Here is a 243,541-nt window from a genome sequence, read left to right as displayed (position 1 = left end):
TAATGTCAGAATCATTTATTTCCAGTTGGTGGTGTAAGAATGTTTGCAACAGTATGGCGATTTTTCCTAGCCATGCATGAATGAAAGCATATCACTCGCCTTTAGGTGTTTTTCTAATACATTGATATTTGCATCTTCCTTCCTAGCCTGCATGTTTGACTATCTTACAGGCTGCATGTAATAAGTATCACATCAGGGCCCTTCTTCTACTCAATTCACAACTGTTCTATCACGACATAGATAAGAAAGCTGCATCTGCTTTTGTTGTGTAGTGGTAATCAGGTTTACCTGACGTGTGAAAGCCCCATGCTTTGAAAGTACACAGTAACAAAGAAACCGATGACTTTTATAAAAAGGTGTCATGTGTGTCTCTTACTTTGCACAAAAAGTGCCAGAGATGACTTCATTTGCAGTCACTTGAAAAGTAGGGATTCTCCAATAAATGGTAAATGGTTGAAACAAATCTGAAGAAATGCATGACATACCTGTGTGTGTGTGTGTATGCATGTATGTATATATGGGGAGAGAGAGAGCGTCAATATAAACAGACTTTATTTCAATCAAGCTGTCTTTTCTATCCTTCAGGAGCAGAATGTTCTGATCATCAGCGCTCCAGAATGTAGTGTTTTCTTGGCAAGCATCACATATTGTGATGTGTTAGCTAAAAGTTCCATATCCTAGAGACTGATATATTCCTCTGTACTTGTACCTTGGGGATTCATCAAAACCTGGCATCATAAGCAGCTTTCTACTGCCACAGACTGGACAGCGAAACAATTTAAAATATCCCAGAAAAAGAAAATAAGCATGCTTAATCAGAGCTTTCTGGACAGGAAGGACATTTGAGCAAGTGAGGAATAAGCACTGCTTTTGTTAATTTGCATAGGCAGAATAGAGACTTCTGGGAAAAGGCCGAAATTACAGTCACAGAAAATGGCTGCATCTATAGAGAACGCTAAGAAGTGTTGGCAGCTTTTCCTCTGACCCTGGCCACTTTTACAAGCAATCCTATGATAGTCAGCAGGACCCACCCTAAAAAGGAAGGGGCATCCACTTGGACCCTTTCCACCTTTTCTAAATCTCGCCTGATCGAGCCTGATTGAGCACTGATTGAGCAGATAAGCACATGTCATTCTCATTTCAGAAAGGTATTGGTTAGCTTGCTGCTAGCAGCTCAGTTATGTTATGATGTTAGAGGCTATGCAAGGAATGCTTTAGTCCAGCGATATGCAGTTTTTATTGCGCCTTGCATTCAGCAGGAAGATCTTTAGCTTGAATCTGTGGCCTAGGTATTCACCTTGGTATTTCTTTTGGCACAAAGTGAAGGAGTATTTAAGAGAAAATGCACAATGTGTTTCTTATGTTGTTATGAACAACTTGTTACTCTTTCTCATTAAGCTTCAGCCACTGAAGAAATATATAAATAAGGGCTGACTTCCTGTAAGACGTGTCCAAAGCTGGGACGGAATAAAAGGAGACACTTGTAAATGATAGTGCTATCGTTTGAGAAAGGGTAAGTTGAGACTGACTTTCATGCGTATTCACAGACCAAGCATCATAAAGATACCAGCATGATCTTCATTGCGGGCTTAGAGCCGGTATTAGCTTTTGAGAGGTAAGAGGATTTTGAGGGCTCGTTGGTCTAGGGGTATGATTCTCGCTTTGGGTGCGAGAGGTCCCGGGTTCAAATCCCGGACGAGCCCTTTTCTTGGTACTCTTTTCAAGTTGTTTTGAAGTTTGCGTTTCAAAACCAACATCAATTTTTTCTTTGCAGTAGTGGATAATTCTTTGCTAGAGTCTCATGCTTCAGCCCTGCCCAGTCTGAGCTAATACCAAACATCTGGTCTTGCATGGCATGTACGAGCGTTCAGCTAGGGATGTCGGGCAGGTTGCATGAAAGAAATCTAAAGCCAGAGGCCCATGGAATAGCCAGTTCGGAGCAGTTTCATTACAGAAAAATCAACTGTAGGTATCTGTTTCTGTAGTGTAGTGGTTATCTCGTTTGCCTCACACGCGAAAGGTCCCCGGTTCGAAACCGGGCAGAAACAGTTGTTATATTGTGTTGGCTACAATGTTGATAGGTGCCGTTTTGCCATGGAATTGTCCAAGCCCTGAAGATTATTTCATGCAATCTCGTTCCAAGAAAGGGAATGCTCTCAAAACACTAAAGTAATCGGCGTGTGGATGTATCTGTTGGTTCTCAGACCTTGCTTTCAAAAGAGCCCTGCAATCGGTTCACTGCTCACCTAGAACAAGCATTAACATGGAGAATTGTTGGCACCAACAGGAATCTTATTTTAGTGGAGTGTTTCTGGCTTTGAGTGCAGAGGCCCTCGGCTCAATTCCAAGATGATCCTTCTCAAGGTGATGATACAAATGCATTGTCACCTTTACGTTTAATGTCAGAATCATTTATTTCCAGTTGGTGGTGTAAGAATGTTTGCAACAGTATGGCGATTTTTCCTAGCCATGCATGAATGAAAGCATATCACTCGCCTTTAGGTGTTTTTCTAATACATTGATATTTGCATCTTCCTTCCTAGCCTGCATGTTTGACTATCTTACAGGCTGCATGTAATAAGTATCACATCAGGGCCCTTCTTCTACTCAATTCACAACTGTTCTATCACGACATAGATAAGAAAGCTGCATCTGCTTTTGTTGTGTAGTGTTAATCAGGTTTACCTGACGTGTGAAAGCCCCATGCTTTGAAAGTACACAGTAACAAAGAAACCGATGACTTTTATAAAAAGGTGTCATGTGTGTCTCTTACTTTGCACAAAAAGTGCCAGAGATGACTTCATTTGCAGTCACTTGAAAAGTAGGGATTCTCCAATAAATGGTAAATGGTTGAAACAAATCTGAAGAAATGCATGACATACCTGTGTGTGTGTGTGTACGCATGTATGTATATATAGGGAGAGAGAGAGCGTCAATATAAACAGACTTTATTTCAATCAAGCTGTCTTTTCTATCCTTCAGGAGCAGAATGTTCTGATCATCAGCGCTCCAGAATGTAGTGTTTTCTTGGCAAGCATCACATATTGTGATGTTTTAGCTAAAAGTTCCATATCCTAGAGACTGATATATTCCTCTGTACTTGTACCTTGGGGATTCATCAAAACCTGGCATCATAAGCAGCTTTCTACTGCCACAGACTGGACAGCGAAACAATTTAAAATATCCCAGAAAAAGAAAATAAGCATGCTTAATCAGAGCTTTCTGGACAGGAAGGACATTTGAGCAAGTGAGGAATAAGCACTGCTTTTGTTAATTTGCATAGGCAGAATAGAGACTTCTGGGAAAAGGCCGAAATTACAGTCACAGAAAATGGCTGCATCTATAGAGAACGCTAAGAAGTGTTGGCAGCTTTTCCTCTGACCCTGGCCACTTTTACAAGCAATCCTATGATAGTCAGCAGGACCCACCCTAAAAAGGAAGGGGCATACACTTGGACCCTTTCCACCTTTTCTAAATCTCGCCTGATCGAGCCCTGATCGAGCCGATAAGCACATGTAATTCTCATTTCAGAAAGGTATTGGTTAGCTTGCTGCTAGCAGCTCAGTTATGTTATGATGTTAGAGGCTATGCAAGGAATGCTTTAGTCCAGCGATATGCAGTTTTTATTGCGCCTTGCATTCAGCAGGAAGATCTTTAGCTTGAATCTGTGGCCTAGGTATTCACCTTGGTATTTTTTTTGGCACAAAGTGAAGGAGTATTTGAGAGAAAATGCACAATGTGTTTCTTATGTTGTTATGAACAACTTGTTACTCTTTCTCATTAAGCTTCAGCCACTGCAGAAATATATAAATAAGGTCTGACTTCCTGTAAGACGTGTCCAAAGCTGGGACGGAATAAAAGGAGACACTTGTAAATGATAGTGCTATCGTTTGAGAAAGGGTAAGTTGAGACTGACTTTCATGCGTATTCACAGACCAAGCATCATAAAGATACCAGCATGATCTTCATTGCGGGCTTAGAGCCGGTATTAGCTTTTGAGAGGTAAGAGGATTTTGAGGGCTCGTTGGTCTAGGGGTATGATTCTCGCTTTGGGTGCGAGAGGTCCCAGGTTCAAATCCTGGACGAGCCCTTTTCTTGGTACTCTTTTCAAGTTGTTTTGAAGTTTGCGTTTCAAAACCAACATCAATTTTTTCTTTGCAGTAGTGGATAATTCTTTGCTAGAGTCTCATGCTTCAGCCCTGCCCAGTCTGAGCTAATACCACACATCTGGTCTTGCATGGCATGTACGAGCGTTCAGCTAGGGATGTCGGGCAGGTTGCATGAAAGAAATCTAAAGCCAGAGGCCCATGGAATAGCCAGTTCGGAGCAGTTTCATTACAGAAAAATCAACTGTAGGTATCTGTTTCTGTAGTGTAGTGGTTATCACGTTTGCCTCACACGCGAAAGGTCCCCGGTTCGAAACCGGGCAGAAACAGTTGTTATATTGTGTTGGCTACAATGTTGATAGGTGCCGTTTTGCCATGGAATTGTCCAAGCCCTGAAGATTATTTCATGCAATCTCGTTCCAAGAAAGGGAATTCTCTCAAAACACTAAAGTAATCGGCGTGTGGATGTATCTGTTGGTTCTCAGACCTTGCTTTCAAAAGAGCCCTGCAATCGGTTCACTGCTCACCTAGAACAAGCATTAACATGGAGAATTGTTGGCACCAACAGGAATCTTATTTTAGTGGAGTGTTTCTGGCTTTGAGTGCAGAGGCCCTCGGCTCAATTCCAAGATGATCCTTCTCAAGGTGATGATACAAATGCATTGTCACCTTTACGTTTAATGTCAGAATCATTTATTTCCAGTTGGTGGTGTAAGAATGTTTGCAACAGTATGGCGATTTTTCCTAGCCATGCATGAATGAAAGCATATCACTCGCCTTTAGGTGTTTTTCTAATACATTGATATTTGCATCTTCCTTCCTAGCCTGCATGTTTGACTATCTTACAGGCTGCATGTAATAAGTATCACATCAGGGCCCTTCTTCTACTCAATTCACAACTGTTCTATCACGACATAGATAAGAAAGCTGCATCTGCTTTTGTTGTGTAGTGGTAATCAGGTTTACCTGACGTGTGAAAGCCCCATGCTTTGAAAGTACACAGTAACAAAGAAACCGATGACTTTTATAAAAAGGTGTCATGTGTGTCTCTTACTTTGCACAAAAAGTGCCAGAGATGACTTCATTTGCAGTCACTTGAAAAGTAGGGATTCTCCAATAAATGGTAAATGGTTGAAACAAATCTGAAGAAATGCATGACATACCTGTGTGTGTGTGTGTACGCATGTATGTATATATAGGGAGAGAGAGAGCGTCAATATAAACAGACTTTATTTCAATCAAGCTGTCTTTTCTATCCTTCAGGAGCAGAATGTTCTGATCATCAGCGCTCCAGAATGTAGTGTTTTCTTGGCAAGCATCACATATTGTGATGTGTTAGCTAAAAGTTCCATATCCTAGAGACTGATATATTCCTCTGTACTTGTACCTTGGGGATTCATCAAAACCTGGCATCATAAGCAGCTTTCTACTGCCACAGACTGGACAGCGAAACAATTTAAAATATCCCAGAAAAAGAAAATAAGCATGCTTAATCAGAGCTTTCTGGACAGGAAGGACATTTGAGCAAGTGAGGAATAAGCACTGCTTTTGTTAATTTGCATAGGCAGAATAGAGACTTCTGGGAAAAGGCCGAAATTACAGTCACAGAAAATGGCTGCATCTATAGAGAACGCTAAGAAGTGTTGGCAGCTTTTCCTCTGACCCTGGCCACTTTTACAAGCAATCCTATGATAGTCAGCAGGACCCACCCTAAAAAGGAAGGGGCATCCACTTGGACCCTTTCCACCTTTTCCAAATCTCGCCTGATCGAGCCTGATTGAGCACTGATTGAGCAGATAAGCACATGTCATTCTCATTTCAGAAAGGTATTGGTTAGCTTGCTGCTAGCAGCTCAGTTATGTTATGATGTTAGAGGCTATGCAAGGAATGCTTTAGTCCAGCGATATGCAGTTTTTATTGCGCCTTGCATTCAGCAGGAAGATCTTTAGCTTGAATCTGTGGCCTAGGTATTCACCTTGGTATTTCTTTTGGCACAAAGTGAAGGAGTATTTGAGAGAAAATGCACAATGTGTTTCTTATGTTGTTATGAACAACTTGTTACTCTTTCTCATTAAGCTTCAGCCACTGAAGAAATATATAAATAAGGGCTGACTTCCTGTAAGACGTGTCCAAAGCTGGGACGGAATAAAAGGAGACACTTGTAAATGATAGTGCTATCGTTTGAGAAAGGGTAAGTTGAGACTGACTTTCATGCGTATTCACAGACCAAGCATCATAAAGATACCAGCATGATCTTCATTGCGGGCTTAGAGCCGGTATTAGCTTTTGAGAGGTAAGAGGATTTTGAGGGCTCGTTGGTCTAGGGGTATGATTCTCGCTTTGGGTGCGAGAGGTCCCGGGTTCAAATCCCGGACGAGCCCTTTTCTTGGTACTCTTTTCAAGTTGTTTTGAAGTTTGCGTTTCAAAACCAACATCAATTTTTTCTTTGCAGTAGTGGATAATTCTTTGCTAGAGTCTCATGCTTCAGCCCTGCCCAGTCTGAGCTAATACCAAACATCTGGTCTTGCATGGCATGTACGAGCGTTCAGCTAGGGATGTCGGGCAGGTTGCATGAAAGAAATCTAAAGCCAGAGGCCCATGGAATAGCCAGTTCGGAGCAGTTTCATTACAGAAAAATCAACTGTAGGTATCTGTTTCTGTAGTGTAGTGGTTATCACGTTTGCCTCACACGCGAAAGGTCCCCGGTTCGAAACCGGGCAGAAACAGTTGTTATATTGTGTTGGCTACAATGTTGATAGGTGCCGTTTTGCCATGGAATTGTCCAAGCCCTGAAGATTATTTCATGCAATCTCGTTCCAAGAAAGGGAATTCTCTCAAAACACTAAAGTAATCGGCGTGTGGATGTATCTGTTGGTTCTCAGACCTTGCTTTCAAAAGAGCCCTGCAATCGGTTCACTGCTCACCTAGAACAAGCATTAACATGGAGAATTGTTGGCACCAACAGGAATCTTATTTTAGTGGAGTGTTTCTGGCTTTGAGTGCAGAGGCCCTCGGCTCAATTCCAAGATGATCCTTCTCAAGGTGATGATACAAATGCATTGTCACCTTTACGTTTAATGTCAGAATCATTTATTTCCAGTTGGTGGTGTAAGAATGTTTGCAACAGTATGGCGATTTTTCCTAGCCATGCATGAATGAAAGCATATCACTCGCCTTTAGGTGTTTTTCTAATACATTGATATTTGCATCTTCCTTCCTAGCCTGCATGTTTGACTATCTTACAGGCTGCATGTAATAAGTATCACATCAGGGCCCTTCTTCTACTCAATTCACAACTGTTCTATCACGACATAGATAAGAAAGCTGCATCTGCTTTTGTTGTGTAGTGGTAATCAGGTTTACCTGACGTGTGAAAGCCCCATGCTTTGAAAGTACACAGTAACAAAGAAACCGATGACTTTTATAAAAAGGTGTCATGTGTGTCTCTTACTTTGCACAAAAAGTGCCAGAGATGACTTCATTTGCAGTCACTTGAAAAGTAGGGATTCTCCAATAAATGGTAAATGGTTGAAACAAATCTGAAGAAATGCATGACATACCTGTGTGTGTGTGTGTACGCATGTATGTATATATAGGGAGAGAGAGAGCGTCAATATAAACAGACTTTATTTCAATCAAGCTGTCTTTTCTATCCTTCAGGAGCAGAATGTTCTGATCATCAGCGCTCCAGAATGTAGTGTTTTCTTGGCAAGCATCACATATTGTGATGTGTTAGCTAAAAGTTCCATATCCTAGAGACTGATATATTCCTCTGTACTTGTACCTTGGGGATTCATCAAAACCTGGCATCATAAGCAGCTTTCTACTGCCACAGACTGGACAGCGAAACAATTTAAAATATCCCAGAAAAAGAAAATAAGCATGCTTAATCAGAGCTTTCTGGACAGGAAGGACATTTGAGCAAGTGAGGAATAAGCACTGCTTTTGTTAATTTGCATAGGCAGAATAGAGACTTCTGGGAAAAGGCCGAAATTACAGTCACAGAAAATGGCTGCATCTATAGAGAACGCTAAGAAGTGTTGGCAGCTTTTCCTCTGACCCTGGCCACTTTTACAAGCAATCCTATGATAGTCAGCAGGACCCACCCTAAAAAGGAAGGGGCATCCACTTGGACCCTTTCCACCTTTTCCAAATCTCGCCTGATCGAGCCTGATTGAGCACTGATTGAGCAGATAAGCACATGTCATTCTCATTTCAGAAAGGTATTGGTTAGCTTGCTGCTAGCAGCTCAGTTATGTTATGATGTTAGAGGCTATGCAAGGAATGCTTTAGTCCAGCGATATGCAGTTTTTATTGCGCCTTGCATTCAGCAGGAAGATCTTTAGCTTGAATCTGTGGCCTAGGTATTCACCTTGGTATTTCTTTTGGCACAAAGTGAAGGAGTATTTGAGAGAAAATGCACAATGTGTTTCTTATGTTGTTATGAACAACTTGTTACTCTTTCTCATTAAGCTTCAGCCACTGAAGAAATATATAAATAAGGGCTGACTTCCTGTAAGACGTGTCCAAAGCTGGGACGGAATAAAAGGAGACACTTGTAAATGATAGTGCTATCGTTTGAGAAAGGGTAAGTTGAGACTGACTTTCATGCGTATTCACAGACCAAGCATCATAAAGATACCAGCATGATCTTCATTGCGGGCTTAGAGCCGGTATTAGCTTTTGAGAGGTAAGAGGATTTTGAGGGCTCGTTGGTCTAGGGGTATGATTCTCGCTTTGGGTGCGAGAGGTCCCGGGTTCAAATCCCGGACGAGCCCTTTTCTTGGTACTCTTTTCAAGTTGTTTTGAAGTTTGCGTTTCAAAACCAACATCAATTTTTTCTTTGCAGTAGTGGATAATTCTTTGCTAGAGTCTCATGCTTCAGCCCTGCCCAGTCTGAGCTAATACCAAACATCTGGTCTTGCATGGCATGTACGAGCGTTCAGCTAGGGATGTCGGGCAGGTTGCATGAAAGAAATCTAAAGCCAGAGGCCCATGGAATAGCCAGTTCGGAGCAGTTTCATTACAGAAAAATCAACTGTAGGTATCTGTTTCTGTAGTGTAGTGGTTATCACGTTTGCCTCACACGCGAAAGGTCCCCGGTTCGAAACCGGGCAGAAACAGTTGTTATATTGTGTTGGCTACAATGTTGATAGGTGCCGTTTTGCCATGGAATTGTCCAAGCCCTGAAGATTATTTCATGCAATCTCGTTCCAAGAAAGGGAATTCTCTCAAAACACTAAAGTAATCGGCGTGTGGATGTATCTGTTGGTTCTCAGACCTTGCTTTCAAAAGAGCCCTGCAATCGGTTCACTGCTCACCTAGAACAAGCATTAACATGGAGAATTGTTGGCACCAACAGGAATCTTATTTTAGTGGAGTGTTTCTGGCTTTGAGTGCAGAGGCCCTCGGCTCAATTCCAAGATGATCCTTCTCAAGGTGATGATACAAATGCATTGTCACCTTTACGTTTAATGTCAGAATCATTTATTTCCAGTTGGTGGTGTAAGAATGTTTGCAACAGTATGGCGATTTTTCCTAGCCATGCATGAATGAAAGCATATCACTCGCCTTTAGGTGTTTTTCTAATACATTGATATTTGCATCTTCCTTCCTAGCCTGCATGTTTGACTATCTTACAGGCTGCATGTAATAAGTATCACATCAGGGCCCTTCTTCTACTCAATTCACAACTGTTCTATCACGACATAGATAAGAAAGCTGCATCTGCTTTTGTTGTGTAGTGGTAATCAGGTTTACCTGACGTGTGAAAGCCCCATGCTTTGAAAGTACACAGTAACAAAGAAACCGATGACTTTTATAAAAAGGTGTCATGTGTGTCTCTTACTTTGCACAAAAAGTGCCAGAGATGACTTCATTTGCAGTCACTTGAAAAGTAGGGATTCTCCAATAAATGGTAAATGGTTGAAACAAATCTGAAGAAATGCATGACATACCTGTGTGTGTGTGTGTACGCATGTATGTATATATAGGGAGAGAGAGAGCGTCAATATAAACAGACTTTATTTCAATCAAGCTGTCTTTTCTATCCTTCAGGAGCAGAATGTTCTGATCATCAGCGCTCCAGAATGTAGTGTTTTCTTGGCAAGCATCACATATTGTGATGTTTTAGCTAAAAGTTCCATATCCTAGAGACTGATATATTCCTCTGTACTTGTACCTTGGGGATTCATCAAAACCTGGCATCATAAGCAGCTTTCTACTGCCACAGACTGGACAGCGAAACAATTTAAAATATCCCAGAAAAAGAAAATAAGCATGCTTAATCAGAGCTTTCTGGACAGGAAGGACATTTGAGCAAGTGAGGAATAAGCACTGCTTTTGTTAATTTGCATAGGCAGAATAGAGACTTCTGGGAAAAGGCCGAAATTACAGTCACAGAAAATGGCTGCATCTATAGAGAACGCTAAGAAGTGTTGGCAGCTTTTCCTCTGACCCTGGCCACTTTTACAAGCAATCCTATGATAGTCAGCAGGACCCACCCTAAAAAGGAAGGGGCATCCACTTGGACCCTTTCCACCTTTTCTAAATCTCGCCTGATCGAGCCTGATCGAGCAGATAAGCACATGTCATTCTCATTTCAGAAAGGTATTGGTTAGCTTGCTGCTAGCAGCTCAGTTATGTTATGATGTTAGAGGCTATGCAAGGAATGCTTTAGTCCAGCGATATGCAGTTTTTATTGCGCCTTGCATTCAGCAGGAAGATCTTTAGCTTGAATCTGTGGCCTAGGTATTCACCTTGGTATTTCTTTTGGCACAAAGTGAAGGAGTATTTGAGAGAAAATGCACAATGTGTTTCTTATGTTGTTATGAACAACTTGTTACTCTTTCTCATTAAGCTTCAGCCACTGAAGAAATATATAAATAAGGGCTGACTTCCTGTAAGACGTGTCCAAAGCTGGGACGGAATAAAAGGAGACACTTGTAAATGATAGTGCTATCGTTTGAGAAAGGGTAAGTTGAGACTGACTTTCATGCGTATTCACAGACCAAGCATCATAAAGATACCAGCATGATCTTCATTGCGGGCTTAGAGCCGGTATTAGCTTTTGAGAGGTAAGAGGATTTTGAGGGCTCGTTGGTCTAGGGGTATGATTCTCGCTTTGGGTGCGAGAGGTCCCAGGTTCAAATCCCGGACGAGCCCTTTTCTTGGTACTCTTTTCAAGTTGTTTTGAAGTTTGCGTTTCAAAACCAACATCAATTTTTTCTTTGCAGTAGTGGATAATTCTTTGCTAGAGTCTCATGCTTCAGCCCTGCCCAGTCTGAGCTAATACCACACATCTGGTCTTGCATGGCATGTACGAGCGTTCAGCTAGGGATGTCGGGCAGGTTGCATGAAAGAAATCTAAAGCCAGAGGCCCATGGAATAGCCAGTTCGGAGCAGTTTCATTACAGAAAAATCAACTGTAGGTATCTGTTTCTGTAGTGTAGTGGTTATCACGTTTGCCTCACACGCGAAAGGTCCCCGGTTCGAAACCGGGCAGAAACAGTTGTTATATTGTGTTGGCTACAATGTTGATAGGTGCCGTTTTGCCATGGAATTGTCCAAGCCCTGAAGATTATTTCATGCAATCTCGTTCCAAGAAAGGGAATTCTCTCAAAACACTAAAGTAATCGGCGTGTGGATGTATCTGTTGGTTCTCAGACCTTGCTTTCAAAAGAGCCCTGCAATCGGTTCACTGCTCACCTAGAACAAGCATTAACATGGAGAATTGTTGGCACCAACAGGAATCTTATTTTAGTGGAGTGTTTCTGGCTTTGAGTGCAGAGGCCCTCGGCTCAATTCCAAGATGATCCTTCTCAAGGTGATGATACAAATGCATTGTCACCTTTACGTTTAATGTCAGAATCATTTATTTCCAGTTGGTGGTGTAAGAATGTTTGCAACAGTATGGCGATTTTTCCTAGCCATGCATGAATGAAAGCATATCACTCGCCTTTAGGTGTTTTTCTAATACATTGATATTTGCATCTTCCTTCCTAGCCTGCATGTTTGACTATCTTACAGGCTGCATGTAATAAGTATCACATCAGGGCCCTTCTTCTACTCAATTCACAACTGTTCTATCACGACATAGATAAGAAAGCTGCATCTGCTTTTGTTGTGTAGTGGTAATCAGGTTTACCTGACGTGTGAAAGCCCCATGCTTTGAAAGTACACAGTAACAAAGAAACCGATGACTTTTATAAAAAGGTGTCATGTGTGTCTCTTACTTTGCACAAAAAGTGCCAGAGATGACTTCATTTGCAGTCACTTGAAAAGTAGGGATTCTCCAATAAATGGTAAATGGTTGAAACAAATCTGAAGAAATGCATGACATACCTGTGTGTGTGTGTGTACGCATGTATGTATATATAGGGAGAGAGAGAGCGTCAATATAAACAGACTTTATTTCAATCAAGCTGTCTTTTCTATCCTTCAGGAGCAGAATGTTCTGATCATCAGCGCTCCAGAATGTAGTGTTTTCTTGGCAAGCATCACATATTGTGATGTGTTAGCTAAAAGTTCCATATCCTAGAGACTGATATATTCCTCTGTACTTGTACCTTGGGGATTCATCAAAACCTGGCATCATAAGCAGCTTTCTACTGCCACAGACTGGACAGCGAAACAATTTAAAATATCCCAGAAAAAGAAAATAAGCATGCTTAATCAGAGCTTTCTGGACAGGAAGGACATTTGAGCAAGTGAGGAATAAGCACTGCTTTTGTTAATTTGCATAGGCAGAATAGAGACTTCTGGGAAAAGGCCGAAATTACAGTCACAGAAAATGGCTGCATCTATAGAGAACGCTAAGAAGTGTTGGCAGCTTTTCCTCTGACCCTGGCCACTTTTACAAGCAATCCTATGATAGTCAGCAGGACCCACCCTAAAAAGGAAGGGGCATCCACTTGGACCCTTTCCACCTTTTCCAAATCTCGCCTGATCGAGCCTGATTGAGCACTGATTGAGCAGATAAGCACATGTCATTCTCATTTCAGAAAGGTATTGGTTAGCTTGCTGCTAGCAGCTCAGTTATGTTATGATGTTAGAGGCTATGCAAGGAATGCTTTAGTCCAGCGATATGCAGTTTTTATTGCGCCTTGCATTCAGCAGGAAGATCTTTAGCTTGAATCTGTGGCCTAGGTATTCACCTTGGTATTTCTTTTGGCACAAAGTGAAGGAGTATTTGAGAGAAAATGCACAATGTGTTTCTTATGTTGTTATGAACAACTTGTTACTCTTTCTCATTAAGCTTCAGCCACTGAAGAAATATATAAATAAGGGCTGACTTCCTGTAAGACGTGTCCAAAGCTGGGACGGAATAAAAGGAGACACTTGTAAATGATAGTGCTATCGTTTGAGAAAGGGTAAGTTGAGACTGACTTTCATGCGTATTCACAGACCAAGCATCATAAAGATACCAGCATGATCTTCATTGCGGGCTTAGAGCCGGTATTAGCTTTTGAGAGGTAAGAGGATTTTGAGGGCTCGTTGGTCTAGGGGTATGATTCTCGCTTTGGGTGCGAGAGGTCCCGGGTTCAAATCCCGGACGAGCCCTTTTCTTGGTACTCTTTTCAAGTTGTTTTGAAGTTTGCGTTTCAAAACCAACATCAATTTTTTCTTTGCAGTAGTGGATAATTCTTTGCTAGAGTCTCATGCTTCAGCCCTGCCCAGTCTGAGCTAATACCAAACATCTGGTCTTGCATGGCATGTACGAGCGTTCAGCTAGGGATGTCGGGCAGGTTGCATGAAAGAAATCTAAAGCCAGAGGCCCATGGAATAGCCAGTTCGGAGCAGTTTCATTACAGAAAAATCAACTGTAGGTATCTGTTTCTGTAGTGTAGTGGTTATCACGTTTGCCTCACACGCGAAAGGTCCCCGGTTCGAAACCGGGCAGAAACAGTTGTTATATTGTGTTGGCTACAATGTTGATAGGTGCCGTTTTGCCATGGAATTGTCCAAGCCCTGAAGATTATTTCATGCAATCTCGTTCCAAGAAAGGGAATTCTCTCAAAACACTAAAGTAATCGGCGTGTGGATGTATCTGTTGGTTCTCAGACCTTGCTTTCAAAAGAGCCCTGCAATCGGTTCACTGCTCACCTAGAACAAGCATTAACATGGAGAATTGTTGGCACCAACAGGAATCTTATTTTAGTGGAGTGTTTCTGGCTTTGAGTGCAGAGGCCCTCGGCTCAATTCCAAGATGATCCTTCTCAAGGTGATGATACAAATGCATTGTCACCTTTACGTTTAATGTCAGAATCATTTATTTCCAGTTGGTGGTGTAAGAATGTTTGCAACAGTATGGCGATTTTTCCTAGCCATGCATGAATGAAAGCATATCACTCGCCTTTAGGTGTTTTTCTAATACATTGATATTTGCATCTTCCTTCCTAGCCTGCATGTTTGACTATCTTACAGGCTGCATGTAATAAGTATCACATCAGGGCCCTTCTTCTACTCAATTCACAACTGTTCTATCACGACATAGATAAGAAAGCTGCATCTGCTTTTGTTGTGTAGTGGTAATCAGGTTTACCTGACGTGTGAAAGCCCCATGCTTTGAAAGTACACAGTAACAAAGAAACCGATGACTTTTATAAAAAGGTGTCATGTGTGTCTCTTACTTTGCACAAAAAGTGCCAGAGATGACTTCATTTGCAGTCACTTGAAAAGTAGGGATTCTCCAATAAATGGTAAATGGTTGAAACAAATCTGAAGAAATGCATGACATACCTGTGTGTGTGTGTGTACGCATGTATGTATATATAGGGAGAGAGAGAGCGTCAATATAAACAGACTTTATTTCAATCAAGCTGTCTTTTCTATCCTTCAGGAGCAGAATGTTCTGATCATCAGCGCTCCAGAATGTAGTGTTTTCTTGGCAAGCATCACATATTGTGATGTTTTAGCTAAAAGTTCCATATCCTAGAGACTGATATATTCCTCTGTACTTGTACCTTGGGGATTCATCAAAACCTGGCATCATAAGCAGCTTTCTACTGCCACAGACTGGACAGCGAAACAATTTAAAATATCCCAGAAAAAGAAAATAAGCATGCTTAATCAGAGCTTTCTGGACAGGAAGGACATTTGAGCAAGTGAGGAATAAGCACTGCTTTTGTTAATTTGCATAGGCAGAATAGAGACTTCTGGGAAAAGGCCGAAATTACAGTCACAGAAAATGGCTGCATCTATAGAGAACGCTAAGAAGTGTTGGCAGCTTTTCCTCTGACCCTGGCCACTTTTACAAGCAATCCTATGATAGTCAGCAGGACCCACCCTAAAAAGGAAGGGGCATCCACTTGGACCCTTTCCACCTTTTCTAAATCTCGCCTGATCGAGCCTGATCGAGCAGATAAGCACATGTCATTCTCATTTCAGAAAGGTATTGGTTAGCTTGCTGCTAGCAGCTCAGTTATGTTATGATGTTAGAGGCTATGCAAGGAATGCTTTAGTCCAGCGATATGCAGTTTTTATTGCGCCTTGCATTCAGCAGGAAGATCTTTAGCTTGAATCTGTGGCCTAGGTATTCACCTTGGTATTTCTTTTGGCACAAAGTGAAGGAGTATTTGAGAGAAAATGCACAATGTGTTTCTTATGTTGTTATGAACAACTTGTTACTCTTTCTCATTAAGCTTCAGCCACTGAAGAAATATATAAATAAGGGCTGACTTCCTGTAAGACGTGTCCAAAGCTGGGACGGAATAAAAGGAGACACTTGTAAATGATAGTGCTATCGTTTGAGAAAGGGTAAGTTGAGACTGACTTTCATGCGTATTCACAGACCAAGCATCATAAAGATACCAGCATGATCTTCATTGCGGGCTTAGAGCCGGTATTAGCTTTTGAGAGGTAAGAGGATTTTGAGGGCTCGTTGGTCTAGGGGTATGATTCTCGCTTTGGGTGCGAGAGGTCCCAGGTTCAAATCCCGGACGAGCCCTTTTCTTGGTACTCTTTTCAAGTTGTTTTGAAGTTTGCGTTTCAAAACCAACATCAATTTTTTCTTTGCAGTAGTGGATAATTCTTTGCTAGAGTCTCATGCTTCAGCCCTGCCCAGTCTGAGCTAATACCACACATCTGGTCTTGCATGGCATGTACGAGCGTTCAGCTAGGGATGACGGGCAGGTTGCATGAAAGAAATCTAAAGCCAGAGGCCCATGGAATAGCCAGTTCGGAGCAGTTTCATTACAGAAAAATCAACTGTAGGTATCTGTTTCTGTAGTGTAGTGGTTATCACGTTTGCCTCACACGCGAAAGGTCCCCGGTTCGAAACCGGGCAGAAACAGTTGTTATATTGTGTTGGCTACAATGTTGATAGGTGCCGTTTTGCCATGGAATTGTCCAAGCCCTGAAGATTATTTCATGCAATCTCGTTCCAAGAAAGGGAATTCTCTCAAAACACTAAAGTAATCGGCGTGTGGATGTATCTGTTGGTTCTCAGACCTTGCTTTCAAAAGAGCCCTGCAATCGGTTCACTGCTCACCTAGAACAAGCATTAACATGGAGAATTGTTGGCACCAACAGGAATCTTATTTTAGTGGAGTGTTTCTGGCTTTGAGTGCAGAGGCCCTCGGCTCAATTCCAAGATGATCCTTCTCAAGGTGATGATACAAATGCATTGTCACCTTTACGTTTAATGTCAGAATCATTTATTTCCAGTTGGTGGTGTAAGAATGTTTGCAACAGTATGGCGATTTTTCCTAGCCATGCATGAATGAAAGCATATCACTCGCCTTTAGGTGTTTTTCTAATACATTGATATTTGCATCTTCCTTCCTAGCCTGCATGTTTGACTATCTTACAGGCTGCATGTAATAAGTATCACATCAGGGCCCTTCTTCTACTCAATTCACAACTGTTCTATCACGACATAGATAAGAAAGCTGCATCTGCTTTTGTTGTGTAGTGGTAATCAGGTTTACCTGACGTGTGAAAGCCCCATGCTTTGAAAGTACACAGTAACAAAGAAACCGATGACTTTTATAAAAAGGTGTCATGTGTGTCTCTTACTTTGCACAAAAAGTGCCAGAGATGACTTCATTTGCAGTCACTTGAAAAGTAGGGATTCTCCAATAAATGGTAAATGGTTGAAACAAATCTGAAGAAATGCATGACATACCTGTGTGTGTGTGTGTACGCATGTATGTATATATAGGGAGAGAGAGAGCGTCAATATAAACAGACTTTATTTCAATCAAGCTGTCTTTTCTATCCTTCAGGAGCAGAATGTTCTGATCATCAGCGCTCCAGAATGTAGTGTTTTCTTGGCAAGCATCACATATTGTGATGTGTTAGCTAAAAGTTCCATATCCTAGAGACTGATATATTCCTCTGTACTTGTACCTTGGGGATTCATCAAAACCTGGCATCATAAGCAGCTTTCTACTGCCACAGACTGGACAGCGAAACAATTTAAAATATCCCAGAAAAAGAAAATAAGCATGCTTAATCAGAGCTTTCTGGACAGGAAGGACATTTGAGCAAGTGAGGAATAAGCACTGCTTTTGTTAATTTGCATAGGCAGAATAGAGACTTCTGGGAAAAGGCCGAAATTACAGTCACAGAAAATGGCTGCATCTATAGAGAACGCTAAGAAGTGTTGGCAGCTTTTCCTCTGACCCTGGCCACTTTTACAAGCAATCCTATGATAGTCAGCAGGACCCACCCTAAAAAGGAAGGGGCATCCACTTGGACCCTTTCCACCTTTTCCAAATCTCGCCTGATCGAGCCTGATTGAGCACTGATTGAGCAGATAAGCACATGTCATTCTCATTTCAGAAAGGTATTGGTTAGCTTGCTGCTAGCAGCTCAGTTATGTTATGATGTTAGAGGCTATGCAAGGAATGCTTTAGTCCAGCGATATGCAGTTTTTATTGCGCCTTGCATTCAGCAGGAAGATCTTTAGCTTGAATCTGTGGCCTAGGTATTCACCTTGGTATTTCTTTTGGCACAAAGTGAAGGAGTATTTGAGAGAAAATGCACAATGTGTTTCTTATGTTGTTATGAACAACTTGTTACTCTTTCTCATTAAGCTTCAGCCACTGAAGAAATATATAAATAAGGGCTGACTTCCTGTAAGACGTGTCCAAAGCTGGGACGGAATAAAAGGAGACACTTGTAAATGATAGTGCTATCGTTTGAGAAAGGGTAAGTTGAGACTGACTTTCATGCGTATTCACAGACCAAGCATCATAAAGATACCAGCATGATCTTCATTGCGGGCTTAGAGCCGGTATTAGCTTTTGAGAGGTAAGAGGATTTTGAGGGCTCGTTGGTCTAGGGGTATGATTCTCGCTTTGGGTGCGAGAGGTCCCGGGTTCAAATCCCGGACGAGCCCTTTTCTTGGTACTCTTTTCAAGTTGTTTTGAAGTTTGCGTTTCAAAACCAACATCAATTTTTTCTTTGCAGTAGTGGATAATTCTTTGCTAGAGTCTCATGCTTCAGCCCTGCCCAGTCTGAGCTAATACCAAACATCTGGTCTTGCATGGCATGTACGAGCGTTCAGCTAGGGATGTCGGGCAGGTTGCATGAAAGAAATCTAAAGCCAGAGGCCCATGGAATAGCCAGTTCGGAGCAGTTTCATTACAGAAAAATCAACTGTAGGTATCTGTTTCTGTAGTGTAGTGGTTATCACGTTTGCCTCACACGCGAAAGGTCCCCGGTTCGAAACCGGGCAGAAACAGTTGTTATATTGTGTTGGCTACAATGTTGATAGGTGCCGTTTTGCCATGGAATTGTCCAAGCCCTGAAGATTATTTCATGCAATCTCGTTCCAAGAAAGGGAATTCTCTCAAAACACTAAAGTAATCGGCGTGTGGATGTATCTGTTGGTTCTCAGACCTTGCTTTCAAAAGAGCCCTGCAATCGGTTCACTGCTCACCTAGAACAAGCATTAACATGGAGAATTGTTGGCACCAACAGGAATCTTATTTTAGTGGAGTGTTTCTGGCTTTGAGTGCAGAGGCCCTCGGCTCAATTCCAAGATGATCCTTCTCAAGGTGATGATACAAATGCATTGTCACCTTTACGTTTAATGTCAGAATCATTTATTTCCAGTTGGTGGTGTAAGAATGTTTGCAACAGTATGGCGATTTTTCCTAGCCATGCATGAATGAAAGCATATCACTCGCCTTTAGGTGTTTTTCTAATACATTGATATTTGCATCTTCCTTCCTAGCCTGCATGTTTGACTATCTTACAGGCTGCATGTAATAAGTATCACATCAGGGCCCTTCTTCTACTCAATTCACAACTGTTCTATCACGACATAGATAAGAAAGCTGCATCTGCTTTTGTTGTGTAGTGGTAATCAGGTTTACCTGACGTGTGAAAGCCCCATGCTTTGAAAGTACACAGTAACAAAGAAACCGATGACTTTTATAAAAAGGTGTCATGTGTGTCTCTTACTTTGCACAAAAAGTGCCAGAGATGACTTCATTTGCAGTCACTTGAAAAGTAGGGATTCTCCAATAAATGGTAAATGGTTGAAACAAATCTGAAGAAATGCATGACATACCTGTGTGTGTGTGTGTACGCATGTATGTATATATAGGGAGAGAGAGAGCGTCAATATAAACAGACTTTATTTCAATCAAGCTGTCTTTTCTATCCTTCAGGAGCAGAATGTTCTGATCATCAGCGCTCCAGAATGTAGTGTTTTCTTGGCAAGCATCACATATTGTGATGTGTTAGCTAAAAGTTCCATATCCTAGAGACTGATATATTCCTCTGTACTTGTACCTTGGGGATTCATCAAAACCTGGCATCATAAGCAGCTTTCTACTGCCACAGACTGGACAGCGAAACAATTTAAAATATCCCAGAAAAAGAAAATAAGCATGCTTAATCAGAGCTTTCTGGACAGGAAGGACATTTGAGCAAGTGAGGAATAAGCACTGCTTTTGTTAATTTGCATAGGCAGAATAGAGACTTCTGGGAAAAGGCCGAAATTACAGTCACAGAAAATGGCTGCATCTATAGAGAACGCTAAGAAGTGTTGGCAGCTTTTCCTCTGACCCTGGCCACTTTTACAAGCAATCCTATGATAGTCAGCAGGACCCACCCTAAAAAGGAAGGGGCATCCACTTGGACCCTTTCCACCTTTTCCAAATCTCGCCTGATCGAGCCTGATTGAGCACTGATTGAGCAGATAAGCACATGTCATTCTCATTTCAGAAAGGTATTGGTTAGCTTGCTGCTAGCAGCTCAGTTATGTTATGATGTTAGAGGCTATGCAAGGAATGCTTTAGTCCAGCGATATGCAGTTTTTATTGCGCCTTGCATTCAGCAGGAAGATCTTTAGCTTGAATCTGTGGCCTAGGTATTCACCTTGGTATTTCTTTTGGCACAAAGTGAAGGAGTATTTGAGAGAAAATGCACAATGTGTTTCTTATGTTGTTATGAACAACTTGTTACTCTTTCTCATTAAGCTTCAGCCACTGAAGAAATATATAAATAAGGGCTGACTTCCTGTAAGACGTGTCCAAAGCTGGGACGGAATAAAAGGAGACACTTGTAAATGATAGTGCTATCGTTTGAGAAAGGGTAAGTTGAGACTGACTTTCATGCGTATTCACAGACCAAGCATCATAAAGATACCAGCATGATCTTCATTGCGGGCTTAGAGCCGGTATTAGCTTTTGAGAGGTAAGAGGATTTTGAGGGCTCGTTGGTCTAGGGGTATGATTCTCGCTTTGGGTGCGAGAGGTCCCGGGTTCAAATCCCGGACGAGCCCTTTTCTTGGTACTCTTTTCAAGTTGTTTTGAAGTTTGCGTTTCAAAACCAACATCAATTTTTTCTTTGCAGTAGTGGATAATTCTTTGCTAGAGTCTCATGCTTCAGCCCTGCCCAGTCTGAGCTAATACCAAACATCTGGTCTTGCATGGCATGTACGAGCGTTCAGCTAGGGATGTCGGGCAGGTTGCATGAAAGAAATCTAAAGCCAGAGGCCCATGGAATAGCCAGTTCGGAGCAGTTTCATTACAGAAAAATCAACTGTAGGTATCTGTTTCTGTAGTGTAGTGGTTATCACGTTTGCCTCACACGCGAAAGGTCCCCGGTTCGAAACCGGGCAGAAACAGTTGTTATATTGTGTTGGCTACAATGTTGATAGGTGCCGTTTTGCCATGGAATTGTCCAAGCCCTGAAGATTATTTCATGCAATCTCGTTCCAAGAAAGGGAATTCTCTCAAAACACTAAAGTAATCGGCGTGTGGATGTATCTGTTGGTTCTCAGACCTTGCTTTCAAAAGAGCCCTGCAATCGGTTCACTGCTCACCTAGAACAAGCATTAACATGGAGAATTGTTGGCACCAACAGGAATCTTATTTTAGTGGAGTGTTTCTGGCTTTGAGTGCAGAGGCCCTCGGCTCAATTCCAAGATGATCCTTCTCAAGGTGATGATACAAATGCATTGTCACCTTTACGTTTAATGTCAGAATCATTTATTTCCAGTTGGTGGTGTAAGAATGTTTGCAACAGTATGGCGATTTTTCCTAGCCATGCATGAATGAAAGCATATCACTCGCCTTTAGGTGTTTTTCTAATACATTGATATTTGCATCTTCCTTCCTAGCCTGCATGTTTGACTATCTTACAGGCTGCATGTAATAAGTATCACATCAGGGCCCTTCTTCTACTCAATTCACAACTGTTCTATCACGACATAGATAAGAAAGCTGCATCTGCTTTTGTTGTGTAGTGGTAATCAGGTTTACCTGACGTGTGAAAGCCCCATGCTTTGAAAGTACACAGTAACAAAGAAACCGATGACTTTTATAAAAAGGTGTCATGTGTGTCTCTTACTTTGCACAAAAAGTGCCAGAGATGACTTCATTTGCAGTCACTTGAAAAGTAGGGATTCTCCAATAAATGGTAAATGGTTGAAACAAATCTGAAGAAATGCATGACATACCTGTGTGTGTGTGTGTACGCATGTATGTATATATAGGGAGAGAGAGAGCGTCAATATAAACAGACTTTATTTCAATCAAGCTGTCTTTTCTATCCTTCAGGAGCAGAATGTTCTGATCATCAGCGCTCCAGAATGTAGTGTTTTCTTGGCAAGCATCACATATTGTGATGTTTTAGCTAAAAGTTCCATATCCTAGAGACTGATATATTCCTCTGTACTTGTACCTTGGGGATTCATCAAAACCTGGCATCATAAGCAGCTTTCTACTGCCACAGACTGGACAGCGAAACAATTTAAAATATCCCAGAAAAAGAAAATAAGCATGCTTAATCAGAGCTTTCTGGACAGGAAGGACATTTGAGCAAGTGAGGAATAAGCACTGCTTTTGTTAATTTGCATAGGCAGAATAGAGACTTCTGGGAAAAGGCCGAAATTACAGTCACAGAAAATGGCTGCATCTATAGAGAACGCTAAGAAGTGTTGGCAGCTTTTCCTCTGACCCTGGCCACTTTTACAAGCAATCCTATGATAGTCAGCAGGACCCACCCTAAAAAGGAAGGGGCATCCACTTGGACCCTTTCCACCTTTTCTAAATCTCGCCTGATCGAGCCTGATCGAGCAGATAAGCACATGTCATTCTCATTTCAGAAAGGTATTGGTTAGCTTGCTGCTAGCAGCTCAGTTATGTTATGATGTTAGAGGCTATGCAAGGAATGCTTTAGTCCAGCGATATGCAGTTTTTATTGCGCCTTGCATTCAGCAGGAAGATCTTTAGCTTGAATCTGTGGCCTAGGTATTCACCTTGGTATTTCTTTTGGCACAAAGTGAAGGAGTATTTGAGAGAAAATGCACAATGTGTTTCTTATGTTGTTATGAACAACTTGTTACTCTTTCTCATTAAGCTTCAGCCACTGAAGAAATATATAAATAAGGGCTGACTTCCTGTAAGACGTGTCCAAAGCTGGGACGGAATAAAAGGAGACACTTGTAAATGATAGTGCTATCGTTTGAGAAAGGGTAAGTTGAGACTGACTTTCATGCGTATTCACAGACCAAGCATCATAAAGATACCAGCATGATCTTCATTGCGGGCTTAGAGCCGGTATTAGCTTTTGAGAGGTAAGAGGATTTTGAGGGCTCGTTGGTCTAGGGGTATGATTCTCGCTTTGGGTGCGAGAGGTCCCAGGTTCAAATCCCGGACGAGCCCTTTTCTTGGTACTCTTTTCAAGTTGTTTTGAAGTTTGCGTTTCAAAACCAACATCAATTTTTTCTTTGCAGTAGTGGATAATTCTTTGCTAGAGTCTCATGCTTCAGCCCTGCCCAGTCTGAGCTAATACCACACATCTGGTCTTGCATGGCATGTACGAGCGTTCAGCTAGGGATGTCGGGCAGGTTGCATGAAAGAAATCTAAAGCCAGAGGCCCATGGAATAGCCAGTTCGGAGCAGTTTCATTACAGAAAAATCAACTGTAGGTATCTGTTTCTGTAGTGTAGTGGTTATCACGTTTGCCTCACACGCGAAAGGTCCCCGGTTCGAAACCGGGCAGAAACAGTTGTTATATTGTGTTGGCTACAATGTTGATAGGTGCCGTTTTGCCATGGAATTGTCCAAGCCCTGAAGATTATTTCATGCAATCTCGTTCCAAGAAAGGGAATTCTCTCAAAACACTAAAGTAATCGGCGTGTGGATGTATCTGTTGGTTCTCAGACCTTGCTTTCAAAAGAGCCCTGCAATCGGTTCACTGCTCACCTAGAACAAGCATTAACATGGAGAATTGTTGGCACCAACAGGAATCTTATTTTAGTGGAGTGTTTCTGGCTTTGAGTGCAGAGGCCCTCGGCTCAATTCCAAGATGATCCTTCTCAAGGTGATGATACAAATGCATTGTCACCTTTACGTTTAATGTCAGAATCATTTATTTCCAGTTGGTGGTGTAAGAATGTTTGCAACAGTATGGCGATTTTTCCTAGCCATGCATGAATGAAAGCATATCACTCGCCTTTAGGTGTTTTTCTAATACATTGATATTTGCATCTTCCTTCCTAGCCTGCATGTTTGACTATCTTACAGGCTGCATGTAATAAGTATCACATCAGGGCCCTTCTTCTACTCAATTCACAACTGTTCTATCACGACATAGATAAGAAAGCTGCATCTGCTTTTGTTGTGTAGTGGTAATCAGGTTTACCTGACGTGTGAAAGCCCCATGCTTTGAAAGTACACAGTAACAAAGAAACCGATGACTTTTATAAAAAGGTGTCATGTGTGTCTCTTACTTTGCACAAAAAGTGCCAGAGATGACTTCATTTGCAGTCACTTGAAAAGTAGGGATTCTCCAATAAATGGTAAATGGTTGAAACAAATCTGAAGAAATGCATGACATACCTGTGTGTGTGTGTGTACGCATGTATGTATATATAGGGAGAGAGAGAGCGTCAATATAAACAGACTTTATTTCAATCAAGCTGTCTTTTCTATCCTTCAGGAGCAGAATGTTCTGATCATCAGCGCTCCAGAATGTAGTGTTTTCTTGGCAAGCATCACATATTGTGATGTGTTAGCTAAAAGTTCCATATCCTAGAGACTGATATATTCCTCTGTACTTGTACCTTGGGGATTCATCAAAACCTGGCATCATAAGCAGCTTTCTACTGCCACAGACTGGACAGCGAAACAATTTAAAATATCCCAGAAAAAGAAAATAAGCATGCTTAATCAGAGCTTTCTGGACAGGAAGGACATTTGAGCAAGTGAGGAATAAGCACTGCTTTTGTTAATTTGCATAGGCAGAATAGAGACTTCTGGGAAAAGGCCGAAATTACAGTCACAGAAAATGGCTGCATCTATAGAGAACGCTAAGAAGTGTTGGCAGCTTTTCCTCTGACCCTGGCCACTTTTACAAGCAATCCTATGATAGTCAGCAGGACCCACCCTAAAAAGGAAGGGGCATCCACTTGGACCCTTTCCACCTTTTCCAAATCTCGCCTGATCGAGCCTGATTGAGCACTGATTGAGCAGATAAGCACATGTCATTCTCATTTCAGAAAGGTATTGGTTAGCTTGCTGCTAGCAGCTCAGTTATGTTATGATGTTAGAGGCTATGCAAGGAATGCTTTAGTCCAGCGATATGCAGTTTTTATTGCGCCTTGCATTCAGCAGGAAGATCTTTAGCTTGAATCTGTGGCCTAGGTATTCACCTTGGTATTTCTTTTGGCACAAAGTGAAGGAGTATTTGAGAGAAAATGCACAATGTGTTTCTTATGTTGTTATGAACAACTTGTTACTCTTTCTCATTAAGCTTCAGCCACTGAAGAAATATATAAATAAGGGCTGACTTCCTGTAAGACGTGTCCAAAGCTGGGACGGAATAAAAGGAGACACTTGTAAATGATAGTGCTATCGTTTGAGAAAGGGTAAGTTGAGACTGACTTTCATGCGTATTCACAGACCAAGCATCATAAAGATACCAGCATGATCTTCATTGCGGGCTTAGAGCCGGTATTAGCTTTTGAGAGGTAAGAGGATTTTGAGGGCTCGTTGGTCTAGGGGTATGATTCTCGCTTTGGGTGCGAGAGGTCCCGGGTTCAAATCCCGGACGAGCCCTTTTCTTGGTACTCTTTTCAAGTTGTTTTGAAGTTTGCGTTTCAAAACCAACATCAATTTTTTCTTTGCAGTAGTGGATAATTCTTTGCTAGAGTCTCATGCTTCAGCCCTGCCCAGTCTGAGCTAATACCAAACATCTGGTCTTGCATGGCATGTACGAGCGTTCAGCTAGGGATGTCGGGCAGGTTGCATGAAAGAAATCTAAAGCCAGAGGCCCATGGAATAGCCAGTTCGGAGCAGTTTCATTACAGAAAAATCAACTGTAGGTATCTGTTTCTGTAGTGTAGTGGTTATCACGTTTGCCTCACACGCGAAAGGTCCCCGGTTCGAAACCGGGCAGAAACAGTTGTTATATTGTGTTGGCTACAATGTTGATAGGTGCCGTTTTGCCATGGAATTGTCCAAGCCCTGAAGATTATTTCATGCAATCTCGTTCCAAGAAAGGGAATTCTCTCAAAACACTAAAGTAATCGGCGTGTGGATGTATCTGTTGGTTCTCAGACCTTGCTTTCAAAAGAGCCCTGCAATCGGTTCACTGCTCACCTAGAACAAGCATTAACATGGAGAATTGTTGGCACCAACAGGAATCTTATTTTAGTGGAGTGTTTCTGGCTTTGAGTGCAGAGGCCCTCGGCTCAATTCCAAGATGATCCTTCTCAAGGTGATGATACAAATGCATTGTCACCTTTACGTTTAATGTCAGAATCATTTATTTCCAGTTGGTGGTGTAAGAATGTTTGCAACAGTATGGCGATTTTTCCTAGCCATGCATGAATGAAAGCATATCACTCGCCTTTAGGTGTTTTTCTAATACATTGATATTTGCATCTTCCTTCCTAGCCTGCATGTTTGACTATCTTACAGGCTGCATGTAATAAGTATCACATCAGGGCCCTTCTTCTACTCAATTCACAACTGTTCTATCACGACATAGATAAGAAAGCTGCATCTGCTTTTGTTGTGTAGTGGTAATCAGGTTTACCTGACGTGTGAAAGCCCCATGCTTTGAAAGTACACAGTAACAAAGAAACCGATGACTTTTATAAAAAGGTGTCATGTGTGTCTCTTACTTTGCACAAAAAGTGCCAGAGATGACTTCATTTGCAGTCACTTGAAAAGTAGGGATTCTCCAATAAATGGTAAATGGTTGAAACAAATCTGAAGAAATGCATGACATACCTGTGTGTGTGTGTGTACGCATGTATGTATATATAGGGAGAGAGAGAGCGTCAATATAAACAGACTTTATTTCAATCAAGCTGTCTTTTCTATCCTTCAGGAGCAGAATGTTCTGATCATCAGCGCTCCAGAATGTAGTGTTTTCTTGGCAAGCATCACATATTGTGATGTTTTAGCTAAAAGTTCCATATCCTAGAGACTGATATATTCCTCTGTACTTGTACCTTGGGGATTCATCAAAACCTGGCATCATAAGCAGCTTTCTACTGCCACAGACTGGACAGCGAAACAATTTAAAATATCCCAGAAAAAGAAAATAAGCATGCTTAATCAGAGCTTTCTGGACAGGAAGGACATTTGAGCAAGTGAGGAATAAGCACTGCTTTTGTTAATTTGCATAGGCAGAATAGAGACTTCTGGGAAAAGGCCGAAATTACAGTCACAGAAAATGGCTGCATCTATAGAGAACGCTAAGAAGTGTTGGCAGCTTTTCCTCTGACCCTGGCCACTTTTACAAGCAATCCTATGATAGTCAGCAGGACCCACCCTAAAAAGGAAGGGGCATCCACTTGGACCCTTTCCACCTTTTCTAAATCTCGCCTGATCGAGCCTGATCGAGCAGATAAGCACATGTCATTCTCATTTCAGAAAGGTATTGGTTAGCTTGCTGCTAGCAGCTCAGTTATGTTATGATGTTAGAGGCTATGCAAGGAATGCTTTAGTCCAGCGATATGCAGTTTTTATTGCGCCTTGCATTCAGCAGGAAGATCTTTAGCTTGAATCTGTGGCCTAGGTATTCACCTTGGTATTTCTTTTGGCACAAAGTGAAGGAGTATTTGAGAGAAAATGCACAATGTGTTTCTTATGTTGTTATGAACAACTTGTTACTCTTTCTCATTAAGCTTCAGCCACTGAAGAAATATATAAATAAGGGCTGACTTCCTGTAAGACGTGTCCAAAGCTGGGACGGAATAAAAGGAGACACTTGTAAATGATAGTGCTATCGTTTGAGAAAGGGTAAGTTGAGACTGACTTTCATGCGTATTCACAGACCAAGCATCATAAAGATACCAGCATGATCTTCATTGCGGGCTTAGAGCCGGTATTAGCTTTTGAGAGGTAAGAGGATTTTGAGGGCTCGTTGGTCTAGGGGTATGATTCTCGCTTTGGGTGCGAGAGGTCCCAGGTTCAAATCCCGGACGAGCCCTTTTCTTGGTACTCTTTTCAAGTTGTTTTGAAGTTTGCGTTTCAAAACCAACATCAATTTTTTCTTTGCAGTAGTGGATAATTCTTTGCTAGAGTCTCATGCTTCAGCCCTGCCCAGTCTGAGCTAATACCACACATCTGGTCTTGCATGGCATGTACGAGCGTTCAGCTAGGGATGACGGGCAGGTTGCATGAAAGAAATCTAAAGCCAGAGGCCCATGGAATAGCCAGTTCGGAGCAGTTTCATTACAGAAAAATCAACTGTAGGTATCTGTTTCTGTAGTGTAGTGGTTATCACGTTTGCCTCACACGCGAAAGGTCCCCGGTTCGAAACCGGGCAGAAACAGTTGTTATATTGTGTTGGCTACAATGTTGATAGGTGCCGTTTTGCCATGGAATTGTCCAAGCCCTGAAGATTATTTCATGCAATCTCGTTCCAAGAAAGGGAATTCTCTCAAAACACTAAAGTAATCGGCGTGTGGATGTATCTGTTGGTTCTCAGACCTTGCTTTCAAAAGAGCCCTGCAATCGGTTCACTGCTCACCTAGAACAAGCATTAACATGGAGAATTGTTGGCACCAACAGGAATCTTATTTTAGTGGAGTGTTTCTGGCTTTGAGTGCAGAGGCCCTCGGCTCAATTCCAAGATGATCCTTCTCAAGGTGATGATACAAATGCATTGTCACCTTTACGTTTAATGTCAGAATCATTTATTTCCAGTTGGTGGTGTAAGAATGTTTGCAACAGTATGGCGATTTTTCCTAGCCATGCATGAATGAAAGCATATCACTCGCCTTTAGGTGTTTTTCTAATACATTGATATTTGCATCTTCCTTCCTAGCCTGCATGTTTGACTATCTTACAGGCTGCATGTAATAAGTATCACATCAGGGCCCTTCTTCTACTCAATTCACAACTGTTCTATCACGACATAGATAAGAAAGCTGCATCTGCTTTTGTTGTGTAGTGGTAATCAGGTTTACCTGACGTGTGAAAGCCCCATGCTTTGAAAGTACACAGTAACAAAGAAACCGATGACTTTTATAAAAAGGTGTCATGTGTGTCTCTTACTTTGCACAAAAAGTGCCAGAGATGACTTCATTTGCAGTCACTTGAAAAGTAGGGATTCTCCAATAAATGGTAAATGGTTGAAACAAATCTGAAGAAATGCATGACATACCTGTGTGTGTGTGTGTACGCATGTATGTATATATAGGGAGAGAGAGAGCGTCAATATAAACAGACTTTATTTCAATCAAGCTGTCTTTTCTATCCTTCAGGAGCAGAATGTTCTGATCATCAGCGCTCCAGAATGTAGTGTTTTCTTGGCAAGCATCACATATTGTGATGTGTTAGCTAAAAGTTCCATATCCTAGAGACTGATATATTCCTCTGTACTTGTACCTTGGGGATTCATCAAAACCTGGCATCATAAGCAGCTTTCTACTGCCACAGACTGGACAGCGAAACAATTTAAAATATCCCAGAAAAAGAAAATAAGCATGCTTAATCAGAGCTTTCTGGACAGGAAGGACATTTGAGCAAGTGAGGAATAAGCACTGCTTTTGTTAATTTGCATAGGCAGAATAGAGACTTCTGGGAAAAGGCCGAAATTACAGTCACAGAAAATGGCTGCATCTATAGAGAACGCTAAGAAGTGTTGGCAGCTTTTCCTCTGACCCTGGCCACTTTTACAAGCAATCCTATGATAGTCAGCAGGACCCACCCTAAAAAGGAAGGGGCATCCACTTGGACCCTTTCCACCTTTTCCAAATCTCGCCTGATCGAGCCTGATTGAGCACTGATTGAGCAGATAAGCACATGTCATTCTCATTTCAGAAAGGTATTGGTTAGCTTGCTGCTAGCAGCTCAGTTATGTTATGATGTTAGAGGCTATGCAAGGAATGCTTTAGTCCAGCGATATGCAGTTTTTATTGCGCCTTGCATTCAGCAGGAAGATCTTTAGCTTGAATCTATGGCCTAGGTATTCACCTTGGTATTTCTTTTGGCACAAAGTGAAGGAGTATTTGAGAGAAAATGCACAATGTGTTTCTTATGTTGTTATGAACAACTTGTTACTCTTTCTCATTAAGCTTCAGCCACTGAAGAAATATATAAATAAGGGCTGACTTCCTGTAAGACGTGTCCAAAGCTGGGACGGAATAAAAGGAGACACTTGTAAATGATAGTGCTATCGTTTGAGAAAGGGTAAGTTGAGACTGACTTTCATGCGTATTCACAGACCAAGCATCATAAAGATACCAGCATGATCTTCATTGCGGGCTTAGAGCCGGTATTAGCTTTTGAGAGGTAAGAGGATTTTGAGGGCTCGTTGGTCTAGGGGTATGATTCTCGCTTTGGGTGCGAGAGGTCCCGGGTTCAAATCCCGGACGAGCCCTTTTCTTGGTACTCTTTTCAAGTTGTTTTGAAGTTTGCGTTTCAAAACCAACATCAATTTTTTCTTTGCAGTAGTGGATAATTCTTTGCTAGAGTCTCATGCTTCAGCCCTGCCCAGTCTGAGCTAATACCAAACATCTGGTCTTGCATGGCATGTACGAGCGTTCAGCTAGGGATGTCGGGCAGGTTGCATGAAAGAAATCTAAAGCCAGAGGCCCATGGAATAGCCAGTTCGGAGCAGTTTCATTACAGAAAAATCAACTGTAGGTATCTGTTTCTGTAGTGTAGTGGTTATCACGTTTGCCTCACACGCGAAAGGTCCCCGGTTCGAAACCGGGCAGAAACAGTTGTTATATTGTGTTGGCTACAATGTTGATAGGTGCCGTTTTGCCATGGAATTGTCCAAGCCCTGAAGATTATTTCATGCAATCTCGTTCCAAGAAAGGGAATTCTCTCAAAACACTAAAGTAATCGGCGTGTGGATGTATCTGTTGGTTCTCAGACCTTGCTTTCAAAAGAGCCCTGCAATCGGTTCACTGCTCACCTAGAACAAGCATTAACATGGAGAATTGTTGGCACCAACAGGAATCTTATTTTAGTGGAGTGTTTCTGGCTTTGAGTGCAGAGGCCCTCGGCTCAATTCCAAGATGATCCTTCTCAAGGTGATGATACAAATGCATTGTCACCTTTACGTTTAATGTCAGAATCATTTATTTCCAGTTGGTGGTGTAAGAATGTTTGCAACAGTATGGCGATTTTTCCTAGCCATGCATGAATGAAAGCATATCACTCGCCTTTAGGTGTTTTTCTAATACATTGATATTTGCATCTTCCTTCCTAGCCTGCATGTTTGACTATCTTACAGGCTGCATGTAATAAGTATCACATCAGGGCCCTTCTTCTACTCAATTCACAACTGTTCTATCACGACATAGATAAGAAAGCTGCATCTGCTTTTGTTGTGTAGTGGTAATCAGGTTTACCTGACGTGTGAAAGCCCCATGCTTTGAAAGTACACAGTAACAAAGAAACCGATGACTTTTATAAAAAGGTGTCATGTGTGTCTCTTACTTTGCACAAAAAGTGCCAGAGATGACTTCATTTGCAGTCACTTGAAAAGTAGGGATTCTCCAATAAATGGTAAATGGTTGAAACAAATCTGAAGAAATGCATGACATACCTGTGTGTGTGTGTGTACGCATGTATGTATATATAGGGAGAGAGAGAGCGTCAATATAAACAGACTTTATTTCAATCAAGCTGTCTTTTCTATCATTCAGGAGCAGAATGTTCTGATCATCAGCGCTCCAGAATGTAGTGTTTTCTTGGCAAGCATCACATATTGTGATGTTTTAGCTAAAAGTTCCATATCCTAGAGACTGATATATTCCTCTGTACTTGTACCTTGGGGATTCATCAAAACCTGGCATCATAAGCAGCTTTCTACTGCCACAGACTGGACAGCGAAACAATTTAAAATATCCCAGAAAAAGAAAATAAGCATGCTTAATCAGAGCTTTCTGGACAGGAAGGACATTTGAGCAAGTGAGGAATAAGCACTGCTTTTGTTAATTTGCATAGGCAGAATAGAGACTTCTGGGAAAAGGCCGAAATTACAGTCACAGAAAATGGCTGCATCTATAGAGAACGCTAAGAAGTGTTGGCAGCTTTTCCTCTGACCCTGGCCACTTTTACAAGCAATCCTATGATAGTCAGCAGGACCCACCCTAAAAAGGAAGGGGCATCCACTTGGACCCTTTCCACCTTTTCTAAATCTCGCCTGATCGAGCCTGATCGAGCAGATAAGCACATGTCATTCTCATTTCAGAAAGGTATTGGTTAGCTTGCTGCTAGCAGCTCAGTTATGTTATGATGTTAGAGGCTATGCAAGGAATGCTTTAGTCCAGCGATATGCAGTTTTTATTGCGCCTTGCATTCAGCAGGAAGATCTTTAGCTTGAATCTGTGGCCTAGGTATTCACCTTGGTATTTCTTTTGGCACAAAGTGAAGGAGTATTTGAGAGAAAATGCACAATGTGTTTCTTATGTTGTTATGAACAACTTGTTACTCTTTCTCATTAAGCTTCAGCCACTGAAGAAATATATAAATAAGGGCTGACTTCCTGTAAGACGTGTCCAAAGCTGGGACGGAATAAAAGGAGACACTTGTAAATGAAAGCGCTATCGTTTGAGAAAGGGTAAGTTGAGACTGACTTTCATGCGTATTCACAGACCAAGCATCATAAAGATACCAGCATGATCTTCATTGCGGGCTTAGAGCCGGTATTAGCTTTTGAGAGGAAAGAGGATTTTGAGGGCTCGTTGGTCTAGGGGTATGATTCTCGCTTTGGGTGCGAGAGGTCCCGGGTTCAAATCCCGGACGAGCCCTTTTCTTGGTACTCTTTTCAAGTTGTTTTGAAGTTTGCGTTTCAAAACCAACATCAATTTTTTCTTTGCAGTAGTGGATAATTCTTTGCTAGAGTCTCATGCTTCAGCCCTGCCCAGTCTGAGCTAATACCAAACATCTGGTCTTGCATGGCATGTACGAGCGTTCAGCTAGGGATGTCGGGCAGGTTGCATGAAAGAAATCTAAAGCCAGAGGCCCATGGAATAGCCAGTTCGGAGCAGTTTCATTACAGAAAAATCAACTGTAGGTATCTGTTTCTGTAGTGTAGTGGTTATCACGTTTGCCTCACACGCGAAAGGTCCCCGGTTCGAAACCGGGCAGAAACAGTTGTTATATTGTGTTGGCTACAATGTTGATAGGTGCCGTTTTGCCATGGAATTGTCCAAGCCCTGAAGATTATTTCATGCAATCTCGTTCCAAGAAAGGGAATTCTCTCAAAACACTAAAGTAATCGGCGTGTGGATGTATCTGTTGGTTCTCAGACCTTGCTTTCAAAAGAGCCCTGCAATCGGTTCACTGCTCACCTAGAACAAGCATTAACATGGAGAATTGTTGGCACCAACAGGAATCTTATTTTAGTGGAGTGTTTCTGGCTTTGAGTGCAGAGGCCCTCGGCTCAATTCCAAGATGATCCTTCTCAAGGTGATGATACAAATGCATTGTCACCTTTACGTTTAATGTCAGAATCATTTATTTCCAGTTGGTGGTGTAAGAATGTTTGCAACAGTATGGCGATTTTTCCTAGCCATGCATGAATGAAAGCATATCACTCGCCTTTAGGTGTTTTTCTAATACATTGATATTTGCATCTTCCTTCCTAGCCTGCATGTTTGACTATCTTACAGGCTGCATGTAATAAGTATCACATCAGGGCCCTTCTTCTACTCAATTCACAACTGTTCTATCACGACATAGATAAGAAAGCTGCATCTGCTTTTGTTGTGTAGTGGTAATCAGGTTTACCTGACGTGTGAAAGCCCCATGCTTTGAAAGTACACAGTAACAAAGAAACCGATGACTTTTATAAAAAGGTGTCATGTGTGTCTCTTACTTTGCACAAAAAGTGCCAGAGATGACTTCATTTGCAGTCACTTGAAAAGTAGGGATTCTCCAATAAATGGTAAATGGTTGAAACAAATCTGAAGAAATGCATGACATACCTGTGTGTGTGTGTGTACGCATGTATGTATATATAGGGAGAGAGAGAGCGTCAATATAAACAGACTTTATTTCAATCAAGCTGTCTTTTCTATCCTTCAGGAGCAGAATGTTCTGATCATCAGCGCTCCAGAATGTAGTGTTTTCTTGGCAAGCATCACATATTGTGATGTTTTAGCTAAAAGTTCCATATCCTAGAGACTGATATATTCCTCTGTACTTGTACCTTGGGGATTCATCAAAACCTGGCATCATAAGCAGCTTTCTACTGCCACAGACTGGACAGCGAAACAATTTAAAATATCCCAGAAAAAGAAAATAAGCATGCTTAATCAGAGCTTTCTGGACAGGAAGGACATTTGAGCAAGTGAGGAATAAGCACTGCTTTTGTTAATTTGCATAGGCAGAATAGAGACTTCTGGGAAAAGGCCGAAATTACAGTCACAGAAAATGGCTGCATCTATAGAGAACGCTAAGAAGTGTTGGCAGCTTTTCCTCTGACCCTGGCCACTTTTACAAGCAATCCTATGATAGTCAGCAGGACCCACCCTAAAAAGGAAGGGGCATCCACTTGGACCCTTTCCACCTTTTCTAAATCTCGCCTGATCGAGCCTGATCGAGCAGATAAGCACATGTCATTCTCATTTCAGAAAGGTATTGGTTAGCTTGCTGCTAGCACCTCAGTTATGTTATGATGTTAGAGGCTATGCAAGGAATGCTTTAGTCCAGCGATATGCAGTTTTTATTGCGCCTTGCATTCAGCAGGAAGATCTTTAGCTTGAATCTGTGGCCTAGGTATTCACCTTGGTATTTCTTTTGGCACAAAGTGAAGGAGTATTTGAGAGAAAATGCACAATGTGTTTCTTATGTTGTTATGAACAACTTGTTACTCTTTCTCATTAAGCTTCAGCCACTGAAGAAATATATAAATAAGGGCTGACTTCCTGTAAGACGTGTCCAAAGCTGGGACGGAATAAAAGGAGACACTTGTAAATGATAGCGCTATCGTTTGAGAAAGGGTAAGTTGAGACTGACTTTCATGCGTATTCACAGACCAAGCATCATAAAGATACCAGCATGATCTTCATTGCGGGCTTAGAGCCGGTATTAGCTTTTGAGAGGAAAGAGGATTTTGAGGGCTCGTTGGTCTAGGGGTATGATTCTCGCTTTGGGTGCGAGAGGTCCCGGGTTCAAATCCCGGACGAGCCCTTTTCTTGGTACTCTTTTCAAGTTGTTTTGAAGTTTGCGTTTCAAAACCAACATCAATTTTTTCTTTGCAGTAGTGGATAATTCTTTGCTAGAGTCTCATGCTTCAGCCCTGCCCAGTCTGAGCTAATACCAAACATCTGGTCTTGCATGGCATGTACGAGCGTTCAGCTAGGGATGTCGGGCAGGTTGCATGAAAGAAATCTAAAGCCAGAGGCCCATGGAATAGCCAGTTCGGAGCAGTTTCATTACAGAAAAATCAACTGTAGGTATCTGTTTCTGTAGTGTAGTGGTTATCACGTTTGCCTCACACGCGAAAGGTCCCCGGTTCGAAACCGGGCAGAAACAGTTGTTATATTGTGTTGGCTACAATGTTGATAGGTGCCGTTTTGCCATGGAATTGTCCAAGCCCTGAAGATTATTTCATGCAATCTCGTTCCAAGAAAGGGAATTCTCTCAAAACACTAAAGTAATCGGCGTGTGGATGTATCTGTTGGTTCTCAGACCTTGCTTTCAAAAGAGCCCTGCAATCGGTTCACTGCTCACCTAGAACAAGCATTAACATGGAGAATTGTTGGCACCAACAGGAATCTTATTTTAGTGGAGTGTTTCTGGCTTTGAGTGCAGAGGCCCTCGGCTCAATTCCAAGATGATCCTTCTCAAGGTGATGATACAAATGCATTGTCACCTTTACGTTTAATGTCAGAATCATTTATTTCCAGTTGGTGGTGTAAGAATGTTTGCAACAGTATGGCGATTTTTCCTAGCCATGCATGAATGAAAGCATATCACTCGCCTTTAGGTGTTTTTCTAATACATTGATATTTGCATCTTCCTTCCTAGCCTGCATGTTTGACTATCTTACAGGCTGCATGTAATAAGTATCACATCAGGGCCCTTCTTCTACTCAATTCACAACTGTTCTATCACGACATAGATAAGAAAGCTGCATCTGCTTTTGTTGTGTAGTGGTAATCAGGTTTACCTGACGTGTGAAAGCCCCATGCTTTGAAAGTACACAGTAACAAAGAAACCGATGACTTTTATAAAAAGGTGTCATGTGTGTCTCTTACTTTGCACAAAAAGTGCCAGAGATGACTTCATTTGCAGTCACTTGAAAAGTAGGGATTCTCCAATAAATGGTAAATGGTTGAAACAAATCTGAAGAAATGCATGACATACCTGTGTGTGTGTGTGTACGCATGTATGTATATATAGGGAGAGAGAGAGCGTCAATATAAACAGACTTTATTTCAATCAAGCTGTCTTTTCTATCCTTCAGGAGCAGAATGTTCTGATCATCAGCGCTCCAGAATGTAGTGTTTTCTTGGCAAGCATCACATATTGTGATGTTTTAGCTAAAAGTTCCATATCCTAGAGACTGATATATTCCTCTGTACTTGTACCTTGGGGATTCATCAAAACCTGGCATCATAAGCAGCTTTCTACTGCCACAGACTGGACAGCGAAACAATTTAAAATATCCCAGAAAAAGAAAATAAGCATGCTTAATCAGAGCTTTCTGGACAGGAAGGACATTTGAGCAAGTGAGGAATAAGCACTGCTTTTGTTAATTTGCATAGGCAGAATAGAGACTTCTGGGAAAAGGCCGAAATTACAGTCACAGAAAATGGCTGCATCTATAGAGAACGCTAAGAAGTGTTGGCAGCTTTTCCTCTGACCCTGGCCACTTTTACAAGCAATCCTATGATAGTCAGCAGGACCCACCCTAAAAAGGAAGGGGCATCCACTTGGACCCTTTCCACCTTTTCTAAATCTCGCCTGATCGAGCCTGATCGAGCAGATAAGCACATGTCATTCTCATTTCAGAAAGGTATTGGTTAGCTTGCTGCTAGCAGCTCAGTTATGTTATGATGTTAGAGGCTATGCAAGGAATGCTTTAGTCCAGCGATATGCAGTTTTTATTGCGCCTTGCATTCAGCAGGAAGATCTTTAGCTTGAATCTGTGGCCTAGGTATTCACCTTGGTATTTTTTTTGGCACAAAGTGAAGGAGTATTTGAGAGAAAATGCACAATGTGTTTCTTATGTTGTTATGAACAACTTGTTACTCTTTCTCATTAAGCTTCAGCCACTGCAGAAATATATAAATAAGGGCTGACTTCCTGTAAGACGTGTCCAAAGCTGGGACGGAATAAAAGGAGACACTTGTAAATGATAGTGCTATCGTTTGAGAAAGGGTAAGTTGAGACTGACTTTCATGCGTATTCACAGACCAAGCATCATAAAGATACCAGCATGATCTTCATTGCGGGCTTAGAGCCGGTATTAGCTTTTGAGAGGTAAGAGGATTTTGAGGGCTCGTTGGTCTAGGGGTATGATTCTCGCTTTGGGTGCGAGAGGTCCCGGGTTCAAATCCCGGACGAGCCCTTTTCTTGGTACTCTTTTCAAGTTGTTTTGAAGTTTGCGTTTCAAAACCAACATCAATTTTTTCTTTGCAGTAGTGGATAATTCTTTGCTAGAGTCTCATGCTTCAGCCCTGCCCAGTCTGAGCTAATACCAAACATCTGGTCTTGCATGGCATGTACGAGCGTTCAGCTAGGGATGTCGGGCAGGTTGCATGAAAGAAATCTAAAGCCAGAGGCCCATGGAATAGCCAGTTCGGAGCAGTTTCATTACAGAAAAATCAACTGTAGGTATCTGTTTCTGTAGTGTAGTGGTTATCACGTTTGCCTCACACGCGAAAGGTCCCCGGTTCGAAACCGGGCAGAAACAGTTGTTATATTGTGTTGGCTACAATGTTGATAGGTGCCGTTTTGCCATGGAATTGTCCAAGCCCTGAAGATTATTTCATGCAATCTCGTTCCAAGAAAGGGAATTCTCTCAAAACACTAAAGTAATCGGCGTGTGGATGTATCTGTTGGTTCTCAGACCTTGCTTTCAAAAGAGCCCTGCAATCGGTTCACTGCTCACCTAGAACAAGCATTAACATGGAGAATTGTTGGCACCAACAGGAATCTTATTTTAGTGGAGTGTTTCTGGCTTTGAGTGCAGAGGCCCTCGGCTCAATTCCAAGATGATCCTTCTCAAGGTGATGATACAAATGCATTGTCACCTTTACGTTTAATGTCAGAATCATTTATTTCCAGTTGGTGGTGTAAGAATGTTTGCAACAGTATGGCGATTTTTCCTAGCCATGCATGAATGAAAGCATATCACTCGCCTTTAGGTGTTTTTCTAATACATTGATATTTGCATCTTCCTTCCTAGCCTGCATGTTTGACTATCTTACAGGCTGCATGTAATAAGTATCACATCAGGGCCCTTCTTCTACTCAATTCACAACTGTTCTATCACGACATAGATAAGAAAGCTGCATCTGCTTTTGTTGTGTAGTGGTAATCAGGTTTACCTGACGTGTGAAAGCCCCATGCTTTGAAAGTACACAGTAACAAAGAAACCGATGACTTTTATAAAAAGGTGTCATGTGTGTCTCTTACTTTGCACAAAAAGTGCCAGAGATGACTTCATTTGCAGTCACTTGAAAAGTAGGGATTCTCCAATAAATGGTAAATGGTTGAAACAAATCTGAAGAAATGCATGACATACCTGTGTGTGTGTGTGTACGCATGTATGTATATATAGGGAGAGAGAGAGCGTCAATATAAACAGACTTTATTTCAATCAAGCTGTCTTTTCTATCCTTCAGGAGCAGAATGTTCTGATCATCAGCGCTCCAGAATGTAGTGTTTTCTTGGCAAGCATCACATATTGTGATGTTTTAGCTAAAAGTTCCATATCCTAGAGACTGATATATTCCTCTGTACTTGTACCTTGGGGATTCATCAAAACCTGGCATCATAAGCAGCTTTCTACTGCCACAGACTGGACAGCGAAACAATTTAAAATATCCCAGAAAAAGAAAATAAGCATGCTTAATCAGAGCTTTCTGGACAGGAAGGACATTTGAGCAAGTGAGGAATAAGCACTGCTTTTGTTAATTTGCATAGGCAGAATAGAGACTTCTGGGAAAAGGCCGAAATTACAGTCACAGAAAATGGCTGCATCTATAGAGAACGCTAAGAAGTGTTGGCAGCTTTTCCTCTGACCCTGGCCACTTTTACAAGCAATCCTATGATAGTCAGCAGGACCCACCCTAAAAAGGAAGGGGCATCCACTTGGACCCTTTCCACCTTTTCTAAATCTCGCCTGATCGAGCCTGATCGAGCAGATAAGCACATGTCATTCTCATTTCAGAAAGGTATTGGTTAGCTTGCTGCTAGCAGCTCAGTTATGTTATGATGTTAGAGGCTATGCAAGGAATGCTTTAGTCCAGCGATATGCAGTTTTTATTGCGCCTTGCATTCAGCAGGAAGATCTTTAGCTTGAATCTGTGGCCTAGGTATTCACCTTGGTATTTCTTTTGGCACAAAGTGAAGGAGTATTTGAGAGAAAATGCACAATGTGTTTCTTATGTTGTTATGAACAACTTGTTACTCTTTCTCATTAAGCTTCAGCCACTGAAGAAATATATAAATAAGGGCTGACTTCCTGTAAGACGTGTCCAAAGCTGGGACGGAATAAAAGGAGACACTTGTAAATGATAGCGCTATCGTTTGAGAAAGGGTAAGTTGAGACTGACTTTCATGCGTATTCACAGACCAAGCATCATAAAGATACCAGCATGATCTTCATTGCGGGCTTAGAGCCGGTATTAGCTTTTGAGAGGAAAGAGGATTTTGAGGGCTCGTTGGTCTAGGGGTATGATTCTCGCTTTGGGTGCGAGAGGTCCCGGGTTCAAATCCCGGACGAGCCCTTTTCTTGGTACTCTTTTCAAGTTGTTTTGAAGTTTGCGTTTCAAAACCAACATCAATTTTTTCTTTGCAGTAGTGGATAATTCTTTGCTAGAGTCTCATGCTTCAGCCCTGCCCAGTCTGAGCTAATACCAAACATCTGGTCTTGCATGGCATGTACGAGCGTTCAGCTAGGGATGTCGGGCAGGTTGCATGAAAGAAATCTAAAGCCAGAGGCCCATGGAATAGCCAGTTCGGAGCAGTTTCATTACAGAAAAATCAACTGTAGGTATCTGTTTCTGTAGTGTAGTGGTTATCACGTTTGCCTCACACGCGAAAGGTCCCCGGTTCGAAACCGGGCAGAAACAGTTGTTATATTGTGTTGGCTACAATGTTGATAGGTGCCGTTTTGCCATGGAATTGTCCAAGCCCTGAAGATTATTTCATGCAATCTCGTTCCAAGAAAGGGAATTCTCTCAAAACACTAAAGTAATCGGCGTGTGGATGTATCTGTTGGTTCTCAGACCTTGCTTTCAAAAGAGCCCTGCAATCGGTTCACTGCTCACCTAGAACAAGCATTAACATGGAGAATTGTTGGCACCAACAGGAATCTTATTTTAGTGGAGTGTTTCTGGCTTTGAGTGCAGAGGCCCTCGGCTCAATTCCAAGATGATCCTTCTCAAGGTGATGATACAAATGCATTGTCACCTTTACGTTTAATGTCAGAATCATTTATTTCCAGTTGGTGGTGTAAGAATGTTTGCAACAGTATGGCGATTTTTCCTAGCCATGCATGAATGAAAGCATATCACTCGCCTTTAGGTGTTTTTCTAATACATTGATATTTGCATCTTCCTTCCTAGCCTGCATGTTTGACTATCTTACAGGCTGCATGTAATAAGTATCACATCAGGGCCCTTCTTCTACTCAATTCACAACTGTTCTATCACGACATAGATAAGAAAGCTGCATCTGCTTTTGTTGTGTAGTGGTAATCAGGTTTACCTGACGTGTGAAAGCCCCATGCTTTGAAAGTACACAGTAACAAAGAAACCGATGTCTTTTATAAAAAGGTGTCATGTGTGTCTCTTACTTTGCACAAAAAGTGCCAGAGATGACTTCATTTGCAGTCACTTGAAAAGTAGGGATTCTCCAATAAATGGTAAATGGTTGAAACAAATCTGAAGAAATGCATGACATACCTGTGTGTGTGTGTGTACGCATGTATGTATATATAGGGAGAGAGAGAGCGTCAATATAAACAGACTTTATTTCAATCAAGCTGTCTTTTCTATCCTTCAGGAGCAGAATGTTCTGATCATCAGCGCTCCAGAATGTAGTGTTTTCTTGGCAAGCATCACATATTGTGATGTTTTAGCTAAAAGTTCCATATCCTAGAGACTGATATATTCCTCTGTACTTGTACCTTGGGGATTCATCAAAACCTGGCATCATAAGCAGCTTTCTACTGCCACAGACTGGACAGCGAAACAATTTAAAATATCCCAGAAAAAGAAAATAAGCATGCTTAATCAGAGCTTTCTGGACAGGAAGGACATTTGAGCAAGTGAGGAATAAGCACTGCTTTTGTTAATTTGCATAGGCAGAATAGAGACTTCTGGGAAAAGGCCGAAATTACAGTCACAGAAAATGGCTGCATCTATAGAGAACGCTAAGAAGTGTTGGCAGCTTTTCCTCTGACCCTGGCCACTTTTACAAGCAATCCTATGATAGTCAGCAGGACCCACCCTAAAAAGGAAGGGGCATCCACTTGGACCCTTTCCACCTTTTCTAAATCTCGCCTGATCGAGCCTGATCGAGCAGATAAGCACATGTCATTCTCATTTCAGAAAGGTATTGGTTAGCTTGCTGCTAGCAGCTCAGTTATGTTATGATGTTAGAGGCTATGCAAGGAATGCTTTAGTCCAGCGATATGCAGTTTTTATTGCGCCTTGCATTCAGCAGGAAGATCTTTAGCTTGAATCTGTGGCCTAGGTATTCACCTTGGTATTTTTTTTGGCACAAAGTGAAGGAGTATTTGAGAGAAAATGCACAATGTGTTTCTTATGTTGTTATGAACAACTTGTTACTCTTTCTCATTAAGCTTCAGCCACTGCAGAAATATATAAATAAGGGCTGACTTCCTGTAAGACGTGTCCAAAGCTGGGACGGAATAAAAGGAGACACTTGTAAATGATAGTGCTATCGTTTGAGAAAGGGTAAGTTGAGACTGACTTTCATGCGTATTCACAGACCAAGCATCATAAAGATACCAGCATGATCTTCATTGCGGGCTTAGAGCCGGTATTAGCTTTTGAGAGGTAAGAGGATTTTGAGGGCTCGTTGGTCTAGGGGTATGATTCTCGCTTTGGGTGCGAGAGGTCCCGGGTTCAAATCCCGGACGAGCCCTTTTCTTGGTACTCTTTTCAAGTTGTTTTGAAGTTTGCGTTTCAAAACCAACATCAATTTTTTCTTTGCAGTAGTGGATAATTCTTTGCTAGAGTCTCATGCTTCAGCCCTGCCCAGTCTGAGCTAATACCAAACATCTGGTCTTGCATGGCATGTACGAGCGTTCAGCTAGGGATGTCGGGCAGGTTGCATGAAAGAAATCTAAAGCCAGAGGCCCATGGAATAGCCAGTTCGGAGCAGTTTCATTACAGAAAAATCAACTGTAGGTATCTGTTTCTGTAGTGTAGTGGTTATCACGTTTGCCTCACACGCGAAAGGTCCCCGGTTCGAAACCGGGCAGAAACAGTTGTTATATTGTGTTGGCTACAATGTTGATAGGTGCCGTTTTGCCATGGAATTGTCCAAGCCCTGAAGATTATTTCATGCAATCTCGTTCCAAGAAAGGGAATTCTCTCAAAACACTAAAGTAATCGGCGTGTGGATGTATCTGTTGGTTCTCAGACCTTGCTTTCAAAAGAGCCCTGCAATCGGTTCACTGCTCACCTAGAACAAGCATTAACATGGAGAATTGTTGGCACCAACAGGAATCTTATTTTAGTGGAGTGTTTCTGGCTTTGAGTGCAGAGGCCCTCGGCTCAATTCCAAGATGATCCTTCTCAAGGTGATGATACAAATGCATTGTCACCTTTACGTTTAATGTCAGAATCATTTATTTCCAGTTGGTGGTGTAAGAATGTTTGCAACAGTATGGCGATTTTTCCTAGCCATGCATGAATTTAAGCATATCACTCGCCTTTAGGTGTTTTTCTAATACATTGATATTTGCATCTTCCTTCCTAGCCTGCATGTTTGACTATCTTACAGGCTGCATGTAATAAGTATCACATCAGGGCCCTTCTTCTACTCAATTCACAACTGTTCTATCACGACATAGATAAGAAAGCTGCATCTGCTTTTGTTGTGTAGTGGTAATCAGGTTTACCTGACGTGTGAAAGCCCCATGCTTTGAAAGTACACAGTAACAAAGAAACCGATGACTTTTATAAAAAGGTGTCATGTGTGTCTCTTACTTTGCACAAAAAGTGCCAGAGATGACTTCATTTGCAGTCACTTGAAAAGTAGGGATTCTCCAATAAATGGTAAATGGTTGAAACAAATCTGAAGAAATGCATGACATACCTGTGTGTGTGTGTGTACGCATGTATGTATATATAGGGAGAGAGAGAGCGTCAATATAAACAGACTTTATTTCAATCAAGCTGTCTTTTCTATCCTTCAGGAGCAGAATGTTCTGATCATCAGCGCTCCAGAATGTAGTGTTTTCTTGGCAAGCATCACATATTGTGATGTTTTAGCTAAAAGTTCCATATCCTAGAGACTGATATATTCCTCTGTACTTGTACCTTGGGGATTCATCAAAACCTGGCATCATAAGCAGCTTTCTACTGCCACAGACTGGACAGCGAAACAATTTAAAATATCCCAGAAAAAGAAAATAAGCATGCTTAATCAGAGCTTTCTGGACAGGAAGGACATTTGAGCAAGTGAGGAATAAGCACTGCTTTTGTTAATTTGCATAGGCAGAATAGAGACTTCTGGGAAAAGGCCGAAATTACAGTCACAGAAAATGGCTGCATCTATAGAGAACGCTAAGAAGTGTTGGCAGCTTTTCCTCTGACCCTGGCCACTTTTACAAGCAATCCTATGATAGTCAGCAGGACCCACCCTAAAAAGGAAGGGGCATCCACTTGGACCCTTTCCACCTTTTCTAAATCTCGCCTGATCGAGCACTGATTGAGCAGATAAGCACATGTCATTCTCATTTCAGAAAGGTATTGGTTAGCTTGCTGCTAGCAGCTCAGTTATGTTATGATGTTAGAGGCTATGCAAGGAATGCTTTAGTCCAGCGATATGCAGTTTTTATTGCGCCTTGCATTCAGCAGGAAGATCTTTAGCTTGAATCTGTGGCCTAGGTATTCACCTTGGTATTTCTTTTGGCACAAAGTGAAGGAGTATTTGAGAGAAAATGCACAATGTGTTTCTTATGTTTTTATGAACAACTTGTTACTCTTTCTCATTAAGCTTCAGCCACTGAAGAAATATATAAATAAGGGCTGACTTCCTGTAAGACGTGTCCAAAGCTGGGACGGAATAAAAGGAGACACTTGTAAATGATAGTGCTATCGTTTGAGAAAGGGTAAGTTGAGACTGACTTTCATGCGTATTCACAGACCAAGCATCATAAAGATACCAGCATGATCTTCATTGCGGGCTTAGAGCCGGTATTAGCTTTTGAGAGGTAAGAGGATTTTGAGGGCTCGTTGGTCTAGGGGTATGATTCTCGCTTTGGGTGCGAGAGGTCCCGGGTTCAAATCCCGGACGAGCCCTTTTCTTGGTACTCTTTTCAAGTTGTTTTGAAGTTTGCGTTTCAAAACCAACATCAATTTTTTCTTTGCAGTAGTGGATAATTCTTTGCTAGAGTCTCATGCTTCAGCCCTGCCCAGTCTGAGCTAATACCAAACATCTGGTCTTGCATGGCATGTACGAGCGTTCAGCTAGGGATGTCGGGCAGGTTGCATGAAAGAAATCTAAAGCCAGAGGCCCATGGAATAGCCAGTTCGGAGCAGTTTCATTACAGAAAAATCAACTGTAGGTATCTGTTTCTGTAGTGTAGTGGTTATCACGTTTGCCTCACACGCGAAAGGTCCCCGGTTCGAAACCGGGCAGAAACAGTTGTTATATTGTGTTGGCTACAATGTTGATAGGTGCCGTTTTGCCATGGAATTGTCCAAGCCCTGAAGATTATTTCATGCAATCTCGTTCCAAGAAAGGGAATTCTCTCAAAACACTAAAGTAATCGGCGTGTGGATGTATCTGTTGGTTCTCAGACCTTGCTTTCAAAAGAGCCCTGCAATCGGTTCACTGCTCACCTAGAACAAGCATTAACATGGAGAATTGTTGGCACCAACAGGAATCTTATTTTAGTGGAGTGTTTCTGGCTTTGAGTGCAGAGGCCCTCGGCTCAATTCCAAGATGATCCTTCTCAAGGTGATGATACAAATGCATTGTCACCTTTACGTTTAATGTCAGAATCATTTATTTCCAGTTGGTGGTGTAAGAATGTTTGCAACAGTATGGCGATTTTTCCTAGCCATGCATGAATGAAAGCATATCACTCGCCTTTAGGTGTTTTTCTAATACATTGATATTTGCATCTTCCTTCCTAGCCTGCATGTTTGACTATCTTACAGGCTGCATGTAATAAGTATCACATCAGGGCCCTTCTTCTACTCAATTCACAACTGTTCTATCACGACATAGATAAGAAAGCTGCATCTGCTTTTGTTGTGTAGTGGTAATCAGGTTTACCTGACGTGTGAAAGCCCCATGCTTTGAAAGTACACAGTAACAAAGAAACCGATGACTTTTATAAAAAGGTGTCATGTGTGTCTCTTACTTTGCACAAAAAGTGCCAGAGATGACTTCATTTGCAGTCACTTGAAAAGTAGGGATTCTCCAATAAATGGTAAATGGTTGAAACAAATCTGAAGAAATGCATGACATACCTGTGTGTGTGTGTGTACGCATGTATGTATATATAGGGAGAGAGAGAGCGTCAATATAAACAGACTTTATTTCAATCAAGCTGTCTTTTCTATCCTTCAGGAGCAGAATGTTCTGATCATCAGCGCTCCAGAATGTAGTGTTTTCTTGGCAAGCATCACATATTGTGATGTTTTAGCTAAAAGTTCCATATCCTAGAGACTGATATATTCCTCTGTACTTGTACCTTGGGGATTCATCAAAACCTGGCATCATAAGCAGCTTTCTACTGCCACAGACTGGACAGCGAAACAATTTAAAATATCCCAGAAAAAGAAAATAAGCATGCTTAATCAGAGCTTTCTGGACAGGAAGGACATTTGAGCAAGTGAGGAATAAGCACTGCTTTTGTTAATTTGCATAGGCAGAATAGAGACTTCTGGGAAAAGGCCGAAATTACAGTCACAGAAAATGGCTGCATCTATAGAGAACGCTAAGAAGTGTTGGCAGCTTTTCCTCTGACCCTGGCCACTTTTACAAGCAATCCTATGATAGTCAGCAGGACCCACCCTAAAAAGGAAGGGGCATCCACTTGGACCCTTTCCACCTTTTCTAAATCTCGCCTGATCGAGCCTGATCGAGCAGATAAGCACATGTCATTCTCATTTCAGAAAGGTATTGGTTAGCTTGCTGCTAGCAGCTCAGTTATGTTATGATGTTAGAGGCTATGCAAGGAATGCTTTAGTCCAGCGATATGCAGTTTTTATTGCGCCTTGCATTCAGCAGGAAGATCTTTAGCTTGAATCTGTGGCCTAGGTATTCACCTTGGTATTTTTTTTGGCACAAAGTGAAGGAGTATTTGAGAGAAAATGCACAATGTGTTTCTTATGTTGTTATGAACAACTTGTTACTCTTTCTCATTAAGCTTCAGCCACTGCAGAAATATATAAATAAGGGCTGACTTCCTGTAAGACGTGTCCAAAGCTGGGACGGAATAAAAGGAGACACTTGTAAATGATAGTGCTATCGTTTGAGAAAGGGTAAGTTGAGACTGACTTTCATGCGTATTCACAGACCAAGCATCATAAAGATACCAGCATGATCTTCATTGCGGGCTTAGAGCCGGTATTAGCTTTTGAGAGGTAAGAGGATTTTGAGGGCTCGTTGGTCTAGGGGTATGATTCTCGCTTTGGGTGCGAGAGGTCCCGGGTTCAAATCCCGGACGAGCCCTTTTCTTGGTACTCTTTTCAAGTTGTTTTGAAGTTTGCGTTTCAAAACCAACATCAATTTTTTCTTTGCAGTAGTGGATAATTCTTTGCTAGAGTCTCATGCTTCAGCCCTGCCCAGTCTGAGCTAATACCAAACATCTGGTCTTGCATGGCATGTACGAGCGTTCAGCTAGGGATGTCGGGCAGGTTGCATGAAAGAAATCTAAAGCCAGAGGCCCATGGAATAGCCAGTTCGGAGCAGTTTCATTACAGAAAAATCAACTGTAGGTATCTGATTCTGTAGTGTAGTGGTTATCACGTTTGCCTCACACGCGAAAGGTCCCCGGTTCGAAACCGGGCAGAAACAGTTGTTATATTGTGTTGGCTACAATGTTGATAGGTGCCGTTTTGCCATGGAATTGTCCAAGCCCTGAAGATTATTTCATGCAATCTCGTTCCAAGAAAGGGAATTCTCTCAAAACACTAAAGTAATCGGCGTGTGGATGTATCTGTTGGTTCTCAGACCTTGCTTTCAAAAGAGCCCTGCAATCGGTTCACTGCTCACCTAGAACAAGCATTAACATGGAGAATTGTTGGCACCAACAGGAATCTTATTTTAGTGGAGTGTTTCTGGCTTTGAGTGCAGAGGCCCTCGGCTCAATTCCAAGATGATCCTTCTCAAGGTGATGATACAAATGCATTGTCACCTTTACGTTTAATGTCAGAATCATTTATTTCCAGTTGGTGGTGTAAGAATGTTTGCAACAGTATGGCGATTTTTCCTAGCCATGCATGAATTTAAGCATATCACTCGCCTTTAGGTGTTTTTCTAATACATTGATATTTGCATCTTCCTTCCTAGCCTGCATGTTTGACTATCTTACAGGCTGCATGTAATAAGTATCACATCAGGGCCCTTCTTCTACTCAATTCACAACTGTTCTATCACGACATAGATAAGAAAGCTGCATCTGCTTTTGTTGTGTAGTGGTAATCAGGTTTACCTGACGTGTGAAAGCCCCATGCTTTGAAAGTACACAGTAACAAAGAAACCGATGACTTTTATAAAAAGGTGTCATGTGTGTCTCTTACTTTGCACAAAAAGTGCCAGAGATGACTTCATTTGCAGTCACTTGAAAAGTAGGGATTCTCCAATAAATGGTAAATGGTTGAAACAAATCTGAAGAAATGCATGACATACCTGTGTGTGTGTGTGTACGCATGTATGTATATATAGGGAGAGAGAGAGCGTCAATATAAACAGACTTTATTTCAATCAAGCTGTCTTTTCTATCCTTCAGGAGCAGAATGTTCTGATCATCAGCGCTCCAGAATGTAGTGTTTTCTTGGCAAGCATCACATATTGTGATGTTTTAGCTAAAAGTTCCATATCCTAGAGACTGATATATTCCTCTGTACTTGTACCTTGGGGATTCATCAAAACCTGGCATCATAAGCAGCTTTCTACTGCCACAGACTGGACAGCGAAACAATTTAAAATATCCCAGAAAAAGAAAATAAGCATGCTTAATCAGAGCTTTCTGGACAGGAAGGACATTTGAGCAAGTGAGGAATAAGCACTGCTTTTGTTAATTTGCATAGGCAGAATAGAGACTTCTGGGAAAAGGCCGAAATTACAGTCACAGAAAATGGCTGCATCTATAGAGAACGCTAAGAAGTGTTGGCAGCTTTTCCTCTGACCCTGGCCACTTTTACAAGCAATCCTATGATAGTCAGCAGGACCCACCCTAAAAAGGAAGGGGCATCCACTTGGACCCTTTCCACCTTTTCTAAATCTCGCCTGATCGAGCCCTGATCGAGCCGATAAGCACATGTCATTCTCATTTCAGAAAGGTATTGGTTAGCTTGCTGCTAGCAGCTCAGTTATGTTATGATGTTAGAGGCTATGCAAGGAATGCTTTAGTCCAGCGATATGCAGTTTTTATTGCGCCTTGCATTCAGCAGGAAGATCTTTAGCTTGAATCTGTGGCCTAGGTATTCACCTTGGTATTTTTTTTGGCACAAAGTGAAGGAGTATTTGAGAGAAAATGCACAATGTGTTTCTTATGTTGTTATGAACAACTTGTTACTCTTTGTCATTAAGCTTCAGCCACTGCAGAAATATATAAATAAGGGCTGACTTCCTGTAAGACGTGTCCAAAGCTGGGACGGAATAAAAGGAGACACTTGTAAATGATAGTGCTATCGTTTGAGAAAGGGTAAGTTGAGACTGACTTTCATGCGTATTCACAGACCAAGCATCATAAAGATACCAGCATGATCTTCATTGCGGGCTTAGAGCCGGTATTAGCTTTTGAGAGGTAAGAGGATTTTGAGGGCTTGTTGGTCTAGGGGTATGATTCTCGCTTTGGGTGCGAGAGGTCCCGGGTTCAAATCCCGGACGAGCCCTTTTCTTGGTACTCTTTTCAAGTTGTTTTGAAGTTTGCGTTTCAAAACCAACATCAATTTTTTCTTTGCAGTAGTGGATAATTCTTTGCTAGAGTCTCATGCTTCAGCCCTGCCCAGTCTGAGCTAATACCAAACATCTGGTCTTGCATGGCATGTACGAGCGTTCAGCTAGGGATGTCGGGCAGGTTGCATGAAAGAAATCTAAAGCCAGAGGCCCATGGAATAGCCAGTTCGGAGCAGTTTCATTACAGAAAAATCAACTGTAGGTATCTGTTTCTGTAGTGTAGTGGTTATCACGTTCGCCTCACACGCAAAAGGTCCCCGGTTCGAAACCGGGCAGAAACAGTTGTTATATTGTGTCGGCTACAATGTTGATAGGTGCCGTTTTGCCATGGAATTGTCCAAGCCCTGAAGATTATTTCATGCAATCTCGTTCCAAGAAAGGGAATTCTCTCAAAACACTAAAGTAATCGGCGTGTGGATGTATCTGTTGGTTCTCAGACATTGCTTTCAAAAGAGCCCTGCAATCGGTTCACTGCTCACCTAGAACAAGCATTAACATGGAGAATTGTTGGCACCAACAGGAATCTTATTTTAGTGGAGTGTTTCTGGCTTTGAGTGCAGAGGCCCTCGGCTCAATTCCAAGATGATCCTTCTCAGGGTGATGATACAAATGCATTGTCACCTTTACGTTTAATGTCAGAATCATTTATTTCCAGTTGGTGGTGTAAGAATGTTTGCAACAGTATGGCGATTTTTCCTAGCCATGCATGAATGAAAGCATATCACTCGCCTTTAGGTGTTTTTCTAATACATTGATATTTGCATCTTCCTTCCTAGCCTGCATGTTTGACTATCTTACAGGCTGCATGTAATAAGTATCACATCAGGGCCCTTCTTCTACTCAATTCACAACTGTTCTATCACGACATAGATAAGAAAGCTGCATCTGCTTTTGTTGTGTAGTGGTAATCAGGTTTACCTGACGTGTGAAAGCCCCATGCTTTGAAAGTACACAGTAACAAAGAAACCGATGACTTTTATAAAAAGGTGTCATGTGTGTCTCTTACTTTGCACAAAAAGTGCCAGAGATGACTTCATTTGCAGTCACTTGAAAAGTAGGGATTCTCCAATAAATGGTAAATGGTTGAAACAAATCTGAAGAAATGCATGACATACCTGTGTGTGTGTGTGTATGCATGTATGTATATATGGGGAGAGAGAGAGCGTCAATATAAACAGACTTTATTTCAATCAAGCTGTCTTTTCTATCCTTCAGGAGCAGAATGTTCTGATCATCAGCGCTCCAGAATGTAGTGTTTTCTTGGCAAGCATCACATATTGTGATGTGTTAGCTAAAAGTTCCATATCCTAGAGACTGATATATTCCTCTGTACTTGTACCTTGGGGATTCATCAAAACCTGGCATCATAAGCAGCTTTCTACTGCCACAGACTGGACAGCGAAACAATTTAAAATATCCCAGAAAAAGAAAATAAGCATGCTTAATCAGAGCTTTCTGGACAGGAAGGACATTTGAGCAAGTGAGGAATAAGCACTGCTTTTGTTAATTTGCATAGGCAGAATAGAGACTTCTGGGAAAAGGCCGAAATTACAGTCACAGAAAATGGCTGCATCTATAGAGAACGCTAAGAAGTGTTGGCAGCTTTTCCTCTGACCCTGGCCACTTTTACAAGCAATCCTATGATAGTCAGCAGGACCCACCCTAAAAAGGAAGGGGCATCCACTTGGACCCTTTCCACCTTTTCTAAATCTCGCCTGATCGAGCCTGATTGAGCACTGATTGAGCAGATAAGCACATGTCATTCTCATTTCAGAAAGGTATTGGTTAGCTTGCTGCTAGCAGCTCAGTTATGTTATGATGTTAGAGGCTATGCAAGGAATGCTTTAGTCCAGCGATATGCAGTTTTTATTGCGCCTTGCATTCAGCAGGAAGATCTTTAGCTTGAATCTGTGGCCTAGGTATTCACCTTGGTATTTCTTTTGGCACAAAGTGAAGGAGTATTTAAGAGAAAATGCACAATGTGTTTCTTATGTTGTTATGAACAACTTGTTACTCTTTCTCATTAAGCTTCAGCCACTGAAGAAATATATAAATAAGGGCTGACTTCCTGTAAGACGTGTCCAAAGCTGGGACGGAATAAAAGGAGACACTTGTAAATGATAGTGCTATCGTTTGAGAAAGGGTAAGTTGAGACTGACTTTCATGCGTATTCACAGACCAAGCATCATAAAGATACCAGCATGATCTTCATTGCGGGCTTAGAGCCGGTATTAGCTTTTGAGAGGTAAGAGGATTTTGAGGGCTCGTTGGTCTAGGGGTATGATTCTCGCTTTGGGTGCGAGAGGTCCCGGGTTCAAATCCCGGACGAGCCCTTTTCTTGGTACTCTTTTCAAGTTGTTTTGAAGTTTGCGTTTCAAAACCAACATCAATTTTTTCTTTGCAGTAGTGGATAATTCTTTGCTAGAGTCTCATGCTTCAGCCCTGCCCAGTCTGAGCTAATACCAAACATCTGGTCTTGCATGGCATGTACGAGCGTTCAGCTAGGGATGTCGGGCAGGTTGCATGAAAGAAATCTAAAGCCAGAGGCCCATGGAATAGCCAGTTCGGAGCAGTTTCATTACAGAAAAATCAACTGTAGGTATCTGTTTCTGTAGTGTAGTGGTTATCTCGTTTGCCTCACACGCGAAAGGTCCCCGGTTCGAAACCGGGCAGAAACAGTTGTTATATTGTGTTGGCTACAATGTTGATAGGTGCCGTTTTGCCATGGAATTGTCCAAGCCCTGAAGATTATTTCATGCAATCTCGTTCCAAGAAAGGGAATGCTCTCAAAACACTAAAGTAATCGGCGTGTGGATGTATCTGTTGGTTCTCAGACCTTGCTTTCAAAAGAGCCCTGCAATCGGTTCACTGCTCACCTAGAACAAGCATTAACATGGAGAATTGTTGGCACCAACAGGAATCTTATTTTAGTGGAGTGTTTCTGGCTTTGAGTGCAGAGGCCCTCGGCTCAATTCCAAGATGATCCTTCTCAAGGTGATGATACAAATGCATTGTCACCTTTACGTTTAATGTCAGAATCATTTATTTCCAGTTGGTGGTGTAAGAATGTTTGCAACAGTATGGCGATTTTTCCTAGCCATGCATGAATGAAAGCATATCACTCGCCTTTAGGTGTTTTTCTAATACATTGATATTTGCATCTTCCTTCCTAGCCTGCATGTTTGACTATCTTACAGGCTGCATGTAATAAGTATCACATCAGGGCCCTTCTTCTACTCAATTCACAACTGTTCTATCACGACATAGATAAGAAAGCTGCATCTGCTTTTGTTGTGTAGTGTTAATCAGGTTTACCTGACGTGTGAAAGCCCCATGCTTTGAAAGTACACAGTAACAAAGAAACCGATGACTTTTATAAAAAGGTGTCATGTGTGTCTCTTACTTTGCACAAAAAGTGCCAGAGATGACTTCATTTGCAGTCACTTGAAAAGTAGGGATTCTCCAATAAATGGTAAATGGTTGAAACAAATCTGAAGAAATGCATGACATACCTGTGTGTGTGTGTGTACGCATGTATGTATATATAGGGAGAGAGAGAGCGTCAATATAAACAGACTTTATTTCAATCAAGCTGTCTTTTCTATCCTTCAGGAGCAGAATGTTCTGATCATCAGCGCTCCAGAATGTAGTGTTTTCTTGGCAAGCATCACATATTGTGATGTTTTAGCTAAAAGTTCCATATCCTAGAGACTGATATATTCCTCTGTACTTGTACCTTGGGGATTCATCAAAACCTGGCATCATAAGCAGCTTTCTACTGCCACAGACTGGACAGCGAAACAATTTAAAATATCCCAGAAAAAGAAAATAAGCATGCTTAATCAGAGCTTTCTGGACAGGAAGGACATTTGAGCAAGTGAGGAATAAGCACTGCTTTTGTTAATTTGCATAGGCAGAATAGAGACTTCTGGGAAAAGGCCGAAATTACAGTCACAGAAAATGGCTGCATCTATAGAGAACGCTAAGAAGTGTTGGCAGCTTTTCCTCTGACCCTGGCCACTTTTACAAGCAATCCTATGATAGTCAGCAGGACCCACCCTAAAAAGGAAGGGGCATACACTTGGACCCTTTCCACCTTTTCTAAATCTCGCCTGATCGAGCCCTGATCGAGCCGATAAGCACATGTAATTCTCATTTCAGAAAGGTATTGGTTAGCTTGCTGCTAGCAGCTCAGTTATGTTATGATGTTAGAGGCTATGCAAGGAATGCTTTAGTCCAGCGATATGCAGTTTTTATTGCGCCTTGCATTCAGCAGGAAGATCTTTAGCTTGAATCTGTGGCCTAGGTATTCACCTTGGTATTTTTTTTGGCACAAAGTGAAGGAGTATTTGAGAGAAAATGCACAATGTGTTTCTTATGTTGTTATGAACAACTTGTTACTCTTTCTCATTAAGCTTCAGCCACTGCAGAAATATATAAATAAGGTCTGACTTCCTGTAAGACGTGTCCAAAGCTGGGACGGAATAAAAGGAGACACTTGTAAATGATAGTGCTATCGTTTGAGAAAGGGTAAGTTGAGACTGACTTTCATGCGTATTCACAGACCAAGCATCATAAAGATACCAGCATGATCTTCATTGCGGGCTTAGAGCCGGTATTAGCTTTTGAGAGGTAAGAGGATTTTGAGGGCTCGTTGGTCTAGGGGTATGATTCTCGCTTTGGGTGCGAGAGGTCCCAGGTTCAAATCCCGGACGAGCCCTTTTCTTGGTACTCTTTTCAAGTTGTTTTGAAGTTTGCGTTTCAAAACCAACATCAATTTTTTCTTTGCAGTAGTGGATAATTCTTTGCTAGAGTCTCATGCTTCAGCCCTGCCCAGTCTGAGCTAATACCACACATCTGGTCTTGCATGGCATGTACGAGCGTTCAGCTAGGGATGTCGGGCAGGTTGCATGAAAGAAATCTAAAGCCAGAGGCCCATGGAATAGCCAGTTCGGAGCAGTTTCATTACAGAAAAATCAACTGTAGGTATCTGTTTCTGTAGTGTAGTGGTTATCACGTTTGCCTCACACGCGAAAGGTCCCCGGTTCGAAACCGGGCAGAAACAGTTGTTATATTGTGTTGGCTACAATGTTGATAGGTGCCGTTTTGCCATGGAATTGTCCAAGCCCTGAAGATTATTTCATGCAATCTCGTTCCAAGAAAGGGAATTCTCTCAAAACACTAAAGTAATCGGCGTGTGGATGTATCTGTTGGTTCTCAGACCTTGCTTTCAAAAGAGCCCTGCAATCGGTTCACTGCTCACCTAGAACAAGCATTAACATGGAGAATTGTTGGCACCAACAGGAATCTTATTTTAGTGGAGTGTTTCTGGCTTTGAGTGCAGAGGCCCTCGGCTCAATTCCAAGATGATCCTTCTCAAGGTGATGATACAAATGCATTGTCACCTTTACGTTTAATGTCAGAATCATTTATTTCCAGTTGGTGGTGTAAGAATGTTTGCAACAGTATGGCGATTTTTCCTAGCCATGCATGAATGAAAGCATATCACTCGCCTTTAGGTGTTTTTCTAATACATTGATATTTGCATCTTCCTTCCTAGCCTGCATGTTTGACTATCTTACAGGCTGCATGTAATAAGTATCACATCAGGGCCCTTCTTCTACTCAATTCACAACTGTTCTATCACGACATAGATAAGAAAGCTGCATCTGCTTTTGTTGTGTAGTGGTAATCAGGTTTACCTGACGTGTGAAAGCCCCATGCTTTGAAAGTACACAGTAACAAAGAAACCGATGACTTTTATAAAAAGGTGTCATGTGTGTCTCTTACTTTGCACAAAAAGTGCCAGAGATGACTTCATTTGCAGTCACTTGAAAAGTAGGGATTCTCCAATAAATGGTAAATGGTTGAAACAAATCTGAAGAAATGCATGACATACCTGTGTGTGTGTGTGTACGCATGTATGTATATATAGGGAGAGAGAGAGCGTCAATATAAACAGACTTTATTTCAATCAAGCTGTCTTTTCTATCCTTCAGGAGCAGAATGTTCTGATCATCAGCGCTCCAGAATGTAGTGTTTTCTTGGCAAGCATCACATATTGTGATGTGTTAGCTAAAAGTTCCATATCCTAGAGACTGATATATTCCTCTGTACTTGTACCTTGGGGATTCATCAAAACCTGGCATCATAAGCAGCTTTCTACTGCCACAGACTGGACAGCGAAACAATTTAAAATATCCCAGAAAAAGAAAATAAGCATGCTTAATCAGAGCTTTCTGGACAGGAAGGACATTTGAGCAAGTGAGGAATAAGCACTGCTTTTGTTAATTTGCATAGGCAGAATAGAGACTTCTGGGAAAAGGCCGAAATTACAGTCACAGAAAATGGCTGCATCTATAGAGAACGCTAAGAAGTGTTGGCAGCTTTTCCTCTGACCCTGGCCACTTTTACAAGCAATCCTATGATAGTCAGCAGGACCCACCCTAAAAAGGAAGGGGCATCCACTTGGACCCTTTCCACCTTTTCCAAATCTCGCCTGATCGAGCCTGATTGAGCACTGATTGAGCAGATAAGCACATGTCATTCTCATTTCAGAAAGGTATTGGTTAGCTTGCTGCTAGCAGCTCAGTTATGTTATGATGTTAGAGGCTATGCAAGGAATGCTTTAGTCCAGCGATATGCAGTTTTTATTGCGCCTTGCATTCAGCAGGAAGATCTTTAGCTTGAATCTGTGGCCTAGGTATTCACCTTGGTATTTCTTTTGGCACAAAGTGAAGGAGTATTTGAGAGAAAATGCACAATGTGTTTCTTATGTTGTTATGAACAACTTGTTACTCTTTCTCATTAAGCTTCAGCCACTGAAGAAATATATAAATAAGGGCTGACTTCCTGTAAGACGTGTCCAAAGCTGGGACGGAATAAAAGGAGACACTTGTAAATGATAGTGCTATCGTTTGAGAAAGGGTAAGTTGAGACTGACTTTCATGCGTATTCACAGACCAAGCATCATAAAGATACCAGCATGATCTTCATTGCGGGCTTAGAGCCGGTATTAGCTTTTGAGAGGTAAGAGGATTTTGAGGGCTCGTTGGTCTAGGGGTATGATTCTCGCTTTGGGTGCGAGAGGTCCCGGGTTCAAATCCCGGACGAGCCCTTTTCTTGGTACTCTTTTCAAGTTGTTTTGAAGTTTGCGTTTCAAAACCAACATCAATTTTTTCTTTGCAGTAGTGGATAATTCTTTGCTAGAGTCTCATGCTTCAGCCCTGCCCAGTCTGAGCTAATACCAAACATCTGGTCTTGCATGGCATGTACGAGCGTTCAGCTAGGGATGTCGGGCAGGTTGCATGAAAGAAATCTAAAGCCAGAGGCCCATGGAATAGCCAGTTCGGAGCAGTTTCATTACAGAAAAATCAACTGTAGGTATCTGTTTCTGTAGTGTAGTGGTTATCACGTTTGCCTCACACGCGAAAGGTCCCCGGTTCGAAACCGGGCAGAAACAGTTGTTATATTGTGTTGGCTACAATGTTGATAGGTGCCGTTTTGCCATGGAATTGTCCAAGCCCTGAAGATTATTTCATGCAATCTCGTTCCAAGAAAGGGAATTCTCTCAAAACACTAAAGTAATCGGCGTGTGGATGTATCTGTTGGTTCTCAGACCTTGCTTTCAAAAGAGCCCTGCAATCGGTTCACTGCTCACCTAGAACAAGCATTAACATGGAGAATTGTTGGCACCAACAGGAATCTTATTTTAGTGGAGTGTTTCTGGCTTTGAGTGCAGAGGCCCTCGGCTCAATTCCAAGATGATCCTTCTCAAGGTGATGATACAAATGCATTGTCACCTTTACGTTTAATGTCAGAATCATTTATTTCCAGTTGGTGGTGTAAGAATGTTTGCAACAGTATGGCGATTTTTCCTAGCCATGCATGAATGAAAGCATATCACTCGCCTTTAGGTGTTTTTCTAATACATTGATATTTGCATCTTCCTTCCTAGCCTGCATGTTTGACTATCTTACAGGCTGCATGTAATAAGTATCACATCAGGGCCCTTCTTCTACTCAATTCACAACTGTTCTATCACGACATAGATAAGAAAGCTGCATCTGCTTTTGTTGTGTAGTGGTAATCAGGTTTACCTGACGTGTGAAAGCCCCATGCTTTGAAAGTACACAGTAACAAAGAAACCGATGACTTTTATAAAAAGGTGTCATGTGTGTCTCTTACTTTGCACAAAAAGTGCCAGAGATGACTTCATTTGCAGTCACTTGAAAAGTAGGGATTCTCCAATAAATGGTAAATGGTTGAAACAAATCTGAAGAAATGCATGACATACCTGTGTGTGTGTGTGTACGCATGTATGTATATATAGGGAGAGAGAGAGCGTCAATATAAACAGACTTTATTTCAATCAAGCTGTCTTTTCTATCCTTCAGGAGCAGAATGTTCTGATCATCAGCGCTCCAGAATGTAGTGTTTTCTTGGCAAGCATCACATATTGTGATGTGTTAGCTAAAAGTTCCATATCCTAGAGACTGATATATTCCTCTGTACTTGTACCTTGGGGATTCATCAAAACCTGGCATCATAAGCAGCTTTCTACTGCCACAGACTGGACAGCGAAACAATTTAAAATATCCCAGAAAAAGAAAATAAGCATGCTTAATCAGAGCTTTCTGGACAGGAAGGACATTTGAGCAAGTGAGGAATAAGCACTGCTTTTGTTAATTTGCATAGGCAGAATAGAGACTTCTGGGAAAAGGCCGAAATTACAGTCACAGAAAATGGCTGCATCTATAGAGAACGCTAAGAAGTGTTGGCAGCTTTTCCTCTGACCCTGGCCACTTTTACAAGCAATCCTATGATAGTCAGCAGGACCCACCCTAAAAAGGAAGGGGCATCCACTTGGACCCTTTCCACCTTTTCCAAATCTCGCCTGATCGAGCCTGATTGAGCACTGATTGAGCAGATAAGCACATGTCATTCTCATTTCAGAAAGGTATTGGTTAGCTTGCTGCTAGCAGCTCAGTTATGTTATGATGTTAGAGGCTATGCAAGGAATGCTTTAGTCCAGCGATATGCAGTTTTTATTGCGCCTTGCATTCAGCAGGAAGATCTTTAGCTTGAATCTGTGGCCTAGGTATTCACCTTGGTATTTCTTTTGGCACAAAGTGAAGGAGTATTTGAGAGAAAATGCACAATGTGTTTCTTATGTTGTTATGAACAACTTGTTACTCTTTCTCATTAAGCTTCAGCCACTGAAGAAATATATAAATAAGGGCTGACTTCCTGTAAGACGTGTCCAAAGCTGGGACGGAATAAAAGGAGACACTTGTAAATGATAGTGCTATCGTTTGAGAAAGGGTAAGTTGAGACTGACTTTCATGCGTATTCACAGACCAAGCATCATAAAGATACCAGCATGATCTTCATTGCGGGCTTAGAGCCGGTATTAGCTTTTGAGAGGTAAGAGGATTTTGAGGGCTCGTTGGTCTAGGGGTATGATTCTCGCTTTGGGTGCGAGAGGTCCCGGGTTCAAATCCCGGACGAGCCCTTTTCTTGGTACTCTTTTCAAGTTGTTTTGAAGTTTGCGTTTCAAAACCAACATCAATTTTTTCTTTGCAGTAGTGGATAATTCTTTGCTAGAGTCTCATGCTTCAGCCCTGCCCAGTCTGAGCTAATACCAAACATCTGGTCTTGCATGGCATGTACGAGCGTTCAGCTAGGGATGTCGGGCAGGTTGCATGAAAGAAATCTAAAGCCAGAGGCCCATGGAATAGCCAGTTCGGAGCAGTTTCATTACAGAAAAATCAACTGTAGGTATCTGTTTCTGTAGTGTAGTGGTTATCACGTTTGCCTCACACGCGAAAGGTCCCCGGTTCGAAACCGGGCAGAAACAGTTGTTATATTGTGTTGGCTACAATGTTGATAGGTGCCGTTTTGCCATGGAATTGTCCAAGCCCTGAAGATTATTTCATGCAATCTCGTTCCAAGAAAGGGAATTCTCTCAAAACACTAAAGTAATCGGCGTGTGGATGTATCTGTTGGTTCTCAGACCTTGCTTTCAAAAGAGCCCTGCAATCGGTTCACTGCTCACCTAGAACAAGCATTAACATGGAGAATTGTTGGCACCAACAGGAATCTTATTTTAGTGGAGTGTTTCTGGCTTTGAGTGCAGAGGCCCTCGGCTCAATTCCAAGATGATCCTTCTCAAGGTGATGATACAAATGCATTGTCACCTTTACGTTTAATGTCAGAATCATTTATTTCCAGTTGGTGGTGTAAGAATGTTTGCAACAGTATGGCGATTTTTCCTAGCCATGCATGAATGAAAGCATATCACTCGCCTTTAGGTGTTTTTCTAATACATTGATATTTGCATCTTCCTTCCTAGCCTGCATGTTTGACTATCTTACAGGCTGCATGTAATAAGTATCACATCAGGGCCCTTCTTCTACTCAATTCACAACTGTTCTATCACGACATAGATAAGAAAGCTGCATCTGCTTTTGTTGTGTAGTGGTAATCAGGTTTACCTGACGTGTGAAAGCCCCATGCTTTGAAAGTACACAGTAACAAAGAAACCGATGACTTTTATAAAAAGGTGTCATGTGTGTCTCTTACTTTGCACAAAAAGTGCCAGAGATGACTTCATTTGCAGTCACTTGAAAAGTAGGGATTCTCCAATAAATGGTAAATGGTTGAAACAAATCTGAAGAAATGCATGACATACCTGTGTGTGTGTGTGTACGCATGTATGTATATATAGGGAGAGAGAGAGCGTCAATATAAACAGACTTTATTTCAATCAAGCTGTCTTTTCTATCCTTCAGGAGCAGAATGTTCTGATCATCAGCGCTCCAGAATGTAGTGTTTTCTTGGCAAGCATCACATATTGTGATGTTTTAGCTAAAAGTTCCATATCCTAGAGACTGATATATTCCTCTGTACTTGTACCTTGGGGATTCATCAAAACCTGGCATCATAAGCAGCTTTCTACTGCCACAGACTGGACAGCGAAACAATTTAAAATATCCCAGAAAAAGAAAATAAGCATGCTTAATCAGAGCTTTCTGGACAGGAAGGACATTTGAGCAAGTGAGGAATAAGCACTGCTTTTGTTAATTTGCATAGGCAGAATAGAGACTTCTGGGAAAAGGCCGAAATTACAGTCACAGAAAATGGCTGCATCTATAGAGAACGCTAAGAAGTGTTGGCAGCTTTTCCTCTGACCCTGGCCACTTTTACAAGCAATCCTATGATAGTCAGCAGGACCCACCCTAAAAAGGAAGGGGCATCCACTTGGACCCTTTCCACCTTTTCTAAATCTCGCCTGATCGAGCCTGATCGAGCAGATAAGCACATGTCATTCTCATTTCAGAAAGGTATTGGTTAGCTTGCTGCTAGCAGCTCAGTTATGTTATGATGTTAGAGGCTATGCAAGGAATGCTTTAGTCCAGCGATATGCAGTTTTTATTGCGCCTTGCATTCAGCAGGAAGATCTTTAGCTTGAATCTGTGGCCTAGGTATTCACCTTGGTATTTCTTTTGGCACAAAGTGAAGGAGTATTTGAGAGAAAATGCACAATGTGTTTCTTATGTTGTTATGAACAACTTGTTACTCTTTCTCATTAAGCTTCAGCCACTGAAGAAATATATAAATAAGGGCTGACTTCCTGTAAGACGTGTCCAAAGCTGGGACGGAATAAAAGGAGACACTTGTAAATGATAGTGCTATCGTTTGAGAAAGGGTAAGTTGAGACTGACTTTCATGCGTATTCACAGACCAAGCATCATAAAGATACCAGCATGATCTTCATTGCGGGCTTAGAGCCGGTATTAGCTTTTGAGAGGTAAGAGGATTTTGAGGGCTCGTTGGTCTAGGGGTATGATTCTCGCTTTGGGTGCGAGAGGTCCCAGGTTCAAATCCCGGACGAGCCCTTTTCTTGGTACTCTTTTCAAGTTGTTTTGAAGTTTGCGTTTCAAAACCAACATCAATTTTTTCTTTGCAGTAGTGGATAATTCTTTGCTAGAGTCTCATGCTTCAGCCCTGCCCAGTCTGAGCTAATACCACACATCTGGTCTTGCATGGCATGTACGAGCGTTCAGCTAGGGATGTCGGGCAGGTTGCATGAAAGAAATCTAAAGCCAGAGGCCCATGGAATAGCCAGTTCGGAGCAGTTTCATTACAGAAAAATCAACTGTAGGTATCTGTTTCTGTAGTGTAGTGGTTATCACGTTTGCCTCACACGCGAAAGGTCCCCGGTTCGAAACCGGGCAGAAACAGTTGTTATATTGTGTTGGCTACAATGTTGATAGGTGCCGTTTTGCCATGGAATTGTCCAAGCCCTGAAGATTATTTCATGCAATCTCGTTCCAAGAAAGGGAATTCTCTCAAAACACTAAAGTAATCGGCGTGTGGATGTATCTGTTGGTTCTCAGACCTTGCTTTCAAAAGAGCCCTGCAATCGGTTCACTGCTCACCTAGAACAAGCATTAACATGGAGAATTGTTGGCACCAACAGGAATCTTATTTTAGTGGAGTGTTTCTGGCTTTGAGTGCAGAGGCCCTCGGCTCAATTCCAAGATGATCCTTCTCAAGGTGATGATACAAATGCATTGTCACCTTTACGTTTAATGTCAGAATCATTTATTTCCAGTTGGTGGTGTAAGAATGTTTGCAACAGTATGGCGATTTTTCCTAGCCATGCATGAATGAAAGCATATCACTCGCCTTTAGGTGTTTTTCTAATACATTGATATTTGCATCTTCCTTCCTAGCCTGCATGTTTGACTATCTTACAGGCTGCATGTAATAAGTATCACATCAGGGCCCTTCTTCTACTCAATTCACAACTGTTCTATCACGACATAGATAAGAAAGCTGCATCTGCTTTTGTTGTGTAGTGGTAATCAGGTTTACCTGACGTGTGAAAGCCCCATGCTTTGAAAGTACACAGTAACAAAGAAACCGATGACTTTTATAAAAAGGTGTCATGTGTGTCTCTTACTTTGCACAAAAAGTGCCAGAGATGACTTCATTTGCAGTCACTTGAAAAGTAGGGATTCTCCAATAAATGGTAAATGGTTGAAACAAATCTGAAGAAATGCATGACATACCTGTGTGTGTGTGTGTACGCATGTATGTATATATAGGGAGAGAGAGAGCGTCAATATAAACAGACTTTATTTCAATCAAGCTGTCTTTTCTATCCTTCAGGAGCAGAATGTTCTGATCATCAGCGCTCCAGAATGTAGTGTTTTCTTGGCAAGCATCACATATTGTGATGTGTTAGCTAAAAGTTCCATATCCTAGAGACTGATATATTCCTCTGTACTTGTACCTTGGGGATTCATCAAAACCTGGCATCATAAGCAGCTTTCTACTGCCACAGACTGGACAGCGAAACAATTTAAAATATCCCAGAAAAAGAAAATAAGCATGCTTAATCAGAGCTTTCTGGACAGGAAGGACATTTGAGCAAGTGAGGAATAAGCACTGCTTTTGTTAATTTGCATAGGCAGAATAGAGACTTCTGGGAAAAGGCCGAAATTACAGTCACAGAAAATGGCTGCATCTATAGAGAACGCTAAGAAGTGTTGGCAGCTTTTCCTCTGACCCTGGCCACTTTTACAAGCAATCCTATGATAGTCAGCAGGACCCACCCTAAAAAGGAAGGGGCATCCACTTGGACCCTTTCCACCTTTTCCAAATCTCGCCTGATCGAGCCTGATTGAGCACTGATTGAGCAGATAAGCACATGTCATTCTCATTTCAGAAAGGTATTGGTTAGCTTGCTGCTAGCAGCTCAGTTATGTTATGATGTTAGAGGCTATGCAAGGAATGCTTTAGTCCAGCGATATGCAGTTTTTATTGCGCCTTGCATTCAGCAGGAAGATCTTTAGCTTGAATCTGTGGCCTAGGTATTCACCTTGGTATTTCTTTTGGCACAAAGTGAAGGAGTATTTGAGAGAAAATGCACAATGTGTTTCTTATGTTGTTATGAACAACTTGTTACTCTTTCTCATTAAGCTTCAGCCACTGAAGAAATATATAAATAAGGGCTGACTTCCTGTAAGACGTGTCCAAAGCTGGGACGGAATAAAAGGAGACACTTGTAAATGATAGTGCTATCGTTTGAGAAAGGGTAAGTTGAGACTGACTTTCATGCGTATTCACAGACCAAGCATCATAAAGATACCAGCATGATCTTCATTGCGGGCTTAGAGCCGGTATTAGCTTTTGAGAGGTAAGAGGATTTTGAGGGCTCGTTGGTCTAGGGGTATGATTCTCGCTTTGGGTGCGAGAGGTCCCGGGTTCAAATCCCGGACGAGCCCTTTTCTTGGTACTCTTTTCAAGTTGTTTTGAAGTTTGCGTTTCAAAACCAACATCAATTTTTTCTTTGCAGTAGTGGATAATTCTTTGCTAGAGTCTCATGCTTCAGCCCTGCCCAGTCTGAGCTAATACCAAACATCTGGTCTTGCATGGCATGTACGAGCGTTCAGCTAGGGATGTCGGGCAGGTTGCATGAAAGAAATCTAAAGCCAGAGGCCCATGGAATAGCCAGTTCGGAGCAGTTTCATTACAGAAAAATCAACTGTAGGTATCTGTTTCTGTAGTGTAGTGGTTATCACGTTTGCCTCACACGCGAAAGGTCCCCGGTTCGAAACCGGGCAGAAACAGTTGTTATATTGTGTTGGCTACAATGTTGATAGGTGCCGTTTTGCCATGGAATTGTCCAAGCCCTGAAGATTATTTCATGCAATCTCGTTCCAAGAAAGGGAATTCTCTCAAAACACTAAAGTAATCGGCGTGTGGATGTATCTGTTGGTTCTCAGACCTTGCTTTCAAAAGAGCCCTGCAATCGGTTCACTGCTCACCTAGAACAAGCATTAACATGGAGAATTGTTGGCACCAACAGGAATCTTATTTTAGTGGAGTGTTTCTGGCTTTGAGTGCAGAGGCCCTCGGCTCAATTCCAAGATGATCCTTCTCAAGGTGATGATACAAATGCATTGTCACCTTTACGTTTAATGTCAGAATCATTTATTTCCAGTTGGTGGTGTAAGAATGTTTGCAACAGTATGGCGATTTTTCCTAGCCATGCATGAATGAAAGCATATCACTCGCCTTTAGGTGTTTTTCTAATACATTGATATTTGCATCTTCCTTCCTAGCCTGCATGTTTGACTATCTTACAGGCTGCATGTAATAAGTATCACATCAGGGCCCTTCTTCTACTCAATTCACAACTGTTCTATCACGACATAGATAAGAAAGCTGCATCTGCTTTTGTTGTGTAGTGGTAATCAGGTTTACCTGACGTGTGAAAGCCCCATGCTTTGAAAGTACACAGTAACAAAGAAACCGATGACTTTTATAAAAAGGTGTCATGTGTGTCTCTTACTTTGCACAAAAAGTGCCAGAGATGACTTCATTTGCAGTCACTTGAAAAGTAGGGATTCTCCAATAAATGGTAAATGGTTGAAACAAATCTGAAGAAATGCATGACATACCTGTGTGTGTGTGTGTACGCATGTATGTATATATAGGGAGAGAGAGAGCGTCAATATAAACAGACTTTATTTCAATCAAGCTGTCTTTTCTATCCTTCAGGAGCAGAATGTTCTGATCATCAGCGCTCCAGAATGTAGTGTTTTCTTGGCAAGCATCACATATTGTGATGTTTTAGCTAAAAGTTCCATATCCTAGAGACTGATATATTCCTCTGTACTTGTACCTTGGGGATTCATCAAAACCTGGCATCATAAGCAGCTTTCTACTGCCACAGACTGGACAGCGAAACAATTTAAAATATCCCAGAAAAAGAAAATAAGCATGCTTAATCAGAGCTTTCTGGACAGGAAGGACATTTGAGCAAGTGAGGAATAAGCACTGCTTTTGTTAATTTGCATAGGCAGAATAGAGACTTCTGGGAAAAGGCCGAAATTACAGTCACAGAAAATGGCTGCATCTATAGAGAACGCTAAGAAGTGTTGGCAGCTTTTCCTCTGACCCTGGCCACTTTTACAAGCAATCCTATGATAGTCAGCAGGACCCACCCTAAAAAGGAAGGGGCATCCACTTGGACCCTTTCCACCTTTTCTAAATCTCGCCTGATCGAGCCTGATCGAGCAGATAAGCACATGTCATTCTCATTTCAGAAAGGTATTGGTTAGCTTGCTGCTAGCAGCTCAGTTATGTTATGATGTTAGAGGCTATGCAAGGAATGCTTTAGTCCAGCGATATGCAGTTTTTATTGCGCCTTGCATTCAGCAGGAAGATCTTTAGCTTGAATCTGTGGCCTAGGTATTCACCTTGGTATTTCTTTTGGCACAAAGTGAAGGAGTATTTGAGAGAAAATGCACAATGTGTTTCTTATGTTGTTATGAACAACTTGTTACTCTTTCTCATTAAGCTTCAGCCACTGAAGAAATATATAAATAAGGGCTGACTTCCTGTAAGACGTGTCCAAAGCTGGGACGGAATAAAAGGAGACACTTGTAAATGATAGTGCTATCGTTTGAGAAAGGGTAAGTTGAGACTGACTTTCATGCGTATTCACAGACCAAGCATCATAAAGATACCAGCATGATCTTCATTGCGGGCTTAGAGCCGGTATTAGCTTTTGAGAGGTAAGAGGATTTTGAGGGCTCGTTGGTCTAGGGGTATGATTCTCGCTTTGGGTGCGAGAGGTCCCAGGTTCAAATCCCGGACGAGCCCTTTTCTTGGTACTCTTTTCAAGTTGTTTTGAAGTTTGCGTTTCAAAACCAACATCAATTTTTTCTTTGCAGTAGTGGATAATTCTTTGCTAGAGTCTCATGCTTCAGCCCTGCCCAGTCTGAGCTAATACCACACATCTGGTCTTGCATGGCATGTACGAGCGTTCAGCTAGGGATGACGGGCAGGTTGCATGAAAGAAATCTAAAGCCAGAGGCCCATGGAATAGCCAGTTCGGAGCAGTTTCATTACAGAAAAATCAACTGTAGGTATCTGTTTCTGTAGTGTAGTGGTTATCACGTTTGCCTCACACGCGAAAGGTCCCCGGTTCGAAACCGGGCAGAAACAGTTGTTATATTGTGTTGGCTACAATGTTGATAGGTGCCGTTTTGCCATGGAATTGTCCAAGCCCTGAAGATTATTTCATGCAATCTCGTTCCAAGAAAGGGAATTCTCTCAAAACACTAAAGTAATCGGCGTGTGGATGTATCTGTTGGTTCTCAGACCTTGCTTTCAAAAGAGCCCTGCAATCGGTTCACTGCTCACCTAGAACAAGCATTAACATGGAGAATTGTTGGCACCAACAGGAATCTTATTTTAGTGGAGTGTTTCTGGCTTTGAGTGCAGAGGCCCTCGGCTCAATTCCAAGATGATCCTTCTCAAGGTGATGATACAAATGCATTGTCACCTTTACGTTTAATGTCAGAATCATTTATTTCCAGTTGGTGGTGTAAGAATGTTTGCAACAGTATGGCGATTTTTCCTAGCCATGCATGAATGAAAGCATATCACTCGCCTTTAGGTGTTTTTCTAATACATTGATATTTGCATCTTCCTTCCTAGCCTGCATGTTTGACTATCTTACAGGCTGCATGTAATAAGTATCACATCAGGGCCCTTCTTCTACTCAATTCACAACTGTTCTATCACGACATAGATAAGAAAGCTGCATCTGCTTTTGTTGTGTAGTGGTAATCAGGTTTACCTGACGTGTGAAAGCCCCATGCTTTGAAAGTACACAGTAACAAAGAAACCGATGACTTTTATAAAAAGGTGTCATGTGTGTCTCTTACTTTGCACAAAAAGTGCCAGAGATGACTTCATTTGCAGTCACTTGAAAAGGAGGGATTCTCCAATAAATGGTAAATGGTTGAAACAAATCTGAAGAAATGCATGACATACCTGTGTGTGTGTGTGTACGCATGTATGTATATATAGGGAGAGAGAGAGCGTCAATATAAACAGACTTTATTTCAATCAAGCTGTCTTTTCTATCCTTCAGGAGCAGAATGTTCTGATCATCAGCGCTCCAGAATGTAGTGTTTTCTTGGCAAGCATCACATATTGTGATGTGTTAGCTAAAAGTTCCATATCCTAGAGACTGATATATTCCTCTGTACTTGTACCTTGGGGATTCATCAAAACCTGGCATCATAAGCAGCTTTCTACTGCCACAGACTGGACAGCGAAACAATTTAAAATATCCCAGAAAAAGAAAATAAGCATGCTTAATCAGAGCTTTCTGGACAGGAAGGACATTTGAGCAAGTGAGGAATAAGCACTGCTTTTGTTAATTTGCATAGGCAGAATAGAGACTTCTGGGAAAAGGCCGAAATTACAGTCACAGAAAATGGCTGCATCTATAGAGAACGCTAAGAAGTGTTGGCAGCTTTTCCTCTGACCCTGGCCACTTTTACAAGCAATCCTATGATAGTCAGCAGGACCCACCCTAAAAAGGAAGGGGCATCCACTTGGACCCTTTCCACCTTTTCCAAATCTCGCCTGATCGAGCCTGATTGAGCACTGATTGAGCAGATAAGCACATGTCATTCTCATTTCAGAAAGGTATTGGTTAGCTTGCTGCTAGCAGCTCAGTTATGTTATGATGTTAGAGGCTATGCAAGGAATGCTTTAGTCCAGCGATATGCAGTTTTTATTGCGCCTTGCATTCAGCAGGAAGATCTTTAGCTTGAATCTATGGCCTAGGTATTCACCTTGGTATTTCTTTTGGCACAAAGTGAAGGAGTATTTGAGAGAAAATGCACAATGTGTTTCTTATGTTGTTATGAACAACTTGTTACTCTTTCTCATTAAGCTTCAGCCACTGAAGAAATATATAAATAAGGGCTGACTTCCTGTAAGACGTGTCCAAAGCTGGGACGGAATAAAAGGAGACACTTGTAAATGATAGTGCTATCGTTTGAGAAAGGGTAAGTTGAGACTGACTTTCATGCGTATTCACAGACCAAGCATCATAAAGATACCAGCATGATCTTCATTGCGGGCTTAGAGCCGGTATTAGCTTTTGAGAGGTAAGAGGATTTTGAGGGCTCGTTGGTCTAGGGGTATGATTCTCGCTTTGGGTGCGAGAGGTCCCGGGTTCAAATCCCGGACGAGCCCTTTTCTTGGTACTCTTTTCAAGTTGTTTTGAAGTTTGCGTTTCAAAACCAACATCAATTTTTTCTTTGCAGTAGTGGATAATTCTTTGCTAGAGTCTCATGCTTCAGCCCTGCCCAGTCTGAGCTAATACCAAACATCTGGTCTTGCATGGCATGTACGAGCGTTCAGCTAGGGATGTCGGGCAGGTTGCATGAAAGAAATCTAAAGCCAGAGGCCCATGGAATAGCCAGTTCGGAGCAGTTTCATTACAGAAAAATCAACTGTAGGTATCTGTTTCTGTAGTGTAGTGGTTATCACGTTTGCCTCACACGCGAAAGGTCCCCGGTTCGAAACCGGGCAGAAACAGTTGTTATATTGTGTTGGCTACAATGTTGATAGGTGCCGTTTTGCCATGGAATTGTCCAAGCCCTGAAGATTATTTCATGCAATCTCGTTCCAAGAAAGGGAATTCTCTCAAAACACTAAAGTAATCGGCGTGTGGATGTATCTGTTGGTTCTCAGACCTTGCTTTCAAAAGAGCCCTGCAATCGGTTCACTGCTCACCTAGAACAAGCATTAACATGGAGAATTGTTGGCACCAACAGGAATCTTATTTTAGTGGAGTGTTTCTGGCTTTGAGTGCAGAGGCCCTCGGCTCAATTCCAAGATGATCCTTCTCAAGGTGATGATACAAATGCATTGTCACCTTTACGTTTAATGTCAGAATCATTTATTTCCAGTTGGTGGTGTAAGAATGTTTGCAACAGTATGGCGATTTTTCCTAGCCATGCATGAATGAAAGCATATCACTCGCCTTTAGGTGTTTTTCTAATACATTGATATTTGCATCTTCCTTCCTAGCCTGCATGTTTGACTATCTTACAGGCTGCATGTAATAAGTATCACATCAGGGCCCTTCTTCTACTCAATTCACAACTGTTCTATCACGACATAGATAAGAAAGCTGCATCTGCTTTTGTTGTGTAGTGGTAATCAGGTTTACCTGACGTGTGAAAGCCCCATGCTTTGAAAGTACACAGTAACAAAGAAACCGATGACTTTTATAAAAAGGTGTCATGTGTGTCTCTTACTTTGCACAAAAAGTGCCAGAGATGACTTCATTTGCAGTCACTTGAAAAGTAGGGATTCTCCAATAAATGGTAAATGGTTGAAACAAATCTGAAGAAATGCATGACATACCTGTGTGTGTGTGTGTACGCATGTATGTATATATAGGGAGAGAGAGAGCGTCAATATAAACAGACTTTATTTCAATCAAGCTGTCTTTTCTATCCTTCAGGAGCAGAATGTTCTGATCATCAGCGCTCCAGAATGTAGTGTTTTCTTGGCAAGCATCACATATTGTGATGTTTTAGCTAAAAGTTCCATATCCTAGAGACTGATATATTCCTCTGTACTTGTACCTTGGGGATTCATCAAAACCTGGCATCATAAGCAGCTTTCTACTGCCACAGACTGGACAGCGAAACAATTTAAAATATCCCAGAAAAAGAAAATAAGCATGCTTAATCAGAGCTTTCTGGACAGGAAGGACATTTGAGCAAGTGAGGAATAAGCACTGCTTTTGTTAATTTGCATAGGCAGAATAGAGACTTCTGGGAAAAGGCCGAAATTACAGTCACAGAAAATGGCTGCATCTATAGAGAACGCTAAGAAGTGTTGGCAGCTTTTCCTCTGACCCTGGCCACTTTTACAAGCAATCCTATGATAGTCAGCAGGACCCACCCTAAAAAGGAAGGGGCATCCACTTGGACCCTTTCCACCTTTTCTAAATCTCGCCTGATCGAGCCTGATCGAGCAGATAAGCACATGTCATTCTCATTTCAGAAAGGTATTGGTTAGCTTGCTGCTAGCAGCTCAGTTATGTTATGATGTTAGAGGCTATGCAAGGAATGCTTTAGTCCAGCGATATGCAGTTTTTATTGCGCCTTGCATTCAGCAGGAAGATCTTTAGCTTGAATCTGTGGCCTAGGTATTCACCTTGGTATTTCTTTTGGCACAAAGTGAAGGAGTATTTGAGAGAAAATGCACAATGTGTTTCTTATGTTGTTATGAACAACTTGTTACTCTTTCTCATTAAGCTTCAGCCACTGAAGAAATATATAAATAAGGGCTGACTTCCTGTAAGACGTGTCCAAAGCTGGGACGGAATAAAAGGAGACACTTGTAAATGAAAGCGCTATCGTTTGAGAAAGGGTAAGTTGAGACTGACTTTCATGCGTATTCACAGACCAAGCATCATAAAGATACCAGCATGATCTTCATTGCGGGCTTAGAGCCGGTATTAGCTTTTGAGAGGAAAGAGGATTTTGAGGGCTCGTTGGTCTAGGGGTATGATTCTCGCTTTGGGTGCGAGAGGTCCCGGGTTCAAATCCCGGACGAGCCCTTTTCTTGGTACTCTTTTCAAGTTGTTTTGAAGTTTGCGTTTCAAAACCAACATCAATTTTTTCTTTGCAGTAGTGGATAATTCTTTGCTAGAGTCTCATGCTTCAGCCCTGCCCAGTCTGAGCTAATACCAAACATCTGGTCTTGCATGGCATGTACGAGCGTTCAGCTAGGGATGTCGGGCAGGTTGCATGAAAGAAATCTAAAGCCAGAGGCCCATGGAATAGCCAGTTCGGAGCAGTTTCATTACAGAAAAATCAACTGTAGGTATCTGTTTCTGTAGTGTAGTGGTTATCACGTTTGCCTCACACGCGAAAGGTCCCCGGTTCGAAACCGGGCAGAAACAGTTGTTATATTGTGTTGGCTACAATGTTGATAGGTGCCGTTTTGCCATGGAATTGTCCAAGCCCTGAAGATTATTTCATGCAATCTCGTTCCAAGAAAGGGAATTCTCACAAAACACTAAAGTAATCGGCGTGTGGATGTATCTGTTGGTTCTCAGACCTTGCTTTCAAAAGAGCCCTGCAATCGGTTCACTGCTCACCTAGAACAAGCATTAACATGGAGAATTGTTGGCACCAACAGGAATCTTATTTTAGTGGAGTGTTTCTGGCTTTGAGTGCAGAGGCCCTCGGCTCAATTCCAAGATGATCCTTCTCAAGGTGATGATACAAATGCATTGTCACCTTTACGTTTAATGTCAGAATCATTTATTTCCAGTTGGTGGTGTAAGAATGTTTGCAACAGTATGGCGATTTTTCCTAGCCATGCATGAATGAAAGCATATCACTCGCCTTTAGGTGTTTTTCTAATACATTGATATTTGCATCTTCCTTCCTAGCCTGCATGTTTGACTATCTTACAGGCTGCATGTAATAAGTATCACATCAGGGCCCTTCTTCTACTCAATTCACAACTGTTCTATCACGACATAGATAAGAAAGCTGCATCTGCTTTTGTTGTGTAGTGGTAATCAGGTTTACCTGACGTGTGAAAGCCCCATGCTTTGAAAGTACACAGTAACAAAGAAACCGATGACTTTTATAAAAAGGTGTCATGTGTGTCTCTTACTTTGCACAAAAAGTGCCAGAGATGACTTCATTTGCAGTCACTTGAAAAGTAGGGATTCTCCAATAAATGGTAAATGGTTGAAACAAATCTGAAGAAATGCATGACATACCTGTGTGTGTGTGTGTACGCATGTATGTATATATAGGGAGAGAGAGAGCGTCAATATAAACAGACTTTATTTCAATCAAGCTGTCTTTTCTATCCTTCAGGAGCAGAATGTTCTGATCATCAGCGCTCCAGAATGTAGTGTTTTCTTGGCAAGCATCACATATTGTGATGTTTTAGCTAAAAGTTCCATATCCTAGAGACTGATATATTCCTCTGTACTTGTACCTTGGGGATTCATCAAAACCTGGCATCATAAGCAGCTTTCTACTGCCACAGACTGGACAGCGAAACAATTTAAAATATCCCAGAAAAAGAAAATAAGCATGCTTAATCAGAGCTTTCTGGACAGGAAGGACATTTGAGCAAGTGAGGAATAAGCACTGCTTTTGTTAATTTGCATAGGCAGAATAGAGACTTCTGGGAAAAGGCCGAAATTACAGTCACAGAAAATGGCTGCATCTATAGAGAACGCTAAGAAGTGTTGGCAGCTTTTCCTCTGACCCTGGCCACTTTTACAAGCAATCCTATGATAGTCAGCAGGACCCACCCTAAAAAGGAAGGGGCATCCACTTGGACCCTTTCCACCTTTTCTAAATCTCGCCTGATCGAGCCTGATCGAGCAGATAAGCACATGTCATTCTCATTTCAGAAAGGTATTGGTTAGCTTGCTGCTAGCACCTCAGTTATGTTATGATGTTAGAGGCTATGCAAGGAATGCTTTAGTCCAGCGATATGCAGTTTTTATTGCGCCTTGCATTCAGCAGGAAGATCTTTAGCTTGAATCTGTGGCCTAGGTATTCACCTTGGTATTTCTTTTGGCACAAAGTGAAGGAGTATTTGAGAGAAAATGCACAATGTGTTTCTTATGTTGTTATGAACAACTTGTTACTCTTTCTCATTAAGCTTCAGCCACTGAAGAAATATATAAATAAGGGCTGACTTCCTGTAAGACGTGTCCAAAGCTGGGACGGAATAAAAGGAGACACTTGTAAATGATAGCGCTATCGTTTGAGAAAGGGTAAGTTGAGACTGACTTTCATGCGTATTCACAGACCAAGCATCATAAAGATACCAGCATGATCTTCATTGCGGGCTTAGAGCCGGTATTAGCTTTTGAGAGGAAAGAGGATTTTGAGGGCTCGTTGGTCTAGGGGTATGATTCTCGCTTTGGGTGCGAGAGGTCCCGGGTTCAAATCCCGGACGAGCCCTTTTCTTGGTACTCTTTTCAAGTTGTTTTGAAGTTTGCGTTTCAAAACCAACATCAATTTTTTCTTTGCAGTAGTGGATAATTCTTTGCTAGAGTCTCATGCTTCAGCCCTGCCCAGTCTGAGCTAATACCAAACATCTGGTCTTGCATGGCATGTACGAGCGTTCAGCTAGGGATGTCGGGCAGGTTGCATGAAAGAAATCTAAAGCCAGAGGCCCATGGAATAGCCAGTTCGGAGCAGTTTCATTACAGAAAAATCAACTGTAGGTATCTGTTTCTGTAGTGTAGTGGTTATCACGTTTGCCTCACACGCGAAAGGTCCCCGGTTCGAAACCGGGCAGAAACAGTTGTTATATTGTGTTGGCTACAATGTTGATAGGTGCCGTTTTGCCATGGAATTGTCCAAGCCCTGAAGATTATTTCATGCAATCTCGTTCCAAGAAAGGGAATTCTCTCAAAACACTAAAGTAATCGGCGTGTGGATGTATCTGTTGGTTCTCAGACCTTGCTTTCAAAAGAGCCCTGCAATCGGTTCACTGCTCACCTAGAACAAGCATTAACATGGAGAATTGTTGGCACCAACAGGAATCTTATTTTAGTGGAGTGTTTCTGGCTTTGAGTGCAGAGGCCCTCGGCTCAATTCCAAGATGATCCTTCTCAAGGTGATGATACAAATGCATTGTCACCTTTACGTTTAATGTCAGAATCATTTATTTCCAGTTGGTGGTGTAAGAATGTTTGCAACAGTATGGCGATTTTTCCTAGCCATGCATGAATGAAAGCATATCACTCGCCTTTAGGTGTTTTTCTAATACATTGATATTTGCATCTTCCTTCCTAGCCTGCATGTTTGACTATCTTACAGGCTGCATGTAATAAGTATCACATCAGGGCCCTTCTTCTACTCAATTCACAACTGTTCTATCACGACATAGATAAGAAAGCTGCATCTGCTTTTGTTGTGTAGTGGTAATCAGGTTTACCTGACGTGTGAAAGCCCCATGCTTTGAAAGTACACAGTAACAAAGAAACCGATGACTTTTATAAAAAGGTGTCATGTGTGTCTCTTACTTTGCACAAAAAGTGCCAGAGATGACTTCATTTGCAGTCACTTGAAAAGTAGGGATTCTCCAATAAATGGTAAATGGTTGAAACAAATCTGAAGAAATGCATGACATACCTGTGTGTGTGTGTGTACGCATGTATGTATATATAGGGAGAGAGAGAGCGTCAATATAAACAGACTTTATTTCAATCAAGCTGTCTTTTCTATCCTTCAGGAGCAGAATGTTCTGATCATCAGCGCTCCAGAATGTAGTGTTTTCTTGGCAAGCATCACATATTGTGATGTTTTAGCTAAAAGTTCCATATCCTAGAGACTGATATATTCCTCTGTACTTGTACCTTGGGGATTCATCAAAACCTGGCATCATAAGCAGCTTTCTACTGCCACAGACTGGACAGCGAAACAATTTAAAATATCCCAGAAAAAGAAAATAAGCATGCTTAATCAGAGCTTTCTGGACAGGAAGGACATTTGAGCAAGTGAGGAATAAGCACTGCTTTTGTTAATTTGCATAGGCAGAATAGAGACTTCTGGGAAAAGGCCGAAATTACAGTCACAGAAAATGGCTGCATCTATAGAGAACGCTAAGAAGTGTTGGCAGCTTTTCCTCTGACCCTGGCCACTTTTACAAGCAATCCTATGATAGTCAGCAGGACCCACCCTAAAAAGGAAGGGGCATCCACTTGGACCCTTTCCACCTTTTCTAAATCTCGCCTGATCGAGCCTGATCGAGCAGATAAGCACATGTCATTCTCATTTCAGAAAGGTATTGGTTAGCTTGCTGCTAGCAGCTCAGTTATGTTATGATGTTAGAGGCTATGCAAGGAATGCTTTAGTCCAGCGATATGCAGTTTTTATTGCGCCTTGCATTCAGCAGGAAGATCTTTAGCTTGAATCTGTGGCCTAGGTATTCACCTTGGTATTTTTTTTGGCACAAAGTGAAGGAGTATTTGAGAGAAAATGCACAATGTGTTTCTTATGTTGTTATGAACAACTTGTTACTCTTTCTCATTAAGCTTCAGCCACTGCAGAAATATATAAATAAGGGCTGACTTCCTGTAAGACGTGTCCAAAGCTGGGACGGAATAAAAGGAGACACTTGTAAATGATAGTGCTATCGTTTGAGAAAGGGTAAGTTGAGACTGACTTTCATGCGTATTCACAGACCAAGCATCATAAAGATACCAGCATGATCTTCATTGCGGGCTTAGAGCCGGTATTAGCTTTTGAGAGGTAAGAGGATTTTGAGGGCTCGTTGGTCTAGGGGTATGATTCTCGCTTTGGGTGCGAGAGGTCCCGGGTTCAAATCCCGGACGAGCCCTTTTCTTGGTACTCTTTTCAAGTTGTTTTGAAGTTTGCGTTTCAAAACCAACATCAATTTTTTCTTTGCAGTAGTGGATAATTCTTTGCTAGAGTCTCATGCTTCAGCCCTGCCCAGTCTGAGCTAATACCAAACATCTGGTCTTGCATGGCATGTACGAGCGTTCAGCTAGGGATGTCGGGCAGGTTGCATGAAAGAAATCTAAAGCCAGAGGCCCATGGAATAGCCAGTTCGGAGCAGTTTCATTACAGAAAAATCAACTGTAGGTATCTGTTTCTGTAGTGTAGTGGTTATCACGTTTACCTCACACGCGAAAGGTCCCCGGTTCGAAACCGGGCAGAAACAGTTGTTATATTGTGTTGGCTACAATGTTGATAGGTGCCGTTTTGCCATGGAATTGTCCAAGCCCTGAAGATTATTTCATGCAATCTCGTTCCAAGAAAGGGAATTCTCTCAAAACACTAAAGTAATCGGCGTGTGGATGTATCTGTTGGTTCTCAGACCTTGCTTTCAAAAGAGCCCTGCAATCGGTTCACTGCTCACCTAGAACAAGCATTAACATGGAGAATTGTTGGCACCAACAGGAATCTTATTTTAGTGGAGTGTTTCTGGCTTTGAGTGCAGAGGCCCTCGGCTCAATTCCAAGATGATCCTTCTCAAGGTGATGATACAAATGCATTGTCACCTTTACGTTTAATGTCAGAATCATTTATTTCCAGTTGGTGGTGTAAGAATGTTTGCAACAGTATGGCGATTTTTCCTAGCCATGCATGAATTTAAGCATATCACTCGCCTTTAGGTGTTTTTCTAATACATTGATATTTGCATCTTCCTTCCTAGCCTGCATGTTTGACTATCTTACAGGCTGCATGTAATAAGTATCACATCAGGGCCCTTCTTCTACTCAATTCACAACTGTTCTATCACGACATAGATAAGAAAGCTGCATCTGCTTTTGTTGTGTAGTGGTAATCAGGTTTACCTGACGTGTGAAAGCCCCATGCTTTGAAAGTACACAGTAACAAAGAAACCGATGACTTTTATAAAAAGGTGTCATGTGTGTCTCTTACTTTGCACAAAAAGTGCCAGAGATGACTTCATTTGCAGTCACTTGAAAAGTAGGGATTCTCCAATAAATGGTAAATGGTTGAAACAAATCTGAAGAAATGCATGACATACCTGTGTGTGTGTGTGTACGCATGTATGTATATATAGGGAGAGAGAGAGCGTCAATATAAACAGACTTTATTTCAATCAAGCTGTCTTTTCTATCCTTCAGGAGCAGAATGTTCTGATCATCAGCGCTCCAGAATGTAGTGTTTTCTTGGCAAGCATCACATATTGTGATGTTTTAGCTAAAAGTTCCATATCCTAGAGACTGATATATTCCTCTGTACTTGTACCTTGGGGATTCATCAAAACCTGGCATCATAAGCAGCTTTCTACTGCCACAGACTGGACAGCGAAACAATTTAAAATATCCCAGAAAAAGAAAATAAGCATGCTTAATCAGAGCTTTCTGGACAGGAAGGACATTTGAGCAAGTGAGGAATAAGCACTGCTTTTGTTAATTTGCATAGGCAGAATAGAGACTTCTGGGAAAAGGCCGAAATTACAGTCACAGAAAATGGCTGCATCTATAGAGAACGCTAAGAAGTGTTGGCAGCTTTTCCTCTGACCCTGGCCACTTTTACAAGCAATCCTATGATAGTCAGCAGGACCCACCCTAAAAAGGAAGGGGCATCCACTTGGACCCTTTCCACCTTTTCTAAATCTCGCCTGATCGAGCACTGATTGAGCAGATAAGCACATGTCATTCTCATTTCAGAAAGGTATTGGTTAGCTTGCTGCTAGCAGCTCAGTTATGTTATGATGTTAGAGGCTATGCAAGGAATGCTTTAGTCCAGCGATATGCAGTTTTTATTGCGCCTTGCATTCAGCAGGAAGATCTTTAGCTTGAATCTGTGGCCTAGGTATTCACCTTGGTATTTCTTTTGGCACAAAGTGAAGGAGTATTTGAGAGAAAATGCACAATGTGTTTCTTATGTTGTTATGAACAACTTGTTACTCTTTCTCATTAAGCTTCAGCCACTGAAGAAATATATAAATAAGGGCTGACTTCCTGTAAGACGTGTCCAAAGCTGGGACGGAATAAAAGGAGACACTTGTAAATGATAGTGCTATCGTTTGAGAAAGGGTAAGTTGAGACTGACTTTCATGCGTATTCACAGACCAAGCATCATAAAGATACCAGCATGATCTTCATTGCGGGCTTAGAGCCGGTATTAGCTTTTGAGAGGTAAGAGGATTTTGAGGGCTCGTTGGTCTAGGGGTATGATTCTCGCTTTGGGTGCGAGAGGTCCCGGGTTCAAATCCCGGACGAGCCCTTTTCTTGGTACTCTTTTCAAGTTGTTTTGAAGTTTGCGTTTCAAAACCAACATCAATTTTTTCTTTGCAGTAGTGGATAATTCTTTGCTAGAGTCTCATGCTTCAGCCCTGCCCAGTCTGAGCTAATACCAAACATCTGGTCTTGCATGGCATGTACGAGCGTTCAGCTAGGGATGTCGGGCAGGTTGCATGAAAGAAATCTAAAGCCAGAGGCCCATGGAATAGCCAGTTCGGAGCAGTTTCATTACAGAAAAATCAACTGTAGGTATCTGTTTCTGTAGTGTAGTGGTTATCACGTTTGCCTCACACGCGAAAGGTCCCCGGTTCGAAACCGGGCAGAAACAGTTGTTATATTGTGTTGGCTACAATGTTGATAGGTGCCGTTTTGCCATGGAATTGTCCAAGCCCTGAAGATTATTTCATGCAATCTCGTTCCAAGAAAGGGAATTCTCTCAAAACACTAAAGTAATCGGCGTGTGGATGTATCTGTTGGTTCTCAGACCTTGCTTTCAAAAGAGCCCTGCAATCGGTTCACTGCTCACCTAGAACAAGCATTAACATGGAGAATTGTTGGCACCAACAGGAATCTTATTTTAGTGGAGTGTTTCTGGCTTTGAGTGCAGAGGCCCTCGGCTCAATTCCAAGATGATCCTTCTCAAGGTGATGATACAAATGCATTGTCACCTTTACGTTTAATGTCAGAATCATTTATTTCCAGTTGGTGGTGTAAGAATGTTTGCAACAGTATGGCGATTTTTCCTAGCCATGCATGAATGAAAGCATATCACTCGCCTTTAGGTGTTTTTCTAATACATTGATATTTGCATCTTCCTTCCTAGCCTGCATGTTTGACTATCTTACAGGCTGCATGTAATAAGTATCACATCAGGGCCCTTCTTCTACTCAATTCACAACTGTTCTATCACGACATAGATAAGAAAGCTGCATCTGCTTTTGTTGTGTAGTGGTAATCAGGTTTACCTGACGTGTGAAAGCCCCATGCTTTGAAAGTACACAGTAACAAAGAAACCGATGACTTTTATAAAAAGGTGTCATGTGTGTCTCTTACTTTGCACAAAAAGTGCCAGAGATGACTTCATTTGCAGTCACTTGAAAAGTAGGGATTCTCCAATAAATGGTAAATGGTTGAAACAAATCTGAAGAAATGCATGACATACCTGTGTGTGTGTGTGTACGCATGTATGTATATATAGGGAGAGAGAGAGCGTCAATATAAACAGACTTTATTTCAATCAAGCTGTCTTTTCTATCCTTCAGGAGCAGAATGTTCTGATCATCAGCGCTCCAGAATGTAGTGTTTTCTTGGCAAGCATCACATATTGTGATGTTTTAGCTAAAAGTTCCATATCCTAGAGACTGATATATTCCTCTGTACTTGTACCTTGGGGATTCATCAAAACCTGGCATCATAAGCAGCTTTCTACTGCCACAGACTGGACAGCGAAACAATTTAAAATATCCCAGAAAAAGAAAATAAGCATGCTTAATCAGAGCTTTCTGGACAGGAAGGACATTTGAGCAAGTGAGGAATAAGCACTGCTTTTGTTAATTTGCATAGGCAGAATAGAGACTTCTGGGAAAAGGCCGAAATTACAGTCACAGAAAATGGCTGCATCTATAGAGAACGCTAAGAAGTGTTGGCAGCTTTTCCTCTGACCCTGGCCACTTTTACAAGCAATCCTATGATAGTCAGCAGGACCCACCCTAAAAAGGAAGGGGCATCCACTTGGACCCTTTCCACCTTTTCTAAATCTCGCCTGATCGAGCCTGATCGAGCAGATAAGCACATGTCATTCTCATTTCAGAAAGGTATTGGTTAGCTTGCTGCTAGCAGCTCAGTTATGTTATGATGTTAGAGGCTATGCAAGGAATGCTTTAGTCCAGCGATATGCAGTTTTTATTGCGCCTTGCATTCAGCAGGAAGATCTTTAGCTTGAATCTGTGGCCTAGGTATTCACCTTGGTATTTTTTTTGGCACAAAGTGAAGGAGTATTTGAGAGAAAATGCACAATGTGTTTCTTATGTTGTTATGAACAACTTGTTACTCTTTCTCATTAAGCTTCAGCCACTGCAGAAATATATAAATAAGGGCTGACTTCCTGTAAGACGTGTCCAAAGCTGGGACGGAATAAAAGGAGACACTTGTAAATGATAGTGCTATCGTTTGAGAAAGGGTAAGTTGAGACTGACTTTCATGCGTATTCACAGACCAAGCATCATAAAGATACCAGCATGATCTTCATTGCGGGCTTAGAGCCGGTATTAGCTTTTGAGAGGTAAGCGGATTTTGAGGGCTCGTTGGTCTAGGGGTATGATTCTCGCTTTGGGTGCGAGAGGTCCCGGGTTCAAATCCCGGACGAGCCCTTTTCTTGGTACTCTTTTCAAGTTGTTTTGAAGTTTGCGTTTCAAAACCAACATCAATTTTTTCTTTGCAGTAGTGGATAATTCTTTGCTAGAGTCTCATGCTTCAGCCCTGCCCAGTCTGAGCTAATACCAAACATCTGGTCTTGCATGGCATGTACGAGCGTTCAGCTAGGGATGTCGGGCAGGTTGCATGAAAGAAATCTAAAGCCAGAGGCCCATGGAATAGCCAGTTCGGAGCAGTTTCATTACAGAAAAATCAACTGTAGGTATCTGATTCTGTAGTGTAGTGGTTATCACGTTTGCCTCACACGCGAAAGGTCCCCGGTTCGAAACCGGGCAGAAACAGTTGTTATATTGTGTTGGCTACAATGTTGATAGGTGCCGTTTTGCCATGGAATTGTCCAAGCCCTGAAGATTATTTCATGCAATCTCGTTCCAAGAAAGGGAATTCTCTCAAAACACTAAAGTAATCGGCGTGTGGATGTATCTGTTGGTTCTCAGACCTTGCTTTCAAAAGAGCCCTGCAATCGGTTCACTGCTCACCTAGAACAAGCATTAACATGGAGAATTGTTGGCACCAACAGGAATCTTATTTTAGTGGAGTGTTTCTGGCTTTGAGTGCAGAGGCCCTCGGCTCAATTCCAAGATGATCCTTCTCAAGGTGATGATACAAATGCATTGTCACCTTTACGTTTAATGTCAGAATCATTTATTTCCAGTTGGTGGTGTAAGAATGTTTGCAACAGTATGGCGATTTTTCCTAGCCATGCATGAATTTAAGCATATCACTCGCCTTTAGGTGTTTTTCTAATACATTGATATTTGCATCTTCCTTCCTAGCCTGCATGTTTGACTATCTTACAGGCTGCATGTAATAAGTATCACATCAGGGCCCTTCTTCTACTCAATTCACAACTGTTCTATCACGACATAGATAAGAAAGCTGCATCTGCTTTTGTTGTGTAGTGGTAATCAGGTTTACCTGACGTGTGAAAGCCCCATGCTTTGAAAGTACACAGTAACAAAGAAACCGATGACTTTTATAAAAAGGTGTCATGTGTGTCTCTTACTTTGCACAAAAAGTGCCAGAGATGACTTCATTTGCAGTCACTTGAAAAGTAGGGATTCTCCAATAAATGGTAAATGGTTGAAACAAATCTGAAGAAATGCATGACATACCTGTGTGTGTGTGTGTACGCATGTATGTATATATAGGGAGAGAGAGAGCGTCAATATAAACAGACTTTATTTCAATCAAGCTGTCTTTTCTATCCTTCAGGAGCAGAATGTTCTGATCATCAGCGCTCCAGAATGTAGTGTTTTCTTGGCAAGCATCACATATTGTGATGTTTTAGCTAAAAGTTCCATATCCTAGAGACTGATATATTCCTCTGTACTTGTACCTTGGGGATTCATCAAAACCTGGCATCATAAGCAGCTTTCTACTGCCACAGACTGGACAGCGAAACAATTTAAAATATCCCAGAAAAAGAAAATAAGCATGCTTAATCAGAGCTTTCTGGACAGGAAGGACATTTGAGCAAGTGAGGAATAAGCACTGCTTTTGTTAATTTGCATAGGCAGAATAGAGACTTCTGGGAAAAGGCCGAAATTACAGTCACAGAAAATGGCTGCATCTATAGAGAACGCTAAGAAGTGTTGGCAGCTTTTCCTCTGACCCTGGCCACTTTTACAAGCAATCCTATGATAGTCAGCAGGACCCACCCTAAAAAGGAAGGGGCATCCACTTGGACCCTTTCCACCTTTTCTAAATCTCGCCTGATCGAGCCCTGATCGAGCCGATAAGCACATGTCATTCTCATTTCAGAAAGGTATTGGTTAGCTTGCTGCTAGCAGCTCAGTTATGTTATGATGTTAGAGGCTATGCAAGGAATGCTTTAGTCCAGCGATATGCAGTTTTTATTGCGCCTTGCATTCAGCAGGAAGATCTTTAGCTTGAATCTGTGGCCTAGGTATTCACCTTGGTATTTTTTTTGGCACAAAGTGAAGGAGTATTTGAGAGAAAATGCACAATGTGTTTCTTATGTTGTTATGAACAACTTGTTACTCTTTCTCATTAAGCTACAGCCACTGCAGAAATATATAAATAAGGGCTGACTTCCTGTAAGACGTGTCCAAAGCTGGGACGGAATAAAAGGAGACACTTGTAAATGATAGTGCTATCGTTTGAGAAAGGGTAAGTTGAGACTGACTTTCATGCGTATTCACAGACCAAGCATCATAAAGATACCAGCATGATCTTCATTGCGGGCTTAGAGCCGGTATTAGCTTTTGAGAGGTAAGAGGATTTTGAGGGCTCGTTGGTCTAGGGGTATGATTCTCGCTTTGGGTGCGAGAGGTCCCGGGTTCAAATCCCGGACGAGCCCTTTTCTTGGTACTCTTTTCAAGTTGTTTTGAAGTTTGCGTTTCAAAACCAACATCAATTTTTTCTTTGCAGTAGTGGATAATTCTTTGCTAGAGTCTCATGCTTCAGCCCTGCCCAGTCTGAGCTAATACCAAACATCTGGTCTTGCATGGCATGTACGAGCGTTCAGCTAGGGATGTCGGGCAGGTTGCATGAAAGAAATCTAAAGCCAGAGGCCCATGGAATAGCCAGTTCGGAGCAGTTTCATTACAGAAAAATCAACTGTAGGTATCTGTTTCTGTAGTGTAGTGGTTATCACGTTCGCCTCACACGCAAAAGGTCCCCGGTTCGAAACCGGGCAGAAACAGTTGTTATATTGTGTCGGCTACAATGTTGATAGGTGCCGTTTTGCCATGGAATTGTCCAAGCCCTGAAGATTATTTCATGCAATCTCGTTCCAAGAAAGGGAATTCTCTCAAAACACTAAAGTAATCGGCGTGTGGATGTATCTGTTGGTTCTCAGACATTGCTTTCAAAAGAGCCCTGCAATCGGTTCACTGCTCACCTAGAACAAGCATTAACATGGAGAATTGTTGGCACCAACAGGAATCTTATTTTAGTGGAGTGTTTCTGGCTTTGAGTGCAGAGGCCCTCGGCTCAATTCCAAGATGATCCTTCTCAGGGTGATGATACAAATGCATTGTCACCTTTACGTTTAATGTCAGAATCATTTATTTCCAGTTGGTGGTGTAAGAATGTTTGCAACAGTATGGCGATTTTTCCTAGCCATGCATGAATGAAAGCATATCACTCGCCTTTAGGTGTTTTTCTAATACATTGATATTTGCATCTTCCTTCCTAGCCTGCATGTTTGACTATCTTACAGGCTGCATGTAATAAGTATCACATCAGGGCCCTTCTTCTACTCAATTCACAACTGTTCTATCACGACATAGATAAGAAAGCTGCATCTGCTTTTGTTGTGTAGTGGTAATCAGGTTTACCTGACGTGTGAAAGCCCCATGCTTTGAAAGTACACAGTAACAAAGAAACCGATGACTTTTATAAAAAGGTGTCATGTGTGTCTCTTACTTTGCACAAAAAGTGCCAGAGATGACTTCATTTGCAGTCACTTGAAAAGTAGGGATTCTCCAATAAATGGTAAATGGTTGAAACAAATCTGAAGAAATGCATGACATACCTGTGTGTGTGTGTGTATGCATGTATGTATATATGGGGAGAGAGAGAGCGTCAATATAAACAGACTTTATTTCAATCAAGCTGTCTTTTCTATCCTTCAGGAGCAGAATGTTCTGATCATCAGCGCTCCAGAATGTAGTGTTTTCTTGGCAAGCATCACATATTGTGATGTGTTAGCTAAAAGTTCCATATCCTAGAGACTGATATATTCCTCTGTACTTGTACCTTGGGGATTCATCAAAACCTGGCATCATAAGCAGCTTTCTACTGCCACAGACTGGACAGCGAAACAATTTAAAATATCCCAGAAAAAGAAAATAAGCATGCTTAATCAGAGCTTTCTGGACAGGAAGGACATTTGAGCAAGTGAGGAATAAGCACTGCTTTTGTTAATTTGCATAGGCAGAATAGAGACTTCTGGGAAAAGGCCGAAATTACAGTCACAGAAAATGGCTGCATCTATAGAGAACGCTAAGAAGTGTTGGCAGCTTTTCCTCTGACCCTGGCCACTTTTACAAGCAATCCTATGATAGTCAGCAGGACCCACCCTAAAAAGGAAGGGGCATCCACTTGGACCCTTTCCACCTTTTCTAAATCTCGCCTGATCGAGCCTGATTGAGCACTGATTGAGCAGATAAGCACATGTCATTCTCATTTCAGAAAGGTATTGGTTAGCTTGCTGCTAGCAGCTCAGTTATGTTATGATGTTAGAGGCTATGCAAGGAATGCTTTAGTCCAGCGATATGCAGTTTTTATTGCGCCTTGCATTCAGCAGGAAGATCTTTAGCTTGAATCTGTGGCCTAGGTATTCACCTTGGTATTTCTTTTGGCACAAAGTGAAGGAGTATTTAAGAGAAAATGCACAATGTGTTTCTTATGTTGTTATGAACAACTTGTTACTCTTTCTCATTAAGCTTCAGCCACTGAAGAAATATATAAATAAGGGCTGACTTCCTGTAAGACGTGTCCAAAGCTGGGACGGAATAAAAGGAGACACTTGTAAATGATAGTGCTATCGTTTGAGAAAGGGTAAGTTGAGACTGACTTTCATGCGTATTCACAGACCAAGCATCATAAAGATACCAGCATGATCTTCATTGCGGGCTTAGAGCCGGTATTAGCTTTTGAGAGGTAAGAGGATTTTGAGGGCTCGTTGGTCTAGGGGTATGATTCTCGCTTTGGGTGCGAGAGGTCCCGGGTTCAAATCCCGGACGAGCCCTTTTCTTGGTACTCTTTTCAAGTTGTTTTGAAGTTTGCGTTTCAAAACCAACATCAATTTTTTCTTTGCAGTAGTGGATAATTCTTTGCTAGAGTCTCATGCTTCAGCCCTGCCCAGTCTGAGCTAATACCAAACATCTGGTCTTGCATGGCATGTACGAGCGTTCAGCTAGGGATGTCGGGCAGGTTGCATGAAAGAAATCTAAAGCCAGAGGCCCATGGAATAGCCAGTTCGGAGCAGTTTCATTACAGAAAAATCAACTGTAGGTATCTGTTTCTGTAGTGTAGTGGTTATCTCGTTTGCCTCACACGCGAAAGGTCCCCGGTTCGAAACCGGGCAGAAACAGTTGTTATATTGTGTTGGCTACAATGTTGATAGGTGCCGTTTTGCCATGGAATTGTCCAAGCCCTGAAGATTATTTCATGCAATCTCGTTCCAAGAAAGGGAATGCTCTCAAAACACTAAAGTAATCGGCGTGTGGATGTATCTGTTGGTTCTCAGACCTTGCTTTCAAAAGAGCCCTGCAATCGGTTCACTGCTCACCTAGAACAAGCATTAACATGGAGAATTGTTGGCACCAACAGGAATCTTATTTTAGTGGAGTGTTTCTGGCTTTGAGTGCAGAGGCCCTCGGCTCAATTCCAAGATGATCCTTCTCAAGGTGATGATACAAATGCATTGTCACCTTTACGTTTAATGTCAGAATCATTTATTTCCAGTTGGTGGTGTAAGAATGTTTGCAACAGTATGGCGATTTTTCCTAGCCATGCATGAATGAAAGCATATCACTCGCCTTTAGGTGTTTTTCTAATACATTGATATTTGCATCTTCCTTCCTAGCCTGCATGTTTGACTATCTTACAGGCTGCATGTAATAAGTATCACATCAGGGCCCTTCTTCTACTCAATTCACAACTGTTCTATCACGACATAGATAAGAAAGCTGCATCTGCTTTTGTTGTGTAGTGGTAATCAGGTTTACCTGACGTGTGAGAGCCCCATGCTTTGAAAGTACACAGTAACAAAGAAACCGATGACTTTTATAAAAAGGTGTCATGTGTGTCTCTTACTTTGCACAAAAAGTGCCAGAGATGACTTCATTTGCAGTCACTTGAAAAGTAGGGATTCTCCAATAAATGGTAAATGGTTGAAACAAATCTGAAGAAATGCATGACATACCTGTGTGTGTGTGTGTACGCATGTATGTATATATAGGGAGAGAGAGAGCGTCAATATAAACAGACTTTATTTCAATCAAGCTGTCTTTTCTATCCTTCAGGAGCAGAATGTTCTGATCATCAGCGCTCCAGAATGTAGTGTTTTCTTGGCAAGCATCACATATTGTGATGTTTTAGCTAAAAGTTCCATATCCTAGAGACTGATATATTCCTCTGTACTTGTACCTTGGGGATTCATCAAAACCTGGCATCATAAGCAGCTTTCTACTGCCACAGACTGGACAGCGAAACAATTTAAAATATCCCAGAAAAAGAAAATAAGCATGCTTAATCAGAGCTTTCTGGACAGGAAGGACATTTGAGCAAGTGAGGAATAAGCACTGCTTTTGTTAATTTGCATAGGCAGAATAGAGACTTCTGGGAAAAGGCCGAAATTACAGTCACAGAAAATGGCTGCATCTATAGAGAACGCTAAGAAGTGTTGGCAGCTTTTCCTCTGACCCTGGCCACTTTTACAAGCAATCCTATGATAGTCAGCAGGACCCACCCTAAAAAGGAAGGGGCATACACTTGGACCCTTTCCACCTTTTCTAAATCTCGCCTGATCGAGCCCTGATCGAGCCGATAAGCACATGTAATTCTCATTTCAGAAAGGTATTGGTTAGCTTGCTGCTAGCAGCTCAGTTATGTTATGATGTTAGAGGCTATGCAAGGAATGCTTTAGTCCAGCGATATGCAGTTTTTATTGCGCCTTGCATTCAGCAGGAAGATCTTTAGCTTGAATCTGTGGCCTAGGTATTCACCTTGGTATTTTTTTTGGCACAAAGTGAAGGAGTATTTGAGAGAAAATGCACAATGTGTTTCTTATGTTGTTATGAACAACTTGTTACTCTTTCTCATTAAGCTTCAGCCACTGCAGAAATATATAAATAAGGTCTGACTTCCTGTAAGACGTGTCCAAAGCTGGGACGGAATAAAAGGAGACACTTGTAAATGATAGTGCTATCGTTTGAGAAAGGGTAAGTTGAGACTGACTTTCATGCGTATTCACAGACCAAGCATCATAAAGATACCAGCATGATCTTCATTGCGGGCTTAGAGCCGGTATTAGCTTTTGAGAGGTAAGAGGATTTTGAGGGCTCGTTGGTCTAGGGGTATGATTCTCGCTTTGGGTGCGAGAGGTCCCAGGTTCAAATCCCGGACGAGCCCTTTTCTTGGTACTCTTTTCAAGTTGTTTTGAAGTTTGCGTTTCAAAACCAACATCAATTTTTTCTTTGCAGTAGTGGATAATTCTTTGCTAGAGTCTCATGCTTCAGCCCTGCCCAGTCTGAGCTAATACCACACATCTGGTCTTGCATGGCATGTACGAGCGTTCAGCTAGGGATGTCGGGCAGGTTGCATGAAAGAAATCTAAAGCCAGAGGCCCATGGAATAGCCAGTTCGGAGCAGTTTCATTACAGAAAAATCAACTGTAGGTATCTGTTTCTGTAGTGTAGTGGTTATCACGTTCGCCTCACACGCGAAAGGTCCCCGGTTCGAAACCGGGCAGAAACAGTTGTTATATTGTGTTGGCTACAATGTTGATAGGTGCCGTTTTGCCATGGAATTGTCCAAGCCCTGAAGATTATTTCATGCAATCTCGTTCCAAGAAAGGGAATTCTCTCAAAACACTAAAGTAATCGGCGTGTGGATGTATCTGTTGGTTCTCAGACCTTGCTTTCAAAAGAGCCCTGCAATCGGTTCACTGCTCACCTAGAACAAGCATTAACATGGAGAATTGTTGGCACCAACAGGAATCTTATTTTAGTGGAGTGTTTCTGGCTTTGAGTGCAGAGGCCCTCGGCTCAATTCCAAGATGATCCTTCTCAGGGTGATGATACAAATGCATTGTCACCTTTACGTTTAATGTCAGAATCATTCGTTTCCAGTTGGTGGTGTAAGAATGTTTGCAACAGTATGGCGATTTTTCCTAGCCATGCATGAATGAAAGCATATCACTCGCCTTTAGGTGTTTTTCTAATACATTGATATTTGCATCTTCCTTCCTAGCCTGCATGTTTGACTATCTTACAGGCTGCATGTAATAAGTATCACATCAGGGCCCTTCTTCTACTCAATTCACAACTGTTCTATCACGACATAGATAAGAAAGCTGCATCTGCTTTTGTTGTGTAGTGGTAATCAGGTTTACCTGACGTGTGAAAGCCCCATGCTTTGAAAGTACACAGTAACAAAGAAACCAATGACTTTTATAAAAAGGTGTCATGTGTGTCTCTTACTTTGCACAAAAAGTGCCAGAGATGACTTCATTTGCAGTCACTTGAAAAGTAGGGATTCTCCAATAAATGGTAAATGGTTGAAACAAATCTGAAGAAATGCATGACATACCTGTGTGTGTGTGTGTACGCATGTATGTATATATAGGGAGAGAGAGAGCGTCAATATAAACAGACTTTATTTCAATCAAGCTGTCTTTTCTATCCTTCAGGAGCAGAATGTTCTGATCATCAGCGCTCCAGAATGTAGTGTTTTCTTGGCAAGCATCACATATTGTGATGTGTTAGCTAAAAGTTCCATATCCTAGAGACTGACATATTCCTCTGTACTTGTACCTTGGGGATTCATCAAAACCTGGCATCATAAGCAGCTTTCTACTGCCACAGACTGGACAGCGAAACAATTTAAAATATCCCAGAAAAAGAAAATAAGCATGCTTAATCAGAGCTTTCTGGACAGGAAGGACATTTGAGCAAGTGAGGAATAAGCACTGCTTTTGTTAATTTGCATAGGCAGAATAGAGACTTCTGGGAAAAGGCCGAAATTACAGTCACAGAAAATGGCTGCATCTATAGAGAACGCTAAGAAGTGTTGGCAGCTTTTCCTCTGACCCTGGCCACTTTTACAAGCAATCCTATGATAGTCAGCAGGACCCACCCTAAAAAGGAAGGGGCATCCACTTGGACCCTTTCCACCTTTTCTAAATCTCGCCTGATCGAGCCTCATTGAGCACTGATTGAGCAGATAAGCACATGTCATTCTCATTTCAGAAAGGTATTGGTTAGCTTGCTGCTAGCAGCTCAGTTATGTTATGATGTTAGAGGCTATGCAAGGAATGCTTTAGTCCAGCGATATGCAGTTTTTATTGCGCCTTGCATTCACCAGGAAGATCTTTAGCTTGAATCTGTGGCCTAGGTATTCACCTTGGTATTTCTTTTGGCACAAAGTGAAGGAGTATTTGAGAGAAAATGCACAATGTGTTTCTTAGGTTGTTATGAACAACTTGTTATTCTTTCTCATTAAGCTTCAGCCACTGCAGAAATATATAAATAAGGGCTGACTTCCTGTAAGACGTGTCCAAAGCTGGGACGGAATAAAAGGAGACACTTGTAAATGATAGTGCTATCGTTTGAGAAAGGGTAAGTTGAGACTGACTTTCATGCGTATTCACAGACCAAGCATCATAAAGATACCAGCATGATCTTCATTGCGGGCTTAGAGCCGGTATTAGCTTTTGAGAGGTAAGAGGATTTTGAGGGCTCGTTGGTCTAGGGGTATGATTCTCGCTTTGGGTGCGAGAGGTCCCGGGTTCAAATCCCGGACGAGCCCTTTTCTTGGTACTCTTTTCAAGTTGTTTTGAAGTTTGCGTTTCAAAACCAACATCAATTTTTTCTTCGCAGTAGTGGATAATTCTTTGCTAGAGTCTCATGCTTCAGCCCTGCCCAGTCTGAGCTAATACCAAACATCTGGTCTTGCATGGCATGTACGAGCGTTCAGCTAGGGATGTCGGGCAGGTTGCATGAAAGAAATCTAAAGCCAGAGGCCCATGGAATAGCCAGTTCGGAGCAGTTTCATTACAGAAAAATCAACTGTAGGTATCTGTTTCTGTAGTGTAGTGGTTATCACGTTTGCCTCACACGCGAAAGGTCCCCGGTTCGAAACCGGGCAGAAACAGTTGTTATATTGTGTTGGCTACAATGTTGATAGGTGCCGTTTTGCCATGGAATTGTCCAAGCCCTGAAGATTATTTCATGCAATCTCGTTCCAAGAAAGGGAATTCTCTCAAAACACTAAAGTAATCGGCGTGTGGATGTATCTGTTGGTTCTCAGACCTTGCTTTCAAAAGAGCCCTGCAATCGGTTCACTGCTCACCTAGAACAAGCATTAACATGGAGAATTGTTGGCACCAACAGGAATCTTATTTTAGTGGAGTGTTTCTGGCTTTGAGTGCAGAGGCCCTCGGCTCAATTCCAAGATGATCCTTCTCAAGGTGATGATACAAATGCATTGTCACCTTTACGTTCAATGTCAGAATCATTTATTTCCAGTTGGTGGTGTAAGAATGTTTGCAACAGTATGGCGATTTTTCCTAGCCATGCATGAATGAAAGCATATCACTCGCCTTTAGGTGTTTTTCTAATACATTGATATTTGCATCTTCCTTCCTAGCCTGCATGTTTGACTATCTTACAGGCTGCATGTAATAAGTATCACATCAGGGCCCTTCTTCTACTCAATTCACAACTGTTCTATCACGACATAGATAAGAAAGCTGCATCTGCTTTTGTTGTGTAGTGGTAATCAGGTTTACCTGACGTGTGAAAGCCCCATGCTTTGAAAGTACACTGTAACAAAGAAACCGATGACTTTTATAAAAAGGTGTCATGTGCGTCTCTTACTTTGCACAAAAAGTGCCAGAGATGACTTCATTTGCAGTCACTTGAAAAGTAGGGATTCTCCAATAAATGGTAAATGGTTGAAACAAATCTGAAGAAATGCATGACATACCTGTGTGTGTGTGTGTACGCATGTATGTATATATAGGGAGAGAGAGAGCGTCAATATAAACAGACTTTATTTCAATCAAGCTGTCTTTTCTATCCTTCAGGAGCAGAATGTTCTGATCATCAGCGCTCCAGAATGTAGTGTTTTCTTGGCAAGCATCACATATTGTGATGTGTTAGCTAAAAGTTCCATATCCTAGAGACTGATATATTCCTCTGTACTTGTACCTTGGGGATTCATCAAAACCTGGCATCATAAGCAGCTTTCTACTGCCACAGACTGGACAGCGAAACAATTTAAAATATCCCAGAAAAAGAAAATAAGCATGCTTAATCAGAGCTTTCTGGACAGGAAGGACCTTTGAGCAAGTGAGGAATAAGCACTGCTTTTGTTAATTTGCATAGGCAGAATAGAGAGTTCTGGGAAAAGGCCGAAATTACAGTCACAGAAAATGGCTGCATCTATAGAGAACGCTAAGAAGTGTTGGCAGCTTTTCCTCTGACCCTGACCACTTTTACAAGCAATCCTATGATAGTCAGCAGGACCCACCCTAAAAAGGAAGGGGCATCCACTTGGACCCTTTCCACCTTTTCTAAATCTCGCCTGATTGAGCACTGATTGAGCAGATAAGCACATGTCATTCTCATTTCAGAAAGGTATTGGTTAGCTTGCTGCTAGCAGCTCAGTTATGTTATGATGTTAGAGGCTATGCAAGGAATGCTTTAGTCCAGCGATATGCAGTTTTTATTGCGCCTTGCATTCAGCAGGAAGATCTTTAGCTTGAATCTGTGGCCTAGGTATTCACCTTGGTATTTCTTTTGGCACAAAGTGAAGGAGTATTTGAGAGAAAATGCACAATGTGTTTCTTATGTTGTTATGAACAACTTGTTACTCTTTCTCATTAAGCTTCAGCCACTGCAGAAATATATAAATAAGGGCTGACTTCCTGTAAGACGTGTCCAAAGCTGGGACGGAATAAAAGGAGACACTTGTAAATGATAGTGCTATCGTTTGAGAAAGGGTAAGTTGAGACTGACTTTCATGCGTATTCACAGACCAAGCATCATAAAGATACCAGCATGATCTTCATTGCGGGCTTAGAGCCGGTATTAGCTTTTGAGAGGTAAGAGGATTTTGAGGGCTCGTTGGTCTAGGGGTATGATTCTCGCTTTGGGTGCGAGAGGTCCCGGGTTCAAATCCCGGACGAGCCCTTTTCTTGGTACTCTTTTCAAGTTGTTTTGAAGTTTGCGTTTCAAAACCAACATCAATTTTTTCTTTGCAGTAGTGGATAATTCTTTGCTAGAGTCTCATGCTTCAGCCCTGCCCAGTCTGAGCTAATACCAAACATCTGGTCTTGCATGGCATGTACGAGCGTTCAGCTAGGGATGTCGGGCAGGTTGCATGAAAGAAATCTAAAGCCAGAGGCCCATGGAATAGCCAGTTCGGAGCAGTTTCATTACAGAAAAATCAACTGTAGGTATCTGTTTCTGTAGTGTAGTGGTTATCACGTTTGCCTCACACGCGAAAGGTCCCTGGTTTGAAACCGGGCAGAAACAGTTGTTATATTGTGTTGGCTACAATGTTGATAGGTGCCGTTTTGCCATGGAATTGTCCAAGCCCTGAAGATTATTTCATGCAATCTCGTTCCAAGAAAGGGAATTCTCTCAAAACACTAAAGTAATCGGCGTGTGGATGTATCTGTTGGTTCTCAGACCTTGCTTTCAAAAGAGCCCTGCAATCGGTTCACTGCTCACCTAGAACAAGCATTAACATGGAGAATTGTTGGCACCAACAGGAATCTTATTTTAGTGGAGTGTTTCTGGCTTTGAGTGCAGAGGCCCTCGGCTCAATTCCAAGATGATCCTTCTCAAGGTGATGATACAAATGCATTGTCACCTTTACGTTTAATGTCAGAATCATTTATTTCCAGTTGGTGGTGTAAGAATGTTTGCAACAGTATGGCGATTTTTCCTAGCCATGCATGAATGAAAGCATATCACTCGCCTTTAGGTGTTTTTCTAATACATTGATATTTGCATCTTCCTTCCTAGCCTGCATGTTTGACTATCTTACAGGCTGCATGTAATAAGTATCACATCAGGGCCCTTCTTCTACTCAATTCACAACTGTTCTATCACGACATAGATAAGAAAGCTGCATCTGCTTTTGTTGTGTAGTGGTAATCAGGTTTACCTGACGTGTGAAAGCCCCATGCTTTGAAAGTACACAGTAACAAAGAAACCGATGACTTTTATAAAAAGGTGTCATGTGTGTCTCTTACTTTGCACAAAAAGTGCCAGAGATGACTTCATTTGCAGTCACTTGAAAAGTAGGGATTCTCCAATAAATGGTAAATGGTTGAAACAAATCTGAAGAAATGCATGACATACCTGTGTGTGTGTGTGTACGCATGTATGTATATATAGGGAGAGAGAGAGCGTCAATATAAACAGACTTTATTTCAATCAAGCTGTCTTTTCTATCCTTCAGGAGCAGAATGTTCTGATCATCAGCGCTCCAGAATGTAGTGTTTTCTTGGCAAGCATCACATATTGTGATGTGTTAGCTAAAAGTTCCATATCCTAGAGACTGATATATTCCTCTGTACTTGTACCTTGGGGATTCATCAAAACCTGGCATCATAAGCAGCTTTCTACTGCCACAGACTGGACAGCGAAACAATTTAAAATATCCCAGAAAAAGAAAATAAGCATGCTTAATCAGAGCTTTCTGGACAGGAAGGACATTTGAGCAAGTGAGGAATAAGCACTGCTTTTGTTAATTTGCATAGGCAGAATAGAGACTTCTGGGAAAAGGCCGAAATTACAGTCACAGAAAATGGCTGCATCTATAGAGAACGCTAAGAAGTGTTGGCAGCTTTTCCTCTGACCCTGGCCACTTTTACAAGCAATCCTATGATAGTCAGCAGGACCCACCCTAAAAAGGAAGGGGCATCCACTTGGACCCTTTCCACCTTTTCTAAATCTCGCCTGATCGAGCCTGATTGAGCACTGATTGAGCAGATAAGCACATGTCATTCTCATTTCAGAAAGGTATTGGTTAGCTTGCTGCTAGCAGCTCAGTTATGTTATGATGTTAGAGGCTATGCAAGGAATGCTTTAGTCCAGCGATATGCAGTTTTTATTGCGCCTTGCATTCAGCAGGAAGATCTTTAGCTTGAATCTGTGGCCTAGGTATTCACCTTGGTATTTCTTTTGGCACAAAGTGAAGGAGTATTTAAGAGAAAATGCACAATGTGTTTCTTATGTTGTTATGAACAACTTGTTACTCTTTCTCATTAAGCTTCAGCCACTGAAGAAATATATAAATAAGGGCTGACTTCCTGTAAGACGTGTCCAAAGCTGGGACGGAATAAAAGGAGACACTTGTAAATGATAGTGCTATCGTTTGAGAAAGGGTAAGTTGAGACTGACTTTCATGCGTATTCACAGACCAAGCATCATAAAGATACCAGCATGATCTTCATTGCGGGCTTAGAGCCGGTATTAGCTTTTGAGAGGTAAGAGGATTTTGAGGGCTCGTTGGTCTAGGGGTATGATTCTCGCTTTGGGTGCGAGAGGTCCCGGGTTCAAATCCCAGACGAGCCCTTTTCTTGGTACTCTTTTCAAGTTGTTTTGAAGTTTGCGTTTCAAAACCAACATCAATTTTTTCTTTGCAGTAGTGGATAATTCTTTGCTAGAGTCTCATGCTTCAGCCCTGCCCAGTCTGAGCTAATACCAAACATCTGGTCTTGCATGGCATGTACGAACGTTCAGCTAGGGATGTCGGGCAGGTTGCATGAAAGAAATCTAAAGCCAGAGGCCCATGGAATAGCCAGTTCGGAGCAGTTTCATTACAGAAAAATCAACTGTAGGTATCTGTTTCTGTAGTGTAGTGGTTATCTCGTTTGCCTCACACGCGAAAGGTCCCCGGTTCGAAACCGGGCAGAAACAGTTGTTATATTGTGTTGGCTACAATGTTGATAGGTGCCGTTTTGCCATGGAATTGTCCAAGCCCTGAAGATTATTTCATGCAATCTCGTTCCAAGAAAGGGAATGCTCTCAAAACACTAAAGTAATCGGCGTGTGAATGTATCTGTTGGTTCTCAGACCTTGCTTTCAAAAGAGCCCTGCAATCGGTTCACTGCTCACCTAGAACAAGCATTAACATGGAGAATTGTTGGCACCAACAGGAATCTTATTTTAGTGGAGTGTTTCTGGCTTTGAGTGCAGAGGCCCTCGGCTCAATTCCAAGATGATCCTTCTCAAGGTGATGATACAAATGCATTGTCACCTTTACGTTTAATGTCAGAATCATTTATTTCCAGTTGGTGGTGTAAGAATGTTTGCAACAGTATGGCGATTTTTCCTAGCCATGCATGAATGAAAGCATATCACTCGCCTTTAGGTGTTTTTCTAATACATTGATATTTGCATCTTCCTTCCTAGCCTGCATGTTTGACTATCTTACAGGCTGCATGTAATAAGTATCACATCAGGGCCCTTCTTCTACTCAATTCACAACTGTTCTATCACGACATAGATAAGAAAGCTGCATCTGCTTTTGTTGTGTAGTGGTAATCAGGTTTACCTGACGTGTGAAAGCCCCATGCTTTGAAAGTACACAGTAACAAAGAAACCGATGACTTTTATAAAAAGGTGTCATGTGTGTCTCTTACTTTGCACAAAAAGTGCCAGAGATGACTTCATTTGCAGTCACTTGAAAAGTAGGGATTCTCCAATAAATGGTAAATGGTTGAAACAAATCTGAAGAAATGCATGACATACCTGTGTGTGTGTGTGTACGCATGTATGTATATATAGGGAGAGAGAGAGCGTCAATATAAACAGACTTTATTTCAATCAAGCTGTCTTTTCTATCCTTCAGGAGCAGAATGTTCTGATCATCAGCGCTCCAGAATGTAGTGTTTTCTTGGCAAGCATCACATATTGTGATGTTTTAGCTAAAAGTTCCATATCCTAGAGACTGATATATTCCTCTGTACTTGTACCTTGGGGATTCATCAAAACCTGGCATCATAAGCAGCTTTCTACTGCCACAGACTGGACAGCGAAACAATTTAAAATATCCCAGAAAAAGAAAATAAGCATGCTTAATCAGAGCTTTCTGGACAGGAAGGACATTTGAGCAAGTGAGGAATAAGCACTGCTTTTGTTAATTTGCATAGGCAGAATAGAGACTTCTGGGAAAAGGCCGAAATTACAGTCACAGAAAATGGCTGCATCTATAGAGAACGCTAAGAAGTGTTGGCAGCTTTTCCTCTGACCCTGGCCACTTTTACAAGCAATCCTATGATAGTCAGCAGGACCCACCCTAAAAAGGAAGGGGCATCCACTTGGACCCTTTCCACCTTTTCTAAATCTCGCCTGATCGAGCCCTGATCGAGCCGATAAGCACATGTAATTCTCATTTCAGAAAGGTATTGGTTAGCTTGCTGCTAGCAGCTCAGTTATGTTATGATGTTAGAGGCTATGCAAGGAATGCTTTAGTCCAGCGATATGCAGTTTTTATTGCGCCTTGCATTCAGCAGGAAGATCTTTAGCTTGAATCTGTGGCCTAGGTATTCACCTTGGTATTTTTTTTGGCACAAAGTGAAGGAGTATTTGAGAGAAAATGCACAATGTGTTTCTTATGTTGTTATGAACAACTTGTTACTCTTTCTCATTAAGCTTCAGCCACTGCAGAAATATATAAATAAGGGCTGACTTCCTGTAAGACGTGTCCAAAGCTGGGACGGAATAAAAGGAGACACTTGTAAATGATAGTGCTATCGTTTGAGAAAGGGTAAGTTGAGACTGACTTTCATGCGTATTCACAGACCAAGCATCATAAAGATACCAGCATGATCTTCATTGCGGGCTTAGAGCCGGTATTAGCTTTTGAGAGGTAAGAGGATTTTGAGGGCTCGTTGGTCTAGGGGTATGATTCTCGCTTTGGGTGCGAGAGGTCCCAGGTTCAAATCCCGGACGAGCCCTTTTCTTGGTACTCTTTTCAAGTTGTTTTGAAGTTTGCGTTTCAAAACCAACATCAATTTTTTCTTTGCAGTAGTGGATAATTCTTTGCTAGAGTCTCATGCTTCAGCCCTGCCCAGTCTGAGCTAATACCACACATCTGGTCTTGCATGGCATGTACGAGCGTTCAGCTAGGGATGTCGGGCAGGTTGCATGAAAGAAATCTAAAGCCAGAGGCCCATGGAATAGCCAGTTCGGAGCAGTTTCATTACAGAAAAATCAACTGTAGGTATCTGTTTCTGTAGTGTAGTGGTTATCACGTTCGCCTCACACGCGAAAGGTCCCCGGTTCGAAACCGGGCAGAAACAGTTGTTATATTGTGTTGGCTACAATGTTGATAGGTGCCGTTTTGCCATGGAATTGTCCAAGCCCTGAAGATTATTTCATGCAATCTCGTTCCAAGAAAGGGAATTCTCTCAAAACACTAAAGTAATCGGCGTGTGGATGTATCTGTTGGTTCTCAGACCTTGCTTTCAAAAGAGCCCTGCAATCGGTTCACTGCTCACCTAGAACAAGCATTAACATGGAGAATTGTTGGCACCAACAGGAATCTTATTTTAGTGGAGTGTTTCTGGCTTTGAGTGCAGAGGCCCTCGGCTCAATTCCAAGATGATCCTTCTCAGGGTGATGATACAAATGCATTGTCACCTTTACGTTTAATGTCAGAATCATTCGTTTCCAGTTGGTGGTGTAAGAATGTTTGCAACAGTATGGCGATTTTTCCTAGCCATGCATGAATGAAAGCATATCACTCGCCTTTAGGTGTTTTTCTAATACATTGATATTTGCATCTTCCTTCCTAGCCTGCATGTTTGACTATCTTACAGGCTGCATGTAATAAGTATCACATCAGGGCCCTTCTTCTACTCAATTCACAACTGTTCTATCACGACATAGATAAGAAAGCTGCATCTGCTTTTGTTGTGTAGTGGTAATCAGGTTTACCTGACGTGTGAAAGCCCCATGCTTTGAAAGTACACAGTAACAAAGAAACCGATGACTTTTATAAAAAGGTGTCATGTGTGTCTCTTACTTTGCACAAAAAGTGCCAGAGATGACTTCATTTGCAGTCACTTGAAAAGTAGGGATTCTCCAATAAATGGTAAATGGTTGAAACAAATCTGAAGAAATGCATGACATACCTGTGTGTGTGTGTGTACGCATGTATGTATATATAGGGAGAGAGAGAGCGTCAATATAAACAGACTTTATTTCAATCAAGCTGTCTTTTCTATCCTTCAGGAGCAGAATGTTCTGATCATCAGCGCTCCAGAATGTAGTGTTTTCTTGGCAAGCATCACATATTGTGATGTGTTAGCTAAAAGTTCCATATCCTAGAGACTGACATATTCCTCTGTACTTGTACCTTGGGGATTCATCAAAACCTGGCATCATAAGCAGCTTTCTACTGCCACAGACTGGACAGCGAAACAATTTAAAATATCCCAGAAAAAGAAAATAAGCATGCTTAATCAGAGCTTTCTGGACAGGAAGGACATTTGAGCAAGTGAGGAATAAGCACTGCTTTTGTTAATTTGCATAGGCAGAATAGAGACTTCTGGGAAAAGGCCGAAATTACAGTCACAGAAAATGGCTGCATCTATAGAGAACGCTAAGAAGTGTTGGCAGCTTTTCCTCTGACCCTGGCCACTTTTACAAGCAATCCTATGATAGTCAGCAGGACCCACCCTAAAAAGGAAGGGGCATCCACTTGGACCCTTTCCACCTTTTCTAAATCTCGCCTGATCGAGCCTCATTGAGCACTGATTGAGCAGATAAGCACATGTCATTCTCATTTCAGAAAGGTATTGGTTAGCTTGCTGCTAGCAGCTCAGTTATGTTATGATGTTAGAGGCTATGCAAGGAATGCTTTAGTCCAGCGATATGCAGTTTTTATTGCGCCTTGCATTCACCAGGAAGATCTTTAGCTTGAATCTGTGGCCTAGGTATTCACCTTGGTATTTCTTTTGGCACAAAGTGAAGGAGTATTTGAGAGAAAATGCACAATGTGTTTCTTAGGTTGTTATGAACAACTTGTTATTCTTTCTCATTAAGCTTCAGCCACTGCAGAAATATATAAATAAGGGCTGACTTCCTGTAAGACGTGTCCAAAGCTGGGACGGAATAAAAGGAGACACTTGTAAATGATAGTGCTATCGTTTGAGAAAGGGTAAGTTGAGACTGACTTTCATGCGTATTCACAGACCAAGCATCATAAAGATACCAGCATGATCTTCATTGCGGGCTTAGAGCCGGTATTAGCTTTTGAGAGGTAAGAGGATTTTGAGGGCTTGTTGGTCTAGGGGTATGATTCTCGCTTTGGGTGCGAGAGGTCCCGGGTTCAAATCCCGGACGAGCCCTTTTCTTGGTACTCTTTTCAAGTTGTTTTGAAGTTTGCGTTTCAAAACCAACATCAATTTTTTCTTCGCAGTAGTGGATAATTCTTTGCTAGAGTCTCATGCTTCAGCCCTGCCCAGTCTGAGCTAATACCAAACATCTGGTCTTGCATGGCATGTACGAGCGTTCAGCTAGGGATGTCGGGCAGGTTGCATGAAAGAAATCTAAAGCCAGAGGCCCATGGAATAGCCAGTTCGGAGCAGTTTCATTACAGAAAAATCAACTGTAGGTATCTGTTTCTGTAGTGTAGTGGTTATCACGTTTGCCTCACACGCGAAAGGTCCCCGGTTCGAAACCGGGCAGAAACAGTTGTTATATTGTGTTGGCTACAATGTTGATAGGTGCCGTTTTGCCATGGAATTGTCCAAGCCCTGAAGATTATTTCATGCAATCTCGTTCCAAGAAAGGGAATTCTCTCAAAACACTAAAGTAATCGGCGTGTGGATGTATCTGTTGGTTCTCAGACCTTGCTTTCAAAAGAGCCCTGCAATCGGTTCACTGCTCACCTAGAACAAGCATTAACATGGAGAATTGTTGGCACCAACAGGAATCTTATTTTAGTGGAGTGTTTCTGGCTTTGAGTGCAGAGGCCCTCGGCTCAATTCCAAGATGATCCTTCTCAAGGTGATGATACAAATGCATTGTCACCTTTACGTTCAATGTCAGAATCATTTATTTCCAGTTGGTGGTGTAAGAATGTTTGCAACAGTATGGCGATTTTTCCTAGCCATGCATGAATGAAAGCATATCACTCGCCTTTAGGTGTTTTTCTAATACATTGATATTTGCATCTTCCTTCCTAGCCTGCATGTTTGACTATCTTACAGGCTGCATGTAATAAGTATCACATCAGGGCCCTTCTTCTACTCAATTCACAACTGTTCTATCACGACATAGATAAGAAAGCTGCATCTGCTTTTGTTGTGTAGTGGTAATCAGGTTTACCTGACGTGTGAAAGCCCCATGCTTTGAAAGTACACAGTAACAAAGAAACCGATGACTTTTATAAAAAGGTGTCATGTGCGTCTCTTACTTTGCACAAAAAGTGCCAGAGATGACTTCATTTGCAGTCACTTGAAAAGTAGGGATTCTCCAATAAATGGTAAATGGTTGAAACAAATCTGAAGAAATGCATGACATACCTGTGTGTGTGTGTGTACGCATGTATGTATATATAGGGAGAGAGAGAGCGTCAATATAAACAGACTTTATTTCAATCAAGCTGTCTTTTCTATCCTTCAGGAGCAGAATGTTCTGATCATCAGCGCTCCAGAATGTAGTGTTTTCTTGGCAAGCATCACATATTGTGATGTGTTAGCTAAAAGTTCCATATCCTAGAGACTGATATATTCCTCTGTACTTGTACCTTGGGGATTCATCAAAACCTGGCATCATAAGCAGCTTTCTACTGCCACAGACTGGACAGCGAAACAATTTAAAATATCCCAGAAAAAGAAAATAAGCATGCTTAATCAGAGCTTTCTGGACAGGAAGGACCTTTGAGCAAGTGAGGAATAAGCACTGCTTTTGTTAATTTGCATAGGCAGAATAGAGAGTTCTGGGAAAAGGCCGAAATTACAGTCACAGAAAATGGCTGCATCTATAGAGAACGCTAAGAAGTGTTGGCAGCTTTTCCTCTGACCCTGACCACTTTTACAAGCAATCCTATGATAGTCAGCAGGACCCACCCTAAAAAGGAAGGGGCATCCACTTGGACCCTTTCCACCTTTTCTAAATCTCGCCTGATTGAGCACTGATTGAGCAGATAAGCACATGTCATTCTCATTTCAGAAAGGTATTGGTTAGCTTGCTGCTAGCAGCTCAGTTATGTTATGATGTTAGAGGCTATGCAAGGAATGCTTTAGTCCAGCGATATGCAGTTTTTATTGCGCCTTGCATTCAGCAGGAAGATCTTTAGCTTGAATCTGTGGCCTAGGTATTCACCTTGGTATTTCTTTTGGCACAAAGTGAAGGAGTATTTGAGAGAAAATGCACAATGTGTTTCTTATGTTGTTATGAACAACTTGTTACTCTTTCTCATTAAGCTTCAGCCACTGCAGAAATATATAAATAAGGGCTGACTTCCTGTAAGACGTGTCCAAAGCTGGGACGGAATAAAAGGAGACACTTGTAAATGATAGTGCTATCGTTTGAGAAAGGGTAAGTTGAGACTGACTTTCATGCGTATTCACAGACCAAGCATCATAAAGATACCAGCATGATCTTCATTGCGGGCTTAGAGCCGGTATTAGCTTTTGAGAGGTAAGAGGATTTTGAGGGCTCGTTGGTCTAGGGGTATGATTCTCGCTTTGGGTGCGAGAGGTCCCGGGTTCAAATCCCGGACGAGCCCTTTTCTTGGTACTCTTTTCAAGTTGTTTTGAAGTTTGCGTTTCAAAACCAACATCAATTTTTTCTTTGCAGTAGTGGATAATTCTTTGCTAGAGTCTCATGCTTCAGCCCTGCCCAGTCTGAGCTAATACCAAACATCTGGTCTTGCATGGCATGTACGAGCGTTCAGCTAGGGATGTCGGGCAGGTTGCATGAAAGAAATCTAAAGCCAGAGGCCCATGGAATAGCCAGTTCGGAGCAGTTTCATTACAGAAAAATCAACTGTAGGTATCTGTTTCTGTAGTGTAGTGGTTATCACGTTTGCCTCACACGCGAAAGGTCCCTGGTTTGAAACCGGGCAGAAACAGTTGTTATATTGTGTTGGCTACAATGTTGATAGGTGCCGTTTTGCCATGGAATTGTCCAAGCCCTGAAGATTATTTCATGCAATCTCGTTCCAAGAAAGGGAATTCTCTCAAAACACTAAAGTAATCGGCGTGTGGATGTATCTGTTGGTTCTCAGACCTTGCTTTCAAAAGAGCCCTGCAATCGGTTCACTGCTCACCTAGAACAAGCATTAACATGGAGAATTGTTGGCACCAACAGGAATCTTATTTTAGTGGAGTGTTTCTGGCTTTGAGTGCAGAGGCCCTCGGCTCAATTCCAAGATGATCCTTCTCAAGGTGATGATACAAATGCATTGTCACCTTTACGTTTAATGTCAGAATCATTTATTTCCAGTTGGTGGTGTAAGAATGTTTGCAACAGTATGGCGATTTTTCCTAGCCATGCATAAATGAAAGCATATCACTCGCCTTTAGGTGTTTTTCTAATACATTGATATTTGCATCTTCCTTCCTAGCCTGCATTTTTGACTATCTTACAGGCTGCATGTAATAAGTATCACATCAGGGCCCTTCTTCTACTCAATTCACAACTGTTCTATCACGACATAGATAAGAAAGCTGCATCTGCTTTTGTTGTGTAGTGGTAATCAGGTTTACCTGACGTGTGAAAGCCCCATGCTTTGAAAGTACACAGTAACAAAGAAACCGATGACTTTTATAAAAACGTGTCATGTGTGTCTCTTACTTTGCACAAAAAGTGCCAGAGATGACTTCATTTGCAGTCACTTGAAAAGTAGGGATTCTCCAATAAATGGTAAATGGTTGAAACAAATCTGAAGAAATGCATGACATACCTGTGTGTGTGTGTGTACGCATGTATGTATATATAGGGAGAGAGAGAGCGTCAATATAAACAGACTTTATTTCAATCAAGCTGTCTTTTCTATCCTTCAGGAGCAGAATGTTCTGATCATCAGCGCTCCAGAATGTAGTGTTTTCTTGGCAAGCATCACATATTGTGATGTGTTAGCTAAAAGTTCCATATCCTAGAGACTGATATATTCCTCTGTACTTGTACCTTGGGGATTCATCAAAACCTGGCATCATAAGCAGCTTTCTACTGCCACAGACTGGACAGCGAAACAATTTAAAATATCCCAGAAAAAGAAAATAAGCATGCTTAATCAGAGCTTTCTGGACAGGAAGGACATTTGAGCAAGTGAGGAATAAGCACTGCTTTTGTTAATTTGCATAGGCAGAATAGAGACTTCTGGGAAAAGGCCGAAATTACAGTCACAGAAAATGGCTGCATCTATAGAGAACGCTAAGAAGTGTTAGCAGCTTTTCCTCTGACCCTGGCCACTTTTACAAGCAATCCTATGATAGTCAGCAGGACCCACCCTAAAAAGGAAGGGGCATCCACTTGGACCCTTTCCACCTTTTCTAAATCTCGCCTGATCGAGCCTCATTGAGCACTGATTGAGCAGATAAGCACATGTCATTCTCATTTCAGAAAGGTATTGGTTAGCTTGCTGCTAGCAGCTCAGTTATGTTATGATGTTAGAGGCTATGCAAGGAATGCTTTCGTCCAGCGATATGCAGTTTTTATTGCGCCTTGCATTCAGCAGGAAGATCTTTAGCTTGAATCTGTGACCTAGGTATTCACCTTGGTATTTCTTTTGGCACAAAGTGAAGGAGTATTTGAGAGAAAATGCACAATGTGTTTCTTATGTTGTTATGAACAACTTGTTACTCTTTCTCATTAAGCTTCAGCCACTGCAGAAATATATAAATAAGGGCTGACTTCCTGTAAGACGTGTCCAAAGCTGGGACGGAATAAAAGGAGACACTTGTAAATGATAGTGCTATCGTTTGAGAAAGGGTAAGTTGAGACTGACTTTCATGCGTATTCACAGACCAAGCATCATAAAGATACCAGCATGATCTTCATTGCGGGCTTAGAGCCGGTATTAGCTTTTGAGAGGTAAGAGGATTTTGAGGGCTCGTTGGTCTAGGGGTATAATTCTCGCTTTGGGTGCGAGAGGTCCCAGGTTCAAATCCCGGACGAGCCCTTTTCTTGGTACTCTTTTCAAGTTGTTTTGAAGTTTGCGTTTCAAAACCAACATCAATTTTTTCTTTGCAGTAGTGGATAATTCTTTGCTAGAGTCTCATGCTTCAGCCCTGCCCAGTCTGAGCTAATACCAAACATCTGGTCTTGCATGGCATGTACGAGCGTTCAGCTAGGGATGTCGGGCAGGTTGCATGAAAGAAATCTAAAGCCAGAGGCCCATGGAATAGCCAGTTCGGAGCAGTTTCATTACAGAAAAATCAACTGTAGGTATCTGTTTCTGTAGTGTAGTGGTTATCACGTTTGCCTCACACGCGAAAGGTCCCCGGTTCGAAACCGGGCAGAAACAGTTGTTATATTGTGTTGGCTACAATGTTGATAGGTGCCGTTTTGCCATGGAATTGTCCAAGCCCTGAAGATTATTTCATGCAATCTCGTTCCAAGAAAGGGAATTCTCTCAAAACACTAAAGTAATCGGCGTGTGGATGTATCTGTTGGTTCTCAGACCTTGCTTTCAAAAGAGCCCTGCAATCGGTTCACTGCTCACCTAGAACAAGCATTAACATGGAGAATTGTTGGCACCAACAGGAATCTTATTTTAGTGGAGTGTTTCTGGCTTTGAGTGCAGAGGCCCTCGGCTCAATTCCAAGATGATCCTTCTCAAGGTGATGATACAAATGCATTGTCACCTTTACGTTTAATGTCAGAATCATTTATTTCCAGTTGGTGGTGTAAGAATGTTTGCAACAGTATGGCGATTTTTCCTAGCCATGCATGAATTTAAGCATATCACTCGCCTTTAGGTGTTTTTCTAATACATTGATATTTGCATCTTCCTTCCTAGCCTGCATGTTTGACTATCTTACAGGCTGCATGTAATAAGTATCACATCAGGGCCCTTCTTCTACTCAATTCACAACTGTTCTATCACGACATAGATAAGAAAGCTGCATCTGCTTTTGTTGTGTAGTGGTAATCAGGTTTACCTGACGTGTGAAAGCCCCATGCTTTGAAAGTACACAGTAACAAAGAAACCGATGACTTTTATAAAAAGGTGTCATGTGTGTCTCTTACTTTGCACAAAAAGTGCCAGAGATGACTTCATTTGCAGTCACTTGAAAAGTAGGGATTCTCCAATAAATGGTAAATGGTTGAAACAAATCTGAAGAAATGCATGACATACCTGTGTGTGTGTGTGTACGCATGTATGTATATATAGGGAGAGAGAGAGCGTCAATATAAACAGACTTTATTTCAATCAAGCTGTCTTTTCTATCCTTCAGGAGCAGAATGTTCTGATCATCAGCGCTCCAGAATGTAGTGTTTTCTTGGCAAGCATCACATATTGTGATGTTTTAGCTAAAAGTTCCATATCCTAGAGACTGATATATTCCTCTGTACTTGTACCTTGGGGATTCATCAAAACCTGGCATCATAAGCAGCTTTCTACTGCCACAGACTGGACAGCGAAACAATTTAAAATATCCCAGAAAAAGAAAATAAGCATGCTTAATCAGAGCTTTCTGGACAGGAAGGACATTTGAGCAAGTGAGGAATAAGCACTGCTTTTGTTAATTTGCATAGGCAGAATAGAGACTTCTGGGAAAAGGCCGAAATTACAGTCACAGAAAATGGCTGCATCTATAGAGAACGCTAAGAAGTGTTGGCAGCTTTTCCTCTGACCCTGGCCACTTTTACAAGCAATCCTATGATAGTCAGCAGGACCCACCCTAAAAAGGAAGGGGCATCCACTTGGACCCTTTCCACCTTTTCTAAATCTCGCCTGATCGAGCACTGATTGAGCAGATAAGCACATGTCATTCTCATTTCAGAAAGGTATTGGTTAGCTTGCTGCTAGCAGCTCAGTTATGTTATGATGTTAGAGGCTATGCAAGGAATGCTTTAGTCCAGCGATATGCAGTTTTTATTGCGCCTTGCATTCAGCAGGAAGATCTTTAGCTTGAATCTGTGGCCTAGGTATTCACCTTGGTATTTCTTTTGGCACAAAGTGAAGGAGTATTTGAGAGAAAATGCACAATGTGTTTCTTATGTTGTTATGAACAACTTGTTACTCTTTCTCATTAAGCTTCAGCCACTGAAGAAATATATAAATAAGGGCTGACTTCCTGTAAGACGTGTCCAAAGCTGGGACGGAATAAAAGGAGACACTTGTAAATGATAGTGCTATCGTTTGAGAAAGGGTAAGTTGAGACTGACTTTCATGCGTATTCACAGACCAAGCATCATAAAGATACCAGCATGATCTTCATTGCGGGCTTAGAGCCGGTATTAGCTTTTGAGAGGTAAGAGGATTTTGAGGGCTCGTTGGTCTAGGGGTATGATTCTTGCTTTGGGTGCGAGAGGTCCCGGGTTCAAATCCCGGACGAGCCCTTTTCTTGGTACTCTTTTCAAGTTGTTTTGAAGTTTGCGTTTCAAAACCAACATCAATTTTTTCTTTGCAGTAGTGGATAATTCTTTGCTAGAGTCTCATGCTTCAGCCCTGCCCAGTCTGAGCTAATACCAAACATCTGGTCTTGCATGGCATGTACGAGCGTTCAGCTAGGGATGTCGGGCAGGTTGCATGAAAGAAATCTAAAGCCAGAGGCCCATGGAATAGCCAGTTCGGAGCAGTTTCATTACAGAAAAATCAACTGTAGGTATCTGTTTCTGTAGTGTAGTGGTTATCACGTTTGCCTCACACGCGAAAGGTCCCCGGTTCGAAACCGGGCAGAAACAGTTGTTATATTGTGTTGGCTACAATGTTGATAGGTGCCGTTTTGCCATGGAATTGTCCAAGCCCTGAAGATTATTTCATGCAATCTCGTTCCAAGAAAGGGAATTCTCTCAAAACACTAAAGTAATCGGCGTGTGGATGTATCTGTTGGTTCTCAGACCTTGCTTTCAAAAGAGCCCTGCAATCGGTTCACTGCTCACCTAGAACAAGCATTAACATGGAGAATTGTTGGCACCAACAGGAATCTTATTTTAGTGGAGTGTTTCTGGCTTTGAGTGCAGAGGCCCTCGGCTCAATTCCAAGATGATCCTTCTCAAGGTGATGATACAAATGCATTGTCACCTTTACGTTTAATGTCAGAATCATTTATTTCCAGTTGGTGGTGTAAGAATGTTTGCAACAGTATGTCGATTTTTCCTAGCCATGCATGAATGAAAGCATATCACTCGCCTTTAAGTGTTTTTCTAATACATTGATATTTGCATCTTCCTTCCTAGCCTGCATGTTTGACTATCTTACAGGCTGCATGTAATAAGTATCACATCAGGGCCCTTCTTCTACTCAATTCACAACTGTTCTATCACGACATAGATAAGAAAGCTGCATCTGCTTTTGTTGTGTAGTGGTAATCAGGTTTACCTGACGTGTGAAAGCCCCATGCTTTGAAAGTACACAGTAACAAAGAAACCGATGACTTTTATAAAAAGGTGTCATGTGTGTCTCTTACTTTGCACAAAAAGTGCCAGAGATGACTTCATTTGCAGTCACTTGAAAAGTAGGGATTCTCCAATAAATGGTAAATGGTTGAAACAAATCTGAAGAAATGCATGACATACCTGTGTGTGTGTGTGTACGCATGTATGTATATATAGGGAGAGAGAGAGCGTCAATATAAACAGACTTTATTTCAATCAAGCTGTCTTTTCTATCCTTCAGGAGCAGAATGTTCTGATCATCAGCGCTCCAGAATGTAGTGTTTTCTTGGCAAGCATCACATATTGTGATGTTTTAGCTAAAAGTTCCATATCCTAGAGACTGATATATTCCTCTGTACTTGTACCTTGGGGATTCATCAAAACCTGGCATCATAAGCAGCTTTCTACTGCCACAGACTGGACAGCGAAACAATTTAAAATATCCCAGAAAAAGAAAATAAGCATGCTTAATCAGAGCTTTCTGGACAGGAAGGACATTTGAGCAAGTGAGGAATAAGCACTGCTTTTGTTAATTTGCATAGGCAGAATAGAGACTTCTGGGAAAAGGCCGAAATTACAGTCACAGAAAATGGCTGCATCTATAGAGAACGCTAAGAAGTGTTGGCAGCTTTTCCTCTGACCCTGGCCACTTTTACAAGCAATCCTATGATAGTCAGCAGGACCCACCCTAAAAAGGAAGGGGCATCCACTTGGACCCTTTCCACCTTTTCTAAATCTCGCCTGATCGAGCCTGATCGAGCAGATAAGCACATGTCATTCTCATTTCAGAAAGGTATTGGTTAGCTTGCTGCTAGCAGCTCAGTTATGTTATGATGTTAGAGGCTATGCAAGGAATGCTTTAGTCCAGCGATATGCAGTTTTTATTGCGCCTTGCATTCAGCAGGAAGATCTTTAGCTTGAATCTGTGGCCTAGGTATTCACCTTGGTATTTTTTTTGGCACAAAGTGAAGGAGTATTTAAGAGAAAATGCACAATGTGTTTCTTATGTTGTTATGAACAACTTGTTACTCTTTCTCATTAAGCTTCAGCCACTGAAGAAATATATAAATAAGGGCTGACTTCCTGTAAGACGTGTCCAAAGCTGGGACGGAATAAAAGGAGACACTTGTAAATGATAGTGCTATCGTTTGAGAAAGGGTAAGTTGAGACTGACTTTCATGCGTATTCACAGACCAAGCATCATAAAGATACCAGCATGATCTTCATTGCGGGCTTAGAGCCGGTATTAGCTTTTGAGAGGTAAGAGGATTTTGAGGGCTCGTTGGTCTAGGGGTATGGTTCTCGCTTTGGGTGCGAGAGGTCCCGGGTTCAAATCCCGGACGAGCCCTTTTCTTGGTACTCTTTTCAAGTTGTTTTGAAGTTTGCGTTTCAAAACCAACATCAATTTTTTCTTTGCAGTAGTGGATAATTCTTTGCTAGAGTCTCATGCTTCAGCCCTGCCCAGTCTGAGCTAATACCAAACATCTGGTCTTGCATGGCATGTACGAGCGTTCAGCTAGGGATGTCGGGCAGGTTGCATGAAAGAAATCTAAAGCCAGAGGCCCATGGAATAGCCAGTTCGGAGCAGTTTCATTACAGAAAAATCAACTGTAGGTATCTGTTTCTGTAGTGTAGTGGTTATCTCGTTTGCCTCACACGCGAAAGGTCCCCGGTTCGAAACCGGGCAGAAACAGTTGTTATATTGTGTTGGCTACAATGTTGATAGGTGCCGTTTTGCCATGGAATTGTCCAAGCCCTGAAGATTATTTCATGCAATCTCGTTCCAAGAAAGGGAATGCTCTCAAAACACTAAAGTAATCGGCGTGTGGATGTATCTGTTGGTTCTCAGACCTTGCTTTCAAAAGAGCCCTGCAATCGGTTCACTGCTCACCTAGAACAAGCATTAACATGGAGAATTGTTGGCACCAACAGGAATCTTATTTTAGTGGAGTGTTTCTGGCTTTGAGTGCAGAGGCCCTCGGCTCAATTCCAAGATGATCCTTCTCAAGGTGATGATACAAATGCATTGTCACCTTTACGTTTAATGTCAGAATCATTTATTTCCAGTTGGTGGTGTAAGAATGTTTGCAACAGTATGGCGATTTTTCCTAGCCATGCATGAATGAAAGCATATCACTCGCCTTTAGGTGTTTTTCTAATACATTGATATTTGCATCTTCCTTCCTAGCCTGCATGTTTGACTATCTTACAGGCTGCATGTAATAAGTATCACATCAGGGCCCTTCTTCTACTCAATTCACAACTGTTCTATCACGACATAGATAAGAAAGCTGCATCTGCTTTTGTTGTGTAGTGGTAATCAGGTTTACCTGACGTGTGAAAGCCCCATGCTTTGAAAGTACACAGTAACAAAGAAACCGATGACTTTTATAAAAAGGTGTCATGTGTGTCTCTTACTTTGCACAAAAAGTGCCAGAGATGACTTCATTTGCAGTCACTTGAAAAGTAGGGATTCTCCAATAAATGGTAAATGGTTGAAACAAATCTGAAGAAATGCATGACATACCTGTGTGTGTGTGTGTACGCATGTATGTATATATAGGGAGAGAGAGAGCGTCAATATAAACAGACTTTATTTCAATCAAGCTGTCTTTTCTATCCTTCAGGAGCAGAATGTTCTGATCATCAGCGCTCCAGAATGTAGTGTTTTCTTGGCAAGCATCACATATTGTGATGTTTTAGCTAAAAGTTCCATATCCTAGAGACTGATATATTCCTCTGTACTTGTACCTTGGGGATTCATCAAAACCTGGCATCATAAGCAGCTTTCTACTGCCACAGACTGGACAGCGAAACAATTTAAAATATCCCAGAAAAAGAAAATAAGCATGCTTAATCAGAGCTTTCTGGACAGGAAGGACATTTGAGCAAGTGAGGAATAAGCACTGCTTTTGTTAATTTGCATAGGCAGAATAGAGACTTCTGGGAAAAGGCCGAAATTACAGTCACAGAAAATGGCTGCATCTATAGAGAACGCTAAGAAGTGTTGGCAGCTTTTCCTCTGACCCTGGCCACTTTTACAAGCAATCCTATGATAGTCAGCAGGACCCACCCTAAAAAGGAAGGGGCATCCACTTGGACCCTTTCCACCTTTTCTAAATCTCGCCTGATCGAGCCGATAAGCACATGTAATTCTCATTTCAGAAAGGTATTGGTTAGCTTGCTGCTAGCAGCTCAGTTATGTTATGATGTTAGAGGCTATGCAAGGAATGCTTTAGTCCAGCGATATGCAGTTTTTATTGCGCCTTGCATTCAGCAGGAAGATCTTTAGCTTGAATCTGTGGCCTAGGTATTCACCTTGGTATTTTTTTTGGCACAAAGTGAAGGAGTATTTGAGAGAAAATGCACAATGTGTTTCTTATGTTGTTATGAACAACTTGTTACTCTTTCTCATTAAGCTTCAGCCACTGCAGAAATATATAAATAAGGGCTGACTTCCTGTAAGACGTGTCCAAAGCTGGGACGGAATAAAAGGAGACACTTGTAAATGATAGTGCTATCGTTTGAGAAAGGGTAAGTTGAGACTGACTTTCATGCGTATTCACAGACCAAGCATCATAAAGATACCAGCATGATCTTCATTGCGGGCTTAGAGCCGGTATTAGCTTTTGAGAGATAAGAGGATGTTGAGGGCTCGTTGGTCTAGGGGTATGATTCTCGCTTTGGGTGCGAGAGGTCCCGGGTTCAAATCCCGGACGAGCCCTTTTCTTGGTACTCTTTTCAAGTTGTTTTGAAGTTTGCGTTTCAAAACCAACATCAATTTTTTCTTTGCAGTAGTGGATAATTCTTTGCTAGAGTCTCATGCTTCAGCCCTGCCCAGTCTGAGCTAATACCACACATCTGGTCTTGCATGGCATGTACGAGCGTTCAGCTAGGGATGTCGGGCAGGTTGCATGAAAGAAATCTAAAGCCAGAGGCCCATGGAATAGCCAGTTCGGAGCAGTTTCATTACAGAAAAATCAACTGTAGGTATCTGTTTCTGTAGTGTAGTGGTTATCACGTTCGCCTCACACGCGAAAGGTCCCCGGTTCGAAACCGGGCAGAAACAGTTGTTATATTGTGTTGGCTACAATGTTGATAGGTGCCGTTTTGCCATGGAATTGTCCAAGCCCTGAAGATTATTTCATGCAATCTCGTTCCAAGAAAGGGAATTCTCTCAAAACACTAAAGTAATCGGCGTGTGGATGTATCTGTTGGTTCTCAGACCTTGCTTTCAAAAGAGCCCTGCAATCGGTTCACTGCTCACCTAGAACAAGCATTAACATGGAGAATTGTTGGCACCAACAGGAATCTTATTTTAGTGGAGTGTTTCTGGCTTTGAGTGCAGAGGCCCTCGGCTCAATTCCAAGATGATCCTTCTCAGGGTGATGATACAAATGCATTGTCACCTTTACCTTTAATGTCAGAATCATTCGTTTCCAGTTGGTGGTGTAAGAATGTTTGCAACAGTATGGCGATTTTTCCTAACCTTGCATGAATGAAAGCATATCACTCGCCTTTAGGTGTTTTTCTAATACATTGATATTTGCATCTTCCTTCCTAGCCTGCATGTTTGACTATCTTACAGGCTGCATGTAATAAGTATCACATCAGGGCCCTTCTTCTACTCAATTCACAACTGTTCTATCACGACATAGATAAGAAAGCTGCATCTGCTTTTGTTGTGTAGTGGTAATCAGGTTTACCTGACGTGTGAAAGCCCCATGCTTTGAAAGTACACAGTAACAAAGAAACCGATGACTTTTATAAAAAGGTGTCATGTGTGTCTCTTACTTTGCACAAAAAGTGCCAGAGATGACTTCATTTGCAGTCACTTGAAAAGTAGGGATTCTCCAATAAATGGTAAATGGTTGAAACAAATCTGAAGAAATGCATGACATACCTGTGTGTGTGTGTGTACGCATGTATGTATATATAGGGAGAGAGAGAGCGTCAATATAAACAGACTTTATTTCAATCAAGCTGTCTTTTCTATCCTTCAGGAGCAGAATGTTCTGATCATCAGCGCTCCAGAATGTAGTGTTTTCTTGGCAAGCATCACATATTGTGATGTGTTAGCTAAAAGTTCCATATCCTAGAGACTGACATATTCCTCTGTACTTGTACCTTGGGGATTCATCAAAACCTGGCATCATAAGCAGCTTTCTACTGCCACAGACTGGACAGCGAAACAATTTAAAATATCCCAGAAAAAGAAAATAAGCATGCTTAATCAGAGCTTTCTGGACAGGAAGGACATTTGAGCAAGTGAGGAATAAGCACTGCTTTTGTTAATTTGCATAGGCAGAATAGAGACTTCTGGGAAAAGGCCGAAATTACAGTCACAGAAAATGGCTGCATCTATAGAGAACGCTAAGAAGTGTTGGCAGCTTTTCCTCTGACCCTGGCCACTTTTACAAGCAATCCTATGATAGTCAGCAGGACCCACCCTAAAAAGGAAGGGGCATCCACTTGGACCCTTTCCACCTTTTCTAAATCTCGCCTGATCGAGCCTCATTGAGCACTGATTGAGCAGATAAGCACATGTCATTCTCATTTCAGAAAGGTATTGGTTAGCTTGCTGCTAGCAGCTCAGTTATGTTATGATGTTAGAGGCTATGCAAGGAATGCTTTAGTCCAGCGATATGCAGTTTTTATTGCGCCTTGCATTCAGCAGGAAGATCTTTAGCTTGAATCTGTGGCCTAGGTATTCACCTTGGTATTTCTTTTGGCACAAAGTGAAGGAGTATTTAAGAGAAAATGCACAATGTGTTTCTTATGTTGTTATGAACAACTTGTTACTCTTTCTCATTAAGCTTCAGCCACTGAAGAAATATATAAATAAGGGCTGACTTCCTGTAAGACGTGTCCAAAGCTGGGACGGAATAAAAGGAGACACTTGTAAATGATAGTGCTATCGTTTGAGAAAGGGTAAGTTGAGACTGACTTTCATGCGTATTCACAGACCAAGCATCATAAAGATACCAGCATGATCTTCATTGCGGGCTTAGAGCCGGTATTAGCTTTTGAGAGGTAAGAGGATTTTGAGGGCTAGTTGGTCTAGGGGTATGATTCTCGCTTTGGGTGCGAGAGGTCCCGGGTTCAAATCCCGGACGAGCCCTTTTCTTGGTACTCTTTTCAAGTTGTTTTGAAGTTTGCGTTTCAAAACCAACATCAATTTTTTCTTTGCAGTAGTGGATAATTCTTTGCTAGAGTCTCATGCTTCAGCCCTGCCCAGTCTGAGCTAATACCAAACATCTGGTCTTGCATGGCATGTACGAGCGTTCAGCTAGGGATGTCGGGCAGGTTGCATGAAAGAAATCTAAAGCCAGAGGCCCATGGAATAGCCAGTTCGGAGCAGTTTCATTACAGAAAAATCAACTGTAGGTATCTGTTTCTGTAGTGTAGTGGTTATCTCGTTTGCCTCACACGCGAAAGGTCCCCGGTTCGAAACCGGGCAGAAACAGTTGTTATATTGTGTTGGCTACAATGTTGATAGGTGCCGTTTTGCCATGGAATTGTCCAAGCCCTGAAGATTATTTCATGCAATCTCGTTCCAAGAAAGGGAATGCTCTCAAAACACTAAAGTAATCGGCGTGTGGATGTATCTGTTGGTTCTCAGACCTTGCTTTCAAAAGAGCCCTGCAATCGGTTCACTGCTCACCTAGAACAAGCATTAACATGGAGAATTGTTGGCACCAACAGGAATCTTATTTTAGTGGAGTGTTTCTGGCTTTGAGTGCAGAGGCCCTCGGCTCAATTCCAAGATGATCCTTCTCAAGGTGATGATACAAATGCATTGTCACCTTTACGTTTAATGTCAGAATCATTTATTTCCAGTTGGTGGTGTAAGAATGTTTGCAACAGTATGGCGATTTTTCCTAGCGATGCATGAATGAAAGCATATCACTCGCCTTTAGGTGTTTTTCTAATACATTGATGTTTGCATCTTCCTTCCTAGCCTGCATGTTTGACTATCTTACAGGCTGCATGTAATAAGTATCACATCAGGGCCCTTCTTCTACTCAATTCACAACTGTTCTATCACGACATAGATAAGAAAGCTGCATCTGCTTTTGTTGTGTAGTGGTAATCAGGTTTACCTGACGTGTGAAAGCCCCATGCTTTGAAAGTACACAGTAACAAAGAAACCGATGACTTTTATAAAAAGGTGTCATGTGTGTCTCTTACTTTGCACAAAAAGTGCCAGAGATGACTTCATTTGCAGTCACTTGAAAAGTAGGGATTCTCCAATAAATGGTAAATGGTTGAAACAAATCTGAAGAAATGCATGACATACCTGTGTGTGTGTGTGTACGCATGTATGTATATATAGGGAGAGAGAGAGCGTCAATATAAACAGACTTTATTTCAATCAAGCTGTCTTTTCTATCCTTCAGGAGCAGAATGTTCTGATCATCAGCGCTCCAGAATGTAGTGTTTTCTTGGCAAGCATCACATATTGTGATGTTTTAGCTAAAAGTTCCATATCCTAGAGACTGATATATTCCTCTGTACTTGTACCTTGGGGATTCATCAAAACCTGGCATCATAAGCAGCTTTCTACTGCCACAGACTGGACAGCGAAACAATTTAAAATATCCCAGAAAAAGAAAATAAGCATGCTTAATCAGAGCTTTCTGGACAGGAAGGACATTTGAGCAAGTGAGGAATAAGCACTGCTTTTGTTAATTTGCATAGGCAGAATAGAGACTTCTGGGAAAAGGCCGAAATTACAGTCACAGAAAATGGCTGCATCTATAGAGAACGCTAAGAAGTGTTGGCAGCTTTTCCTCTGACCCTGGCCACTTTTACAAGCAATCCTATGATAGTCAGCAGGACCCACCCTAAAAAGGAAGGGGCATCCACTTGGACCCTTTCCACCTTTTCTAAATCTCGCCTGATCGAGCCCTGATCGAGCCGATAAGCACATGTAATTCTCATTTCAGAAGGTATTGGTTAGCTTGCTGCTAGCAGCTCAGTTATGTTATGATGTTAGAGGCTATGCAAGGAATGCTTTAGTCCAGCGATATGCAGTTTTTATTGCGCCTTGCATTCAGCAGGAAGATCTTTAGCTTGAATCTGTGGCCTAGGTATTCACCTTGGTATTTTTTTTGGCACAAAGTGAAGGAGTATTTGAGAGAAAATGCACAATGTGTTTCTTATGTTGTTATGAACAACTTGTTACTCTTTCTCATTAAGCTTCAGCCACTGCAGAAATATATAAATAAGGGCTGACTTCCTGTAAGACGTGTCCAAAGCTGGGACGGAATAAAAGGAGACACTTGTAAATGATAGTGCTATCGTTTGAGAAAGGGTAAGTTGAGACTGACTTTCATGCGTATTCACAGACCAAGCATCATAAAGATACCAGCATGATCTTCATTGCGGGCTTAGAGCCGGTATTAGCTTTTGAGAGGTAAGAGGATTTTGAGGGCTCGTTGGTCTAGGGGTATGATTCTCGCTTTGGGTGCGAGAGGTCCCAGGTTCAAATCCCGGACGAGCCCTTTTCTTGGTACTCTTTTCAAGTTGTTTTGAAGTTTGCGTTTCAAAACCAACATCAATTTTTTCTTTGCAGTAGTGGATAATTCTTTGCTAGAGTCTCATGCTTCAGCCCTGCCCAGTCTGAGCTAATACCACACATCTGGTCTTGCATGGCATGTACGAGCGTTCAGCTAGGGATGTCGGGCAGGTTGCATGAAAGAAATCTAAAGCCAGAGGCCCATGGAATAGCCAGTTCGGAGCAGTTTCATTACAGAAAAATCAACTGTAGGTATCTGTTTCTGTAGTGTAGTGGTTATCACGTTCGCCTCACACGCGAAAGGTCCCCGGTTCGAAACCGGGCAGAAACAGTTGTTATATTGTGTTGGCTACAATGTTGATAGGTGCCGTTTTGCCATGGAATTGTCCAAGCCCTGAAGATTATTTCATGCAATCTCGTTCCAAGAAAGGGAATTCTCTCAAAACACTAAAGTAATCGGCGTGTGGATGTATCTGTTGGTTCTCAGACCTTGCTTTCAAAAGAGCCCTGCAATCGGTTCACTGCTCACCTGGAACAAGCATTAACATGGAGAATTGTTGGCACCAACAGGAATCTTATTTTAGTGGAGTGTTTCTGGCTTTGAGTGCAGAGGCCCTCGGCTCAATTCCAAGATGATCCTTCTCAGGGTGATGATACAAATGCATTGTCACCTTTACGTTTAATGTCAGAATCATTCGTTTCCAGTTGGTGGTGTAAGAATGTTTGCAACAGTATGGCGATTTTTCCTAGCCATGCATGAATGAAAGCATATCACTCGCCTTTAGGTGTTTTTCTAATACATTGATATTTGCATCTTCCTTCCTAGCCTGCATGTTTGACTATCTTACAGGCTGCATGTAATAAGTATCACATCAGGGCCCTTCTTCTACTCAATTCACAACTGTTCTATCACGACATAGATAAGAAAGCTGCATCTGCTTTTGTTGTGTAGTGGTAATCAGGTTTACCTGACGTGTGAAAGCCCCATGCTTTGAAAGTACACAGTAACAAAGAAACCGATGACTTTTATAAAAAGGTGTCATGTGTGTCTCTTACTTTGCACAAAAAGTGCCAGAGATGACTTCATTTGCAGTCACTTGAAAAGTAGGGATTCTCCAATAAATGGTAAATGGTTGAAACAAATCTGAAGAAATGCATGACATACCTGTGTGTGTGTGTGTGTACGCATGTATGTATATATAGGGAGAGAGAGAGCGTCAATATAAACAGACTTTATTTCAATCAAGCTGTCTTTTCTATCCTTCAGGAGCAGAATGTTCTGATCATCAGCGCTCCAGAATGTAGTGTTTTCTTGGCAAGCATCACATATTGTGATGTGTTAGCTAAAAGTTCCATATCCTAGAGACTGACATATTCCTCTGTACTTGTACCTTGGGGATTCATCAAAACCTGGCATCATAAGCAGCTTTCTACTGCCACAGACTGGACAGCGAAACAATTTAAAATATCCCAGAAAAAGAAAATAAGCATGCTTAATCAGAGCTTTCTGGACAGGAAGGACATTTGAGCAAGTGAGGAATAAGCACTGCTTTTGTTAATTTGCATAGGCAGAATAGAGACTTCTGGGAAAAGGCCGAAATTACAGTCACAGAAAATGGCTGCATCTATAGAGAACGCTAAGAAGTGTTGGCAGCTTTTCCTCTGACCCTGGCCACTTTTACAAGCAATCCTATGATAGTCAGCAGGACCCACCCTAAAAAGGAAGGGGCATCCACTTGGACCCTTTCCACCTTTTCTAAATCTCGCCTGATCGAGCCTCATTGAGCACTGATTGAGCAGATAAGCACATGTCATTCTCATTTCAGAAAGGTATTGGTTAGCTTGCTGCTAGCAGCTCAGTTATGTTATGATGTTAGAGGCTATGCAAGGAATGCTTTAGTCCAGCGATATGCAGTTTTTATTGCGCCTTGCATTCACCAGGAAGATCTTTAGCTTGAATCTGTGGCCTAGGTATTCACCTTGGTATTTCTTTTGGCACAAAGTGAAGGAGTATTTGAGAGAAAATGCACAATGTGTTTCTTAGGTTGTTATGAACAACTTGTTATTCTTTCTCATTAAGCTTCAGCCACTGCAGAAATATATAAATAAGGGCTGACTTCCTGTAAGACGTGTCCAAAGCTGGGACGGAATAAAAGGAGACACTTGTAAATGATAGTGCTATCGTTTGAGAAAGGGTAAGTTGAGACTGACTTTCATGCGTATTCACAGACCAAGCATCATAAAGATACCAGCATGATCTTCATTGCGGGCTTAGAGCCGGTATTAGCTTTTGAGAGGTAAGAGGATTTTGAGGGCTCGTTGGTCTAGGGGTATGATTCTCGCTTTGGGTGCGAGAGGTCCCGGGTTCAAATCCCGGACGAGCCCTTTTCTTGGTACTCTTTTCAAGTTGTTTTGAAGTTTGCGTTTCAAAACCAACATCAATTTTTTCTTCGCAGTAGTGGATAATTCTTTGCTAGAGTCTCATGCTTCAGCCCTGCCCAGTCTGAGCTAATACCAAACATCTGGTCTTGCATGGCATGTACGAGCGTTCAGCTAGGGATGTCGGGCAGGTTGCATGAAAGAAATCTAAAGCCAGAGGCCCATGGAATAGCCAGTTCGGAGCAGTTTCATTACAGAAAAATCAACTGTAGGTATCTGTTTCTGTAGTGTAGTGGTTATCACGTTTGCCTCACACGCGAAAGGTCCCCGGTTCGAAACCGGGCAGAAACAGTTGTTATATTGTGTTGGCTACAATGTTGATAGGTGCCGTTTTGCCATGGAATTGTCCAAGCCCTGAAGATTATTTCATGCAATCTCGTTCCAAGAAAGGGAATTCTCTCAAAACACTAAAGTAATCGGCGTGTGGATGTATCTGTTGGTTCTCAGACCTTGCTTTCAAAAGAGCCCTGCAATCGGTTCACTGCTCACCTAGAACAAGCATTAACATGGAGAATTGTTGGCACCAACAGGAATCTTATTTTAGTGGAGTGTTTCTGGCTTTGAGTGCAGAGGCCCTCGGCTCAATTCCAAGATGATCCTTCTCAAGGTGATGATACAAATGCATTGTCACCTTTACGTTCAATGTCAGAATCATTTATTTCCAGTTGGTGGTGTAAGAATGTTTGCAACAGTATGGCGATTTTTCCTAGCCATGCATGAATGAAAGCATATCACTCGCCTTTAGGTGTTTTTCTAGTACATTGATATTTGCATCTTCCTTCCTAGCCTGCATGTTTGACTATCTTACAGGCTGCATGTAATAAGTATCACATCAGGGCCCTTCTTCTACTCAATTCACAACTGTTCTATCACGACATAGATAAGAAAGCTGCATCTGCTTTTGTTGTGTAGTGGTAATCAGGTTTACCTGACGTGTGAAAGCCCCATGCTTTGAAAGTACACAGTAACAAAGAAACCGATGACTTTTATAAAAAGGTGTCATGTGCGTCTCTTACTTTGCACAAAAAGTGCCAGAGATGACTTCATTTGCAGTCACTTGAAAAGTAGGGATTCTCCAATAAATGGTAAATGGTTGAAACAAATCTGAAGAAATGCATGACATACCTGTGTGTGTGTGTGTACGCATGTATGTATATATAGGGAGAGAGAGAGCGTCAATATAAACAGACTTTATTTCAATCAAGCTGTCTTTTCTATCCTTCAGGAGCAGAATGTTCTGATCATCAGCGCTCCAGAATGTAGTGTTTTCTTGGCAAGCATCACATATTGTGATGTGTTAGCTAAAAGTTCCATATCCTAGAGACTGATATATTCCTCTGTACTTGTACCTTGGGGATTCATCAAAACCTGGCATCATAAGCAGCTTTCTACTGCCACAGACTGGACAGCGAAACAATTTAAAATATCCCAGAAAAAGAAAATAAGCATGCTTAATCAGAGCTTTCTGGACAGGAAGGACCTTTGAGCAAGTGAGGAATAAGCACTGCTTTTGTTAATTTGCATAGGCAGAATAGAGAGTTCTGGGAAAAGGCCGAAATTACAGTCACAGAAAATGGCTGCATCTATAGAGAACGCTAAGAAGTGTTGGCAGCTTTTCCTCTGACCCTGACCACTTTTACAAGCAATCCTATGATAGTCAGCAGGACCCACCCTAAAAAGGAAGGGGCATCCACTTGGACCCTTTCCACCTTTTCTAAATCTCGCCTGATTGAGCACTGATTGAGCAGATAAGCACATGTCATTCTCATTTCAGAAAGGTATTGGTTAGCTTGCTGCTAGCAGCTCAGTTATGTTATGATGTTAGAGGCTATGCAAGGAATGCTTTAGTCCAGCGATATGCAGTTTTTATTGCGCCTTGCATTCAGCAGGAAGATCTTTAGCTTGAATCTGTGGCCTAGGTATTCACCTTGGTATTTCTTTTGGCACAAAGTGAAGGAGTATTTGAGAGAAAATGCACAATGTGTTTCTTATGTTGTTATGAACAACTTGTTACTCTTTCTCATTAAGCTTCAGCCACTGCAGAAATATATAAATAAGGGCTGACTTCCTGTAAGACGTGTCCAAAGCTGGGACGGAATAAAAGGAGACACTTGTAAATGATAGTGCTATCGTTTGAGAAAGGGTAAGTTGAGACTGACTTTCATGCGTATTCACAGACCAAGCATCATAAAGATACCAGCATGATCTTCATTGCGGGCTTAGAGCCGGTATTAGCTTTTGAGAGGTAAGAGGATTTTGAGGGCTCGTTGGTCTAGGGGTATGATTCTCGCTTTGGGTGCGAGAGGTCCCGGGTTCAAATCCCGGACGAGCCCTTTTCTTGGTACTCTTTTCAAGTTGTTTTGAAGTTTGCGTTTCAAAACCAACATCAATTTTTTCTTTGCAGTAGTGGATAATTCTTTGCTAGAGTCTCATGCTTCAGCCCTGCCCAGTCTGAGCTAATACCAAACATCTGGTCTTGCATGGCATGTACGAGCGTTCAGCTAGGGATGTCGGGCAGGTTGCATGAAAGAAATCTAAAGCCAGAGGCCCATGGAATAGCCAGTTCGGAGCAGTTTCATTACAGAAAAATCAACTGTAGGTATCTGTTTCTGTAGTGCAGTGGTTATCACGTTTGCCTCACACGCGAAAGGTCCCTGGTTTGAAACCGGGCAGAAACAGTTGTTATATTGTGTTGGCTACAATGTTGATAGGTGCCGTTTTGCCATGGAATTGTCCAAGCCCTGAAGATTATTTCATGCAATCTCGTTCCAAGAAAGGGAATTCTCTCAAAACACTAAAGTAATCGGCGTGTGGATGTATCTGTTGGTTCTCAGACCTTGCTTTCAAAAGAGCCCTGCAATCGGTTCACTGCTCACCTAGAACAAGCATTAACATGGAGAATTGTTGGCACCAACAGGAATCTTATTTTAGTGGAGTGTTTCTGGCTTTGAGTGCAGAGGCCCTCGGCTCAATTCCAAGATGATCCTTCTCAAGGTGATGATACAAATGCATTGTCACCTTTACGTTTAATGTCAGAATCATTTATTTCCAGTTGGTGGTGTAAGAATGTTTGCAACAGTATGGCGATTTTTCCTAGCCATGCATGAATGAAAGCATATCACTCGCCTTTAGGTGTTTTTCTAATACATTGATATTTGCATCTTCCTTCCTAGCCTGCATGTTTGACTATCTTACAGGCTGCATGTAATAAGTATCACATCAGGGCCCTTCTTCTACTCAATTCACAACTGTTCTATCACGACATAGATAAGAAAGCTGCATCTGCTTTTGTTGTGTAGTGGTAATCAGGTTTACCTGACGTGTGAAAGCCCCATGCTTTGAAAGTACACAGTAACAAAGAAACCGATGACTTTTATAAAAAGGTGTCATGTGTGTCTCTTACTTTGCACAAAAAGTGCCAGAGATGACTTCATTTGCAGTCACTTGAAAAGTTGGGATTCTCCAATAAATGGTAAATGGTTGAAACAAATCTGAAGAAATGCATGACATACCTGTGTGTGTGTGTGTACGCATGTATGTATATATAGGGAGAGAGAGAGCGTCAATATAAACAGACTTTATTTCAATCAAGCTGTCTTTTCTATCCTTCAGGAGCAGAATGTTCTGATCATCAGCGCTCCAGAATGTAGTGTTTTCTTGGCAAGCATCACATATTGTGATGTGTTAGCTAAAAGTTCCATATCCTAGAGACTGATATATTCCTCTGTACTTGTACCTTGGGGATTAATCAAAACCTGGCATCATAAGCAGCTTTCTACTGCCACAGACTGGACAGCGAAACAATTTAAAATATCCCAGAAAAAGAAAATAAGCATGCTTAATCAGAGCTTTCTGGACAGGAAGGACATTTGAGCAAGTGAGGAATAAGCACTGCTTTTGTTAATTTGCATAGGCAGAATAGAGACTTCTGGGAAAAGGCCGAAATTACAGTCACAGAAAATGGCTGCATCTATAGAGAACGCTAAGAAGTGTTGGCAGCTTTTCCTCTGACCCTGGCCACTTTTACAAGCAATCCTATGATAGTCAGCAGGACCCACCCTAAAAAGGAAGGGGCATCCACTTGGACCCTTTCCACCTTTTCTAAATCTCGCCTGATCGAGCCTGATTGAGCACTGATTGAGCAGATAAGCACATGTCATTCTCATTTCAGAAAGGTATTGGTTAGCTTGCTGCTAGCAGCTCAGTTATGTTATGATGTTAGAGGCTATGCAAGGAATGCTTTCGTCCAGCGATATGCAGTTTTTATTGCGCCTTGCATTCAGCAGGAAGATCTTTAGCTTGAATCTGTGACCTAGGTATTCACCTTGGTATTTCTTTTGGCACAAAGTGAAGGAGTATTTGAGAGAAAATGCACAATGTGTTTCTTATGTTGTTATGAACAACTTGTTACTCTTTCTCATTAAGCTTCAGCCACTGCAGAAATATATAAATAAGGGCTGACTTCCTGTAAGACGTGTCCAAAGCTGGGACGGAATAAAAGGAGACACTTGTAAATGATAGTGCTATCGTTTGAGAAAGGGTAAGTTGAGACTGACTTTCATGCGTATTCACAGACCAAGCATCATAAAGATACCAGCATGATCTTCATTGCGGGCTTAGAGCCGGTATTAGCTTTTGAGAGGTAAGAGGATTTTGAGGGCTCGTTGGTCTAGGGGTATGATTCTCGCTTTGGGTGCGAGAGGTCCCGGGTTCAAATCCCGGACGAGCCCTTTTCTTGGTACTCTTTTCAAGTTGTTTTGAAGTTTGCGTTTCAAAACCAACATCAATTTTTTCTTCGCAGTAGTGGATAATTCTTTGCTAGAGTCTCATGCTTCAGCCCTGCCCAGTCTGAGCTAATACCAAACATCTGGTCTTGCATGGCATGTACGAGCGTTCAGCTAGGGATGTCGGGCAGGTTGCATGAAAGAAATCTAAAGCCAGAGGCCCATGGAATAGCCAGTTCGGAGCAGTTTCATTACAGAAAAATCAACTGTAGGTATCTGTTTCTGTAGTGTAGTGGTTATCACGTTTGCCTCACACGCGAAAGGTCCCCGGTTCGAAACCGGGCAGAAACAGTTGTTATATTGTGTTGGCTACAATGTTGATAGGTGCCGTTTTGCCATGGAATTGTCCAAGCCCTGAAGATTATTTCATGCAATCTCGTTCCAAGAAAGGGAATTCTCTCAAAACACTAAAGTAATCGGCGTGTGGATGTATCTGTTGGTTCTCAGACCTTGCTTTCAAAAGAGCCCTGCAATCGGTTCACTGCTCACCTAGAACAAGCATTAACATGGAGAATTGTTGGCACCAACAGGAATCTTATTTTAGTGGAGTGTTTCTGGCTTTGAGTGCAGAGGCCCTCGGCTCAATTCCAAGATGATCCTTCTCAAGGTGATGATACAAATGCATTGTCACCTTTACGTTCAATGTCAGAATCATTTATTTCCAGTTGGTGGTGTAAGAATGTTTGCAACAGTATGGCGATTTTTCCTAGCCATGCATGAATGAAAGCATATCACTCGCCTTTAGGTGTTTTTCTAGTACATTGATATTTGCATCTTCCTTCCTAGCCTGCATGTTTGACTATCTTACAGGCTGCATGTAATAAGTATCACATCAGGGCCCTTCTTCTACTCAATTCACAACTGTTCTATCACGACATAGATAAGAAAGCTGCATCTGCTTTTGTTGTGTAGTGGTAATCAGGTTTACCTGACGTGTGAAAGCCCCATGCTTTGAAAGTACACAGTAACAAAGAAACCGATGACTTTTATAAAAAGGTGTCATGTGCGTCTCTTACTTTGCACAAAAAGTGCCAGAGATGACTTCATTTGCAGTCACTTGAAAAGTAGGGATTCTCCAATAAATGGTAAATGGTTGAAACAAATCTGAAGAAATGCATGACATACCTGTGTGTGTGTGTGTACGCATGTATGTATATATAGGGAGAGAGAGAGCGTCAATATAAACAGACTTTATTTCAATCAAGCTGTCTTTTCTATCCTTCAGGAGCAGAATGTTCTGATCATCAGCGCTCCAGAATGTAGTGTTTTCTTGGCAAGCATCACATATTGTGATGTGTTAGCTAAAAGTTCCATATCCTAGAGACTGATATATTCCTCTGTACTTGTACCTTGGGGATTCATCAAAACCTGGCATCATAAGCAGCTTTCTACTGCCACAGACTGGACAGCGAAACAATTTAAAATATCCCAGAAAAAGAAAATAAGCATGCTTAATCAGAGCTTTCTGGACAGGAAGGACCTTTGAGCAAGTGAGGAATAAGCACTGCTTTTGTTAATTTGCATAGGCAGAATAGAGAGTTCTGGGAAAAGGCCGAAATTACAGTCACAGAAAATGGCTGCATCTATAGAGAACGCTAAGAAGTGTTGGCAGCTTTTCCTCTGACCCTGACCACTTTTACAAGCAATCCTATGATAGTCAGCAGGACCCACCCTAAAAAGGAAGGGGCATCCACTTGGACCCTTTCCACCTTTTCTAAATCTCGCCTGATTGAGCACTGATTGAGCAGATAAGCACATGTCATTCTCATTTCAGAAAGGTATTGGTTAGCTTGCTGCTAGCAGCTCAGTTATGTTATGATGTTAGAGGCTATGCAAGGAATGCTTTAGTCCAGCGATATGCAGTTTTTATTGCGCCTTGCATTCAGCAGGAAGATCTTTAGCTTGAATCTGTGGCCTAGGTATTCACCTTGGTATTTCTTTTGGCACAAAGTGAAGGAGTATTTGAGAGAAAATGCACAATGTGTTTCTTATGTTGTTATGAACAACTTGTTACTCTTTCTCATTAAGCTTCAGCCACTGCAGAAATATATAAATAAGGGCTGACTTCCTGTAAGACGTGTCCAAAGCTGGGACGGAATAAAAGGAGACACTTGTAAATGATAGTGCTATCGTTTGAGAAAGGGTAAGTTGAGACTGACTTTCATGCGTATTCACAGACCAAGCATCATAAAGATACCAGCATGATCTTCATTGCGGGCTTAGAGCCGGTATTAGCTTTTGAGAGGTAAGAGGATTTTGAGGGCTCGTTGGTCTAGGGGTATGATTCTCGCTTTGGGTGCGAGAGGTCCCGGGTTCAAATCCCGGACGAGCCCTTTTCTTGGTACTCTTTTCAAGTTGTTTTGAAGTTTGCGTTTCAAAACCAACATCAATTTTTTCTTTGCAGTAGTGGATAATTCTTTGCTAGAGTCTCATGCTTCAGCCCTGCCCAGTCTGAGCTAATACCAAACATCTGGTCTTGCATGGCATGTACGAGCGTTCAGCTAGGGATGTCGGGCAGGTTGCATGAAAGAAATCTAAAGCCAGAGGCCCATGGAATAGCCAGTTCGGAGCAGTTTCATTACAGAAAAATCAACTGTAGGTATCTGTTTCTGTAGTGCAGTGGTTATCACGTTTGCCTCACACGCGAAAGGTCCCTGGTTTGAAACCGGGCAGAAACAGTTGTTATATTGTGTTGGCTACAATGTTGATAGGTGCCGTTTTGCCATGGAATTGTCCAAGCCCTGAAGATTATTTCATGCAATCTCGTTCCAAGAAAGGGAATTCTCTCAAATCACTAAAGTAATCGGCGTGTGGATGTATCTGTTGGTTCTCAGACCTTGCTTTCAAAAGAGCCCTGCAATCGGTTCACTGCTCACCTAGAACAAGCATTAACATGGAGAATTGTTGGCACCAACAGGAATCTTATTTTAGTGGAGTGTTTCTGGCTTTGAGTGCAGAGGCCCTCGGCTCAATTCCAAGATGATCCTTCTCAAGGTGATGATACAAATGCATTGTCACCTTTACGTTTAATGTCAGAATCATTTATTTCCAGTTGGTGGTGTAAGAATGTTTGCAACAGTATGGCGATTTTTCCTAGCCATGCATGAATGAAAGCATATCACTCGCCTTTAGGTGTTTTTCTAATACATTGATATTTGCATCTTCCTTCCTAGCCTGCATGTTTGACTATCTTACAGGCTGCATGTAATAAGTATCACATCAGGGCCCTTCTTCTACTCAATTCACAACTGTTCTATCACGACATAGATAAGAAAGCTGCATCTGCTTTTGTTGTGTAGTGGTAATCAGGTTTACCTGACGTGTGAAAGCCCCATGCTTTGAAAGTACACAGTAACAAAGAAACCGATGACTTTTATAAAAAGGTGTCATGTGCGTCTCTTACTTTGCACAAAAAGTGCCAGAGATGACTTCATTTGCAGTCACTTGAAAAGTAGGGATTCTCCAATAAATGGTAAATGGTTGAAACAAATCTGAAGAAATGCATGACATACCTGTGTGTGTGTGTGTACGCATGTATGTATATATAGGGAGAGAGAGAGCGTCAATATAAACAGACTTTATTTCAATCAAGCTGTCTTTTCTATCCTTCAGGAGCAGAATGTTCTGATCATCAGCGCTCCAGAATGTAGTGTTTTCTTGGCAAGCATCACATATTGTGATGTGTTAGCTAAAAGTTCCATATCCTAGAGACTGATATATTCCTCTGTACTTGTACCTTGGGGATTCATCAAAACCTGGCATCATAAGCAGCTTTCTACTGCCACAGACTGGACAGCGAAACAATTTAAAATATCCCAGAAAAAGAAAATAAGCATGCTTAATCAGAGCTTTCTGGACAGGAAGGACCTTTGAGCAAGTGAGGAATAAGCACTGCTTTTGTTAATTTGCATAGGCAGAATAGAGAGTTCTGGGAAAAGGCCGAAATTACAGTCACAGAAAATGGCTGCATCTATAGAGAACGCTAAGAAGTGTTGGCAGCTTTTCCTCTGACCCTGACCACTTTTACAAGCAATCCTATGATAGTCAGCAGGACCCACCCTAAAAAGGAAGGGGCATCCACTTGGACCCTTTCCACCTTTTCTAAATCTCGCCTGATTGAGCACTGATTGAGCAGATAAGCACATGTCATTCTCATTTCAGAAAGGTATTGGTTAGCTTGCTGCTAGCAGCTCAGTTATGTTATGATGTTAGAGGCTATGCAAGGAATGCTTTAGTCCAGCGATATGCAGTTTTTATTGCGCCTTGCATTCAGCAGGAAGATCTTTAGCTTGAATCTGTGGCCTAGGTATTCACCTTGGTATTTCTTTTGGCACAAAGTGAAGGAGTATTTGAGAGAAAATGCACAATGTGTTTCTTATGTTGTTATGAACAACTTGTTACTCTTTCTCATTAAGCTTCAGCCACTGCAGAAATATATAAATAAGGGCTGACTTCCTGTAAGACGTGTCCAAAGCTGGGACGGAATAAAAGGAGACACTTGTAAATGATAGTGCTATCGTTTGAGAAAGGGTAAGTTGAGACTGACTTTCATGCGTATTCACAGACCAAGCATCATAAAGATACCAGCATGATCTTCATTGCGGGCTTAGAGCCGGTATTAGCTTTTGAGAGGTAAGAGGATTTTGAGGGCTCGTTGGTCTAGGGGTATGATTCTCGCTTTGGGTGCGAGAGGTCCCGGGTTCAAATCCCGGACGAGCCCTTTTCTTGGTACTCTTTTCAAGTTGTTTTGAAGTTTGCGTTTCAAAACCAACATCAATTTTTTCTTTGCAGTAGTGGATAATTCTTTGCTAGAGTCTCATGCTTCAGCCCTGCCCAGTCTGAGCTAATACCAAACATCTGGTCTTGCATGGCATGTACGAGCGTTCAGCTAGGGATGTCGGGCAGGTTGCATGAAAGAAATCTAAAGCCAGAGGCCCATGGAATAGCCAGTTCGGAGCAGTTTCATTACAGAAAAATCAACTGTAGGTATCTGTTTCTGTAGTGCAGTGGTTATCACGTTTGCCTCACACGCGAAAGGTCCCTGGTTTGAAACTGGGCAGAAACAGTTGTTATATTGTGTTGGCTACAATGTTGATAGGTGCCGTTTTGCCATGGAATTGTCCAAGCCCTGAAGATTATTTCATGCAATCTCGTTCCAAGAAAGGGAATTCTCTCAAAACACTAAAGTAATCGGCGTGTGGATGTATCTGTTGGTTCTCAGACCTTGCTTTCAAAAGAGCCCTGCAATCGGTTCACTGCTCACCTAGAACAAGCATTAACATGGAGAATTGTTGGCACCAACAGGAATCTTATTTTAGTGGAGTGTTTCTGGCTTTGAGTGCAGAGGCCCTCGGCTCAATTCCAAGATGATCCTTCTCAAGGTGATGATACAAATGCATTGTCACCTTTACGTTTAATGTCAGAATCATTTATTTCCAGTTGGTGGTGTAAGAATGTTTGCAACAGTATGGCGATTTTTCCTAGCCATGCATGAATGAAAGCATATCACTCGCCTTTAGGTGTTTTTCTAATACATTGATATTTGCATCTTCCTTCCTAGCCTGCATGTTTGACTATCTTACAGGCTGCATGTAATAAGTATCACATCAGGGCCCTTCTTCTACTCAATTCACAACTGTTCTATCACGACATAGATAAGAAAGCTGCATCTGCTTTTGTTGTGTAGTGGTAATCAGGTTTACCTGACGTGTGAAAGCCCCATGCTTTGAAAGTACACAGTAACAAAGAAACCGATGACTTTTATAAAAAGGTGTCATGTGTGTCTCTTACTTTGCACAAAAAGTGCCAGAGATGACTTCATTTGCAGTCACTTGAAAAGTTGGGATTCTCCAATAAATGGTAAATGGTTGAAACAAATCTGAAGAAATGCATGACATACCTGTGTGTGTGTGTGTACGCATGTATGTATATATAGGGAGAGAGAGAGCGTCAATATAAACAGACTTTATTTCAATCAAGCTGTCTTTTCTATCCTTCAGGAGCAGAATGTTCTGATCATCAGCGCTCCAGAATGTAGTGTTTTCTTGGCAAGCATCACATATTGTGATGTGTTAGCTAAAAGTTCCATATCCTAGAGACTGATATATTCCTCTGTACTTGTACCTTGGGGATTAATCAAAACCTGGCATCATAAGCAGCTTTCTACTGCCACAGACTGGACAGCGAAACAATTTAAAATATCCCAGAAAAAGAAAATAAGCATGCTTAATCAGAGCTTTCTGGACAGGAAGGACATTTGAGCAAGTGAGGAATAAGCACTGCTTTTGTTAATTTGCATAGGCAGAATAGAGACTTCTGGGAAAAGGCCGAAATTACAGTCACAGAAAATGGCTGCATCTATAGAGAACGCTAAGAAGTGTTGGCAGCTTTTCCTCTGACCCTGGCCACTTTTACAAGCAATCCTATGATAGTCAGCAGGACCCACCCTAAAAAGGAAGGGGCATCCACTTGGACCCTTTCCACCTTTTCTAAATCTCGCCTGATCGAGCCTGATTGAGCACTGATTGAGCAGATAAGCACATGTCATTCTCATTTCAGAAAGGTATTGGTTAGCTTGCTGCTAGCAGCTCAGTTATGTTATGATGTTAGAGGCTATGCAAGGAATGCTTTCGTCCAGCGATATGCAGTTTTTATTGCGCCTTGCATTCAGCAGGAAGATCTTTAGCTTGAATCTGTGACCTAGGTATTCACCTTGGTATTTCTTTTGGCACAAAGTGAAGGAGTATTTGAGAGAAAATGCACAATGTGTTTCTTATGTTGTTATGAACAACTTGTTACTCTTTCTCATTAAGCTTCAGCCACTGCAGAAATATATAAATAAGGGCTGACTTCCTGTAAGACGTGTCCAAAGCTGGGACGGAATAAAAGGAGACACTTGTAAATGATAGTGCTATCGTTTGAGAAAGGGTAAGTTGAGACTGACTTTCATGCGTATTCACAGACCAAGCATCATAAAGATACCAGCATGATCTTCATTGCGGGCTTAGAGCCGGTATTAGCTTTTGAGAGGTAAGAGGATTTTGAGGGCTCGTTGGTCTAGGGGTATGATTCTCGCTTTGGGTGCGAGAGGTCCCGGGTTCAAATCCCGGACGAGCCCTTTTCTTGGTACTCTTTTCAAGTTGTTTTGAAGTTTGCGTTTCAAAACCAACATCAATTTTTTCTTCGCAGTAGTGGATAATTCTTTGCTAGAGTCTCATGCTTCAGCCCTGCCCAGTCTGAGCTAATACCAAACATCTGGTCTTGCATGGCATGTACGAGCGTTCAGCTAGGGATGTCGGGCAGGTTGCATGAAAGAAATCTAAAGCCAGAGGCCCATGGAATAGCCAGTTCGGAGCAGTTTCATTACAGAAAAATCAACTGTAGGTATCTGTTTCTGTAGTGTAGTGGTTATCACGTTTGCCTCACACGCGAAAGGTCCCCGGTTCGAAACCGGGCAGAAACAGTTGTTATATTGTGTTGGCTACAATGTTGATAGGTGCCGTTTTGCCATGGAATTGTCCAAGCCCTGAAGATTATTTCATGCAATCTCGTTCCAAGAAAGGGAATTCTCTCAAAACACTAAAGTAATCGGCGTGTGGATGTATCTGTTGGTTCTCAGACCTTGCTTTCAAAAGAGCCCTGCAATCGGTTCACTGCTCACCTAGAACAAGCATTAACATGGAGAATTGTTGGCACCAACAGGAATCTTATTTTAGTGGAGTGTTTCTGGCTTTGAGTGCAGAGGCCCTCGGCTCAATTCCAAGATGATCCTTCTCAAGGTGATGATACAAATGCATTGTCACCTTTACGTTCAATGTCAGAATCATTTATTTCCAGTTGGTGGTGTAAGAATGTTTGCAACAGTATGGCGATTTTTCCTAGCCATGCATGAATGAAAGCATATCACTCGCCTTTAGGTGTTTTTCTAGTACATTGATATTTGCATCTTCCTTCCTAGCCTGCATGTTTGACTATCTTACAGGCTGCATGTAATAAGTATCACATCAGGGCCCTTCTTCTACTCAATTCACAACTGTTCTATCACGACATAGATAAGAAAGCTGCATCTGCTTTTGTTGTGTAGTGGTAATCAGGTTTACCTGACGTGTGAAAGCCCCATGCTTTGAAAGTACACAGTAACAAAGAAACCGATGACTTTTATAAAAAGGTGTCATGTGCGTCTCTTACTTTGCACAAAAAGTGCCAGAGATGACTTCATTTGCAGTCACTTGAAAAGTAGGGATTCTCCAATAAATGGTAAATGGTTGAAACAAATCTGAAGAAATGCATGACATACCTGTGTGTGTGTGTGTACGCATGTATGTATATATAGGGAGAGAGAGAGCGTCAATATAAACAGACTTTATTTCAATCAAGCTGTCTTTTCTATCCTTCAGGAGCAGAATGTTCTGATCATCAGCGCTCCAGAATGTAGTGTTTTCTTGGCAAGCATCACATATTGTGATGTGTTAGCTAAAAGTTCCATATCCTAGAGACTGATATATTCCTCTGTACTTGTACCTTGGGGATTCATCAAAACCTGGCATCATAAGCAGCTTTCTACTGCCACAGACTGGACAGCGAAACAATTTAAAATATCCCAGAAAAAGAAAATAAGCATGCTTAATCAGAGCTTTCTGGACAGGAAGGACCTTTGAGCAAGTGAGGAATAAGCACTGCTTTTGTTAATTTGCATAGGCAGAATAGAGAGTTCTGGGAAAAGGCCGAAATTACAGTCACAGAAAATGGCTGCATCTATAGAGAACGCTAAGAAGTGTTGGCAGCTTTTCCTCTGACCCTGACCACTTTTACAAGCAATCCTATGATAGTCAGCAGGACCCACCCTAAAAAGGAAGGGGCATCCACTCGGACCCTTTCCACCTTTTCTAAATCTCGCCTGATTGAGCACTGATTGAGCAGATAAGCACATGTCATTCTCATTTCAGAAAGGTATTGGTTAGCTTGCTGCTAGCAGCTCAGTTATGTTATGATGTTAGAGGCTATGCAAGGAATGCTTTAGTCCAGCGATATGCAGTTTTTATTGCGCCTTGCATTCAGCAGGAAGATCTTTAGCTTGAATCTGTGGCCTAGGTATTCACCTTGGTATTTCTTTTGGCACAAAGTGAAGGAGTATTTGAGAGAAAATGCACAATGTGTTTCTTATGTTGTTATGAACAACTTGTTACTCTTTCTCATTAAGCTTCAGCCACTGCAGAAATATATAAATAAGGGCTGACTTCCTGTAAGACGTGTCCAAAGCTGGGACGGAATAAAAGGAGACACTTGTAAATGATAGTGCTATCGTTTGAGAAAGGGTAAGTTGAGACTGACTTTCATGCGTATTCACAGACCAAGCATCATAAAGATACCAGCATGATCTTCATTGCGGGCTTAGAGCCGGTATTAGCTTTTGAGAGGTAAGAGGATTTTGAGGGCTCGTTGGTCTAGGGGTATGATTCTCGCTTTGGGTGCGAGAGGTCCCGGCTTCAAATCCCGGACGAGCCCTTTTCTTGGTACTCTTTTCAAGTTGTTTTGAAGTTTGCGTTTCAAAACCAACATCAATTTTTTCTTTGCAGTAGTGGATAATTCTTTGCTAGAGTCTCATGCTTCAGCCCTGCCCAGTCTGAGCTAATACCAAACATCTGGTCTTGCATGGCATGTACGAGCGTTCAGCTAGGGATGTCGGGCAGGTTGCATGAAAGAAATCTAAAGCCAGAGGCCCATGGAATAGCCAGTTCGGAGCAGTTTCATTACAGAAAAATCAACTGTAGGTATCTGTTTCTGTAGTGCAGTGGTTATCACGTTTGCCTCACACGCGAAAGGTCCCTGGTTTGAAACCGGGCAGAAACAGTTGTTATATTGTGTTGGCTACAATGTTGATAGGTGCCGTTTTGCCATGGAATTGTCCAAGCCCTGAAGATTATTTCATGCAATCTCGTTCCAAGAAAAGGAATTCTCTCAAAACACTAAAGTAATCGGCGTGTGGATGTATCTGTTGGTTCTCAGACCTTGCTTTCAAAAGAGCCCTGCAATCGGTTCACTGCTCACCTAGAACAAGCATTAACATGGAGAATTGTTGGCACCAACAGGAATCTTATTTTAGTGGAGTGTTTCTGGCTTTGAGTGCAGAGGCCCTCGGCTCAATTCCAAGATGATCCTTCTCAAGGTGATGATACAAATGCATTGTCACCTTTACGTTTAATGTCAGAATCATTTATTTCCAGTTGGTGGTGTAAGAATGTTTGCAACAGTATGGCGATTTTTCCTAGCCATGCATGAATGAAAGCATATCACTCGCCTTTAGGTGTTTTTCTAATACATTGATATTTGCATCTTCCTTCCTAGCCTGCATGTTTGACTATCTTACAGGCTGCATGTAATAAGTATCACATCAGGGCCCTTCTTCTACTCAATTCACAACTGTTCTATCACGACATAGATAAGAAAGCTGCATCTGCTTTTGTTGTGTAGTGGTAATCAGGTTTACCTGACGTGTGAAAGCCCCATGCTTTGAAAGTACACAGTAACAAAGAAACCGATGACTTTTATAAAAAGGTGTCATGTGCGTCTCTTACTTTGCACAAAAAGTGCCAGAGATGACTTCATTTGCAGTCACTTGAAAAGTAGGGATTCTCCAATAAATGGTAAATGGTTGAAACAAATCTGAAGAAATGCATGACATACCTGTGTGTGTGTGTGTACGCATGTATGTATATATAGGGAGAGAGAGAGCGTCAATATAAACAGACTTTATTTCAATCAAGCTGTCTTTTCTATCCTTCAGGAGCAGAATGTTCTGATCATCAGCGCTCCAGAATGTAGTGTTTTCTTGGCAAGCATCACATATTGTGATGTGTTAGCTAAAAGTTCCATATCCTAGAGACTGATATATTCCTCTGTACTTGTACCTTGGGGATTCATCAAAACCTGGCATCATAAGCAGCTTTCTACTGCCACAGACTGGACAGCGAAACAATTTAAAATATCCCAGAAAAAGAAAATAAGCATGCTTAATCAGAGCTTTCTGGACAGGAAGGACCTTTGAGCAAGTGAGGAATAAGCACTGCTTTTGTTAATTTGCATAGGCAGAATAGAGAGTTCTGGGAAAAGGCCGAAATTACAGTCACAGAAAATGGCTGCATCTATAGAGAACGCTAAGAAGTGTTGGCAGCTTTTCCTCTGACCCTGACCACTTTTACAAGCAATCCTATGATAGTCAGCAGGACCCACCCTAAAAAGGAAGGGGCATCCACTTGGACCCTTTCCACCTTTTCTAAATCTCGCCTGATTGAGCACTGATTGAGCAGATAAGCACATGTCATTCTCATTTCAGAAAGGTATTGGTTAGCTTGCTGCTAGCAGCTCAGTTATGTTATGATGTTAGAGGCTATGCAAGGAATGCTTTAGTCCAGCGATATGCAGTTTTTATTGCGCCTTGCATTCAGCAGGAAGATCTTTAGCTTGAATCTGTGGCCTAGGTATTCACCTTGGTATTTCTTTTGGCACAAAGTGAAGGAGTATTTGAGAGAAAATGCACAATGTGTTTCTTATGTTGTTATGAACAACTTGTTACTCTTTCTCATTAAGCTTCAGCCACTGCAGAAATATATAAATAAGGGCTGACTTCCTGTAAGACGTGTCCAAAGCTGGGACGGAATAAAAGGAGACACTTGTAAATGATAGTGCTATCGTTTGAGAAAGGGTAAGTTGAGACTGACTTTCATGCGTATTCACAGACCAAGCATCATAAAGATACCAGCATGATCTTCATTGCGGGCTTAGAGCCGGTATTAGCTTTTGAGAGGTAAGAGGATTTTGAGGGCTCGTTGGTCTAGGGGTATGATTCTCGCTTTGGGTGCGAGAGGTCCCGGGTTCAAATCCCGGACGAGCCCTTTTCTTGGTACTCTTTTCAAGTTGTTTTGAAGTTTGCGTTTCAAAACCAACATCAATTTTTTCTTTGCAGTAGTGGATAATTCTTTGCTAGAGTCTCATGCTTCAGCCCTGCCCAGTCTGAGCTAATACCAAACATCTGGTCTTGCATGGCATGTACGAGCGTTCAGCTAGGGATGTCGGGCAGGTTGCATGAAAGAAATCTAAAGCCAGAGGCCCATGGAATAGCCAGTTCGGAGCAGTTTCATTACAGAAAAATCAACTGTAGGTATCTGTTTCTGTAGTGCAGTGGTTATCACGTTTGCCTCACACGCGAAAGGTCCCTGGTTTGAAACCGGGCAGAAACAGTTGTTATATTGTGTTGGCTACAATGTTGATAGGTGCCGTTTTGCCATGGAATTGTCCAAGCCCTGAAGATTATTTCATGCAATCTCGTTCCAAGAAAGGGAATTCTCTCAAAACACTAAAGTAATCGGCGTGTGGATGTATCTGTTGGTTCTCAGACCTTGCTTTCAAAAGAGCCCTGCAATCGGTTCACTGCTCACCTAGAACAAGCATTAACATGGAGAATTGTTGGCACCAACAGGAATCTTATTTTAGTGGAGTGTTTCTGGCTTTGAGTGCAGAGGCCCTCGGCTCAATTCCAAGATGATCCTTCTCAAGGTGATGATACAAATGCATTGTCACCTTTACGTTTAATGTCAGAATCATTTATTTCCAGTTGGTGGTGTAAGAATGTTTGCAACAGTATGGCGATTTTTCCTAGCCATGCATGAATGAAAGCATATCACTCGCCTTTAGGTGTTTTTCTAATACATTGATATTTGCATCTTCCTTCCTAGCCTGCATGTTTGACTATCTTACAGGCTGCATGTAATAAGTATCACATCAGGGCCCTTCTTCTACTCAATTCACAACTGTTCTATCACGACATAGATAAGAAAGCTGCATCTGCTTTTGTTGTGTAGTGGTAATCAGGTTTACCTGACGTGTGAAAGCCCCATGCTTTGAAAGTACACAGTAACAAAGAAACCGATGACTTTTATAAAAAGGTGTCATGTGTGTCTCTTACTTTGCACAAAAAGTGCCAGAGATGACTTCATTTGCAGTCACTTGAAAAGTTGGGATTCTCCAATAAATGGTAAATGGTTGAAACAAATCTGAAGAAATGCATGACATACCTGTGTGTGTGTGTGTACGCATGTATGTATATATAGGGAGAGAGAGAGCGTCAATATAAACAGACTTTATTTCAATCAAGCTGTCTTTTCTATCCTTCAGGAGCAGAATGTTCTGATCATCAGCGCTCCAGAATGTAGTGTTTTCTTGGCAAGCATCACATATTGTGATGTGTTAGCTAAAAGTTCCATATCCTAGAGACTGATATATTCCTCTGTACTTGTACCTTGGGGATTAATCAAAACCTGGCATCATAAGCAGCTTTCTACTGCCACAGACTGGACAGCGAAACAATTTAAAATATCCCAGAAAAAGAAAATAAGCATGCTTAATCAGAGCTTTCTGGACAGGAAGGACATTTGAGCAAGTGAGGAATAAGCACTGCTTTTGTTAATTTGCATAGGCAGAATAGAGACTTCTGGGAAAAGGCCGAAATTACAGTCACAGAAAATGGCTGCATCTATAGAGAACGCTAAGAAGTGTTGGCAGCTTTTCCTCTGACCCTGGCCACTTTTACAAGCAATCCTATGATAGTCAGCAGGACCCACCCTAAAAAGGAAGGGGCATCCACTTGGACCCTTTCCACCTTTTCTAAATCTCGCCTGATCGAGCCTGATTGAGCACTGATTGAGCAGATAAGCACATGTCATTCTCATTTCAGAAAGGTATTGGTTAGCTTGCTGCTAGCAGCTCAGTTATGTTATGATGTTAGAGGCTATGCAAGGAATGCTTTCGTCCAGCGATATGCAGTTTTTATTGCGCCTTGCATTCAGCAGGAAGATCTTTAGCTTGAATCTGTGACCTAGGTATTCACCTTGGTATTTCTTTTGGCACAAAGTGAAGGAGTATTTGAGAGAAAATGCACAATGTGTTTCTTATGTTGTTATGAACAACTTGTTACTCTTTCTCATTAAGCTTCAGCCACTGCAGAAATATATAAATAAGGGCTGACTTCCTGTAAGACGTGTCCAAAGCTGGGACGGAATAAAAGGAGACACTTGTAAATGATAGTGCTATCGTTTGAGAAAGGGTAAGTTGAGACTGACTTTCATGCGTATTCACAGACCAAGCATCATAAAGATACCAGCATGATCTTCATTGCGGGCTTAGAGCCGGTATTAGCTTTTGAGAGGTAAGAGGATTTTGAGGGCTCGTTGGTCTAGGGGTATGATTCTCGCTTTGGGTGCGAGAGGTCCCGGGTTCAAATCCCGGACGAGCCCTTTTCTTGGTACTCTTTTCAAGTTGTTTTGAAGTTTGCGTTTCAAAACCAACATCAATTTTTTCTTCGCAGTAGTGGATAATTCTTTGCTAGAGTCTCATGCTTCAGCCCTGCCCAGTCTGAGCTAATACCAAACATCTGGTCTTGCATGGCATGTACGAGCGTTCAGCTAGGGATGTCGGGCAGGTTGCATGAAAGAAATCTAAAGCCAGAGGCCCATGGAATAGCCAGTTCGGAGCAGTTTCATTACAGAAAAATCAACTGTAGGTATCTGTTTCTGTAGTGTAGTGGTTATCACGTTTGCCTCACACGCGAAAGGTCCCCGGTTCGAAACCGGGCAGAAACAGTTGTTATATTGTGTTGGCTACAATGTTGATAGGTGCCGTTTTGCCATGGAATTGTCCAAGCCCTGAAGATTATTTCATGCAATCTCGTTCCAAGAAAGGGAATTCTCTCAAAACACTAAAGTAATCGGCGTGTGGATGTATCTGTTGGTTCTCAGACCTTGCTTTCAAAAGAGCCCTGCAATCGGTTCACTGCTCACCTAGAACAAGCATTAACATGGAGAATTGTTGGCACCAACAGGAATCTTATTTTAGTGGAGTGTTTCTGGCTTTGAGTGCAGAGGCCCTCGGCTCAATTCCAAGATGATCCTTCTCAAGGTGATGATACAAATGCATTGTCACCTTTACGTTCAATGTCAGAATCATTTATTTCCAGTTGGTGGTGTAAGAATGTTTGCAACAGTATGGCGATTTTTCCTAGCCATGCATGAATGAAAGCATATCACTCGCCTTTAGGTGTTTTTCTAGTACATTGATATTTGCATCTTCCTTCCTAGCCTGCATGTTTGACTATCTTACAGGCTGCATGTAATAAGTATCACATCAGGGCCCTTCTTCTACTCAATTCACAACTGTTCTATCACGACATAGATAAGAAAGCTGCATCTGCTTTTGTTGTGTAGTGGTAATCAGGTTTACCTGACGTGTGAAAGCCCCATGCTTTGAAAGTACACAGTAACAAAGAAACCGATGACTTTTATAAAAAGGTGTCATGTGCGTCTCTTACTTTGCACAAAAAGTGCCAGAGATGACTTCATTTGCAGTCACTTGAAAAGTAGGGATTCTCCAATAAATGGTAAATGGTTGAAACAAATCTGAAGAAATGCATGACATACCTGTGTGTGTGTGTGTACGCATGTATGTATATATAGGGAGAGAGAGAGCGTCAATATAAACAGACTTTATTTCAATCAAGCTGTCTTTTCTATCCTTCAGGAGCAGAATGTTCTGATCATCAGCGCTCCAGAATGTAGTGTTTTCTTGGCAAGCATCACATATTGTGATGTGTTAGCTAAAAGTTCCATATCCTAGAGACTGATATATTCCTCTGTACTTGTACCTTGGGGATTCATCAAAACCTGGCATCATAAGCAGCTTTCTACTGCCACAGACTGGACAGCGAAACAATTTAAAATATCCCAGAAAAAGAAAATAAGCATGCTTAATCAGAGCTTTCTGGACAGGAAGGACCTTTGAGCAAGTGAGGAATAAGCACTGCTTTTGTTAATTTGCATAGGCAGAATAGAGAGTTCTGGGAAAAGGCCGAAATTACAGTCACAGAAAATGGCTGCATCTATAGAGAACGCTAAGAAGTGTTGGCAGCTTTTCCTCTGACCCTGACCACTTTTACAAGCAATCCTATGATAGTCAGCAGGACCCACCCTAAAAAGGAAGGGGCATCCACTTGGACCCTTTCCACCTTTTCTAAATCTCGCCTGATTGAGCACTGATTGAGCAGATAAGCACATGTCATTCTCATTTCAGAAAGGTATTGGTTAGCTTGCTGCTAGCAGCTCAGTTATGTTATGATGTTAGAGGCTATGCAAGGAATGCTTTAGTCCAGCGATATGCAGTTTTTATTGCGCCTTGCATTCAGCAGGAAGATCTTTAGCTTGAATCTGTGGCCTAGGTATTCACCTTGGTATTTCTTTTGGCACAAAGTGAAGGAGTATTTGAGAGAAAATGCACAATGTGTTTCTTATGTTGTTATGAACAACTTGTTACTCTTTCTCATTAAGCTTCAGCCACTGCAGAAATATATAAATAAGGGCTGACTTCCTGTAAGACGTGTCCAAAGCTGGGACGGAATAAAAGGAGACACTTGTAAATGATAGTGCTATCGTTTGAGAAAGGGTAAGTTGAGACTGACTTTCATGCGTATTCACAGACCAAGCATCATAAAGATACCAGCATGATCTTCATTGCGGGCTTAGAGCCGGTATTAGCTTTTGAGAGGTAAGAGGATTTTGAGGGCTCGTTGGTCTAGGGGTATGATTCTCGCTTTGGGTGCGAGAGGTCCCGGGTTCAAATCCCGGACGAGCCCTTTTCTTGGTACTCTTTTCAAGTTGTTTTGAAGTTTGCGTTTCAAAACCAACATCAATTTTTTCTTTGCAGTAGTGGATAATTCTTTGCTAGAGTCTCATGCTTCAGCCCTGCCCAGTCTGAGCTAATACCAAACATCTGGTCTTGCATGGCATGTACGAGCGTTCAGCTAGGGATGTCGGGCAGGTTGCATGAAAGAAATCTAAAGCCAGAGGCCCATGGAATAGCCAGTTCGGAGCAGTTTCATTACAGAAAAATCAACTGTAGGTATCTGTTTCTGTAGTGCAGTGGTTATCACGTTTGCCTCACACGCGAAAGGTCCCTGGTTTGAAACCGGGCAGAAACAGTTGTTATATTGTGTTGGCTACAATGTTGATAGGTGCCGTTTTGCCATGGAATTGTCCAAGCCCTGAAGATTATTTCATGCAATCTCGTTCCAAGAAAGGGAATTCTCTCAAAACACTAAAGTAATCGGCGTGTGGATGTATCTGTTGGTTCTCAGACCTTGCTTTCAAAAGAGCCCTGCAATCGGTTCACTGCTCACCTAGAACAAGCATTAACATGGAGAATTGTTGGCACCAACAGGAATCTTATTTTAGTGGAGTGTTTCTGGCTTTGAGTGCAGAGGCCCTCGGCTCAATTCCAAGATGATCCTTCTCAAGGTGATGATACAAATGCATTGTCACCTTTACGTTTAATGTCAGAATCATTTATTTCCAGTTGGTGGTGTAAGAATGTTTGCAACAGTATGGCGATTTTTCCTAGCCATGCATGAATGAAAGCATATCACTCGCCTTTAGGTGTTTTTCTAATACATTGATATTTGCATCTTCCTTCCTAGCCTGCATGTTTGACTATCTTACAGGCTGCATGTAATAAGTATCACATCAGGGCCCTTCTTCTACTCAATTCACAACTGTTCTATCACGACATAGATAAGAAAGCTGCATCTGCTTTTGTTGTGTAGTGGTAATCAGGTTTACCTGACGTGTGAAAGCCCCATGCTTTGAAAGTACACAGTAACAAAGAAACCGATGACTTTTATAAAAAGGTGTCATGTGTGTCTCTTACTTTGCACAAAAAGTGCCAGAGATGACTTCATTTGCAGTCACTTGAAAAGTAGGGATTCTCCAATAAATGGTAAATGGTTGAAACAAATCTGAAGAAATGCATGACATACCTGTGTGTGTGTGTGTACGCATGTATGTATATATAGGGAGAGAGAGAGCGTCAATATAAACAGACTTTATTTCAATCAAGCTGTCTTTTCTATCCTTCAGGAGCAGAATGTTCTGATCATCAGCGCTCCAGAATGTAGTGTTTTCTTGGCAAGCATCACATATTGTGATGTGTTAGCTAAAAGTTCCATATCCTAGAGACTGATATATTCCTCTGTACTTGTACCTTGGGGATTAATCAAAACCTGGCATCATAAGCAGCTTTCTACTGCCACAGACTGGACAGCGAAACAATTTAAAATATCCCAGAAAAAGAAAATAAGCATGCTTAATCAGAGCTTTCTGGACAGGAAGGACATTTGAGCAAGTGAGGAATAAGCACTGCTTTTGTTAATTTGCATAGGCAGAATAGAGACTTCTGGGAAAAGGCCGAAATTACAGTCACAGAAAATGGCTGCATCTATAGAGAACGCTAAGAAGTGTTGGCAGCTTTTCCTCTGACCCTGGCCACTTTTACAAGCAATCCTATGATAGTCAGCAGGACCCACCCTAAAAAGGAAGGGGCATCCACTTGGACCCTTTCCACCTTTTCTAAATCTCGCCTGATCGAGCCTGATTGAGCACTGATTGAGCAGATAAGCACATGTCATTCTCATTTCAGAAAGGTATTGGTTAGCTTGCTGCTAGCAGCTCAGTTATGTTATGATGTTAGAGGCTATGCAAGGAATGCTTTCGTCCAGCGATATGCAGTTTTTATTGCGCCTTGCATTCAGCAGGAAGATCTTTAGCTTGAATCTGTGACCTAGGTATTCACCTTGGTATTTCTTTTGGCACAAAGTGAAGGAGTATTTGAGAGAAAATGCACAATGTGTTTCTTATGTTGTTATGAACAACTTGTTACTCTTTCTCATTAAGCTTCAGCCACTGCAGAAATATATAAATAAGGGCTGACTTCCTGTAAGACGTGTCCAAAGCTGGGACGGAATAAAAGGAGACACTTGTAAATGATAGTGCTATCGTTTGAGAAAGGGTAAGTTGAGACTGACTTTCATGCGTATTCACAGACCAAGCATCATAAAGATACCAGCATGATCTTCATTGCGGGCTTAGAGCCGGTATTAGCTTTTGAGAGGTAAGAGGATTTTGAGGGCTCGTTGGTCTAGGGGTATGATTCTCGCTTTGGGTGCGAGAGGTCCCGGGTTCAAATCCCGGACGAGCCCTTTTCTTGGTACTCTTTTCAAGTTGTTTTGAAGTTTGCGTTTCAAAACCAACATCAATTTTTTCTTCGCAGTAGTGGATAATTCTTTGCTAGAGTCTCATGCTTTAGCCCTGCCCAGTCTGAGCTAATACCAAACATCTGGTCTTGCATGGCATGTACGAGCGTTCAGCTAGGGATGTCGGGCAGGTTGCATGAAAGAAATCTAAAGCCAGAGGCCCATGGAATAGCCAGTTCGGAGCAGTTTCATTACAGAAAAATCAACTGTAGGTATCTGTTTTTGTAGTGTAGTGGTTATCACGTTTGCCTCACACGCGAAAGGTCCCCGGTTCGAAACCGGGCAGAAACAGTTGTTATATTGTGTTGGCTACAATGTTGATAGGTGCCGTTTTGCCATGGAATTGTCCAAGCCCTGAAGATTATTTCATGCAATCTCGTTCCAAGAAAGGGAATTCTCTCAAAACACTAAAGTAATCGGCGTGTGGATGTATCTGTTGGTTCTCAGACCTTGCTTTCAAAAGAGCCCTGCAATCGGTTCACTGCTCACCTAGAACAAGCATTAACATGGAGAATTGTTGGCACCAACAGGAATCTTATTTTAGTGGAGTGTTTCTGGCTTTGAGTGCAGAGGCCCTCGGCTCAATTCCAAGATGATCCTTCTCAAGGTGATGATACAAATGCATTGTCACCTTTACGTTCAATGTCAGAATCATTTATTTCCAGTTGGTGGTGTAAGAATGTTTGCAACAGTATGGCGATTTTTCCTAGCCATGCATGAATGAAAGCATATCACTCGCCTTTAGGTGTTTTTCTAGTACATTGATATTTGCATCTTCCTTCCTAGCCTGCATGCTTGACTATCTTACAGGCTGCATGTAATAAGTATCACATCAGGGCCCTTCTTCTACTCAATTCACAACTGTTCTATCACGACATAGATAAGAAAGCTGCATCTGCTTTTGTTGTGTAGTGGTAATCAGGTTTACCTGACGTGTGAAAGCCCCATGCTTTGAAAGTACACAGTAACAAAGAAACCGATGACTTTTATAAAAAGGTGTCATGTGCGTCTCTTACTTTGCACAAAAAGTGCCAGAGATGACTTCATTTGCAGTCACTTGAAAAGTAGGGATTCTCCAATAAATGGTAAATGGTTGAAACAAATCTGAAGAAATGCATGACATACCTGTGTGTGTGTGTGTACGCATGTATGTATATATAGGGAGAGAGAGAGCGTCAATATAAACAGACTTTATTTCAATCAAGCTGTCTTTTCTATCCTTCAGGAGCAGAATGTTCTGATCATCAGCGCTCCAGAATGTAGTGTTTTCTTGGCAAGCATCACATATTGTGATGTGTTAGCTAAAAGTTCCATATCCTAGAGACTGATATATTCCTCTGTACTTGTACCTTGGGGATTCATCAAAACCTGGCATCATAAGCAGCTTTCTACTGCCACAGACTGGACAGCGAAACAATTTAAAATATCCCAGAAAAAGAAAATAAGCATGCTTAATCAGAGCTTTCTGGACAGGAAGGACCTTTGAGCAAGTGAGGAATAAGCACTGCTTTTGTTAATTTGCATAGGCAGAATAGAGAGTTCTGGGAAAAGGCCGAAATTACAGTCACAGAAAATGGCTGCATCTATAGAGAACGCTAAGAAGTGTTGGCAGCTTTTCCTCTGACCCTGACCACTTTTACAAGCAATCCTATGATAGTCAGCAGGACCCACCCTAAAAAGGAAGGGGCATCCACTTGGACCCTTTCCACCTTTTCTAAATCTCGCCTGATTGAGCACTGATTGAGCAGATAAGCACATGTCATTCTCATTTCAGAAAGGTATTGGTTAGCTTGCTGCTAGCAGCTCAGTTATGTTATGATGTTAGAGGCTATGCAAGGAATGCTTTAGTCCAGCGATATGCAGTTTTTATTGCGCCTTGCATTCAGCAGGAAGATCTTTAGCTTGAATCTGTGGCCTAGGTATTCACCTTGGTATTTCTTTTGGCACAAAGTGAAGGAGTATTTGAGAGAAAATGCACAATGTGTTTCTTATGTTGTTATGAACAACTTGTTACTCTTTCTCATTAAGCTTCAGCCACTGCAGAAATATATAAATAAGGGCTGACTTCCTGTAAGACGTGTCCAAAGCTGGGACGGAATAAAAGGAGACACTTGTAAATGATAGTGCTATCGTTTGAGAAAGGGTAAGTTGAGACTGACTTTCATGCGTATTCACAGACCAAGCATCATAAAGATACCAGCATGATCTTCATTGCGGGCTTAGAGCCGGTATTAGCTTTTGAGAGGTAAGAGGATTTTGAGGGCTCGTTGGTCTAGGGGTATGATTCTCGCTTTGGGTGCGAGAGGTCCCGGGTTCAAATCCCGGACGAGCCCTTTTCTTGGTACTCTTTTCAAGTTGTTTTGAAGTTTGCGTTTCAAAACCAACATCAATTTTTTCTTTGCAGTAGTGGATAATTCTTTGCTAGAGTCTCATGCTTCAGCCCTGCCCAGTCTGAGCTAATACCAAACATCTGGTCTTGCATGGCATGTACGAGCGTTCAGCTAGGGATGTCGGGCAGGTTGCATGAAAGAAATCTAAAGCCAGAGGCCCATGGAATAGCCAGTTCGGAGCAGTTTCATTACAGAAAAATCAACTGTAGGTATCTGTTTCTGTAGTGCAGTGGTTATCACGTTTGCCTCACACGCGAAAGGTCCCTGGTTTGAAACCGGGCAGAAACAGTTGTTATATTGTGTTGGCTACAATGTTGATAGGTGCCGTTTTGCCATGGAATTGTCCAAGCCCTGAAGATTATTTCATGCAATCTCGTTCCAAGAAAGGGAATTCTCTCAAAACACTAAAGTAATCGGCGTGTGGATGTATCTGTTGGTTCTCAGACCTTGCTTTCAAAAGAGCCCTGCAATCGGTTCACTGCTCACCTAGAACAAGCATTAACATGGAGAATTGTTGGCACCAACAGGAATCTTATTTTAGTGGAGTGTTTCTGGCTTTGAGTGCAGAGGCCCTCGGCTCAATTCCAAGATGATCCTTCTCAAGGTGATGATACAAATGCATTGTCACCTTTACGTTTAATGTCAGAATCATTTATTTCCAGTTGGTGGTGTAAGAATGTTTGCAACAGTATGGCGATTTTTCCTAGCCATGCATGAATGAAAGCATATCACTCGCCTTTAGGTGTTTTTCTAATACATTGATATTTGCATCTTCCTTCCTAGCCTGCATGTTTGACTATCTTACAGGCTGCATGTAATAAGTATCACATCAGGGCCCTTCTTCTACTCAATTCACAACTGTTCTATCACGACATAGATAAGAAAGCTGCATCTGCTTTTGTTGTGTAGTGGTAATCAGGTTTACCTGACGTGTGAAAGCCCCATGCTTTGAAAGTACACAGTAACAAAGAAACCGATGACTTTTATAAAAAGGTGTCATGTGTGTCTCTTACTTTGCACAAAAAGTGCCAGAGATGACTTCATTTGCAGTCACTTGAAAAGTAGGGATTCTCCAATAAATGGTAAATGGTTGAAACAAATCTGAAGAAATGCATGACATACCTGTGTGTGTGTGTGTACGCATGTATGTATATATAGGGAGAGAGAGAGCGTCAATATAAACAGACTTTATTTCAATCAAGCTGTCTTTTCTATCCTTCAGGAGCAGAATGTTCTGATCATCAGCGCTCCAGAATGTAGTGTTTTCTTGGCAAGCATCACATATTGTGATGTGTTAGCTAAAAGTTCCATATCCTAGAGACTGATATATTCCTCTGTACTTGTACCTTGGGGATTAATCAAAACCTGGCATCATAAGCAGCTTTCTACTGCCACAGACTGGACAGCGAAACAATTTAAAATATCCCAGAAAAAGAAAATAAGCATGCTTAATCAGAGCTTTCTGGACAGGAAGGACATTTGAGCAAGTGAGGAATAAGCACTGCTTTTGTTAATTTGCATAGGCAGAATAGAGACTTCTGGGAAAAGGCCGAAATTACAGTCACAGAAAATGGCTGCATCTATAGAGAACGCTAAGAAGTGTTGGCAGCTTTTCCTCTGACCCTGGCCACTTTTACAAGCAATCCTATGATAGTCAGCAGGACCCACCCTAAAAAGGAAGGGGCATCCACTTGGACCCTTTCCACCTTTTCTAAATCTCGCCTGATCGAGCCTGATTGAGCACTGATTGAGCAGATAAGCACATGTCATTCTCATTTCAGAAAGGTATTGGTTAGCTTGCTGCTAGCAGCTCAGTTATGTTATGATGTTAGAGGCTATGCAAGGAATGCTTTCGTCCAGCGATATGCAGTTTTTATTGCGCCTTGCATTCAGCAGGAAGATCTTTAGCTTGAATCTGTGACCTAGGTATTCACCTTGGTATTTCTTTTGGCACAAAGTGAAGGAGTATTTGAGAGAAAATGCACAATGTGTTTCTTATGTTGTTATGAACAACTTGTTACTCTTTCTCATTAAGCTTCAGCCACTGCAGAAATATATAAATAAGGGCTGACTTCCTGTAAGACGTGTCCAAAGCTGGGACGGAATAAAAGGAGACACTTGTAAATGATAGTGCTATCGTTTGAGAAAGGGTAAGTTGAGACTGACTTTCATGCGTATTCACAGACCAAGCATCATAAAGATACCAGCATGATCTTCATTGCGGGCTTAGAGCCGGTATTAGCTTTTGAGAGGTAAGAGGATTTTGAGGGCTCGTTGGTCTAGGGGTATGATTCTCGCTTTGGGTGCGAGAGGTCCCGGGTTCAAATCCCGGACGAGCCCTTTTCTTGGTACTCTTTTCAAGTTGTTTTGAAGTTTGCGTTTCAAAACCAACATCAATTTTTTCTTTGCAGTAGTGGATAATTCTTTGCTAGAGTCTCATGCTTTAGCCCTGCCCAGTCTGAGCTAATACCAAACATCTGGTCTTGCATGGCATGTACGAGCGTTCAGCTAGGGATGTCGGGCAGGTTGCATGAAAGAAATCTAAAGCCAGAGGCCCATGGAATAGCCAGTTCGGAGCAGTTTCATTACAGAAAAATCAACTGTAGGTATCTGTTTCTGTAGTGTAGTGGTTATCACGTTTGCCTCACACGCGAAAGGTCCCCGGTTTGAAACCGGGCAGAAACAGTTGTTATATTGTGTTGGCTACAATGTTGATAGGTGCCGTTTTGCCATGGAATTGTCCAAGCCCTGAAGATTATTTCATGCAATCTCGTTCCAAGAAAGGGAATTCTCTCAAAACACTAAAGTAATCGGCGTGTGGATGTATCTGTTGGTTCTCAGACCTTGCTTTCAAAAGAGCCCTGCAATCGGTTCACTGCTCACCTAGAACAAGCATTAACATGGAGAATTGTTGGCACCAACAGGAATCTTATTTTAGTGGAGTGTTTCTGGCTTTGAGTGCAGAGGCCCTCGGCTCAATTCCAAGATGATCCTTCTCAAGGTGATGATACAAATGCATTGTCACCTTTACGTTTAATGTCAGAATCATTTATTTCCAGTTGGTGGTGTAAGAATGTTTGCAACAGTATGGCGATTTTTCCTAGCCATGCATGAATGAAAGCATATCACTCGCCTTTAGGTGTTTTTCTAATACATTGATATTTGCATCTTGCTTCCTAGCCTGCATGTTTGACTATCTTACAGGCTGCATGTAATAAGTATCACATCAGGGCCCTTCTTCTACTCAATTCACAACTGTTCTATCACAACATAGATAAGAAAGCTGCATCTGCTTTTGTTGTGTAGTGGTAATCAGGTTTACCTGACGTGTGAAAGCCCCATGCTTTGAAAGTACACAGTAACAAAGAAACCGATGACTTTTATAAAAAGGTGTCATGTGTGTCTCTTACTTTGCACAAAAAGTGCCAGAGATGACTTCATTTGCAGTCACTTGAAAAGTAGGGATTCTCCAATAAATGGTAAATGGTTGAAACAAATCTGAAGAAATGCATGACATACCTGTGTGTGTGTGTGTACGCATGTATGTATATATAGGGAGAGAGAGAGCGTCAATATAAACAGACTTTATTTCAATCAAGCTGTCTTTTCTATCCTTCAGGAGCAGAATGTTCTGATCATCAGCGCTCCAGAATGTAGTGTTTTCTTGGCAAGCATCACATATTGTGATGTGTTAGCTAAAAGTTCCATATCCTAGAGACTGATATATTCCTCTGTACTTGTACCTTGGGGATTCATCAAAACCTGGCATCATAAGCAGCTTTCTACTGCCACAGACTGGACAGCGAAACAATTTAAAATATCCCAGAAAAAGAAAATAAGCATGCTTAATCAGAGCTTTCTGGACAGGAAGGACATTTGAGCAAGTGAGGAATAAGCACTGCTTTTGTTAATTTGCATAGGCAGAATAGAGACTTCTGGGAAAAGGCCGAAATTACAGTCACAGAAAATGGCTGCATCTATAGAGAACGCTAAGAAGTGTTGGCAGCTTTTCCTCTGACCCTGGCCACTTTTACAAGCAATCCTATGATAGTGAGCAGGACCCACCCTAAAAAGGAAGGGGCATCCACTTGGACCCTTTCCACCTTTTCTAAATCTCGCCTGATCGAGCCTGATTGAGCACTGATTGAGCAGATAAGCACATGTCATTCTCATTTCAGAAAGGTATTGGTTAGCTTGCTGCTAGCAGCTCAGTTATGTTATGATGTTAGAGGCTATGCAAGGAATGCTTTAGTCCAGCGATATGCAGTTTTTATTGCGCCTTGCATTCAGCAGGAAGATCTTTAGCTTGAATCTGTGGCCTAGGTATTCACCTTGGTATTTCTTTTGGCACAAAGTGAAGGAGTATTTGAGAGAAAATGCACAATGTGTTTCTTATGTTGTTATGAACAACTTGTTACTCTTTCTCATTAAGCTTCAGCCACTGCAGAAATATATAAATAAGGGCTGACTTCCTGTAAGACGTGTCCAAAGCTGGGACGGAATAAAAGGAGACACTTGTAAATGATAGTGCTATCGTTTGAGAAAGGGTAAGTTGAGACTGACTTTCATGCGTATTCACAGACCAAGCATCATAAAGATACCAGCATGATCTTCATTGCGGGCTTAGAGCCGGTATTAGCTTTTGAGAGGTAAGAGGATTTTGAGGGCTCGTTGGTCTAGGGGTATGATTCTCGCTTTGGGTGCGAGAGGTCCCGGGTTCAAATCCCGGACGAGCCCTTTTCTTGGTACTCTTTTCAAGTTGTTTTGAAGTTTGCGTTTCAAAACCAACATCAATTTTTTCTTTGCAGTAGTGGATAATTCTTTGCTAGAGTCTCATGCTTCAGCCCTGCCCAGTCTGAGCTAATACCAAACATCTGGTCTTGCATGGCATGTACGAGCGTTCAGCTAGGGATGTCGGGCAGGTTGCATGAAAGAAATCTAAAGCCAGAGGCCCATGGAATAGCCAGTTCGGAGCAGTTTCATTACAGAAAAATCAACTGTAGGTATCTGTTTCTGTAGTGTAGTGGTTATCACGTTTGCCTCACACGCGAAAGGTCCCCGGTTTGAAACCGGGCAGAAACAGTAGTTATATTGTGTTGGCTACAATGTTGATAGGTGCCGTTTTGCCATGGAATTGTCCAAGCCCTGAAGATTATTTCATGCAATCTCGTTCCAAGAAAGGGAATTCTCTCAAAACACTAAAGTAATCGGCGTGTGGATGTATCTGTTGGTTCTCAGACCTTGCTTTCAAAAGAGCCCTGCAATCGGTTCACTGCTCTCCTAGAACAAGCATTAACATGGAGAATTGTTGGCACCAACAGGAATCTTATTTTAGTGGAGTGTTTCTGGCTTTGAGTGCAGAGGCCCTCGGCTCAATTCCAAGATGATCCTTCTCAAGGTGATGATACAAATGCATTGTCACCTTTACGTTTAATGTCAGAATCATTTATTTCCAGTTGGTGGTGTAAGAATGTTTGCAACAGTATGGCGATTTTTCCTAGCCATGCATGAATGAAAGCATATCACTCGCCTTTAGGTGTTTTTCTAATACATTGATATTTGCATCTTCCTTCTCAGCCTGCATGTTTGACTATCTTACAGGCTGCATGTAATAAGTATCACATCAGGGCCCTTCTTCTACTCAATTCACAACTGTTCTATCACGACATAGATAAGAAAGCTGCATCTGCTTTTGTTGTGTAGTGGTAATCAGGTTTACCTGACGTGTGAAAGCCCCATGCTTTGAAAGTACACAGTAACAAAGAAACCGATGACTTTTATAAAAAGGTGTCATGTGTGTCTCTTACTTTGCACAAAAAGTGCCAGAGATGACTTCATTTGCAGTCACTTGAAAAGTAGGGATTCTCCAATAAATGGTAAATGGTTGAAACAAATCTGAAGAAATGCATGACATACCTGTGTGTGTGTGTGTACGCATGTATGTATATATAGGGAGAGAGAGAGCGTCAATATAAACAGACTTTATTTCAATCAAGCTGTCTTTTCTATCCTTCAGGAGCAGAATGTTCTGATCATCAGCGCTCCAGAATGTAGTGTTTTCTTGGCAAGCATCACATATTGTGATGTGTTAGCTAAAAGTTCCATATCCTAGAGACTGATATATTCCTCTGTACTTGTACCTTGGGGATTCATCAAAACCTGGCATCATAAGCAGCTTTCTACTGCCACAGACTGGACAGCGAAACAATTTAAAATATCCCAGAAAAAGAAAATAAGCATGCTTAATCAGAGCTTTCTGGACAGGAAGGACATTTGAGCAAGTGAGGAATAAGCACTGCTTTTGTTAATTTGCATAGGCAGAATAGAGACTTCTGGGAAAAGGCCGAAATTACAGTCACAGAAAATGGCTGCATCTATAGAGAACGCTAAGAAGTGTTGGCAGCTTTTCCTCTGACCCTGGCCACTTTTACAAGCAATCCTATGATAGTCAGCAGGACCCACCCTAAAAAGGAAGGGGCATCCACTTGGACCCTTTCCACCTTTTCTAAATCTCGCCTGATCGAGCACTGATTGAGCAGATAAGCACATGTCATTCTCATTTCAGAAAGGTATTGGTTAGCTTGCTGCTAGCAGCTCAGTTATGTTATGATGTTAGAGGCTATGCAAGGAATGCTTTAGTCCAGCGATATGCAGTTTTTATTGCGCCTTGCATTCAGCAGGAGGATCTTTAGCTTGAATCTGTGGCCTAGGTATTCACCTTGGTATTTTTTTTGGCACAAAGTGAAGGAGTATTTGAGAGAAAATGCACAATGTGTTTCTTATGTTGTTATGAACAACTTGTTACTCTTTCTCATTAAGCTTCAGCCACTGCAGAAATATATAAATAAGGGCTGACTTCCTGTAAGACGTGTCCAAAGCTGGGACGGAATAAAAGGAGACACTTGTAAATGATAGTGCTATCGTTTGAGAAAGGGTAAGTTGAGACTGACTTTCATGCGTATTCACAGACCAAGCATCATAAAGATACCAGCATGATCTTCATTGCGGGCTTAGAGCCGGTATTAGCTTTTGAGAGGTAAGAGGATTTTGAGGGCTCGTTGGTCTAGGGGTATGATTCTCGCTTTGGGTGCGAGAGGTCCCGAGTTCAAATCCCGGACGAGCCCTTTTCTTGGTACTCTTTTCAAGTTGTTTTGAAGTTTGCGTTTCAAAACCAACATCAATTTTTTCTTTGCAGTAGTGGATAATTCTTTGCTAGAGTCTCATGCTTCAGCCCTGCCCAGTCTGAGCTAATACCAAACATCTGGTCTTGCATGGCATGTACGAGCGTTCAGCTAGGGATGTCGGGCAGGTTGCATGAAAGAAATCTAAAGCCAGAGGCCCATGGAATAGCCAGTTCGGAGCAGTTTCATTACAGAAAAATCAACTGTAGGTATCTGTTTCTGTAGTGTAGTGGTTATCACGTTCGCCTCACACGCGAAAGGTCCCCGGTTCGAAACCGGGCAGAAACAGTTGTTATATTGTGTTGGCTACAATGTTGATAGGTGCCGTTTTGCCATGGAATTGTCCAAGCCCTGAAGATTATTTCATGCAATCTCGTTCCAAGAAAGGGAATTCTCTCAAAACACTAAAGTAATCGGCGTGTGGATGTATCTGTTGGTTCTCAGACCTTGCTTTCAAAAGAGCCCTGCAATCGGTTCACTGCTCACCTAGAACAAGCATTAACATGGAGAATTGTTGGCACCAACAGGAATCTTATTTTAGTGGAGTGTTTCTGGCTTTGAGTGCAGAGGCCCTCGGCTCAATTCCAAGATGATCCTTCTCAAGGTGATGATACAAATGCATTGTCACCTTTACGTTTAATGTCAGAATCATTTATTTCCAGTTGGTGGTGTAAGAATGTTTGCAACAGTATGGCGATTTTTCCTAGCCATGCATGAATGAAAGCATATCACTCGCCTTTAGGTGTTTTTCTAATACATTGATATTTGCATCTTCCTTCCTAGCCTGCATGTTTGACTATCTTACAGGCTGCATGTAATAAGTATCACATCAGGGCCCTTCTTCTACTCAATTCACAACTGTTCTATCACGACATAGATAAGAAAGCTGCATCTGCTTTTGTTGTGTAGTGGTAATCAGGTTTACCTGACGTGTGAAAGCCCCATGCTTTGAAAGTACACAGTAACAAAGAAACCGATGACTTTTATAAAAAGGTGTCATGTGTGTCTCTTACTTTGCACAAAAAGTGCCAGAGATGACTTCATTTGCAGTCACTTGAAAAGTAGGGATTCTCCAATAAATGGTAAATGGTTGAAACAAATCTGAAGAAATGCATGACATACCTGTGTGTGTGTGTGTACGCATGTATGTATATATAGGGAGAGAGAGAGCGTCAATATAAACAGACTTTATTTCAATCAAGCTGTCTTTTCTATCCTTCAGGAGCAGAATGTTCTGATCATCAGCGCTCCAGAATGTAGTGTTTTCTTGGCAAGCATCACATATTGTGATGTGTTAGCTAAAAGTTCCATATCCTAGAGACTGATATATTCCTCTGTACTTGTACCTTGGGGATTCATCAAAACCTGGCATCATAAGCAGCTTTCTACTGCCACAGACTGGACAGCGAAACAATTTAAAATATCCCAGAAAAAGAAAATAAGCATGCTTAATCAGAGCTTTCTGGACAGGAAGGACATTTGAGCAAGTGAGGAATAAGCACTGCTTTTGTTAATTTGCATAGGCAGAATAGAGACTTCTGGGAAAAGGCCGAAATTACAGTCACAGAAAATGGCTGCATCTATAGAGAACGCTAAGAAGTGTTGGCAGCTTTTCCTCTGACCCTGGCCACTTTTACAAGCAATCCTATGATAGTGAGCAGGACCCACCCTAAAAAGGAAGGGGCATCCACTTGGACCCTTTCCACCTTTTCTAAATCTCGCCTGATCGAGCCTGATTGAGCACTGATTGAGCAGATAAGCACATGTCATTCTCATTTCAGAAAGGTATTGGTTAGCTTGCTGCTAGCAGCTCAGTTATGTTATGATGTTAGAGGCTATGCAAGGAATGCTTTAGTCCAGCGATATGCAGTTTTTATTGCGCCTTGCATTCAGCAGGAAGATCTTTAGCTTGAATCTGTGGCCTAGGTATTCACCTTGGTATTTCTTTTGGCACAAAGTGAAGGAGTATTTGAGAGAAAATGCACAATGTGTTTCTTATGTTGTTATGAACAACTTGTTACTCTTTCTCATTAAGCTTCAGCCACTGCAGAAATATATAAATAAGGGCTGACTTCCTGTAAGACGTGTCCAAAGCTGGGACGGAATAAAAGGAGACACTTGTAAATGATAGTGCTATCGTTTGAGAAAGGGTAAGTTGAGACTGACTTTCATGCGTATTCACAGACCAAGCATCATAAAGATACCAGCATGATCTTCATTGCGGGCTTAGAGCCGGTATTAGCTTTTGAGAGGTAAGAGGATTTTGAGGGCTCGTTGGTCTAGGGGTATGATTCTCGCTTTGGGTGCGAGAGGTCCCGGGTTCAAATCCCGGACGAGCCCTTTTCTTGGTACTCTTTTCAAGTTGTTTTGAAGTTTGCGTTTCAAAACCAACATCAATTTTTTCTTTGCAGTAGTGGATAATTCTTTGCTAGAGTCTCATGCTTCAGCCCTGCCCAGTCTGAGCTAATACCAAACATCTGGTCTTGCATGGCATGTACGAGCGTTCAGCTAGGGATGTCGGGCAGGTTGCATGAAAGAAATCTAAAGCCAGAGGCCCATGGAATAGCCAGTTCGGAGCAGTTTCATTACAGAAAAATCAACTGTAGGTATCTGTTTCTGTAGTGTAGTGGTTATCACGTTTGCCTCACACGCGAAAGGTCCCCGGTTTGAAACCGGGCAGAAACAGTTGTTATATTGTGTTGGCTACAATGTTGATAGGTGCCGTTTTGCCATGGAATTGTCCAAGCCCTGAAGATTATTTCATGCAATCTCGTTCCAAGAAAGGGAATTCTCTCAAAACACTAAAGTAATCGGCGTGTGGATGTATCTGTTGGTTCTCAGACCTTGCTTTCAAAAGAGCCCTGCAATCGGTTCACTGCTCTCCTAGAACAAGCATTAACATGGAGAATTGTTGGCACCAACAGGAATCTTATTTTAGTGGAGTGTTTCTGGCTTTGAGTGCAGAGGCCCTCGGCTCAATTCCAAGATGATCCTTCTCAAGGTGATGATACAAATGCATTGTCACCTTTACGTTTAATGTCAGAATCATTTATTTCCAGTTGGTGGTGTAAGAATGTTTGCAACAGTATGGCGATTTTTCCTAGCCATGCATGAATGAAAGCATATCACTCGCCTTTAGGTGTTTTTCTAATACATTGATATTTGCATCTTCCTTCTCAGCCTGCATGTTTGACTATCTTACAGGCTGCATGTAATAAGTATCACATCAGGGCCCTTCTTCTACTCAATTCACAACTGTTCTATCACGACATAGATAAGAAAGCTGCATCTGCTTTTGTTGTGTAGTGGTAATCAGGTTTACCTGACGTGTGAAAGCCCCATGCTTTGAAAGTACACAGTAACAAAGAAACCGATGACTTTTATAAAAAGGTGTCATGTGTGTCTCTTACTTTGCACAAAAAGTGCCAGAGATGACTTCATTTGCAGTCACTTGAAAAGTAGGGATTCTCCAATAAATGGTAAATGGTTGAAACAAATCTGAAGAAATGCATGACATACCTGTGTGTGTGTGTGTACGCATGTATGTATATATAGGGAGAGAGAGAGCGTCAATATAAACAGACTTTATTTCAATCAAGCTGTCTTTTCTATCCTTCAGGAGCAGAATGTTCTGATCATCAGCGCTCCAGAATGTAGTGTTTTCTTGGCAAGCATCACATATTGTGATGTGTTAGCTAAAAGTTCCATATCCTAGAGACTGATATATTCCTCTGTACTTGTACCTTGGGGATTCATCAAAACCTGGCATCATAAGCAGCTTTCTACTGCCACAGACTGGACAGCGAAACAATTTAAAATATCCCAGAAAAAGAAAATAAGCATGCTTAATCAGAGCTTTCTGGACAGGAAGGACATTTGAGCAAGTGAGGAATAAGCACTGCTTTTGTTAATTTGCATAGGCAGAATAGAGACTTCTGGGAAAAGGCCGAAATTACAGTCACAGAAAATGGCTGCATCTATAGAGAACGCTAAGAAGTGTTGGCAGCTTTTCCTCTGACCCTGGCCACTTTTACAAGCAATCCTATGATAGTCAGCAGGACCCACCCTAAAAAGGAAGGGGCATCCACTTGGACCCTTTCCACCTTTTCTAAATCTCGCCTGATCGAGCACTGATTGAGCAGATAAGCACATGTCATTCTCATTTCAGAAAGGTATTGGTTAGCTTGCTGCTAGCAGCTCAGTTATGTTATGATGTTAGAGGCTATGCAAGGAATGCTTTAGTCCAGCGATATGCAGTTTTTATTGCGCCTTGCATTCAGCAGGAGGATCTTTAGCTTGAATCTGTGGCCTAGGTATTCACCTTGGTATTTTTTTTGGCACAAAGTGAAGGAGTATTTGAGAGAAAATGCACAATGTGTTTCTTATGTTGTTATGAACAACTTGTTACTCTTTCTCATTAAGCTTCAGCCACTGCAGAAATATATAAATAAGGGCTGACTTCCTGTAAGACGTGTCCAAAGCTGGGACGGAATAAAAGGAGACACTTGTAAATGATAGTGCTATCGTTTGAGAAAGGGTAAGTTGAGACTGACTTTCATGCGTATTCACAGACCAAGCATCATAAAGATACCAGCATGATCTTCATTGCGGGCTTAGAGCCGGTATTAGCTTTTGAGAGGTAAGAGGATTTTGAGGGCTCGTTGGTCTAGGGGTATGATTCTCGCTTTGGGTGCGAGAGGTCCCGAGTTCAAATCCCGGACGAGCCCTTTTCTTGGTACTCTTTTCAAGTTGTTTTGAAGTTTGCGTTTCAAAACCAACATCAATTTTTTCTTTGCAGTAGTGGATAATTCTTTGCTAGAGTCTCATGCTTCAGCCCTGCCCAGTCTGAGCTAATACCAAACATCTGGTCTTGCATGGCATGTACGAGCGTTCAGCTAGGGATGTCGGGCAGGTTGCATGAAAGAAATCTAAAGCCAGAGGCCCATGGAATAGCCAGTTCGGAGCAGTTTCATTACAGAAAAATCAACTGTAGGTATCTGTTTCTGTAGTGTAGTGGTTATCACGTTCGCCTCACACGCGAAAGGTCCCCGGTTCGAAACCGGGCAGAAACAGTTGTTATATTGTGTTGGCTACAATGTTGATAGGTGCCGTTTTGCCATGGAATTGTCCAAGCCCTGAAGATTATTTCATGCAATCTTGTTCCAAGAAAGGGAATTCTCTCAAAACACTAAAGTAATCGGCGTGTGGATGTATCTGTTGGTTCTCAGACCTTGCTTTCAAAAGAGCCCTGCAATCGGTTCACTGCTCACCTAGAACAAGCATTAACATGGAGAATTGTTGGCACCAACAGGAATCTTATTTTAGTGGAGTGTTTCTGGCTTTGAGTGCAGAGGCCCTCGGCTCAATTCCAAGATGATCCTTCTCAAGGTGATGATACAAATGCATTGTCACCTTTACGTTTAATGTCAGAATCATTTATTTCCAGTTGGTGGTGTAAGAATGTTTGCAACAGTATGGCGATTTTTCCTAGCCATGCATGAATGAAAGCATATCACTCGCCTTTAGGTGTTTTTCTAATACATTGATATTTGCATCTTCCTTCCTAGCCTGCATGTTTGACTATCTTACAGGCTGCATGTAATAAGTATCACATCAGGGCCCTTCTTCTACTCAATTCACAACTGTTCTATCACGACATAGATAAGAAAGCTGCATCTGCTTTTGTTGTGTAGTGGTAATCAGGTTTACCTGACGTGTGAAAGCCCCATGCTTTGAAAGTACACAGTAACAAAGAAACCGATGACTTTTATAAAAAGGTGTCATGTGTGTCTCTTACTTTGCACAAAAAGTGCCAGAGATGACTTCATTTGCAGTCACTTGAAAAGTAGGGATTCTCCAATAAATGGTAAATGGTTGAAACAAATCTGAAGAAATGCATGACATACCTGTGTGTGTGTGTGTACGCATGTATGTATATATAGGGAGAGAGAGAGCGTCAATATAAACAGACTTTATTTCAATCAAGCTGTCTTTTCTATCCTTCAGGAGCAGAATGTTCTGATCATCAGCGCTCCAGAATGTAGTGTTTTCTTGGCAAGCATCACATATTGTGATGTGTTAGCTAAAAGTTCCATATCCTAGAGACTGATATATTCCTCTGTACTTGTACCTTGGGGATTCATCAAAACCTGGCATCATAAGCAGCTTTCTACTGCCACAGACTGGACAGCGAAACAATTTAAAATATCCCAGAAAAAGAAAATAAGCATGCTTAATCAGAGCTTTCTGGACAGGAAGGACATTTGAGCAAGTGAGGAATAAGCACTGCTTTTGTTAATTTGCATAGGCAGAATAGAGACTTCTGGGAAAAGGCCGAAATTACAGTCACAGAAAATGGCTGCATCTATAGAGAACGCTAAGAAGTGTTGGCAGCTTTTCCTCTGACCCTGGCCACTTTTACAAGCAATCCTATGATAGTCAGCAGGACCCACCCTAAAAAGGAAGGGGCATCCACTTGGACCCTTTCCACCTTTTCTAAATCTCGCCTGATCGAGCCTGATTGAGCACTGATTGAGCAGATAAGCACATGTCATTCTCATTTCAGAAAGGTATTGGTTAGCTTGCTGCTAGCAGCTCAGTTATGTTATGATGTTAGAGGCTATGCAAGGAATGCTTTAGTCCAGCGATATGCAGTTTTTATTGCGCCTTGCATTCAGCAGGAAGATCTTTAGCTTGAATCTGTGGCCTAGGTATTCACCTTGGTATTTCTTTTGGCACAAAGTGAAGGAGTATTTGAGAGAAAATGCACAATGTGTTTCTTATGTTGTTATGAACAACTTGTTACTCTTTCTCATTAAGCTTCAGCCACTGAAGAAATATATAAATAAGGGCTGACTTCCTGTAAGACGTGTCCAAAGCTGGGACGGAATAAAAGGAGACACTTGTAAATGATAGTGCTATCGTTTGAGAAAGGGTAAGTTGAGACTGACTTTCATGCGTATTCACAGACCAAGCATCATAAAGATACCAGCATGATCTTCATTGCGGGCTTAGAGCCGGTATTAGCTTTTGAGAGGTAAGAGGATTTTGAGGGCTCGTTGGTCTAGGGGTATGATTCTCGCTTTGGGTGCGAGAGGTCCCGGGTTCAAATCCCGGACGAGCCCTTTTCTTGGTACTCTTTTCAAGTTGTTTTGAAGTTTGCGTTTCAAAACCAACATCAATTTTTTCTTTGCAGTAGTGGATAATTCTTTGCTAGAGTCTCATGCTTCAGCCCTGCCCAGTCTGAGCTAATACCAAACATCTGGTCTTGCATGGCATGTACGAGCGTTCAGCTAGGGATGTCGGGCAGGTTGCATGAAAGAAATCTAAAGCCAGAGGCCCATGGAATAGCCAGTTCGGAGCAGTTTCATTACAGAAAAATCAACTGTAGGTATCTGTTTCTGTAGTGTAGTGGTTATCACGTTTGCCTCACACGCGAAAGGTCCCCGGTTCGAAACCGGGCAGAAACAGTTGTTATATTGTGTTGGCTACAATGTTGATAGGTGCCGTTTTGCCATGGAATTGTCCAAGCCCTGAAGATTATTTCATGCAATCTCGTTCCAAGAAAGGGAATTCTCTCAAAACACTAAAGTAATCGGCGTGTGGATGTATCTGTTGGTTCTCAGACCTTGCTTTCAAAAGAGCCCTGCAATCGGTTCACTGCTCACCTAGAACAAGCATTAACATGGAGAATTGTTGGCACCAACAGGAATCTTATTTTAGTGGAGTGTTTCTGGCTTTGAGTGCAGAGGCCCTCGGCTCAATTCCAAGATGATCCTTCTCAAGGTGATGATACAAATGCATTGTCACCTTTACGTTTAATGTCAGAATCATTTATTTCCAGTTGGTGGTGTAAGAATGTTTGCAACAGTATGGCGATTTTTCCTAGCCATGCATGAATGAAAGCATATCACTCGCCTTTAGGTGTTTTTCTAATACATTGATATTTGCATCTTCCTTCCTAGCCTGCATGTTTGACTATCTTACAGGCTGCATGTAATAAGTATCACATCAGGGCCCTTCTTCTACTCAATTCACAACTGTTCTATCACGACATAGATAAGAAAGCTGCATCTGCTTTTGTTGTGTAGTGGTAATCAGGTTTACCTGACGTGTGAAAGCCCCATGCTTTGAAAGTACACAGTAACAAAGAAACCGATGACTTTTATAAAAAGGTGTCATGTGTGTCTCTTACTTTGCACAAAAAGTGCCAGAGATGACTTCATTTGCAGTCACTTGAAAAGTAGGGATTCTCCAATAAATGGTAAATGGTTGAAACAAATCTGAAGAAATGCATGACATACCTGTGTGTGTGTGTGTACGCATGTATGTATATATAGGGAGAGAGAGCATCAATATAAACAGACTTTATTTCAATCAAGCTGTCTTTTCTATCCTTCAGGAGCAGAATGTTCTGATCATCAGCGCTCCAGAATGTAGTGTTTTCTTGGCAAGCATCACATATTGTGATGTTTTAGCTAAAAGTTCCATATCCTAGAGACTGATATATTCCTCTGTACTTGTACCTTGGGGATTCATCAAAACCTGGCATCATAAGCAGCTTTCTACTGCCACAGACTGGACAGCGAAACAATTTAAAATATCCCAGAAAAAGAAAATAAGCATGCTTAATCAGAGCTTTCTGGACAGGAAGGACATTTGAGCAAGTGAGGAATAAGCACTGCTTTTGTTAATTTGCATAGGCAGAATAGAGACTTCTGGGAAAAGGCCGAAATTACAGTCACAGAAAATGGCTGCATCTATAGAGAACGCTAAGAAGTGTTGGCAGCTTTTCCTCTGACCCTGGCCACTTTTACAAGCAATCCTATGATAGTCAGCAGGACCCACCCTAAAAAGGAAGGGGCATCCACTTGGACCCTTTCCACCTTTTCTAAATCTCGCCTGATCGAGCCTGATCGAGCAGATAAGCACATGTCATTCTCATTTCAGAAAGGTATTGGTTAGCTTGCTGCTAGCAGCTCAGTTATGTTATGATGTTAGAGGCTATGCAAGGAATGCTTTAGTCCAGCGATATGCAGTTTTTATTGCGCCTTGCATTCAGCAGGAAGATCTTTAGCTTGAATCTGTGGCCTAGGTATTCACCTTGGTATTTCTTTTGGCACAAAGTGAAGGAGTATTTGAGAGAAAATGCACAATGTGTTTCTTATGTTGTTATGAACAACTTGTTACTCTTTCTCATTAAGCTTCAGCCACTGAAGAAATATATAAATAAGGGCTGACTTCCTGTAAGACGTGTCCAAAGCTGGGACGGAATAAAAGGAGACACTTGTAAATGATAGTGCTATCGTTTGAGAAAGGGTAAGTTGAGACTGACTTTCATGCGTATTCACAGACCAAGCATCATAAAGATACCAGCATGATCTTCATTGCGGGCTTAGAGCCGGTATTAGCTTTTGAGAGGTGAGAGGATTTTGAGGGCTCGTTGGTCTAGGGGTATGATTCTCGCTTTGGGTGCGAGAGGTCCCGGGTTCAAATCCCGGACGAGCCCTTTTCTTGGTACTCTTTTCAAGTTGTTTTGAAGTTTGCGTTTCAAAACCAACATCAATTTTTTCTTTGCAGTAGTGGATAATTCTTTGCTAGAGTCTCATGCTTCAGCCCTGCCCAGTCTGAGCTAATACCAAACATCTGGTCTTGCATGGCATGTACGAGCGTTCAGCTAGGGATGTCGGGCAGGTTGCATGAAAGAAATCTAAAGCCAGAGGCCCATGGAATAGCCAGTTCGGAGCAGTTTCATTACAGAAAAATCAACTGTAGGTATCTGTTTCTGTAGTGTAGTGGTTATCACGTTTGCCTCACACGCGAAAGGTCCCCGGTTCGAAACCGGGCAGAAACAGTTGTTATATTGTGTTGGCTACAATGTTGATAGGTGCCGTTTTGCCATGGAATTGTCCAAGCCCTGAAGATTATTTCATGCAATCTCGTTCCAAGAAAGGGAATTCTCTCAAAACACTAAAGTAATCGGCGTGTGGATGTATCTGTTGGTTCTCAGACCTTGCTTTCAAAAGAGCCCTGCAATCGGTTCACTGCTCACCTAGAACAAGCATTAACATGGAGAATTGTTGGCACCAACAGGAATCTTATTTTAGTGGAGTGTTTCTGGCTTTGAGTGCAGAGGCCCTCGGCTCAATTCCAAGATGATCCTTCTCAAGGTGATGATACAAATGCATTGTCACCTTTACGTTTAATGTCAGAATCATTTATTTCCAGTTGGTGGTGTAAGAATGTTTGCAACAGTATGGCGATTTTTCCTAGCCATGCATGAATGAAAGCATATCACTCGCCTTTAGGTGTTTTTCTAATACATTGATATTTGCATCTTCCTTCCTAGCCTGCATGTTTGACTATCTTACAGGCTGCATGTAATAAGTATCACATCAGGGCCCTTCTTCTACTCAATTCACAACTGTTCTATCACGACATAGATAAGAAAGCTGCATCTGCTTTTGTTGTGTAGTGGTAATCAGGTTTACCTGACGTGTGAAAGCCCCATGCTTTGAAAGTACACAGTAACAAAGAAACCGATGACTTTTATAAAAAGGTGTCATGTGTGTCTCTTACTTTGCACAAAAAGTGCCAGAGATGACTTCATTTGCAGTCACTTGAAAAGTAGGGATTCTCCAATAAATGGTAAATGGTTGAAACAAATCTGAAGAAATGCATGACATACCTGTGTGTGTGTGTGTACGCATGTATGTATATATAGGGAGAGAGAGAGCATCAATATAAACAGACTTTATTTCAATCAAGCTGTCTTTTCTATCCTTCAGGAGCAGAATGTTCTGATCATCAGCGCTCCAGAATGTAGTGTTTTCTTGGCAAGCATCACATATTGTGATGTTTTAGCTAAAAGTTCCATATCCTAGAGACTGATATATTCCTCTGTACTTGTACCTTGGGGATTCATCAAAACCTGGCATCATAAGCAGCTTTCTACTGCCACAGACTGGACAGCGAAACAATTTAAAATATCCCAGAAAAAGAAAATAAGCATGCTTAATCAGAGCTTTCTGGACAGGAAGGACATTTGAGCAAGTGAGGAATAAGCACTGCTTTTGTTAATTTGCATAGGCAGAATAGAGACTTCTGGGAAAAGGCCGAAATTACAGTCACAGAAAATGGCTGCATCTATAGAGAACGCTAAGAAGTGTTGGCAGCTTTTCCTCTGACCCTGGCCACTTTTACAAGCAATCCTATGATAGTCAGCAGGACCCACCCTAAAAAGGAAGGGGCATCCACTTGGACCCTTTCCACCTTTTCTAAATCTCGCCTGATCGAGCCTGATCGAGCAGATAAGCACATGTCATTCTCATTTCAGAAAGGTATTGGTTAGCTTGCTGCTAGCAGCTCAGTTATGTTATGATGTTAGAGGCTATGCAAGGAATGCTTTAGTCCAGCGATATGCAGTTTTTATTGCGCCTTGCATTCAGCAGGAAGATCTTTAGCTTGAATCTGTGGCCTAGGTATTCACCTTGGTATTTTTTTTGGCACAAAGTGAAGGAGTATTTGAGAGAAAATGCACAATGTGTTTCTTATGTTGTTATGAACAACTTGTTACTCTTTCTCATTAAGCTTCAGCCACTGCAGAAATATATAAATAAGGGCTGACTTCCTGTAAGACGTGTCCAAAGCTGGGACGGAATAAAAGGAGACACTTGTAAATGATAGTGCTATCGTTTGAGAAAGGGTAAGTTGAGACTGACTTTCATGCGTATTCACAGACCAAGCATCATAAAGATACCAGCATGATCTTCATTGCGGGCTTAGAGCCGGTATTAGCTTTTGAGAGGTAAGAGGATTTTGAGGGCTCGTTGGTCTAGGGGTATGATTCTCGCTTTGGGTGCGAGAGGTCCCGGGTTCAAATCCCGGACGAGCCCTTTTCTTGGTACTCTTTTCAAGTTGTTTTGAAGTTTGCGTTTCAAAACCAACATCAATTTTTTCTTTGCAGTAGTGGATAATTCTTTGCTAGAGTCTCATGCTTCAGCCCTGCCCAGTCTGAGCTAATACCAAACATCTGGTCTTGCATGGCATGTACGAGCGTTCAGCTAGGGATGTCGGGCAGGTTGCATGAAAGAAATCTAAAGCCAGAGGCCCATGGAATAGCCAGTTCGGAGCAGTTTCATTACAGAAAAATCAACTGTAGGTATCTGTTTCTGTAGTGTAGTGGTTATCACGTTTGCCTCACACGCGAAAGGTCCCCGGTTCGAAACCGGGCAGAAACAGTTGTTATATTGTGTTGGCTACAATGTTGATAGGTGCCGTTTTGCCATGGAATTGTCCAAGCCCTGAAGATTATTTCATGCAATCTCGTTCCAAGAAAGGGAATTCTCTCAAAACACTAAAGTAATCGGCGTGTGGATGTATCTGTTGGTTCTCAGACCTTGCTTTCAAAAGAGCCCTGCAATCGGTTCACTGCTCACCTAGAACAAGCATTAACATGGAGAATTGTTGGCACCAACAGGAATCTTATTTTAGTGGAGTGTTTCTGGCTTTGAGTGCAGAGGCCCTCGGCTCAATTCCAAGATGATCCTTCTCAAGGTGATGATACAAATGCATTGTCACCTTTACGTTTAATGTCAGAATCATTTATTTCCAGTTGGTGGTGTAAGAATGTTTGCAACAGTATGGCGATTTTTCCTAGCCATGCATGAATGAAAGCATATCACTCGCCTTTAGGTGTTTTTCTAATACATTGATATTTGCATCTTCCTTCCTAGCCTGCATGTTTGACTATCTTACAGGCTGCATGTAATAAGTATCACATCAGGGCCCTTCTTCTACTCAATTCACAACTGTTCTATCACGACATAGATAAGAAAGCTGCATCTGCTTTTGTTGTGTAGTGGTAATCAGGTTTACCTGACGTGTGAAAGCCCCATGCTTTGAAAGTACACAGTAACAAAGAAACCGATGACTTTTATAAAAAGGTGTCATGTGTGTCTCTTACTTTGCACAAAAAGTGCCAGAGATGACTTCATTTGCAGTCACTTGAAAAGTAGGGATTCTCCAATAAATGGTAAATGGTTGAAACAAATCTGAAGAAATGCATGACATACCTGTGTGTGTGTGTGTACGCATGTATGTATATATAGGGAGAGAGAGAGCATCAATATAAACAGACTTTATTTCAATCAAGCTGTCTTTTCTATCCTTCAGGAGCAGAATGTTCTGATCATCAGCGCTCCAGAATGTAGTGTTTTCTTGGCAAGCATCACATATTGTGATGTTTTAGCTAAAAGTTCCATATCCTAGAGACTGATATATTCCTCTGTACTTGTACCTTGGGGATTCATCAAAACCTGGCATCATAAGCAGCTTTCTACTGCCACAGACTGGACAGCGAAACAATTTAAAATATCCCAGAAAAAGAAAATAAGCATGCTTAATCAGAGCTTTCTGGACAGGAAGGACATTTGAGCAAGTGAGGAATAAGCACTGCTTTTGTTAATTTGCATAGGCAGAATAGAGACTTCTGGGAAAAGGCCGAAATTACAGTCACAGAAAATGGCTGCATCTATAGAGAACGCTAAGAAGTGTTGGCAGCTTTTCCTCTGACCCTGGCCACTTTTACAAGCAATCCTATGATAGTCAGCAGGACCCACCCTAAAAAGGAAGGGGCATCCACTTGGACCCTTTCCACCTTTTCTAAATTTCGCCTGATCGAGCCTGATCGAGCCCTGATCGAGCAGATAAGCACATGTCATTCTCATTTCAGAAAGGTATTGGTTAGCTTGCTGCTAGCAGCTCAGTTATGTTATGATGTTAGAGGCTATGCAAGGAATGCTTTAGTCCAGCGATATGCAGTTTTTATTGCGCCTTGCATTCAGCAGGAAGATCTTTAGCTTGAATCTGTGGCCTAGGTATTCACCTTGGTATTTTTTTTGGCACAAAGTGAAGGAGTATTTGAGAGAAAATGCACAATGTGTTTCTTATGTTGTTATGAACAACTTGTTACTCTTTCTCATTAAGCTTCAGCCACTGCAGAAATATATAAATAAGGGCTGACTTCCTGTAAGACGTGTCCAAAGCTGGGACGGAATAAAAGGAGACACTTGTAAATGATAGTGCTATCGTTTGAGAAAGGGTAAGTTGAGACTGACTTTCATGCGTATTCACAGACCAAGCATCATAAAGATACCAGCATGATCTTCATTGCGGGCTTAGAGCCGGTATTAGCTTTTGAGAGGTAAGAGGATTTTGAGGGCTCGTTGGTCTAGGGGTATGATTCTCGCTTTGGGTGCGAGAGGTCCCGGGTTCAAATCCCGGACGAGCCCTTTTCTTGGTACTCTTTTCAAGTTGTTTTGAAGTTTGCGTTTCAAAACCAACATCAATTTTTTCTTTGCAGTAGTGGATAATTCTTTGCTAGAGTCTCATGCTTCAGCCCTGCCCAGTCTGAGCTAATACCAAACATCTGGTCTTGCATGGCATGTACGAGCGTTCAGCTAGGGATGTCGGGCAGGTTGCATGAAAGAAATCTAAAGCCAGAGGCCCATGGAATAGCCAGTTCGGAGCAGTTTCATTACAGAAAAATCAACTGTAGGTATCTGTTTCTGTAGTGTAGTGGTTATCACGTTCGCCTCACATGCGAAAGGTCCCCGGTTCGAAACCGGGCAGAAACAGTTGTTATATTGTGTTGGCTACAATGTTGATAGGTGCCGTTTTGCCATGGAATTGTCCAAGCCCTGAAGATTATTTCATGCAATCTCGTTCCAAGAAAGGGAATTCTCTCAAAACACTAAAGTAATCGGCGTGTGGATGTATCTGTTGGTTCTCAGACATTGCTTTCAAAAGAGCCCTGCAATCGGTTCACTGCTCACCTAGAACAAGCATTAACATGGAGAATTGTTGGCACCAACAGGAATCTTATTTTAGTGGAGTGTTTCTGGCTTTGAGTGCAGAGGCCCTCGGCTCAATTCCAAGATGATCCTTCTCAGGGTGATGATACAAATGCATTGTCACCTTTACGTTTAATGTCAGAATCATTTATTTCCAGTTGGTGGTGTAAGAATGTTTGCAACAGTATGGCGATTTTTCCTAGCCATGCATGAATGAAAGCATATCACTCGCCTTTAGGTGTTTTTCTAATACATTGATATTTGCATCTTCCTTCCTAGCCTGCATGTTTGACTATCTTACAGGCTGCATGTAATAAGTATCACATCAGGGCCCTTCTTCTACTCAATTCACAACTGTTCTATCACGACATAGATAAGAAAGCTGCATCTGCTTTTGTTGTGTAGTGGTAATCAGGTTTACCTGACGTGTGAAAGCCCCATGCTTTGAAAGTACACAGTAACAAAGAAACCGATGACTTTTATAAAAAGGTGTCATGTGTGTCTCTTACTTTGCACAAAAAGTGCCAGAGATGACTTCATTTGCAGTCACTTGAAAAGTAGGGATTCTCCAATAAATGGTAAATGGTTGAAACAAATCTGAAGAAATGCATGACATACCTGTGTGTGTGTGTGTGTATGCATGTATGTATATATGGGGAGAGAGAGAGCGTCAATATAAACAGACTTTATTTCAATCAAGCTGTCTTTTCTATCCTTCAGGAGCAGAATGTTCTGATCATCAGCGCTCCAGAATGTAGTGTTTTCTTGGCAAGCATCACATATTGTGATGTGTTAGCTAAAAGTTCCATATCCTAGAGACTGATATATTCCTCTGTACTTGTACCTTGGGGATTCATCAAAACCTGGCATCATAAGCAGCTTTCTACTGCCACAGACTGGACAGCGAAACAATTTAAAATATCCCAGAAAAAGAAAATAAGCATGCTTAATCAGAGCTTTCTGGACAGGAAGGACATTTGAGCAAGTGAGGAATAAGCACTGCTTTTGTTAATTTGCATAGGCAGAATAGAGACTTCTGGGAAAAGGCCGAAATTACAGTCACAGAAAATGGCTGCATCTATAGAGAACGCTAAGAAGTGTTGGCAGCTTTTCCTCTGACCCTGGCCACTTTTACAAGCAATCCTATGATAGTCAGCAGGACCCACCCTAAAAAGGAAGGGGCATCCACTTGGACCCTTTCCACCTTTTCTAAATCTCGCCTGATCGAGCCCTGATCGAGCCGATAAGCACATGTCATTCTCATTTCAGAAAGGTATTGGTTAGCTTGCTGCTAGCAGCTCAGTTATGTTATGATGTTAGAGGCTATGCAAGGAATGCTTTAGTCCAGCGATATGCAGTTTTTATTGCGCCTTGCATTCAGCAGGAAGATCTTTAGCTTGAATCTGTGGCCTAGGTATTCACCTTGGTATTTCTTTTGGCACAAAGTGAAGGAGTATTTAAGAGAAAATGCACAATGTGTTTCTTATGTTGTTATGAACAACTTGTTACTCTTTCTCATTAAGCTTCAGCCACTGAAGAAATATATAAATAAGGGCTGACTTCCTGTAAGACGTGTCCAAAGCTGGGACGGAATAAAAGGAGACACTTGTAAATGATAGTGCTATCGTTTGAGAAAGGGTAAGTTGAGACTGACTTTCATGCGTATTCACAGACCAAGCATCATAAAGATACCAGCATGATCTTCATTGCGGGCTTAGAGCCGGTATTAGCTTTTGAGAGGTAAGAGGATTTTGAGGGCTCGTTGGTCTAGGGGTATGATTCTCGCTTTGGGTGCGAGAGGTCCCGGGTTCAAATCCCGGACGAGCCCTTTTCTTGGTACTCTTTTCAAGTTGTTTTGAAGTTTGCGTTTCAAAACCAACATCAATTTTTTCTTTGCAGTAGTGGATAATTCTTTGCTAGAGTCTCATGCTTCAGCCCTGCCCAGTCTGAGCTAATACCAAACATCTGGTCTTGCATGGCATGTACGAGCGTTCAGCTAGGGATGTCGGGCAGGTTGCATGAAAGAAATCTAAAGCCAGAGGCCCATGGAATAGCCAGTTCGGAGCAGTTTCATTACAGAAAAATCAACTGTAGGTATCTGTTTCTGTAGTGTAGTGGTTATCACGTTTGCCTCACACGCGAAAGGTCCCCGGTTCGAAACCGGGCAGAAACAGTTGTTATATTGTGTTGGCTACAATGTTGATAGGTGCCGTTTTGCCATGGAATTGTCCAAGCCCTGAAGATTATTTCATGCAATCTCGTTCCAAGAAAGGGAATTCTCTCAAAACACTAAAGTAATCGGCGTGTGGATGTATCTGTTGGTTCTCAGACCTTGCTTTCAAAAGAGCCCTGCAATCGGTTCACTGCTCACCTAGAACAAGCATTAACATGGAGAATTGTTGGCACCAACAGGAATCTTATTTTAGTGGAGTGTTTCTGGCTTTGAGTGCAGAGGCCCTCGGCTCAATTCCAAGATGATCCTTCTCAAGGTGATGATACAAATGCATTGTCACCTTTACGTTTAATGTCAGAATCATTTATTTCCAGTTGGTGGTGTAAGAATGTTTGCAACAGTATGGCGATTTTTCCTAGCCATGCATGAATGAAAGCATATCACTCGCCTTTAGGTGTTTTTCTAATACATTGATATTTGCATCTTCCTTCCTAGCCTGCATGTTTGACTATCTTACAGGCTGCATGTAATAAGTATCACATCAGGGCCCTTCTTCTACTCAATTCACAACTGTTCTATCACGACATAGATAAGAAAGCTGCATCTGCTTTTGTTGTGTAGTGGTAATCAGGTTTACCTGACGTGTGAAAGCCCCATGCTTTGAAAGTACACAGTAACAAAGAAACCGATGACTTTTATAAAAAGGTGTCATGTGTGTCTCTTACTTTGCACAAAAAGTGCCAGAGATGACTTCATTTGCAGTCACTTGAAAAGTAGGGATTCTCCAATGAATGGTAAATGGTTGAAACAAATCTGAAGAAATGCATGACATACCTGTGTGTGTGTGTGTACGCATGTATGTATATATAGGGAGAGAGAGAGCGTCAATATAAACAGACTTTATTTCAATCAAGCTGTCTTTTCTATCCTTCAGGAGCAGAATGTTCTGATCATCAGCGCTCCAGAATGTAGTGTTTTCTTGGCAAGCATCACATATTGTGATGTTTTAGCTAAAAGTTCCATATCCTAGAGACTGATATATTCCTCTGTACTTGTACCTTGGGGATTCATCAAAACCTGGCATCATAAGCAGCTTTCTACTGCCACAGACTGGACAGCGAAACAATTTAAAATATCCCAGAAAAAGAAAATAAGCATGCTTAATCAGAGCTTTCTGGACAGGAAGGACATTTGAGCAAGTGAGGAATAAGCACTGCTTTTGTTAATTTGCATAGGCAGAATAGAGACTTCTGGGAAAAGGCCGAAATTACAGTCACAGAAAATGGCTGCATCTATAGAGAACGCTAAGAAGTGTTGGCAGCTTTTCCTCTGACCCTGGCCACTTTTACAAGCAATCCTATGATAGTCAGCAGGACCCACCCTAAAAAGGAAGGGGCATCCACTTGGACCCTTTCCACCTTTTCTAAATCTCGCCTGATCGAGCCTCATTGAGCACTGATTGAGCAGATAAGCACATGTCATTCTCATTTCAGAAAGGTATTGGTTAGTTTGCTGCTAGCAGCTCAGTTATGTTATGATGTTAGAGGCTATGCAAGGAATGCTTTAGTCCAGCGATATGCAGTTTTTATTGCGCCTTGCATTCAGCAGGAAGATCTTTAGCTTGAATCTGTGGCCTAGGTATTCACCTTGGTATTTCTTTTGGCACAAAGTGAAGGAGTATTTAAGAGAAAATGCACAATGTGTTTCTTATGTTGTTATGAACAACTTGTTACTCTTTCTCATTAGGCTTCAGCCACTGAAGAAATATATAAATAAGGGCTGACTTCCTGTAAGACGTGTCCAAAGCTGGGACGGAATAAAAGGAGACACTTGTAAATGATAGTGCTATCGTTTGAGAAAGGGTAAGTTGAGACTGACTTTCATGCGTATTCACAGACCAAGCATCATAAAGATACCAGCATGATCTTCATTGCGGGCTTAGAGCCGGTATTAGCTTTTGAGAGGTAAGAGGATTTTGAGGGCTCGTTGGTCTAGGGGTATGATTCTCGCTTTGAGTGCGAGAGGTCCCGGGTTCAAATCCCGGACGAGCCCTTTTCTTGGTACTCTTTTCAAGTTGTTTTGAAGTTTGCGTTTCAAAACCAACATAAATTTTTTCTTTGCAGTAGTGGATAATTCTTTGCTAGAGTCTCATGCTTCAGCCCTGCCCAGTCTGAGCTAATACCAAACATCTGGTCTTGCATGGCATGTACGAGCGTTCAGCTAGGGATGTCGGGCAGGTTGCATGAAAGAAATCTAAAGCCAGAGGCCCATGGAATAGCCAGTTCGGAGCAGTTTCATTACAGAAAAATCAACTGTAGGTATCTGTTTCTGTAGTGTAGTGGTTATCACGTTCGCCTCACACGCGAAAGGTCCCCGGTTCGAAACCGGGCAGAAACAGTTGTTATATTGTGTTGGCTACAATGTTGATAGGTGCCGTTTTGCCATGGAATTGTCCAAGCCCTGAAGATTATTTCATGCAATCTCGTTCCAAGAAAGGGAATTCTCTCAAAACACTAAAGTAATCGGCGTGTGGATGTATCTGTTGGTTCTCAGACCTTGCTTTCAAAAGAGCCATGCAATCGGTTCACTGCTCACCTAGAACAAGCATTAACATGGAGAATTGTTGGCACCAACAGGAATCTTATTTTAGTGGAGTGTTTCTGGCTTTGAGTGCAGAGGCCCTCGGCTCAATTCCAAGATGATCCTTCTCAAGGTGATGATACAAATGCATTGTCACCTTTACGTTTAATGTCAGAATCATTTATTTCCAGTTGGTGGTGTAAGAATGTTTGCAACAGTATGGCGATTTTTCCTAGCCATGCATGAATGAAAGCATATCACTCGCCTTTAGGTGTTTTTCTAATACATTGATATTTGCATCTTCCTTCTTAGCCTGCATGTTTGACTATCTTACAGGCTGCATGTAATAAGTATCACATCAGGGCCCTTCTTCTACTCAATTCACAACTGTTCTATCACGACATAGATAAGAAAGCTGCATCTGCTTTTGTTGTGTAGTGGTAATCAGGTTTACCTGACGTGTGAAAGCCCCATGCTTTGAAAGTACACAGTAACAAAGAAACCGATGACTTTTATAAAAAGGTGTCATGTGTGTCTCTTACTTTGCACAAAAAGTGCCAGAGATGACTTCATTTGCAATCACTTGAAAAGTAGGGATTCTCCAATAAATGGTAAATGGTTGAAACAAATCTGAAGAAATGCATGACATACCTGTGTGTGTGTGTGTACGCATGTATGTATATATAGGGAGAGAGAGAGCGTCAATATAAACAGACTTTATTTCAATCAAGCTGTCTTTTCTATCCTTCAGGAGCAGAATGTTCTGATCATCAGCGCTCCAGAATGTAGTGTTTTCTTGGCAAGCATCACATATTGTGATGTGTTAGCTAAAAGTTCCATATCCTAGAGACTGATATATTCCTCTGTACTTGTACCTTGGGGATTCATCAAAACCTGGCATCATAAGCACCTTTCTACTGCCACAGACTGGACAGCGAAACAATTTAAAATATCCCAGAAAAAGAAAATAAGCATGCTTAATCAGAGCTTTCTGGACAGGAAGGACATTTGAGCAAGTGAGGAATAAGCACTGCTTTTGTTAATTTGCATAGGCAGAATAGAGACTTCTGGGAAAAGGCCGAAATTACAGTCACAGAAAATGGCTGCATCTATAGAGAACGCTAAGAAGTGTTGGCAGCTTTTCCTCTGACCCTGACCACTTTTACAAGCAATCCTATGATAGTCAGCAGGACCCACCCTAAAAAGGAAGGGGCATCCACTTGGACCCTTTCCACCTTTTCTAAATCTCGCCTGATTGAGCACTGATTGAGCAGATAAGCACATGTCATTCTCATTTCAGAAAGGTATTGGTTAGCTTGCTGCTAGCAGCTCAGTTATGTTATGATGTTAGAGGCTATGCAAGGAATGCTTTCGTCCAGCGATATGCAGTTTTTATTGCGCCTTGCATTCAGCAGGAAGATCTTTAGCTTGAATCTGTGACCTAGGTATTCACCTTGGTATTTCTTTTGGCACAAAGTGAAGGAGTATTTGAGAGAAAATGCACAATGTGTTTCTTATGTTGTTATGAACAACTTGTTACTCTTTCTCATTAAGCTTCAGCCACTGCAGAAATATATAAATAAGGGCTGACTTCCTGTAAGACGTGTCCAAAGCTGGGACGGAATAAAAGGAGACACTTGTAAATGATAGTGCTATCGTTTGAGAAAGGGTAAGTTGAGACTGACTTTCATGCGTATTCACAGACCAAGCATCATAAAGATACCAGCATGATCTTCATTGCGGGCTTAGAGCCGGTATTAGCTTTTGAGAGGTAAGAGGATTTTGAGGGCTCGTTGGTCTAGGGGTATGATTCTCGCTTTGGGTGCGAGAGGTCCCGGGTTCAAATCCCGGACGAGCCCTTTTCTTGGTACTCTTTTCAAGTTGTTTTGAAGTTTGCGTTTCAAAACCAACATCAATTTTTTCTTTGCAGTAGTGGATAATTCTTTGCTAGAGTCTCATGCTTTAGCCCTGCCCAGTCTGAGCTAATACCAAACATCTGGTCTTGCATGGCATGTACGAGCGTTCAGCTAGGGATGTCGGGCAGGTTGCATGAAAGAAATCTAAAGCCAGAGGCCCATGGAATAGCCAGTTCGGAGCAGTTTCATTACAGAAAAATCAACTGTAGGTATCTGTTTCTGTAGTGTAGTGGTTATCACGTTTGCCTCACACGCGAAAGGTCCCCGGTTTGAAACCGGGCAGAAACAGTTGTTATATTGTGTTGGCTACAATGTTGATAGGTGCCGTTTTGCCATGGAATTGTCCAAGCCCTGAAGATTATTTCATGCAATCTCGTTCCAAGAAAGGGAATTCTCTCAAAACACTAAAGTAATCGGCGTGTGGATGTATCTGTTGGTTCTCAGACCTTGCTTTCAAAAGAGCCCTGCAATCGGTTCACTGCTCACCTAGAACAAGCATTAACATGGAGAATTGTTGGCACCAACAGGAATCTTATTTTAGTGGAGTGTTTCTGGCTTTGAGTGCAGAGGCCCTCGGCTCAATTCCAAGATGATCCTTCTCAAGGTGATGATACAAATGCATTGTCACCTTTACGTTTAATGTCAGAATCATTTATTTCCAGTTGGTGGTGTAAGAATGTTTGCAACAGTATGGCGATTTTTCCTAGCCATGCATGAATGAAAGCATATCACTCGCCTTTAGGTGTTTTTCTAATACATTGATATTTGCATCTTCCTTCCTAGCCTGCATGTTTGACTATCTTACAGGCTGCATGTAATAAGTATCACATCAGGGCCCTTCTTCTACTCAATTCACAACTGTTCTATCACGACATAGATAAGAAAGCTGCATCTGCTTTTGTTGTGTAGTGGTAATCAGGTTTACCTGACGTGTGAAAGCCCCATGCTTTGAAAGTACACAGTAACAAAGAAACCGATGACTTTTATAAAAAGGTGTCATGTGTGTCTCTTACTTTGCACAAAAAGTGCCAGAGATGACTTCATTTGCAGTCACTTGAAAAGTAGGGATTCTCCAATAAATGGTAAATGGTTGAAACAAATCTGAAGAAATGCATGACATACCTGTGTGTGTGTGTGTACGCATGTATGTATATATAGGGAGAGAGAGAGCGTCAATATAAACAGACTTTATTTCAATCAAGCTGTCTTTTCTATCCTTCAGGAGCAGAATGTTCTGATCATCAGCGCTCCAGAATGTAGTGTTTTCTTGGCAAGCATCACATATTGTGATGTGTTAGCTAAAAGTTCCATATCCTAGAGACTGATATATTCCTCTGTACTTGTACCTTGGGGATTCATCAAAACCTGGCATCATAAGCAGCTTTCTACTGCCACAGACTGGACAGCGAAACAATTTAAAATATCCCAGAAAAAGAAAATAAGCATGCTTAATCAGAGCTTTCTGGACAGGAAGGACATTTGAGCAAGTGAGGAATAAGCACTGCTTTTGTTAATTTGCATAGGCAGAATAGAGACTTCTGGGAAAAGGCCGAAATTACAGTCACAGAAAATGGCTGCATCTATAGAGAACGCTAAGAAGTGTTGGCAGCTTTTCCTCTGACCCTGGCCACTTTTACAAGCAATCCTATGATAGTGAGCAGGACCCACCCTAAAAAGGAAGGGGCATCCACTTGGACCCTTTCCACCTTTTCTAAATCTCGCCTGATCGAGCCTGATTGAGCACTGATTGAGCAGATAAGCACATGTCATTCTCATTTCAGAAAGGTATTGGTTAGCTTGCTGCTAGCAGCTCAGTTATGTTATGATGTTAGAGGCTATGCAAGGAATGCTTTAGTCCAGCGATATGCAGTTTTTATTGCGCCTTGCATTCAGCAGGAAGATCTTTAGCTTGAATCTGTGGCCTAGGTATTCACCTTGGTATTTCTTTTGGCACAAAGTGAAGGAGTATTTGAGAGAAAATGCACAATGTGTTTCTTATGTTGTTATGAACAACTTGTTACTCTTTCTCATTAAGCTTCAGCCACTGCAGAAATATATAAATAAGGGCTGACTTCCTGTAAGACGTGTCCAAAGCTGGGACGGAATAAAAGGAGACACTTGTAAATGATAGTGCTATCGTTTGAGAAAGGGTAAGTTGAGACTGACTTTCATGCGTATTCACAGACCAAGCATCATAAAGATACCAGCATGATCTTCATTGCGGGCTTAGAGCCGGTATTAGCTTTTGAGAGGTAAGAGGATTTTGAGGGCTCGTTGGTCTAGGGGTATGATTCTCGCTTTGGGTGCGAGAGGTCCCGGGTTCAAATCCCGGACGAGCCCTTTTCTTGGTACTCTTTTCAAGTTGTTTTGAAGTTTGCGTTTCAAAACCAACATCAATTTTTTCTTTGCAGTAGTGGATAATTCTTTGCTAGAGTCTCATGCTTCAGCCCTGCCCAGTCTGAGCTAATACCAAACATCTGGTCTTGCATGGCATGTACGAGCGTTCAGCTAGGGATGTCGGGCAGGTTGCATGAAAGAAATCTAAAGCCAGAGGCCCATGGAATAGCCAGTTCGGAGCAGTTTCATTACAGAAAAATCAACTGTAGGTATCTGTTTCTGTAGTGTAGTGGTTATCACGTTTGCCTCACACGCGAAAGGTCCCCGGTTCGAAACCGGGCAGAAACAGTTGTTATATTGTGTTGGCTACAATGTTGATAGGTGCCGTTTTGCCATGGAATTGTCCAAGCCCTGAAGATTATTTCATGCAATCTCGTTCCAAGAAAGGGAATTCTCTCAAAACACTAAAGTAATCGGCGTGTGGATGTATCTGTTGGTTCTCAGACCTTGCTTTCAAAAGAGCCCTGCAATCGGTTCACTGCTCACCTAGAACAAGCATTAACATGGAGAATTGTTGGCACCAACAGGAATCTTATTTTAGTGGAGTGTTTCTGGCTTTGAGTGCAGAGGCCCTCGGCTCAATTCCAAGATGATCCTTCTCAAGGTGATGATACAAATGCATTGTCACCTTTACGTTTAATGTCAGAATCATTTATTTCCAGTTGGTGGTGTAAGAATGTTTGCAACAGTATGGCGATTTTTCCTAGCCATGCATGAATGAAAGCATATCACTCGCCTTTAGGTGTTTTTCTAATACATTGATATTTGCATCTTCCTTCCTAGCCTGCATGTTTGACTATCTTACAGGCTGCATGTAATAAGTATCACATCAGGGCCCTTCTTCTACTCAATTCACAACTGTTCTATCACGACATAGATAAGAAAGCTGCATCTGCTTTTGTTGTGTAGTGGTAATCAGGTTTACCTGACGTGTGAAAGCCCCATGCTTTGAAAGTACACAGTAACAAAGAAACCGATGACTTTTATAAAAAGGTGTCATGTGTGTCTCTTACTTTGCACAAAAAGTGCCAGAGATGACTTCATTTGCAGTCACTTGAAAAGTAGGGATTCTCCAATAAATGGTAAATGGTTGAAACAAATCTGAAGAAATGCATGACATACCTGTGTGTGTGTGTGTACGCATGTATGTATATATAGGGAGAGAGAGAGCATCAATATAAACAGACTTTATTTCAATCAAGCTGTCTTTTCTATCCTTCAGGAGCAGAATGTTCTGATCATCAGCGCTCCAGAATGTAGTGTTTTCTTGGCAAGCATCACATATTGTGATGTTTTAGCTAAAAGTTCCATATCCTAGAGACTGATATATTCCTCTGTACTTGTACCTTGGGGATTCATCAAAACCTGGCATCATAAGCAGCTTTCTACTGCCACAGACTGGACAGCGAAACAATTTAAAATATCCCAGAAAAAGAAAATAAGCATGCTTAATCAGAGCTTTCTGGACAGGAAGGACATTTGAGCAAGTGAGGAATAAGCACTGCTTTTGTTAATTTGCATAGGCAGAATAGAGACTTCTGGGAAAAGGCCGAAATTACAGTCACAGAAAATGGCTGCATCTATAGAGAACGCTAAGAAGTGTTGGCAGCTTTTCCTCTGACCCTGGCCACTTTTACAAGCAATCCTATGATAGTCAGCAGGACCCACCCTAAAAAGGAAGGGGCATCCACTTGGACCCTTTCCACCTTTTCTAAATCTCGCCTGATCGAGCCTGATCGAGCAGATAAGCACATGTCATTCTCATTTCAGAAAGGTATTGGTTAGCTTGCTGCTAGCAGCTCAGTTATGTTATGATGTTAGAGGCTATGCAAGGAATGCTTTAGTCCAGCGATATGCAGTTTTTATTGCGCCTTGCATTCAGCAGGAAGATCTTTAGCTTGAATCTGTGGCCTAGGTATTCACCTTGGTATTTTTTTTGGCACAAAGTGAAGGAGTATTTGAGAGAAAATGCACAATGTGTTTCTTATGTTGTTATGAACAACTTGTTACTCTTTCTCATTAAGCTTCAGCCACTGCAGAAATATATAAATAAGGGCTGACTTCCTGTAAGACGTGTCCAAAGCTGGGACGGAATAAAAGGAGACACTTGTAAATGATAGTGCTATCGTTTGAGAAAGGGTAAGTTGAGACTGACTTTCATGCGTATTCACAGACCAAGCATCATAAAGATACCAGCATGATCTTCATTGCGGGCTTAGAGCCGGTATTAGCTTTTGAGAGGTAAGAGGATTTTGAGGGCTCGTTGGTCTAGGGGTATGATTCTCGCTTTGGGTGCAAGAGGTCCCGGGTTCAAATCCCGGACGAGCCCTTTTCTTGGTACTCTTTTCAAGTTGTTTTGAAGTTTGCGTTTCAAAACCAACATCAATTTTTTCTTTGCAGTAGTGGATAATTCTTTGCTAGAGTCTCATGCTTCAGCCCTGCCCAGTCTGAGCTAATACCAAACATCTGGTCTTGCATGGCATGTACGAGCGTTCAGCTAGGGATGTCGGGCAGGTTGCATGAAAGAAATCTAAAGCCAGAGGCCCATGGAATAGCCAGTTCGGAGCAGTTTCATTACAGAAAAATCAACTATAGGTATCTGTTTCTGTAGTGTAGTGGTTATCACGTTTGCCTCACACGCGAAAAGTCCCCGGTTCGAAACCGGGCAGAAACAGTTGTTATATTGTGTTGGCTACAATGTTGATAGGTGCCGTTTTGCCATGGAATTGTCCAAGCCCTGAAGATTATTTCATGCAATCTCGTTCCAAGAAAGGGAATTCTCTCAAAACACTAAAGTAATCGGCGTGTGGATGTATCTGTTGGTTCTCAGACCTTGCTTTCAAAAGAGCCCTGCAATCGGTTCACTGCTCACCTAGAACAAGCATTAACATGGAGAATTGTTGGCACCAACAGGAATCTTATTTTAGTGGAGTGTTTCTGGCTTTGAGTGCAGAGGCCCTCGGCTCAATTCCAAGATGATCCTTCTCAAGGTGATGATACAAATGCATTGTCACCTTTACGTTTAATGTCAGAATCATTTATTTCCAGTTGGTGGTGTAAGAATGTTTGCAACAGTATGGCGATTTTTCCTAGCCATGCATGAATTTAAGCATATCACTCGCCTTTAGGTGTTTTTCTAATACATTGATATTTGCATCTTCCTTCCTAGCCTGCATGTTTGACTATCTTACAGGCTGCATGTAATAAGTATCACATCAGGGCCCTTCTTCTACTCAATTCACAACTGTTCTATCACGACATAGATAAGAAAGCTGCATCTGCTTTTGTTGTGTAGTGGTAATCAGGTTTACCTGACGTGTGAAAGCCCCATGCTTTGAAAGTACACAGTAACAAAGAAACCGATGACTTTTATAAAAAGGTGTCATGTGTGTCTCTTACTTTGCACAAAAAGTGCCAGAGATGACTTCATTTGCAGTCACTTGAAAAGTAGGGATTCTCCAATAAATGGTAAATGGTTGAAACAAATCTGAAGAAATGCATGACATACCTGTGTGTGTGTGTGTACGCATGTATGTATATATAGGGAGAGAGAGAGCGTCAATATAAACAGACTTTATTTCAATCAAGCTGTCTTTTCTATCCTTCAGGAGCAGAATGTTCTGATCATCAGCGCTCCAGAATGTAGTGTTTTCTTGGCAAGCATCACATATTGTGATGTTTTAGCTAAAAGTTCCATATCCTAGAGACTGATATATTCCTCTGTACTTGTACCTTGGGGATTCATCAAAACCTGGCATCATAAGCAGCTTTCTACTGCCACAGACTGGACAGCGAAACAATTTAAAATATCCCAGAAAAAGAAAATAAGCATGCTTAATCAGAGCTTTCTGGACAGGAAGGACATTTGAGCAAGTGAGGAATAAGCACTGCTTTTGTTAATTTGCATAGGCAGAATAGAGACTTCTGGGAAAAGGCCGAAATTACAGTCACAGAAAATGGCTGCATCTATAGAGAACGCTAAGAAGTGTTGGCAGCTTTTCCTCTGACCCTGGCCACTTTTACAAGCAATCCTATGATAGTCAGCAGGACCCACCCTAAAAAGGAAGGGGCATCCACTTGGACCCTTTCCACCTTTTCTAAATTTCGCCTGATCGAGCCTGATCGAGCCCTGATCGAGCAGATAAGCACATGTCATTCTCATTTCAGAAAGGTATTGGTTAGCTTGCTGCTAGCAGCTCAGTTATGTTATGATGTTAGAGGCTATGCAAGGAATGCTTTAGTCCAGCGATATGCAGTTTTTATTGCGCCTTGCATTCAGCAGGAAGATCTTTAGCTTGAATCTGTGGCCTAGGTATTCACCTTGGTATTTTTTTTGGCACAAAGTGAAGGAGTATTTGAGAGAAAATGCACAATGTGTTTCTTATGTTGTTATGAACAACTTGTTACTCTTTCTCATTAAGCTTCAGCCACTGCAGAAATATATAAATAAGGGCTGACTTCCTGTAAGACGTGTCCAAAGCTGGGACGGAATAAAAGGAGACACTTGTAAATGATAGTGCTATCGTTTGAGAAAGGGTAAGTTGAGACTGACTTTCATGCGTATTCACAGACCAAGCATCATAAAGATACCAGCATGATCTTCATTGCGGGCTTAGAGCCGGTATTAGCTTTTGAGAGGTAAGAGGATTTTGAGGGCTCGTTGGTCTAGGGGTATGATTCTCGCTTTGGGTGCGAGAGGTCCCGGGTTCAAATCCCGGACGAGCCCTTTTCTTGGTACTCTTTTCAAGTTGTTTTGAAGTTTGCGTTTCAAAACCAACATCAATTTTTTCTTTGCAGTAGTGGATAATTCTTTGCTAGAGTCTCATGCTTCAGCCCTGCCCAGTCTGAGCTAATACCAAACATCTGGTCTTGCATGGCATGTACGAGCGTTCAGCTAGGGATGTCGGGCAGGTTGCATGAAAGAAATCTAAAGCCAGAGGCCCATGGAATAGCCAGTTCGGAGCAGTTTCATTACAGAAAAATCAACTGTAGGTATCTGTTTCTGTAGTGTAGTGGTTATCACGTTCGCCTCACATGCGAAAGGTCCCCGGTTCGAAACCGGGCAGAAACAGTTGTTATATTGTGTTGGCTACAATGTTGATAGGTGCCGTTTTGCCATGGAATTGTCCAAGCCCTGAAGATTATTTCATGCAATCTCGTTCCAAGAAAGGGAATTCTCTCAAAACACTAAAGTAATCGGCGTGTGGATGTATCTGTTGGTTCTCAGACATTGCTTTCAAAAGAGCCCTGCAATCGGTTCACTGCTCACCTAGAACAAGCATTAACATGGAGAATTGTTGGCACCAACAGGAATCTTATTTTAGTGGAGTGTTTCTGGCTTTGAGTGCAGAGGCCCTCGGCTCAATTCCAAGATGATCCTTCTCAGGGTGATGATACAAATGCATTGTCACCTTTACGTTTAATGTCAGAATCATTTATTTCCAGTTGGTGGTGTAAGAATGTTTGCAACAGTATGGCGATTTTTCCTAGCCATGCATGAATGAAAGCATATCACTCGCCTTTAGGTGTTTTTCTAATACATTGATATTTGCATCTTCCTTCCTAGCCTGCATGTTTGACTATCTTACAGGCTGCATGTAATAAGTATCACATCAGGGCCCTTCTTCTACTCAATTCACAACTGTTCTATCACGACATAGATAAGAAAGCTGCATCTGCTTTTGTTGTGTAGTGGTAATCAGGTTTACCTGACGTGTGAAAGCCCCATGCTTTGAAAGTACACAGTAACAAAGAAACCGATGACTTTTATAAAAAGGTGTCATGTGTGTCTCTTACTTTGCACAAAAAGTGCCAGAGATGACTTCATTTGCAGTCACTTGAAAAGTAGGGATTCTCCAATAAATGGTAAATGGTTGAAACAAATCTGAAGAAATGCATGACATACCTGTGTGTGTGTGTGTGTATGCATGTATGTATATATGGGGAGAGAGAGAGCGTCAATATAAACAGACTTTATTTCAATCAAGCTGTCTTTTCTATCCTTCAGGAGCAGAATGTTCTGATCATCAGCGCTCCAGAATGTAGTGTTTTCTTGGCAAGCATCACATATTGTGATGTGTTAGCTAAAAGTTCCATATCCTAGAGACTGATATATTCCTCTGTACTTGTACCTTGGGGATTCATCAAAACCTGGCATCATAAGCAGCTTTCTACTGCCACAGACTGGACAGCGAAACAATTTAAAATATCCCAGAAAAAGAAAATAAGCATGCTTAATCAGAGCTTTCTGGACAGGAAGGACATTTGAGCAAGTGAGGAATAAGCACTGCTTTTGTTAATTTGCATAGGCAGAATAGAGACTTCTGGGAAAAGGCCGAAATTACAGTCACAGAAAATGGCTGCATCTATAGAGAACGCTAAGAAGTGTTGGCAGCTTTTCCTCTGACCCTGGCCACTTTTACAAGCAATCCTATGATAGTCAGCAGGACCCACCCTAAAAAGGAAGGGGCATCCACTTGGACCCTTTCCACCTTTTCTAAATCTCGCCTGATCGAGCCCTGATCGAGCCGATAAGCACATGTCATTCTCATTTCAGAAAGGTATTGGTTAGCTTGCTGCTAGCAGCTCAGTTATGTTATGATGTTAGAGGCTATGCAAGGAATGCTTTAGTCCAGCGATATGCAGTTTTTATTGCGCCTTGCATTCAGCAGGAAGATCTTTAGCTTGAATCTGTGGCCTAGGTATTCACCTTGGTATTTCTTTTGGCACAAAGTGAAGGAGTATTTAAGAGAAAATGCACAATGTGTTTCTTATGTTGTTATGAACAACTTGTTACTCTTTCTCATTAAGCTTCAGCCACTGAAGAAATATATAAATAAGGGCTGACTTCCTGTAAGACGTGTCCAAAGCTGGGACGGAATAAAAGGAGACACTTGTAAATGATAGTGCTATCGTTTGAGAAAGGGTAAGTTGAGACTGACTTTCATGCGTATTCACAGACCAAGCATCATAAAGATACCAGCATGATCTTCATTGCGGGCTTAGAGCCGGTATTAGCTTTTGAGAGGTAAGAGGATTTTGAGGGCTCGTTGGTCTAGGGGTATGATTCTCGCTTTGGGTGCGAGAGGTCCCGGGTTCAAATCCCGGACGAGCCCTTTTCTTGGTACTCTTTTCAAGTTGTTTTGAAGTTTGCGTTTCAAAACCAACATCAATTTTTTCTTTGCAGTAGTGGATAATTCTTTGCTAGAGTCTCATGCTTCAGCCCTGCCCAGTCTGAGCTAATACCAAACATCTGGTCTTGCATGGCATGTACGAGCGTTCAGCTAGGGATGTCGGGCAGGTTGCATGAAAGAAATCTAAAGCCAGAGGCCCATGGAATAGCCAGTTCGGAGCAGTTTCATTACAGAAAAATCAACTGTAGGTATCTGTTTCTGTAGTGTAGTGGTTATCACGTTTGCCTCACACGCGAAAGGTCCCCGGTTCGAAACCGGGCAGAAACAGTTGTTATATTGTGTTGGCTACAATGTTGATAGGTGCCGTTTTGCCATGGAATTGTCCAAGCCCTGAAGATTATTTCATGCAATCTCGTTCCAAGAAAGGGAATTCTCTCAAAACACTAAAGTAATCGGCGTGTGGATGTATCTGTTGGTTCTCAGACCTTGCTTTCAAAAGAGCCCTGCAATCGGTTCACTGCTCACCTAGAACAAGCATTAACATGGAGAATTGTTGGCACCAACAGGAATCTTATTTTAGTGGAGTGTTTCTGGCTTTGAGTGCAGAGGCCCTCGGCTCAATTCCAAGATGATCCTTCTCAAGGTGATGATACAAATGCATTGTCACCTTTACGTTTAATGTCAGAATCATTTATTTCCAGTTGGTGGTGTAAGAATGTTTGCAACAGTATGGCGATTTTTCCTAGCCATGCATGAATGAAAGCATATCACTCGCCTTTAGGTGTTTTTCTAATACATTGATATTTGCATCTTCCTTCCTAGCCTGCATGTTTGACTATCTTACAGGCTGCATGTAATAAGTATCACATCAGGGCCCTTCTTCTACTCAATTCACAACTGTTCTATCACGACATAGATAAGAAAGCTGCATCTGCTTTTGTTGTGTAGTGGTAATCAGGTTTACCTGACGTGTGAAAGCCCCATGCTTTGAAAGTACACAGTAACAAAGAAACCGATGACTTTTATAAAAAGGTGTCATGTGTGTCTCTTACTTTGCACAAAAAGTGCCAGAGATGACTTCATTTGCAGTCACTTGAAAAGTAGGGATTCTCCAATGAATGGTAAATGGTTGAAACAAATCTGAAGAAATGCATGACATACCTGTGTGTGTGTGTGTACGCATGTATGTATATATAGGGAGAGAGAGAGCGTCAATATAAACAGACTTTATTTCAATCAAGCTGTCTTTTCTATCCTTCAGGAGCAGAATGTTCTGATCATCAGCGCTCCAGAATGTAGTGTTTTCTTGGCAAGCATCACATATTGTGATGTTTTAGCTAAAAGTTCCATATCCTAGAGACTGATATATTCCTCTGTACTTGTACCTTGGGGATTCATCAAAACCTGGCATCATAAGCAGCTTTCTACTGCCACAGACTGGACAGCGAAACAATTTAAAATATCCCAGAAAAAGAAAATAAGCATGCTTAATCAGAGCTTTCTGGACAGGAAGGACATTTGAGCAAGTGAGGAATAAGCACTGCTTTTGTTAATTTGCATAGGCAGAATAGAGACTTCTGGGAAAAGGCCGAAATTACAGTCACAGAAAATGGCTGCATCTATAGAGAACGCTAAGAAGTGTTGGCAGCTTTTCCTCTGACCCTGGCCACTTTTACAAGCAATCCTATGATAGTCAGCAGGACCCACCCTAAAAAGGAAGGGGCATCCACTTGGACCCTTTCCACCTTTTCTAAATCTCGCCTGATCGAGCCTCATTGAGCACTGATTGAGCAGATAAGCACATGTCATTCTCATTTCAGAAAGGTATTGGTTAGTTTGCTGCTAGCAGCTCAGTTATGTTATGATGTTAGAGGCTATGCAAGGAATGCTTTAGTCCAGCGATATGCAGTTTTTATTGCGCCTTGCATTCAGCAGGAAGATCTTTAGCTTGAATCTGTGGCCTAGGTATTCACCTTGGTATTTCTTTTGGCACAAAGTGAAGGAGTATTTAAGAGAAAATGCACAATGTGTTTCTTATGTTGTTATGAACAACTTGTTACTCTTTCTCATTAGGCTTCAGCCACTGAAGAAATATATAAATAAGGGCTGACTTCCTGTAAGACGTGTCCAAAGCTGGGACGGAATAAAAGGAGACACTTGTAAATGATAGTGCTATCGTTTGAGAAAGGGTAAGTTGAGACTGACTTTCATGCGTATTCACAGACCAAGCATCATAAAGATACCAGCATGATCTTCATTGCGGGCTTAGAGCCGGTATTAGCTTTTGAGAGGTAAGAGGATTTTGAGGGCTCGTTGGTCTAGGGGTATGATTCTCGCTTTGAGTGCGAGAGGTCCCGGGTTCAAATCCCGGACGAGCCCTTTTCTTGGTACTCTTTTCAAGTTGTTTTGAAGTTTGCGTTTCAAAACCAACATAAATTTTTTCTTTGCAGTAGTGGATAATTCTTTGCTAGAGTCTCATGCTTCAGCCCTGCCCAGTCTGAGCTAATACCAAACATCTGGTCTTGCATGGCATGTACGAGCGTTCAGCTAGGGATGTCGGGCAGGTTGCATGAAAGAAATCTAAAGCCAGAGGCCCATGGAATAGCCAGTTCGGAGCAGTTTCATTACAGAAAAATCAACTGTAGGTATCTGTTTCTGTAGTGTAGTGGTTATCACGTTCGCCTCACACGCGAAAGGTCCCCGGTTCGAAACCGGGCAGAAACAGTTGTTATATTGTGTTGGCTACAATGTTGATAGGTGCCGTTTTGCCATGGAATTGTCCAAGCCCTGAAGATTATTTCATGCAATCTCGTTCCAAGAAAGGGAATTCTCTCAAAACACTAAAGTAATCGGCGTGTGGATGTATCTGTTGGTTCTCAGACCTTGCTTTCAAAAGAGCCATGCAATCGGTTCACTGCTCACCTAGAACAAGCATTAACATGGAGAATTGTTGGCACCAACAGGAATCTTATTTTAGTGGAGTGTTTCTGGCTTTGAGTGCAGAGGCCCTCGGCTCAATTCCAAGATGATCCTTCTCAAGGTGATGATACAAATGCATTGTCACCTTTACGTTTAATGTCAGAATCATTTATTTCCAGTTGGTGGTGTAAGAATGTTTGCAACAGTATGGCGATTTTTCCTAGCCATGCATGAATGAAAGCATATCACTCGCCTTTAGGTGTTTTTCTAATACATTGATATTTGCATCTTCCTTCTTAGCCTGCATGTTTGACTATCTTACAGGCTGCATGTAATAAGTATCACATCAGGGCCCTTCTTCTACTCAATTCACAACTGTTCTATCACGACATAGATAAGAAAGCTGCATCTGCTTTTGTTGTGTAGTGGTAATCAGGTTTACCTGACGTGTGAAAGCCCCATGCTTTGAAAGTACACAGTAACAAAGAAACCGATGACTTTTATAAAAAGGTGTCATGTGTGTCTCTTACTTTGCACAAAAAGTGCCAGAGATGACTTCATTTGCAATCACTTGAAAAGTAGGGATTCTCCAATAAATGGTAAATGGTTGAAACAAATCTGAAGAAATGCATGACATACCTGTGTGTGTGTGTGTACGCATGTATGTATATATAGGGAGAGAGAGAGCGTCAATATAAACAGACTTTATTTCAATCAAGCTGTCTTTTCTATCCTTCAGGAGCAGAATGTTCTGATCATCAGCGCTCCAGAATGTAGTGTTTTCTTGGCAAGCATCACATATTGTGATGTGTTAGCTAAAAGTTCCATATCCTAGAGACTGATATATTCCTCTGTACTTGTACCTTGGGGATTCATCAAAACCTGGCATCATAAGCACCTTTCTACTGCCACAGACTGGACAGCGAAACAATTTAAAATATCCCAGAAAAAGAAAATAAGCATGCTTAATCAGAGCTTTCTGGACAGGAAGGACATTTGAGCAAGTGAGGAATAAGCACTGCTTTTGTTAATTTGCATAGGCAGAATAGAGACTTCTGGGAAAAGGCCGAAATTACAGTCACAGAAAATGGCTGCATCTATAGAGAACGCTAAGAAGTGTTGGCAGCTTTTCCTCTGACCCTGACCACTTTTACAAGCAATCCTATGATAGTCAGCAGGACCCACCCTAAAAAGGAAGGGGCATCCACTTGGACCCTTTCCACCTTTTCTAAATCTCGCCTGATTGAGCACTGATTGAGCAGATAAGCACATGTCATTCTCATTTCAGAAAGGTATTGGTTAGCTTGCTGCTAGCAGCTCAGTTATGTTATGATGTTAGAGGCTATGCAAGGAATGCTTTCGTCCAGCGATATGCAGTTTTTATTGCGCCTTGCATTCAGCAGGAAGATCTTTAGCTTGAATCTGTGACCTAGGTATTCACCTTGGTATTTCTTTTGGCACAAAGTGAAGGAGTATTTGAGAGAAAATGCACAATGTGTTTCTTATGTTGTTATGAACAACTTGTTACTCTTTCTCATTAAGCTTCAGCCACTGCAGAAATATATAAATAAGGGCTGACTTCCTGTAAGACGTGTCCAAAGCTGGGACGGAATAAAAGGAGACACTTGTAAATGATAGTGCTATCGTTTGAGAAAGGGTAAGTTGAGACTGACTTTCATGCGTATTCACAGACCAAGCATCATAAAGATACCAGCATGATCTTCATTGCGGGCTTAGAGCCGGTATTAGCTTTTGAGAGGTAAGAGGATTTTGAGGGCTCGTTGGTCTAGGGGTATGATTCTCGCTTTGGGTGCGAGAGGTCCCGGGTTCAAATCCCGGACGAGCCCTTTTCTTGGTACTCTTTTCAAGTTGTTTTGAAGTTTGCGTTTCAAAACCAACATCAATTTTTTCTTTGCAGTAGTGGATAATTCTTTGCTAGAGTCTCATGCTTTAGCCCTGCCCAGTCTGAGCTAATACCAAACATCTGGTCTTGCATGGCATGTACGAGCGTTCAGCTAGGGATGTCGGGCAGGTTGCATGAAAGAAATCTAAAGCCAGAGGCCCATGGAATAGCCAGTTCGGAGCAGTTTCATTACAGAAAAATCAACTGTAGGTATCTGTTTCTGTAGTGTAGTGGTTATCACGTTTGCCTCACACGCGAAAGGTCCCCGGTTTGAAACCGGGCAGAAACAGTTGTTATATTGTGTTGGCTACAATGTTGATAGGTGCCGTTTTGCCATGGAATTGTCCAAGCCCTGAAGATTATTTCATGCAATCTCGTTCCAAGAAAGGGAATTCTCTCAAAACACTAAAGTAATCGGCGTGTGGATGTATCTGTTGGTTCTCAGACCTTGCTTTCAAAAGAGCCCTGCAATCGGTTCACTGCTCACCTAGAACAAGCATTAACATGGAGAATTGTTGGCACCAACAGGAATCTTATTTTAGTGGAGTGTTTCTGGCTTTGAGTGCAGAGGCCCTCGGCTCAATTCCAAGATGATCCTTCTCAAGGTGATGATACAAATGCATTGTCACCTTTACGTTTAATGTCAGAATCATTTATTTCCAGTTGGTGGTGTAAGAATGTTTGCAACAGTATGGCGATTTTTCCTAGCCATGCATGAATGAAAGCATATCACTCGCCTTTAGGTGTTTTTCTAATACATTGATATTTGCATCTTCCTTCCTAGCCTGCATGTTTGACTATCTTACAGGCTGCATGTAATAAGTATCACATCAGGGCCCTTCTTCTACTCAATTCACAACTGTTCTATCACGACATAGATAAGAAAGCTGCATCTGCTTTTGTTGTGTAGTGGTAATCAGGTTTACCTGACGTGTGAAAGCCCCATGCTTTGAAAGTACACAGTAACAAAGAAACCGATGACTTTTATAAAAAGGTGTCATGTGTGTCTCTTACTTTGCACAAAAAGTGCCAGAGATGACTTCATTTGCAGTCACTTGAAAAGTAGGGATTCTCCAATAAATGGTAAATGGTTGAAACAAATCTGAAGAAATGCATGACATACCTGTGTGTGTGTGTGTACGCATGTATGTATATATAGGGAGAGAGAGAGCGTCAATATAAACAGACTTTATTTCAATCAAGCTGTCTTTTCTATCCTTCAGGAGCAGAATGTTCTGATCATCAGCGCTCCAGAATGTAGTGTTTTCTTGGCAAGCATCACATATTGTGATGTGTTAGCTAAAAGTTCCATATCCTAGAGACTGATATATTCCTCTGTACTTGTACCTTGGGGATTCATCAAAACCTGGCATCATAAGCAGCTTTCTACTGCCACAGACTGGACAGCGAAACAATTTAAAATATCCCAGAAAAAGAAAATAAGCATGCTTAATCAGAGCTTTCTGGACAGGAAGGACATTTGAGCAAGTGAGGAATAAGCACTGCTTTTGTTAATTTGCATAGGCAGAATAGAGACTTCTGGGAAAAGGCCGAAATTACAGTCACAGAAAATGGCTGCATCTATAGAGAACGCTAAGAAGTGTTGGCAGCTTTTCCTCTGACCCTGGCCACTTTTACAAGCAATCCTATGATAGTGAGCAGGACCCACCCTAAAAAGGAAGGGGCATCCACTTGGACCCTTTCCACCTTTTCTAAATCTCGCCTGATCGAGCCTGATTGAGCACTGATTGAGCAGATAAGCACATGTCATTCTCATTTCAGAAAGGTATTGGTTAGCTTGCTGCTAGCAGCTCAGTTATGTTATGATGTTAGAGGCTATGCAAGGAATGCTTTAGTCCAGCGATATGCAGTTTTTATTGCGCCTTGCATTCAGCAGGAAGATCTTTAGCTTGAATCTGTGGCCTAGGTATTCACCTTGGTATTTCTTTTGGCACAAAGTGAAGGAGTATTTGAGAGAAAATGCACAATGTGTTTCTTATGTTGTTATGAACAACTTGTTACTCTTTCTCATTAAGCTTCAGCCACTGCAGAAATATATAAATAAGGGCTGACTTCCTGTAAGACGTGTCCAAAGCTGGGACGGAATAAAAGGAGACACTTGTAAATGATAGTGCTATCGTTTGAGAAAGGGTAAGTTGAGACTGACTTTCATGCGTATTCACAGACCAAGCATCATAAAGATACCAGCATGATCTTCATTGCGGGCTTAGAGCCGGTATTAGCTTTTGAGAGGTAAGAGGATTTTGAGGGCTCGTTGGTCTAGGGGTATGATTCTCGCTTTGGGTGCGAGAGGTCCCGGGTTCAAATCCCGGACGAGCCCTTTTCTTGGTACTCTTTTCAAGTTGTTTTGAAGTTTGCGTTTCAAAACCAACATCAATTTTTTCTTTGCAGTAGTGGATAATTCTTTGCTAGAGTCTCATGCTTCAGCCCTGCCCAGTCTGAGCTAATACCAAACATCTGGTCTTGCATGGCATGTACGAGCGTTCAGCTAGGGATGTCGGGCAGGTTGCATGAAAGAAATCTAAAGCCAGAGGCCCATGGAATAGCCAGTTCGGAGCAGTTTCATTACAGAAAAATCAACTGTAGGTATCTGTTTCTGTAGTGTAGTGGTTATCACGTTTGCCTCACACGCGAAAGGTCCCCGGTTTGAAACCGGGCAGAAACAGTTGTTATATTGTGTTGGCTACAATGTTGATAGGTGCCGTTTTGCCATGGAATTGTCCAAGCCCTGAAGATTATTTCATGCAATCTCGTTCCAAGAAAGGGAATTCTCTCAAAACACTAAAGTAATCGGCGTGTGGATGTATCTGTTGGTTCTCAGACCTTGCTTTCAAAAGAGCCCTGCAATCGGTTCACTGCTCTCCTAGAACAAGCATTAACATGGAGAATTGTTGGCACCAACAGGAATCTTATTTTAGTGGAGTGTTTCTGGCTTTGAGTGCAGAGGCCCTCGGCTCAATTCCAAGATGATCCTTCTCAAGGTGATGATACAAATGCATTGTCACCTTTACGTTTAATGTCAGAATCATTTATTTCCAGTTGGTGGTGTAAGAATGTTTGCAACAGTATGGCGATTTTTCCTAGCCATGCATGAATGAAAGCATATCACTCGCCTTTAGGTGTTTTTCTAATACATTGATATTTGCATCTTCCTTCTCAGCCTGCATGTTTGACTATCTTACAGGCTGCATGTAATAAGTATCACATCAGGGCCCTTCTTCTACTCAATTCACAACTGTTCTATCACGACATAGATAAGAAAGCTGCATCTGCTTTTGTTGTGTAGTGGTAATCAGGTTTACCTGACGTGTGAAAGCCCCATGCTTTGAAAGTACACAGTAACAAAGAAACCGATGACTTTTATAAAAAGGTGTCATGTGTGTCTCTTACTTTGCACAAAAAGTGCCAGAGATGACTTCATTTGCAGTCACTTGAAAAGTAGGGATTCTCCAATAAATGGTAAATGGTTGAAACAAATCTGAAGAAATGCATGACATACCTGTGTGTGTGTGTGTACGCATGTATGTATATATAGGGAGAGAGAGAGCGTCAATATAAACAGACTTTATTTCAATCAAGCTGTCTTTTCTATCCTTCAGGAGCAGAATGTTCTGATCATCAGCGCTCCAGAATGTAGTGTTTTCTTGGCAAGCATCACATATTGTGATGTGTTAGCTAAAAGTTCCATATCCTAGAGACTGAAATATATTCCTCTGTACTTGTACCTTGGGGATTCATCAAAACCTGGCATCATAAGCAGCTTTCTACTGCCACAGACTGGACAGCGAAACAATTTAAAATATCCCAGAAAAAGAAAATAAGCATGCTTAATCAGAGCTTTCTGGACAGGAAGGACATTTGAGCAAGTGAGGAATAAGCACTGCTTTTGTTAATTTGCATAGGCAGAATAGAGACTTCTGGGAAAAGGCCGAAATTACAGTCACAGAAAATGGCTGCATCTATAGAGAACGCTAAGAAGTGTTGGCAGCTTTTCCTCTGACCCTGGCCACTTTTACAAGCAATCCTATGATAGTCAGCAGGACCCACCCTAAAAAGGAAGGGGCATCCACTTGGACCCTTTCCACCTTTTCTAAATCTCGCCTGATCGAGCACTGATTGAGCAGATAAGCACATGTCATTCTCATTTCAGAAAGGTATTGGTTAGCTTGCTGCTAGCAGCTCAGTTATGTTATGATGTTAGAGGCTATGCAAGGAATGCTTTAGTCCAGCGATATGCAGTTTTTATTGCGCCTTGCATTCAGCAGGAGGATCTTTAGCTTGAATCTGTGGCCTAGGTATTCACCTTGGTATTTTTTTTGGCACAAAGTGAAGGAGTATTTGAGAGAAAATGCACAATGTGTTTCTTATGTTGTTATGAACAACTTGTTACTCTTTCTCATTAAGCTTCAGCCACTGCAGAAATATATAAATAAGGGCTGACTTCCTGTAAGACGTGTCCAAAGCTGGGACGGAATAAAAGGAGACACTTGTAAATGATAGTGCTATCGTTTGAGAAAGGGTAAGTTGAGACTGACTTTCATGCGTATTCACAGACCAAGCATCATAAAGATACCAGCATGATCTTCATTGCGGGCTTAGAGCCGGTATTAGCTTTTGAGAGGTAAGAGGATTTTGAGGGCTCGTTGGTCTAGGGGTATGATTCTCGCTTTGGGTGCGAGAGGTCCCGAGTTCAAATCCCGGACGAGCCCTTTTCTTGGTACTCTTTTCAAGTTGTTTTGAAGTTTGCGTTTCAAAACCAACATCAATTTTTTCTTTGCAGTAGTGGATAATTCTTTGCTAGAGTCTCATGCTTCAGCCCTGCCCAGTCTGAGCTAATACCAAACATCTGGTCTTGCATGGCATGTACGAGCGTTCAGCTAGGGATGTCGGGCAGGTTGCATGAAAGAAATCTAAAGCCAGAGGCCCATGGAATAGCCAGTTCGGAGCAGTTTCATTACAGAAAAATCAACTGTAGGTATCTGTTTCTGTAGTGTAGTGGTTATCACGTTCGCCTCACACGCGAAAGGTCCCCGGTTCGAAACCGGGCAGAAACAGTTGTTATATTGTGTTGGCTACAATGTTGATAGGTGCCGTTTTGCCATGGAATTGTCCAAGCCCTGAAGATTATTTCATGCAATCTCGTTCCAAGAAAGGGAATTCTCTCAAAACACTAAAGTAATCGGCGTGTGGATGTATCTGTTGGTTCTCAGACCTTGCTTTCAAAAGAGCCCTGCAATCGGTTCACTGCTCACCTAGAACAAGCATTAACATGGAGAATTGTTGGCACCAACAGGAATCTTATTTTAGTGGAGTGTTTCTGGCTTTGAGTGCAGAGGCCCTCGGCTCAATTCCAAGATGATCCTTCTCAAGGTGATGATACAAATGCATTGTCACCTTTACGTTTAATGTCAGAATCATTTATTTCCAGTTGGTGGTGTAAGAATGTTTGCAACAGTATGGCGATTTTTCCTAGCCATGCATGAATGAAAGCATATCACTCGCCTTTAGGTGTTTTTCTAATACATTGATATTTGCATCTTCCTTCCTAGCCTGCATGTTTGACTATCTTACAGGCTGCATGTAATAAGTATCACATCAGGGCCCTTCTTCTACTCAATTCACAACTGTTCTATCACGACATAGATAAGAAAGCTGCATCTGCTTTTGTTGTGTAGTGGTAATCAGGTTTACCTGACGTGTGAAAGCCCCATGCTTTGAAAGTACACAGTAACAAAGAAACCGATGACTTTTATAAAAAGGTGTCATGTGTGTCTCTTACTTTGCACAAAAAGTGCCAGAGATGACTTCATTTGCAGTCACTTGAAAAGTAGGGATTCTCCAATAAATGGTAAATGGTTGAAACAAATCTGAAGAAATGCATGACATACCTGTGTGTGTGTGTGTACGCATGTATGTATATATAGGGAGAGAGAGAGCGTCAATATAAACAGACTTTATTTCAATCAAGCTGTCTTTTCTATCCTTCAGGAGCAGAATGTTCTGATCATCAGCGCTCCAGAATGTAGTGTTTTCTTGGCAAGCATCACATATTGTGATGTGTTAGCTAAAAGTTCCATATCCTAGAGACTGATATATTCCTCTGTACTTGTACCTTGGGGATTCATCAAAACCTGGCATCATAAGCAGCTTTCTACTGCCACAGACTGGACAGCGAAACAATTTAAAATATCCCAGAAAAAGAAAATAAGCATGCTTAATCAGAGCTTTCTGGACAGGAAGGACATTTGAGCAAGTGAGGAATAAGCACTGCTTTTGTTAATTTGCATAGGCAGAATAGAGACTTCTGGGAAAAGGCCGAAATTACAGTCACAGAAAATGGCTGCATCTATAGAGAACGCTAAGAAGTGTTGGCAGCTTTTCCTCTGACCCTGGCCACTTTTACAAGCAATCCTATGATAGTCAGCAGGACCCACCCTAAAAAGGAAGGGGCATCCACTTGGACCCTTTCCACCTTTTCTAAATCTCGCCTGATCGAGCCTCATTGAGCACTGATTGAGCAGATAAGCACATGTCATGCTCATTTCAGAAAGGTATTGGTTAGCTTGCTGCTAGCAGCTCAGTTATGTTATGATGTTAGAGGCTATGCAAGGAATGCTTTAGTCCAGCGATATGCAGTTTTTATTGCGCCTTGCATTCAGCAGGAAGATCTTTAGCTTGAATCTGTGGCCTAGGTATTCACCTTGGTATTTCTTTTGGCACAAAGTGAAGGAGTATTTGAGAGAAAATGCACAATGTGTTTCTTATGTTGTTATGAACAACTTGTTACTCTTTCTCATTAAGCTTCAGCCACTGAAGAAATATATAAATAAGGGCTGACTTCCTGTAAGACGTGTCCAAAGCTGGGACGGAATAAAAGGAGACACTTGTAAATGATAGTGCTATCGTTTGAGAAAGGGTAAGTTGAGACTGACTTTCATGCGTATTCACAGACCAAGCATCATAAAGATACCAGCATGATCTTCATTGCGGGCTTAGAGCCGGTATTAGCTTTTGAGAGGTAAGAGGATTTTGAGGGCTCGTTGGTCTAGGGGTATGATTCTCGCTTTGGGTGCGAGAGGTCCCGGGTTCAAATCCCGGACGAGCCCTTTTCTTGGTACTCTTTTCAAGTTGTTTTGAAGTTTGCGTTTCAAAACCAACATCAATTTTTTCTTTGCAGTAGTGGATAATTCTTTGCTAGAGTCTCATGCTTCAGCCCTGCCCAGTCTGAGCTAATACCAAACATCTGGTCTTGCATGGCATGTACGAGCGTTCAGCTAGGGATGTCGGGCAGGTTGCATGAAAGAAATCTAAAGCCAGAGGCCCATGGAATAGCCAGTTCGGAGCAGTTTCATTACAGAAAAATCAACTGTAGGTATCTGTTTCTGTAGTGTAGTGGTTATCACGTTTGCCTCACACGCGAAAGGTCCCCGGTTCGAAACCGGGCAGAAACAGTTGTTATATTGTGTTGGCTACAATGTTGATAGGTGCCGTTTTGCCATGGAATTGTCCAAGCCCTGAAGATTATTTCATGCAATCTCGTTCCAAGAAAGGGAATTCTCTCAAAACACTAAAGTAATCGGCGTGTGGATGTATCTGTTGGTTCTCAGACCTTGCTTTCAAAAGAGCCCTGCAATCGGTTCACTGCTCACCTAGAACAAGCATTAACATGGAGAATTGTTGGCACCAACAGGAATCTTATTTTAGTGGAGTGTTTCTGGCTTTGAGTGCAGAGGCCCTCGGCTCAATTCCAAGATGATCCTTCTCAAGGTGATGATACAAATGCATTGTCACCTTTACATTTAATGTCAGAATCATTTATTTCCAGTTGGTGGTGTAAGAATGTTTGCAACAGTATGGCGATTTTTCCTAGCCATGCATGAATGAAAGCATATCACTCGCCTTTAGGTGTTTTTCTAATACATTGATATTTGCATCTTCCTTCCTAGCCTGCATGTTTGACTATCTTACAGGCTGCATGTAATAAGTATCACATCAGGGCCCTTCTTCTACTCAATTCACAACTGTTCTATCACGACATAGATAAGAAAGCTGCATCTGCTTTTGTTGTGTAGTGGTAATCAGGTTTACCTGACGTGTGAAAGCCCCATGCTTTGAAAGTACACAGTAACAAAGAAACCGATGACTTTTATAAAAAGGTGTCATGTGTGTCTCTTACTTTGCACAAAAAGTGCCAGAGATGACTTCATTTGCAGTCACTTGAAAAGTAGGGATTCTCCAATAAATGGTAAATGGTTGAAACAAATCTGAAGAAATGCATGACATACCTGTGTGTGTGTGTGTACGCATGTATGTATATATAGGGAGAGAGAGCATCAATATAAACAGACTTTATTTCAATCAAGCTGTCTTTTCTATCCTTCAGGAGCAGAATGTTCTGATCATCAGCGCTCCAGAATGTAGTGTTTTCTTGGCAAGCATCACATATTGTGATGTTTTAGCTAAAAGTTCCATATCCTAGAGACTGATATATTCCTCTGTAATTGTACCTTGGGGATTCATCAAAACCTGGCATCATAAGCAGCTTTCTACTGCCACAGACTGGACAGCGAAACAATTTAAAATATCCCAGAAAAAGAAAATAAGCATGCTTAATCAGAGCTTTCTGGACAGGAAGGACATTTGAGCAAGTGAGGAATAAGCACTGCTTTTGTTAATTTGCATAGGCAGAATAGAGACTTCTGGGAAAAGGCCGAAATTACAGTCACAGAAAATGGCTGCATCTATAGAGAACGCTAAGAAGTGTTGGCAGCTTTTCCTCTGACCCTGGCCACTTTTACAAGCAATCCTATGATAGTCAGCAGGACCCACCCTAAAAAGGAAGGGGCATCCACTTGGACCCTTTCCACCTTTTCTAAATCTCGCCTGATCGAGCCTGATCGAGCAGATAAGCACATGTCATTCTCATTTCAGAAAGGTATTGGTTAGCTTGCTGCTAGCAGCTCAGTTATGTTATGATGTTAGAGGCTATGCAAGGAATGCTTTAGTCCAGCGATATGCAGTTTTTATTGCGCCTTGCATTCAGCAGGAAGATCTTTAGCTTGAATCTGTGGCCTAGGTATTCACCTTGGTATTTCTTTTGGCACAAAGTGAAGGAGTATTTGAGAGAAAATGCACAATGTGTTTCTTATGTTGTTATGAACAACTTGTTACTCTTTCTCATTAAGCTTCAGCCACTGAAGAAATATATAAATAAGGGCTGACTTCCTGTAAGACGTGTCCAAAGCTGGGACGGAATAAAAGGAGACACTTGTAAATGATAGTGCTATCGTTTGAGAAAGGGTAAGTTGAGACTGACTTTCATGCGTATTCACAGACCAAGCATCATAAAGATACCAGCATGATCTTCATTGCGGGCTTAGAGCCGGTATTAGCTTTTGAGAGGTAAGAGGATTTTGAGGGCTCGTTGGTCTAGGGGTATGATTCTCGCTTTGGGTGCGAGAGGTCCCGGGTTCAAATCCCGGACGAGCCCTTTTCTTGGTACTCTTTTCAAGTTGTTTTGAAGTTTGCGTTTCAAAACCAACATCAATTTTTTCTTTGCAGTAGTGGATAATTCTTTGCTAGAGTCTCATGCTTCAGCCCTGCCCAGTCTGAGCTAATACCAAACATCTGGTCTTGCATGGCATGTACGAGCGTTCAGCTAGGGATGTCGGGCAGGTTGCATGAAAGAAATCTAAAGCCAGAGGCCCATGGAATAGCCAGTTCGGAGCAGTTTCATTACAGAAAAATCAACTGTAGGTATCTGTTTCTGTAGTGTAGTGGTTATCACGTTTGCCTCACACGCGAAAGGTCCCCGGTTCGAAACCGGGCAGAAACAGTTGTTATATTGTGTTGGCTACAATGTTGATAGGTGCCGTTTTGCCATGGAATTGTCCAAGCCCTGAAGATTATTTCATGCAATCTCGTTCCAAGAAAGGGAATTCTCTCAAAACACTAAAGTAATCGGCGTGTGGATGTATCTGTTGGTTCTCAGACCTTGCTTTCAAAAGAGCCCTGCAATCGGTTCACTGCTCACCTAGAACAAGCATTAACATGGAGAATTGTTGGCACCAACAGGAATCTTATTTTAGTGGAGTGTTTCTGGCTTTGAGTGCAGAGGCCCTCGGCTCAATTCCAAGATGATCCTTCTCAAGGTGATGATACAAATGCATTGTCACCTTTACGTTTAATGTCAGAATCATTTATTTCCAGTTGGTGGTGTAAGAATGTTTGCAACAGTATGGCGATTTTTCCTAGCCATGCATGAATGAAAGCATATCACTCGCCTTTAGGTGTTTTTCTAATACATTGATATTTGCATCTTCCTTCCTAGCCTGCATGTTTGACTATCTTACAGGCTGCATGTAATAAGTATCACATCAGGGCCCTTCTTCTACTCAATTCACAACTGTTCTATCACGACATAGATAAGAAAGCTGCATCTGCTTTTGTTGTGTAGTGGTAATCAGGTTTACCTGACGTGTGAAAGCCCCATGCTTTGAAAGTACACAGTAACAAAGAAACCGATGACTTTTATAAAAAGGTGTCATGTGTGTCTCTTACTTTGCACAAAAAGTGCCAGAGATGACTTCATTTGCAGTCACTTGAAAAGTAGGGATTCTCCAATAAATGGTAAATGGTTGAAACAAATCTGAAGAAATGCATGACATACCTGTGTGTGTGTGTGTACGCATGTATGTATATATAGGGAGAGAGAGAGCATCAATATAAACAGACTTTATTTCAATCAAGCTGTCTTTTCTATCCTTCAGGAGCAGAATGTTCTGATCATCAGCGCTCCAGAATGTAGTGTTTTCTTGGCAAGCATCACATATTGTGATGTTTTAGCTAAAAGTTCCATATCCTAGAGACTGATATATTCCTCTGTACTTGTACCTTGGGGATTCATCAAAACCTGGCATCATAAGCAGCTTTCTACTGCCACAGACTGGACAGCGAAACAATTTAAAATATCCCAGAAAAAGAAAATAAGCATGCTTAATCAGAGCTTTCTGGACAGGAAGGACATTTGAGCAAGTGAGGAATAAGCACTGCTTTTGTTAATTTGCATAGGCAGAATAGAGACTTCTGGGAAAAGGCCGAAATTACAGTCACAGAAAATGGCTGCATCTATAGAGAACGCTAAGAAGTGTTGGCAGCTTTTCCTCTGACCCTGGCCACTTTTACAAGCAATCCTATGATAGTCAGCAGGACCCACCCTAAAAAGGAAGGGGCATCCACTTGGACCCTTTCCACCTTTTCTAAATCTCGCCTGATCGAGCCTGATCGAGCAGATAAGCACATGTCATTCTCATTTCAGAAAGGTATTGGTTAGCTTGCTGCTAGCAGCTCAGTTATGTTATGATGTTAGAGGCTATGCAAGGAATGCTTTAGTCCAGCGATATGCAGTTTTTATTGCGCCTTGCATTCAGCAGGAAGATCTTTAGCTTGAATCTGTGGCCTAGGTATTCACCTTGGTATTTTTTTTGGCACAAAGTGAAGGAGTATTTGAGAGAAAATGCACAATGTGTTTCTTATGTTGTTATGAACAACTTGTTACTCTTTCTCATTAAGCTTCAGCCACTGCAGAAATATATAAATAAGGGCTGACTTCCTGTAAGACGTGTCCAAAGCTGGGACGGAATAAAAGGAGACACTTGTAAATGATAGTGCTATCGTTTGAGAAAGGGTAAGTTGAGACTGACTTTCATGCGTATTCACAGACCAAGCATCATAAAGATACCAGCATGATCTTCATTGCGGGCTTAGAGCCGGTATTAGCTTTTGAGAGGTAAGAGGATTTTGAGGGCTCGTTGGTCTAGGGGTATGATTCTCGCTTTGGGTGCAAGAGGTCCCGGGTTCAAATCCCGGACGAGCCCTTTTCTTGGTACTCTTTTCAAGTTGTTTTGAAGTTTGCGTTTCAAAACCAACATCAATTTTTTCTTTGCAGTAGTGGATAATTCTTTGCTAGAGTCTCATGCTTCAGCCCTGCCCAGTCTGAGCTAATACCAAACATCTGGTCTTGCATGGCATGTACGAGCGTTCAGCTAGGGATGTCGGGCAGGTTGCATGAAAGAAATCTAAAGCCAGAGGCCCATGGAATAGCCAGTTCGGAGCAGTTTCATTACAGAAAAATCAACTGTAGGTATCTGTTTCTGTAGTGTAGTGGTTATCACGTTTGCCTCACACGCGAAAAGTCCCCGGTTCGAAACCGGGCAGAAACAGTTGTTATATTGTGTTGGCTACAATGTTGATAGGTGCCGTTTTGCCATGGAATTGTCCAAGCCCTGAAGATTATTTCATGCAATCTCGTTCCAAGAAAGGGAATTCTCTCAAAACACTAAAGTAATCGGCGTGTGGATGTATCTGTTGGTTCTCAGACCTTGCTTTCAAAAGAGCCCTGCAATCGGTTCACTGCTCACCTAGAACAAGCATTAACATGGAGAATTGTTGGCACCAACAGGAATCTTATTTTAGTGGAGTGTTTCTGGCTTTGAGTGCAGAGGCCCTCGGCTCAATTCCAAGATGATCCTTCTCAAGGTGATGATACAAATGCATTGTCACCTTTACGTTTAATGTCAGAATCATTTATTTCCAGTTGGTGGTGTAAGAATGTTTGCAACAGTATGGCGATTTTTCCTAGCCATGCATGAATTTAAGCATATCACTCGCCTTTAGGTGTTTTTCTAATACATTGATATTTGCATCTTCCTTCCTAGCCTGCATGTTTGACTATCTTACAGGCTGCATGTAATAAGTATCACATCAGGGCCCTTCTTCTACTCAATTCACAACTGTTCTATCACGACATAGATAAGAAAGCTGCATCTGCTTTTGTTGTGTAGTGGTAATCAGGTTTACCTGACGTGTGAAAGCCCCATGCTTTGAAAGTACACAGTAACAAAGAAACCGATGACTTTTATAAAAAGGTGTCATGTGTGTCTCTTACTTTGCACAAAAAGTGCCAGAGATGACTTCATTTGCAGTCACTTGAAAAGTAGGGATTCTCCAATAAATGGTAAATGGTTGAAACAAATCTGAAGAAATGCATGACATACCTGTGTGTGTGTGTGTACGCATGTATGTATATATAGGGAGAGAGAGAGCGTCAATATAAACAGACTTTATTTCAATCAAGCTGTCTTTTCTATCCTTCAGGAGCAGAATGTTCTGATCATCAGCGCTCCAGAATGTAGTGTTTTCTTGGCAAGCATCACATATTGTGATGTTTTAGCTAAAAGTTCCATATCCTAGAGACTGATATATTCCTCTGTACTTGTACCTTGGGGATTCATCAAAACCTGGCATCATAAGCAGCTTTCTACTGCCACAGACTGGACAGCGAAACAATTTAAAATATCCCAGAAAAAGAAAATAAGCATGCTTAATCAGAGCTTTCTGGACAGGAAGGACATTTGAGCAAGTGAGGAATAAGCACTGCTTTTGTTAATTTGCATAGGCAGAATAGAGACTTCTGGGAAAAGGCCGAAATTACAGTCACAGAAAATGGCTGCATCTATAGAGAACGCTAAGAAGTGTTGGCAGCTTTTCCTCTGACCCTGGCCACTTTTACAAGCAATCCTATGATAGTCAGCAGGACCCACCCTAAAAAGGAAGGGGCATCCACTTGGACCCTTTCCACCTTTTCTAAATCTCGCCTGATCGAGCCTGATCGAGCCCTGATCGAGCAGATAAGCACATGTCATTCTCATTTCAGAAAGGTATTGGTTAGCTTGCTGCTAGCAGCTCAGTTATGTTATGATGTTAGAGGCTATGCAAGGAATGCTTTAGTCCAGCGATATGCAGTTTTTATTGCGCCTTGCATTCAGCAGGAAGATCTTTAGCTTGAATCTGTGGCCTAGGTATTCACCTTGGTATTTTTTTTGGCACAAAGTGAAGGAGTATTTGAGAGAAAATGCACAATGTGTTTCTTATGTTGTTATGAACAACTTGTTACTCTTTCTCATTAAGCTTCAGCCACTGCAGAAATATATAAATAAGGGCTGACTTCCTGTAAGACGTGTCCAAAGCTGGGACGGAATAAAAGGAGACACTTGTAAATGATAGTGCTATCGTTTGAGAAAGGGTAAGTTGAGACTGACTTTCATGCGTATTCACAGACCAAGCATCATAAAGATACCAGCATGATCTTCATTGCGGGCTTAGAGCCGGTATTAGCTTTTGAGAGGTAAGAGGATTTTGAGGGCTCGTTGGTCTAGGGGTATGATTCTCGCTTTGGGTGCGAGAGGTCCCGGGTTCAAATCCCGGACGAGCCCTTTTCTTGGTACTCTTTTCAAGTTGTTTTGAAGTTTGCGTTTCAAAACCAACATCAATTTTTTCTTTGCAGTAGTGGATAATTCTTTGCTAGAGTCTCATGCTTCAGCCCTGCCCAGTCTGAGCTAATACCAAACATCTGGTCTTGCATGGCATGTACGAGCGTTCAGCTAGGGATGTCGGGCAGGTTGCATGAAAGAAATCTAAAGCCAGAGGCCCATGGAATAGCCAGTTCGGAGCAGTTTCATTACAGAAAAATCAACTGTAGGTATCTGTTTCTGTAGTGTAGTGGTTATCACGTTCGCCTCACATGCGAAAGGTCCCCGGTTCGAAACCGGGCAGAAACAGTTGTTATATTGTGTTGGCTACAATGTTGATAGGTGCCGTTTTGCCATGGAATTGTCCAAGCCCTGAAGATTATTTCATGCAATCTCGTTCCAAGAAAGGGAATTCTCTCAAAACACTAAAGTAATCGGCGTGTGGATGTATCTGTTGGTTCTCAGACATTGCTTTCAAAAGAGCCCTGCAATCGGTTCACTGCTCACCTAGAACAAGCATTAACATGGAGAATTGTTGGCACCAACAGGAATCTTATTTTAGTGGAGTGTTTCTGGCTTTGAGTGCAGAGGCCCTCGGCTCAATTCCAAGATGATCCTTCTCAGGGTGATGATACAAATGCATTGTCACCTTTACGTTTAATGTCAGAATCATTTATTTCCAGTTGGTGGTGTAAGAATGTTTGCAACAGTATGGCGATTTTTCCTAGCCATGCATGAATGAAAGCATATCACTCGCCTTTAGGTGTTTTTCTAATACATTGATATTTGCATCTTCCTTCCTAGCCTGCATGTTTGACTATCTTACAGGCTGCATGTAATAAGTATCACATCAGGGCCCTTCTTCTACTCAATTCACAACTGTTCTATCACGACATAGATAAGAAAGCTGCATCTGCTTTTGTTGTGTAGTGGTAATCAGGTTTACCTGATGTGTGAAAGCCCCATGCTTTGAAAGTACACAGTAACAAAGAAACCGATGACTTTTATAAAAAGGTGTCATGTGTGTCTCTTACTTTGCACAAAAAGTGCCAGAGATGACTTCATTTGCAGTCACTTGAAAAGTAGGGATTCTCCAATAAATGGTAAATGGTTGAAACAAATCTGAAGAAATGCATGACATACCTGTGTGTGTGTGTGTGTATGCATGTATGTATATATGGGGAGAGAGAGAGCGTCAATATAAACAGACTTTATTTCAATCAAGCTGTCTTTTCTATCCTTCAGGAGCAGAATGTTCTGATCATCAGCGCTCCAGAATGTAGTGTTTTCTTGGCAAGCATCACATATTGTGATGTGTTAGCTAAAAGTTCCATATCCTAGAGACTGATATATTCCTCTGTACTTGTACCTTGGGGATTCATCAAAACCTGGCATCATAAGCAGCTTTCTACTGCCACAGACTGGACAGCGAAACAATTTAAAATATCCCAGAAAAAGAAAATAAGCATGCTTAATCAGAGCTTTCTGGACAGGAAGGACATTTGAGCAAGTGAGGAATAAGCACTGCTTTTGTTAATTTGCATAGGCAGAATAGAGACTTCTGGGAAAAGGCCGAAATTACAGTCACAGAAAATGGCTGCATCTATAGAGAACGCTAAGAAGTGTTGGCAGCTTTTCCTCTGACCCTGGCCACTTTTACAAGCAATCCTATGATAGTCAGCAGGACCCACCCTAAAAAGGAAGGGGCATCCACTTGGACCCTTTCCACCTTTTCTAAATCTCGCTTGATCGAGCCTGATTGAGCACTGATTGAGCAGATAAGCACATGTCATTCTCATTTCAGAAAGGTATTGGTTAGCTTGCTGCTAGCAGCTCAGTTATGTTATGATGTTAGAGGCTATGCAAGGAATGCTTTAGTCCAGCGATATGCAGTTTTTATTGCGCCTTACATTCAGCAGGAAGATCTTTAGCTTGAATCTGTGGCCTAGGTATTCACCTTGGTATTTTTTTTGGCACAAAGTGAAGGAGTATTTGAGAGAAAATGCACAATGTGTTTCTTATGTTGTTATGAACAACTTGTTACTCTTTCTCATTAAGCTTCAGCCACTGCAGAAATATATAAATAAGGGCTGACTTCCTGTAAGACGTGTCCAAAGCTGGGACGGAATAAAAGGAGACACTTGTAAATGATAGTGCTATCGTTTGAGAAAGGGTAAGTTGAGACTGACTTTCATGCGTATTCACAGACCAAGCATCATAAAGATACCAGCATGATCTTCATTGCGGGCTTAGAGCCGGTATTAGCTTTTGAGAGGTAAGAGGATTTTGAGGGCTCGTTGGTCTAGGGGTATGATTCTCGCTTTGGGTGCGAGAGGTCCCGGGTTCAAATCCCGGACGAGCCCTTTTCTTGGTACTCTTTTCAAGTTGTTTTGAAGTTTGCGTTTCAAAACCAACATCAATTTTTTCTTTGCAGTAGTGGATAATTCTTTGCTAGAGTCTCATGCTTCAGCCCTGCCCAGTCTGAGCTAATACCAAACATCTGGTCTTGCATGGCATGTACGAGCGTTCAGCTAGGGATGTCGGGCAGGTTGCATGAAAGAAATCTAAAGCCAGAGGCCCATGGAATAGCCAGTTCGGAGCAGTTTCATTACAGAAAAATCAACTGTAGGTATCTGTTTCTGTAGTGTAGTGGTTATCACGTTTGCCTCACACGCGAAAGGTCCCCGGTTCGAAACCGGGCAGAAACAGTTGTTATATTGTGTTGGCTACAATGTTGATAGGTGCCGTTTTGCCATGGAATTGTCCAAGCCCTGAAGATTATTTCATGCAATCTCGTTCCAAGAAAGGGAATTCTCTCAAAACACTAAAGTAATCGGCGTGTGGATGTATCTGTTGGTTCTCAGACCTTGCTTTCAAAAGAGCCCTGCAATCGGTTCACTGCTCACCTAGAACAAGCATTAACATGGAGAATTGTTGGCACCAACAGGAATCTTATTTTAGTGGAGTGTTTCTGGCTTTGAGTGCAGAGGCCCTCGGCTCAATTCCAAGATGATCCTTCTCAAGGTGATGATACAAATGCATTGTCACCTTTACGTTTAATGTCAGAATCATTTATTTCCAGTTGGTGGTGTAAGAATGTTTGCAACAGTATGGCGATTTTTCCTAGCCATGCATGAATGAAAGCATATCACTCGCCTTTAGGTGTTTTTCTAATACATTGATATTTGCATCTTCCTTCCTAGCCTGCATGTTTGACTAGCTTACAGGCTGCATGTAATAAGTATCACATCAGGGCCCTTCTTCTACTCAATTCACAACTGTTCTATCACGACATAGATAAGAAAGCTGCATCTGCTTTTGTTGTGTAGTGGTAATCAGGTTTACCTGACGTGTGAAAGCCCCATGCTTTGAAAGTACACAGTAACAAAGAAACCGATGACTTTTATAAAAAGGTGTCATGTGTGTCTCTTACTTTGCACAAAAAGTGCCAGAGATGACTTCATTTGCAGTCACTTGAAAAGTAGGGATTCTCCAATGAATGGTAAATGGTTGAAACAAATCTGAAGAAATGCATGACATACCTGTGTGTGTGTGTGTACGCATGTATGTATATATAGGGAGAGAGAGAGCGTCAATATAAACAGACTTTATTTCAATCAAGCTGTCTTTTCTATCCTTCAGGAGCAGAATGTTCTGATCATCAGCGCTCCAGAATGTAGTGTTTTCTTGGCAAGCATCACATATTGTGATGTTTTAGCTAAAAGTTCCATATCCTAGAGACTGATATATTCCTCTGTACTTGTACCTTGGGGATTCATCAAAACCTGGCATCATAAGCAGCTTTCTACTGCCACAGACTGGACAGCGAAACAATTTAAAATATCCCAGAAAAAGAAAATAAGCATGCTTAATCAGAGCTTTCTGGACAGGAAGGACATTTGAGCAAGTGAGGAATAAGCACTGCTTTTGTTAATTTGCATAGGCAGAATAGAGACTTCTGGGAAAAGGCCGAAATTACAGTCACAGAAAATGGCTGCATCTATAGAGAACGCTAAGAAGTGTTGGCAGCTTTTCCTCTGACCCTGGCCACTTTTACAAGCAATCCTATGATAGTCAGCAGGACCCACCCTAAAAAGGAAGGGGCATCCACTTGGACCCTTTCCACCTTTTCTAAATCTCGCCTGATCGAGCCCTGATCGAGCCGATAAGCACATGTAATTCTCATTTCAGAAAGGTATTGGTTAGCTTGCTGCTAGCAGCTCAGTTATGTTATGATGTTAGAGGCTATGCAAGGAATGCTTTAGTCCAGCGATATGCAGTTTTTATTGCGCCTTGCATTCAGCAGGAAGATCTTTAGCTTGAATCTGTGGCCTAGGTATTCACCTTGGTATTTTTTTTGGCACAAAGTGAAGGAGTATTTGAGAGAAAATGCACAATGTGTTTCTTATGTTGTTATGAACAACTTGTTACTCTTTCTCATTAAGCTTCAGCCACTGCAGAAATATATAAATAAGGGCTGACTTCCTGTAAGACGTGTCCAAAGCTGGGACGGAATAAAAGGAGACACTTGTAAATGATAGTGCTATCGTTTGAGAAAGGGTAAGTTGAGACTGACTTTCATGCGTATTCACAGACCAAGCATCATAAAGATACCAGCATGATCTTCATTGCGGGCTTAGAGCCGGTATTAGCTTTTGAGAGGTAAGAGGATTTTGAGGGCTCGTTGGTCTAGGGGTATGATTCTCGCTTTGGGTGCGAGAGGTCCCAGGTTCAAATCCCGGACGAGCCCTTTTCTTGGTACTCTTTTCAAGTTGTTTTGAAGTTTGCGTTTCAAAACCAACATCAATTTTTTCTTTGCAGTAGTGGATAATTCTTTGCTAGAGTCTCATGCTTCAGCCCTGCCCAGTCTGAGCTAATACCACACATCTGGTCTTGCATGGCATGTACGAGCGTTCAGCTAGGGATGTCGGGCAGGTTGCATGAAAGAAATCTAAAGCCAGAGGCCCATGGAATAGCCAGTTCGGAGCAGTTTCATTACAGAAAAATCAACTGTAGGTATCTGTTTCTGTAGTGTAGTGGTTATCACGTTCGCCTCACACGCGAAAGGTCCCCGGTTCGAAACCGGGCAGAAACAGTTGTTATATTGTGTTGGCTACAATGTTGATAGGTGCCGTTTTGCCATGGAATTGTCCAAGCCCTGAAGATTATTTCATGCAATCTCGTTCCAAGAAAGGGAATTCTCTCAAAACACTAAAGTAATCGGCGTGTGGATGTATCTGTTGGTTCTCAGACCTTGCTTTCAAAAGAGCCCTGCAATCGGTTCACTGCTCACCTAGAACAAGCATTAACATGGAGAATTGTTGGCACCAACAGGAATCTTATTTTAGTGGAGTGTTTCTGGCTTTGAGTGCAGAGGCCCTCGGCTCAATTCCAAGATGATCCTTCTCAGGGTGATGATACAAATGCATTGTCACCTTTACGTTTAATGTCAGAATCATTCGTTTCCAGTTGGTGGTGTAAGAATGTTTGCAACAGTATGGCGATTTTTCCTAGCCATGCATGAATGAAAGCATATCACTCGCCTTTAGGTGTTTTTCTAATACATTGATATTTGCATCTTCCTTCCTAGCCTGCATGTTTGACTATCTTACAGGCTGCATGTAATAAGTATCACATCAGGGCCCTTCTTCTACTCAATTCACAACTGTTCTATCACGACATAGATAAGAAAGCTGCATCTGCTTTTGTTGTGTAGTGGTAATCAGGTTTACCTGACGTGTGAAAGCCCCATGCTTTGAAAGTACACAGTAACAAAGAAACCGATGACTTTTATAAAAAGGTGTCATGTGTGTCTCTTACTTTGCACAAAAAGTGCCAGAGATGACTTCATTTGCAGTCACTTGAAAAGTAGGGATTCTCCAATAAATGGTAAATGGTTGAAACAAATCTGAAGAAATGCATGACATACCTGTGTGTGTGTGTGTATGCATGTATGTATATATAGGGAGAGAGAGAGCGTCAATATAAACAGACTTTATTTCAATCAAGCTGTCTTTTCTATCCTTCAGGAGCAGAATGTTCTGATCATCAGCGCTCCAGAATGTAGTGTTTTCTTGGCAAGCATCACATATTGTGATGTGTTAGCTAAAAGTTCCATATCCTAGAGACTGATATATTCCTCTGTACTTGTACCTTGGGTTTTCATCAAAACCTGGCATCATAAGCAGCTTTCTACTGCCACAGACTGGACAGCGAAACAATTTAAAATATCCCAGAAAAAGAAAATAAGCATGCTTAATCAGAGCTTTCTGGACAGGAAGGACATTTGAGCAAGTGAGGAATAAGCACTGCTTTTGTTAATTTGCATAGGCAGAATAGAGACTTCTGGGAAAAGGCCGAAATTACAGTCACAGAAAATGGCTGCATCTATAGAGAACGCTAAGAAGTGTTGGCAGCTTTTCCTCTGACCCTGGCCACTTTTACAAGCAATCCTATGATAGTCAGCAGGACCCACCCTAAAAAGGAAGGGGCATCCACTTGGACCCTTTCCACCTTTTCTAAATCTCGCCTGATCGAGCCTGATCGAGCAGATAAGCACATGTCATTCTCATTTCAGAAAGGTATTGGTTAGCTTGCTGCTAGCAGCTCAGTTATGTTATGATGTTAGAGGCTATGCAAGGAATGCTTTAGTCCAGCGATATGCAGTTTTTATTGCGCCTTGCATTCAGCAGGAAGATCTTTAGCTTGAATCTGTGGCCTAGGTATTCACCTTGGTATTTTTTTTGGCACAAAGTGAAGGAGTATTTGAGAGAAAATGCACAATGTGTTTCTTATGTTGTTATGAACAACTTGTTACTCTTTCTCATTAAGCTTCAGCCACTGCAGAAATATATAAATAAGGGCTGACTTCCTGTAAGACGTGTCCAAAGCTGGGACGGAATAAAAGGAGACACTTGTAAATGATAGTGCTATCGTTTGAGAAAGGGTAAGTTGAGACTGACTTTCATGCGTATTCACAGACCAAGCATCATAAAGATACCAGCATGATCTTCATTGCGGGCTTAGAGCCGGTATTAGCTTTTGAGAGGTAAGAGGATTTTGAGGGCTCGTTGGTCTAGGGGTATGATTCTCGCTTTGGGTGCGAGAGGTCCCGGGTTCAAATCCCGGACGAGCCCTTTTCTTGGTACTCTTTTCAAGTTGTTTTGAAGTTTGCGTTTCAAAACCAACATCAATTTTTTCTTTGCAGTAGTGGATAATTCTTTGCTAGAGTCTCATGCTTCAGCCCTGCCCAGTCTGAGCTAATACCAAACATCTGGTCTTGCATGGCATGTACGAGCGTTCAGCTAGGGATGTCGGGCAGGTTGCATGAAAGAAATCTAAAGCCAGAGGCCCATGGAATAGCCAGTTCGGAGCAGTTTCATTACAGAAAAATCAACTGTAGGTATCTGTTTCTGTAGTGTAGTGGTTATCACGTTTGCCTCACACGCGAAAGGTCCCCGGTTCGAAACCGGGCAGAAACAGTTGTTATATTGTGTTGGCTACAATGTTGATAGGTGCCGTTTTGCCATGGAATTGTCCAAGCCCTGAAGATTATTTCATGCAATCTCGTTCCAAGAAAGGGAATTCTCTCAAAACACTAAAGTAATCGGCGTGTGGATGTATCTGTTGGTTCTCAGACCTTGCTTTCAAAAGAGCCCTGCAATCGGTTCACTGCTCACCTAGAACAAGCATTAACATGGAGAATTGTTGGCACCAACAGGAATGTTATTTTAGTGGAGTGTTTCTGGCTTTGAGTGCAGAGGCCCTCGGCTCAATTCCAAGATGATCCTTCTCAAGGTGATGATACAAATGCATTGTCACCTTTACGTTTAATGTCAGAATCATTTATTTCCAGTTGGTGGTGTAAGAATGTTTGCAACAGTATGGCGATTTTTCCTAGCCATGCATGAATTTAAGCATATCACTCGCCTTTAGGTGTTTTTCTAATACATTGATATTTGCATCTTCCTTCCTAGCCTGCATGTTTGACTATCTTACAGGCTGCATGTAATAAGTATCACATCAGGGCCCTTCTTCTACTCAATTCACAACTGTTCTATCACGACATAGATAAGAAAGCTGCATCTGCTTTTGTTGTGTAGTGGTAATCAGGTTTACCTGACGTGTGAAAGCCCCATGCTTTGAAAGTACACAGTAACAAAGAAACCGATGACTTTTATAAAAAGGTGTCATGTGTGTCTCTTACTTTGCACAAAAAGTGCCAGAGATGACTTCATTTGCAGTCACTTGAAAAGTAGGGATTCTCCAATAAATGGTAAATGGTTGAAACAAATCTGAAGAAATGCATGACATACCTGTGTGTGTGTGTGTACGCATGTATGTATATATAGGGAGAGAGAGAGCGTCAATATAAACAGACTTTATTTCAATCAAGCTGTCTTTTCTATCCTTCAGGAGCAGAATGTTCTGATCATCAGCGCTCCAGAATGTAGTGTTTTCTTGGCAAGCATCACATATTGTGATGTTTTAGCTAAAAGTTCCATATCCTAGAGACTGATATATTCCTCTGTACTTGTACCTTGGGTTTTCATCAAAACCTGGCATCATAAGCAGCTTTCTACTGCCACAGACTGGACAGCGAAACAATTTAAAATATCCCAGAAAAAGAAAATAAGCATGCTTAATCAGAGCTTTCTGGACAGGAAGGACATTTGAGCAAGTGAGGAATAAGCACTGCTTTTGTTAATTTGCATAGGCAGAATAGAGACTTCTGGGAAAAGGCCGAAATTACAGTCACAGAAAATGGCTGCATCTATAGAGAACGCTAAGAAGTGTTGGCAGCTTTTCCTCTGACCCTGGCCACTTTTACAAGCAATCCTATGATAGTCAGCAGGACCCACCCTAAAAAGGAAGGGGCATCCACTTGGACCCTTTCCACCTTTTCTAAATCTCGCCTGATCGAGCCTGATTGAGCACTGATTGAGCAGATAAGCACATGTCATTCTCATTTCAGAAAGGTATTGGTTAGCTTGCTGCTAGCAGCTCAGTTATGTTATGATGTTAGAGGCTATGCAAGGAATGCTTTAGTCCAGCGATATGCAGTTTTTATTGCGCCTTGCATTCAGCAGGAAGATCTTTAGCTTGAATCTGTGGCCTAGGTATTCACCTTGGTATTTCTTTTGGCACAAAGTGAAGGAGTATTTAAGAGAAAATGCACAATGTGTTTCTTATGTTGTTATGAACAACTTGTTACTCTTTCTCATTAGGCTTCAGCCACTGAAGAAATATATAAATAAGGGCTGACTTCCTGTAAGACGTGTCCAAAGCTGGGACGGAATAAAAGGAGACACTTGTAAATGATAGTGCTATCGTTTGAGAAAGGGTAAGTTGAGACTGACTTTCATGCGTATTCACAGACCAAGCATCATAAAGATACCAGCATGATCTTCATTGCGGGCTTAGAGCCGGTATTAGCTTTTGAGAGGTAAGAGGATTTTGAGGGCTCGTTGGTCTAGGGGTATGATTCTCGCTTTGAGTGCGAGAGGTCCCGGGTTCAAATCCCGGACGAGCCCTTTTCTTGGTACTCTTTTCAAGTTGTTTTGAAGTTTGCGTTTCAAAACCAACATCAATTTTTTCTTTGCAGTAGTGGATAATTCTTTGCTAGAGTCTCATGCTTCAGCCCTGCCCAGTCTGAGCTAATACCAAACATCTGGTCTTGCATGGCATGTACGAGCGTTCAGCTAGGGATGTCGGGCAGGTTGCATGAAAGAAATCTAAAGCCAGAGGCCCATGGAATAGCCAGTTCGGAGCAGTTTCATTACAGAAAAATCAACTGTAGGTATCTGTTTCTGTAGTGTAGTGGTTATCACGTTCGCCTCACACGCGAAAGGTCCCCGGTTCGAAACCGGGCAGAAACAGTTGTTATATTGTGTTGGCTACAATGTTGATAGGTGCCATTTTGCCATGGAATTGTCCAAGCCCTGAAGATTATTTCATGCAATCTCGTTCCAAGAAAGGGAATTCTCTCAAAACACTAAAGTAATCGGCGTGTGGATGTATCTGTTGGTTCTCAGACCTTGCTTTCAAAAGAGCCATGCAATCGGTTCACTGCTCACCTAGAACAAGCATTAACATGGAGAATTGTTGGCACCAACAGGAATCTTATTTTAGAGGAGTGTTTCTGGCTTTGAGTGCAGAGGCCCTCGGCTCAATTCCAAGATGATCCTTCTCAAGGTGATGATACAAATGCATTGTCACCTTTACGTTTAATGTCAGAATCATTTATTTCCAGTTGGTGGTGTAAGAATGTTTGCAACAGTATGGCGATTTTTCCTAGCCATGCATGAATGAAAGCATATCACTCGCCTTTAGGTGTTTTTCTAATACATTGATATTTGCATCTTCCTTCTTAGCCTGCATGTTTGACTATCTTACAGGCTGCATGTAATAAGTATCACATCAGGGCCCTTCTTCTACTCAATTCACAACTGTTCTATCACGACATAGATAAGAAAGCTGCATCTGCTTTTGTTGTGTAGTGGTAATCAGGTTTACCTGACGTGTGAAAGCCCCATGCTTTGAAAGTACACAGTAACAAAGAAACCGATGACTTTTATAAAAAGGTGTCATGTGTGTCTCTTACTTTGCACAAAAAGTGCCAGAGATGACTTCATTTGCAATCACTTGAAAAGTAGGGATTCTCCAATAAATGGTAAATGGTTGAAACAAATCTGAAGAAATGCATGACATACCTGTGTGTGTGTGTGTACGCATGTATGTATATATAGGGAGAGAGAGAGCGTCAATATAAACAGACTTTATTTCAATCAAGCTGTCTTTTCTATCCTTCAGGAGCAGAATGTTCTGATCATCAGCGCTCCAGAATGTAGTGTTTTCTTGGCAAGCATCACATATTGTGATGTGTTAGCTAAAAGTTCCATATCCTAGAGACTGATATATTCCTCTGTACTTGTACCTTGGGGATTCATCAAAACCTGGCATCATAAGCAGCTTTCTACTGCCACAGACTGGACAGCGAAACAATTTAAAATATCCCAGAAAAAGAAAATAAGCATGCTTAATCAGAGCTTTCTGGACAGGAAGGACATTTGAGCAAGTGAGGAATAAGCACTGCTTTTGTTAATTTGCATAGGCAGAATAGAGACTTCTGGGAAAAGGCCGAAATTACAGTCACAGAAAATGGCTGCATCTATAGAGAACGCTAAGAAGTGTTGGCAGCTTTTCCTCTGACCCTGACCACTTTTACAAGCAATCCTATGATAGTCAGCAGGACCCACCCTAAAAAGGAAGGGGCATCCACTTGGACCCTTTCCACCTTTTCTAAATCTCGCCTGATTGAGCACTGATTGAGCAGATAAGCACATGTCATTCTCATTTCAGAAAGGTATTGGTTAGCTTGCTGCTAGCAGCTCAGTTATGTTATGATGTTAGAGGCTATGCAAGGAATGCTTTCGTCCAGCGATATGCAGTTTTTATTGCGCCTTGCATTCAGCAGGAAGATCTTTAGCTTGAATCTGTGACCTAGGTATTCACCTTGGTATTTCTTTTGGCACAAAGTGAAGGAGTATTTGAGAGAAAATGCACAATGTGTTTCTTATGTTGTTATGAACAACTTGTTACTCTTTCTCATTAAGCTTCAGCCACTGCAGAAATATATAAATAAGGGCTGACTTCCTGTAAGACGTGTCCAAAGCTGGGACGGAATAAAAGGAGACACTTGTAAATGATAGTGCTATCGTTTGAGAAAGGGTAAGTTGAGACTGACTTTCATGCGTATTCACAGACCAAGCATCATAAAGATACCAGCATGATCTTCATTGCGGGCTTAGAGCCGGTATTAGCTTTTGAGAGGTAAGAGGATTTTGAGGGCTCGTTGGTCTAGGGGTATGATTCTCGCTTTGGGTGCGAGAGGTCCCGGGTTCAAATCCCGGACGAGCCCTTTTCTTGGTACTCTTTTCAAGTTGTTTTGAAGTTTGCGTTTCAAAACCAACATCAATTTTTTCTTTGCAGTAGTGGATAATTCTTTGCTAGAGTCTCATGCTTTAGCCCTGCCCAGTCTGAGCTAATACCAAACATCTGGTCTTGCATGGCATGTACGAGCGTTCAGCTAGGGATGTCGGGCAGGTTGCATGAAAGAAATCTAAAGCCAGAGGCCCATGGAATAGCCAGTTCGGAGCAGTTTCATTACAGAAAAATCAACTGTAGGTATCTGTTTCTGTAGTGTAGTGGTTATCACGTTTGCCTCACACGCGAAAGGTCCCCGGTTTGAAACCGGGCAGAAACAGTTGTTATATTGTGTTGGCTACAATGTTGATAGGTGCCGTTTTGCCATGGAATTGTCCAAGCCCTGAAGATTATTTCATGCAATCTCGTTCCAAGAAAGGGAATTCTCTCAAAACACTAAAGTAATCGGCGTGTGGATGTATCTGTTGGTTCTCAGACCTTGCTTTCAAAAGAGCCCTGCAATCGGTTCACTGCTCACCTAGAACAAGCATTAACATGGAGAATTGTTGGCACCAACAGGAATCTTATTTTAGTGGAGTGTTTCTGGCTTTGAGTGCAGAGGCCCTCGGCTCAATTCCAAGATGATCCTTCTCAAGGTGATGATACAAATGCATTGTCACCTTTACGTTTAATGTCAGAATCATTTATTTCCAGTTGGTGGTGTAAGAATGTTTGCAACAGTATGGCGATTTTTCCTAGCCATGCATGAATGAAAGCATATCACTCGCCTTTAGGTGTTTTTCTAATACATTGATATTTGCATCTTCCTTCCTAGCCTGCATGTTTGACTATCTTACAGGCTGCATGTAATAAGTATCACATCAGGGCCCTTCTTCTACTCAATTCACAACTGTTCTATCACGACATAGATAAGAAAGCTGCATCTGCTTTTGTTGTGTAGTGGTAATCAGGTTTACCTGACGTGTGAAAGCCCCATGCTTTGAAAGTACACAGTAACAAAGAAACCGATGACTTTTATAAAAAGGTGTCATGTGTGTCTCTTACTTTGCACAAAAAGTGCCAGAGATGACTTCATTTGCAGTCACTTGAAAAGTAGGGATTCTCCAATAAATGGTAAATGGTTGAAACAAATCTGAAGAAATGCATGACATACCTGTGTGTGTGTGTGTATGCATGTATGTATATATAGGGAGAGAGAGAGCGTCAATATAAACAGACTTTATTTCAATCAAGCTGTCTTTTCTATCCTTCAGGAGCAGAATGTTCTGATCATCAGCGCTCCAGAATGTAGTGTTTTCTTGGCAAGCATCACATATTGTGATGTGTTAGCTAAAAGTTCCATATCCTAGAGACTGATATATTCCTCTGTACTTGTACCTTGGGTTTTCATCAAAACCTGGCATCATAAGCAGCTTTCTACTGCCACAGACTGGACAGCGAAACAATTTAAAATATCCCAGAAAAAGAAAATAAGCATGCTTAATCAGAGCTTTCTGGACAGGAAGGACATTTGAGCAAGTGAGGAATAAGCACTGCTTTTGTTAATTTGCATAGGCAGAATAGAGACTTCTGGGAAAAGGCCGAAATTACAGTCACAGAAAATGGCTGCATCTATAGAGAACGCTAAGAAGTGTTGGCAGCTTTTCCTCTGACCCTGGCCACTTTTACAAGCAATCCTATGATAGTCAGCAGGACCCACCCTAAAAAGGAAGGGGCATCCACTTGGACCCTTTCCACCTTTTCTAAATCTCGCCTGATCGAGCCTCATTGAGCACTGATTGAGCAGATAAGCACATGTCATTCTCATTTCAGAAAGGTATTGGTTAGCTTGCTGCTAGCAGCTCAGTTATGTTATGATGTTAGAGGCTATGCAAGGAATGCTTTAGTCCAGCGATATGCAGTTTTTATTGCGCCTTGCATTCACCAGGAAGATCTTTAGCTTGAATCTGTGGCCTAGGTATTCACCTTGGTATTTCTTTTGGCACAAAGTGAAGGAGTATTTGAGAGAAAATGCACAATGTGTTTCTTATGTTGTTATGAACAACTTGTTACTCTTTCTCATTAAGCTTCAGCCACTGCAGAAATATATAAATAAGGGCTGACTTCCTGTAAGACGTGTCCAAAGCTGGGACGGAATAAAAGGAGACACTTGTAAATGATAGTGCTATCGTTTGAGAAAGGGTAAGTTGAGACTGACTTTCATGCGTATTCACAGACCAAGCATCATAAAGATACCAGCATGATCTTCATTGCGGGCTTAGAGCCGGTATTAGCTTTTGAGAGGTAAGAGGATTTTGAGGGCTCGTTGGTCTAGGGGTATGATTCTCGCTTTGGGTGCGAGAGGTCCCAGGTTCAAATCCCGGACGAGCCCTTTTCTTGGTACTCTTTTCAAGTTGTTTTGAAGTTTGCGTTTCAAAACCAACATCAATTTTTTCTTTGCAGTAGTGGATAATTCTTTGCTAGAGTCTCATGCTTCAGCCCTGCCCAGTCTGAGCTAATACCACACATCTGGTCTTGCATGGCATGTACGAGCGTTCAGCTAGGGATGTCGGGCAGGTTGCATGAAAGAAATCTAAAGCCAGAGGCCCATGGAATAGCCAGTTCGGAGCAGTTTCATTACAGAAAAATCAACTGTAGGTATCTGTTTCTGTAGTGTAGTGGTTATCACGTTCGCCTCACACGCGAAAGGTCCCCGGTTCGAAACCGGGCAGAAACAGTTGTTATATTGTGTTGGCTACAATGTTGATAGGTGCCGTTTTGCCATGGAATTGTCCAAGCCCTGAAGATTATTTCATGCAATCTCGTTCCAAGAAAGGGAATTCTCTCAAAACACTAAAGTAATCGGCGTGTGGATGTATCTGTTGGTTCTCAGACCTTGCTTTCAAAAGAGCCCTGCAATCGGTTCACTGCTCACCTAGAACAAGCATTAACATGGAGAATTGTTGGCACCAACAGGAATCTTATTTTAGTGGAGTGTTTCTGGCTTTGAGTGCAGAGGCCCTCGGCTCAATTCCAAGATGATCCTTCTCAGGGTGATGATACAAATGCATTGTCACCTTTACGTTTAATGTCAGAATCATTCGTTTCCAGTTGGTGGTGTAAGAATGTTTGCAACAGTATGGCGATTTTTCCTAGCCATGCATGAATGAAAGCATATCACTCGCCTTTAGGTGTTTTTCTAATACATTGATATTTGCATCTTCCTTCCTAGCCTGCATGTTTGACTATCTTACAGGCTGCATGTAATAAGTATCACATCAGGGCCCTTCTTCTACTCAATTCACAACTGTTCTATCACGACATAGATAAGAAAGCTGCATCTGCTTTTGTTGTGTAGTGGTAATCAGGTTTACCTGACGTGTGAAAGCCCCATGCTTTGAAAGTACACAGTAACAAAGAAACCGATGACTTTTATAAAAAGGTGTCATGTGTGTCTCTTACTTTGCACAAAAAGTGCCAGAGATGACTTCATTTGCAGTCACTTGAAAAGTAGGGATTCTCCAATAAATGGTAAATGGTTGAAACAAATCTGAAGAAATGCATGACATACCTGTGTGTGTGTGTGTATGCATGTATGTATATATAGGGAGAGAGAGAGCGTCAATATAAACAGACTTTATTTCAATCAAGCTGTCTTTTCTATCCTTCAGGAGCAGAATGTTCTGATCATCAGCGCTCCAGAATGTAGTGTTTTCTTGGCAAGCATCACATATTGTGATGTGTTAGCTAAAAGTTCCATATCCTAGAGACTGATATATTCCTCTGTACTTGTACCTTGGGTTTTCATCAAAACCTGGCATCATAAGCAGCTTTCTACTGCCACAGACTGGACAGCGAAACAATTTAAAATATCCCAGAAAAAGAAAATAAGCATGCTTAATCAGAGCTTTCTGGACAGGAAGGACATTTGAGCAAGTGAGGAATAAGCACTGCTTTTGTTAATTTGCATAGGCAGAATAGAGACTTCTGGGAAAAGGCCGAAATTACAGTCACAGAAAATGGCTGCATCTATAGAGAACGCTAAGAAGTGTTGGCAGCTTTTCCTCTGACCCTGGCCACTTTTACAAGCAATCCTATGATAGTCAGCAGGACCCACCCTAAAAAGGAAGGGGCATCCACTTGGACCCTTTCCACCTTTTCTAAATCTCGCCTGATCGAGCCTGATTGAGCACTGATTGAGCAGATAAGCACATGTCATTCTCATTTCAGAAAGGTATTGGTTAGCTTGCTGCTAGCAGCTCAGTTATGTTATGATGTTAGAGGCTATGCAAGGAATGCTTTAGTCCAGCGATATGCAGTTTTTATTGCGCCTTGCATTCAGCAGGAAGATCTTTAGCTTGAATCTGTGGCCTAGGTATTCACCTTGGTATTTCTTTTGGCACAAAGTGAAGGAGTATTTAAGAGAAAATGCACAATGTGTTTCTTATGTTGTTATGAACAACTTGTTACTCTTTCTCATTAGGCTTCAGCCACTGAAGAAATATATAAATAAGGGCTGACTTCCTGTAAGACGTGTCCAAAGCTGGGACGGAATAAAAGGAGACACTTGTAAATGATAGTGCTATCGTTTGAGAAAGGGTAAGTTGAGACTGACTTTCATGCGTATTCACAGACCAAGCATCATAAAGATACCAGCATGATCTTCATTGCGGGCTTAGAGCCGGTATTAGCTTTTGAGAGGTAAGAGGATTTTGAGGGCTCGTTGGTCTAGGGGTATGATTCTCGCTTTGAGTGCGAGAGGTCCCGGGTTCAAATCTCGGACGAGCCCTTTTCTTGGTACTCTTTTCAAGTTGTTTTGAAGTTTGCGTTTCAAAACCAACATCAATTTTTTCTTTGCAGTAGTGGATAATTCTTTGCTAGAGTCTCATGCTTCAGCCCTGCCCAGTCTGAGCTAATACCAAACATCTGGTCTTGCATGGCATGTACGAGCGTTCAGCTAGGGATGTCGGGCAGGTTGCATGAAAGAAATCTAAAGCCAGAGGCCCATGGAATAGCCAGTTCGGAGCAGTTTCATCACAGAAAAATCAACTGTAGGTATCTGTTTCTGTAGTGTAGTGGTTATCACGTTCGCCTCACACGCGAAAGGTCCCCGGTTCGAAACCGGGCAGAAACAGTTGTTATATTGTGTTGGCTACAATGTTGATAGGTGCCATTTTGCCATGGAATTGTCCAAGCCCTGAAGATTATTTCATGCAATCTCGTTCCAAGAAAGGGAATTCTCTCAAAACACTAAAGTAATCGGCGTGTGGATGTATCTGTTGGTTCTCAGACCTTGCTTTCAAAAGAGCCATGCAATCGGTTCACTGCTCACCTAGAACAAGCATTAACATGGAGAATTGTTGGCACCAACAGGAATCTTATTTTAGAGGAGTGTTTCTGGCTTTGAGTGCAGAGGCCCTCGGCTCAATTCCAAGATGATCCTTCTCAAGGTGATGATACAAATGCATTGTCACCTTTACGTTTAATGTCAGAATCATTTATTTCCAGTTGGTGGTGTAAGAATGTTTGCAACAGTATGGCGATTTTTCCTAGCCATGCATGAATGAAAGCATATCACTCGCCTTTAGGTGTTTTTCTAATACATTGATATTTGCATCTTCCTTCTTAGCCTGCATGTTTGACTATCTTACAGGCTGCATGTAATAAGTATCACATCAGGGCCCTTCTTCTACTCAATTCACAACTGTTCTATCACGACATAGATAAGAAAGCTGCATCTGCTTTTGTTGTGTAGTGGTAATCAGGTTTACCTGACGTGTGAAAGCCCCATGCTTTGAAAGTACACAGTAACAAAGAAACCGATGACTTTTATAAAAAGGTGTCATGTGTGTCTCTTACTTTGCACAAAAAGTGCCAGAGATGACTTCATTTGCAATCACTTGAAAAGTAGGGATTCTCCAATAAATGGTAAATGGTTGAAACAAATCTGAAGAAATGCATGACATACCTGTGTGTGTGTGTGTACGCATGTATGTATATATAGGGAGAGAGAGAGCGTCAATATAAACAGACTTTATTTCAATCAAGCTGTCTTTTCTATCCTTCAGGAGCAGAATGTTCTGATCATCAGCGCTCCAGAATGTAGTGTTTTCTTGGCAAGCATCACATATTGTGATGTGTTAGCTAAAAGTTCCATATCCTAGAGACTGATATATTCCTCTGTACTTGTACCTTGGGGATTCATCAAAACCTGGCATCATAAGCAGCTTTCTACTGCCACAGACTGGACAGCGAAACAATTTAAAATATCCCAGAAAAAGAAAATAAGCATGCTTAATCAGAGCTTTCTGGACAGGAAGGACATTTGAGCAAGTGAGGAATAAGCACTGCTTTTGTTAATTTGCATAGGCAGAATAGAGACTTCTGGGAAAAGGCCGAAATTACAGTCACAGAAAATGGCTGCATCTATAGAGAACGCTAAGAAGTGTTGGCAGCTTTTCCTCTGACCCTGACCACTTTTACAAGCAATCCTATGATAGTCAGCAGGACCCACCCTAAAAAGGAAGGGGCATCCACTTGGACCCTTTCCACCTTTTCTAAATCTCGCCTGATTGAGCACTGATTGAGCAGATAAGCACATGTCATTCTCATTTCAGAAAGGTATTGGTTAGCTTGCTGCTAGCAGCTCAGTTATGTTATGATGTTAGAGGCTATGCAAGGAATGCTTTCGTCCAGCGATATGCAGTTTTTATTGCGCCTTGCATTCAGCAGGAAGATCTTTAGCTTGAATCTGTGACCTAGGTATTCACCTTGGTATTTCTTTTGGCACAAAGTGAAGGAGTATTTGAGAGAAAATGCACAATGTGTTTCTTATGTTGTTATGAACAACTTGTTACTCTTTCTCATTAAGCTTCAGCCACTGCAGAAATATATAAATAAGGGCTGACTTCCTGTAAGACGTGTCCAAAGCTGGGACGGAATAAAAGGAGACACTTGTAAATGATAGTGCTATCGTTTGAGAAAGGGTAAGTTGAGACTGACTTTCATGCGTATTCACAGACCAAGCATCATAAAGATACCAGCATGATCTTCATTGCGGGCTTAGAGCCGGTATTAGCTTTTGAGAGGTAAGAGGATTTTGAGGGCTCGTTGGTCTAGGGGTATGATTCTCGCTTTGGGTGCGAGAGGTCCCGGGTTCAAATCCCGGACGAGCCCTTTTCTTGGTACTCTTTTCAAGTTGTTTTGAAGTTTGCGTTTCAAAACCAACATCAATTTTTTCTTTGCAGTAGTGGATAATTCTTTGCTAGAGTCTCATGCTTTAGCCCTGCCCAGTCTGAGCTAATACCAAACATCTGGTCTTGCATGGCATGTACGAGCGTTCAGCTAGGGATGTCGGGCAGGTTGCATGAAAGAAATCTAAAGCCAGAGGCCCATGGAATAGCCAGTTCGGAGCAGTTTCATTACAGAAAAATCAACTGTAGGTATCTGTTTCTGTAGTGTAGTGGTTATCACGTTTGCCTCACACGCGAAAGGTCCCCGGTTTGAAACCGGGCAGAAACAGTTGTTATATTGTGTTGGCTACAATGTTGATAGGTGCCGTTTTGCCATGGAATTGTCCAAGCCCTGAAGATTATTTCATGCAATCTCGTTCCAAGAAAGGGAATTCTCTCAAAACACTAAAGTAATCGGCGTGTGGATGTATCTGTTGGTTCTCAGACCTTGCTTTCAAAAGAGCCCTGCAATCGGTTCACTGCTCACCTAGAACAAGCATTAACATGGAGAATTGTTGGCACCAACAGGAATCTTATTTTAGTGGAGTGTTTCTGGCTTTGAGTGCAGAGGCCCTCGGCTCAATTCCAAGATGATCCTTCTCAAGGTGATGATACAAATGCATTGTCACCTTTACGTTTAATGTCAGAATCATTTATTTCCAGTTGGTGGTGTAAGAATGTTTGCAACAGTATGGCGATTTTTCCTAGCCATGCATGAATGAAAGCATATCACTCGCCTTTAGGTGTTTTTCTAATACATTGATATTTGCATCTTCCTTCCTAGCCTGCATGTTTGACTATCTTACAGGCTGCATGTAATAAGTATCACATCAGGGCCCTTCTTCTACTCAATTCACAACTGTTCTATCACGACATAGATAAGAAAGCTGCATCTGCTTTTGTTGTGTAGTGGTAATCAGGTTTACCTGACGTGTGAAAGCCCCATGCTTTGAAAGTACACAGTAACAAAGAAACCGATGACTTTTATAAAAAGGTGTCATGTGTGTCTCTTACTTTGCACAAAAAGTGCCAGAGATGACTTCATTTGCAGTCACTTGAAAAGTAGGGATTCTCCAATAAATGGTAAATGGTTGAAACAAATCTGAAGAAATGCATGACATACCTGTGTGTGTGTGTGTATGCATGTATGTATATATAGGGAGAGAGAGAGCGTCAATATAAACAGACTTTATTTCAATCAAGCTGTCTTTTCTATCCTTCAGGAGCAGAATGTTCTGATCATCAGCGCTCCAGAATGTAGTGTTTTCTTGGCAAGCATCACATATTGTGATGTGTTAGCTAAAAGTTCCATATCCTAGAGACTGATATATTCCTCTGTACTTGTACCTTGGGTTTTCATCAAAACCTGGCATCATAAGCAGCTTTCTACTGCCACAGACTGGACAGCGAAACAATTTAAAATATCCCAGAAAAAGAAAATAAGCATGCTTAATCAGAGCTTTCTGGACAGGAAGGACATTTGAGCAAGTGAGGAATAAGCACTGCTTTTGTTAATTTGCATAGGCAGAATAGAGACTTCTGGGAAAAGGCCGAAATTACAGTCACAGAAAATGGCTGCATCTATAGAGAACGCTAAGAAGTGTTGGCAGCTTTTCCTCTGACCCTGGCCACTTTTACAAGCAATCCTATGATAGTCAGCAGGACCCACCCTAAAAAGGAAGGGGCATCCACTTGGACCCTTTCCACCTTTTCTAAATCTCGCCTGATCGAGCCTGATTGAGCACTGATTGAGCAGATAAGCACATGTCATTCTCATTTCAGAAAGGTATTGGTTAGCTTGCTGCTAGCAGCTCAGTTATGTTATGATGTTAGAGGCTATGCAAGGAATGCTTTAGTCCAGCGATATGCAGTTTTTATTGCGCCTTGCATTCAGCAGGAAGATCTTTAGCTTGAATCTGTGGCCTAGGTATTCACCTTGGTATTTCTTTTGGCACAAAGTGAAGGAGTATTTAAGAGAAAATGCACAATGTGTTTCTTATGTTGTTATGAACAACTTGTTACTCTTTCTCATTAGGCTTCAGCCACTGAAGAAATATATAAATAAGGGCTGACTTCCTGTAAGACGTGTCCAAAGCTGGGACGGAATAAAAGGAGACACTTGTAAATGATAGTGCTATCGTTTGAGAAAGGGTAAGTTGAGACTGACTTTCATGCGTATTCACAGACCAAGCATCATAAAGATACCAGCATGATCTTCATTGCGGGCTTAGAGCCGGTATTAGCTTTTGAGAGGTAAGAGGATTTTGAGGGCTCGTTGGTCTAGGGGTATGATTCTCGCTTTGAGTGCGAGAGGTCCCGGGTTCAAATCCCGGACGAGCCCTTTTCTTGGTACTCTTTTCAAGTTGTTTTGAAGTTTGCGTTTCAAAACCAACATCAATTTTTTCTTTGCAGTAGTGGATAATTCTTTGCTAGAGTCTCATGCTTCAGCCCTGCCCAGTCTGAGCTAATACCAAACATCTGGTCTTGCATGGCATGTACGAGCGTTCAGCTAGGGATGTCGGGCAGGTTGCATGAAAGAAATCTAAAGCCAGAGGCCCATGGAATAGCCAGTTCGGAGCAGTTTCATTACAGAAAAATCAACTGTAGGTATCTGTTTCTGTAGTGTAGTGGTTATCACGTTCGCCTCACACGCGAAAGGTCCCCGGTTCGAAACCGGGCAGAAACAGTTGTTATATTGTGTTGGCTACAATGTTGATAGGTGCCATTTTGCCATGGAATTGTCCAAGCCCTGAAGATTATTTCATGCAATCTCGTTCCAAGAAAGGGAATTCTCTCAAAACACTAAAGTAATCGGCGTGTGGATGTATCTGTTGGTTCTCAGACCTTGCTTTCAAAAGAGCCATGCAATCGGTTCACTGCTCACCTAGAACAAGCATTAACATGGAGAATTGTTGGCACCAACAGGAATCTTATTTTAGAGGAGTGTTTCTGGCTTTGAGTGCAGAGGCCCTCGGCTCAATTCCAAGATGATCCTTCTCAAGGTGATGATACAAATGCATTGTCACCTTTACGTTTAATGTCAGAATCATTTATTTCCAGTTGGTGGTGTAAGAATGTTTGCAACAGTATGGCGATTTTTCCTAGCCATGCATGAATGAAAGCATATCACTCGCCTTTAGGTGTTTTTCTAATACATTGATATTTGCATCTTCCTTCTTAGCCTGCATGTTTGACTATCTTACAGGCTGCATGTAATAAGTATCACATCAGGGCCCTTCTTCTACTCAATTCACAACTGTTCTATCACGACATAGATAAGAAAGCTGCATCTGCTTTTGTTGTGTAGTGGTAATCAGGTTTACCTGACGTGTGAAAGCCCCATGCTTTGAAAGTACACAGTAACAAAGAAACCGATGACTTTTATAAAAAGGTGTCATGTGTGTCTCTTACTTTGCACAAAAAGTGCCAGAGATGACTTCATTTGCAATCACTTGAAAAGTAGGGATTCTCCAATAAATGGTAAATGGTTGAAACAAATCTGAAGAAATGCATGACATACCTGTGTGTGTGTGTGTACGCATGTATGTATATATAGGGAGAGAGAGAGCGTCAATATAAACAGACTTTATTTCAATCAAGCTGTCTTTTCTATCCTTCAGGAGCAGAATGTTCTGATCATCAGCGCTCCAGAATGTAGTGTTTTCTTGGCAAGCATCACATATTGTGATGTGTTAGCTAAAAGTTCCATATCCTAGAGACTGATATATTCCTCTGTACTTGTACCTTGGGGATTCATCAAAACCTGGCATCATAAGCAGCTTTCTACTGCCACAGACTGGACAGCGAAACAATTTAAAATATCCCAGAAAAAGAAAATAAGCATGCTTAATCAGAGCTTTCTGGACAGGAAGGACATTTGAGCAAGTGAGGAATAAGCACTGCTTTTGTTAATTTGCATAGGCAGAATAGAGACTTCTGGGAAAAGGCCGAAATTACAGTCACAGAAAATGGCTGCATCTATAGAGAACGCTAAGAAGTGTTGGCAGCTTTTCCTCTGACCCTGACCACTTTTACAAGCAATCCTATGATAGTCAGCAGGACCCACCCTAAAAAGGAAGGGGCATCCACTTGGACCCTTTCCACCTTTTCTAAATCTCGCCTGATTGAGCACTGATTGAGCAGATAAGCACATGTCATTCTCATTTCAGAAAGGTATTGGTTAGCTTGCTGCTAGCAGCTCAGTTATGTTATGATGTTAGAGGCTATGCAAGGAATGCTTTCGTCCAGCGATATGCAGTTTTTATTGCGCCTTGCATTCAGCAGGAAGATCTTTAGCTTGAATCTGTGACCTAGGTATTCACCTTGGTATTTCTTTTGGCACAAAGTGAAGGAGTATTTGAGAGAAAATGCACAATGTGTTTCTTATGTTGTTATGAACAACTTGTTACTCTTTCTCATTAAGCTTCAGCCACTGCAGAAATATATAAATAAGGGCTGACTTCCTGTAAGACGTGTCCAAAGCTGGGACGGAATAAAAGGAGACACTTGTAAATGATAGTGCTATCGTTTGAGAAAGGGTAAGTTGAGACTGACTTTCATGCGTATTCACAGACCAAGCATCATAAAGATACCAGCATGATCTTCATTGCGGGCTTAGAGCCGGTATTAGCTTTTGAGAGGTAAGAGGATTTTGAGGGCTCGTTGGTCTAGGGGTATGATTCTCGCTTTGGGTGCGAGAGGTCCCGGGTTCAAATCCCGGACGAGCCCTTTTCTTGGTACTCTTTTCAAGTTGTTTTGAAGTTTGCGTTTCAAAACCAACATCAATTTTTTCTTTGCAGTAGTGGATAATTCTTTGCTAGAGTCTCATGCTTTAGCCCTGCCCAGTCTGAGCTAATACCAAACATCTGGTCTTGCATGGCATGTACGAGCGTTCAGCTAGGGATGTCGGGCAGGTTGCATGAAAGAAATCTAAAGCCAGAGGCCCATGGAATAGCCAGTTCGGAGCAGTTTCATTACAGAAAAATCAACTGTAGGTATCTGTTTCTGTAGTGTAGTGGTTATCACGTTTGCCTCACACGCGAAAGGTCCCCGGTTTGAAACCGGGCAGAAACAGTTGTTATATTGTGTTGGCTACAATGTTGATAGGTGCCGTTTTGCCATGGAATTGTCCAAGCCCTGAAGATTATTTCATGCAATCTCGTTCCAAGAAAGGGAATTCTCTCAAAACACTAAAGTAATCGGCGTGTGGATGTATCTGTTGGTTCTCAGACCTTGCTTTCAAAAGAGCCCTGCAATCGGTTCACTGCTCACCTAGAACAAGCATTAACATGGAGAATTGTTGGCACCAACAGGAATCTTATTTTAGTGGAGTGTTTCTGGCTTTGAGTGCAGAGGCCCTCGGCTCAATTCCAAGATGATCCTTCTCAAGGTGATGATACAAATGCATTGTCACCTTTACGTTTAATGTCAGAATCATTTATTTCCAGTTGGTGGTGTAAGAATGTTTGCAACAGTATGGCGATTTTTCCTAGCCATGCATGAATGAAAGCATATCACTCGCCTTTAGGTGTTTTTCTAATACATTGATATTTGCATCTTCCTTCCTAGCCTGCATGTTTGACTATCTTACAGGCTGCATGTAATAAGTATCACATCAGGGCCCTTCTTCTACTCAATTCACAACTGTTCTATCACGACATAGATAAGAAAGCTGCATCTGCTTTTGTTGTGTAGTGGTAATCAGGTTTACCTGACGTGTGAAAGCCCCATGCTTTGAAAGTACACAGTAACAAAGAAACCGATGACTTTTATAAAAAGGTGTCATGTGTGTCTCTTACTTTGCACAAAAAGTGCCAGAGATGACTTCATTTGCAGTCACTTGAAAAGTAGGGATTCTCCAATAAATGGTAAATGGTTGAAACAAATCTGAAGAAATGCATGACATACCTGTGTGTGTGTGTGTACGCATGTATGTATATATAGGGAGAGAGAGAGCGTCAATATAAACAGACTTTATTTCAATCAAGCTGTCTTTTCTATCCTTCAGGAGCAGAATGTTCTGATCATCAGCGCTCCAGAATGTAGTGTTTTCTTGGCAAGCATCACATATTGTGATGTGTTAGCTAAAAGTTCCATATCCTAGAGACTGATATATTCCTCTGTACTTGTACCTTGGGTTTTCATCAAAACCTGGCATCATAAGCAGCTTTCTACTGCCACAGACTGGACAGCGAAACAATTTAAAATATCCCAGAAAAAGAAAATAAGCATGCTTAATCAGAGCTTTCTGGACAGGAAGGACATTTGAGCAAGTGAGGAATAAGCACTGCTTTTGTTAATTTGCATAGGCAGAATAGAGACTTCTGGGAAAAGGCCGAAATTACAGTCACAGAAAATGGCTGCATCTATAGAGAACGCTAAGAAGTGTTGGCAGCTTTTCCTCTGACCCTGGCCACTTTTACAAGCAATCCTATGATAGTGAGCAGGACCCACCCTAAAAAGGAAGGGGCATCCACTTGGACCCTTTCCACCTTTTCTAAATCTCGCCTGATCGAGCCTGATTGAGCACTGATTGAGCAGATAAGCACATGTCATTCTCATTTCAGAAAGGTATTGGTTAGCTTGCTGCTAGCAGCTCAGTTATGTTATGATGTTAGAGGCTATGCAAGGAATGCTTTAGTCCAGCGATATGCAGTTTTTATTGCGCCTTGCATTCAGCAGGAAGATCTTTAGCTTGAATCTGTGGCCTAGGTATTCACCTTGGTATTTCTTTTGGCACAAAGTGAAGGAGGATTTGAGAGAAAATGCACAATGTGTTTCTTATGTTGTTATGAACAACTTGTTACTCTTTCTCATTAAGCTTCAGCCACTGCAGAAATATATAAATAAGGGCTGACTTCCTGTAAGACGTGTCCAAAGCTGGGACGGAATAAAAGGAGACACTTGTAAATGATAGTGCTATCGTTTGAGAAAGGGTAAGTTGAGACTGACTTTCATGCGTATTCACAGACCAAGCATCATAAAGATACCAGCATGATCTTCATTGCGGGCTTAGAGCCGGTATTAGCTTTTGAGAGGTAAGAGGATTTTGAGGGCTCGTTGGTCTAGGGGTATGATTCTCGCTTTGGGTGCGAGAGGTCCCGGGTTCAAATCCCGGACGAGCCCTTTTCTTGGTACTCTTTTCAAGTTGTTTTGAAGTTTGCGTTTCAAAACCAACATCAATTTTTTCTTTGCAGTAGTGGATAATTCTTTGCTAGAGTCTCATGCTTCAGCCCTGCCCAGTCTGAGCTAATACCAAACATCTGGTCTTGCATGGCATGTACGAGCGTTCAGCTAGGGATGTCGGGCAGGTTGCATGAAAGAAATCTAAAGCCAGAGGCCCATGGAATAGCCAGTTCGGAGCAGTTTCATTACAGAAAAATCAACTGTAGGTATCTGTTTCTGTAGTGTAGTGGTTATCACGTTTGCCTCACACGCGAAAGGTCCCCGGTTCGAAACCGGGCAGAAACAGTTGTTATATTGTGTTGGCTACAATGTTGATAGGTGCCGTTTTGCCATGGAATTGTCCAAGCCCTGAAGATTATTTCATGCAATCTCGTTCCAAGAAAGGGAATGCTCTCAAAACACTAAAGTAATCGGCGTGTGGATGTATCTGTTTGTTCTCAGACCTTGCTTTCAAAAGAGCCCTGCAATCGGTTCACTGCTCACCTAGAACAAGCATTAACATGGAGAATTGTTGGCACCAACAGGAATCTTATTTTAGTGGAGTGTTTCTGGCTTTGAGTGCAGAGGCCCTCGGCTCAATTCCAAGATGATCCTTCTCAAGGTGATGATACAAATGCATTGTCACCTTTACGTTTAATGTCAGAATCATTTATTTCCAGTTGGTGGTGTAAGAATGTTTGCAACAGTATGGCGATTTTTCCTAGCCATGCATGAATGAAAGCATATCACTCGCCTTTAGGTGTTTTTCTAATACATTGATATTTGCATCTTCCTTCCTAGCCTGCATGTTTGACTATCTTACAGGCTGCATGTAATAAGTATCACATCAGGGCCCTTCTTCTACTCAATTCACAACTGTTCTATCACGACATAGATAAGAAAGCTGCATCTGCTTTTGTTGTGTAGTGGTAATCAGGTTTACCTGACGTGTGAAAGCCCCATGCTTTGAAAGTACACAGTAACAAAGAAACCGATGACTTTTATAAAAAGGTGTCATGTGTGTCTCTTACTTTGCACAAAAAGTGCCAGAGATGACTTCATTTGCAGTCACTTGAAAAGTAGGGATTCTCCAATAAATGGTAAATGGTTGAAACAAATCTGAAGAAATGCATGACATACCTGTGTGTGTGTGTGTACGCATGTATGTATATATAGGGAGAGAGAGAGCGTCAATATAAACAGACTTTATTTCAATCAAGCTGTCTTTTCTATCCTTCAGGAGCAGAATGTTCTGATCATCAGCGCTCCAGAATGTAGTGTTTTCTTGGCAAGCATCACATATTGTGATGTGTTAGCTAAAAGTTCCATATCCTAGAGACTGATATATTCCTCTGTACTTGTACCTTGGGTTTTCATCAAAACCTGGCATCATAAGCAGCTTTCTACTGCCACAGACTGGACAGCGAAACAATTTAAAATATCCCAGAAAAAGAAAATAAGCATGCTTAATCAGAGCTTTCTGGACAGGAAGGACATTTGAGCAAGTGAGGAATAAGCACTGCTTTTGTTAATTTGCATAGGCAGAATAGAGACTTCTGGGAAAAGGCCGAAATTACAGTCACAGAAAATGGCTGCATCTATAGAGAACGCTAAGAAGTGTTGGCAGCTTTTCCTCTGACCCTGGCCACTTTTACAAGCAATCCTATGATAGTCAGCAGGACCCACCCTAAAAAGGAAGGGGCATCCACTTGGACCCTTTCCACCTTTTCTAAATCTCGCCTGATCGAGCCTGATTGAGCACTGATTGAGCAGATAAGCACATGTCATTCTCATTTCAGAAAGGTATTGGTTAGCTTGCTGCTAGCAGCTCAGTTATGTTATGATGTTAGAGGCTATGCAAGGAATGCTTTAGTCCAGCGATATGCAGTTTTTATTGCGCCTTGCATTCAGCAGGAAGATCTTTAGCTTGAATCTGTGGCCTAGGTATTCACCTTGGTATTTCTTTTGGCACAAAGTGAAGGAGTATTTAAGAGAAAATGCACAATGTGTTTCTTATGTTGTTATGAACAACTTGTTACTCTTTCTCATTAGGCTTCAGCCACTGAAGAAATATATAAATAAGGGCTGACTTCCTGTAAGACGTGTCCAAAGCTGGGACGGAATAAAAGGAGACACTTGTAAATGATAGTGCTATCGTTTGAGAAAGGGTAAGTTGAGACTGACTTTCATGCGTATTCACAGACCAAGCATCATAAAGATACCAGCATGATCTTCATTGCGGGCTTAGAGCCGGTATTAGCTTTTGAGAGGTAAGAGGATTTTGAGGGCTCGTTGGTCTAGGGGTATGATTCTCGCTTTGAGTGCGAGAGGTCCCGGGTTCAAATCCCGGACGAGCCCTTTTCTTGGTACTCTTTTCAAGTTGTTTTGAAGTTTGCGTTTCAAAACCAACATCAATTTTTTCTTTGCAGTAGTGGATAATTCTTTGCTAGAGTCTCATGCTTCAGCCCTGCCCAGTCTGAGCTAATACCAAACATCTGGTCTTGCATGGCATGTACGAGCGTTCAGCTAGGGATGTCGGGCAGGTTGCATGAAAGAAATCTAAAGCCAGAGGCCCATGGAATAGCCAGTTCGGAGCAGTTTCATTACAGAAAAATCAACTGTAGGTATCTGTTTCTGTAGTGTAGTGGTTATCACGTTTGCCTCACACGCGAAAGGTCCCCGGTTCGAAACCGGGCAGAAACAGTTGTTATATTGTGTTGGCTACAATGTTGATAGGTGCCGTTTTGCCATGGAATTGTCCAAGCCCTGAAGATTATTTCATGCAATCTCGTTCCAAGAAAGGGAATTCTCTCAAAACACTAAAGTAATCGGCGTGTGGATGTATCTGTTGGTTCTCAGACCTTGCTTTCAAAAGAGCCATGCAATCGGTTCACTGCTCACCTAGAACAAGCATTAACATGGAGAATTGTTGGCACCAACAGGAATCTTATTTTAGTGGAGTGTTTCTGGCTTTGAGTGCAGAGGCCCTCGGCTCAATTCCAAGATGATCCTTCTCAAGGTGATGATACAAATGCATTGTCACCTTTACGTTTAATGTCAGAATCATTTATTTCCAGTTGGTGGTGTAAGAATGTTTGCAACAGTATGGCGATTTTTCCTAGCCATGCATGAATGAAAGCATATCACTCGCCTTTAGGTGTTTTTCTAATACATTGATATTTGCATCTTCCTTCTTAGCCTGCATGTTTGACTATCTTACAGGCTGCATGTAATAAGTATCACATCAGGGCCCTTCTTCTACTCAATTCACAACTGTTCTATCACGACATAGATAAGAAAGCTGCATCTGCTTTTGTTGTGTAGTGGTAATCAGGTTTACCTGACGTGTGAAAGCCCCATGCTTTGAAAGTACACAGTAACAAAGAAACCGATGACTTTTATAAAAAGGTGTCATGTGTGTCTCTTACTTTGCACAAAAAGTGCCAGAGATGACTTCATTTGCAATCACTTGAAAAGTAGGGATTCTCCAATAAATGGTAAATGGTTGAAACAAATCTGAAGAAATGCATGACATACCTGTGTGTGTGTGTGTACGCATGTATGTATATATAGGGAGAGAGAGAGCGTCAATATAAACAGACTTTATTTCAATCAAGCTGTCTTTTCTATCCTTCAGGAGCAGAATGTTCTGATCATCAGCGCTCCAGAATGTAGTGTTTTCTTGGCAAGCATCACATATTGTGATGTGTTAGCTAAAAGTTCCATATCCTAGAGACTGATATATTCCTCTGTACTTGTACCTTGGGGATTCATCAAAACCTGGCATCATAAGCAGCTTTCTACTGCCATAGACTGGACAGCGAAACAATTTAAAATATCCCAGAAAAAGAAAATAAGCATGCTTAATCAGAGCTTTCTGGACAGGAAGGACATTTGAGCAAGTGAGGAATAAGCACTGCTTTTGTTAATTTGCATAGGCAGAATAGAGACTTCTGGGAAAAGGCCGAAATTACAGTCACAGAAAATGGCTGCATCTATAGAGAACGCTAAGAAGTGTTGGCAGCTTTTCCTCTGACCCTGACCACTTTTACAAGCAATCCTATGATAGTCAGCAGGACCCACCCTAAAAAGGAAGGGGCATCCACTTGGACCCTTTCCACCTTTTCTAAATCTCGCCTGATTGAGCACTGATTGAGCAGATAAGCACATGTCATTCTCATTTCAGAAAGGTATTGGTTAGCTTGCTGCTAGCAGCTCAGTTATGTTATGATGTTAGAGGCTATGCAAGGAATGCTTTCGTCCAGCGATATGCAGTTTTTATTGCGCCTTGCATTCAGCAGGAAGATCTTTAGCTTGAATCTGTGACCTAGGTATTCACCTTGGTATTTCTTTTGGCACAAAGTGAAGGAGTATTTGAGAGAAAATGCACAATGTGTTTCTTATGTTGTTATGAACAACTTGTTACTCTTTCTCATTAAGCTTCAGCCACTGCAGAAATATATAAATAAGGGCTGACTTCCTGTAAGACGTGTCCAAAGCTGGGACGGAATAAAAGGAGACACTTGTAAATGATAGTGCTATCGTTTGAGAAAGGGTAAGTTGAGACTGACTTTCATGCGTATTCACAGACCAAGCATCATAAAGATACCAGCATGATCTTCATTGCGGGCTTAGAGCCGGTATTAGCTTTTGAGAGGTAAGAGGATTTTGAGGGCTCGTTGGTCTAGGGGTATGATTCTCGCTTTGGGTGCGAGAGGTCCCGGGTTCAAATCCCGGACCAGCCCTTTTCTTGGTACTCTTTTCAAGTTGTTTTGAAGTTTGCGTTTCAAAACCAACATCAATTTTTTCTTTGCAGTAGTGGATAATTCTTTGCTAGAGTCTCATGCTTCAGCCCTGCCCAGTCTGAGCTAATACCAAACATCTGGTCTTGCATGGCATGTACGAGCGTTCAGCTAGGGATGTCGGGCAGGTTGCATGAAAGAAATCTAAAGCCAGAGGCCCATGGAATAGCCAGTTCGGAGCAGTTTCATTACAGAAAAATCAACTGTAGGTATCTGTTTCTGTAGTGTAGTGGTTATCACGTTTGCCTCACACGCGAAAGGTCCCCGGTTCGAAACCGGGCAGAAACAGTTGTTATATTGTGTTGGCTACAATGTTGATAGGTGCCGTTTTGCCATGGAATTGTCCAAGCCCTGAAGATTATTTCATGCAATCTCGTTCCAAGAAAGGGAATGCTCTCAAAACACTAAAGTAATCGGCGTGTGGATGTATCTGTTTGTTCTCAGACCTTGCTTTCAAAAGAGCCCTGCAATCGGTTCACTGCTCACCTAGAACAAGCATTAACATGGAGAATTGTTGGCACCAACAGGAATCTTATTTTAGTGGAGTGTTTCTGGCTTTGAGTGCAGAGGCCCTCGGCTCAATTCCAAGATGATCCTTCTCAAGGTGATGATACAAATGCATTGTCACCTTTACGTTTAATGTCAGAATCATTTATTTCCAGTTGGTGGTGTAAGAATGTTTGCAACAGTATGGCGATTTTTCCTAGCCATGCATGAATGAAAGCATATCACTCGCCTTTAGGTGTTTTTCTAATACATTGATATTTGCATCTTCCTTCCTAGCCTGCATGTTTGACTATCTTACAGGCTGCATGTAATAAGTATCACATCAGGGCCCTTCTTCTACTCAATTCACAACTGTTCTATCACGACATAGATAAGAAAGCTGCATCTGCTTTTGTTGTGTAGTGGTAATCAGGTTTACCTGACGTGTGAAAGCCCCATGCTTTGAAAGTACACAGTAACAAAGAAACCGATGACTTTTATAAAAAGGTGTCATGTGTGTCTCTTACTTTGCACAAAAAGTGCCAGAGATGACTTCATTTGCAGTCACTTGAAAAGTAGGGATTCTCCAATAAATGGTAAATGGTTGAAACAAATCTGAAGAAATGCATGACATACCTGTGTGTGTGTGTGTACGCATGTATGTATATATAGGGAGAGAGAGAGCGTCAATATAAACAGACTTTATTTCAATCAAGCTGTCTTTTCTATCCTTCAGGAGCAGAATGTTCTGATCATCAGCGCTCCAGAATGTAGTGTTTTCTTGGCAAGCATCACATATTGTGATGTGTTAGCTAAAAGTTCCATATCCTAGAGACTGATATATTCCTCTGTACTTGTACCTTGGGTTTTCATCAAAACCTGGCATCATAAGCAGCTTTCTACTGCCACAGACTGGACAGCGAAACAATTTAAAATATCCCAGAAAAAGAAAATAAGCATGCTTAATCAGAGCTTTCTGGACAGGAAGGACATTTGAGCAAGTGAGGAATAAGCACTGCTTTTGTTAATTTGCATAGGCAGAATAGAGACTTCTGGGAAAAGGCCGAAATTACAGTCACAGAAAATGGCTGCATCTATAGAGAACGCTAAGAAGTGTTGGCAGCTTTTCCTCTGACCCTGGCCACTTTTACAAGCAATCCTATGATAGTCAGCAGGACCCACCCTAAAAAGGAAGGGGCATCCACTTGGACCCTTTCCACCTTTTCTAAATCTCGCCTGATCGAGCCTGATTGAGCACTGATTGAGCAGATAAGCACATGTCATTCTCATTTCAGAAAGGTATTGGTTAGCTTGCTGCTAGCAGCTCAGTTATGTTATGATGTTAGAAGCTATGCAAGGAATGCTTTAGTCCAGCGATATGCAGTTTTTATTGCGCCTTGCATTCAGCAGGAAGATCTTTAGCTTGAATCTGTGGCCTAGGTATTCACCTTGGTATTTCTTTTGGCACAAAGTGAAGGAGTATTTAAGAGAAAATGCACAATGTGTTTCTTATGTTGTTATGAACAACTTGTTACTCTTTCTCATTAGGCTTCAGCCACTGAAGAAATATATAAATAAGGGCTGACTTCCTGTAAGACGTGTCCAAAGCTGGGACGGAATAAAAGGAGACACTTGTAAATGATAGTGCTATCGTTTGAGAAAGGGTAAGTTGAGACTGACTTTCATGCGTATTCACAGACCAAGCATCATAAAGATACCAGCATGATCTTCATTGCGGGCTTAGAGCCGGTATTAGCTTTTGAGAGGTAAGAGGATTTTGAGGGCTCGTTGGTCTAGGGGTATGATTCTCGCTTTGAGTGCGAGAGGTCCCGGGTTCAAATCCCGGACGAGCCCTTTTCTTGGTACTCTTTTCAAGTTGTTTTGAAGTTTGCGTTTCAAAACCAACATCAATTTTTTCTTTGCAGTAGTGGATAATTCTTTGCTAGAGTCTCATGCTTCAGCCCTGCCCAGTCTGAGCTAATACCAAACATCTGGTCTTGCATGGCATGTACGAGCGTTCAGCTAGGGATGTCGGGCAGGTTGCATGAAAGAAATCTAAAGCCAGAGGCCCATGGAATAGCCAGTTCGGAGCAGTTTCATTACAGAAAAATCAACTGTAGGTATATGTTTCTGTAGTGTAGTGGTTATCACGTTCGCCTCACACGCGAAAGGTCCCCGGTTCGAAACCGGGCAGAAACAGTTGTTATATTGTGTTGGCTACAATGTTGATAGGTGCCATTTTGCCATGGAATTGTCCAAGCCCTGAAGATTATTTCATGCAATCTCGTTCCAAGAAAGGGAATTCTCTCAAAACACTAAAGTAATCGGCGTGTGGATGTATCTGTTGGTTCTCAGACCTTGCTTTCAAAAGAGCCATGCAATCGGTTCACTGCTCACCTAGAACAAGCATTAACATGGAGAATTGTTGGCACCAACAGGAATCTTATTTTAGAGGAGTGTTTCTGGCTTTGAGTGCAGAGGCCCTCGGCTCAATTCCAAGATGATCCTTCTCAAGGTGATGATACAAATGCATTGTCACCTTTACGTTTAATGTCAGAATCATTTATTTCCAGTTGGTGGTGTAAGAATGTTTGCAACAGTATGGCGATTTTTCCTAGCCATGCATGAATGAAAGCATATCACTCGCCTTTAGGTGTTTTTCTAATACATTGATATTTGCATCTTCCTTCTTAGCCTGCATGTTTGACTATCTTACAGGCTGCATGTAATAAGTATCACATCAGGGCCCTTCTTCTACTCAATTCACAACTGTTCTATCACGACATAGATAAGAAAGCTGCATCTGCTTTTGTTGTGTAGTGGTAATCAGGTTTACCTGACGTGTGAAAGCCCCATGCTTTGAAAGTACACAGTAACAAAGAAACCGATGACTTTTATAAAAAGGTGTCATGTGTGTCTCTTACTTTGCACAAAAAGTGCCAGAGATGACTTCATTTGCAATCACTTGAAAAGTAGGGATTCTCCAATAAATGGTAAATGGTTGAAACAAATCTGAAGAAATGCATGACATACCTGTGTGTGTACGCATGTATGTATATATAGGGAGAGAGAGAGCGTCAATATAAACAGACTTTATTTCAATCAAGCTGTCTTTTCTATCCTTCAGGAGCAGAATGTTCTGATCATCAGCGCTCCAGAATGTAGTGTTTTCTTGGCAAGCATCACATATTGTGATGTGTTAGCTAAAAGTTCCATATCCTAGAGACTGATATATTCCTCTGTACTTGTACCTTGGGGATTCATCAAAACCTGGCATCATAAGCAGCTTTCTACTGCCACAGACTGGACAGCGAAACAATTTAAAATATCCCAGAAAAAGAAAATAAGCATGCTTAATCAGAGCTTTCTGGACAGGAAGGACATTTGAGCAAGTGAGGAATAAGCACTGCTTTTGTTAATTTGCATAGGCAGAATAGAGACTTCTGGGAAAAGGCCGAAATTACAGTCACAGAAAATGGCTGCATCTATAGAGAACGCTAAGAAGTGTTGGCAGCTTTTCCTCTGACCCTGACCACTTTTACAAGCAATCCTATGATAGTCAGCAGGACCCACCCTAAAAAGGAAGGGGCATCCACTTGGACCCTTTCCACCTTTTCTAAATCTCGCCTGATTGAGCACTGATTGAGCAGATAAGCACATGTCATTCTCATTTCAGAAAGGTATTGGTTAGCTTGCTGCTAGCAGCTCAGTTATGTTATGATGTTAGAGTCTATGCAAGGAATGCTTTCGTCCAGCGATATGCAGTTTTTATTGCGCCTTGCATTCAGCAGGAAGATCTTTAGCTTGAATCTGTGACCTAGGTATTCACCTTGGTATTTCTTTTGGCACAAAGTGAAGGAGTATTTGAGAGAAAATGCACAATGTGTTTCTTATGTTGTTATGAACAACTTGTTACTCTTTCTCATTAAGCTTCAGCCACTGCAGAAATATATAAATAAGGGCTGACTTCCTGTAAGACGTGTCCAAAGCTGGGACGGAATAAAAGGAGACACTTGTAAATGATAGTGCTATCGTTTGAGAAAGGGTAAGTTGAGACTGACTTTCATGCGTATTCACAGACCAAGCATCATAAAGATACCAGCATGATCTTCATTGCGGGCTTAGAGCCGGTATTAGCTTTTGAGAGGTAAGAGGATTTTGAGGGCTCGTTGGTCTAGGGGTATGATTCTCGCTTTGGGTGCGAGAGGTCCCGGGTTCAAATCCCGGACGAGCCCTTTTCTTGGTACTCTTTTCAAGTTGTTTTGAAGTTTGCGTTTCAAAACCAACATCAATTTTTTCTTTGCAGTAGTGGATAATTCTTTGCTAGAGTCTCATGCTTTAGCCCTGCCCAGTCTGAGCTAATACCAAACATCTGGTCTTGCATGGCATGTACGAGCGTTCAGCTAGGGATGTCGGGCAGGTTGCATGAAAGAAATCTAAAGCCAGAGGCCCATGGAATAGCCAGTTCGGAGCAGTTTCATTACAGAAAAATCAACTGTAGGTATCTGTTTCTGTAGTGTAGTGGTTATCACGTTTGCCTCACACGCGAAAGGTCCCCGGTTTGAAACCGGGCAGAAACAGTTGTTATATTGTGTTGGCTACAATGTTGATAGGTGCCGTTTTGCCATGGAATTGTCCAAGCCCTGAAGATTATTTCATGCAATCTCGTTCCAAGAAAGGGAATTCTCTCAAAACACTAAAGTAATCGGCGTGTGGATGTATCTGTTGGTTCTCAGACCTTGCTTTCAAAAGAGCCCTGCAATCGGTTCACTGCTCACCTAGAACAAGCATTAACATGGAGAATTGTTGGCACCAACAGGAATCTTATTTTAGTGGAGTGTTTCTGGCTTTGAGTGCAGAGGCCCTCGGCTCAATTCCAAGATGATCCTTCTCAAGGTGATGATACAAATGCATTGTCACCTTTACGTTTAATGTCAGAATCATTTATTTCCAGTTGGTGGTGTAAGAATGTTTGCAACAGTATGGCGATTTTTCCTAGCCATGCATGAATGAAAGCATATCACTCGCCTTTAGGTGTTTTTCTAATACATTGATATTTGCATCTTCCTTCCTAGCCTGCATGTTTGACTATCTTACAGGCTGCATGTAATAAGTATCACATCAGGGCCCTTCTTCTACTCAATTCACAACTGTTCTATCACGACATAGATAAGAAAGCTGCATCTGCTTTTGTTGTGTAGTGGTAATCAGGTTTACCTGATGTGTGAAAGCCCCATGCTTTGAAAGTACACAGTAACAAAGAAACCGATGACTTTTATAAAAAGGTGTCATGTGTGTCTCTTACTTTGCACAAAAAGTGCCAGAGATGACTTCATTTGCAGTCACTTGAAAAGTAGGGATTCTCCAATAAATGGTAAATGGTTGAAACAAATCTGAAGAAATGCATGACATACCTGTGTGTGTGTGTGTACGCATGTATGTATATATAGGGAGAGAGAGAGCGTCAATATAAACAGACTTTATTTCAATCAAGCTGTCTTTTCTATCCTTCAGGAGCAGAATGTTCTGATCATCAGCGCTCCAGAATGTAGTGTTTTCTTGGCAAGCATCACATATTGTGATGTGTTAGCTAAAAGTTCCATATCCTAGAGACTGATATATTCCTCTGTACTTGTACCTTGGGGATTCATCAAAACCTGGCATCATAAGCAGCTTTCTACTGCCACAGACTGGACAGCGAAACAATTTAAAATATCCCAGAAAAAGAAAATAAGCATGCTTAATCAGAGCTTTCTGGACAGGAAGGACATTTGAGCAAGTGAGGAATAAGCACTGCTTTTGTTAATTTGCATAGGCAGAATAGAGACTTCTGGGAAAAGGCCGAAATTACAGTCACAGAAAATGGCTGCATCTATAGAGAACGCTAAGAAGTGTTGGCAGCTTTTCCTCTGACCCTGGCCACTTTTACAAGCAATCCTATGATAGTGAGCAGGACCCACCCTAAAAAGGAAGGGGCATCCACTTGGACCCTTTCCACCTTTTCTAAATCTCGCCTGATCGAGCCTGATTGAGCACTGATTGAGCAGATAAGCACATGTCATTCTCATTTCAGAAAGGTATTGGTTAGCTTGCTGCTAGCAGCTCAGTTATGTTATGATGTTAGAGGCTATGCAAGGAATGCTTTAGTCCAGCGATATGCAGTTTTTATTGCGCCTTGCATTCAGCAGGAAGATCTTTAGCTTGAATCTGTGGCCTAGGTATTCACCTTGGTATTTCTTTTGGCACAAAGTGAAGGAGTATTTGAGAGAAAATGCACAATGTGTTTCTTATGTTGTTATGAACAACTTGTTACTCTTTCTCATTAAGCTTCAGCCACTGCAGAAATATATAAATAAGGGCTGACTTCCTGTAAGACGTGTCCAAAGCTGGGACGGAATAAAAGGAGACACTTGTAAATGATAGTGCTATCGTTTGAGAAAGGGTAAGTTGAGACTGACTTTCATGCGTATTCACAGACCAAGCATCATAAAGATACCAGCATGATCTTCATTGCGGGCTTAGAGCCGGTATTAGCTTTTGAGAGGTAAGAGGATTTTGAGGGCTCGTTGGTCTAGGGGTATGATTCTCGCTTTGGGTGCGAGAGGTCCCGGGTTCAAATCCCGGACGAGCCCTTTTCTTGGTACTCTTTTCAAGTTGTTTTGAAGTTTGCGTTTCAAAACCAACATCAATTTTTTCTTTGCAGTAGTGGATAATTCTTTGCTAGAGTCTCATGCTTCAGCCCTGCCCAGTCTGAGCTAATACCAAACATCTGGTCTTGCATGGCATGTACGAGCGTTCAGCTAGGGATGTCGGGCAGGTTGCATGAAAGAAATCTAAAGCCAGAGGCCCATGGAATAGCCAGTTCGGAGCAGTTTCATTACAGAAAAATCAACTGTAGGTATCTGTTTCTGTAGTGTAGTGGTTATCACGTTTGCCTCACACGCGAAAGGTCCCCGGTTCGAAACCGGGCAGAAACAGTTGTTATATTGTGTTGGCTACAATGTTGATAGGTGCCGTTTTGCCATGGAATTGTCCAAGCCCTGAAGATTATTTCATGCAATCTCGTTCCAAGAAAGGGAATGCTCTCAAAACACTAAAGTAATCGGCGTGTGGATGTATCTGTTTGTTCTCAGACCTTGCTTTCAAAAGAGCCCTGCAATCGGTTCACTGCTCACCTAGAACAAGCATTAACATGGAGAATTGTTGGCACCAACAGGAATCTTATTTTAGTGGAGTGTTTCTGGCTTTGAGTGCAGAGGCCCTCGGCTCAATTCCAAGATGATCCTTCTCAAGGTGATGATACAAATGCATTGTCACCTTTACGTTTAATGTCAGAATCATTTATTTCCAGTTGGTGGTGTAAGAATGTTTGCAACAGTATGGCGATTTTTCCTAGCCATGCATGAATGAAAGCATATCACTCGCCTTTAGGTGTTTTTCTAATACATTGATATTTGCATCTTCCTTCCTAGCCTGCATGTTTGACTATCTTACAGGCTGCATGTAATAAGTATCACATCAGGGCCCTTCTTCTACTCAATTCACAACTGTTCTATCACGACATAGATAAGAAAGCTGCATCTGCTTTTGTTGTGTAGTGGTAATCAGGTTTACCTGACGTGTGAAAGCCCCATGCTTTGAAAGTACACAGTAACAAAGAAACCGATGACTTTTATAAAAAGGTGTCATGTGTGTCTCTTACTTTGCACAAAAAGTGCCAGAGATGACTTCATTTGCAGTCACTTGAAAAGTAGGGATTCTCCAATAAATGGTAAATGGTTGAAACAAATCTGAAGAAATGCATGACATACCTGTGTGTGTGTGTGTACGCATGTATGTATATATAGGGAGAGAGAGAGCGTCAATATAAACAGACTTTATTTCAATCAAGCTGTCTTTTCTATCCTTCAGGAGCAGAATGTTCTGATCATCAGCGCTCCAGAATGTAGTGTTTTCTTGGCAAGCATCACATATTGTGATGTGTTAGCTAAAAGTTCCATATCCTAGAGACTGATATATTCCTCTGTACTTGTACCTTGGGGATTCATCAAAACCTGGCATCATAAGCAGCTTTCTACTGCCACAGACTGGACAGCGAAACAATTTAAAATATCCCAGAAAAAGAAAATAAGCATGCTTAATCAGAGCTTTCTGGACAGGAAGGACATTTGAGCAAGTGAGGAATAAGCACTGCTTTTGTTAATTTGCATAGGCAGAATAGAGACTTCTGGGAAAAGGCCGAAATTACAGTCACAGAAAATGGCTGCATCTATAGAGAACGCTAAGAAGTGTTGGCAGCTTTTCCTCTGACCCTGACCACTTTTACAAGCAATCCTATGATAGTCAGCAGGACCCACCCTAAAAAGGAAGGGGCATCCACTTGGACCCTTTCCACCTTTTCTAAATCTCGCCTGATTGAGCACTGATTGAGCAGATAAGCACATGTCATTCTCATTTCAGAAAGGTATTGGTTAGCTTGCTGCTAGCAGCTCAGTTATGTTATGATGTTAGAGTCTATGCAAGGAATGCTTTCGTCCAGCGATATGCAGTTTTTATTGCGCCTTGCATTCAGCAGGAAGATCTTTAGCTTGAATCTGTGACCTAGGTATTCACCTTGGTATTTCTTTTGGCACAAAGTGAAGGAGTATTTGAGAGAAAATGCACAATGTGTTTCTTATGTTGTTATGAACAACTTGTTACTCTTTCTCATTAAGCTTCAGCCACTGCAGAAATATATAAATAAGGGCTGACTTCCTGTAAGACGTGTCCAAAGCTGGGACGGAATAAAAGGAGACACTTGTAAATGATAGTGCTATCGTTTGAGAAAGGGTAAGTTGAGACTGACTTTCATGCGTATTCACAGACCAAGCATCATAAAGATACCAGCATGATCTTCATTGCGGGCTTAGAGCCGGTATTAGCTTTTGAGAGGTAAGAGGATTTTGAGGGCTCGTTGGTCTAGGGGTATGATTCTCGCTTTGGGTGCGAGAGGTCCCGGGTTCAAATCCCGGACGAGCCCTTTTCTTGGTACTCTTTTCAAGTTGTTTTGAAGTTTGCGTTTCAAAACCAACATCAATTTTTTCTTTGCAGTAGTGGATAATTCTTTGCTAGAGTCTCATGCTTTAGCCCTGCCCAGTCTGAGCTAATACCAAACATCTGGTCTTGCATGGCATGTACGAGCGTTCAGCTAGGGATGTCGGGCAGGTTGCATGAAAGAAATCTAAAGCCAGAGGCCCATGGAATAGCCAGTTCGGAGCAGTTTCATTACAGAAAAATCAACTGTAGGTATCTGTTTCTGTAGTGTAGTGGTTATCACGTTTGCCTCACACGCGAAAGGTCCCCGGTTTGAAACCGGGCAGAAACAG

At 41.7% G+C, this 243,541-nt stretch overlaps 93 non-coding genes across 93 annotated transcripts; all 93 read left to right on the top strand.

The window, feature by feature from the left end:
- The first annotated feature begins 1,631 nt into the window (after window positions 1-1,631).
- Window positions 1,632-1,703, top strand: TRNAP-UGG (transfer RNA proline (anticodon UGG)). Its single transcript has one exon. It is a non-coding gene; the product is annotated as a tRNA-Pro (tRNA).
- Window positions 1,704-6,415: 4,712 nt separating this feature from the next.
- On the top strand, window positions 6,416-6,487 carry TRNAP-UGG (transfer RNA proline (anticodon UGG)). Its single transcript has one exon. It is a non-coding gene; the product is annotated as a tRNA-Pro (tRNA).
- A 2,325-nt stretch (window positions 6,488-8,812) lies between these two features.
- Window positions 8,813-8,884, top strand: TRNAP-UGG (transfer RNA proline (anticodon UGG)). Its single transcript has one exon. It is a non-coding gene; the product is annotated as a tRNA-Pro (tRNA).
- A 4,711-nt stretch (window positions 8,885-13,595) lies between these two features.
- TRNAP-UGG (transfer RNA proline (anticodon UGG)) lies at window positions 13,596-13,667 on the top strand. The gene has a single exon. It is a non-coding gene; the product is annotated as a tRNA-Pro (tRNA).
- Window positions 13,668-18,378: 4,711 nt separating this feature from the next.
- Window positions 18,379-18,450, top strand: TRNAP-UGG (transfer RNA proline (anticodon UGG)). The gene has a single exon. It is a non-coding gene; the product is annotated as a tRNA-Pro (tRNA).
- A 2,325-nt stretch (window positions 18,451-20,775) lies between these two features.
- TRNAP-UGG (transfer RNA proline (anticodon UGG)) lies at window positions 20,776-20,847 on the top strand. The gene has a single exon. It is a non-coding gene; the product is annotated as a tRNA-Pro (tRNA).
- A 4,711-nt stretch (window positions 20,848-25,558) lies between these two features.
- TRNAP-UGG (transfer RNA proline (anticodon UGG)) lies at window positions 25,559-25,630 on the top strand. Its single transcript has one exon. It is a non-coding gene; the product is annotated as a tRNA-Pro (tRNA).
- A 4,711-nt stretch (window positions 25,631-30,341) lies between these two features.
- On the top strand, window positions 30,342-30,413 carry TRNAP-UGG (transfer RNA proline (anticodon UGG)). Its single transcript has one exon. It is a non-coding gene; the product is annotated as a tRNA-Pro (tRNA).
- A 2,314-nt stretch (window positions 30,414-32,727) lies between these two features.
- Window positions 32,728-32,799, top strand: TRNAP-UGG (transfer RNA proline (anticodon UGG)). The gene has a single exon. It is a non-coding gene; the product is annotated as a tRNA-Pro (tRNA).
- A 2,314-nt stretch (window positions 32,800-35,113) lies between these two features.
- TRNAP-UGG (transfer RNA proline (anticodon UGG)) lies at window positions 35,114-35,185 on the top strand. The gene has a single exon. It is a non-coding gene; the product is annotated as a tRNA-Pro (tRNA).
- A 2,314-nt stretch (window positions 35,186-37,499) lies between these two features.
- On the top strand, window positions 37,500-37,571 carry TRNAP-UGG (transfer RNA proline (anticodon UGG)). The gene has a single exon. It is a non-coding gene; the product is annotated as a tRNA-Pro (tRNA).
- Window positions 37,572-39,885: 2,314 nt separating this feature from the next.
- TRNAP-UGG (transfer RNA proline (anticodon UGG)) lies at window positions 39,886-39,957 on the top strand. The gene has a single exon. It is a non-coding gene; the product is annotated as a tRNA-Pro (tRNA).
- Window positions 39,958-42,271: 2,314 nt separating this feature from the next.
- On the top strand, window positions 42,272-42,343 carry TRNAP-UGG (transfer RNA proline (anticodon UGG)). Its single transcript has one exon. It is a non-coding gene; the product is annotated as a tRNA-Pro (tRNA).
- Window positions 42,344-44,658: 2,315 nt separating this feature from the next.
- On the top strand, window positions 44,659-44,730 carry TRNAP-UGG (transfer RNA proline (anticodon UGG)). Its single transcript has one exon. It is a non-coding gene; the product is annotated as a tRNA-Pro (tRNA).
- Window positions 44,731-47,044: 2,314 nt separating this feature from the next.
- Window positions 47,045-47,116, top strand: TRNAP-UGG (transfer RNA proline (anticodon UGG)). The gene has a single exon. It is a non-coding gene; the product is annotated as a tRNA-Pro (tRNA).
- A 4,712-nt stretch (window positions 47,117-51,828) lies between these two features.
- TRNAP-UGG (transfer RNA proline (anticodon UGG)) lies at window positions 51,829-51,900 on the top strand. The gene has a single exon. It is a non-coding gene; the product is annotated as a tRNA-Pro (tRNA).
- Window positions 51,901-56,612: 4,712 nt separating this feature from the next.
- On the top strand, window positions 56,613-56,684 carry TRNAP-UGG (transfer RNA proline (anticodon UGG)). Its single transcript has one exon. It is a non-coding gene; the product is annotated as a tRNA-Pro (tRNA).
- A 2,325-nt stretch (window positions 56,685-59,009) lies between these two features.
- TRNAP-UGG (transfer RNA proline (anticodon UGG)) lies at window positions 59,010-59,081 on the top strand. Its single transcript has one exon. It is a non-coding gene; the product is annotated as a tRNA-Pro (tRNA).
- Window positions 59,082-63,792: 4,711 nt separating this feature from the next.
- TRNAP-UGG (transfer RNA proline (anticodon UGG)) lies at window positions 63,793-63,864 on the top strand. The gene has a single exon. It is a non-coding gene; the product is annotated as a tRNA-Pro (tRNA).
- A 4,711-nt stretch (window positions 63,865-68,575) lies between these two features.
- Window positions 68,576-68,647, top strand: TRNAP-UGG (transfer RNA proline (anticodon UGG)). The gene has a single exon. It is a non-coding gene; the product is annotated as a tRNA-Pro (tRNA).
- Window positions 68,648-70,961: 2,314 nt separating this feature from the next.
- On the top strand, window positions 70,962-71,033 carry TRNAP-UGG (transfer RNA proline (anticodon UGG)). Its single transcript has one exon. It is a non-coding gene; the product is annotated as a tRNA-Pro (tRNA).
- Window positions 71,034-73,347: 2,314 nt separating this feature from the next.
- On the top strand, window positions 73,348-73,419 carry TRNAP-UGG (transfer RNA proline (anticodon UGG)). The gene has a single exon. It is a non-coding gene; the product is annotated as a tRNA-Pro (tRNA).
- Window positions 73,420-75,733: 2,314 nt separating this feature from the next.
- On the top strand, window positions 75,734-75,805 carry TRNAP-UGG (transfer RNA proline (anticodon UGG)). Its single transcript has one exon. It is a non-coding gene; the product is annotated as a tRNA-Pro (tRNA).
- Window positions 75,806-78,120: 2,315 nt separating this feature from the next.
- TRNAP-UGG (transfer RNA proline (anticodon UGG)) lies at window positions 78,121-78,192 on the top strand. The gene has a single exon. It is a non-coding gene; the product is annotated as a tRNA-Pro (tRNA).
- Window positions 78,193-80,506: 2,314 nt separating this feature from the next.
- On the top strand, window positions 80,507-80,578 carry TRNAP-UGG (transfer RNA proline (anticodon UGG)). The gene has a single exon. It is a non-coding gene; the product is annotated as a tRNA-Pro (tRNA).
- A 2,315-nt stretch (window positions 80,579-82,893) lies between these two features.
- TRNAP-UGG (transfer RNA proline (anticodon UGG)) lies at window positions 82,894-82,965 on the top strand. Its single transcript has one exon. It is a non-coding gene; the product is annotated as a tRNA-Pro (tRNA).
- A 2,325-nt stretch (window positions 82,966-85,290) lies between these two features.
- Window positions 85,291-85,362, top strand: TRNAP-UGG (transfer RNA proline (anticodon UGG)). Its single transcript has one exon. It is a non-coding gene; the product is annotated as a tRNA-Pro (tRNA).
- Window positions 85,363-88,021: 2,659 nt separating this feature from the next.
- On the top strand, window positions 88,022-88,094 carry TRNAV-CAC (transfer RNA valine (anticodon CAC)). Its single transcript has one exon. It is a non-coding gene; the product is annotated as a tRNA-Val (tRNA).
- Window positions 88,095-90,074: 1,980 nt separating this feature from the next.
- Window positions 90,075-90,146, top strand: TRNAP-UGG (transfer RNA proline (anticodon UGG)). The gene has a single exon. It is a non-coding gene; the product is annotated as a tRNA-Pro (tRNA).
- Window positions 90,147-92,461: 2,315 nt separating this feature from the next.
- Window positions 92,462-92,533, top strand: TRNAP-UGG (transfer RNA proline (anticodon UGG)). The gene has a single exon. It is a non-coding gene; the product is annotated as a tRNA-Pro (tRNA).
- Window positions 92,534-97,589: 5,056 nt separating this feature from the next.
- Window positions 97,590-97,662, top strand: TRNAV-CAC (transfer RNA valine (anticodon CAC)). Its single transcript has one exon. It is a non-coding gene; the product is annotated as a tRNA-Val (tRNA).
- Window positions 97,663-102,029: 4,367 nt separating this feature from the next.
- On the top strand, window positions 102,030-102,101 carry TRNAP-UGG (transfer RNA proline (anticodon UGG)). The gene has a single exon. It is a non-coding gene; the product is annotated as a tRNA-Pro (tRNA).
- Window positions 102,102-111,575: 9,474 nt separating this feature from the next.
- On the top strand, window positions 111,576-111,647 carry TRNAP-UGG (transfer RNA proline (anticodon UGG)). The gene has a single exon. It is a non-coding gene; the product is annotated as a tRNA-Pro (tRNA).
- A 272-nt stretch (window positions 111,648-111,919) lies between these two features.
- Window positions 111,920-111,992, top strand: TRNAV-CAC (transfer RNA valine (anticodon CAC)). Its single transcript has one exon. It is a non-coding gene; the product is annotated as a tRNA-Val (tRNA).
- A 4,710-nt stretch (window positions 111,993-116,702) lies between these two features.
- Window positions 116,703-116,775, top strand: TRNAV-CAC (transfer RNA valine (anticodon CAC)). Its single transcript has one exon. It is a non-coding gene; the product is annotated as a tRNA-Val (tRNA).
- Window positions 116,776-118,757: 1,982 nt separating this feature from the next.
- Window positions 118,758-118,829, top strand: TRNAP-UGG (transfer RNA proline (anticodon UGG)). The gene has a single exon. It is a non-coding gene; the product is annotated as a tRNA-Pro (tRNA).
- A 2,315-nt stretch (window positions 118,830-121,144) lies between these two features.
- TRNAP-UGG (transfer RNA proline (anticodon UGG)) lies at window positions 121,145-121,216 on the top strand. The gene has a single exon. It is a non-coding gene; the product is annotated as a tRNA-Pro (tRNA).
- A 2,325-nt stretch (window positions 121,217-123,541) lies between these two features.
- On the top strand, window positions 123,542-123,613 carry TRNAP-UGG (transfer RNA proline (anticodon UGG)). The gene has a single exon. It is a non-coding gene; the product is annotated as a tRNA-Pro (tRNA).
- Window positions 123,614-125,928: 2,315 nt separating this feature from the next.
- Window positions 125,929-126,000, top strand: TRNAP-UGG (transfer RNA proline (anticodon UGG)). Its single transcript has one exon. It is a non-coding gene; the product is annotated as a tRNA-Pro (tRNA).
- Window positions 126,001-128,315: 2,315 nt separating this feature from the next.
- On the top strand, window positions 128,316-128,387 carry TRNAP-UGG (transfer RNA proline (anticodon UGG)). Its single transcript has one exon. It is a non-coding gene; the product is annotated as a tRNA-Pro (tRNA).
- A 2,325-nt stretch (window positions 128,388-130,712) lies between these two features.
- Window positions 130,713-130,784, top strand: TRNAP-UGG (transfer RNA proline (anticodon UGG)). Its single transcript has one exon. It is a non-coding gene; the product is annotated as a tRNA-Pro (tRNA).
- Window positions 130,785-135,486: 4,702 nt separating this feature from the next.
- Window positions 135,487-135,558, top strand: TRNAP-UGG (transfer RNA proline (anticodon UGG)). Its single transcript has one exon. It is a non-coding gene; the product is annotated as a tRNA-Pro (tRNA).
- Window positions 135,559-137,883: 2,325 nt separating this feature from the next.
- TRNAP-UGG (transfer RNA proline (anticodon UGG)) lies at window positions 137,884-137,955 on the top strand. Its single transcript has one exon. It is a non-coding gene; the product is annotated as a tRNA-Pro (tRNA).
- Window positions 137,956-140,270: 2,315 nt separating this feature from the next.
- Window positions 140,271-140,342, top strand: TRNAP-UGG (transfer RNA proline (anticodon UGG)). Its single transcript has one exon. It is a non-coding gene; the product is annotated as a tRNA-Pro (tRNA).
- A 2,325-nt stretch (window positions 140,343-142,667) lies between these two features.
- On the top strand, window positions 142,668-142,739 carry TRNAP-UGG (transfer RNA proline (anticodon UGG)). The gene has a single exon. It is a non-coding gene; the product is annotated as a tRNA-Pro (tRNA).
- Window positions 142,740-145,054: 2,315 nt separating this feature from the next.
- TRNAP-UGG (transfer RNA proline (anticodon UGG)) lies at window positions 145,055-145,126 on the top strand. The gene has a single exon. It is a non-coding gene; the product is annotated as a tRNA-Pro (tRNA).
- Window positions 145,127-147,451: 2,325 nt separating this feature from the next.
- TRNAP-UGG (transfer RNA proline (anticodon UGG)) lies at window positions 147,452-147,523 on the top strand. The gene has a single exon. It is a non-coding gene; the product is annotated as a tRNA-Pro (tRNA).
- Window positions 147,524-149,848: 2,325 nt separating this feature from the next.
- Window positions 149,849-149,920, top strand: TRNAP-UGG (transfer RNA proline (anticodon UGG)). The gene has a single exon. It is a non-coding gene; the product is annotated as a tRNA-Pro (tRNA).
- A 2,659-nt stretch (window positions 149,921-152,579) lies between these two features.
- Window positions 152,580-152,652, top strand: TRNAV-CAC (transfer RNA valine (anticodon CAC)). The gene has a single exon. It is a non-coding gene; the product is annotated as a tRNA-Val (tRNA).
- Window positions 152,653-154,632: 1,980 nt separating this feature from the next.
- Window positions 154,633-154,704, top strand: TRNAP-UGG (transfer RNA proline (anticodon UGG)). The gene has a single exon. It is a non-coding gene; the product is annotated as a tRNA-Pro (tRNA).
- Window positions 154,705-157,363: 2,659 nt separating this feature from the next.
- TRNAV-CAC (transfer RNA valine (anticodon CAC)) lies at window positions 157,364-157,436 on the top strand. The gene has a single exon. It is a non-coding gene; the product is annotated as a tRNA-Val (tRNA).
- Window positions 157,437-159,416: 1,980 nt separating this feature from the next.
- On the top strand, window positions 159,417-159,488 carry TRNAP-UGG (transfer RNA proline (anticodon UGG)). The gene has a single exon. It is a non-coding gene; the product is annotated as a tRNA-Pro (tRNA).
- Window positions 159,489-161,800: 2,312 nt separating this feature from the next.
- Window positions 161,801-161,872, top strand: TRNAP-UGG (transfer RNA proline (anticodon UGG)). The gene has a single exon. It is a non-coding gene; the product is annotated as a tRNA-Pro (tRNA).
- Window positions 161,873-164,186: 2,314 nt separating this feature from the next.
- On the top strand, window positions 164,187-164,258 carry TRNAP-UGG (transfer RNA proline (anticodon UGG)). The gene has a single exon. It is a non-coding gene; the product is annotated as a tRNA-Pro (tRNA).
- A 2,325-nt stretch (window positions 164,259-166,583) lies between these two features.
- TRNAP-UGG (transfer RNA proline (anticodon UGG)) lies at window positions 166,584-166,655 on the top strand. The gene has a single exon. It is a non-coding gene; the product is annotated as a tRNA-Pro (tRNA).
- Window positions 166,656-166,927: 272 nt separating this feature from the next.
- Window positions 166,928-167,000, top strand: TRNAV-CAC (transfer RNA valine (anticodon CAC)). Its single transcript has one exon. It is a non-coding gene; the product is annotated as a tRNA-Val (tRNA).
- Window positions 167,001-168,972: 1,972 nt separating this feature from the next.
- Window positions 168,973-169,044, top strand: TRNAP-UGG (transfer RNA proline (anticodon UGG)). The gene has a single exon. It is a non-coding gene; the product is annotated as a tRNA-Pro (tRNA).
- A 2,325-nt stretch (window positions 169,045-171,369) lies between these two features.
- Window positions 171,370-171,441, top strand: TRNAS-UGA (transfer RNA serine (anticodon UGA)). The gene has a single exon. It is a non-coding gene; the product is annotated as a tRNA-Ser (tRNA).
- A 272-nt stretch (window positions 171,442-171,713) lies between these two features.
- On the top strand, window positions 171,714-171,786 carry TRNAV-CAC (transfer RNA valine (anticodon CAC)). The gene has a single exon. It is a non-coding gene; the product is annotated as a tRNA-Val (tRNA).
- A 1,970-nt stretch (window positions 171,787-173,756) lies between these two features.
- Window positions 173,757-173,828, top strand: TRNAP-UGG (transfer RNA proline (anticodon UGG)). The gene has a single exon. It is a non-coding gene; the product is annotated as a tRNA-Pro (tRNA).
- Window positions 173,829-176,153: 2,325 nt separating this feature from the next.
- Window positions 176,154-176,225, top strand: TRNAP-UGG (transfer RNA proline (anticodon UGG)). The gene has a single exon. It is a non-coding gene; the product is annotated as a tRNA-Pro (tRNA).
- Window positions 176,226-180,936: 4,711 nt separating this feature from the next.
- Window positions 180,937-181,008, top strand: TRNAP-UGG (transfer RNA proline (anticodon UGG)). The gene has a single exon. It is a non-coding gene; the product is annotated as a tRNA-Pro (tRNA).
- A 272-nt stretch (window positions 181,009-181,280) lies between these two features.
- On the top strand, window positions 181,281-181,353 carry TRNAV-CAC (transfer RNA valine (anticodon CAC)). The gene has a single exon. It is a non-coding gene; the product is annotated as a tRNA-Val (tRNA).
- A 1,972-nt stretch (window positions 181,354-183,325) lies between these two features.
- On the top strand, window positions 183,326-183,397 carry TRNAP-UGG (transfer RNA proline (anticodon UGG)). The gene has a single exon. It is a non-coding gene; the product is annotated as a tRNA-Pro (tRNA).
- Window positions 183,398-185,722: 2,325 nt separating this feature from the next.
- On the top strand, window positions 185,723-185,794 carry TRNAS-UGA (transfer RNA serine (anticodon UGA)). The gene has a single exon. It is a non-coding gene; the product is annotated as a tRNA-Ser (tRNA).
- A 272-nt stretch (window positions 185,795-186,066) lies between these two features.
- TRNAV-CAC (transfer RNA valine (anticodon CAC)) lies at window positions 186,067-186,139 on the top strand. The gene has a single exon. It is a non-coding gene; the product is annotated as a tRNA-Val (tRNA).
- A 1,970-nt stretch (window positions 186,140-188,109) lies between these two features.
- On the top strand, window positions 188,110-188,181 carry TRNAP-UGG (transfer RNA proline (anticodon UGG)). Its single transcript has one exon. It is a non-coding gene; the product is annotated as a tRNA-Pro (tRNA).
- A 2,325-nt stretch (window positions 188,182-190,506) lies between these two features.
- TRNAP-UGG (transfer RNA proline (anticodon UGG)) lies at window positions 190,507-190,578 on the top strand. Its single transcript has one exon. It is a non-coding gene; the product is annotated as a tRNA-Pro (tRNA).
- A 2,661-nt stretch (window positions 190,579-193,239) lies between these two features.
- Window positions 193,240-193,312, top strand: TRNAV-CAC (transfer RNA valine (anticodon CAC)). The gene has a single exon. It is a non-coding gene; the product is annotated as a tRNA-Val (tRNA).
- Window positions 193,313-195,292: 1,980 nt separating this feature from the next.
- Window positions 195,293-195,364, top strand: TRNAP-UGG (transfer RNA proline (anticodon UGG)). Its single transcript has one exon. It is a non-coding gene; the product is annotated as a tRNA-Pro (tRNA).
- A 2,312-nt stretch (window positions 195,365-197,676) lies between these two features.
- On the top strand, window positions 197,677-197,748 carry TRNAP-UGG (transfer RNA proline (anticodon UGG)). The gene has a single exon. It is a non-coding gene; the product is annotated as a tRNA-Pro (tRNA).
- A 4,711-nt stretch (window positions 197,749-202,459) lies between these two features.
- On the top strand, window positions 202,460-202,531 carry TRNAP-UGG (transfer RNA proline (anticodon UGG)). Its single transcript has one exon. It is a non-coding gene; the product is annotated as a tRNA-Pro (tRNA).
- A 272-nt stretch (window positions 202,532-202,803) lies between these two features.
- TRNAV-CAC (transfer RNA valine (anticodon CAC)) lies at window positions 202,804-202,876 on the top strand. The gene has a single exon. It is a non-coding gene; the product is annotated as a tRNA-Val (tRNA).
- A 1,982-nt stretch (window positions 202,877-204,858) lies between these two features.
- Window positions 204,859-204,930, top strand: TRNAP-UGG (transfer RNA proline (anticodon UGG)). The gene has a single exon. It is a non-coding gene; the product is annotated as a tRNA-Pro (tRNA).
- A 2,659-nt stretch (window positions 204,931-207,589) lies between these two features.
- TRNAV-CAC (transfer RNA valine (anticodon CAC)) lies at window positions 207,590-207,662 on the top strand. The gene has a single exon. It is a non-coding gene; the product is annotated as a tRNA-Val (tRNA).
- Window positions 207,663-209,631: 1,969 nt separating this feature from the next.
- Window positions 209,632-209,703, top strand: TRNAP-UGG (transfer RNA proline (anticodon UGG)). Its single transcript has one exon. It is a non-coding gene; the product is annotated as a tRNA-Pro (tRNA).
- Window positions 209,704-212,028: 2,325 nt separating this feature from the next.
- TRNAS-UGA (transfer RNA serine (anticodon UGA)) lies at window positions 212,029-212,100 on the top strand. The gene has a single exon. It is a non-coding gene; the product is annotated as a tRNA-Ser (tRNA).
- Window positions 212,101-212,372: 272 nt separating this feature from the next.
- TRNAV-CAC (transfer RNA valine (anticodon CAC)) lies at window positions 212,373-212,445 on the top strand. Its single transcript has one exon. It is a non-coding gene; the product is annotated as a tRNA-Val (tRNA).
- Window positions 212,446-214,415: 1,970 nt separating this feature from the next.
- TRNAP-UGG (transfer RNA proline (anticodon UGG)) lies at window positions 214,416-214,487 on the top strand. Its single transcript has one exon. It is a non-coding gene; the product is annotated as a tRNA-Pro (tRNA).
- A 2,669-nt stretch (window positions 214,488-217,156) lies between these two features.
- Window positions 217,157-217,229, top strand: TRNAV-CAC (transfer RNA valine (anticodon CAC)). Its single transcript has one exon. It is a non-coding gene; the product is annotated as a tRNA-Val (tRNA).
- A 1,980-nt stretch (window positions 217,230-219,209) lies between these two features.
- Window positions 219,210-219,281, top strand: TRNAS-UGA (transfer RNA serine (anticodon UGA)). The gene has a single exon. It is a non-coding gene; the product is annotated as a tRNA-Ser (tRNA).
- A 272-nt stretch (window positions 219,282-219,553) lies between these two features.
- TRNAV-CAC (transfer RNA valine (anticodon CAC)) lies at window positions 219,554-219,626 on the top strand. Its single transcript has one exon. It is a non-coding gene; the product is annotated as a tRNA-Val (tRNA).
- A 1,970-nt stretch (window positions 219,627-221,596) lies between these two features.
- TRNAP-UGG (transfer RNA proline (anticodon UGG)) lies at window positions 221,597-221,668 on the top strand. The gene has a single exon. It is a non-coding gene; the product is annotated as a tRNA-Pro (tRNA).
- A 2,325-nt stretch (window positions 221,669-223,993) lies between these two features.
- On the top strand, window positions 223,994-224,065 carry TRNAS-UGA (transfer RNA serine (anticodon UGA)). Its single transcript has one exon. It is a non-coding gene; the product is annotated as a tRNA-Ser (tRNA).
- A 272-nt stretch (window positions 224,066-224,337) lies between these two features.
- On the top strand, window positions 224,338-224,410 carry TRNAV-CAC (transfer RNA valine (anticodon CAC)). Its single transcript has one exon. It is a non-coding gene; the product is annotated as a tRNA-Val (tRNA).
- A 1,970-nt stretch (window positions 224,411-226,380) lies between these two features.
- On the top strand, window positions 226,381-226,452 carry TRNAP-UGG (transfer RNA proline (anticodon UGG)). The gene has a single exon. It is a non-coding gene; the product is annotated as a tRNA-Pro (tRNA).
- A 2,325-nt stretch (window positions 226,453-228,777) lies between these two features.
- Window positions 228,778-228,849, top strand: TRNAP-UGG (transfer RNA proline (anticodon UGG)). The gene has a single exon. It is a non-coding gene; the product is annotated as a tRNA-Pro (tRNA).
- A 2,325-nt stretch (window positions 228,850-231,174) lies between these two features.
- TRNAS-UGA (transfer RNA serine (anticodon UGA)) lies at window positions 231,175-231,246 on the top strand. The gene has a single exon. It is a non-coding gene; the product is annotated as a tRNA-Ser (tRNA).
- A 4,712-nt stretch (window positions 231,247-235,958) lies between these two features.
- Window positions 235,959-236,030, top strand: TRNAS-UGA (transfer RNA serine (anticodon UGA)). The gene has a single exon. It is a non-coding gene; the product is annotated as a tRNA-Ser (tRNA).
- Window positions 236,031-236,302: 272 nt separating this feature from the next.
- TRNAV-CAC (transfer RNA valine (anticodon CAC)) lies at window positions 236,303-236,375 on the top strand. The gene has a single exon. It is a non-coding gene; the product is annotated as a tRNA-Val (tRNA).
- Window positions 236,376-238,339: 1,964 nt separating this feature from the next.
- TRNAP-UGG (transfer RNA proline (anticodon UGG)) lies at window positions 238,340-238,411 on the top strand. Its single transcript has one exon. It is a non-coding gene; the product is annotated as a tRNA-Pro (tRNA).
- A 2,325-nt stretch (window positions 238,412-240,736) lies between these two features.
- TRNAP-UGG (transfer RNA proline (anticodon UGG)) lies at window positions 240,737-240,808 on the top strand. The gene has a single exon. It is a non-coding gene; the product is annotated as a tRNA-Pro (tRNA).
- A 2,315-nt stretch (window positions 240,809-243,123) lies between these two features.
- On the top strand, window positions 243,124-243,195 carry TRNAP-UGG (transfer RNA proline (anticodon UGG)). Its single transcript has one exon. It is a non-coding gene; the product is annotated as a tRNA-Pro (tRNA).
- Window positions 243,196-243,541: the final 346 nt, after the last annotated feature.

Source organism: Triturus cristatus, chromosome 8, assembly GCF_964204655.1.
Source record: "Triturus cristatus chromosome 8, aTriCri1.1, whole genome shotgun sequence".
In the NCBI taxonomy this organism is placed as follows: Eukaryota; Metazoa; Chordata; class Amphibia; order Caudata; family Salamandridae; genus Triturus; species Triturus cristatus.
Note: the sequence above shows the minus strand (reverse complement) of the source record. Positions and strands in the feature narration are given on the sequence as shown.